General features: G+C 28.1%; 12 protein-coding genes and 1 long non-coding RNA gene across 17 annotated transcripts; 8 read left to right on the forward strand and 5 right to left on the reverse strand.

Annotated features, from left to right (window-relative positions):
- The first annotated feature begins 292 nt into the window (after positions 1-292).
- On the forward strand, positions 293-6,023 carry LOC122497985. Its single transcript, XM_043605446.1, has 7 exons — positions 293-605; positions 1,519-1,658; positions 2,221-2,427; positions 2,835-2,951; positions 3,194-3,281; positions 3,536-3,674; positions 4,014-6,023. The coding sequence occupies exons 1-7, from the start codon at positions 566-568 to the stop codon at positions 4,222-4,224; spliced, it is 942 nt and encodes a 313-aa protein (XP_043461381.1). The 5' UTR covers positions 293-565; the 3' UTR covers positions 4,225-6,023.
- LOC122497986 lies at positions 2,876-29,523 on the reverse strand. The gene is made up of 4 exons (XM_043605447.1): positions 29,289-29,523; positions 21,250-21,504; positions 10,105-10,410; positions 2,876-2,974 (listed from the first exon to the last, which is right to left on the reverse strand). The coding sequence occupies exons 3-4, from the start codon at positions 10,386-10,388 to the stop codon at positions 2,926-2,928; spliced, it is 333 nt and encodes a 110-aa protein (XP_043461382.1). The 5' UTR covers positions 10,389-10,410; positions 21,250-21,504; positions 29,289-29,523; the 3' UTR covers positions 2,876-2,925.
- Positions 29,524-34,279: 4,756 nt separating this feature from the next.
- LOC122497990 (homeobox protein SIX6-like) lies at positions 34,280-50,736 on the forward strand. The gene is made up of 4 exons (XM_043605451.1): positions 34,280-35,604; positions 36,770-37,228; positions 45,871-46,187; positions 49,716-50,736. Exons 1-4 carry the CDS (start codon positions 35,276-35,278, stop codon positions 49,895-49,897), a joined length of 1,287 nt encoding a protein of 428 aa, XP_043461386.1. The 5' UTR covers positions 34,280-35,275; the 3' UTR covers positions 49,898-50,736.
- Positions 50,737-53,436: 2,700 nt separating this feature from the next.
- Positions 53,437-61,278, forward strand: LOC122497987 (probable cytochrome P450 303a1). Of its 2 annotated transcripts, none has more exons than XM_043605448.1 (10): positions 53,437-53,521; positions 55,096-55,181; positions 55,275-55,526; positions 55,597-56,041; positions 56,294-56,474; positions 60,064-60,172; positions 60,238-60,418; positions 60,540-60,657; positions 60,744-60,882; positions 61,022-61,278. In XM_043605448.1, exons 1-10 carry the CDS (start codon positions 53,508-53,510, stop codon positions 61,204-61,206), a joined length of 1,710 nt encoding a protein of 569 aa, XP_043461383.1. In that variant the 5' UTR covers positions 53,437-53,507; the 3' UTR covers positions 61,207-61,278. The 2 variants fall into 2 exon arrangements, with proteins under 2 accessions (XP_043461383.1, XP_043461384.1); XM_043605449.1 differs by having other exon boundaries at positions 53,510-53,550.
- Positions 61,279-61,405: 127 nt separating this feature from the next.
- On the reverse strand, positions 61,406-63,300 carry LOC122497988 (probable splicing factor, arginine/serine-rich 7). The gene is made up of 2 exons (XM_043605450.1): positions 62,758-63,300; positions 61,406-62,618 (listed from the first exon to the last, which is right to left on the reverse strand). Exons 1-2 carry the CDS (start codon positions 63,077-63,079, stop codon positions 61,453-61,455), a joined length of 1,488 nt encoding a protein of 495 aa, XP_043461385.1. The 5' UTR covers positions 63,080-63,300; the 3' UTR covers positions 61,406-61,452.
- Positions 63,301-63,470: 170 nt separating this feature from the next.
- LOC122497991 (transcription initiation factor TFIID subunit 1) lies at positions 63,471-75,944 on the forward strand. 2 transcript variants are annotated; one of them, XM_043605453.1, is made up of 13 exons: positions 63,471-64,158; positions 64,728-65,134; positions 65,235-65,480; positions 67,661-67,947; positions 68,032-70,867; positions 71,014-71,256; positions 71,606-72,041; positions 72,134-72,276; positions 72,388-72,528; positions 72,619-72,748; positions 74,908-75,010; positions 75,101-75,270; positions 75,371-75,944. In XM_043605453.1, the coding sequence occupies exons 1-13, from the start codon at positions 63,795-63,797 to the stop codon at positions 75,559-75,561; spliced, it is 5,697 nt and encodes a 1,898-aa protein (XP_043461388.1). In that variant the 5' UTR covers positions 63,471-63,794; the 3' UTR covers positions 75,562-75,944. The 2 variants fall into 2 exon arrangements, with proteins under 2 accessions (XP_043461388.1, XP_043461387.1); XM_043605452.1 differs by having other exon boundaries at positions 63,472-64,158; positions 70,999-71,256.
- A 4-nt stretch (positions 75,945-75,948) lies between these two features.
- Positions 75,949-77,520, reverse strand: LOC122497862. The gene has a single exon (XM_043605224.1). The coding sequence runs from the start codon at positions 77,518-77,520 to the stop codon at positions 75,949-75,951; it is 1,572 nt and encodes a 523-aa protein (XP_043461159.1).
- A 306-nt stretch (positions 77,521-77,826) lies between these two features.
- Positions 77,827-89,741, forward strand: LOC122497992 (GDP-mannose 4,6 dehydratase). Of its 2 annotated transcripts, none has more exons than XM_043605454.1 (6): positions 77,827-78,236; positions 82,179-82,421; positions 82,600-82,792; positions 82,969-83,201; positions 83,297-83,512; positions 89,042-89,741. In XM_043605454.1, the coding sequence occupies exons 1-6, from the start codon at positions 78,183-78,185 to the stop codon at positions 89,171-89,173; spliced, it is 1,071 nt and encodes a 356-aa protein (XP_043461389.1). In that variant the 5' UTR covers positions 77,827-78,182; the 3' UTR covers positions 89,174-89,741. The 2 variants fall into 2 exon arrangements, with proteins under 2 accessions (XP_043461389.1, XP_043461391.1); XM_043605456.1 differs by lacking the exon at positions 77,827-78,236 and adding an exon at positions 81,880-82,025.
- Positions 89,742-90,323: 582 nt separating this feature from the next.
- On the reverse strand, positions 90,324-92,829 carry LOC122497993 (fork head domain-containing protein FD2-like). Of its 2 annotated transcripts, none has more exons than XM_043605457.1 (3): positions 92,522-92,829; positions 90,638-91,177; positions 90,324-90,541 (listed from the first exon to the last, which is right to left on the reverse strand). In XM_043605457.1, the coding sequence occupies exons 2-3, from the start codon at positions 91,151-91,153 to the stop codon at positions 90,374-90,376; spliced, it is 684 nt and encodes a 227-aa protein (XP_043461392.1). In that variant the 5' UTR covers positions 91,154-91,177; positions 92,522-92,829; the 3' UTR covers positions 90,324-90,373. The 2 variants fall into 2 exon arrangements, with proteins under 2 accessions (XP_043461392.1, XP_043461393.1); XM_043605458.1 differs by lacking the exon at positions 92,522-92,829 and adding an exon at positions 91,791-91,910.
- A 214-nt stretch (positions 92,830-93,043) lies between these two features.
- LOC122497994 lies at positions 93,044-126,609 on the forward strand. The gene is made up of 3 exons (XR_006301186.1): positions 93,044-93,176; positions 117,718-117,873; positions 126,577-126,609. It is a non-coding gene; the product is annotated as an uncharacterized LOC122497994 (long non-coding RNA).
- Positions 126,610-162,333: 35,724 nt separating this feature from the next.
- On the forward strand, positions 162,334-172,439 carry LOC122497928. Its single transcript, XM_043605355.1, has 3 exons — positions 162,334-162,488; positions 168,545-168,606; positions 170,935-172,439. The coding sequence occupies exons 1-3, from the start codon at positions 162,468-162,470 to the stop codon at positions 172,133-172,135; spliced, it is 1,284 nt and encodes a 427-aa protein (XP_043461290.1). The 5' UTR covers positions 162,334-162,467; the 3' UTR covers positions 172,136-172,439.
- Positions 172,440-268,010: 95,571 nt separating this feature from the next.
- LOC122497863 lies at positions 268,011-269,320 on the forward strand. Its single transcript, XM_043605225.1, has 3 exons — positions 268,011-268,449; positions 268,558-268,932; positions 269,247-269,320. Exons 1-3 carry the CDS (start codon positions 268,011-268,013, stop codon positions 269,318-269,320), a joined length of 888 nt encoding a protein of 295 aa, XP_043461160.1.
- Positions 269,321-273,575: 4,255 nt separating this feature from the next.
- LOC122497864 lies at positions 273,576-274,364 on the reverse strand. The gene has a single exon (XM_043605226.1). It carries the CDS (start codon positions 274,362-274,364, stop codon positions 273,576-273,578), a length of 789 nt encoding a protein of 262 aa, XP_043461161.1.
- Between the last annotated feature and the right edge of the window lie 11,023 nt (positions 274,365-285,387).

Below are 285,387 nucleotides of genomic sequence, written 5' to 3' on the forward strand. Positions count from 1 at the left end.
ACACGAAATAATGATCTAATCTAAAGCAACAATTAATTGCCGTGAGTCTAATTATCATTAGCCTCTGAATTTTTATTTTTCAAACTAATCTCCTTTGTTTTTCTCTTCTTATTTGGATTTCAGTTCTTGTGGATTAGATTTCAAAAATTCTGGATCAACCTTTCAATAGGATTTTAATTTTCTATCAATACGGATAGATTTGCGATTTTCGTAGATCATCTCTCTTTCTCTCTCACCACCTCCACGAGGTTTCGATCCCGTGAATGAAAATTTATAATGAAGAAAATGTCACTGCGCGTTGGCGTAGTTTGAAATAATTTCCAAGAGTATTTGTGTTACTCACCGATAAACAAGAATGTTTCACTCTCAACGTCATATACAAAGAAATGTAATACAGGATTGGCTTTATCGTGGAGTAAGCGCATGCTGAAAACATCCCTTATTGATCGTAGCACACTTCGCACCCTCAGAACCTCGGCGAACTTTGAGACGCCACCATCGTTGTCCATTTTCGTTTTTCACTCTTTTTTCTTCTCGCAAAAAACCTTGAACAACATTTTCCAAAATGGCCATCCACGTCTTCTCCAAAGAGACCTTTTACCTGTGTAAGTAAACAATGTATAAATTATCTATTCTCCATGTATATTATTCATTAAAAGGTAAAAATACCAAATAAACCAAAAAGAACAAAGGAAAAATTTATTTTCTTCATTTTTCGAATTAGATTCACTTTGACACATGGTAACATTTCTTTTTCTTTACTTTAAAGACCCAGACAAGTGTTATCAATTATTAAAGATTATCGAAGATTTTATACTATTATCTAATAAATTATCTTTTTCTAAATATTTTTTTTAAATCTTAGTTCTGAAAATTTTTCCCTTTATTTCAAATTTACGAAAACAATTTGTCAGTTTAGCAAAACATTATTGATCGAAAATATATTGACAGAGGCTAATTTTAATGACTTGAGTCAAATTGAAAGAATTTTAAATTGATTTTTTGGGAAATAATTTCAATTTTTAAAGGGAAAAATTTATTTTTGGAAAAGTTAATCTACTTTTCCAAAAATAAATTTTAAAATGTATTTCGAACTTTTGCACTAATTTTCTTCTATTCTTTAAAAGAGAAAAGAAAAAGCGAAAATTATGTTTGTATTACAATTTTCTTGAGTAGAGTATATAAAGTAGGTCAGAAATTGTAACTTTTAAAGTGAATTTAATTTTTTAGAATCTTTTAACTAAATTAGTCAAAGTAATGTTAGTTTTTAATACTAACTATTTAATTCCTTTTTTTTCTTTGTTTAATTTTACTTTTTACTTTTTCAAAGTTATTATTTATTTATAGTCTATATTTTTCGATTCTGAATAAATTTTTCATTTTATTACATTCTCATTTTTTTCTACTTTTCGTTATTATATATTGAAATATTTTCGTACATCAGTGATGTTTTTTCGGCAAATAGATTAATGGAATTTTGAAAAAGAATCGAAAGAAATTAATAAAAAAATTTTATAGGGTGTCTTTTGGGAACTGTCTTCAGCATTCCCAGTTCAACTTCTCTCCCTCAAGGCAGAGATGATCGCCCCTTTACAACAACCCGAAAAAGTAAAGTTATTATCGACATGGACAATCTTCCTAAAGTGAAATCATCTTGGGTGAGCTTAAATAATTTAAAAAACGTAATCGATTGTTATATTTCACTTTATGTGCTTTTCCTTTGTTTTCTCTCTCTCTCTCTCTCTCTCTCTCTCTCTCTCTCTCTCTGAATTTTATTTTACCGTTTTCTCTCTTTGTATTTTCTACTTTTTAATATTTTCTCTTTTTTATTTCTTACCTTTTAATGTTTTCTCTTTTGTTTTTTTTAACTTTTTAATGTCTTCTCTTTTTATCTATTACTTTTGACTAAAAAAAAAAATTTCCCCTTTTGATTTTTTTCCTCTTTTCTAATTTATCTAAATTTTATATTATTTTTTATCGTTATTCATGAATTATTAAAATATATTAATGTAATTTCCAGTGCCGGAAATTACCGAAAATTATGCAATTCCCTTGGCACGTCATTGTTTCTATTCTCGAGAGCGTGCATAGACAACAGGTTGCATCCTTTTCGCTAATCTTCTGTACACATTAATATAAATTAATTAAATATTTATACTGAAATATAATTTGTCTTTGATGATTTTATTGTAATGAAGGTTAATAATTTACTTATCACAGCCAGTGGAGAATTTGGAGTTATTAAAGTCAACGTCAGCGACAAGTGCTGCAACGACATTACTACCAAAATCAACAACAACGCCAAGAATAATAAACGAAGAACAACCACTTTATCGTGTTAATAGTAGCAATGGACGTGCATGTATTCTTCTGCAAGTGGACGCTGTAGTCGATATTCCTTATCGTACCAAAATTGGACAGGAAGAGGTGAACATTTCGTTAATTTTTTATGGAATTCTGTTATCGATTCCTCCTTCTCTTCTAAATTTTTTTATCAACTTTTCCTTTTCTTCCAGATTCTTTTATATCAACTTCTCCTTTTTTCTCGATTCTGTTATCAATTTCTCCTATTCCTCTAGATTTTTTTACCGATTCCTCCTTTTCTTCTATAGATTTAATTATCAATTCCTCCTTTTCTTGAATTATTCATTTTCGTTGATGGTAAATTTTTTGCTAAAGAACTTTTTTATTTTCAATTAGTATTTTTTTTTAAACTGACAAAATAGCTTTATTTTTAGCGGTGAATTCTTTGCTAAAGAACTTTTTTTATATTCAACTATTAGTATTTTTCTCAAACTGACAAATAATTTTAAAACTTATTACTTTTTTTCAAGGTGGCAAGTGTGTACATACCTCCAGATGCAGAAGTAACTGGCGATTGTAATGATGAAAATACGGTAAAAATGTCATTGAGATGGAAGACATTTATCCTGTCGTGGAGTTTTGCCAAGGTACTAAAAATTCCAATAATGTCCTGTAAAATAAAAAGAAAAGTTATAAATTCAATATTTTTTTCCAATTTCAATTTGATTTCAAACAGGAAAAAATATTCCAAAAATATTGTTTTTTGGGACTTTTTTCTTCTCGGTAAAATAACTTTTTATAAATAAATTCGGAAATATATTAATAATTTAATTATCTGATTTAATTTTCCGGCAAAAAAAAATTAATTAATCAATATTTTATTTTATAGACACCAGGTCGTGAACGATGGTATGTCGATAAAATTGAGCTGACCTTCAATACGAGTGACAGACATTTTGAGCATATCGATCAGCCAAGTAGGTTTTAATTAATGCATAAATTTTCTTAATACTAATTTTTTTGTAAGGATGATTTTAATTTAATTAAACTCATCTTTCTTTACTAATATTATTATATTTAAAAATATAGTTCACTTTTTTGTAATATAATCATGGATATATTTTTTAATTTCTCCCAATATGTTTAAAATGTTTAAAATATATTTAAAATTTTCTTGTAATGGTATTTTAGAATATATTTTTAATAAGCAAAATAAATAATTTTTTTATAGATAAGACTATAAGGTTGAGCACAGACAAAAAGCACACTGCCTTGCTTTTCCCAACTCCAGTAGGAAAATCTTATTCTTGTTCTCAAGAAACAGTTATTCCCTTAACTTACGGCAAAATGACTGCTAAACTTCTTTTAAGGTAACATTTAACATTTAACATAAAAATCTATAAATTAAATACCCCTTTTCGTAAATTTTCTAAATTATTATTTCAAAGACCAAAAATTAAACTAAAACTGATTTTCATTTTCAATTCAATTAATATTAATCTTTAGCCAAAAATTAAAAAAACAGAATTTTTCATATTTTCTCTATAAAATTTTGTTGATATTCTATACACCTCAATTATCGCAGCGATCTAAAGAGTTTAACAAAAAGAAAAAAATCTTCTCATATAATGAGAAGGAAAAATAAATGTTTAGCAAAATAAAAAAATGAAAGAATACAATCTAGTAACTAATATGTAATATTCTTTCAGGGCGATGAAATTACAACCTTTTAAGTTTAAGACGAATGATTTTGCAGCTGAATATAATTGCGACACATTAAATGCTCGTGTCTCGAAAGATGAAACTGCACCAATAGCAGTGGGTTCAACTCTCGCAGCCGCTGTTCTTCTCACAGTTACTGGATACGCTGGATATCGATATTTTGTAGTTAAAAAAGTTAAGTATGACACAATGGAGTAAATTTTTAGAGAACTCTGGAAAATATAATTTTTATTCATTTTTTTCAATATATAAAGGTCCATTGATAACGTATAAAATTTTATACGAGAAAGGCTATAAAAAATGAATGCTTGTTTTTAGAGAAACAAACAAAAAAAATTATAGAAACGCTAGTTAGGTGTATTTTATCAAAATCTTTGTTACATGAAATAATTCTATTATAATTTTCTGAAAATTTCTTTTTCTTTTTCTTTTTCTTTTATCTTCCAAACTTTTAGATCACCGATAAATTAAGGTAGATAGAAATATAACTAAATATAAAGAAAATAATTCAGCTTTACCAGAGAAAAAATAGAATTCATCCATATATAGTAGTTCTCCGGAGATCTACAGTTTTTCGAAAAATTTTATTTCAATAATAGGGATAAATTTAAAAAAGAAATCAAATGAAAGCTTAGGAATAAAAGTTCCATGAATCAACATATATTACTTTTTGATTTTGAAAATTAGGTAACTCCCAAATAATTTTATAATTACTGATGAAAAAGACCTAAATTTTCATTGGTGAGGTGTTTTTCGACTGCTAAAGTGTATTAAATCGAGAATCAAGTCCTGACTTTTATGTAATAAAAATAAAGAATATGTGAAACTTGAAAAGTTCACTAAAGTACGTTAAGAGACTATTTATCTCACCAGCAGTAATTTTAAAAAATATAAATCTAATACTAAACTTTTCATTTCTTTCTCAAATTAAATCTTCGCACACAAAATGAGAGCATATCAGTCTTTATAAATTTTTCTTTTCAAGTAATTTAAATTCGTTTTCTCGAATCCATTATTATCAATATTATTAGATATAAAAATTCTTATGATTCGTATGTATAACAAAAATTTAAAAAGGAGAAAACAGATTTTTTTAAACGAATACTTTATCAGTCATTGAAAATCTGAAATCTAATCATGTTATAATCATCTTAAAAATCTAGTGATAGTTTAAAACCCTTTATAAAAATAAGTTTGTCTTTACAAGATTACAAAGAGTTTCAAGTCTTCTCTAAAAGTTTATATATTTTACGAATGCTTGAGACCTTGTAAACCGCAAACTCTTATGGTTGTATGGCTAGAATTTTCAAAAAGAAAGAAAAAAAATTTTTAAAAAATACGAGCACCAATTAGTTCATGCGTATTTCGATTATAAAAGAAAAAACAGCGATATTTAGATCAAGTTTGTGTCGTTAAAAAAAAATATAGAATATCTTGAAATAACTGTTTTCTACAATGTTAGGAATATAAGAGAGTAAAAATGATTGATATAATCGCCGCGTGTATAATTGATATGAAATGACAAGCCCTCCGAGGCAGCTAATTTTCTCTAGATAATATTATATATTTCAAAACTAGTTAATATTTAATTCCCCTTAACTCAAATCTAGAATATATTCAATATTGTCATCAATTTTTAATTTATCATTTTTTCTACCAAACAAAAAAATCAATTCTTACTAATTAAATACATAGCAATATTTTTTTTAAGTAAAAAAAATACCGTTTATAGAAAAAATTCAAGAACAGTGTATTATTGACTAATTCCATTTCATACGAATTTTTGAAATTATTTACTCAAAGACCTACAATTCTTATTTAACTTGATAAAATGTAAATCAAGAAAAACTCGAATCAATATTAAAGAATTTGGTGCTTTTACAAAATTGAATTAATTAAAATTATTACAAAAATTATAGTTATTTTAAAACTTAATTCATTTTAAACAAAAATTCAATTTTTCAATCCGAAAATTATTATTCAAGAATAATAAAATATCTGCACCTAATTCTTTAATTAAATTCAATTCTCTTCTATTTTAATATTTTATACGAATTAGATTATTATTCTACGGTTCTTTTTATAGGTATATTATTGTAAATATTCCGATAAAATTTAATTTCTATCTTACTTAATTGAGTAATTAAAATATTTATTAGCGAAATAATCAACTAAATTAATTTACTACATTATCAGATTATTATTATTATTAATTACGCAATCAAATTAGTTTATTATGTAACTAAATTAATTTACTATATTATCAGATTTTTATTAATTTAATTAATTTCGTAAATAAATTAGTAAATTAGGTACGTAATTAAATTAATTAATTACGCAATCCAATTAGTCTATTACGTAACTAAGTTAATCAATTACGCAATTAAATTAATGAAATAAAAAAATTGAATAATTAAATAAATTAATAAAAAACAGTTTGATCATAATATTCAAAATTTCGATATACCAAAAACTTTAATATCAGCAGAGTTAATTTAATTTGAAGTTGTATAAACCAAATACGAAATTTTTTTCTAGTACACGACAAATTTAAAGTGTTAAAAATATAGAAATATTTATAACGTTATTGTTTTGAGTCAGAGTTTTTGTAAAGTGATCTTTCTATAGGTACAATATAAAAAAAAGAGAATTGAGATATACATTTACATCTACGCATATCAAAGATAAAACTTGCTTGATGCAAGTTATATATATATAAATATATATGGTATACAAATTATTTCCGGAAAATTGCAGGAAAGAATATAATAAAAAAAAAATCTTTATTTTTAATATTAATTGAAAAATTTGCCTAATCATCATATATATATATATATTAAATTTTTGCAAATCCTGCACTATTATCGGGAAAAATTTTGTATAAACTTCTGTCTTCCAAGTGAATTTTAAAAATATCGTGTGTATATATACCTATATATATTTAAAGTACGACATCATTATATGTATAAGTAATAATTGTATCATTTTTTCGAACGTATCAATGTTGTCAATTCGTGGTCAAAGAAAAAAAACATTATCCTTAAGAGAACACTTTTGGTGAGTGGATTGAGAGAAACAAAATATCGCCTTTAAATAAAAATTCAATTGGTTTTCCTTCAGTCTTCGGCTTCTAATTAAGAAAAATGAATCAACTTGATCAAATAGTGTTGTCTTTTGTCAATTCAAAAAAATGATTTTATAGCAAAAAATTGTGTCAATTCCAAAATCACTAAAAATATTAAATTATAAATGAAGAAATGAAAAAATGAAAAAAAGTGATTTCAATTCTGATATTCAATTAAAATATGGTAACAAAAAATATATTTTTGCGTAACATCTTTCGTAGATCGAAAACAAAAAATGTTCTATTGAAAATCCATTGCTGCGAAGCCAAGACGCGAATCTATATTAAAAAAAATATTAATATAATATATTTACGAAAATGCCCAGTTTACAGCTCTAAATTGAAATTTAACAATAAGTGGCACGATGATATAGAAATATAATTAATATATTATATAAAAAATATATGAAGATTGAAAAAAATACAAAGATAATTGATTCAATATATCGTATTGGCGTACTCATCGTCAGTATGCGCAGTTAAATAAAAATGCATATTACTGAAATACGTTATTATAAATGCATTATATTAAATATAAATTAAATAAAGGCTGTTATACAAGTTCGAAGTTGTATATTTTTCATTTCCTAATTCTGTATATTTCCATTTTTTCATATTTAAGCAAAGAGTTTTTTTATATTTTCTTTTTTCAACTTTACTGACCTGGAAAAAAATGAATAAGACAAGTTTCACCTTCAATAAGTTCAACTTTTAATTACTTAAAAACTTTCTAAAGGTTTTCTTTTTAATTATTTAAAAGTAATTAAAAGTTTTCTTTTAAATTATTTAAATTTAATTAAAAGTATTTTCAAAAAATGGACAATATTTTTTAATCCACATTTGAAAATCTGCTCAATAAGAATCATTTTTTCTGTTGGAAACAATTGACAAAATCAATACGACGAAATTGTACACGTAATTAAAATAATTAATTTGAATTTAGAAAAACGAACCTTAAAATTTAAGATTAAAATTAATAAAATTTCTAAAATAAATAATTAAGTACTGTATTAATTTTTTAAATGACTGAAAGTTTAATATTTCAGGATATGAAGTTTTCTTATTTTCTCCATACAATTGTCTGCAAAAATTAATAAAATTATTCACAGGAATTCAATTATTTTTTAAAATTAATAAAATTCTTTACAAGAATTTAATTATTTTTAAAAACTTTAAAATTCTTGACAGTAATTTTTTTTCTATAAATTAATAAAATTCTTCACAGGAATTGAATTATTTTCAAAAAATAATTGAACTCTTCGCATGACATCAATTATTTTCGAAAATTCATCAAATTTATCGTAAGAATTCAATTATTTTCAATTATTACTAAAATTTTTCTCAAGAAATTCAATTATTTTGAAAAATTTTGATTAAATTAATGATAAGAATTGAATTGTTTTCAATACAAAATTTTCTTCGTGGAAGTTTAATTATTTTAAGGAATTTTAATAAAATTCTTCGCAAAAATTCAATTATTTTCAAAATTCAATTGCATTTTTTACGCAAAATAAATTTTTTTTCAAATATTAATAAAAATCTTTGCAAGAATTCAATTATTTTCATAACTTTTAATAAAATTCTCCACAGAAATTCAATTATTTGCCAAAATTAATAAAATTATTCACATGAATTCAATTATTTTCAAAAGTAATACAATTCTTCTCTAAAATTCAATTATTTGCAAAGAATTTTAATAAAATTCTTGTCAAATTTTCAATTATCTTTTTAAATAATAAAATTTATCCTAGAAATTCAATTATTTTCAAAAGTAATAAAATTCTTCGCAGAAATTAAATTATTTTCAAAATTTTTTTTTTAATTTCTCGTTAAAATGTTTATTATCTTCATAAATAATAAAATTCGTCCTGGAAATTTAATTATTTTCAAAAGTTCTGATAAATTTTTCTGCGAAATTCAATTATCTTCAAAAGTAAAAAAATTCTTCACAGAAATTCAATTATCTTTGTAAATATCAAACATTCTTCTGCAAAATTCAATTACTTACTAATGTTTTATAAATTTCTTCCCAATAATTCAATTATTTGTATAAAAAATAATTAAAATTTTTTTTTTATAAAGTCTTTTAATATAGGTAAATTAATGATTTTATCACTCGGTCATCTTTAATTATTATAAAACATGATAAGACATCGATTGCTCCGAGTCGAAGACTCGGAGTGATCGATTTCTTTATGTTTTATAACAATTTTTTATAAGTTATTTATTTTCAAAAAGGTTTGAATTTGAATCTTTTGAAGAATTTTAATTCCTATGGAAAAATAATAATTAAATATTTATTTAAAAAAAAAGTTATTGATGTTTTCGAAAAATTTGTAAATAAATGTAACAGAACATTTTTTTGACTCAAACTTTTTCCTTTAAATTTAAAAAAAAATTTTAAATTTCATTCGCATTTTACTAAAAAAAAAGTCAAAAAAGTCGATTAGTCGCATTTTTTCACAAAAAAGTCGAAGAAAGTCGAAAAAGTCGCACAATCCGAGCCCTGCATAAAACAATTGGAAAAAATTAAATTGGAAATAATATAAAATAAAATTCACTAATATTTGAGACTTTTTTTTAAAAATACGAATTTTCTTCCCCCATATTTTTATTTCACTGACTTTTCTTAATTTAGTATTTTTAATTTAGTTATTTTTCTTCATAATCTTTCGCCACCAACGGATATTAAAATTCGTGTATTTTTTGAAAATTTTTGACATGACAAGACAGATGTTGCAGAAACATATTTACGTTATTGAGGGTTCACGTATGACAAAATATAATTTTTTTTCTTCATATAAACAGCCCTGGAGAGAGGGCGTGAAAAGTACAGTCAAGTAGGCTTATACACACGCAAGAGGAACCCTCCGCCCTTTGCGCAACGCATATATGTACCAACAATATTCCACATTGTCAATAGCTTATTGTCGTAATATCCATTGAAATCTTACCAACAATGGCCACCAACCAATCGTATTGTTCGTTCAGCAAGCATCCTGTCTGCGTCTAGAATCAAGAGATCTCTCTCTCTCCCTCTCTCGATGCGCAAAATCGCACATTTCACATATGTAGTCGAAAAATTTTCGTGTGTGTCCAGAAGAATCATGATTATTCCTCTCCTTAATCTTTGGATCTTCGACACCTTTGCGGATAATGGCCAGAAGCAGATTAAATTAACGATCAACGGATTTCCTGCTCTCGAGTTTCCCACACGTCCTTTTTCTTTTCCATTCATCTATCTTTTTTCCGATAGCAATCTAAAAAAAAGGAAGAGAATTTAGAAAACTGGGGAATTCAATTTAACCGATTTTTTATTAATTCGAATTTTTATTTAACTTGAAAAAATGTTTATGCAAACGAATTTTCACTTGGATTTTTTATTCAATCTCTTGAACCCACATTTTTATTAACATTTAATTTTAATTTTAACATTTCTATTAAAATTTCCTACAAACTTTCAAATTTCTATTTAAATTTCTACGAAGAAAACTTCATCTGAATTTGAATTTTTTTGATCTTCGAATTAATAAAAATTTCTGGATATTCTGAACCAATTAATTAAAATAAATTGTTTTCAATTAATTATATTTCTTTTATATTATTTCTCATTTATTTCTTTTATAATTTTGAATCTGTAAATAATTGAATTCTTATATAAAAAAAATTTATCCAAATTTTTCAAAATAATTAAATTTCTTGTGAAAAATGTAATTCAAATCTTTAAAAATAGGTTAATTCTTACGAGAAAGTTAATTAAAATAATATAAAAAATATATTTAACTTCAGATAAAGAGTTTTATCAAAATTTTTGAAAATAATTGAATTTCTGCGAAGAATTTGTATTGTTTACAGGGAAATAATTCAATTTTTTTCTTATGAAGCATTTTATTGAAATTTTTCTAAATAATAAAATTCTTCAGAAGAATTTCATTAACCCTTAACTATATGCGATGACGTAGATTTGACGGCCAAAATCTTCGTCATCCGCAGTTAAGGTGTTAAAATTCTTTAAAACAGAATGAAATTCTTGTAAAGAATTTTATTCATTATTTATTTATTTATCATACATTTCCCACAGGCCATAAGGCCCATCAATAATTAATGGGTATCTTTACAAAAAATCTTTAAACGTATAAATATAAAATTGGTAAAAAAGAAACAAAAAATAAAGGAAAATTATATAATTCTTTTTTAAATTAAACAAGACGTAGTCGAAAAAGAATAATATAAACTCTTATACTATTCACTATCTAATTTAAACAATCATTTATTACCTATTAATATATGATTCTACTGCTGAAATAAAATTATTTTTTTAACAAAAAAAACCGATCTAAATTTGGATTCACAGTACTGAACATTAGATTTATATGATAGCATGCATAAAAAATTGGATTATGAATTATGAAAATAATTATTAATAAATAATTTATAATAATAATAATAATAATAATAATAAATAATCTATTATGAAAATAAAATTATGAAAATAATTGATTTTTTCCGAGGAATAAAATTAAATTTTTTTCTTATGAAGAATTTTATAGAAATTTCTCAAAATCGCTATAACAAAATTTTTGAGAAGAATTTAATTTAAATTCTTTAAAATAATGGAATTCCTGCGAAGAATATTATTAATTATGAAAATAATTGAAATCTTGCCAAGAATTTTATTAGAATAAATTTTTGAAAATAATTAAATTTTTTCGAGGAGTTTAATTGAAATTGTATTGGAAATATTTCAATTCTCAAAAAGAATTAATATCGCAATGTTTTAAAATAATTTTAATTTTTACAAAAAATTTTATCAAATTACTCAGAAGAATTCTTTTCAGAAATTTGATTGAAAATAATAAATTGTTTTCCTGCGTAGAATATATTTTATTAAAGTATCTGAAAACAATAAATAATAATCATTAATAATTATTAAATTAGTTAATAATTGATTGTTTTTAATTGTTGAATCTGAAATTATTTAAAAACTGAAATTAATATTTGAAAATAAAAAATTTTTTTAATTTGCATAATAATAATAAATTAAATACCACGTATAATTAAAAATAAATCCAAGTTTATGAATATTTTTATTATAGGTACTATTATAATTCATAAGGGTTGATTTAATATTTTGAAATTGGAAATTGAAATTAGTAGAATTGATTGATCTATAATATAACAAATTGATATTGGGGGATGTGTGTGCGAGATTGTAAAAAATGCGGTATGAGGGATAAATTATAATTGAGAGACATCATCTAAGTGTATAGATATCAGGGACCAGGGTCTACGCAGTGGAGTGTCATGGTGTCCAGTGACTCCCATGTCGGCTTGTTATCCGGTCCGCCCCATCGTTATCTGCAATTACCCCAAAACAGCCCCTGTTTATAAATTATAGGCCACTCCCCACGTTATGCTCTAGCCAGGCTACATCTGTCATCACGCACCTAATTACATTCAATTATTGCAAAACCTTGCATCGTAATAATCATCCTTATGTCATTATTATAGTTTATATCAACAAAATCCTACTGCGTTATAATCATTATTCACCAATTAACAATTAATTGCCCATTTTCAATGAGATAATCACCAAAAAATAAAAAAGCAACAACTATATAATAACCACCACAGCACGTGGAACATTTTTTCCAAAAACTTCCTGGAGGATCTAAAATTAAATCTTGCAGCGACATATGATTATAATCTCATTCCCACAGACAAGAACATCTCATTTAACACGATAAGACTCAATGTCCTTCTAACTTTTGCATCGTAAGCAACAATTTCTCGTTCTATATTAGAAAAAAGAAAGAGATAAAAAGAACATTTTCTTCTTCTTCTTCTTCTTCTTCTTCTTCTTCTTCGGATTAAAATTTCCAATCAATTAATCCGTTTCTAAGGTGAGAAAATGATTTGAAATTGAAACACGGAGAAAAGTGGGTTACTCGCTTAAATCGAAGCGATGAGGCGGTGTAATTAAATAAATCTAGATCGTGGACCATTTGATCGTTTGAAAACGACCCCTGGGGTTACGCACGCGCACGTTTGTAGGCGTGGGTTTATTCGAGGGGCAGGAACATGCATTTTACCACCACCAACAGTTTGGAGTTTGCCCATTGGGGATATGGGATGTTACAGGGCTCACCTAGGCACAATGACGTAACATGAAACCAGAAAAAATCCTCCTCTCTTTTATTTCCTTTTCATTCTCACATCGTAATCCTCATCCCCTCCATCATCATCATCATCATCATCATCATCATCATCAACATCATCATCAGGTAAAATCTTCTCAAAATCGAGTGAATTATTCACAAAGATTTAACACTGATTTGAAAATACACTTGATCCTATATATGTATATAATCTTTGACTGCATTCGAGAAAATGTTTCTTTTTACTTATTGATAAAATTCTACAGAAATTACAAATTTTCTGTTTTCTGGTTCTGAAGAAACAGTTTTTTTTTCGCGAACTGAATAGACATTGTGAAAAGAAACCATTTCTTGATTGGTACAAAAATTTTCCAGAGTGTAAAATCCTGCAAATATTACAAATACGATTAATAAAGCAAATATTTAACTGTAAATACTATAATAGCACGAAAAACGGAGATTCTTTTATAAATATTATTATTATTATGCAAATTTCAAATTTTTTCATTTTAAAATATTAAATTCAATTTTTAAATTATACTTATCAGATTCAAAATTTAAAAATTTAAAAACTTCTTAACTAATAAATTATTATTTGTATATTATAATTTGTAATTTCTTTGTCAACCCGTTTAAATGAAATAAATAAATTATTTTTCAAAACTCAATTTTCTCAATTTTTTTTGGAAAATATCAAAAAAATTATCCTCTCCTCCAAGTCAAATATTAAAATAATAAATACACTGTCCTTATCAGAAACGTAAAATAGGAATTAGAAATTTTCAAAATTTGCGCGATCAACACGACCGGCTTAAGTTGACTCGTGTATTAAGGTATTATTTTGTCTACTGACAAGGACATCAAGGAAAATAATAGAGTTGTTCGCGCAAATTTAAAAATTTCTAATTATTTCACGTTTCTGATGTGAGGACAGCAGGGCTGTCGAAACGTTAAAATTGTGTTTTTATTATTTTAATATTTGACTTGGATAAAAAAAATAATAAAATTCCGAGCAAAACTCCAATTGAGGGGCTGGGCTGGATGCTATAATGTGTTACGCGCTATGTTAAGTGAATGGCGCGTAACACGTTATAGCATTCAGCCCCTCAATTATTATTATAAATAATACAATTCTTTGAAGAAATTTCATTATTATCTATACAATTTAAATTAAATTTTTTCAAAGAAATAAATTATTTAAAATTTTTTTTATAAAATTCTTCGAAAGAATTCAATTATTTTCAATAGGGTTAAGTGCGGATAGATGCCCCCTTTTTCTCAGATCTCCAATATGAAAGAAACTATATTTATGGATTATTAGTTTTTTTATATACCTATTGGCCATAACAATTTTACTATAAAGTCCCAGCTCGCTGGCACCCCGGGGTTATTAGTTATAATAATGTAAAAATTTCAGATTGCTGAAAATGCCCAAAAATTTTCAAACTGCTGGACAAAATTCCTTATTACAAGAATCAAGGATATTTAACACGTATAAGAAAATATTTGCAATTATTTTCTTGTTTCAAATTAATCAGAGAAACGTATTAGATCGGCGTTTTCCATTTTTTATAATAATTATTGTAATAAATAATAATAACTTACCGCAGGGGGCGTCTTACCCACCCAGGTGGGATATATGGCCAAATGCAGACCTTTTGTATTTTCGTTCTGATTAATTAATTATTTATTGTAGGTATTTGGTCCTTACATATATGTTAATGATAAATAGTAATAGTGTGTAAAAATCGAATAGTCAACTAAAAATATTAATATTTGTTGAATTTAGATGTAATTTTCGAATTGGGAGGCATCTATCCGCACTCTACCCTACAATTTCAATTAAATTTCCCAAAAGAATTCAATTATTTTTAAAAATTTGACAAAATCCTTCGCAAAAATTCAAATTATTTTGAAAAATTTTATTAAATGCTTTGTGAGAATTGAAAAATTTTCAATACAATAAATTTCAATTAAATTCCTCCAAAAAATTCAATTCTTTTCGAAAATTTTAATAAAATTCTTAGCAATATTTCACAATTATTTTCATAATTTATTAAATTTTCCACAGGAATTTAATTATTTTAAAGAATTTTTTTTAAAATTCTTCGCAAAAATTCAATTATTTTGAAAAATTTTGATCAAATTCTTTAGGAGAATTGAAATATTATATTTTCAGTATCTAAAATTTAATTATAATCCTTGAGAGAACTGAATTATTTTCAAAAATTTTAATCAACTTTTTCGAAACAATGCAATTATTTCCAAAGATTTAATAAAATTCTTCGCAAGAATCCAACTATTTTTAGAAATAATAAAATTCTTTGGAGAAATTCAATTATTTTCAATACAATTGTAATAAAATTTTTTAGAAGTTTTCAATTACTTTTAGTTTTAATTATATTCTTTGAAAGATTTAATTTTTTCAAAAGTTTCAAATAAAACTTTTTGAAGCAATTGAATTCATTTCAAAAATTTTAGTGAATTTCTAGGCAAGAATTAAATTATTTCAGATTCGATAGGTATTATAAAAGTTGAAAAAGATTTTATTTTTTAAACAAAAATGTCTTCAAAAAAATCGACTAATTAACGCAAAATTTTGGAAAATAATATAATTTCTTAAGTTCTCTATCGAAAATATTTCTACAATTCTTATTCTCTGGGTGAGTAAATAATAAATCTGAAGCAATAATTTATCGAAACAAAATTATGAAACAAGAAAGTAAACAAAAACAACTAAAATCAGACTGCGAACAGACATCAGAATTACAAGGAATTATTAATATAGATTTATCATTATTATTAATATCTATTTTTCAGTATTAATCGCGATTTTATTATTTAATTTCCCCTCTAGAAAAAAATTAATTTATTATTTAATTATCAGGGTTGACGCACGCTTTTGCTTATTTAAAATTCCCTGACTTTTCCAGGTTTTCCAGGTTAAAAAACTGAAAATTATTCGAAAACAACAATAACTTCATTTTTAAATCAATATTTAATAATTATTTTTTTATAGAAATTAAGATTTAAAAATTTGAAATTCAAAAACATATATAAGAATATTATTATAAAACATGAAGATATCGATCATGTTTTATAATAATTTCAGAAAATTTAAAAAAAGAAATTAAATTCTTTACAAAAATTTTAATAAAATCCTTCGCAAGAATTCAATTATTTTTACAAGTAATTCAATTTTTCACACCTATTCAATTATATTTCAAAAAATGTAATAAAATTCGTTGTAAGAATTCAATCATTTTTCATAGGATTTCAATTATTTTTGATACAATTTAAAATAAATTCTTCGAAAATTGTAATTATTTTCAAAAATTTTTTTCAAGAATTTAATTACATTTCATAAATAATGAAATTCTTCGCTGTAATTCAAATATTGTCAAAATCTATACTATTTTAATAAAATTTCTCAAAAGAATTCAATTATTTAAGAAAATGAAATAAATTAGTTTGCAAGAATTAATAATTATTTTCTTAAATAATAAAATTCTTTACAGGATTTCGTAATTATTTAAAATAAATGTAATACAAATTCTTTGCAAGAATTCAATTATTTTCACAAAAAATAAAATTCTTTACAGGATTTCAATTATTTTTAATACAATTCTACAGAAATTTCTCGAAAAATATTAATTAAAAAATTTTATTAAAATTCTTTGAAAGAAATAAATAAACAATTATCAATTATTATTAACAATTTTTGCAACAGTTCGTAGAATATTTTCAAATCTATTTGTTTACAACTCAATTTTACGAAATTTTGATTATTCAGAAATTATTCAATTAAATAGTTAGAAAAAAAAAACTTGAAATAATTTCAAAAAAAAATTCAATAATTAAACTTTTTCAAAATTTTATTATTATCTAAAATTTTAACTGAAATTCATTTTTAAATTAAATCATTTTCAAGAATAATTACCTATATTTAATTTTACGAACTTTCGATTATTCTGAAATTCTTCAATTAAATATATGTTAGAAATTAAAAAACTTCAAATTTTAATTAAAAAAAATTCCATTAAACTTATTAAAAAAAAAATAGTTCTATAGAATTCTTAATTAAAAGTATGAAAAGTTCAAATTTTCAAAGATTTTCATTTGAAATTCACTTTTAAATCAATATTTATTAGAAAATTTTCTATACGATAATTCAATTATTTAACTATATAAAAATAAATATTTTATTAAACAATTGAATGTTTCTTAAAATTGAATTTTTATAAAGAATTTTATCAACATATTTTTAAATAATTGAGTTCTCATGACAAATTTTAATAAAATTTTTAAGAATAATTGCAATTTTCGAGAAATTTGATGAAAATTTTATTAAAAATAATTGAAATTCAGCCAAGAATTTGATTAAAAGTTTTAAAAATAATTGGATTTCGGAGAAAAATTTCATTATTTATAAAGATATAGTTGAAATTTTGATGAAAATTTTTGTTAATTTTTAAACATAATGGAATTTCTGTGACAAATTTTATTAAAATGATTTTTAAATTTAATTAAAATTTTTGAAAATAATTTTATTCTTTAAAGAAATATAATTAAAAATGTATTGAAAATAATACTTAAATGCTAATAAATAAATTGTAGCAAAGGTTATTAAAATAATTAAATTTCGTTGATAAATTTTAATACAATTTTTAAGAATAATAACTTTTTTCGAGGAATTTCATTAAAATTTTATTTAAAATAATTGAAATTCAGCATAGAGTTTTATTATTTATGAAAATAATTTGTAAATAATTGGATTCCTGTGAAATTTTCATTATTTATGAAAATAATTAAATGTTTGTGTAGAATTGTATTACAATTTTTCTTAACTAATTGAATTTTCTTAGGAATTTTTATTAAAGTAGTATAGATATTAAAAATCATTGAATTGAGGAAAGTTTTTGAAAATAATAAAAATTTTGCCAAGAATTTTATTAAAATTTTTGAAAATAATTGAATTTCTGAGAACAATTTTTACTACTTTTGAAAATAATTGAATTTCTGCCATCATTTGTAATTGCTTCAAAATTCAATTTGTTTGAGAGTTTTTTTTTAACTAAAATTCTTCTATAAATCCATTATTTTTAATAAAACTAGTTAAATATATATATATATATATATATATATATAAAAATTTAACTAATTTTAGTAGAATTTTAATTTAAAAAAACTTTTTTTATAACCAAGTTTTTTTTATATTTCTAATTAAACTCCTATAAAATTGAAATTTTACAAAATTTTAAATAAAAATCTTTTGAAGTTCATCTACTTATGAAAATTGTAAACTCATCAATTCTCTTAAAATTGAATTAATTTTCAAATATTTAAGTGAAATTAGATTTGAAGAATAAACACAATAACTTTAAAAAACAACAATTTTCCAGAATTTCGATCAAAACCCCTGACATTTCCAGGTTTTCCAGGTTGCGTAGCGACCCTGAAATTATTCTTTAATATAAAACAATTTGAAAAAGAATTGTTCCCCCTCTAAATGCATAAGAAGAAAAAAAATTAACAATTATATATATCACAAGGGAAGAGACAAAACGTATTTTAGAAATTGCATTATTCTAGTGACAAAAATGACCCCCTCGAAATCTTGGCTACATTACGAGCTAAACACTCGACTATATATACGTAAGTATACATGTAAACATACAATACTTCTCAGATTTTCAGAAGGGTGCGAAGAGAGGGGGTTTTATGTGAAAGAAGGCTTTATAGAGTTAGGTGGTAGAATTGTCAATTGTGGTTGTACCGAGTAAAGGTGCGAGAGAGAGACGAGAAGAAAGCGACAGGGGTGAGAGTTCATAATAACGTTGAGCTCTCTCGTGTTCAGATGCTCTTTTGAAGAGTCCGACCCTTCGACATGCATTCAAGTGTCGCGCGTTTTGTAATACCCTTAATGCTGCTTACTGTCGTTATTATTAAGGATCCGGAACATATTGTCCAAATGACGATGGAAATCACTCTAAAACGTCAAGCCTTGCAACACCATTCGAATGTGGGAGTTTTTTTTTCTTTTTCCCTAAAAAAAATTTACACATGTACTTGTCATCTTTTCAATTATATACCTACGTTTTCCCAACATTCTAAAATATTTTTTACTTTCCTATAATAATTATGAGATTTCGAAAAATAATGATTATTAAATTTAAATTAATAAAATTATTAAATCAAACTACTTTCTGAAAAATAATAATTTTTCTCCTATAGAAAAAATAACGTAGGAATTGAAAAAAGCAAAAATTCTAACAGATTGATGATCTTGCTTTAGGTCACATAAGTCTACATACAGATACCTGCAGATAAATTATGAGGATCTTTTTTTCTTTTTTTTTGGTGTCAGCGAAACTTGATCACAGCGCAGAAACTGTCACTTCATTTATTTTCCCACAAAACTCACCTGACACAGAAACTATTCACGATAAGAGAAATAAGTAGAATTTGCGCCTTTTATGAGCTTCATTTATTTCGAATTCTAAAGTCATCGAAACTTATTATAAAAAAAAAAGATTTTGTAATATTTGTTGTATCTTTTTTCAAAAAACTAATACGAAGATGTAAAGATACGAAAATAACGAAATTCATCCTTGATTGTTTGGCAGATTCAAACTAATAGTCTTGCGTGAATTAATAAGCGAAAACCTAAATCACAAAAATTTACCCTCAAAATCGCTATATATTATATCTATCAGAGATCGTTGCAACGTCATAATTGGCGACACATTCATATCGCCTGTCATCTATCTACTTGTAACGTCGGGGTTTCCCTTCGCACCTTCAAGTTTACATATGTTCATATTTTCAACCCCCTTCGCTAATTAACTGTCACCATAAATCTTAACACTTATACTCAAAAAAGTCCTGTTATTATTTCAAAAAAGAAAAAAAAACATTTTCATCCAATTACGCGAAATTTTGTCTTGAATTAATTGCATGCAAAAAGAAATTTTAATTTACAAATTCCAAACAATATTCATAATTATTCATTTATTTAAATAAGGAAAGCGTTCTAAATTTTAGACAAGAAAAATTTTTCTTGTATAGAAAATTATACGATTTGTTGCAATTCTTTCGCGAAAGTTAAATTCATTTTTCCCACAATATTTATCTAATTGAAAATTAAATTAATTCCAATTACATATAGGTATATTTTGATTAAAGGTGATAATTTTGTTAAATATTGTTTGCAATTGTTGCAATTCATTCACGAAAGTTAAATTCATATTTCCCACAATTAATCAAGTTGAAAATTGAATTGATTCCAATTACATACATTTTGATTCAAGTTGATAATTTTGTCAAATTTTATACGCATCTAAATTATCTGAAAATTGATAACAAAAAAGAAGAAAACTGCGGTGTTTTGGTCATTTTTCTTCTTTTTTGTTATTAATTTTCAGACAATTTTTTCGACAATGAATTCTATTCATACGTGTAACATTTATTTTAAATTTAAATGAAAATTGAAATTACATATGAGATAATAATACGAGAAAGAAGATGGACAAATAATGATCGATTTCGCGGCAAAGGATTCTATCTCTCCTTATTGTATTAAGTAGCCTATGCATTAAAATTTCTTGTCTCATAACTATAATCAACAAATCCCAGTTCAGATCCGAACGAGATGCAAGCAATGTGAAACGAAAAGAAACATAAAACCATCAGGAGCACTTCATTATAATACGTGAGGTTGACTGACTTGCTGACTTGGTCACTCGGGAACTCTCTAATCGTATATATTTTGAGTTCATATTCAAAATTCAATAAGACATAATTAAATTACATCCGCTGAAGTATTTAAATCTAAAAAAACGTTTTTCTAACGCAAAAACACAAAAATGGAGAGAGAGAGAGAGAGAGAGAGAGAGAAAATTGAATCAAGTTTGAGAAAAATAAATAAAGTGATCATAATACCTTTGGCAGAATATTGATCTCGACGAACAGAAATGGCAATGGTCAAGTGGATCCAGAAATTAATTTTACGGAGGACAGTTCGACAAGTGCTGAATATTCTCAGTCGAAAAATTTGCTATCAAGTAGTCCAGTTTTTGCCCTCGGTGAAAAAGAAAATAGTAACTTTTCTTGTATTTCCAAGGACAAAATTATTTTCTTATGTAAACTTATGATCCAGAAGAAGGACATGGCGAATCTTGAAAGGTAAGTCAACATCTGAAATGAAATTTTTCTAATTAATAAAGAGTTAAAAAGAAAAGAAATTTTTTGCATAATATTATTATTAAACTGTATACCTACATTTCAACTCTACACAAATAATTTTTAATAATTTTATTTTTTCAATATGTTTGTTTAAATACAGTTAGATTCTACACTATTTAATTTGATAAAATAATAACAAAAAATTCTACACAGTTAGATTCTGTAGTAGAATAATATACTTTATAGAAAAAAATTCTAACTGTGTAGAATTTTCTGTTATTATTTTATCAAATTAAATATAGTATAGAATCTAACTAGGTATATATTCAAACAAACATATTATTAAAAAAATAAAATTATTAAAAATTATTTGTGTAGAGTTGAAATGTATACAGTTTAATAACAATATTATTATGCAAAAAATTTCTGTGTACAATACAATGTTAATTTTTGGAAATTGTACTTTTAAATTTTATTTTAGCTGTGGTCTTGGGGGTAAGAAAGCCAGGGACAAAAAATTCATTGAACATTATGTGAAATTCATTTGTTTTCTACTTAAACTAACCTTCTTATTTTACAAAATTTCTCGTGTTTACTTAATAAAATTAATTAAACACGACGAAAAAATAGTTCAAAGTGCATCGAAGAAATAAAAAACAAATAAACGGTTGCAATGGAATATATTATCTGTCGTGAAATTTAACGAGGACTTTTAGAAAAGGTACGAAAAATTGGCAGTGTAAATCGAAAACAAACTTCACAAAATATGTATTCAATTTTCCTTGTGCTAAAAACTCTTTAAAATTTATTAAAATATTTTTAAAATAAGATTTTTTGTCATATAAATAAAAGAAAACTATAAAATAATATTATAAATTATTGTTTTTCTTTGCGAACAAAAAAACCAGGAATATTTTTTTTCAGTATGTAGTAAAATAAAATAAAATTCTGAAGAGGGAACTGGATCCAGTTCCGAAACGTCAAATTGAGAAATTTTTAATTGACATGTTCTTTTGGAGATCGTTTCCGCAACATTCTAAATATCTAATAAATAAGGACGTATAATCAAAATCAACTCAAAGATCTATATATGCTTTAAAATTAATAACATATTTTGCTAAAATCGAGAGGTGGCTTTTTCACCCCACCAAGTGGTACAAAAAAGCCACTTACAGTGCTTTCGTAAAACTTTTATAACTTAGTCCTTTCATGGGATAAAAAATATTTCCGTCAAGAAATTTGAGAAAAAAAATTTTAATAAAGATTTTACAGCATCAAATGTAAAAATGTGTCTTTTTTACCCCACTCTACTCCTACAATTAATCGTATTTTATCTTGTATACAATTTACCTGTATGCAGTTCAACAAATAAAATAATGTTTTGCGGTATATAATTCTACTGTATAGAGTCTAACTGTGTACAATTTTTTGTTATTATTTTACCAAATTTAAAAGTGTTGAATGTAACTGTATATTTAAACAAACATTAAAAAAATAAAATTATTAAAAATTATTCGTGTAGAGATGAAATGTATGCAGTTCAATGATTTATTTATTAACAAGGGAAAGTATTTAAATATTTATTTTACAAAAATTATTGCAATTTGAAAGATTTAATTTGGAAATTCTGACAAAAATTACCTAGGTTTTTGAAAAATAGCATTTAAAATTTTTTGAATAATTTTATTCAAAAATTCTAAACAAATGATTCAATTATGGAAGAACTACAGTTACAATTTTTAGAAATAATAACTTTATTTACTCTCCTTTTAGAAATAATTAAATTTCAAATTGAAATTTTAATTTCTGTGGAAAAATAATTAAGAATAAGTTTTTAAATTCTTGTTTAACAAAAAGTATTGAAGTTTTGAATAATTTAATTGTATTTCTAAAAATAATTTTAAAAAATTGAAACAATTGAAAATTTTGTGAAATTTCATTGAAATAAATTTTACATTTTAATGAATTTTATTTGCTTACTTTTAAAAATTATTTTGAAATATAATCGTATTTTTGAAGAATTCTAATGGAAAATTTGGAAAATAATTGAATTTAAAAAAAAATTTAGAATTAAACTTTTTATACCAGGATTGTTCCAGTTGTTCTCGAAAGTTAGAAATATTTATCTTGGCGATTTCTACGAGTTGTTCAAATATAATTAAATTTAAAGAAAAACTGTTAGAAAAATTATATTTTTTTAAAAATGAAGAATTTTCATTAAATTTATTTTAATTAAAACAAAACAAAATTAATAAAATAAAAATATAAAAAAAAGATGATTTACAGTTACTAATATTAATTAAATAAGATTCATTAATTAAAAATTGAAAAATCTTTCATTCCAGTTTTTTGAATACACTACTACTACAACCGAATCAGTTTACAAATATTCTGGAGAAAAATCAATTTTCTCCAGAATTTCAATCAGAACTTCAGCAAATGAGGCTCCGGATCTTAAAAGGGCACTTTCACCATGTAAAGTCTATGCGGAAAGTGCCCTTTTAAGATCCGGAGCCTCAAATATGGTTCACAGCCCATTATATGGAACAGGAAGAAATTTTGAAAATAAAATTATCAAATATTGACAAATACATCAGACTCAGAAAAATGAATCCGTTGCCACACACAATTTGGAACGGTGTCGGATCTGTACACTGCTATTGTGAAGATGAAAAAGAATCGTTTATTCTGCCAACAAAAAAAAATTAGACAAATGAATATCCTACGATCGTCGAAATGAAGAGATTATTCACAATAACTGCAACTACATCAACACAAAAGTCGAATTGGTCTTAAAATATAGTCGAATTGAAGTTAAAACTTATAAGTTCAAATCAAAATTTTAAAAAAAAATTATTTTTTCTAATTTCGAAAAAAAAAAATTTTGTATATCCGAATAAAAGTTTTTTAATCCTAAAGTATATTTTCTTTCTTCAATATCTTAATTTTTATTTATAAAACTAACAATAGTCTAATAAACAAAATTCACAGTGGCAAATGAAAAGAATTTTCCAACAAAATGTGAATTCGACACTCGAAGGCGCATTATTATATTAATATAAAAATGAAAAAAAATCTGACTAATAAAATCGCCCTAAATCTGTTTTCTATTATTATTTCAATTGTGTAACTTTTTTGAAAATAATAAAAGACTCTGAAATGTCATGAGGTTATTTATATAAATCCATTTATATACATATATACCTGAAGAGCGTATATACATGCATTTTGTGCAATATGATTCTTCGCGTCTGGTATTCATCAAATTACATACAGATATTTATTTTTGTCTTCCTCACATTTGACAATTTGTAATCTAGAAATATCAAATATATGCATTTCCATTTCCGAAATTGTCGTGTTTAAATTTGACAAATTCTTCAAAGACGGGAAAAAAATATTTTGCCTTTTTTTTGAATAATGATTCAATGCAAGCCTACAGCAGGTACCCTCAAATCACGAAGCGCATCTAACTAACCGTGTAATCAGTGATTTCACCCTATTATGATGCTCTTCCTGTTAGTAACGTAACAGATTACAAGGAACCTCTCCTAAGTCCTTTATTCATAAACCCTTCTACTCTGCAATTAATTTTCCTAATTCAATAAACGACACTATTTGCAATTTTGTCGTTATCGTTATATAATATAAACTCTATATTTGTCTGTCAATTTTTCGATAACTTCTTTTTTATTACTTTTCCCGTTTTTCTATATTTAAAAAATTCAAATTCAAGAATATAAAATGAAGAAATGAAAAAGAAATCTAGAGAGAACCCATATTTTTATCTTGACAGAACGAAAAATTAGAATTTTCGATTTTTTGTTGTTACGAACAATAAGATCAAATCCAATCGCATTGCTTTGGGGGAAATAATCTCTTTAATCCTGTGGTTACTTGCCCATTAGTGGCACGATCCTCGCGATCGGGGATGGAGATTTTTTCTTGAGAAAAACCGAACAGGCGTGAAAAACAGGTAGCCAACATGGTATCCGTAAGCGGCTCTCTCCCACTAATGCTCGAAAATATGCTCTTTATGTGTCAGTGGCCACTTTATGCCCAAGTTCAACATCACTGCAAGCCCTTTTTTTAGAAGAAGAAGAAAAAAGAGGAGATCGAGAAGACTGATCGGCTCCTATTTACAACTTGTGTGTTCTCTCGCACTTGAAATGCTTTTATTTTTCCAGAAAAAAAAACTGCTAACATCTTCGTTAAAAATCACTCCACAAACTAAATTCAAACGCGGGGGGAGGAAAATAAAAAATTTCTTTTTTCTCCAAACAAGAACGAAATGTTTTGGAAAATTGAAACAGAAAATCGGAGTCAAAGACATTTTTTATTCCACACACCTTTCTCCGATCATATAGTTTTTAATCATAAAAAATATCGAAGGTCTAATTAAATTATTATTATTATTTTTCAAAAATTTTAATATAATTTTTCGCAGAAATTTAATTATTTTAAAGAATTTTAATAAAATTCTTCGCAGAAATTTAATTTGAAAAATTTTGATAAAATTATTTACTTTACTTAAATATCTATTTAACTTTAAGGGGACATTCCAGTTCAAAATTTCAAAAAAATCGATTTTTTTTTTGTTTTTATTTTCGGATTTCTTATAGTGTCAAGAATACTCTCCTAAAACATTATTGCAAAATTCGAAGTAAAACAAAAGTTATATATCCTTATTCTTCGCCATGTCAAAGATGTTTTTGTATGCGGATAAGCAATCGAATGATTTAAATGTTTTCTCATTTGCATTTTTTAAAAAAGACAAACAAAAATGTATTTGGTGTTGCTGATCACAAATTAGATATCAAATTTTCAAAATTCAAAATGGCGGATCCAATATGGCGGAAAAGAAAATTTTTTTATTTTAATTTCTTTTTCGTTTAATTTTTTTTTTCGTTTACCATATTGCATCCGCCATTTTTAATTTTGAAAAAATGATGTCATATTCGTAATCAGCGACCCCAAAAACCCCCCGTAACGATTTTCAAGCAAATCCAATGATTTTGAAAAAAATGTCCGCCATATTGGATCCGCCATTTTGAATTTTAAAAATCTGATTCTATATTCGTAGTTAGCGACCTCAAAAACCCCCGAGTAACGATTTTCAAGCAAATTCGATGATTTTTTTAAAAAAATTTCGAAACTTGTAAACAAAAACTTTAAATGCGTTTTTCTCAAAATGTCTTTTTTGATCTGGCAAGAGTGATATCTCGAGTTCTTCTAAAGCGATTTTAAAAAATCAAACGGCTTTTGATTCAGCGTCATCATGCCTATAAGTGGAACCTCAAAAACTGGAAAATTTCCAACTCACCTTTTTTTATAAGAGAAATTCTGAATAAGAACACCTTTTTTTTGCTTATTTTTGGGAAAAAGTACTCTAAAAAAAGGGGGGGGGGGAAAGAAAATTTCACTTTTTTGAGGTTCCACACATAAAGAATTATCTAACGAAGAGAATTTCACTTCGTTTTTGGTTTTATCTATTTTAGAAAGTCTGGAATCGATCTTACCACCGAAAATGGGCATTTTCGAAAATGGCGTATATCGCCGCCATTTTGAAATAAAAATGAAAAAATTTTTTTTTTACAAATTCTTAAATAAATTATTTATTACATGTAAAAGAAATTTTTTAAATAAATGTCATAGTTATTTTAATAATGTATACTAAAAAAGCCTTCTTTTTGCCTGTTTTGAACTGGAATGTCCCCTTAATAAAATTCTTCGCTGGAATTCAATTATTTTTAGTACAATTTCAAGGAAATTTTAAAAAAGAATTCAAATATATTTTAAAGTTAATAAAATTCTTCGCAAAAATTCAAATTATTAACAAATTTCATAATTAATTATTACTATTTATTGTTTTCAGAAAATTTAATAACATTCTTTGCAGGATTTTAATTATATTCAATACACTTTCAATAAAATTCCTCAACAAAATACAATTATTTTTTCAAGATTTGATAAAATTCTTTGCAAATTTTCATAATTTAAAAAATTTTTCCCAGAGTATTTAATTAATTTAAAGAATTTTAATATTATTCTTCGCAGAAATTCAATTACAGTGGAACCTCGATTATCCGAACTATAACTAGACAATAAGACAGGTGGTCGGATAATCGAAAGTTCGGATAATAGAAATTTTAATTTTTTCATAATTAAAGTAAAAAAAATATTGGAAAGTTGAACTACATATTTAATTTAATAAATTTTTTTAAAAGTATATGGGGCATTCCATTTCAAACCGTTTCACCGCCAAAAAACAATCGCAAGGAGACCGATTTTTTAATAAATTTTATTATATAAAAATTTAATTATTTATAATATATTATACACTGATTCGAAGGAGAATTTCATGAACTTTCTATTTCGTAGAGAAATTCCTGTTTGAAATGTTAAACTCTTAATATCTCAAAACACCCCCACCCCCCCGTCGATTTTTATGAAAATTATATGAAAATAAAGCTGAACTGAATAATAGTACATTGTACAACTAGTGGCGAAAGTGTGATTTTTCGAGAGTGAAGTTTGCGGTTCGAGTGTAGCGAGAGCAGCAAATCACTCGAGAAAAATCATTCTTTCACCACGAGTTGTGCACTACGTTTTCTCCAACGCCTTGCGAGGAAAGGTTTCTTCGTGAGTTTCGTATAATTTTAATTTAACGTGTGCTTATGTTTAACGGTGTTGCGCAATTTCAAACAGTGGTCGCCTTTTAAAAATGGCTGCTTGAACGTAAACATAATTTGAAAAGGATTTTTCTCCCAATTTGGATAATTATTGCGAAATAGGGAAAAATACCAGTTATCCTGAAATTTTGTTCTTTCATTTGTGCACAAGAAATTGAAAATCCAATATAATACACGACGTCAGGAAGTAAAATGAGAAAATTATATGTGCCCATTAGGTGCTGCCCTCTGGTGGCAATTTTATGTATCGCGCATTTGTTTAACTTTTTCTTATTTTACTTCCTGTCGTTGTAAATCTAAATAAATCTTTTACTTCTTGCGCACAAATGAAAGATAAAATATTCAGGATATCTTGTATTTTCTCCGATTTTCCAATAACTGTCCAAATTGGGAGAAAAATCATTTTCAAATCAAGTTTACATTTGAGCAGCCATTTTTAAAAGGCGACCACTGCGTAACACCATTAATATAATAAAAGACGAATGTTTTGAGTGGGGAAGAAGTTAGATACAAAATAAATTTCGGTCAAAGAACAAGAAAAAAGAATTGGGTCATGATTTACTTTCGCCACGCTAAAAATTACTTTCGCCACGCTCTTCAGAGCAGTTGAGAAAAGTTCTACTTTCGCCACACTTTTCTACCAAAAAAAGTACTCCTTTCAGAGCAAGTGTTGGAGAAATTAAATTATTTTGAAAAATTTAGATAAATTTCTTTATATAGGCATTCGCAATTATATCAGGGTCAAAATTATTAAAGAAATAAGTAAGAAATATTTTTAATTGAATACAATTTGGTTTAATTTAATTTTGGTATTTTTTAATCTTCAAAGCATTAAACTAAAATTTCATTAATTTTAAAATTCAAAACCTTATAAAGGAAAATTATATCAAAAAAATGTTGAAATAAAATGCAAACAAAAACAACTAAATTGAAATTGCAAACAGATTATTAAATGAATAATATTATAGTTTTTATTGAACCTGTAATATTCTTATTAAAATTTAACGAATAATAATTATTATATTAAAATAAATACCAATAAATATTAATTTATCCATATTTGAGTTAATTTAATAAATTGTTAATTAAATAAGTTGGAAATACCTGATTGGCTGATGTATTCGCACAATTTTTCGCACGCGTGCATTGATGATAACAACCACTATCTCTAACGACAATGGTGTCTTGTAACGGCCACCAACACGTTGTCCGTCCTTTGAAATCGCATGTCATCGGCTTATTCTTATTGTCAAGGTACATATTAATTTTATTTTCCAGTGCAATGACACTTAGAGACAGAAATCCGAGAATCACTATCACATCCTTCCGATTGATCGACGATATTATCTGCAAAAGGAAAAGCATAACTTATTATTATAATATATTGAAAAAATGAGTGTTCAAAATTCTGCATTTTTCTCTCTTATATGTACACTTTTCATGATCAATTTAATCTATCTTAATCACTTCTACGAAAAAGTTAATTAATTAGTTCATAATAACAGTTAACAAATAAAAATAGTTAGAAGAAAAGAAATAATTTTTTTTTACAAATAAGTTTGGAATTGTAATATTTGAAAAAAATGAAATTTGCCTTTTTTCGACACTTTAAAATGTATATATTTGTGAGTGAAAAATAATATTCAAAGTAGGAGAAAGAATTGTTTGAAGATTATACACACAAGTAAGGTTGACAATCTCGATGAGGAATTATATTGGAATCTATGAAATCTGCTTTTAATTTATTTGGATTTATGTTGAAGATATCTAGAGGGTGTTTGTACAGAGCCATTTTGGAATGCAATTAAACGCAGTATAGTGAAACTCGATACAATCCCCTTTACTCCTCTCTGCCTTTTAACTCGTGGGACTAACGTTTACATCGATAAACAAGAGACAAATTCGCGAATAATCCAAAAACAAACCTCATTTCTGTTTTCATTATTTTTAACAACGTTTAGTAAAAATTTCAATAAAAAAAAATTAAAAATAAAAAAATACAGAAAAGTTTGAAAATTATAAAACTGAAAATTTTATAGGTAATTTTTGAAGTTTGCAATAATAAAATTTTCAAAAATGGTAAATTTGTATTTTTGTTCTATATGAAACCAAAAGGGAAGCAATGGGAAACAATTCCCTTATACATAAACGTATAAATTAAGCGCCTTTAAAATTCTAATTAGTTTGAGAAAAGCGAAAAATTCTTTTCCCGAGTGTAAAATATCAAGAGTAGAATGGAGCCGGGAAGATATATTGAAAGAAAAAAGGAAATAAATAATAAGAGGGTAAATTGAAGAAGGAGAAAGCGGGCAGAGTCCTGGGAATCGTTGTAACTGTTCTCAAGAAGGAAAGAATCCAAGGATCGTTTTGATAAGGAAGTAAAATCCCTAGACACCGTTGCTTAGTATGTGGGAGGATGAGGTTGAGGATGAGGGAAAATGGCGGCTCAGAGGAAACCAGACACCAAATCGAAGGAGACGCCATCGCGAAACGCGGCGACGCCCCTCTATCATTGGCTCTTCTATCGCCTTCCCCTCAATTTCACCTAGGCATCCAAAAAATAAATCATCACCGGCGAATATTAACAAAAATTTTCAATTTTAAAAAAAATTTTTTTTCCTGAAAAAAATAAATAAAAAACATGAAAATACAATGCAATTCACTACAAAACTCCTTTCTCCATAGAAAAATGTATAAAATTATTCAAGTCTCAATTTTCCAACAAATTTTTTTTAGCCGCACAAAAAAATGTTTTCACTTTTTAGTGAAGAAATGTTTTTTTCTCGATCGGGAAAAATTGGAGAAAAACATGTGAAGATAATTAGTCACGCGAGGCTAGTGGAGATTCAAAGGATTGTCAAAAGGCGGGGCCGAGACTTGGAATCATCTACACAGTTGAGGGATGCTGCAGAAAGACATCTTCACTCAAGAAGTCGAGTCGCTTTTCATTGATCTACACTATCCTTGTTATTTCAGGAAAATTACAAAACAACAAATAATTCGAAGGCAGCAAAGAAAATCCACTCCCTACATTAAAATATATTCACAAATTAATTTCCACTTTTACAAATATTTTTTGTATATCGTATATGTTAACACAATTGTTGAAAAAATATTCACAAAAGTCTATAGATTTCTCAGTTGGAAATTAGAAATAATTCCACAGATATTATTTCTGAAAATATTTAAGATTTTAATATTGCAAAGGTTTATTATTTAAAAAAAGAAGAAAAATGTGTTGGGGAATTAGTAAAACTCTTGAAGGTGTGATAACAACATATTGAAGAGAATCATAATATGGTGTACGATAACGTTGACGCGTTCCGTTTCCGGTGTTTATTGGTCGCTGCGTGGAACCAATGCACAAACTACTGTGTGGTAGCGATGAACGATGCACTTCGAGGCCACACATGAAGACAAAATTCAGACCGCAAGTGTCATGCTTCGATTACAAGATATCATTAGTCGACAAGAAAAATATGTTCGGGAATTAGTTAAAGAAATGTCAAACAAACTATATAGCGATAGAGATGAAAATCAAAAACATCTGGTGTTGAGAGTCCCTCATGAATATATTCCATTCGTCGCGATTCTTTTCGGAAAAATAAATTCTTTTTTCAAAAATTTCCAAAAATTTAATGATTTCACTAATTGCGAATTTACCTATAAAATATCTACAAACTATTTGAACACTTCAATAACTACTTCTTTTTTAAATAAATATTTAATCATTATTATTTTTCCATAGGAATTAGGATTTTAAAAATTACAAATTATTCAAAACCTTTTTAAATTCAACAACCTATAAGAATATTATTACAAAACATGAAAAAATTCCTTCGTGTTTTCTAAATAATTAAAGATGATCGACTGATAAAATCATTATTTTATATTATAAGAATATTATTGTTACTGTAACTTCTTCAAAATTATTTTCATCATTTAAATTCAATTATTATTTTTTAGAATTTTTAACTAAAATTCTTCTTTGAATCTATTCATTTTAATAATCGTTGAAAAAGTTAGTTAGTTAGTTAAAAGTATGAAAAATTTAAATATTGAAAGATTTTAATTTGAATCCTTTTCAAAATTAAATTATTTCTAAACATTCATGCTATGCTTTCAATATTCAATTATTATCTAAAATTTTAACTAAAATTCATTTTTAAGTCAATTTTTATAAAAAACTTCTACGAGAATTCAATTATTTAAATACAAAAATTAATAACTTATTGAACCTAATTGAATGTTTCTTAAAATTTAATTCTCATAAAGAATTTTATCAACAAATTTTTAAATATGATTGAATTCTTTTGACGAATTTTAATAAAATTTTTAAGAAAATAATTACATTTTTCGAGAAATTCGATTAAGATTCTATTGAAAATAATTAAATGTTTTCGTAGAATTTTATTAATACTTTTTTTAAATAATTAATTCTTTTAGAAAACTTTATTAAAATAGTAGATATTGAAAATCATTGAATTGACGAAAATTTTTGAAAATAATTGAAATTTTGACAAGAATTTTATTAAAATTTTTGAAAATAATAATTAAATTTCGAAGAATTTTATTATTTATAAAAAAAATTTAAATTTTGACGAGACTTTTTAAAAATTTTTGAACATAATTGAACTTTGTAAGAAGAATTTTATTACTTTTGAAAATAATTGAATTTCTTCAAATGTTTGTAACTTCTCTAAAATCCAATTTTTTTTTAGTGTTTTTAACTAATAATTAATTTTTCTATAAATCCATTATTTTTAATAATTAATTAAATATATTATATTAAAAATTGAACTAATTTCAGAAGAATTTGAATTACTAAAATTTTTCAAAAATGATGAGACAAACTAAAAATTCAGAATTTTCTTATGAATTCTAAAAATTTAATTTTTTCCAGTAATTTTAATAAAATTCCCTGATCTGCGGCAACCCTCAATTATTTTCAAAATAGCGAAATTTTTAAAAATTCTGCCAGAAAAATGAAAATTTAAATTTATTTAATTAAAGTTCTCAAATGTGGACGTCCACGTGAAAAGGGATCACTTTGGCACTATTGGAGTTATCTATATGGGCGAATTCCTTTGAAAATTTGGAAAATTTTGAGTGGTCTTAGAACCTTTTTGGTGAAAAATTCGATGAGACAGAATGTAAAAAAATCTCATTTCGAGAAAATCGAAATCAAAGATTGTAATGCGAATATTTTTGGATCTTCTAGAAAGTTATTCAGATAAGAATTGTTTTTAGTCTAGTATACACCTTTAAGATGAAAAATCAAAAGGTTTTGAAATTTTCCGCCCCCTCCATTTTGAAACAGAAACAACTTTTGCAACAGATTGACAAAGTGGTACCTTTTCATTTTTTTGTCTAACAACGAAATAAAATACTTAAAGTATCAATAAATTAATGAAAAATGCATGATTCGACGCGTGAGACCCTGTAGATTGAGAAAAAAGAATAAAAAAGTTTCGATACTTTTTTCCAAAATTAGTAAATTGCGATTATCTCCGAATCTATAGAACCATCAAAGTGGTCCCTTTTCATGCGGACGTCCACAAATATTGAATAATCCTTGAAAAATGTCATTTGAAATATTTCCGAAATATATTCACAATAAAGAATATTTAACGGATAATAAAATGTTTATTACAACAAATGTTGTAAATTTTTATAGAAGAATATTTCCAAACTAGAAGATTTTTTAGAAACTATTCTTTAAAATTCCATATGGAAACTAACAATATTGCACACAAAAATTCCTACAGATTCTATAGAAAAATAATCTTAAAATATGGAAGTATTTAAAATTCTGGGAGAATTTAAAAGAATTTCTAAAGTGTCAGCCAAGAATAACAATAAAAAAATTATATTCTTTCCTCTAAACTTAAATCCCAATCGAAATTAAGATATTAGAAATTTTTCTCCTCTATATATTTAATTGCTTTATAAAGGAAAAAATTAAAGACATAAAAGAGATAAATTTCTTTTAAATAGAAAATAGAATAAAATAAAATAAAATAGAAGAGAATAGAATAAAATAGAAAAATCCTAAAACAGAAGACTGATTGATAATTATAAAGAAAAGTCTCGACTAAATGATAAGATTAATTCAACGTGATGTCATCCTAATTGTAGAAAAATAAAAAGTGCCTTTTTTTATTCCATTGATTCGGAAAATACGTGTTGTCAGGTGATGATCAGACAGCCAGGAACATCTACTGCCTCCTGGTGTAAACTCTGTTCCACGACAGGGGGTTGTACCTCCCCTCATGTTTAACCAATCCTGCGTTCACATTTACCGCCTCACAACCAATCAGCAAATCCCAGACCAGATCCGGACGTGGTGGAAGCAACGTGAACCAAAAAAAAAAACATAGAACCACAACGCTTCAACGTTTCATTACGAGAGGTTGACTGACTTGTTGACTTGGTCACTTGCAAACACTAAAATCGTACTCCAAAATCAATGTAAAAATCTGACAATTTAATTATCAATTATCTAATACAAAAAATCAATATTAACCCAGTCCCTCCTTCTTTCGAAATTTTCAACAATTAAAAATAAGTGATTTACAGTGCAGCATTCTTTCATCCCTCTGGATTCGGAATTTTGTTTTTCTCCTCTTTGGATATTTCTATTTTTCCAGGGAGGAATTTTTATTAATAAAGTGATTGTGTGGGTGTAAAGTGCAGTGATTCGATCGAAAACAAGTAAATTAATTTAAAAAGCTGAACAAAATTTGTTATTTATTTAAAATTAGAGAATTAGAGAATTATTAAATTTAGAGAATTTAAAAACGTTTCATTGGCGAAAAAAAGTAAATTATAAAAATCGATCGTAAATTGTCAATTGACATTGAACGTTTCCGGTAAAAATAGTGATGAAGAAAAAAAATTATGAATGAAATATGTGTTATTAAAAGTGTTTGAATGGAACTAAATGACAGCAACCGATTATGCGGTTGTATTTTTCGAATCAAAACATAGAGAGAGAAGGAGAGAGAAGTTTCTTTTTCTTTAAAATCAAGTAATGCAAAGTGATCATACCTGGTTGAACCAAGGCGTTGAAGAATTGGGTTGATCCAATTATGTCTGACTGTTCAGAGCAATTATCATCGCCAAATAGTGACTGTAATAGTCAAATGGGAATGGTACATCGCAGCCTGTGCTCGATTGGTCCCTACAGTAATTCTGCGATGACACATCATTCACATTCGCAAAATTTGAATCCCTCCTCGAATGGTAGTCCGCGATATCCACAGGAACTTTGTAACGCCGTCAGTCTGACAACAAATTTAGCCAATTCCGGTTCCATCGCTCTCGGTGGCAATAGCAACGGTTCCAGTTTCTCCGAGGAACAAATTATTTGCCTCTGCAAAAGTATGGTCCAAAAGAAGGACATGGCGAATCTCGAAAGGTGAGTTATTCTTCAGTCTGGAATGAAAATTTATAGTTGAAAAATTCTACAATAAATAACTATTCTCTCTTTCTCTCTTTTGCTTTTAATGACCTGTGGTTAAATAATTACTATAATTTAATAGTCTAATTAATTAATATTCTAATTTAATAATTTCGCTTTGTCGCATTTTCTCCCCAAATTTAAAAATACTTTTGCAAAATTTAATATTTATTTTCTCTCCGCGTAGAATTATGAAATATAATTTAATTAATAAGCAAAGAATCAAATTTTTTCAGTATAAAAAAACAGCTTTTAAATTTTTTCAAAAAAGGAATTTTCATTTATTGCACTTTCATTTCACTTTGGGTTTTCTTTTGTATAAAACTATTTGGATACAGTGCTTCCTAATTTAGAATTAGAAATGAAAAAATTGTGAAATTTTTAATTTTAGAATTTTTTCTTTGCGTTTTGAAATTTATTGAAAAGAAAAAAAAACACGATTCGAACTGTTAAGCAACAAAGTAATTCAATTATGTTCTGTAAGAACTAAACAATTATTTGTAATATTGATACAATTTTATTCAATTCTAAAAATATTCGAGAACGCTGATTTTATTTATCGAAATAAAAATTAAACCACTAAAAATGATTTGAAACAAAATTTTCGATGATCATTGCGAAATTATTAATCGTCAACGGCGACAATTGCACTCGTGACTAATAAAAGTGTGAGAAAATCTTTCGCTTCTCTTTTTTTTTGTTTTTTAAATATAGAAAAAAATGTGTCGACACTGAATATTTATTTAAAATTCTCAATATTTTAAATTTGCATATTCTCGATACACAATTAAAAAATGTTTAATTTCAAGGAGGTTAAAGTTTTGAACGTTCAAATGAACGAAATTTATTTATTTCTTCTTCAAATTAAATTTTTATTACTATAATTTTGCGTGACTATTAAGCAAATTAATTATAATGTTTCTAAATGTAAAATTTGAGTTTTTAATTTGAATTGTAATCAATAATCTATGAAATTTGAACGTTCAAAACTTTTTGTTCATTAATTTCAATTAAATTAAAATTTAAAAAAAAGGAATGGAACAGAAAGAGTTAAAAAGATTTTGTGAAATAAATTTGAGAAGAATAAAAAAGGGATAAAAAATGAAAAAATGTTCTTGTCCAGGTTTCTGTACACACTGCAACCATATCAATTAGCTCGTGGCGAGAGTGTATTAATGGCAAAAGCTTATGTCGCATTTCACAATCATGCGTTCACTGATGTTTACAATATTCTCGAGAGGAATAAATTTTCTCCCGAATACCACCCGGAGCTTCAGCAAATGTGGTACAAAGCCCACTACCTGGAAGCGGAAAAAGTTCGAGCGAGAAAATTAGGAGCAGTTGACAAATACAGATTGAGAAAAAAGCATCCCTTACCGCATACCATTTGGGATGGCGAGGAAACAGTCTATTGCTTCAAGGAGCGCTCTAGAAATGCTCTCAAAGAATGTTATCAGAAAAATAGATATCCAACACCCGACGAAAAGAAGACACTATCGAAGAAAACAGGACTCACATTAACTCAGGTGTCCAACTGGTTTAAAAATCGACGACAACGTGATCGTACGCCACAAACAAGATCGTGAGTACATTTTTAATTCTCTTTTTCTCTTTCGAAATTCAAAAATTGAGATAATTTAAAAAAATGTCTCTAATAGTTAACTTTTTTAGAATTTGGGAAATTTTCTTTTACCTTGAGAATTTATTTTTTTCAAGAAATAAAATTTCCTAAATAGGGTTTTTCAAGGGTTTGGAATTTGGATTACAATTTTTTTTTTTATAGTTGAGAACATTTGGGTTTGTTTTGAGAAAGGGAAAAAAGATTCAAAATCGAAAAATTTGCATTTATTTAATGCAAGTTAAGAAAAATTCCTAACTTCTTTCTCAATGTAAATTTAAATCTCGACGAAAATGGAAAAAAAATTATTTTCACTTTAGAAAATGGAATAATGCGGCGAATGGAAGGCACGTGTAGCGACGGGGGGTTTCTTCGCCATACGAGGAACAACAAGTGTTACTTTAAACATGTGAAGTATCTTGTTTCCTTTTTCCACAATTCTCGGCCATTAACTCGAGAAAAATCAGTATACTAAATCACAAGCGAAAACCTATTTGGGACCATTGAACTTATTGTCATGAAAATCATTCTCTGGCCAGGAAATAGACAGTCATTATGTCTTCATTTTTAAAACGTGAAAAACTCACACAAGCCCCCAGATGTTTACACCAATATTGTATTTTTTCCCCTTTCTAAACCGAATTATTTCCTAACAAGCAAATTTATTAGATTGAAAAAGTCTTTCTTTTTACTATTTTTCATCTTTTATTATTCTTTTGCTATTTTTTTTATTACTTTCTTATTTGTTCAAATTTGAAATAAATTGAAAATAGTTTCTATTTTTCATGAAATGGAAAAATAAAAATAATCAAATTTTGTTTCTATAAATAAATAATAGTAAATAACAGAAATACAATATAAACAATAAAATTAATATTAAAATTTATAAAATACAAAAAAAATAAATTGGGCAAATTAATTTTGACTCGAAAAATAAAAATAAATACTTCTTTAAATACGGGTTAATTTTTCTAAACAAATAAATAATAATTAAATAACAGGAATAGATTATAAACAATAAAATATCAAAATTTAAAATTAAATTAAATCAAATTAAAAGAAAAGAGTAAATTAATTTCGACTCGAAAAATAAAAAATACTATTTAATTACGAGTCAAATTTATACAAACAAATAAATGATAAATAATTAAATAACAGGAAGAGACTATAAACAATAAAATATCAAAATTTAAAATTAACTTAAATAAAATTAAAAAGGAGTAAATTAATTTCGACTCGAAAAATAAAAAATTCTATTTAAATACGGGTTAAATTTATCCAAACAAATAAATAATAATAAATAATTTAATAACAGGAATAGACTATAAAAATAAAAAATAATATTTAAATACGGGTTGAATTTTTCAACTTGAACCAATGTCATGTTTTTGATAGAGAGTAATCTTTAGATGTTGGGTATCAAATTATCTCACTTGTATAATAATAATCTAAGAAGAGCGATGCTGAGTCTCGTTATAATGAACGAGAATCCTTTTGTAAAGTTAGAACCTATTGTTTACAAATGATCATCCGGGTATTATTAACCCCGTGTATTAATATCGACAAAAAAATGTGTTAAGAGAACACATTAGATAATATAAGACGCGTGTTCAGCTGTTAATGGACATAACGCTCTGGTGAGCGAATCACGATAAGATTGCAGCTTCTTAAAATCCTAATCAGTCAAGAATTATCATTGGAGATTAACAAGATGGAAACATGCGTTGAAAACTTCCTCCTTTATTTGCTCAAACAAATAATTTTTTACAGCCCTATTAGCAATCCTTTTTTCTGTAAAATATCTCTATAATAGACTTTGATAGTGAAAAACTTTATACAGCACCTGAAAAAAAGTTGGACAATATTTATCAAATTATAATTATAATGATATTATTAATATATATTTAATATTATAAATGTTAGGTATTATTTAAATATATAATTTAATAAAATAAATTTACTTTTTCGTTTAGAAAAAAAGAAAATAAAAAAATGTCAACAATTTTCTTGCCGTAATTTTTGGCAAATTTGACGCAGAAGATTGGAATTTTTCTTCAGATAAGTACCATAACGAAATATTTTCTCAGAGTATATAGCAAATTATTTACAAGTAGGTTAAATAAGCACCTCGAGAAGGGAAAGAATAGTTGACGAGCAAAAAAGCACGATTCACTGATAGGAGAATTATGAAAATAAAACATTAATTATGAATTCTAATCAGATTTCCAGGAGATGTTGCTTTTGGCATATCTATAGTTTTAATTTTTGTTTCAGTCAATTATAAACTTTTATTGTATTGGTATAGAAATTTCTCGCTTATATATACATGTACATAATATCGTGCGTGTGTGTATGTAAATGGAAAAAAATAAAAAACGAATACAGCTTCCGAGCGATGTTATGGCTACACCGAGACTCCTGACTATATAACAGTGAAGGACCTTTGCTCAAAAATTAAATTCATCATTGTGTCATAATAATTTTTGCGAAAAGAAATAGTCAATTCAGTGTAATATTTAAAAGAGGCAAAAATTTATTTACTGTCAGCTTTTGTCTCGAAACAAATTTATTGAAGGGAGATAATTTTTAAGTTCTATTAGTAAATATATTTTTTAATTTTTCAATTAATTCTTTTTATGAATTTAATTAATACTTTAATTTAAAAACGTCTTTTCATTGTAATTATTCTTGTTTATTAATTTCAAAAATTTTAATAAAAATTCTTCGCAAGAATTCAATTGAGGCCTTGGATCCAATAACTCGCCCGACGCTCGAAGGCACGCGCTAATACCAGTCGGGTAGCAGTGAGTGGCCCAGAGGCGCTCACTGCTCACTGACTGGCAGTTGCGCGTTCCTCCGAGCGTCGGGCGAGTTATTGGATCCAAGGCCTCAATTCTTCTAAATCGTTGCTATTATAAACCAGGGTGGTCACAAGTTTCAGTTTATCAATTTCCCTGACATTTCTCTGCCAATTTACTGACATTAAAATTATTTTCCCTGACAAAATTCTTTTTATGAATTTTAATGATTTCTAAAAATTACAATTATAACCCTTCCTGAATTCAATTATTTTCTACAATTTTCAACTAAACTTCATCTCTGAATCAATTAATTTAAATAATTTTCCAAAAGTTCTTCGAGAATTCAATTATTTAAATACAAAACCTCAATTTTTTATAATAATTGTGACTCTCAATCATAGATTTTTCTTAAGTTATTTTTAAATAATTTTTGAAAGTTAATAGTTTTTTAATTTTGAAAAATTTCCAAACAATTAAAATTTGGTAAAATCTTTTAAAAATAATTGAATTTTTGAAAAATATAAATAAAAATGATCAAATTTTTGAAGAATTTTAATTATAAACAGGACCATGATTTTTTAAAAATTTTAATAAGTCCAAAAAGTAAATTTTCATCAATTTTTATTCACATTGTTAGAAGATAATTGAATCTTAAAAAATTATTATAAAACAATTATAATAATTAGTTTTTAAAAATATTTTAATGTAATTTTTCGAAAATAATTGAATTTTTTAAAAGAATTTTTGTATAAATTAAAAAAACTAATTAATTTTTTGATGAATTTTAATTAAAAATTTTGAACATTATTGTTTTCTCCAAAATGTTATTATTTTTGTATGTATTTGAATTTTTGGAAATATGTATGTAATATGTAATATGTATGTTCAATTTACCTTTAAAGATTTTTCATCAAAATTTTTGATATTTCAATTATTTTCAAAAGTTGCAATTAAAATTCTTCAAAAATTGATTTTCAAAACTTGTAAATAAAATAAATAAATTTTGAAAAATTTAATTATGTTAAAAAATGTTCATAAACATTTTTTGAAAGATTTATTTATAGTTATTTTTCACATTATAAAAATCAAAATAAGTTGCACTTTTTTACTAAACATTGTTGTATTTTGTTGCAATGTTTGGAAGAAAAGTCGAAAAAGTCGTAAATTTGTTAAAATAAGTTATTTTCTACTCTCGAAATATTGAATTAAAAAAAGGAATTTTTTTTCAAGTTCAAGACTCCTGAAAATCTGATTTGCCTTGAGAAGTCTATTATAAATTGAAGGAAAGATTGGGCCCTTTTTGCAAAATACCCTAACGCCTTACGCGTCAAGGGTCCTTTTTTCACTTTTTCTCCCTCTCCCTCCTTGATGTATAAGGCCCTAGGAAAAGGAAACGCGACGCCCCATTACCGTTTTATGACACAGATTCGGTTACATCTCTCGTTTCACTATTGAGCTTCACACTACCAATAGTTTACTACATAATATATAAAGACCGCGAGGGTGATGGCGTTCGATTTATCTGTAAGTACTTATTCTTTATATGCGAGGAGTAAAATTTTTCAATTTTTTCAATTTTCAAAACTGATATAGGTATAATAATAAAAGATGATAAAGAAGAAGAAGAAGAAGAAGAAGAAGAAGACTATCATGGGAAAACCTGTTCTGTATAAATTAAGAACAATTGAGTGATTTTCTATTTTTAAATCAGTGTTTTTAGAATAACAGTTTTTTTTCTATGAATTTCTAAATATTCTATTCTAATATTATACATATAGATAGAAAAAGAAATTTTAGTTTTAATCAAATTTGAAATAAGCTACTTCATCCAGAAAATCTTAATCTGTAACAAGAACTACTTTTCTGAATGGTTATACAAAGGACTTAAATTCTTTACCGTCTTAGGAAACATCATTGACCTTTTTTTCTCGTAAGCTGCCCTGTTACACCATTTTTTTCTTTTTTTGAGATAATCTATCAAAAATACAGAAGGGTCTACTAAGAAATTGATAAGAAAAAAATGGTAATTTTCAAAATTTGATTTCTAATAATTTCCCAATTTTCAAAATTGAAAAAGCACGTCTATGGTAATTTTCAAAATTCGATTTCTAATAATTTCCCAATTTTCAAAATTGAAAAAGTACGTCTATGGTAATTTTAAAAATTCGATTTCTAATAATTTTCCAATTTCAAAAATTGAAAAAGAATGAAACGTAATTATTGAAAATACGAAGTGAACAGAAAATTCCCGCGTAAATACAGAAAACAAAATTTACTATTTGGTGGGTTACGAGTATAAATTTGGAATCTAATAATTTCCGAATTTTCAAAATTGAAAAGGAACGAAACGTAATTATTGAAATTACGAAGTAAACAGAAAATTCCCGCGTAAATACAGAAAACAAAATTTACTATTTGGTGGGCTAAGAGAATAAATTTGGAATTAATTTGTCTCGCGAAGCTTAAAAGTTCCTTTAAAATTTGGGTCTTGAAATGAGGAGAAAAAAATAACGATAAAAGTAAAGCGTGTGGCGGTCACAACGGAGGGCGGAGTTTTAGTTTCACAAACCAGTAAGGCATTGCACGTTGCATGTATTTCGCATAACACGTACCTTCTTTTATTTTTTTTTTTTTTTGATGATGAGGGTCCTCACAAGAACATACACCACATATATATTCACGAGCGAAAAGAACAATGCATAAAGTTGACCATTCTTTGGCACAGACGACGTCCCTTCATTTCCTTTCCGCTAAGTTCTTGCTACCGCTTGCGGGCACATATTTCTTTAAAAATTCTCGGAACAAAGCTGCTGGACCATATGAGAGGCTGTAAATCGAAAAAAGCTTGTCGAAATATTCTTCAAATATAATTTGCTTGCTATTATACCTATAAGACAATAATTCCCTAATCAGTTCAATAACCTAAGACAATAAATCCCTGATCAGTTTATATTCAGGGTTGCCACAAAAATTTAATTTTGTTTTTCCCTGACTTTGCTCTGACTTCCAGACAAAATTTTGACTTTTTCCCTCATCGTACAGAATAATTATTTTGATTCACTCTACACATTATTAAATACTAAAAAAAATGTTCCATTCCATTTATTTACGAATTTCTTTAATTGTAAAACTATTCGAAAACATCAATATAATTATATTTCAAATAAATATTTAAACACTATTATTTTTCCATAGGAATTAAGATTTTCAAAAAATTTCAAATTCAAACCTTTTTGAAGACTCGGAGTAATCGACATCTTCATGCTTTATAATAATTAAAAATGACTGAGTGAAAATTATTTTTCTATATAAGAATATTGTTACTGTAACTACTTCAAAATTATTTTCATCATTTAAATTCAATTATTATTTTCTACAATTTGAGAATTATGTTAAAATTTTTGAAAATTCTAATTAAATTCTTTTTAAAGAATTGTCTTTGAATTTTGTTTTAAATAATGGAGTTTATTTAAAAATTTTGAAAATTTTTTAATTCTATAATTGAAACAATTAATAATATTTAATTATTGAATTTTATTAAAATTTTTAGAAAATAATTGTATTCCTTTGAAAAATTTTATAACTGAAATTTTATAAAAATTGAATAATTTATTAGAATTTTAGAAAATAATTGAATTTTTTTCGAAAAATATTATTAAAAATTTTTTTAAAATTGAATTCTTTCATGAAATTTTTTTAAAATTGTATTAAAAACAATTGAATTTTTACAAAGAATTATACTATTTATAAATATAATTGAATCTTTTCCAAGAATTTATTAAAATTTTAGAAAATAATTGAACTCTGTGTTGAAATTATTTATGACGTATTAAGAAAAAAATTGAATTCTTTCGTGAAATTAGTATGAATATAATTCAATTTTTGCAAAGAACTTTACTATTTATAAATAAAATTGAATTGTTTCGAAGGCTTTATTAAAATTTTAGAAAATAATTCAATTTTTTCGAATTGAATTGAATTCTTTCGTGAAATTGTTATGAATATAATTGAATTTTTGCAAAAAACTTTACTATTTATAAATAAAATTAAATTGTTTTGAAGGATTTATTAAAATTTTAGAAAATAATTGTGTTTGTTCGTTAAATTTTATTAAAATTTTGTTTAAAAATAATTGAATTTTTGAAAAAAATTTTTACTATTTATAACAATAATTCAATTCTCACGAAGAATGTTATATTATTTATGAAAATAATTGTATTCTTTCGAAAATAATTTAATTTCTGCAAAGAATTTTATTACTTTTACAAATAAATGAAATTTTGACGAAAATTTAAAAAAATTTTGAACATAATTGAATGTTTATTTTTTGGAGAAGAATTTTATTATAGATACATAAAGATACACTGGAACGCCGGTTTAGCGGACACCGTTTTAGCGGAATTTTTGTGTTTTGATTTTCGATTTTCTTATTGTCCTGACTTGTGACAGGTATTGTTCGCTTTAATGGACGACTCCCCCCCGACAGTCCGCTAAACCGGCGTTCGAGTGTAATTGAAATTTTGACAAACATTTTTTTTTAATTTGTAAACATAATTGATTTTCTGTAATCATTTGTAACTTCTCCAAAATTCAATTTTTTAAAATGTTTTTAACGAAAATTCTTCTATAAATCAATTATTTCTAATAATTCATTAAAATGGACTTTAACAATTAATATTTATTAAAAATGGTGTTATAAATTTAAAATTTTACACACTTAATATATCTGAATATAATAACAATAAATTCTATAACTTATGAAGTGATTCTGTAAATTAATATTTAATCAAAGTTTTAATTAACAATTTTAAATACATCTAATATGTGTTAAAACATTATTAACAATATAAAATTTATAATTTAAATTTGTCTGTCATTTACCACATTTTTTTGTTTTAGAATTTAATCTCTGACTGTAGAGAGAGCAAAGAAATTTTTAATAAACCTTAACTCAAATTTCATATTCATTAGTATAGTAACAAATCCTACAGAATGTCTATATTTTACATCAAAATAGAATTTTTGTATAAAAATGTTTCTTTTTTACAAAATACAACTTTTTCATGCAAAACCTATGAAGTTATACTTTATGAGATAATTTTAACTGATTGAAAACGATTTTTTTGAAAAACTTTAAATTTACTCATTTTAATCATATATTATTATTTGTAACGTTAGGGTGTAACTGGGGTGTCCAGACACCCCAGATACTCTTTCTAAGGTTAACTTTGAAATGTTGAAAAGTGAAATTATTCATTTAATAATTTCTAAGTAATAATTTAATGATAGTTCTTCAAGAATGAAATTATTTAAAAAGAAATAATCAGAAATAGAAAAAATTATAGGTTTTGTATCAGAATTTTCTTATGAATCCTAAAATTTTGTTTAATTTTAATTTAATTTTTCCCTGAATATCCTGACCTGTGGCAACCCTGATAATTTAATATATTTTTATGTCGAAAAAATTGACACATTATGACACATTTGATACCTGCTGAATCAATAAATATTGAATTGAAGAAATGTTAAGAAATTTAGTTTCCAGGGTTTATTTATTGTTAATACAAGAAATTTGGACGAAAATACAAAAGGATTTTCAAACTATTCACTCAATATTATAATGTCAACAAGAACAAGAAACGCAAGAAACATTGAATTCGTAATTATATAGACGAAATTGTAGGTTATGTTTCCGAAAATGACATATTTTTCCTTTGATAAGTATGTTACAAGTAGATATAATATGTTAATTGGGCTAGAATAAATAGAATTAAATAAAAGAACTCACCGAAGAAAATGTTTCAGAGACATGCTGTTGAATTGCCAGAATGCGAACAATGGGAATATGAATGGTTCGGTTAGCAGTAGTACCGGTCATCAATCGTTGCCGAATTTGGACTCGGTCGGCACAAATTTGGCCATTTCACCAATCTCGGCCATGGGAATGTCTCCAGTTGGCATGAATTCTTGTAGTCCGATAGTAATGAGTCCCATGGGTTCCCATCATCACGGCTACGCAACTCCTGTGACTCCGTCCCCAGTGCACTCGAGTCATCACCATAATGGAGGCCTGAGTCCCATAAATGATGTGAAAACTCATTTTTACGGTCGTTACGACGGTGGTAAGTAATAATGAACAATGTCATTCTTGTGTAAAATCACTATTAATGTGCACTTTTCTTCTAATTTTATTGTTGTAACGGTCACTCAATCAACTGAACTTAGCCGCAAGCGCACCTGAATATCGAACGCATATCGATAGATTTCATTCAGCCAATCAGAACGTGTCAAATTTCAAAATGCAAATTTACCGCCTTTAGTATTTTTCTATTTATTTATAAATACACGACACTACCGTCATAAATTATCGGTACAGCTCCACGAGCATGGCCTAAAAAAATGCCAATTTTTAAATCACGATTTTTCTGTAAAAACAAATATACCATTAGAAAACTTATAATATTCTACGTCAAATGATATACAATAGAAAATTTCAATAAATTACACAAAGCAATCATCCTTGAAGTCTCATCTTTAATTTAATACCAAAAAAGTTAAAAAAATCTTATTCAGTTCGCGAGATATCATGCATTGAATTGGTCAATTTTATACGGTTTAATTATGCCAGAATTTAAAGAATTGTCAACAAAAATTTCATTTTATAATTTTTTCTTGAAATTTGTCGATTGCTAAAATCTTTGTGTAATTTATTGAAATTTTCTATTGTATATCATTTGACGTAGAATATTATAAACTTTCTAATGGTATATTTGTTAATTTTCTGAAATTTGTTTTTACAGAAAAATCGTGATTTAAAGATTGGTATGTTTTTGGGCCATGCGCGTGCAGCCATACCGATAATTTCCGACAGTAGTGCGTATATTTTTCTATTTTACTTATTTATATTTATTTATTTACACAACAATATTAAATTTAGGTTTTTAATCTTTAGTTAAAAAGAAAAATTTTTAAAAAAGTTAAGAAACAAAATAATTATTAAACAAAATAATTAATCTTCTTCTATATATTAATAATCGTTGTAATCCGATAATCTGTTCGCAATTTGAAGTTAGTTATTTGCTTTTTTATTTCTGAACTTTTTTAAAAATTTTTCTTTTTAAATATTTTCAATTATAATAATAATGTATTGAAAATAATCAAACTGTTGCAAAGAATTTTATAAAAAAATTTGATATTAATAGAATTTCTTCAAAGAATTTTATTATTTAGGAATATAATTGAAATCTCGTGAAGAATTTTATTAAATTTTTTGAAAATTCTAATTACATTCTTTTTTAAGCATTTCTTTGAAGTTTTTTATAATAATGGAGTTTCTTGAATAATATTAAATATAAATTTTTAAAATAATTGAATTTTATGAACAATTGCTTTCAAGATTTTAAAATAATCGTGTTTGTTAATAATTGAAATTGAGCATTTAATTATTTAATTTTATTAAAATTTCAGAAATTAATTGAATTCCTTTAAAATTTTTTTTTTTTTTTATTTTTATTTTTACACCCAAATTTTATAACGAATTAAGAAAAAAATTGAATTCTTTAATGAAATTTTTTTGAAAAGAATTGAATTTTTGCAATGAATTTTACTAAGTATTTATAAATTGAATTTTCTCAAAGAATAATTTATTAAAATTTTAGAAAATAATTGAATTTTTTTCAAAGATTTTATAACGGATAAAAAAACTGAATTCTTTTGTGAAATTTTTTTGAAAAAAATTGAATTTTTGCAAAGATTTTACTATTTAAAAAAATAATTGAATTGTTTCGAAGGATTTATTAAAATTTTAAAAAATAACTGTATTCGTTTGTGAAATTTTATTAAAATTTTGTTTAAAAATAATTGAATTCTCTGAAACAAATATTACTATTTTTAAAAATAATTGAATTCTTACAAAGAATGTTACTATTTATAAAAATAATTGAATTCTTACGAAGAATGTTATTATTTATGAAAATAATTATTGAATTCTTGCGAAGAATTTTATTAAAATTTTTGAAATTAATAAACAAGAAAAATTAGTTAATAATTGCATTTTTTTAAAGTTTGAATCTGAAATTATTCAAAAATTCATATTTGAAAATAAAAAATTTTGTAATTTGCATAATAATATTGGTGAAATTGAACAAACGAATTTGAATGAATAAATAAAAAATAAATGAATGCAAAAAATATTTTTCTCTCTTTACTGAAGTAATAATTATAATAGAAAAAAAAGTATTTTTTCGAAATGAATATTGATAAAACTAAATAAAAAATTTGAGTGAATAAATAAATATATAAAGACTTAATAAAAGAATATTTTTTATTATTTACCGAAACAGTTACCGTAAGTGAGGCTAAATTCGCTCATGTAGGGTAAATTCGCTTAACCGATGTCTATTTTTTAAAATTCGATTAACATACTTTTTAGACAGAAATATTTAAGATTTACAATTGTTTTGGTTAATATAAATGCTAAACTTTAATTTAAAATTTATTTGCAGCAAATTCATTGGTAACTTTCAGTAGAAATTATATTTAGAACACAAGTGAATAATTTTTATATTGAACAAGTAGTATGAAAAAGTAGGGAATAAAGCTTTACTTCAAAATTTTTAAGTTGAATACTTCTGAAGATTACATTTTCTGTATTTCTAACATGATATTCATAAAGCACAAAAATTAAAGCAATAAACAGATTCTGCAAAAAATCAATTCAAAAAAAAATTCAAATTTGTTGTGTAAATTCGCTCAGGAAATAAGTCTACAAAAAAGATGTTTGGGCCTGGATATTTTAAGTATGTTAATTACTTTAATTTATAATTCGATTTTTTTAAATAATAGTACTCTTATAACTGAAAATTAAACGATTTAAAACGGTTTAAGCACTAAACTGTCAAACTTAACCTTGTTTTTTATGGTTATGAGTACGTTTGATTGAATGATTGAATCTAATTACTTATTGATAAAACAATATTAAATATTTATTCCAATAACTTTGTATATTGTTCTTAATTTTTTTCTTTATTGATTCTAAAGAATATTTAGTTTCATTTTTGCAGATTATAATTTAAAGGTAAAGTCGCTCACAAAAAAACGGCTTATAAATAATTTTCTGCAACATATTTTAATTTCTTTATGCAGTAATAGGAAAGATAAAGGGTTAAAGATTATATATTTTCAGTGCCAATGTTTATTTTTATCGTTTCCCGAAGTAAAAAAGAATTGAAAAATTGAGCAAATTTAGCTTACGGTACATAATGAAAAACAATAAAGAAATATATTTTATTTCAACAAGAAATATATTTTCCTATTTACCGAAGCAGTTAATAAAAAATAATAATGAAAAAAATATTTTTTGAAACTTACCGAAATAGTTAATAAAAAAAAATTATCAAACAAATATTTTTTGCTATTTACCAAAATAATTAATAAAAAAAATATAAAAAAAGTATTTTTCACTATTTTACTATTTATTTTTGCGAAAAAAACATTTTTCGCTATATTTACCGAAATAGTCAATAAAAAATAATTATTAAGAAAAAAATATTCCTCCTATTTCCAACAGTAGTTAATGAAAAATATGTAAAAAAAATTCTTTTTCGCACTTACCAAAGGAAATAATTTTGCAAAATTTTTGAATTTTTCAGGAAAAGATATTGATCAAAGTTCTGTTTACTATTCGAGCCATTCGAGTATGAGCCATCATCAATATTATCAGCAGACGCATCATCAAATGATGGCAACTTCCCATCATCATTATCAACAAGGAATACGAGATTCATCGTCAGGATATGATCTTATTTTACCTCCACCTCAGCACACCATGTGACCCGCGGAGTATGAAGAAAATCGCGGTGATCATCTCGATGATGTTTTTCATGGTCAATCTTGCGACGAAGTCCTTACAAGAGTTCATGCCTTCGCCTGATCACCATCATCATTATTTGATATCACTGCAATAATTAAAAATCATTTTATAATTTATTTAACAATCACCTCGATTTTAGAGAATTCAATTATTTCTATATTTCTTTTCTCTTTTTTCAATTCCATTTAATTGATGAATTGTAAATTATAATTTATAAATAATTGATAATTCAATTCTTGTAAAGAAGTTAGATAAGTTCTTCTAAATATTGGAAAAGAAAAAGAAGAGAAAAGAAAGGAAAAGAAAATTTCTTTTCTGAAATTAAAAATTAAACCAAAGTTCTATAAAGCTCAGCTTGTTTCCTATATAGCTCTTTTTTAAACTCGAACGTTAATGTAAATTTTTATTAATTAATAATTAATTAATATGTATATATAGTAAGGCAAACAAATAATTCTAATTCTAAATTTTAGAAAATTATTTTTGTAATATTTATCAAAAAAGTCTTTAGAAATTTAACAGAAGGTAATTATTTCTTTTAAAAGGACTTTTTTTTGCTTTCTTAGAGGGGGATTTGATTTGTGATTTATCCAATAGAAAGACAGTTCTTTTATTATAAAGAAGTTTTGGGAGGAGTTAGAAACTGGTTTTTTACGGGGAACCCTTCTTTAAGAATTGTTCCTCGTCATAAATGGCGGTTTACGAAAAAAGAACATTTTTTTCTGATCTTAATAAGTCTAAAAAGAGTTTCTTAAAAAAATATTTGCCTAAAGAAAGTAAATTTCCTTTTAGTTTATAAAAAATGTTTTTAGAGAAAGTTTTTAAAAAACGATTCTTTAAAATATTACATATAAATATAAAAATGTATTTCTACATTTTCAACTTTTGTTTTACTTTTTTATTCATAAAAAATTTCAAAACGATTAAATTTCATCGTTGAACAAATTTTTAATGTAAATTTTGCAAAAAAAAATTATAAATAAATAAACCAGTGTAAAAATGCCAAACATTTAATATAAAAAATGACCTTTTTAAAAATATGATGTCAAACTTCGATAAATCGATTCACAAAAAAAAGTCCTAGTTGTCGAAAAAGAAAATCAAAACCTACGAAACTGGCGCATTTTTATCTGAAAAAGAAATGCAAAATTTGAATTACTAGAATTTGAGTTAACAATATTCGACAGTGTGTAAAATAAATTCAAGTATAATTAACGAAATAAAAGTTTGTACAGATAAAAATATACTATTGCACATTTCATGAAAAGAAAGTACCTATAGGAATAAAAAAAAGAAAAAGATAGCTATAAGTAATAATTATTCGTATTTAATATTTGTTCCCCGTATAGTGTAAATAAAAAAGAATATTATGTAATAGAGAAAAATATATATGTATATGTATGACAATATTATGATATATTGTGACTGCCAAAATCTATGTATTACAATAAAGAAAAAAAATTAATTAATTAAAAATTAAAAATTTATTACTTATTCTTTAAGTTTTAAAAATTATTTTTGATCCTTTTTCATAAAAAAACTATGATTATTTATTTTTATTTGTCTATTGAATTAAAAAAATTATTAATTGTTATTCACTATTTTTTTATTTAAAATTTAATTTTACGAATTACTTTAAACATATTTTGTGGCCCAACCAATGGAAGCCAATTCTTATAGGATTTTGTCCGTAGAATCCGAATTTGACATTGAAAATATTGGATTGGCTCTAGTTTTTAAGCAACTTACGTTTCAATAAGCAAAATACGCATTTTTGGCATTTTTTGAATAAATCGAACTGTTGCAAAGAATTTTATCAAAAAATTTATCAAAAAAAAAAAAAAAAACAATTGTTAAATTGTTTTTGAAGAATTTCTTTATAAGTTTTTTAAAATAATGTAGTTTCTTCAATAATATTAATTACCTATAAATTTTGAAAATAATTTAATTTTATGAACAATTGCTTTCAAGATTTTAAAATAATCGGGTTTGTTAATAAGTGAAATTGAGCATTTAATTATTGAATTTTATTTAAATTTTAGAAATTAATTCAATTCTTTTGAAAAATTTTATAACGAATTAAGAAAAAAATTGAATTCTTTAGTGAAATTTTTTTGAAAATAATTGAATTTTTGCAAAGATTTTACTATTTAAAAAAATAATTGAATTCTTACGAAAAATGTTATTATTTATGAATATAATTGAATTCTTGCGAAGAATTTTATTAAAATTTTTGTAATTAAAAAACAAGAATATTTAATTAGTAAATTTGTTAATAATTCAATTTTTATTTAAGTTTGAATCAGAAATTAATCAAAAATTCATATTTGAAAATGTAAATTTTGTAATTTGCATAATAATGATAATAACAAATCTAACAAATTGAACATCACGTTATTCTGCGCGCATTATAACATTTACTAGTTCATTTAATATTTCTTTATAACGAAATTATTAAAATGAAATTTGACAATTACGATTTAAAAATTTTCAACTAAGAGTAAAAAAATAAAATTTTCCCTATAGATAATTAATTAATAAAAGAAAATATAAATAATAACAAATAAAATAATATAACAATAAATAATTATCACTCTACAAAACTGAATTTTACTGACATCTGTTAGTGAATACCCAAACTTACAATATTAAATCAAATATTTACTCGAGATTTGAAAACAGAATATTAAAAAAAAAATTTTTTTTATTAAAAATCTTAATTATTTTATCAGTAATTTCTTCTAATATTATTATTATTATTAACAAAATTTAAAAAGAAATAAGAATTTTAGACAATTAAGAATCATTTTTTTTACATACATATAATTCAAAAATGAAAAAAATGAAAATAATTAATCAAAAAGTGAATATAAAAAAATATATTATTTATTTATTTATTCAAATACCTATATACGGGCTGTGTCCATTCGTACAGTATACTAATTATAATAAGAGGTATAATAGAGTTAATCTAATTTTTTGAAATTTCAATTTATTAACTTTATAACTATATTCTAAAGCTTTTGTTAAATAAACACAGATCTTTTATTGACTAAATTACTTGTTTACTTATACTTTAACTTATCTACTACTTAACACCTATCAGAAAATAGTTTTAGTAGGCTAGAAAAGTTAAAAAAAACAAAATTTTCAAAAAAGGACAAAACATGTATTGTATGCAAAAATATCAGAAGTTGCCCTACAATATTGATATAATATAAATATTTGCATCTTAAGCGGATTATATGTATTGTCTAAAAAAATTCATTTATGCAAAATTTAACCTCTCGCCCCAGTCTCCCCTACATTCAATATTTATTAAGTAAATGGTTTAAATTAGCAATATCAGCATTACTAAAATCGTATCTATCTTGTTTATTTGCAGAATTACATTTATTAGTATTTGTAATCTTATCACTATTTATGTTTTTTTACTTTTTTTCTTTTTGTGAATAAAATATAAACATACCTTCTCCCTACTCAACGACAGCATCCGCGTGCAAGAACGGAGATAAATGCATGGTTTACCACAATTCACAGACAGTTTTGCAGACATACTCGTCGACTAATCATGTGGGAAATAAGGTAAAATAATCCCGGTCAATCTGTAACACGTGAGTTATAATTTTGTGAAAAAAAATTGTGTAAATAGTGTGACATAATTTCTATATAAAAATAAAATTTAATTATCATAATTAGTGTTTTTCCTAATTAAAAAATTCCTAAATGAACAATAATATTCTCAAATATTCCTTTCTTAATTCAGTCCAAACTAATAAATTGTAAATTTATAAATGTATAAATAACATAATTAAAATTTAAAGTAATATAAATGTATAAATAATATAATTATAATTTTAAATAATATAAATGTAGGGTATAAATAATATACATAAAAATACAATGAACTTAATCGAGTTATAATTTAGTTTACGTAAAAGTTATTATTTATTTCTTCGAAATAAATTCCATTCAATTTTCTATTTATATTGATCGAATTTTTACCAACATACGAAAAATTTATGTGAATTGTTTAAATTATTAAAATTATTTCCTCGAAAAATAAATAATATCATTAAAGAGCCACCAAAAAGTGTGAAGGAAAATAACATTAATGAAAAAATTTGAAAAATATTAATTGCAATTTGCAAATAATTACAATTCTAACAAACAATATCATTTGCATTTTATTTTTCTACTCAAAAAGAAAACAAATTTCAAAATAAATAAAAAATTATTGTTGAATTTGTAAACAAATACAAAGTTGAAATAATTTAAAAAATGGTATTTAAATAAAGAGAAATTGATGACTAATAAATACATAAGAAAAAGTTAAAAATAATTTGCAAAATAAAAAAAAATAAATAAAAAGAAAGAATAAGATGTGTAAAATTACGCAACTCGTTATGATACAAGATTGAAAGTGACGGTCTCTAAACCACGCACCTTCCGTATACAACTTTCACCAATGAGATTATACGTTTCACTTTCTTTGAAACAGAGAATGGAAAAGTTTTACAATATTTAAATATACATCTTTAAATGAATTACATATATTTGATATTATGTTAAAAAAGTCATAATCATTCTGCAATGCAATTTTTCTTTTTTTTCTTGTTTACACTAAATCCAATCAACTTATTTGAATCTATTTACATGAGGACAAGATATAAAAAATTTTTCTTATTTTATTTCCACAAAATTTTTCAAAATTATGTTAATTAATTTGAAATTAATCAAATTATTCAAATTAATTAAGTTAATATTTAAATTCTGTTGAAATTTAACAAAATAACTCTCAACTTGATAAATTTTGAAAATAAAACAGAAAATTCTACTCTTTTACTAAAGTTTAATTTACATTTTAAATTTAATTTCAATTTCAAATTTAATTTAAAATCATTAACTATGATAATTATTAATTAAAAGATATAATTTAGAAAATTTTTTCCAAACGTTATTAAAAGTACTTCTATTTCAAAGAAAGGAAAGTAACAAAATCTTTTTGGTTAACGAGGACAATTAATGTAAACAATTTGAATTGTTAATATTATAATATTAATAATTAGTAAAAACAGTAATAATAAATATTAATAATTAATGTAAAGTTTTTTGGCAAAAATGTTTGTTTTTTGACTAATTATTGAAATTTGCTTTAGTTTTTTTTTAACAGCAACTCTTTTTTTTATTGTGACGTTACTACTTTTCTATTTGGGATCACGAAAACCCCACGGATATCCACCAGGTAAATTATTTTTGAAATTGTATTTTTAAAAAATGTTATTCAATTAATTAGATTCTAAATTTCTATTTCTTATTTTCCCATAAATAAACAAAGGTCCGCGATGGTGGCCGATTCTCGGATCAGCTTTAGAAGTCAAACGACTAAGAAAAGAAACTGGATCCCTTGCTTCGACTTTCACAACTTTAAGTAAAAAATATGGCCCTGTAGTGGGATTAAAAATAGGAGTCGATCGAATCGTCGTATTAAATAGTTTCGAAAGTATGCGATCAATGTGTTTAAATGATATTTGCGATGGAAAACCCTTTGGTCCCGTTTATGAAGTTCGAACATTCGGCAAAAGACTCGGTAAGAAAATTATTATTATTATTATTATGAGTTTTGTCTTTAATATTTTAATAATATTCAATATTTGAAGGTCTCATTCTTACGGATGGGAATTTATGGAATGAACAGCGAAGATTTGTAGTGCGTCATTTGCGTGAATTTGGTTTTGGAAAGACAAGTATGGCAACTTTGATTGAAGAGGAGGCACAACATCTTGCTGATTATTTCAAGAAGCTTATTCGAAGGACGACATCCAGTACACGTGACAACTTGTCAAATGATAACAATAATTCCTCCTACAATAATAATAAAAAATCAAAAGATGGACAAATTTATCAATTAATTGACGAAATGGAAATGACAGTGGAGAAAAAAGAAAAATTCAAACCAATGAAATTGGAGAATGTTTATGCAAAAGCCGAGGACTATGAGGAAATTCGCAGACTCTCACAACCGAAGAGTGTTGTTATCTCAATGCATGATGCTTTTGGTGTTCCCGTATTGAACACACTTTGGCGAATGATGGCCGGCAGACGGTAAAATTTGCGCTGAAAAATTCATTTCATTATTAGTCAATTACAGAATACGAAATTAGAATTCAATTCTAATTTTAGAAAAAATATTTGCAATCATTTTTTAATTTTGGATTTTTATCTGAATCTTTTTTTTCTTATTTCTGTTTAATTTTTACCTGCGTTTATTTATTTTATTTCTGTTTATTTTTTTTAAATTTTCTGGATTTGTCATTTCATACAAAAGAGAAATTTAACCGTTTGAAAAAATTGTAGATACAACACGGATGACAAACCATTGAAACATCTTTTGAGGATTCTTAACAAACTTCTTGGCGAAATTGACATGATTGGTAGTCCATTTGGTCATTTTCCTTTTCTAAGATACATTGCACCTAAAGCAAGCGGTTATAAAGCATTTTTAGAAACTCATCAAGAATTATGGCATTTTATTAAGGTCTGCAATTTTTAATATATATTAAGTAATTTTTTATTATAGGATTGAATCAATATTAATCACTATTAGCTTAGATTCGATTAGTTAATCATAATTATTTAATTACAATAAAAATTATAAATTGTAGTATTAATTATAAAATTTCAATTCAAAATATTTCTTTTATTATTTTTAATCTAAAATAATTAAATTCTTTAAAAAAAATTTATTCAAACTTTTCAAAATAATTGCATTAAAAATATTTATAGGTAAATTGTTATAAAGCGATTTGTCAAAATTTTTGAAAATAATTGAATTATATTGGTATATATTAATATTCTTTAAAGTAATTAATTTTTTGCGAAAAATGTTATAAATTATGAAAATATTCAATTCTTAAATAGAATTTTATTTAAATTTTCGAAAATAATTGAATTTTTTTGAGGAATTTAATTAAAATTGTATTAACAGCAGGAGGGCCTCAGATCGACTTTATCGAACAAAAAAAGTCGCTTTAGTCGATTAAAAATAGAAAAAAAAGTGGAAAAAGTCGATTATTTAATTTAGTGTTGTCACACTAATATTTTATTTTCTATTTCCCTGATTCTTCACTGATTTCAAAATTCAATTAATCAAAAATTGTATAATTTTGTTAAATAAAATATTTAAATACTTCTTATTTCTTTTTTTTACCAGGAAATAAAATTTAAAAAATTTAAAAAATTCTAAAAATTAAAACTACAACCCTTAAAAGAATTCAATTATTTTCTACAATTTTTAACTAAACTTCATTTCTAAATCAATTACATATCTATATTACTTTTTAATATTTTTCTGAAAGTTCTTCAAGAATTCAATTATTTAAATACAAAAATTCAATTTTTTACAATAATAATTGAAACCCGTTAATTTTTCTTTTTAAAGATATTAAGGTAGAATATATTTAAAAATTTTAATAAATAAAATCGTAAAATTAACTTTTTAGAAATATTTCTAAATAATTTTTGAAAGACGCAATAGTTTTACAATAAATTACATAACAATTAAAAATTTTTTTTAAAAAATTGAAATTTGATAAAATCTTTTTAAATAATAATTTAAATTTAGTAAGTACAATCTTTAAAAATCAATTAAAATTTGCAATGAATTTTAATTAAATTCATTAAAATAATTAAATTTGGCAAAAGTTTTAATAAAATTTCTGAAAATAAATGAATTTTGCAAAGAGTTTTATTAAAATTATAGATGAATTAGAATTTTAATAAAATTCCAGAAAAAATTGAATTTTGCAAAGAGTTTTATTAAAATTTATGAAAATAATTGAATTTTTCAATAAATTTAAAAAAAAAAATCCTTAAAATTGAATTTAGAAAAAAAATTTTATTACAATTCCTGAAAATAATTGAATTTTTCAATAAATTTAAAAAAAAATCCTTAAAATTAAATTTAGAAAAAAAATTTTATTAAAATTCCTGAAAATAATTGAATTTTGCAATAAATTTTTTAAAAATTCCTGAAAATTGGATTTAGACAAAAATTTCATTAAAAAACATGAAAATAATTGAATTTTGCAACGAATTTTAATAAAATTCCTGAAAATGAAATTTAGACAAAAATTTTATTAAAAAACATGAAAATAATTGAATTTTGCAAAAAGTTTTATTAAAAATTATAGATGAATTAGAATTTTAATAAAATTCCAAAGAAAAATTGAATTTTGCAAAGACTATTATTAAAATTTATGGAAATAATTAAATTTTTCAATAAATTTTTTAAAAATTCCTGAAAATTGAATTTAGACAAAAATTTTATTAAAATTCCTGATAAAAATTAAATTTTGCAATACATTTTTTTAAAAATTCATAAAAAAATGGAATTTAGACAAAAATTTTATTAAAATTCATGAAAATATTTGAATTTTGCAACAAATTTTAATAAAATTCCCTAAAATAATTAAATTTTGCAAAAAAAAAAATTATTAAACAAATAAATAATTGAGTTTTTAAAAAATAAATAATTAAATTTATTTTTAATTAATTTTACTAAATTTCAGTTATTCAAAATTTTTTTAATAATTGTAGGGGAGAGTGGGTCAAACCGGACCCCCCTCAATATTTCCGAAGTGGCGAAATTGGAAGAAGTGTTGTTTACAAATTTAAAACAACCATGTTTAGTATACCTTATTTTTTCAATCTGACAGTTTTAGCTTGCGTTTGTGCGACGAAGGGAGCAAAAGTTTTTTTTTTAGTTTTTTTCTACACTTTTACGAATTTTTTCTTAAGGAAATTCTGAGGAAATCGTGTAATATTTCCAAATATTAGGTCTTGGGTTTTGAAGGTACACACCTCAGGAATATTTACCACCAAAAACTTTGATGAATTTGCAAAGCGTTTCTTTTTGACAAACATTTATTCTCAAAATGGGCCTGTGGGGCAAACCGGACCGTTTTCGGTGGGGCAAACCGGCCGTAGGATATTTCCATTGAATTAAAGTTTCATAAAAATTATTTTTAAATAAAATGTTTCTTTGATTAAAATATTTACTTACAATGAAAAATAATTGTCTTCCAATGAGAATTGGACCCTTTAATATTGTTTCTCTGATAATGACAGACATTTTTATTTTTTTATTTAAAAAAATATTTATTTAATTAAAATTCAATCCCGTATTATTATTTTCATTACTACAACCATTGTTTACATGATTCTTTATGTTTTTTATTATTGTAGATTATGTAAATGCAATATTATAAATAAAAAACCAAACGGTCCGGTTTACCCCAGGGGGTGGGGAAAACCGGACCGTTTGCAAAATTTTTTAAAGTTAACACAGCAACTAAACAATAAAAGATAAAGTATAGGTGTCTCTGGGAAAAAAGTTGCGCAATTAAATGATCTTTCAAACAAGCCATCGAAAAATGAAATCGGTTGATTCGTTTAGTCACAAGAGTTAAAAAACCGCTAGGAGGTCCGGTTTGCCCCACTCTCCCCTATATTTCAAAAATTTATTTAGAAAAAATTTTCAAAAATAATTTTCGAAAAATTTATCTACAGCTATTTTTTATACTGCTCGTAAAAATCGAAAAAAGTTGCAGCATTTATACTAAAAATATGGTATTTTGTCGCAAAATTTGGAAGTCGAAAAAGTCGCAATTTTTTTAATATAAGTCGATAAAAGTCGCATTATTTGAAAATAGTTGAAAAAATCATAATATCCGAGGCCTGTATTAAAAATAATTTAATTCTTAAATAGAATTTCATTTAAATTTTTGGAAAATAATTGGATTTTTTTGAGGAATTTAATTAAAATTGTTTTAAAAATATTTCAATTCTCTTGAATTATTTAATCATCATTGTTAAAAATAATTTAAAAAATTTTTTCAAAGTATTTAATAAAAAAAATATTTCATAAATTATCAAAAAAATTGAAATCTTGCTATGAATTTTATTTAAAATTTTCGAAAATAATTGAATTTTTTTGTGGAATTTAATTAAAATTGAAAACATTTTAATTCTCATAAAGAATTTTACCAAAATTTTTGAAAATAATTGATGTTTTGTGAAGAATTGTATCATTTAATAAAATTAATAAAAAATAAATATATTTTCAGGTTGAATTGCAAAATCACAAAGAGACATTTGATCCTAATTCACCGAGAGACTTAATGGACACCTATTTACAAGTTTTACAATCAGAAAAGTCAAATGAAACTTTCTCAGGTAAACGCACGAAAAGAGAAAAAGAAAAAAAGAAAAATTATAAAATAAAAATTACTTGTTTTCAGAGTCACAACTTTTGGCAATTTGTGTCGATTTATTCATGGCCGGATCGGAAACCACATCGAAAACAATTGGTTTTTGTTTTTTATATTTAGTATTAAATCCCGAGGTGCAAAAAAAAGCTCAAGATGAAATAGACTCAGTAACGTCACGCAAAAGATTACCAACATTAAATGATAAATCAAGGTAATCTGAAAGGAAATTTATCATAAATTATTCAATTTTGATTATATTTTATATTCAAAAATACTAGAATATTGCAATTATAAAAAAAACTTTACTAAAAATTTTTTATTTGAAAATTTAGAATGACTTACGTAAATGCAATAGTCTACGAATCCTTAAGAATATTTATGGGAAAAACGATGAATGTTCCTCATAGAGCAATCGAAGACACATACATTTTGGGTCATCGAATTCCAAAAGTGAGGAGAAAATTTACAAATAAATTTTTTCTCAACAAAAACTAATTAAATTGAAATTTGCCATCTTTAAATTTTTTTTCTTACAGGATACGATGATTGTCGTTAATTTCAATCGAGTTCTAATGGATTATTTTTGGGATGACTCCGAAGCTTTTCGTCCGGAAAGATTTATCGACGATGAAGGAAAATTAGCCATACCGGAACAATTTCTACCATTTAGTTTCGGTAATATTTCTTTTGCTTTGCTATTATGTAAAACTGAAATCAAAAAAAGAAAAGTAATTATTAAGTTTTGAAAAAAAGAGACAAAATTAACTTGAATATTTATTTCCAAAAAAAAAAAAAAAAATTATTTCTTCTCTAGGAAAACATCGTTGTATGGGTGAAGTTCTTGCGAAAAGTAACATTTTCGTTATGGTAGCAACACTCTTATCTCAATTCACATTCTCAGTTGTTCCTGGCGAGGAGAAGCCTATTTCTAGTGAATTTATTGACGGTGTCACTGCAGGACCATTGCCATACAGAGCGTTAGTGACATTACGTAACTAATATTGTTGTTAAATCTTAATTTCTAGTTTACACAAATTTATAAATAAAAAGATTTTTTTTGTTAAAAATTGACTATATTGGATTTAAAATCACTTTTTTTTGTTTTGTTTCGGAAAAAAGTTGTTTTTAATATTTATTACTTAACTAATTCGTTACAATTGATTTTTTTCTCTCCAAAAAAGAAACATGGAATATTTAATTAAAAATTCACACAATTCAGCGCTTCGATTAAGGAAACAAATTAATTTAATCTGAAGAGCCTTGTCTTTCCTTGCTATCGCGATATTCAGAATCAGCGCGGGATTTATCGTCGGATTTTGATTCCCTTTCGGATTTCTTATCACGACTGGATTTTTTTTCACTACGTTCGCTCTTGTCACTGTCGCTCTTCTTTCCATTGCTCTCGGATTTGTCCTTGCTGCGTCCATGATCCTTGTCCTTGTCTCTCGATTTCTCGGAATACTTTGATTTTGAGGATCTTGACTTTGACTTGGAGCGCGAACGCCTTGTCCTTGATTTCGAACGTTTACTGCGTGGTGTGCGGGAGCGTGATCGGGTGCGTTGTCGTTTTGGTGATTTCTTCTTGCGCTCCTTGGATCGTGAACGTGAGCGTCTTGATCTCGACCTTCGTTGTCGTGAACGTGAGCGGGAACGATGCCGACCTCGGGAACTGCTACGACGGCGTGATTGTGATTTTCTTCGACGCTCTTTGGAGCGTGACCGTCGTTTTGAACGTGAACGGGAACGACGACGATGCCTCGAGCGTGAACGTCTGTGACGGGAGCGTGAACGTTTACGGGAACGTGAACGTCGCGAACGACCACGTGAACGTGATCGTGACTTCCTTCCACGTGAACCACTGCGACTACGTTTATCTTTCGATAGCATGCCACCAATCATTGGATCAATAGCTGCGGAAATTAAATTATGCGCTTCCTTAACTCGTGACATTGCCTCCTCAATTTCTTTTTGTGCTGCCTCGTTACTTTTAGCTTCGGGCTTCGATATCGCTTGGGTCGAGTGTGTTATTTTAATGGACTTATCGCCCAGCACTTCGTTATTTAATTTTAATGCCGGGATTATTGAGGTCTGTTCGGTAAGTTCAATTAATGCGTAATGTTCAGTGTCTGATTCACGGGTGCACATTCTTCCATACTTTACTTCCACATTATTATTACCGAAAAATTCTATTAATTGTTCTGTCGTTACCGATACATCCAAATTGCCTATGAACAGTGTTCTCCTTATTTCCTCGATTCTCCGACTATCCAAGTGTCCGGGCAAATGAGGATATGTTTGCAGTCCACTCGCTTCCAATTTTGGATCCACAGTCGTGATGACATGGTTCGGCGGAATTCCCTCGATGGCATTCACCACATTTGCAGGGAGTTTCGGCTCCGATGGATAAAGACCTAAAAAAAGACAAAATTTAGATTTTCACTATTTCTTAGAAATTCTAATCTATATAGAATCCTTAGTATTAACTTTCTGCGTTTGTAAACGTGAATTATCAGAAGTATGTAAATAATACGATAAGGAAATGCTACATACCTGGCACAATTGTACCATTGTTGGTCAATTCAAGAGCACGCTGTTCATCAGGAATATCTCCATTCTGATATGGAATGACAATTAGAGCACGGTCAATAAAAACAGTATTTGTCATGTGCTGTGCAACAGAAACACAGCCATGATCGTGGAATTTAATGTAACAAATGCGCGACTGAACCGGCACTGCAACATCTCGAATCGTTGGATATAATCTTATGTCTTCTATTTTCCCGAGATAGCCAAAAAGTGTTTGCATCTGATCCTTGGTCGCTTGGGGTGCAATGTTTGTTACCTGAACAACTTTTGTTGAACCGACCGCCATTCTTAACGAGGTTAGCTTTACGATGCAAAACGTTTTTCAATGACTCCTCTCTATTATCGGTACTTGAAAACTTGTACTTTGATTATAAACCAAGTTTCAAACTTTCCAATAACGAAATTTGACTCACATGATTATTATTTGTAGAAATTAATTTAATTTATTTCAATAATTATAACACTACACGCTCACTAACAGCTTTATACGGCTTTGGTCCATAGACCAAATAAGTTAGACGTTCAAACTCATCAACAAAAATGTACCTGCGCCAGCAGCGCCACTAATGGCGGGAATTATTAATACATCATTTCTAACGGTAACTTACGTAAAAACCGTACGAAATTTGTAAACCATACCTTAAAGTCGATTTCAAAAGTGCAAAGTGCGGACTATTTAATTTTTTATTTCATGACTTGTGGACTTGGTGCGTTGACGTCTGTATCAAAGTATGCAATTGTTATTAGAATTTATTGTTTACAGACTTAAACAATATAAAAATTTATATGTCTGAATACTAAAATGTAAAGTAATAAAAGGTAAAGAATGTGAATCAACTTAAACATAAGGAGAGAGGAAAGGAAAGACTGGGAAGACTTCCTAACCTCTAATATAATATATACAGAAATATAATAACAATTATAAATTATCGAGTAAAAGAGTGATAATTATCTAAGTCTATTTCACCAAGTTGTCAGTAAGTTAATTAACCAATAAGAAAATGGATTCAGACGACGAGAACGATAGGGATGATGGCTCTATCAACATGACTGGTTTCATGTTTGGAAACATCGATAAAAATGGCGAATTAGAAGATGATATTCTCGATTCCGAGGCAAAACAACATCTTGCCTCTTTAAGTCATTTTGGAATAAGTTCACTTTTACAAGAAATGTTGAAGGATGATGTTGATACCAAAAAATCTCTCGACGATGAAAGTGAGACAAACGAGGAGAAGGACAATGATAGAGACAATATAGTTACAAGTGATAAAGATGATGAAGATTATCAGGAAAAATCACCAACAGCTTTTGATTTTTCGGATATTAACGAATTAGCCGAAGATAATTGTGAAGATAATACAAGTATGTTTTTCTTTGGTTCTATTGATTATATTGATATTATTTTACTAGTTGTATATATTATTTCAATACCGATCTCATTTTTTTACAACAAAATATTTTAGGAAGCTTCCACAAATGGATTTTTGTATATTGTAAACAAAAAGGAAAATCGAATAAAAATTTTAATATTCCTACAAAAATGTGAGCCGTTTAAATTTTCAAATGAAATACCCCCGCAAGAATGTAACAAATTAAAAAAGGAAAGGATTTTAAAAATTTATAAATCTTAACCTATTTTTATTTCATAAAATTATTGTATTCACTGTTTTGAGTTTAAAAAAAGTATTTTTAGACTATCGACCCTTTTCTACCAATTATTTTTCCTCTAAATTCATTTTCTTTTCTGTTTACATTTTCTGTTGCTGGGTGACAATTATTTTGTACCAACTTTGAAAAGTTTTAGCTCAGAGTCAAACTACAGAATTAATATTAATCTTTAAATTAAATATAAATTGATTAAAGTGAAAAGAGACGAAAACGATATTGATAAACAATATTGTGAGTTTTACAAGATTATTATTTTTTTCTAGACGAAATGTTTGAGGGGAAGAAGCGATCGGAAAATACAGATTACGATGCAGATGACGAAGAGCCGGTTAATAAATCCGATACACAATTAATGCCACCACCACCATTGCCAGATGAAAAAGAAGTTCTCACTCCCGAGGAAGCAGAAGCTGTTCGAAAACGAAAATTGGAAACCCCTCTCGCATCAATGCTTCCATCGAAATACGCCAATGTTGATGTAACCGAATTGTTTCCCGATTTTCGTGCAAATAAAGTCTTACGATTTTCCAAACTCTTTGGTCCTGGGAAGCCAAGCAGTTTGCCACAAATTTGGCGAGGAGTGAAAAAGCGTAGAAAAAAGAAACGCCACCAAGAGATCAAGGACTCCGATTCTGGCTCTGATCAGGAATCAAGAAGAGCTAAATTTAAAGTAAAATTGTTATTCTTATATTTCTATATTCATTGGTTGAATTTTTAATATTTAATTAAGAAATTGAATATTTTTGACGACGAAATGTTTTTTTTTCAAGGGATGGGTTATGCAATATGGTGCAGAACCATCGCCAAGCGACCTTCGTTCGGATGATGAGGAAAAATTGTTAAAGCCCGTCGAAGATAAGGAGCAATCCGGAAAGTCTGGTGAATTTGTCGAAAATGGTGATATGGGTCCAAAAGTTGCCGATTGGCGTTTTGGTCCTGCACAAATTTGGTACGATATTCTCGGAGTGCCAGAAACTGGGGACGGTTTTAATTATGGTTTTAAAATGGCCGAAAAAGTATGAAAATTTTCCCTATTATTATTATTATAATTATATAATTGTGTCGTACTCCGAAGAAAAGTTCCTAAAAGTAACAAATTTTAGGTTATGTTTATAATTTTTTAAATGAAAATAAGACAAGGTTTCTTTTTAATTGTGTAAAACCATAGAAAGTTGGTCAACTTTTAATCAACCTCAGGGCTCGGATTGTACGACTTTTTCGACTTTTTTCCACTTATGTGACTTTTTTCGACTTTTTTTAAAAAAAAATGCGACTAATCGACTTTTTCGAGATTTTTTTAGTAAAATGCAACTGAAATTAAAAATTTTTTTAAATTTAAAGGAAAAAGTTTGAGTCAATAAAATGTTCTGTTACATTTATTTACAAATTTCTTTCAAATTTTTCGAAAACATCAATAACTTCTTTTTTAAATAAATATTTAATTATTATTAGGAATTAAAATTTTTCAAAAGATTCAAATTCAAACCTTTTTTTGAAATTAAACAACTTATAATCGATGTCTTCATGTTTTATAATAATTAAAGATGACCGAGTGATAAAATCATTATATTTTATATTATAAGACTTTATAAGAAAAAAACTTTTAATTATTTTTTATGAAAATAATTGAATTATTGAGAAGAAATTCATAAAACATTTGTAAGTAATTGAATTTTGCAGAAGAATTTTGATATTTACAAAGATAATTGAAATTTTGAGGAGAATTTAAAAAAAAAAATTTGAAAATATTTTAATTTCTGCCAAGAATTTTCTTAACTTTTTGAAGATAATTTGAATTTTGCAAAGAATTTTATCAGAACTTTTGAAAATAATTAAATTTCCAGGATGAATTTTATTATTTATGAAGATGATGATAATTTTGACGAGAAATGTAAAAAAAATTTTGAAAATAATTGAATTTCTGCGAAGAATTTTATTACTTTTGCAAATAATTGAAATTTTGAGAAGAATTTTAAAAAAAATTTTGAAAATAATTTAATTTCTGCCAAGATTTTTCTTACTTTTGAAGATATTTGATTTTATTTATTATTTATGAAGATAATGAAAATTTTAACGAGAAATTTGAAGAAAATTTTGAAAATAATTGAATTTCTGCGAAGAATTTTTGACAAGAATTTTATTAAAAAATAATTGAATTTCAGAGAAGAATTTTATTATTCACAAGGATAATTGAAATTTTTAACAGATTTTTTTTTAGAAGTAATTGAATTTTTGCAGAAGAATTTTGATATTTACAAAGATAATTGAAATTTTGAGGAGAATTTTAAAAAAAATTTTGAAAATAATTGAATTTCTGTAAAGAATTTTCGTACTTTTGAAGATAATTTTAATTTTGCGAAGAATTTTATCAGAACTTTTGAAAATAATTAAATTTTTATGATGAATTTTATTATTTATAAAATTTTGACGAAAAATTAAAAAAAAATTTTGAATATAATTGAATTTCTGCGAAGAATTTTATTACTTTTGAAAATAGTTGAATTTCAGAGAAAAATTTTATTAAAATTTTTTTTAAATAGTTGAATTTCGGAGAAGAATTTTATTATTTATAAAAATAATTGACATTTTAAAGAGAATTTTAAAAAAATGTTAAAAATACCTAATTAAAATTTTGCTATGAATTTTATTAAATTTTTAAAAATTTTATTCCGGATTGTTTGATATTAATGTATCTGTTGTCGAGAAATGTGATTTTTTTTACAATTTTATTTATTTATTTATTTCAAGTATCAACGGGCTTACAAAATAAAAAACGCCCTTTCGTACAAAGTACTAATATATAAGAAAAGGAAAAAAGAAAAAAAAATTTTGACAATTTTGTGTTTTCTTTTTGTCGTTTTTTCTAAAATTTCATGCGACTTTTTTCCGACTTTTTTGCAAATTTTATGCGACTTTTCGTGACTTTTGTTGTAAATTTATGTGACTAAAGCGACTTTTTTTGAGTCTTAAAGACGATCCGAGCCCTGCAACCTTTTAAATAGAAACTGTTAGTCAAGGTAAAAATGATAAAAATAAATTTTATTTTATGTTTGTAATTTTTAAAATGAAAATACAAAAAGGGATGTCAATAGTTTTACAATTAATTAAACAGAAACTTTTAATTAAGATAAAAAGAACTCAAATAATATTATATAAATATATAATTTATTTGTTAAATTTTTGATAATAATTTTAGGAAGAACCACAAGAGCAAGAAGCTGTAGAAGAAAAATTCGCCGATGATGCGTTTTTAATGGTTTCACAACTGCGTTGGGAAGATGACGTCGTATGGAATGGGGAGGAAATAAAACATAAAGTAATGCACAAATTGAATAGTAAAAATAATGCCGCTGGTTGGGTTCCATCGAGTGGTAATAGAACGGCTCAAGCCTTCAGTCAACCGGGAAAAGGAGCTCCAGTTCCGGTTGCACCAAATGTTCGTTTAGCCACTCAAATAATGGCACCATCACAGAAAAATAAATTGTACGTTCGTCTTCTTTTTCACAATGTTAAACTATTTTAAACTATTTTTGGAAAGTTACAAATGTTCCTAAAAATATTTTTCAGGCCACTACCGAAGGGTGCTCAGCAAATAAGAGAGGAAAATTACGATGACACGTGGTACTCGATATTTCCCGTGGAAAATGAAGAACTCGTTTACGGCCTTTGGGAGGATGAAATTATCTGGGACGCGGAGAGTATGAAAAAAATACCAAAACCAAAAATCTTGACTCTCGATCCAAATGATGAGAATATTGTCCTTGGAATACCGGACGATATTGATCCGGCATTGCTTCACAAGGAACATGGACGTCAGCCGAAAGTGAAAATCCCCCATCCGCATGTAAAGAAGAGTAAACTTTTGTTGGGAAAAGCTGGTGTTATCAATGTCCTCGAGGAGGATACACCACCGCCTCCGCCGAAATCGCCAGATCGGGATCCATTCAATATCTCGAATGACACCTTTTATCTACCACGATCGTCGGAGACGACTCTGAGATTGAAAGTCGGTGGGGGAAATATTATTCAACACAGTACGCCGGTTGTTGAACTTCGAGCACCTTTTGTTCAAACCTACATGGGACCGATGCGTCTAAGAAATTTCCATCGTCCCCCATTGAGACGTTTCAGTCACGGACCACTTGCTCTTCCTGGTCATCATGCCGTTTTGCCTCTGTTGAAGCACATTAAAAAGAAGGCGAAACAACGCGAGCAAGAGCGTTTAGCTTCGGGTGGTGGTGATGTATTCTTCATGAGAACACCCGAGGATTTAACTGGTCGCGATGGAGAAATTGTTCTCGTTGAATTCTCCGAGGAACATCCACCGCTCATCAATCAAGTTGGTATGTGTTCGAAAATGAAGAACTATTACAAACGAAAGGCGGGTAAAGATCATGGACCGCAGAAATATAAATACGGGGAGACGGCTTACGCTCATACGAGTCCATTCCTCGGTATTCTCACACCTGGACAAAGCATTCAAGCAGTCGAGAATAATATGTATCGAGCTCCAATTTACGAGCACAAAATTCCCTTCTCCGATTTTCTGGTTATACGAACACGTCATCAGTACCACATTCGGGAAATTGACGCTGTCTTTGTTGCTGGACAGTTGTGTCCCCTGTACGAAGTGCCGGGTCCAAATTCAAAACGAGCGAATATCTTTGTACGTGATTTTCTTCAGGTCTTCATCTATCGCCTCTTTTGGAAATCAATGGACACGCCGAGAAGAATAAGAATGGATGATATTAAGAAAGCATTCCCCTCGCACAGTGAGAGCAGTATTCGAAAGAGATTGAAATTGTGTGCCGATTTCAAGCGTACGGGCATGGACTCAAATTGGTGGGTGATCAAACCGGAATTTCGATTACCGTCGGAGGAGGAAATTCGTGCAATGGTATCGCCTGAACAATGTTGCGCGTATTTTAGTCTCATTGCAGCTGAACAGAGATTAAAGGACGCGGGTTATGGGGAGAAGTTTCTCTTCACACCGCAAGATGATGACGATGAGGAAATGCAATTGAAAATGGATGACGAGGTAAAGGTTGCACCGTGGAACACAACTCGGGCCTATATTCAAGCAATGAAGGGCAAATGTTTATTACAACTCGCGGGTCCTGCCGATCCAACCGGTTGTGGTGAAGGTTTCTCATACGTTCGCGTTCCGAATAAGCCCACAATCAGCAAAGAGGAGCAGGAGGCGCAACCGAAACGAACCGTCACCGGTACCGATGCCGATCTCAGAAGATTGTCCCTAAACAACGCGAAGGCATTGCTGAGGAAATTCGGCGTTCCCGAGGAGGAGATTAAAAAACTCTCCCGTTGGGAAGTCATCGACGTCGTACGTACACTGTCCACCGAAAAGGCCAAAGCGGGCGAGGAAGTAATGACAAAATTCTCCCGTGGTAATCGTTTCTCAATCGCAGAACATCAGGAACGTTACAAAGAAGAATGTCAACGTATTTTCGATCTTCAAAATCGTGTCCTAGCCTCTTATGAAGTACTCAGTACCGACGAAGGCGAAAGTTCCGAGGAAGACAGTTCCGATATTGAAGAAATGGGTAAAAACATCGAAAACATGCTGTCGAATAAAAAGACAAGCACACAATTATCACTCGAAAAAGAGGAGCAACAGCGACACGAATTACGTAAAATGTTGATGGGCGAGAATCAAGAGCAGGACAAAAAGAATCGCGATAAGAAAAAAGACGACGAGGACGAATCACCAGTTAATAACATGAGTGCCCAACCAGGTCGTGTACTAAAAATCTACCGAACTTTCCGCAATCCCGAGGGTAAGGAATTCACTCGAATTGAAATTGTCCGTAAGCCGGCAGTAATTGACACCTACCTGAAAATTCGTAATTCCAAAGACGAATCGTTTATTAAGCAATTTGCAATATTGGACGAGGCCCAGAAGGAGGAGATGAAGCGTGAGAAACGAAGAATTCAGGAACAATTGCGAAGAATAAAGCGTAATCAGGAGAGGGAGAAAATGTTGGCTGGCAATTCGAATACACCATTCAATTCGGCGCCTTTACTCGATCGAAGCAATTCCAGTACACCACTCACATCCAATGCTAGTATCCTTCCATTTCCAAATTTTCCTTCTTCTACACTTACTCCTAAATCAATTAGATCAGATACCACAACTCCTAGACGTAAAAAACCTAAACTTAAACCAGATCTTAAAGTTAAATGCGGTGCTTGCGGTAACGTAGGGCATATGCGTACTAATAAAGCTTGTCCCCTTTATCAGAATGGTACAGCAACTGCAACTCCAGTGAATGTGGCAATGACCGAGGAGCAGGAAGAGGAGATCGAGAAGCAACTCAATACGGATGATCAGGACCTTGTCAATGTCGATGGAACCAAGGTTAAATTATCCTCGAAACTAATAAAGGTATCTTTCCCTCATTTTCTTCTTTCATTCAAAATCAAATTTTCTATTTTATTCTTTCTTAAATCTGCAATTACTTAGTAATAAGGATAAAAATGTACGATATAACAATACTAATAATGAAATAAATTGAGATTTTGGAATCTCAGCACGCAGAGGAAATGAAGAAACGCACATTGCTGCTGAAAGTGCCAAAGGATGCGGTGAATTCGAAGAAACGAAGAAGAATAACGGCCGACGATCACTGTGATTATTTGAAGAGACAACAGAGACCGGCGAACAGAAGAAGAACGGATCCTGTTGTTGTAATGTCGACAATGCTCGAAAATATTTTGAACGAAATGAGAGACTTACCGGATGTACAACCATTTTTGTTCCCTGTCAATGCGAAGGTATTTTTTAAATTTCACAATCATTTACAATCACTGCCGTGCAAAAACAATGCATCTATTTTTTACTTAGATTAGTTTGACAATTATCAATTATTTTTCTACTTTGCAAATGTTTTAATTCACTGGACACTTGGTTCTTGCATCAATTCGTTCAATAATGGAAAATTCGAAACCAAGACAATAGAAACTTATTAACTTTTCATGAATCAATTTTCAAATTCAATTTTATTTGTAAAACAAGAAAGATAATTGTCAACATAATCTAACTAAAAAATAAATTTATGTCTCTATTTCAGTTTTGAGCGGCAAAATGAGATAATTTCTTTACTATTATTATTATCATTTTTAGTCTGTTCCTGATTATCATAAAATAATCGAGAAACCAATGGATCTACAAACAATAAGAGATCATTTACGACAAAAGAAATATCGTAATCGTGAAGAATTCTTAGCGGCTGTCAATCAAATTGTAGAAAATTCGGCAATTTATAATGGAAGAAATAGTTCACTGACAGTTGCGGCAAAACGAATGTTGGATATTTGTGTTGAAAGACTTAGAGAGAAAGAAGATCGATTGATGAGACTTGAGAAGGCGATAAATCCATTGCTTGACGACAATGATCAAGTTGCACTTTCATTTATTCTTGGCGATGTCAATAATAAACTGAAATCAATGCAAGATTTATGGCCATTCCATAAGCCAGTCAGTAAAAAAATGGTAAAGGACTATTACAACGTGATTAAAAAGCCAATGGATCTTGAAACGATTTCGAGAAAAATTGCAGGTTTGTTTCTCTTGTAAACACATTAAAAATAATGAATGAGAATTATTTTTCATTTTACAAATTCTGAAATAATTTTACTCTTTTTTGTATAGCACACAAGTATCATAATCATGTCAGTTTCCTGAGGGATATAGAGCAAATTCTAGAAAATTGTCGACGATACAATGGTGACGATTCGCCATTTACTCAGAAAGCCGAGTCAATGCTTAAAATTTGTACAGTTACTTTGGAATCTGTAAGTAATTTCCAATTGCATTAATTAACGAATTTACTTACTGTAGTAATTAGTCAAGAAAAAGTATTTTAATTCTTTAGCTGCAATAGTAATAATAAAATAATTTTCCAGTATGGCGAGAGTCTCACTAATATTGAAAATAGTATTGCGTTAGTACAAAAACGAGCCATGGAACAAGCGGATATTGATTCATCCTCGTGGTTAGGACCCGATGAAGACAATTATACAATTGCAGAACCTGATTTTCATGGGGTAAATTTGACATCTTTTTTTATATTTTCATGACAGATTCTGATTTTTTCAAACATTCTTTCATTAATTTTCTCGAAATACTAATCTTAGAGTCAACCAAGTTCTCCAGAGAATATGTTCGACAAATCTCATTTGGACGACTTTAATTTCGTCGATGTCGAAGGAGACTTGGAAGGAGATGTCGCCGGACCATCAAAGAAGAAAGATCTTCTCGACGAAGGTAATAAAATTACGAAACATTCTAAAATAAAGTATCTTGAAGTCAGGGCTCGAACAGGGTCCATAAATTTGCTTCAAGTTCGTAAAAGTCAATTTTTTTTAAAAAAAAGGTCCGTAAAGTCCGTAATTTGATTGATAAAAGACGAAAAGTTCGTAAATTGTACGATATAATTTGGAGAATTTTAAAGAAATTGCAAATGATTTCAGAAATTCCATTATTTTCAAAAGTAATAAAATTCTTCGCAGAAATTCAATTATGATTAAAATTTTTTTAAACATTCTCGTCAAAATTTCAATTATCTTTAGAAATAATTAAACTCTTCTCTGAAATTCAATTATTTTTAAAAATTTTAATAAAATTCTTGGCAAAATTTAAATTATTTTAAACATTTTTTCTTGAATTCAATGATTTTTAATATCAATTATTTTAATAAAATTTTCCAAAAGAATTTAATTATTTAAGAAAAATTTAATAAAATCCTACGCAAACTTTTAATTATTTTCATAAAATAATAAAAATTTCACAGGAATGCAATTAGGTATTTATACATTTTTTATAAATTTCTTCGCAATCATTCAATTATTTTCGTAAATAATAAAATTCTTTTTAGGAATTCAATTATTTTCATAAATAATAAAACTCATAGCAGAAATACAATTATTTTTAAATGCAATTTTAATCAAATTCCTCGAAAAATGTAATTATTCTTAAAAATGGTATTAAAATTCGTCAAAATAATTCATTTATTTAAAAATTTATTGACGAAATTCTTTATGAGAATTCACTTTTAAGAAACATGCAATTATTCAATAAATTATTTATTTTTGTATTTAAATAATTGAATTCTAGTAGAATTTTCTAAAGAAATTGATTTAAAAATGAATTTCAGTTAAAATTTTAGATATAATAATTGAATATTAAAAGAAATATAGCGTAAACTTTTAAAGATAATTGAATTTTTGAAAAGTTTCAAATTAAAATCTTTGAAAATTTGAATTTTTAATATTTTTAACTAACAATGAATTAATTTTTTTGAGAAAGTGTAATTGCGGATTTTTTTAAAAATTATTTCAAGTTTTTATTTTCTAATAAATACCTATTTAATTAAAGAATTTGCGAATAATTGGAATTTTAAAAATTGAATTGTAAGCAAATGAATTTGAAAATTCTCAAAGAACTTTATCAAAAAGTATTATAAATAATGGATTTATAGAAGTAAGAAGTTTAGTTAAAAACACGAAAAAAAATTTAATTTGGGAAAGTTACAAATTAGAATTGCAGAAATTCTATTATTTTCAAGAGTAATAAAATTCTTCGCAGAAATTTAATTATGTTCAAAAATGATAAAATTCTTCTTAGGGATTCAATTATTTTCATAAATAATAAAACTCATTGCAGAATTTCAATTATTTTTAATACAATTTTAATCGAATTTCTCGAAAAATGTAATTATTCTTAAAAATTCTATTAAAATTCGTTGATAGAATTCAATTACATATTTGAAAATTCCTTGATAACGATTCTTTATGGGAATTGAACTTTAAGAAACATTCAATTACTCAATAAATTATTTATTTTTGTATTTAAATAATTGAATTCTAGTAGAATTTTCTAATAAAAATTAATTTAAAAATGAATTTCATTTAAAATTTTAGATAATAATTGAATATTAAAAGAAATATAGCGTAAACGTTTAGAAATTAATGAATTTTGAAATTAATATTTTTGATAAAGTTTAATTGAAATTTTTATAGTATTTGAAGTTTTTATTTTCTAATATATATTTAATTGAAAAATTTACGAATAATTGAAATTTCATAAAATTGAATATTGTAAACAAATGAATTGAATTAAAGAGGAATTTTAGTTAAAAATTCTTGAAAATAATATTCACTCGGTCATTTTTAATTATTATGAAAAGTTGAATTTATAGTTTTAAGTAAAATGTTCTCTTATTTGACTCGGACTTATTGTCTTATTGACTCAATAATTGGTCCGTAAAGTCCGTATTTTTAAATACTTTGACTGGTTCGAGCCCTGTGAAGTAATTTTCGGTCGCTTTGTGGGGACTATGGGAATTACATTAAAAAGCGCTAGAATGGAGATAAGTCAGCGTTGACAGAGGGTTAACAAATAATAATATTTTTTTTCAATTTCAGATTTGCAGTGTTCGAGTGAGGATGAATTCGACGAAGTTCCATTTATTGGCGAAGAACCAACGGATCACGTGGAAATGGAGAATTTAGAATTGGAAGAAAATCGGTAGATAAAATTTATTCTCCCTTCAGTTTGTTTTTTGAAAAAGAATTAATTTACAAAGATAGTAATTTTCTATTTTTAATTTTTTCACAGCGATATAAAGGTGAATTATCAAGGACTAGATCGATTAGGATCCCCAATGAGCGAAATGAGAGATATTGAAATGCCGGCCGATGACGACAGTCAACAGGCAGCTGAAGCAATGGTACAATTAGGAAATGTAGGATTTTATACTAGAGAACAACAACCGATTCTTCAGCAAGGTAAAGTTTATTAAGTTAATTTTGAAAAATTTTATTATTGCTCAATTTTTCTTTTGACTTTTGAATTTATATTTTAAAAAAATTTTTAAATAAATTACAGACGAAAGTATGGATGTTGATCCGAATTACGATCCATCGGATTTCCTGTTAGCTGGCTTGCCTGCCAGGGAAAAGAAAGAGGAGAGTAAAATTCAAGACGACTTAGCTGTATCGGAATCCGAAGACGAAAATATCGTCGAAAAACAAGAGCCACCGTCGAATGAAGAAGATGGAGGCGATTTATGGTTTTAGTGCATTGTTACCATCAAGGCTTATTTGTACATATTTTCATTTCTTTTGCATAAATTATTCTCGTTGGAAATTTATCCTCAGTAATTTTCGACAATTACAATTAGTAATAGTTTAAATTCACGATTATTGTTAATTATGATCAAATAATAGTCATTGTTATAATGGTTATTATAATTATAATTTTTAACCTCTTTAAGGGGTTAATTAGGAAATTATAAACAATTATAATTATAATCAGATTATGATAATTTACGTGCAATGATTTAATCGTAATTAATAATAATAATAGCAGAAAAGGTAATAATAATAATGGGTATTATTATTATGAGAGAGTAATTATAAACACTCACCATTTTGATGAAATAAATATTTTCCACCTTAAAGGTCTCATTCTGGTTTAACGATCCTAGAATTTCGATCACGAAAACGTTTCCAAAGTCCATAACGCACTTCCCAGTCGATGAAGAAGAGTTCCGGTTTCTCCCAACGTACGTGATGAGTCGCGAAACTGTAACGCGATTGAATTGGTGGATTTAGATACGGGGCCCATTGTGCTCTCTCCATGATGATTTTATTCACGTATTCATAGAATGTCTCGGCCTGATGTAACCAGCAGATAAGTGACATTACGGAGATAATTAGGACATGGACGTGATAGACGGATTCACGATGAAAATTTCCATGGGACATGATTTTGTCCTGAATTGTCATTGTGAGACACGCCAAGGATGCTGCAGTGAAGCCACAGGGAATTTCGACGGCAATTAGACAAATTGTACAGTATGTTGTCTCGAGATTTAACCGATATGAGCAGTGATTGATGACACTCATTAATAGACATTCGTGAATGTCCTGGCGATGTTTTTTCAGAAATGCCTTGTCCTCCATACGATATGGTCTGCTATTCAAATGAAATCGGGAATTTTGGAAGAAAATCTTTGGCGTGTCGAAGAGGAATCGATTTTCACCGCGGTCGATGAGATATTGCATTACACGATTGCCGAGAAGACTGACAAGACGATTTGACGATTTTATCATTTGTACCACGAGGGGAAATAATTCTTGAGTGAGTGTATTCTCGAAGAGATCAGTTTCATGCATATAGGCCGCATACTCCAAAGTGCTGCCAAAATCCAAAATCGAATAATTTCTTTTATTCTCATTAATTGACCAGAAACACATTCGATTGATAAAGATAAGAATCAATGAACTAGAAGCTTGTTTTATGAGATAACGAATGCAAAGTTCGAATCCTCGGGTAAACACCGTGTATTCGAGTTCAACATTGGAACGATTTTGTAAACTTTGGAGATAAAGTTTCAAAAGTCTCTCAATAAACGTGACAGTTTCTTCAGTTTGGGGCCATTTGTAAACAGCGAGAAGTTCATAGAGTGTTTTTATAATTACCCGAGCATTCTCGATTACGGTAATTTGCTGCTCGACTTTATCGCACAAGGCGTGAGCAACAATTGCACCATGAGCGCCATTTTCGATTAATTGCCAAATTATTTCCGAACATAAATCTTCAATTTGCCAGAGTCGTTCATTGTCGAGATGATTCATGACAATCTCAACAGTTTCTTTACATTTTATTGGAATGTATATTTTCAAAAGGTGAATATAACCATTTTTTGCTTCTTGATAACGTTTTTGACGTTTCCATCCACAGGTGTCAATGTACCAAAAACTATCATCGAATTGAGTGAAAATTTTCATTGAACAATTGACAATAATCTTGGGATCTTCCAATTGTAATTGATCATCGGATGATTGCTGTAGAATTTTGAGAAGTGTTCGTAAACTTCTATTTCTCACGGATTTAATATTCTTGCCATCGGGTCTTAAGGAAAGAATAAGTTTTTCCAAATTTTCTATACGTTTCTTGAGTTCTTCATCCAAAAGGGGGTGAACTTTTCTACGAAAGCAGGGAAACTTGCAAGTCTGACTAAAGTAATCCATATTAGTTTAGTTAATTTCAATTTTTTTTCCCCTAAATTTGCCTTTTTAGTGAAAAACGAGGACATTATATATTAACTTTTCACAAGACATTTTAAGAGTTTAAATAAACTTGTTATTCATAAATAAACACATCGATTTACCTGAAATATTTTGAGAACTAGTTTTGACTAGTTTTCTTTGAAGTTGGACCATTCAGGCAGGGGTACCACACAAACACAAACGAATTTTAGCAGGGTTGGGAAGGAATTGATGTTAATTTCATGGAAATGGGGCTTTGGACAAATGCGCCGCGCATGCGCAAATTGCCACTGACCTAACATAACCTAACAATGTTAGCAAACCAAAACATAAACACCGGCATTTAAGTTTTTATTTTTTTAATTATCGGGTTGTGCATAAGGGATAAATAGAAGTATTAATGTGCAATTGAAGGAGGAATTGTGGTATTTGAAATAATTGTTAAAAATTATTTGTTATTTTCCACACCGGTAGTATGATAAATTGAAGTTAAATACACGAATGATGCGGAAGTACGTGGCACTGGGTGTAATCTAATAGAATGCTTACGTTTCATTTAAGATAATTTTTTAACTATTTTAACAAATTGACATTCCTGACATTGGCAATTAATTTTTATAATTTAATAAACAAGAGAGCTAAAAATGGCAGCAACAATCGACAGACGTGTTGCATTAATCACAGGAATCACTGGTCAAGTAAGTAACTACTTTTATTATTGATTTTATTTATAAAATAATAAACTATTGACTATTTGTATTTCAGTTCTGAATATAAATTTTATCAGAGTGTCTATTTCGTCAGCGGGACAAATAAGTTGCTTTTATTATTTGGCCCGTCACCCCACTTCCATATAATTAATTTCAAGACAGGCCAAGTCAAAAAAGTAGTTTATTTGGCCCATCAGATAAAAAATTAGCTGTAATTAATAATAGATTATTTAGATTATTATTATTACTATTTTTACAAATAGATTACTTTAATGATTATTAAAAGTATTATTTACGTGAATTTGACAGGTAATGTATATTTTAACCTCAAAGTAAAAATACAAGAGATATACACATTACCATAAATATAAACATTTAGTACATAATATTATAAATTATTGACAAGAATTTTTTTTTTAATTTTTAGACCTAATTGAATTTCTGCGAAGTATTTTATTATTTTTGAAAGTAATTGAATTTTATTATTTATAAAGTAATTGAATTCTTGCGAAGAATTTTATTACAACTATTAAAAAAATTGAATTGTTTCAAAGAATTATATTAAAAACTTTTGAAAATCAATTAATTTTTTAAAAAAAGAGTTCAAGTCTCTTACATTTTGTTAAAATTCTATTACAAGTAATTGAATTCCTCCGATGAATTTTAGATCTCATGAGAAAATTCAATTCTTGCGACAAATTTTATTAAAATTTTCTAAAACTCTTTAAATTATATTGTAAAATTTACAGATTTTTCGTCTTTTCTCAATCAAATTAGGGACCTTTTTTAAAAAAATACTGACTTTTTCGGACTTGAGGCAAATTTACGGACCTAGTTCGAGCCCTGTAAATAATATTAAATTCATTTGTGAAATTATACAGGCCTCGGATATTATGAATTTTTCGCCTTTTTTCGACTATTTTTAAAAAATGCGACTTTTTTCGACTTATTTAAAAAAAATTGCGTCTTTTTCGACTTTTCTTCCAAATATTGGAACACAATACCAAATTTTTAGTATAAATTGCAAATTATTTCGATTTTTCTAGTGTGAAAAATAACTATAGACAAATCTTTCAAAAATTATTTTTGAATAATTTTTTCTAATTAAATTTTCGAAATATGCAATTAAAATGATTTAGAATAATTGGAATTTTGAAAAGTTTAATTGAAGATAATTATAGAGCTGTGCAAAATAATTCGAACCGAACAGTTCGAATTTTTTCGCCTAGTTCGAATGTCGAAAATTCGACATTCGAGTTAGCTTAGTTCGAATGTCGAAAAACCGACATTCGAACTAGCCCAGTTCGGATGTCGAATATTCGACATTCGAGTTACTACAAAATTCGAACTGAACCGAGTTGTGTTCGGTTTTGGTACGCTAAAATTCGACATTTCAGTCGCCCAGTTCGAATGTCGAAAAGCCGACAAATTATTATTATGTATTACAATTTTTAAAAATCAACTTTTGCAAATTTTGTGAAAATTTTTTTATAGGTTGGAATTTTTTCATTATAAATTTTTAAAATTCAATTATTTTCAATAATATAATTCCCAAAATTTAAATACTTATGTACAAAAAAATAACACAAACATTAAAATTTTTCAGAATTATTTAAAAAATTTTTGAAAAAACAATCTTTTGAAAATTTGTAATTAAAATTCTTCAAAAAATTATTTAGTTTTGTTTTAAATTATACAAAAATTCTTTTAAGAAATTCAATTATTATTATTTACATTTATAATTAAAATTCTTCAAAAATTTGATTATTTACTTTATATTTTTCAAAAACCCAATTATTTTAAAAAGATTTTGTCTAATTTCAATTATTTTTAAACAATTTTACCAAAATTCAATTGTTTTGAAAAGATTTTATCAAATTACTTCCTCATAGAGGAAGTATTGTAATGCCAAAATTTTTCGAGTTCGATTTTTTGACATATCTTTATGTTATTTGACCTCAGGAGTTCAAAAATGACATTTTTAAAAAATGTCATTCCGTACGTGTGTGTATGTGTGTGTAAACATCACATTTTCATCAATATCTCGAAATCATGAAGAGCTTTTGGGTTGAATTTTTATTTAAATTGTAGATCTCACGTGCGGACATAAAGTGAGAGTACTTTCTGATATATTAATAAAGTTCAACTAAATTTTTTTTTGATTTTTAATTTTGCAAAAAAACGTTTTTTGCCCATTACTTTAAAAAAATGTTAGGACACCTATAAATGTTTTTCCATGATTTTGTATAGTTTTTTTAGACGCATCTTTTGAGCCCTAATTGAACATTTTTCGTCCATATTAATCAAAGTTATTAAACTTTTAAAAATAAAAAATTTTGGAAAATAAGACTTTTTTGAAAATTTTGTTGAAAAAAGTAGAAGTAACTTTAAAATTATCGTTATCAACTTGTAGAGCATTAAAAAACGCTTCGATTGACCTATTTTTGAACCTAATTCGATAATAAATTTCGAAATTATTGGTATTTTAAAAACCAAAAATTGTGAAAAATGACATTTTCTCAACTTTTTTGTTTGAAAATTTTTGTTTAACTATTAAATTATTGTAACTATCTTGTAGGGTATTTAAAAATACATTGATTGACTCAAAATTCAATCACTTTTACCATATTTATAAAAAGTTATTCATATATTTCTATTATTTTTATCTCCGTGAGGAAGTAAAGTGTTCATGAAATGAGCACCAAAATTATAAAAAAATATACTACTTGGCAGCGGTTTTTTTAAAAGATTTTACTAGAATTCAATTGTTTGGAAATTTTGTAATTGTATATTGTAGGTATATATAATTGAAAAACTATATCTATTATCTTTAAAAAATTATTTAAAAATATTTTTTAAAAATTAATTTTAAGAGTTTCTTTATTATAATTTTTTTAAAATATTATACCTTAATAACGTTTAAAAAAACATGGTCAATAATTACAGTTACAAAATAAAATGTTTGTTAAACGACTTTATTCCGACTTTTTTGTATTTTTAATCGACTATTGTGTATTAAAGTCGACCCCAGGCCTGAATTATAATAAAATAGTAGATATTTATAGTAATTGAATTTAAGAGAATTTGATTATTTGTAAAAATAATTGATCTTTTGTGAAAAATTCGTTAAAAATTTTTGAAAATAATTCTATCGTTTAAAAGAATTTTATTAAAATTTTTAAGAATAATTTTCTTATTTTAACAATCAGCGAAGTTAAAGTAGTGCAAATTTAAAAAAAAGAGAATAAGTAGCTTTTAGTGTCACAAATCTAAAAAAAAGTATCCAATTAGTAGCAAATCGTATAAAAAGTAGTAAATAGTAGATTTTAGTAGATGAGTGAGAAGCCTGTGACAGTATATTAATTAATGTTTTCAGTCCATTTAAATCAAAAAGTAAAAGTTCAGATTTTAAAAATAAAATTTAAGATTTAATTAATATTAATAATATACATTACCTGTAAAATTCACGTAAATAATACTTTTAATAATAATTAAATTAATCTATTTGTAATAATAATAATAATAATAATAATAATAATAATAATAATAATAATAATAATAATAATAATAATAATAATAATAATAATAATAATAATCTATTGTTATTAATTACAGCTAATTTGTTATCTGACGGGCCAAATAAACTACTTTTTATTTGGCCCGTCTTAAAATGTATGGAAGTGGGGTGACGGGTCAAATAAAAAAAAGTAACTTATTTGGCCCGCTGACGGAATAGACACTTCGAAATTTTATAGACATTTAGAAAACGTAAACTTTGTAAGTGAAATACATAAATATGTTCTTTGTATGCTAAAAACTTTATATTTTTTATTATTATCATTAATAGTACATAATAATAAATATTAATATTAATTACGATGATTAAGATATAAAATATGAATATTCAAATTTCAAAAATGAACATTCTAGGACGGTTCTTACTTGGCTGAATTTCTGATCGAGAAAGGATATGAAGTACATGGAATGATTAGAAGATCGAGTTCTTTTAATACAACACGAATTCAACATTTGTACGCAGATCCCAAATGTCATCGACAAGAAAAAATGAAATTACATTACGGAGACATGACGGATTCCAGTTGTCTAGTTAAACTCATTTCCTTGATTCATCCGACTGAGATTTACAATCTTGCAGCTCAAAGTCACGTTAAGGTTGGACAAAATATTTTTTTTTTCTCAAATAATTTGAATTAAAATTTTCTATTAAGAGAACGAAAAAAGAGGAAAATTTTATTATTTTCTTTTCTGAAATGTGTTAATTTTGACATTTTGTTTTATTGTTTGTTTTCATTTTGGAATATTTTGAAATAAATTTTTCTTTTATTTGCAGGTAAGCTTTGATTTAAGTGAATATACTGCTGAGGTTGACGCTGTTGGAACAGTGAGAATATTGGACGCAATTAAAACATGTGGCTTGGAAAAATCAATAAAATTTTATCAAGCATCGACATCTGAACTTTATGGAAAAGTTGCAGAAGTGCCACAAAATGAAAATACACCTTTTTATCCTCGTTCTCCTTACGGTAGATATTTTTTTATATCTTTTACTTTCTCATAGGAAGAAAAAAGGTTTTTTCTTGCAATGTTTCAATTTAATACCGAATAATTTAAGAAGAAAGAAGGTTTTTTTTTGCTATATTTCAATTTAATAATAATTTAGTCGACTATCTGAAATTTAATTAATTAACTCTTTTCACAGCCTGTGCTAAATTGTACAGTTATTGGATAGTTGTAAATTATAGAGAAGCTTACAATATTTTTGCCTGCAATGGAATTCTCTTTAATCATGAAAGTCCACGGAGAGGAGAAAATTTTGTTACTCGAAAAATTACGAGATCCATTGCAAAAATTCAACTTGGATTGCAAGATGCATTGGTGCTGGGAAATTTAGACTCGAAACGAGATTGGGGTCACGCCAAAGATTACGTGAAGGTAAACAAAAATTTTTTTGTCTAAACATTAATTTATCAGTGATATAATAATATTAATTCAGAGAAATTGTTTAACATTTTTTTTTTATTTTGCAGGCTATGTGGCTCATGCTTCAACAATCAGTTCCTGAAGATTTCGTTATCGCAACAGGTGAGACACATAGTGTGAAAGAATTTGTCGAAGCTGCATTTGAATACGTCGGACGGACAATAAAATGGGAGGGCCAAGGTTTGAATGAAGTTGGAATAGACGTGAAAACTGGAGATGTTTTGGTACGAGTCGATCCGAAACATTTTCGTCCAACTGAAGTGGTATTTATCAATTTTTTCCCCTTCTATTACCAGCACAAAGAAATAATTTTAAAACAATTTTTAATTAACAGGGTTGCCACAGGTCAGGGAAGTCAGGGAAATCAGGGAAAAGTCAGGGATTTTTAGTAAAAGTACTGGAAAAAATTGAATTTTAAAAATTCATGAAAAAACTGAATTTTGATTTTTTTTTGCCTCGTAAACTATGAAACTATCACGAATTTTAATACGAAACCTTGAATTTTTTCTATTTCAGACAATAATTTCTTCTTAAATTACTTAATTTTACAAGAACTATCATAAAATTATTACTTAGAAATTATTTAATGAATAATTTTTACAATTTTCATAAATACTAGATTGATAAAAAATTTTAGTTAAAAATACTAAAAAAACATTGAATTTTGGAAAAGTTAAAAATAATTCCAGAAATTCAATTATTTTCAAAAGTTATAAAAATTCTTCGTAATATTTCAATTATGTTCAAAAATTAAAAAAAATTCTGGTCATTTCAATTATATCTTTAAAAATGATAAAATTCTTCTGCAAAATTCAATTATGTTCAAAAATTTTTTAAAAATTCTCGTCAAAATTTCAATTATCTTTATAAATAATACAATTCTTTTTCGAAATTTAATTATTTTTAAAAACTTTAATAAAATTCTTGGCAAAATTTCACAGGAATTCAATAATTTACAAAATTTTTAATAAATTTCTTCGAAATAAATCAATTATTTTCATAAATAATAAAAGGAGGAGGGTCTATAAGGCCTATTTTCGGCCCACTTCAAATTTTTATTTAAAAGCTTGAAATAAATTTTCCGCCAAAGAAAAATGATAATTATGATGATTGAAGGTTAAATGAGGGTATTTGGAGAATATTAACCCCTAAATAATAAGGGTTTTCGAATAAAAAATGGGTATAAATAAGGGTAAAAAAATTTTCAATTATGAATTAATTGGCTTGAAACTCGTTACTCAGGGGTTTTTGGGGTCGCTGATTACGAATCTGGTATTAGTTTTCCAAAATTCAAAATGGCGGATTCAATATGGCGGATGACTTTTTTAAAATATGAATTAATTCGCTTGAAAATCATTACTCGGGGGTTTTTAGGGTCGCTGATTACGAATATGATGTTAATTTTGAAATACTAACATCAGATTCGTAATCCAGGACCCAAAAACCCCCGAGTGACAATTTTCATGACAATTAATTCATTTTTTAAAAAAGTCGTACACCATTTTGAATTTTGAAAAACTAACATCATATTCGTAATCAGCGACCCTAAAAACCCCCGAGTAATGATTTTCAAGCGAATTAATTCATGTTTTAAAAAAGTCGTGCGCCATATTGGATCCGCCATTTTGAATTTTGAAAAACTAACACCAGATTCGTAATCAGCGACCCCAAAAACCCCTGAGTAACAAGTTTCGAGCCAATTAATTCATAATTGAAAATTTTTTTACCCTTATTTTTTACCCATTTTTTATTCGAAAACCCTTATTATTTAAGGGTTAATATTCTCCAAACACCCTCATTTAACCTTCAATCATTATAATTATCATTTTTCTTTGGCGGAAAATTTATTTCAAGCTTTTAAATAAAAATTTGAAGTAGGCCGAAAATAGGTCTTATAGACCCTCCTCCTTTTCACAGGAATTCAATTATTTGATATAAAAAATTTCAAAAAATTTGTCAAAAAATATCAATTATTTAAAAAGAATTTTATAAAATTCATCGCAAGAATTCAATTATTATTTAAAAAAAATTTAACAATGTTTTTTTTTCAAGAATTCAATTATTTTTAGAAATAGTAAAATTCTTCACCGAAATTTAATTATTTTTATAAACTTAAATAAAATTCGTTGGAAGAATTAAATTATTTTTAGAAGTAAAAAATTCTGGTCAAAATTTCAATTATCTTTATAAATAATAAAATTCTTCAATATTCAATTATTAAAAAAATTTTTTTTAAATTCTCGTCAAAATTTCAATTATTGTTATCGAATATAAAAAATAAAAATCTTCTTCAAAATTCTATTATTTTTAAAAACTTGAATAGAATTCTTATTAAAATTTCACAGGAATTCAATAATTTATAAAATTTTTATAAATAATAAAATTCTTCACCGAAATTCAATTATTTTAGAAAAAATTTAATAACATTTTTGGGAAGATTTTTAATTATTTTCATAAATAATGAAACTCATCGCAGGATATTAATTAATTTTTGATACAATATTTTAATCAAATTCTTCGAAAAATGTAATTATTCTTAAAAATTTCATTAAAATTTGTCAAAATTATTGAATTATTTAAAAATTGACTGAAAAATCAATTACCGAATAATCGATTTATTATTTATGAAAATAATTGAATTATTGCAACGAATTTTATTACAATTTTTTTAAAAAATTGAATTTTTTTGAGAAAATTTACTACTTTTAAAAATAATTGAATTCTTGCGAAGGATTTTATTAGGATTTTTGTAAATAATTAATTTTTTTTGAAAAATTTCATGGTTATTTAAATTATAACAAAACATAAAGAAGGCGATCACTCCGAGTCTTCGACTCGGAGTGATCGCCTTCTTTATGTTTCGTAATAATATTCTTATAAATTGTTGAATTTTAAAAAGGTTTAAATTTGAATGTATTGAAGAATTTTAATTCCTACGGAAAAATAATAATGATTAAATATTAATTATTGATGTTTTTGAATAATTTTACAATTAATGAAATTTGTAAATAAATGTAATAGAACATTTTTTCGAGTATCTAATAATTTTCAGAGTGAATCAGAATATTTTTTAGGGTCAGGGAAAAAGTGAGAATTTTGTCTGGAAATCAGGGAAAAGTCAGGGAAAAATAAATTTAAATATTTGTGGCAACCCTGAATTATTTTTCTAATTCTTTTTCTAATTTTTCATTCTTAAAAAAAGGAAAAATCAATTAAATTGTTTCTTGATTTGAAATTTATTAGTTTAGATATTTTTTCGTTGATTACAAAAATAATATAAAAGTAATTGCAAAAATGTTTTTATTACATTTTTCGATTAATATTTATTCCCTTATAATTTTAAAACCTTTAAAATTAACAGTAATCTAACATTTTTTCCACGTAAATTAACTTTCTTCGTGAAGCGACACATAAAAAATAGTGTTTACAGAGCTCGAACCAGTGAAGGTATTTAAAAATACGGTCCGAGTCAAACAAGAGATCATTTTACTTCACACTATAAATTCAATTTTTCATAACTATTATTAACTATAATAAAACATGAAGATATCGATAACTCCGAGTCTTCGACTCGGAATGATCGATTTCTTCATGTTTTATATAATAGACCGAGTGATAAAATCATCAATTCAATTATTATTTTCAAGAATTTAGAACTAAAATTCTTCCTTTAATCGATTATTTTTAATAATTTTCGAAAAAGTTCATTGACAATTTTCAAATCAATTTTCAAATATTGTTTACAATATTCAATTTTACGAAATTTCAATTATTCGTAAATTCTTCAATTAAATAAATATTAGAAAATAAAACTTAAAATAATATAAAAAAAATTAATTTCAAAATTCAATTATTTCTAAAAGTTCACGCTATATTGCTTTGCATATTCAATTATCTAAAATTTTAACTGAAATTCATTTTTATATAAATTTTTATTAGAAAATTCTACGAGAATTTAATTATTTAAATACAAAAATAAATAATGTTCGAACAATTAAATGTTTCTTAAAATTCAATTCTCTTAAAAAATGTTATCAACAAATTTTTAAACTATTGAATTCTTTTGACGAATTTTAATAAAATTTTTAAGAATAATTAGGTCCATTTTTCGAGAAATTCAATTAAAATTGTATTAAAAATAATTGAAACTCTGTGATGAGTTTCATTATTTGTGAAAATAGTTGAATCCCTGAGAAGAATTTTATTATGTTTGAACAATATTTAATTTTTGCGAAGAATATTTTTACTCTTGAAAATAATTGAATTTCTGCAATAATTTGTAACTTTTCAAAAATTAAATTTTTTTAGTGCTATTAACCAAAAATTCTTCTATAAATCCATTATTGGATAATAATAATTTTTGAAAAAGTTCTTTGAGAATTTTCAAATTCATTTGTTTAATATTCAATTTTACAAAATTTAATTATTCGGAAATTTTTCAATTAAATATATATTTTTAACAAAAAAAATCTTCAAATAATTTCAAAAAAATAATCCACAATTAAACATTGTCAAAAAAACTAATTCCACATAATTGTTAGTTAAAAATATGAAAAATTTAGATTTTCAAAGATTTTAATTTGAAACCTTTTCAAAATTCAATTATTTCTAAAAATTCTCGCTCTATTGCTTTTAGTATTTAATTGAAATCTAAAATTTTTAATGAAATCCATTTTTAAATCAATTTTTATGAGAAAATTCTACAAGAATTCAATTATTTAAATATAAAAAAACAATTTATTGAATAATTATTGCATGTTTCTTAAAATTGAATTCTCATAAAGAATTTTATCAATAAATTTTTAAATAATTGAATTCTTTTGACGAGTTTTAGTAAAATTTTTAAGAATAATTATTATTATTATATAATTGAATTCCTAAAAAGAATTTTATTATTTACGAAAATAATTGAATCCCTGTAAAAATTTTATTATTTTTATGAAAATAGTTGAATGATTGCGAAGAAATTTATAAAAAATTTGTAAATAATTTAATTCCTGTGAAATTTTTATTATTTTATGAAAATAATTAAAGGTTTTCGTAGAATTTTATTAAATTTTTTTTAAATTATTGAATTCTTTTGGAAAATTTTATTAAAATAATAGATATTTAAAATCATTGAATTCAGAAAAAAATTTTAAATTAATTGAATTTTAGAGAAAAATTCCATTATTTCTCTAAAGTAAAATTTAAATGTTTTACGAGTATTTTTAAAAATGTTTGAACATAATTGAATTTCCGCAATAATTTGTAATTTCTGTAAAATTCTCCAAATTATTTCGTACAATTTACGAACTTTTCATCTTTCTTTAGTAAAATTACGTTACAATGTATTTTTACATGTGAAATTGCATGAAATTGCGCGACAGGGGGGGGGGGGGGTCTAAAATCCCGAAAAATTGCGTGACATCATTTGTGAACGCTCCCTTTACGGACCCAGTTCGAGCCCTGTCAGCCCTGTGTTTAGATAAATAGTTTCAATAGTTATTTTTGTTAACATTTGGAAAAACATTTTTCTAAATCTATTTTAATTGCTTAATAATTTTACAATTTGTTTACACTTTTTAATTTTCTTTTCAATTATAGTTTTAAATTTAAATTAAAAAACTGCGGTTACGCTGTTAAAGTTAAGCCCGGTTCATAGGGCAGTGGCCGCCATTTTGTGTTCACTCTGCCACAGGGGCCACAGGCTTGCTGACTTTTGAAGAAAATATAGTTTTTCATTTTGATTAAGTTTTAATAAGTTTCCGCATTTAGTGTACACAAATCTCTTAGTATATTCAAACTTATAGGATTTGCTTCTGGGCGATGCTTCAAAAGCAAAAAGCCAACTCGGTTGGGAGCCAACAGTTTCTTTCAAAGATCTCGTAAAGGACATGATGGATGCCGACTTGGAGCTGATGAAGAAAAATCCAAACGCTTAGACGAATCAAGTGAAACAATGACAATAGTTTCTCTAAAAGAAACTGATTTTTTTTAATGGTCAGTCTTTTTTTTTAACGTAACTGTTTTTGTACAAATCCGTATACATTGAATTGAAGGTTAGGTTTTTTTCAATTATTTTTCAATTTATTTTCAATTCTAATGTTTACAAGTTTTACAATTTAGTGTGCAATTTATTTTATATAAATTTTAATTGTTTTTTTACTTCTTTAAAAGAAGAAAGTAATAATATTCCAAACAGCATTATCGAGATATATCCAAAGGATGAAAAATATGAAAAACTATAGATATGCTATACTGCATTCCAATTTTTTCTCTGCGAAAAAATGAATGTTTTTATCTGAAATTTTCAGTTGTTTTAACTGAAATGACTATAGGAATAATTTCTAATATTAAGTGACATTTGTTGATTTAAATATTATAATTATTTATTAGAAATAAGTTAACAGTATTTTATTATTAAATTAATTATTACTTAGAAATTATCTTTATACAAATTATCGTGTCTATTTTGTAAGTCAAAGTCCGAAAAATATGAATTTGATGACTTTGATAATAAATTACAATTTTTAATATATTTTAGGGTATTTACAGAGTCAGATTTGTTTTTCTTTCAATGAAAAAGAATCGCACAATTTTTCGTTTAATTTTTGTGTAATAAATTGTTTGTTTTATCATAATTTCAGATATATTTGTCCCTTCATTTCCATATCCGTTTTCCAATTTTCAAAGAAAAGGAGATAAAAGTGATTCGTCGCAATATCCGAAATTTTTCCTCGGAACGGCATATTTTTGTGAAAGTGAAATGTACGGATTTATTGAAATTCTGAGAAGGATGATGTGTGTGTTTGAATTCTGTTTGAAAACGAAGTCTTTCGTATTTGCGCTTTTTGAAGAAACAAACAATCGACATGTGTGACTTTAACGTCTTGGAGTCATTAAAGTCCCTAAAAAACAGTAAACAAACACGCAAGTTCCGGTATTTTTGTCTCGATCCAAAAATTGTTTTTTATGGTAAAATGACAAATTTAATTTCGCACACACACACACACACACACTTGCATGCATACATATATATTTACACGTACGTATATTTTTTATCACATTCAATTCAAAATAACTGAAAGAAAATTTATGAGAGAAAATGTATTTAAATATTATGAATCTTGTTATGAAAGTGGTTAGCTTCCGGAAACTGGAGATTTTCTCAAAATATTGTCGATCGTAAACAAGGAGGATTTAATGCGATGCTCTGGAACTTGAACGGAGGTTGATTCTTTTTCCTTTAAACATCTTTCGTATTCATTTATTTTCTCTGAAAATCCAGGTATTTGCATGTGACTCGTAATCTGTAATAAATATTTTTTAATAGAATTACATTTTTTCTTCTTTTTTTCAGTTGTCAGAGAATAATAATTGACATAAAATAAAGAAATACTACAAACCGGAAGTATACATGAAGTTTGATTTTGAAGTTTCTCAAAGTTCCTCTGCTTTCTCGTTCGTCGCCGACGATAATTTCCATGTTCAAACATTTCACTTGCCGATGGATCGAGTGTCCAGTAACTTCCCTTGCCGGCAAATTGTTCATCTTCACTGGGACATGTTTTGTCGCGGGGTATTTTCACAAAACAATCATTAAGACTGAGATTATGTCGAATTGAATTTTGCCAACCTTGACGATTCTCACGATAATAGGGAAATTTGTCCATGATAAATCGATAAATGCCGGAAAGTGTTAATCTCTGTTTTGGCGATGAATTTATTGCCATTGCTATTAGTGCGATATAAGAGTACGGCGGCTTTTCACAACGTGGATGACTTTTAAATCTGTGGAGTGGCAAGGACCAGTAATGAGATAAATCCATTGGACTTGACAGTGACTGGAGACTGAGTGTTGGAGTCAATGATAAACTGTAGTAATTTGGCAATGGACACAGCGTGGGAATTATTTTCTCCATGATCCTTATTTTATTTTCTCACACCTGCAAAGATAATTGGTACGTTAATTATTAATTCATTCAATTATCTATTTAGAAATTAATATTTTCAACACTTGAGTAAAAATAATTTCTTTCCTTTCTTCAACATTGAAACTTACGTTAATTTTCATAAAGCTAAAACTGAGAATTAATATTTATATCTCGGGTAATATTCAATTTTATTCCACATAAGTGACTGATGTTTATTTAATATTTTATGTAATTTTTCTTTTGTAATATCAAAGTTTGCTTAATTATGAATTATTTGTATAAAACTAATGAATTCTTTTGTTCGTTTTTTGATATCTAGATATCTTCTCTCTCTCTCTCTCTCTTTTCTTTAAAGCGAAACAAAATGTTTATTCAGTATTTTTATCTTTCTCAGTTTCAGGTGGAAGATTCTACGTCAATATTGTTGTCCTCGTTAATATTTGAAACTATAAATGAATAATAATTAAATAATACTGTCTTATCAAGCGAGAGAGACAATCTGTGTGACGTGAGAGTGGCTCAAATATATTCAAATTGCAGTTAAGAGACACACCTCCTTTTTAATGTCTTTGAGTAAAGAAAAAAATTGTTTATTCGAATTTGGAAATCCTTAATTGGTACTTACTTTTTATTTACTTTACTTTTACTTTATACTTTTTCTTTCTTGAATTAAATCTTCTTGATTTAATTCGAAATTCGTAAATTTTGTTAATCTCATTTTGTGAGGTGTTTTTGTCTTTCTTTTCGATATATATATATATATATATATATATATATATATATATAACGTTTATAAAGTAAATAATGATTATTGACTCTTTAAATGTGAAATTTTCTGTTTCTTTGCATCATTATTTTTCAATATTGACAATGAAAAAATTTGAATATCTTAAATTAAATTGTATACTATTCGTAATAGAAAATATATAACAATGGAAAGCAGGAAATTAAATGAAAATTAAAAATTTTGTTTTCTCACTTTTTAATATTTTATTATAAAACTTAAATTTTACGTTCAACTCCATATTCTATATTTTAAATAAATTATTATCTTTCGATTCTTTTCCATAAAAGACAAATTTAAATGAAGAAGTATAAATTACGTTTTTTAATCAATACAAATTATTATTTTAAGTAGAAAATTTCTGAGTAAAATTAAAAAGTATTTTAAGTAAAAAAAAAAAGTAAATTTTAAATACAAATTAAATGTAATTTAATTAAATTGAATTTTAAAATCTAAATAAAAAATAAAAAATAGCGTATAACTTGAAAAATCAAAATTGCTCAAAGACAATGTCGCCGTGAAATAATTCTATTCTAATAATTTAATTTAAATTTTAAATAATCTTTTCTTACTTTGAAACAATGTTTATATCCTTGGAAAATGAAAATCACTCGGGTACTTTTCCCAAAAAAAGCATTATCACTCTATAAACTGAAGACACACTTTTCTAATGAACATTTTTTGAATGAAAAATATTAAAATGATTTTTATTTGAAAAATTCTTTTTTTTTTTTAAATTTTCGATAATTTGATTTCTTTTTTACTAATTTTGACTAATTGTTTAACTAATTGATTGGCTAATTGATTGATCTTTTTTGTAGGGAGCAGTTATCGTGTAAATGGTGTGAGAAAAAAGTTGGTCGATAGTTTAAGTTGTGATGAACGAAAATCGACTAATGAAGGGTGTTTTAATTTGACATCTCAGGGGTATCTGCTGCCATCGACTCCGCCCATGAATTTTCAGAAACTCCCGTTTGGCTTTTGGATTCAAGGAGGAGGTTACCTATCCGACGACCGCACTACATGTTTTATTGCTGTTTACACATATGCCTTAACACCCACGCCGGTAGTAACTGAGCCAATATGTAAACAGAGTTGCGGTAATTATACCGAAACTCGCGCTTCTTGGAAATAGTCGCCACCGTTTTTCCATCTTCCTCTATAGCCCCCGATTCACTGCCAATTTGGGAAATTTAAAGAAACAAAAAATGATAAATGAAAATATGGGTAAGAATTATTATTATTCTAATTTACTCAATATTTACTAGAAAACATTAATTTAGATCTGAAAGAATATCACTTCAATTTTTAAACATTGCATTCATATTCTTTTGAATATTCGACACCAAAAAGGAAATTTTTTCCCTTTACGAAAAAAGAGGAAAAATTTTTTTGAAAAAAGAAACAAAAATGGAGAAATTAATTAAAGAAAATAAGAGTAGGGAAATTGAAAAAAAGAGGATAAAGTAGGATTAAGAAATTCTATATGAGAGAGTCTCATAAAATAACAGTTTTTGGAAAAAAAGGCCAATACAAAAAAAAAATGAAATGAATCCCCTCCTAAAAACAATTCTAATGTTTTTCCAAGTATTTTTAAAGAATCGTATACGTATCTTCTTTGAATTACAATATAATATTATAAAAATAATATTTTGATAGAATATGTCTATAATCAGATTAGTGGAAAAAACATTTTTTTTTTTAATAACGGAAATTTACAAGAAAAAACTTCAGTGTCGTCATATATTAATATTGAATTATTTGCTTTGAAAAAATAAAGCGATCAATTTTATTTGTATTTGAGACTGAAAATTTTTAAAATTTATTTTAAAGTACATAATTTTTTCTTATTTATTTTTAAATATTTTTCTTTTATTACATACATAGCTTCACTTTTTATACAATTTTCCCAACGTATTTTTGTCTTGATGTAGAATAATTTTCATTTTTAGGGTTCCGTACACCTACGGTGTATCGGCGGAACCCTATTGGTGAGACTCTTGTGTCCGTAGCCAAATCGTGTCCCCCCCCTATCGGCTAAACTATTTGACCTAAAGAGCTCAAATTTGGTCCAGATATGTATTTTCACTCGTAGATTACAGGAAAAATATAGCGAATGTGATTGGACGTGATGGGAAATAACAAGATTTTTGGCCAAAAATGCACAAAAAGTGCCCATTCCCCCCCCCCCCCCCCCCGGTTAACTTCTAAACTATTCGACATGGAGAGCTGAAATTTTGCATGCTGGTGTATTTTTACTCGAATATTACAGGAAACATATAGAGAACTCAATATATAATGATGGCCATAGCGTTGTCAAGGAAAAACTAAAAAATTTAAAAAAAAAATTTTTTTTCCTAACTTTTACATTATTTGACCTAATGAGCTGAAAATTGGTATCCTAGTGTATTATTACAGTCTGACGACAAAAAATTTACTTAAAAAACTTTTTGAAAAAAAATCAAAAAAAATTTTTTTTTAATTTAAAAAAAAAAAAAACTTTTTTTAATTTTTTTTAGTTTAAACACGTGGCATTTAATATTTTAGGGAAGAGTGAAATTTTAAGAGAATAAATGAGAGATTGTTTTCTGACTTTAATTTCTTAACTAAAATTAAGAAAAAAATTGGACAAGTGCGAGTTGTACTCGCACTGAAATGGCGGGTTCCGTACACAAATATTAAAACAATACTTGCAACATTTATCGGTAATTGGTAGAATTAAAATAAACAATTAAAAAAATATATTAAAATCATTTAATAAAAAAGAATAACTAAACAAAATTAAAGTATTGTTTACAATATTAGATATACAATACTTTAATTTTTTTTAGTTATTCTTTTTTATTAAATGATTTTAATATATTTTTTTAATTGTTTATTTTAATTCTACCAATTACCGATAAATGTTGCAAGTATTGTTTTAATATTTGTGTACGGATCCCGCCATTGCAGTGCGAGTACAACTCGCACTTGTCCAATTTTTTTCTTAATTGATTTGCCCCATTTTTAAATTGATTCATTACATTAAAAAAAATAAATGCTAATAATTTTGAGAATTACTTAAAAATTAAGTAGGTAACTTTTAAAAAAAAAGAAAAGTGCTTTAAAAAAAATTGGCGTCTTTTTAAAGCAAAATTTCTATTTCTCAAGTTATGAAGAATACTTGGAGAGTTATTCAAATAGAAAAGAGTCACTCGTTTTAATATCCGGAAATTGATTACGTGAACTTAAGGCAAACCACTTGAGAAAATGGGGCAAATCTAGATGACAATATACATACATTATCTGAAGAGTTCGAAAGTTGTAATTTTAATTGACACTGGTTGTAATTTTTTTACATAAAGGACATAAACAGAAAAATTAACATTAAAAAAATTATTTTTGAAAATATTTCTTCAATATTTGCGAAATATTTTTATTTTATTATTTCAGAATAATTTATTTTACTTTATTATTATTTTCTTAATTTATTTATTTGTTCTATGATTTGAATATTTCTGACTTTAATATTTATTTTGGAAATTAATTTCTTTTTGGAATGAAAAAATTTTTAAATTCTCAATTTATTAAAAAAATATAAATATTAGATAGAAATAATTAGAATAATAAATTTAAAGTTCAAAATTGCAAAAAAGTTAAATTATTTATGCAAAAAAAATTTTTTTTTGTGAAATCGCAAAAGTTTATTCGTGCATATTTACTTAAAAGATGAGTAAATTTCTAATGCTCTAAAGGAAATTGTAAAGCAAACACAATTCCTCATAATTCATCTTCTTTCACATAAACTTGTAAGGCTCTAATTATAAAAGTAGCTCTATTTGCTAGAAAATTTTTGACGAAAATAGATACATATGTGCATCGAAATGTAAAATTAAATATTTCCGATTCGAGTGATTCATTTTTATTTGGCAAAAAAAGAAATTTTTTCTTCCTCGCATCTAATATTTTTTTGAGATTCTTTGTTTCGTTTTTAGTATTTTTCTTTCATAAAAATACGAATATTTAAAAAAAATGTTCTGTAGAAGAAAAATTTGCAAAAATGAATACAAAATTTTATTTTTCTGATTTTCTGTTTTCTTTCAAGTATTTCTTTGACGAAATTATAAATATTTGGTGGAAAAAAATGTTTTATGGAAAACAATTTGCGAAAATGAGTAGAAAATTTTATTTTTCTTATTTTCTGTTTTTTTTGACAAAAATATAATTTTTTATTTTAGATTCGATTTCATTTTTCAGAAAGTGAAGACATGTGATAACCAGTGCTGGATTTAGAACTAGGCAGACTAGGCCCGGGCCTAGGGCGGCAGATGGTGGGGGGCGGCAAATTTTTGTTGAGAGGCTTTTTTTGAAGTAATTTAAATTTTGATATACATACATTACAGTTACTGCCGTCCTTTTTAAAAAAGACACTATCTACATTTTAGCTCAATCGGAGATATTGAAGGAAACGCTTTTGCATCTGGATCTCTTAATAAAATTAAAAATTTTGTTAACAAACTTATGTTCTTGACTAATTTGGACACGCTCTTTTCATATTAGTGCAAAAAATAATTATTAATTTTAATTATTTATTAATAAAACTTTAGATAGAGTGTACATTTTTTATCCGAAAATTATGGAGAATACATGAAAAGTGCACTATGTGGTAGATAGTACGTTTAAAATTGCTTTGTCGGTCCACTTTCCTGTTTAAAGCGTCACTATCTACATTATTTTCTAACACAATCCTTTCTTTCTGTTATATTTTTATTATTATTTTATATTTTATTTTATTTATTATATTATATTTTTTAATTTTAAAAATACCAAATGAAAAATCACGAACAAAAGAGCGGCTGATAGTAAAAATGCTTTATAATAATAATAATGGGAGCAAAAGTAGAATAAGTGACTTGAGAGTAAAAACGGGTTAAAATGATTATGTAATTTCTTGATAAATTAATTATATTAATGCTTAAAAAATATTGTCAATAATTAAAAAAACTTTTAATTTTGTAAATCATTATATTATTTTTGTAATCATTATAATTAATTTATCAAGAAATTACATAATCATTTAAATATGTTTTTTCTTCTGCATTAAATTTTTATTAAATTAAATTTTAACTTTACAAAAAAAATAATTAAAATTGTTTTTTAATTTGCATTAAATATATGTGTTAATACAAAATAAAAGCTTTATTTGCAAATTATTTTATTATTTTTATTCTATTTGCATAATTAAACTTGTAGATAGTGCTCTCTCTCTCTTGAGGAAAGTTAACCAAAGTTCGAGAAAAATATGTACGAAAAACTTCACTATGTACATAGTTCTCTACTTTTGTGACTTTTGAGACCAGTTTACTGACTAACCTATGTACATAGTGCTCGTGAATCAGGATTTCAGGGGTCAAGTGGGTTGAAAATCCTGAAAATTTTGTAGATAGGTCGTCTCCTACTGCAGATAGTAACACTTTAAAAAATACTTCTCGAAAATCTCTGTAGATAGTTTAATTAACCGCTAATGATCTTCTAATCTAATTAAAATTTTCAATTACGAATACGACTATTAGATTCGTCTTTTCATTACGAATTCAACGGTATAAAGAACTCATTCTTCATAAAATATGTAGATAGTGCCTTTTTTAAACTGGACGGCAGCAGTTAATAGGTTAATAAACTTCTTTTGTGTTTTTGTTATATTCTATATTAAGGTAGAGAGTCATTTTACGCCATGTTGGCATAAAAACGTCATAGTGTCGGTGTCAAAACGTAAATGCATGAGAGTGAAAGAAACAACCTCATATCAGATATCACTATCTCGTTCACTAGGCCTGTGCGGTATTAAAAATCCATAACCGGTTTTCGGTATTAAAAAAAATACCGGTATTTCTTGAAAAACCGGTCTAGAAAATAAAACCGGTATTTCTTGAAAAACCGGTTTAAAACATAAAACCGGTTAAAAAAACAAAACCTTAAACCGGGAATACATAACCGGAAACCGGTTTCCAGTAATACCGAAAAAAAACCGGTATACCGGTTTACCGCACAGGCCTATCGTTCACTCACATACTTTAGTCATTAGTATGAATAAAAATCTTCGCCTTAGGGGGGGGGGGGGGGGCATCATTGTAGTGGCTTAGGGCGACAAGTTTTCTAAGTCCGGCACTGGTGATAACAAGAAATTTATTTAAATCAGTGAATAAAATAATAATTATTAATCATTATTTTCATGTTTAATGACTTATATTAGAATATTGGAGGTGAAAATTTATAAGAAAGTTAATTTCATAAATATAGAATTCAGGTCGATTAATCGCCCTTCGAATGTATATAAAATAATTACGCTTTGTAATTTACATTTACATAGCGAGTCTAATTATCATAGAGAATATATTATCATAATCATGTGATTATCACTGATCAAATTTTGATAAATCTCGCTATATAGTTTATAATAATTTGATGCTCTGATTTAATTTTAATTTCTTTTCTTTTAATATCTGGCACTTTATATTCCAGACAATTTATACTTAAAATATTTAAAATATTTTTTTATGTGTTTTACTTTTATTTCACTTTTATCTTCAATTTACTTTAGTTTGTTTTCTTAAATGTAAAATTCTTTTCCTATTGGATAATTTATTTATTTTTCGGCACCATGTAGACAATGTTAATAATTTAGATATACTTTTGATTGTAGAATTCATTTTTTATCTTAATTGAAAATTAATATTTATATATTAGGTAATTAAATTTAATTATTTATTATTATTTTATTTAGTTATTTTTATTACTGTCCATTTGGTTAATTACTATTTATTTTATTTATCTTCTTTATTACTAAAACTAATTAATAATTATAGTTATAATTAATTTAATTCAGTTCAATTATTAGTTATTTATTAAAAAAATAACTATAAATTCGTTCTAATTAGACTTGATAATATCGTTTTTATTCGTCGATTTAACATAAATTTATAATTTAGAAAAGTGATAAAAAAAATTTGTCAATTTATGTTGAAATGAATAATCGCAAAATATTTTAAAGGTAAAAATAGTCTTTTTTGGAGCAATCTATGATTTATATATCAGATAATTGTATTTTTTTCTTTAAATTATAATAAAGATGGCAAATAAGAACATGTAATAAATATACACTTTTCGTCAGCTGAATCGTTTCAAAAAGAATATTTAATAAATAAAAAACAGATTTTGAAACTCTTTTGTTAAATCGATGAATATAAATGATTAAAAAAAGAAAAAAAACCATTGTATATATTTATTACATTAGAAGTGATAAATTTTACGAAATTGTATATGTGCCACTGTTTTTTTATGTTTTAAATTAACATAATTAAACATCTTAATCCCTAAATTATAATTTCTTGCGATTAAAAATTAATATTGAGAAATCGTCAAATATAATAGAATCAACATTTTTTATTGTGTCTATTGATAAAGAAGAAAAAAAATTGTTTCCAGAATATTAAAAAATTCTTCCTTAAAATGATAAAAGAAAAGGATATGATAATTATTTTATATCCTTTTTTTAATAAATTTGATAAAAAAATCATATTATTATGATTGTATTATAATTAATTAATTAACCGACAGATTGGCTCGGTCGGATAAATGCCTGGCTCGGTGGGCGGACCAAGGGTACTTGGTTCGCGCCCATTAGCCTGGGATTTTTCCGGCACGTGAGATAATCTGAGCGGGAGGTTTGAGGTTGAGTCCACAATAGGCACTTTTCTTAAAGCGATGCATACCCTCTACATCGATTTCCATTGTTCGAACAATAGAAATCGATGTAGAGGGTATGCATCGCTTTAAGAAAAGTGCCTATTGTGGACTCAACCTGACGTCGAAGTATAAGATTGTGCACCGTCGATTATTGTCCGGTACACACCATTAGTCCAGGCAAATGCGAGTACTCCTAATTTTCAAGTCGCTCTGTAGGCGCAAAAATTTAGTATTAAGAAATGTTTGTAAGGAATGTTCTACGGTTGTAAAAACACTTGTATAGCCAAGATTGTAGGCTTAAGACGGGTGTATAAACAAATAAATAAATAAAAATAATTAATTAATTACATAATTATAATTATAAAAATATAATTTCTATTTCTCTAGTAAATCCTCGTTACAATTTCTTTACTCTTAGATTTCTAATTATTTAATTTCTCCATTAAATTTGGAATTAATAAATTTAGCAAATTAGCAAATATGAAAAGTAAGATATTAAAAGAGTAGATTCAATTTATTTTTCAATTGTAGAAAAATATTAAAATTAAAATGTTCTGTACACAAGTTTTTTCAAGTTTTTTTTTCAATTTTGTGGGTACATTTTTATAACCGATGGAAATTTTTGTACTTTGTTACAAACAATTTGAGGAAAGTTATTTTTCTTTTTTGAGTGAAAGAGAAATGAGTTAATTAATTACGACAATTAAAAACACTTGTCCAGTGATATATTTCCTGATGACAGTAGGAAGTGTAAAAACTATAATTTTATCTCAAATTAATTTAAGTCTCTTTTTTTTATCGCCTATAAAAATGAATAATTTTTCTAGTGAAAATCGACATAATTATATGTTATATCAAAAATCCCCGCTTCTTTCTTCCGCATTATAATGCGTAAACCGAGTGCAAAAAAGTAAGGAAACCAAATGTTACGGGGTTTTAATATTCTCTTATTAAAACATAATTTTCATTCGTTTTTTTCTTTTTTTTTTAATAATGTTTTTTCACGCTTATTATGTACCTACTATTTTGACGGAGAAACAATTTATACATATATTCAATGTAGGAAATTATTTGCTGATTGAGAATTTTTAATTAAGGAAGATTTCGACTATATCAGCAATTAGTGACATCTATTAGACGTCAATTGAACTCTTTGGTTTAGAGTCAGGTGTTATTCTTAAGATAATTATTCCGATATGGTTGTCGGTAAATAATTATATTTTTGAATTTAATTTTTGATCTGAAAAAATAAGCTGCGTGAACGACTGCACTGTGCATCTGTGAGGACTCGAACCCCAGTTAATAGCTGCCTTTCGCGGGACTAACGCCTACCAATGCACCATGCCAACACAGCCTGGACGTTCACGTTTCTTATAATCTCAGATCAAGCCCATACACTAGTCGAAGAGCTGTATAGTTAATGTAGGAAATTATTTGCTGATTGAGAATTTTTAATTAAGGAAGATTTCGACTATATCAGCAATTAGTGACATCTATTAGACGTCAATTGAACTCTTTGGTTTAGAGTCAGGTGTTATTCTTAAGATAATTATTCCGATATGGTTGTCGGTAAATAATTATATTTTTGAATTTAATTTTTGATCTGAAAAAATAAGCTGCGTGAACGACTGCACTGTGCATCTGTGAGGACTCGAACCCCAGTTAATAGCTGCCTTTCGCGGGACTAACGCCTACCAATGCACCATGCCAACACAGCTATTAACTGGGGTTCGAGTCCTCACAGATGCACAGTGCAGTCGTTCACGCAGCTTATTTTTTCAGATCAAAAATTAAATTCAAAAATATAATTATTTACCGACAACCATATCGGAATAATTATCTTAAGAATAACACCTGACTCTAAACCAAAGAGTTCAATTGACGTCTAATAGATGTCACTAATTGCTGATATAGTCGAAATCTTCCTTAATTAAAAATTCTCAATCAGCAAATAATTTCCTACATTAACTATACAGCTCTTCGACTAGTGTATGGGCTTGATCTGAGATTATAAGAAACGTGAACGTCCAGGCTGTGTTGGCATGGTGCATTGGTAGGCGTTAGTCCCGCGAAAGGCAGCTATTAACTGGGGTTCGAGTCCTCACAGATGCACAGTGCAGTCGTTCACGCAGCTTATTTTTTCAGATCAAAAATTAAATTCAAAAATATAATTATTTACCGACAACCATATCGGAATAATTATCTTAAGAATAACACCTGACTCTAAACCAAAGAGTTCAATTGACGTCTAATAGATGTCACTAATTGCTGATATAGTCGAAATCTTCCTTAATTAAAAATTCTCAATCAGCAAATAATTTCCTACATTAACTATACAGCTCTTCGACTAGTGTATGGGCTTGATCTGAGATTATAAGAAACGTGAACGTCCAGGCTGTGTTGGCATGGTGCATTGGTAGGCGTTAGTCCCGCGAAAGGCAGCTATTAACTGGGGTTCGAGTCCTCACAGATGCACAGTGCAGTCGTTCACGCAGCTTATTTTTTCAGATCAAAAATTAAATTCAAAAATATAATTATTTACCGACAACCATATCGGAATAATTATCTTAAGAATAACACCTGACTCTAAACCAAAGAGTTCAATTGACGTCTAATAGATGTCACTAATTGCTGATATAGTCGAAATCTTCCTTAATTAAAAATTCTCAATCAGCAAATAATTTCCTACATTAACTATACAGCTCTTCGACTAGTGTATGGGCTTGATCTGAGATTATAAGAAACGTGAACGTCCAGGCTGTGTTGGCATGGTGCATTGGTAGGCGTTAGTCCCGCGAAAGGCAGCTATTAACTGGGGTTCGAGTCCTCACAGATGCACAGTGCAGTCGTTCACGCAGCTTATTTTTTCAGATCAAAAATTAAATTCAAAAATATAATTATTTACCGACAACCATATCGGAATAATTATCTTAAGAATAACACCTGACTCTAAACCAAAGAGTTCAATTGACGTCTAATAGATGTCACTAATTGCTGATATAGTCGAAATCTTCCTTAATTAAAAATTCTCAATCAGCAAATAATTTCCTACATTAACTATACAGCTCTTCGACTAGTGTATGGGCTTGATCTGAGATTATAAGAAACGTGAACGTCCAGGCTGTGTTGGCATGGTGCATTGGTAGGCGTTAGTCCCGCGAAAGGCAGCTATTAACTGGGGTTCGAGTCCTCACAGATGCACAGTGCAGTCGTTCACGCAGCTTATTTTTTCAGATCAAAAATTAAATTCAAAAATATAATTATTTACCGACAACCATATCGGAATAATTATCTTAAGAATAACACCTGACTCTAAACCAAAGAGTTCAATTGACGTCTAATAGATGTCACTAATTGCTGATATAGTCGAAATCTTCCTTAATTAAAAATTCTCAATCAGCAAATAATTTCCTACATTAACTATACAGCTCTTCGACTAGTGTATGGGCTTGATCTGAGATTATAAGAAACGTGAACGTCCAGGCTGTGTTGGCATGGTGCATTGGTAGGCGTTAGTCCCGCGAAAGGCAGCTATTAACTGGGGTTCGAGTCCTCACAGATGCACAGTGCAGTCGTTCACGCAGCTTATTTTTTCAGATCAAAAATTAAATTCAAAAATATAATTATTTACCGACAACCATATCGGAATAATTATCTTAAGAATAACACCTGACTCTAAACCAAAGAGTTCAATTGACGTCTAATAGATGTCACTAATTGCTGATATAGTCGAAATCTTCCTTAATTATACATATATTCTTTTGCTCGGGTTATTACGTAATATATTTAGATCAAAAAAAATTTTTTTTTATATAAAATAAGAACTAAAATTCCATTATTTGGCTAAGCTATTATTTACGTTTTATTAAGCATGAATAGAAGAATAAATTGATAGGTCTTTTCACACCTGTTTATTATACTTTTTTTTAGTATTGAAATATTCCAGATGTATTTCTTTTTTCTAAATTATTATAATTTTGGTGATAATGAATTAATTGAAAGAAATACTGAATGCTGGGGGAGTTTATACAAGTTAATTTTTTTACGTTAAATTTATTAAGACAAAAAAAGTATAAACAAACTTTTATTGTAAAATCTGATATTTATCGCAAAAATGAAAAAATATTTATATTTGTTAATATTTTTCAATAGTATTCAAAATCTTTTGTTTAAGATAAAAATTCCTTAAGAGGAAATTGTCTCTTGAATTAAATTTATGTTTATTTATTAATGAATTAAATTTATCAATTTTATGTATACATTATAGAGAGTGGGAGTTGAATTTTGTTAATATTTGAGTAGAGAAAATTGTGGTGTTTCGAATGGGGGAAAATATTTGATTTTTTGTTTCGAAAGAAAAACATATATAGATATTATGTTTTTTATATTGAAAAGAAGTATTTACGATTTTCTCTCGTATAAATTAAAATATACTTTGTGTGATAAATTATCAAGAAATGCAATTTTCCCATAAAATATAAAATAATGATAATCGCTCTGAGTCGCGTGCAACTGAATATTAAAACACTGACTAATATGAAAATCGTATCTTTTTTATAATCTGCACATATAATAGACAAAGAAAACATTTTTTTCAGTTCAAATATTTGACATTTATTTAATTTATTAACATTAATAATTAATTTTTAACTAGGCTGACTTCTCACTCACTCTTTTAAATAAAATTAGCAATTTTAAAAATAATAGAACGTACAAATTATTAATTCAATTTTTTTTTTATAAAAATAAAAAATCAATTGGAATATATAGTTTTAATATTATTATAATTATAATAATCATATATTCTGACGTAGGGAATTCAGGGAAAAGTCAGGAATTTTTATTAAAAGTATACTAAAAATATTAAATTTTTAGAATTCATAAGAAAATTCTGAATTTTTGTGTCTTTTTTGTTTGATTCATAGACTATACAATTACCGCGAATTCTAATACAAAAACTTAAATTTTTTCAATTTCTGACAAAAATTTATTTTTATAAATTTAACTTAAATCTTGAACAACTATCAACAACTATCAAATGAACTTCAAACGGTATCAATTTGAATTTTATAAAATTTTAATGTTGAATGAATTTAATTAGAAATTTTAATGAACATAGATTTTTGAAAAATTTTAATAATTCAAAATCTTCTAAAATTAGTTAAATTTGTCAATATATATTTAATTAATTATTAAAAATAATGGATTTATAGAAGAATTTTAGTTAAAACCACTAAAAAATTGAATTTTGAAAAAGTTTCAAATGATTGTAGAAATTCAATTATTTTCAAAAGTATAATAAAATTCTTATCACAATATTGTTATTGAGAAATAAAAATTATGCATAAAATGGGTATTTATTTACTATATTTCTTAATCATAATTTTTTTATCAGTCAAACGAAATTTGTAGAGTTGTGCAAAAAGCTCGATCGAGTATTTCAAGCTTTTCGTTTTTCTAGCAGAGCTAAGCAGAATCAATCCGAACTTGAACCAAATTCCATCCGACACGTACAGTATTAAACCTAAAATAATTTTGAGCACTTGAATTTTTCGAGCACTCAAATATTTTTGAGTAACTAAAACTCGTGCCTGGCTCGAGTATCGAGCCCGGCTCGAGCTCGACAATGCTATTCGAGCTTTTTGCACACCTCTAGAAATTTGTTATAGAAAAAAGCATATAATAAACAGAATGGGTATATTTTTCATTTGTTACTCATCATTTTTTTTAAATTTTCTATTTTCTAATATTAATTTCTTATGAATCATGAAAAAATATCTGCACATTTTCGATTTTTCAAACAATATTTTTTAAAGAAAAAAAAATTGGACAAGTGCGAGTTGTACTCGCACTGCAATGGCGGGTTCCGCACACAAATATTAAAACAATACTTGTAACATTGATCGATAATTGGTAGAATTAAAATAAACAATTATAAAAATATATTAAAATCATTTGATAAAAAAAAATAACTAAAAAAAGTTAAAGTATTGTATATCTAATATTGTAAACAATAATAAGCAGAGGAACTATAATAAATTATAATAAATTTTAATTCTACCAATTACCGATCAATGTTGCAAGTATTGTTTTAATATTTGTGTGCGGAACCCGCCATTGCAGTGCGAGTACAACTCGCACTTGTCCAATTTTTTTTAATTTTTAGTTAAGAAATTAAAGTCAGAAAACAATCTCTCATTTATTCTCTTAAAATTTCACTCTCTTCCTTAAAATATTCAATGCCACGTGTTTAAACTAAAAAAAATTAAAAAAAATTTTTTTTTTTAAAGTTTCTTAAATAAATTTTTTGTCGTCAGACTGTAATAATACACCAGGATACCAATTTCCAGCTCATTAGGTCAAATAATGTAAAAGTTAGGGAAAACAAATTTTTTTTTAAAATTTTTTAGTTTTTCCTTGACAACGCTATGGCCATCATTACATATCAAGTTCTCTATATTTTTCCTGTAATATTCGAGTAAAAATACACCGGCATGCAAAATTTCAGCTGTCCATGTCGAATAGTTTAGAAGTTAAGGGGGGGGGGAATGGTCACTTTTTATGTATTTTTGGCCAAAAATCTTGTTATTTCCTTGACAACGCTATGCCCATCACGTCCAATCACATTCGCTATATTTTTCCTGTAATCTACGTGTGAAAATACATAACTGTACCAAATTTGAGCTCTTTAGGTCAAATAGTTTAGCCGCTAGGGGGGGGGGGGGACACGATTTGGCTACGGACAACAGAGTCTCACCAATAGGGTTCCGCCGATACACCGTAGGTGTACGGAACCCTAAAAACAAAAGCATAGGGGAGAGTGGGGCAAACCGGACCCCCTAACGGTTTTTTGACTCTTTTGTGACTAAACGAATTAATAATTATTTGTTTAAAAAAACGCTTTGCAAATTCATCAAAGTTTTTGGTGGTAAATATTCCTGAGATGTGTACCTTCAAAACCTAAGACCTAATATTTGGAAATATTACACGATTTCCTCAGAATTTCCTTAATAATAAATTCGTAAAAGTGTAGAAAAAAACTAAAAAAAAAACTTTTGCTCCCAGCGTTGCACAAACGAAAGTAAAAAATGTCAAATTGGAAAAATAAGGTATACTGCACATGGTTGTTTCAAATTTCTAAATAGCACTTTTGACAATTTCGCCATTTCGGAGATATTGACACCTGGCCCCTTAAGGAAAATTATTAAAAAAACCAACTTATCTTTATAATAATACATTGTTTTCGTTATTTCTTACTCATTTCGTTATTTATCTTTAATTGTGTTTAATTAGAAACTTAAAAAGAGAAAGTAAATTGGAAAAAAAAATTTTCAAAAAAAAAGTACATTTTTTGCCATCACCCAATTTGTGGGGTATTGGGAGCTTTCACTTGAAATTTAAAAAACTTCTATTTTTTAGGAATATTTTTTGTTTTCTAATATAGAAAAAAGTGTTAATACTTACAATGAAGCCAAAACTTTAGACTTAGAATAATTTTTTTCCTAAATTATAAATAAATAAAAAATTGTAACATAGTAATGAAAATTCTTTGGGCTGACACTAATTCTCCCATTACCCCACAGAATTCTACAGGACAAAATTTGAATAAAAAAATAAAAACATTAACAAATTTTATTATTATCTCGATTTTTATACAAGTATATACATATCCACCACATATTCACCTATAATATAATGAAAAAACAGAACTAAATAATACGATTTTAACTACTTATGGTGATGTTTAGAAATATTTTGCATTTTACAACGAAAACTCAAAAAATACATTTTCCCTTGTCTTTACTAAAAATTTGTCAAGAATGTGATCATTTGTTTTGGAATGATATAAACAAAGGTTGTAGAAGATTTTCTAGACATTGCAGCGAATTTGAAAGCTTTTAAGTACGTGTAATTTAAAAGCTCCCATTACCCCACGCTCCCCTACATTATTTTTGACTTATTAATTATCAAAAATAAATTACATTTAATTACAATTAATTACTTATTTGTTATTTTGTTTCTAATAGTTTTCTAGTCAAAATTAATTAATACACTGCAAGCCCGATCAGCGGTCAGCTCCGGGGGTGCTCGACCCCTGATCGGGCGTAAACATATAGGACCGTACGAACTGTTTTATGATGGGTTACCATTACACGGAGAAACTTTAGTTTGGAAAATTTGATGTTATATTAGTCATATTTACAAAAAACCAATAGTAAGAGAGGATATAGTGATAAAAATGACAATATTTTCTACTTCCATAGTATAGAATACATTTATCGACAGGATTTAAAATTATAGTATAGTATTAATAATTACAAAAGTGAGTTGGAATGATTAATAAAATCTATATGATTTGTAAATTAGGAAAAAGAGATATTCACAAAAATAATTTTGACCATAATAATTATGAAAAGTAAAAGTTGGAATTTTACATCTTACACTCTGTTCTAGAAAAATTACTATTTTTATTGGAAAGAAGCAGAGGTGCTAAAAATATTACTCGTTTTAAATTTAATTATTGTGCAATCTAAAACTGTCATTTGGGAACATTCCCACAGAAAATAGGAATTTTATTTCTTAATGACATTCGATTGGTCGAACGATGGTGTACGAACGATGGTGTACGAAGAATATCCGACTATTGCCGAATATGACCGATTAGATTTAATCACGTGATTGTTTTAAGTTCCCGGCGTGGATTCTGAACTTCTGTGTGAAAATTGCATGTGTTTTTTTTAAACATGTATTTGTTAATATATATTAATATTAAATTGATTAATTAATTAATAATAAATAATAAAATATCTAGATATCATAAAATAGTTTAATTTAATTTAATTAAGTAACTTCAATAAATTAATTCAAAAATAAAATTTTTATATACATATAATTTTATTTAAAAAATTACTTTAAAATGTGTTTGGTGACTAATTTTAAGTCAATTTTACTTTAATTTTAAAATTATCTTTATTATAAAGTTTGATTGAATTTGGAATTTATTTAATACTTTAAACAGTACTAAATATTTATTAGATGGTTTAAGTTACTTTTATTATACTTTAAATTCTGAAAATTAATTTTTATTATTCAAACATGATTTTAAAATGTAATTTTAAAAAAGAGAAAAAATATTTTAAATGATAATGAATATTTAATTTTGAGAGTTTAATTTAATTTAGATTTCACTTTATTCATATTAATTTATATTTTAAATATAATTTAAACTTGAATATAAATTAAATTTACAAATAATTTGTAAATCTGAAATTCAACTTTATTGAATATTCAAATGTTTTATTTCAAATATTTCGAAATTCTCTCGCAAGCGGTAGTAATTTTTGTCGTTTAGTATATAAAGAAGTTCCTTTTCTTCTTAAGCATGTATTGCGACGAACATGTGAATGTGTGTATTATTAGAGTATAAGTTCGATATATTAGTATTATAAAAGCGTGCGTTCTTCGAGAATATGTATATAATGTATCTAAATTGTGTGAGTGTACATATAATATGTTTCCTGTGATATTTAAAAGTGCTAGTGGAACATCCACTACCGACTGTGGCAAAGTTTCCTAGTGTCAAGTGTACCTTCATCTTTTTTCGCTATTGCTGCGCATGGCATTCCCACTCTTATAGCAGTTTTCCCAAAAAACTATGGTAATTTTGTTTTCTCACGAGATAGATTTTTACCATAGTTTTTGTAAGGTTCAAAATTCTTTTTCAATTATTAATATATTCAGAAAACTCTCTTTCAACGATTTACCAACTTCAGTTTCCTATTTTTATATTGAAATTTGCTCTGTTTTGAAATATAAATCCATAATTATTATATTATGTTTTCCAATATTGAGGGAACTCACTCAGTATAATATTTAAATAGTAATCTTTACAAAAATACCGTTATATCCTCGTTTGCTATTCGCTTTTTGTAAATATGACTAATATAACATCAAATTTTCCAAACTAAAGTTTCTCCGTGTACTTGACTACTGAATTTTTTTTTAATGTATACGCTACTGCCACAACTTTTCGACTCCCTCTTTGCCCCTCGCCCGCCCCATCTACAAACGACGTAAACAAGTGACCACTGATCGGGTGACCGCTGATCGGGCTTGCAGTGTATGTATTTGATTTAAATATCTTCAATTATTTGAATCATACTTATTTGAACCAAATAAATCGTACTTGATTCAAATAAATAGTTAATTGAATTGAATAAATAAATTTATTTAATACAAATATTGAATTATTTGAAACTATTCTTTCATTTATTTCACTCAAATACTTCGTTTATTTGATGCAAATAAAAATTATTTGACACAATAAATTTATTTTATTTATAATTATTACAAATAAATTTATATTATTACTATATAAATTTATTATTATTGACATAATAATTAATATTATTAAAAAATATATAAATAAAAATATTACAATAAGTTGATTTTTTAAAGAAATATTGAAATATATTCGTAAATATACATTGAATTAAGTATTGAAAATATAGCGGCAAAATTGTTCACTGCCTTGTAGTAATTCTACAAGTTTTATTTGAGCTAGTGACACTTGAGAGTATTTAAGATTTGAGAGTCCCATGCGAGCGTAGTATAGTGGTTAGCGTGCGTGACTTCGGTGCGTGAATATTCGGTTAGGCGTAGGTTCGTACCCCCAAGCGTTAGGATTTTTCAAATGTGTATGTAATAAAAATTGCGTTTAAGTGTATAAAAAAATGTGAAAGTGAACTATCAATGAATTGTCGTCATCATTAAAATAATTTGAATTTGTTAATACAATTAAATAAAATATTCGGGTCAAATAAATATATATTTGAGTTGAATATATTTTGAATTTGATTCAAATAATCATTTATTAGATTCAAATATTTTATTTATTTGATTTGAATTAGTTGTATTTGATTCAAATAAATAGTTATTTGATACAATTAAATAAAATATTTGGGTCAAATAAATATATATTTGAGTTGAATATATTTTGAATTTGATTCAAATAATCATTTATTAGATTCAAATATTCTATTTATTTGATTTGAATTAGTTGTATTTGATTCAAATAAACAATTATTTGGTGCGATAATATAAAATATTTAGTTCAAATATTTATGTATTTGGTTCAAATACACATTTATTGGATTACAACCAAATAAATAATTTATTTGAATCAAATAATTTTTATTTGATTCAAATAATTTTTTTTTTCAGTGTATAAACAAAAAAAACAAAGAACAGAAAGTGTAATGTAAAACCTTTGCAGCCTCCACGCGGCACATTCTGGGGTCATGATTCGTTTTATCAGCTAATGCAAAGGATATAGAATAGAGTACAAAATTTGATAAAAATCGGGATGAATTAAAAAAATTACGTCCCTCATTTTGAATTCATAATTTTTTTATTTTGAAAGACAAATTTCAATTCAGCGACCCAAAATATCCCTTGATACTAAAATTGATAAAAATCCAAATGAATTTTAAAAATTATGTCCACTATATTTTGAATTTTTGAAAATGAAGGTCAAATTTGAATTTAGCGACCCGAAAAACCCCTAGATACTGAAATTAATAAGAATCTAAATGAATTTTAAAAAGTATGTCCGCTAATTTGGATCCTGCATTTTGAAGTTTTAAAAATTATGGTCAAACTCGAATTCAGCGACCTGAAAAACCCTTAGGTACTGAAATTGATAAAAATCCAAATGAATAATAATTTATTTATTACTTAATTTAGGATCATTGCAATCAATAGTGTGTTAATAATGATATAAAACAATTTATTTTATAATTTACATAAAAAATTGCATTTATTTTGCGCTAAGAAGTTTACTGCCCAACGGTCGTTAACAGGCAACGGGTTAACAGAAAAATAATTTTTTAAATTCAAACATTTTTTTACTAAATTTTCTTGAAAAATCTACATCATATCATGTTTTATATTTTTTAAAGGATAGTTTTTTGTACAAAAAAATTATTTCAAATTAAAATTTTTGTGTATAACTTTGCCGACCTGCAATCCCAGTAAACAAAAACTAATTGAAATAAATTAAAAAGAATTCACAAAGAGCTTTGTGACAAATACGAATTGGAGCTATGTTGCAATTTTCCTGAATTCGTCAAATTGTATTGAAATTCCAAACGTTCTATTTTTACTAATTCAATGGACAAGTTTTGGGGCCTTTAATTTTTTTTTAATTCGCCAGCACGAATTCAATGCATGCCTTGGTCATTTCTTTCGAATGCGAATTCGTTTGCACAAATTCAGGCAAATTGAATCAAATTCAATCGAATATACAAAAAGCTTGAATGAATCCCGCTATCTACCAAAAATCTTAATTCATTTCAATCTGTTTGAATTAATTTTTTTTTAATGGAATTTCTAAGAAAAAATTACACGTTAATGTCTACAAGTAATTCCCATTCTGTAGAAAATAACCTTTAAAGTAAGCTTAAGATCATTAAAAGTGTTCATGTTTTTAGAAGTTATTTAAATTTTTGTAAAACTTTGACAATAATGATTTTTTAAAATATCTTACACAGAAATAGAATTGTTAAATCTCAATACTCAATAATCTAATTCTTTTAACTTACATTACAATTCAACATTTCTTATTTTGGAAATTTTGTATTGTAGAAAAATAATTTTTAGATTGTGTATGGATTAAAAAATTGAATTTTGAAGTTCTGAATGTTCTTCGCATGCTTTATAGTGATACAACACTACTGCGCATGCGTTATAGTAATAGAACACTACTGCTCATGCGTACTATTGATAGAACACTACTGCGCATGCGTATCATTGATAGAACACTACTGCGCATGCCTGACATTCACAAAACACTACTGCGCATGCGTACCATTGATATAACACTACTGTGCATGCCTGACATTCACAAAACACTACTGCGCATGCGTACCATTGATATAACACTACTGCGCATGTCTGACATTCACAAAACACTACTGCGCATGCGTATATGTATGTACAATGAGTATGTATATATATACGATACGATGAATAAATGATAAAAGTCGAACGACCGAACGATGAAGTACGGAGTTACACGACCGACGGACGACAAAACGACGACGAATATGTTAATACAGTCAGGTCTCGCCAAGTGTCGTTTTCAGTAAGTGTCATGACTCACAAAGTGTCATCGTTCAAGACCCAACAAGTGTCACTTTTCCCACTTTTTTTTACCCTCTCCAATGCTAAAAATGGACTTCCCCAAACCGGTTTGCAACATAAACCAATGAAATGGCCACTTTTATTAAAGGGGCGTGGCTTAGGCCACTGACACTTACTGAGACAGACGGTCTCAAAAAATTCCCAGTGACGACACTTAGCGAGACCTGACTGTATTATAGGAGAGGAGATTATTATTCAAAAGAAATTCGATTATCTTTATAAAATTTCAATAAAAAGTTCTTCGAAAAATTACAAAAATGTTATCTTCTGACATTATTATAGGTAACAGCTAAAAAAACGCGCGTATCTCCTGGTATCTTCTAGTATCAATAAATAATTAAGGGGGAGTGACACCTTTGACCCGAAAAAAATCGATTTTTTTTTTTGCTTAAACGATACTTTATAATGTGTAGAATAGAAATTATAATAGATGATTTCGAAGTTATTTTATGTGAGAAAAATCAAAAACTGCAAAAGGTGTCCAAGAGCGCTTCAACCCAATGGGAAGTTAACCATTGGCGCAATAATGGTCCTATATTGGGAGCCAGCAGTACCAATGATGGTGCAATAATAGCAACCAATATTGGGCCACTATTGCCAGAGTCTTGGGATGATCACGACTTTGCCAAGCATTGGCAGCCAATATTGGATCACTATTGGCTGCCAAGGCAAATGTTGGATACTACAGAGAAAGGAGGCCAACTTCGGCGCCCTCTATAATAGGCAACAAATTTAAACTTTTTTTACGTATAAATATATTTTTGTAAACTTAAAAAGTTAACAAATAAATCCCTCAAAACCAAATTTTGTTTAATTTATTCCTGTGTCTTAAAAAAATTCATGAAAAACAGGTTCAAAAGAGGCCTCAAAGGTGTCACTCCCCCTTAATAATAATGCCTATTAACAATAAAAACGGGTACCTACACATATGTAATCACAAAAAATAATTCAAATATTTAAAAAAAAACAAAATTTTGTGCAAAAATTATGATTATAAAAAAAAAGTTATGCCTATTTTTTCGTTTAGTAAGAAAAATGAATTTCGTTTTAAATTGCAATTTACAAAATTTATCACTGCTTTGCTAACTTTGCATACAATTTTATAAGTACTTGTGCCTTCAAAAAATAAATTAATTAAAGTTTTTTGAAATGTTACTTCAGTTTTACTTTACGAATGATTCAATCACTTTGTTACGTCAAATTCCTGTTGCAAATAACAAAAAAAACTAAAAAAAATTTGTGACCAAAAATTTTGAATCCTTGCTAACTTTGCACAAAATTTCATTTTTATGCCTCCCAATAATAAATTGAATTTTGGAAAAACTATAACTGATTGCATAAATTCAATGGATGTTTTCAAATAATTTTAGAATTAAAGAAATTCATAAATAAATGTAATAGAACATTTTTTGGAGTATCTAATCATTTTTAGAGTGAATCAGAATATTCTTTAGGGTCAGGAAACAAGTCAAAATTTTTTCAAGTAATTAAGTTTTTCATATTAAAAAAAAGAAAATATTATTCAATAAAAAATAGTAAAAAAAATAATGAAGTATAATATTATCTATCAGAACATATCAAAAAAACAAAAGCATGCACAATAGTCTAACTTCAAGTGTGGACAAACTGTACAGACTGGACAGAATACGACGATTATTATAGTTAATAATTAATAATATATAGTTAATGTTAATAATTAATATTTTTTCGAAGTTATCACTTGGTCACTATTTAATATATTATATATATATATGTCATTAATATTTAATATTAACAATTAATACTAATAATAATTACACTGAAAAAAATACATGAGACATTTTCAACTACATCCCCTTAGTAGAGTAAAAAGTAATAAAACGAACTACTTTTTTAGTTAGTCTGGCTACTTTTGATACTTATTTTAACTGTTTTATGTAGTTAAAAATTATTAATTAAATTAATGTAATTTTACAGTTACCCAGTGAGAAATTGCCAATAGACTTTAATCGGTCCAATATTGGTTGCCGTGCTGGGCGCCGATTGACTCCCAATATTGGACCAATATGGGCTGATGCTTGGGATGTAACGGCATCGCCAATCATCGGTTGTCAATATTGGTCCAATATTGGCCGAATATTGGCAACCAAGAGAAAAAAATTTTTTTAAATAAATTTTTTTTAATTAAATAATAATAAAAAATTATTGTTTATAATTTTTGTTTAATATATTTATTTGTTTAATTATTTATTTTTAATAATTCATGTAAATAATAAATAATTTATTATTTATAAATTATAATTATTTAAAAATGCAGCAGCTATTAGAAAATAACATTCTGCAAAAAAATTCTATCATTGAAAAATCAATGATAGGCGAGAGAAATCCGCGTCTTTAAATAGATTCGCAGATGATAGACAAGAGATATCCGAGTCATTAAACGGATTCGCAGATATACTCTGGTCTCGCGACGAATCTCTCGATACTTATATACACTGGAGTCGCCGTGTCAGTTGCGAGAACGGTTACAGCGTCCCTCTTGCGGCAGAGATAAGAATTGTCACGTAAACTGCTAAATCGCTTTACCGACCGCCTTATTATACCCGCAGTTTACGTGACAATTCTTATCTCTGCCGCAAGAGGGACGCTGTAACCGTTCTCGCAACTGACACGGCGACTCCAGTGTATATAAGTATCGAGAGATTCGTCGCGAGACCAGAGTATATCTGCGAATCCGTTTAATGACTCGGATATCTCTTGTCTATCATCTGCGAATCTATTTAAAGACGCGGATTTCTCTCGCCTATCATTGATTTTTCAATTCTTAGAATTTTTTTGCAGAATGCTATTTTCTAATAGCTGCTGCATTTTTAAATAATTATAATTTATAAATAATAAATTATTTATTATTTACATGAATTATTAAAAATAAATAATTAAACAAATAAATATATTAAACAAAAATTATAAACATTAATTTTTTATTATTATTATTTAATTAAAAAAAATTTATTTAAAAAAATTTTTTTCTCTTGGTTGCCAATATTCGGCCAATATTGGACCAATATTGACAACCGATGATTGGCGATGCCGTTACATCCCAAGCATCAGCCCATATTGGTCCAATATTGGGAGCCTTTATTGGACCGATGATCGGTCTCTTGGCTCCCAATATTGGACCGATATTGGACCGGTGAGAAATTTCTCACTGGGTAACTTTGTAACTGCAGGTATGTTATAGAAATGACTACAGAAAGTAGTAGATTCTACTACTTAAAGTAGTTTGATATACTAATTTTGTAGTAGTTTTTACTTCTTCTAGGAGTTGAATTATTTTCCATGTAATTTATGTTATAGATTTTTATAGAAGATTATCAACTGTGAAAAGTTGTAAATGCAACTACTTTAAGTAGTAAAATTAACTACAGTTATCAGTTGAACTGTGTCTGGAATGCCTTTAAGTATTAAGCAACTCATCGTAGCGGGCGAGCGTGGTTAGGTGGTTAGGTTATCGGTTTACGAATGTTAGGGTCGAGCGTTCAACTCCCGACGTTTAGAGATTTTTCTCCGTTAGGTATATAGACATTAAATAAATAAGGTATAGGTAAACAAAAGTGGGTAGGGGGAAATATAAAAAAATACAACTCGATAATATTTATAATAAATTATAAATAATTTTATTTTACCATTTTCAGTAGTTACTTTATTACTGAGTTATCTTAGTAACTTTAACTACATATCAGCAGTTAATTCTACTGCAAAACTGTCATTGGTTCCTATTTAACTAAGAAAAGTAGTTAATGCAACTGTATTATCACTTCATTCAACTACATATCTGATAATTAATGTAAGTTCAAAATTATCTTTGGGGACTTATTGAACTAAGGAAAGTAGTTAAAAAGTAGTCAAATCTACTAAGAATTTTTTTCAGTGTAACTACATTAGTTGAATAATAACATTTTTGGTAATAAAAGTGATAAAAGTCAATAAAAGATAAAATAAAGTAAAAAATAGAATAAAATAATAAATTTATTATTAAAGTCCGTCAATAAAATGAAAAATAAAATTTTTCGCTTTTAAATTTGACATTTATTTACTTTTGGTGATTAATTTTATTACAAAACTTTCTAATGGCTTATCACTTATAGGCAGCAATTTCCTAGTTAGTTTTGCAATAAAATGTAATAAAAAACCTAGTTTCAACTAAATTAAAAAAAAAAAATTTTTCTTTCAAGTTCAATAATTTGAATATTATTTGCAAAAGATTTGTAAAATTTGCAAAAAAATAAGTTTTTTAAAAATAAAATATAAAGCAACGTATTATTTATAATAAATGTGGAAATATAAAATTCGTGCATCCCTGATAGATGCATTGACAGAAAACTTTCTCCTACGCAATTTAATATCATCCTGCGGGTCATATTCTTTCCTGAGTGTTTTTAGTTTTCTTCCTCTTTCGATATGTTACCACACGAACGCTGTCACATCGCGTCGAATCAATTAGCAACTTTAAATAGAGAATTGGACGCAAATTTGCTTATTAAAATGCGAGAATGTTGAAAATTTACATATATTCATATATGACACTTTTGAATGTTATTTTTTCCTTTTTTTGTAAATTTTTTTCTTTTTTTTCGTTTTCTTTCGTTTTTGTATAAAATAAAAGAATGTCGAGTGTGTTTATTTATTTTGTATCTAAATAACTGAATACATTATGGTTATTATTATTTTACAAATATTGAATTTAACTTGGCCTTCTTGTTTTTATAATGAAAAATTTTAACTTGTGTCAAATTGATAATTACAATTATTAAGCACTGTTAATAGGACATTAATCGTGTAAAAATATTTTATGTTGTAGCTTCGTGGTAAAGAGCACTTCACTGGCCATGGAAAGTCGATGTTGGGGTTCGATTCCCACAAAGTGGAAAGAAAAAAGTTTGAGAAAATTATAGAAAAGAAAATCTGAAAAGACTGAACAACAAATTTTCATCAAATTATAAAATGTTAATTTCAGGTAAGAAAAAATATTTTCATAACAATTTAAAAATTAAAGTTAAGAAGAAAATAGTCTGCCTTATATTAAAAAATATTACCTTCTTAGAAAAAAGAAGAAATTTGAGAAAAAAATATTTAATATAGATCAGTAATTAAGGTAGATTTATTTTTCAATTAGGTGTAATTTTGAACAATAATCAAATTTTATTTCGAGGATTTCGTATTAAATTAACATACTGATATATATGAATAATAAAAAAGGGGTTAAATTCCACTGTTCAATGTCGAGAAGAGGCCGTGAATATGGTATAAGACGTTGCATAATAATGAAAGTTGGCAGACGAAAGAAATCTAATTCGTTTCACTAATTAGAGAAATCGCCCTTCTCATCATATATATCTCGATTGTAGTGTCATTCAAGATCAATCGTAATTATTCATATTAGAAACATTCGCGGAAATACCGCAGAGAGTAACAATTTTTTTTCAAATTAAAACTACCATTAATTTTATTGCAATTACCAGAGTTTTTGACCGTTAATTAAAATTATATTTTATTTTAATTTTGGACACTTATCGTAAACTATAGTTGGTAAAAATATTTTAGGTAATACATTTTTACTAATTGTTATTATTACATATATAATTATATGTATTTAATTTGGATACAATATTTTAAAGCAAGAGTTTTAATATGGAATGTGAAAAATGAACTTTACAGTTAAATTTACATATTCGGGTAATTTAGGTTTTCTTTGGTTTTTATAATTGTTGAAAATCAAATTACAATTGTTATAATCAAATAATAATGTAAAATTAAAAATAAGGATAGGTCTTTCGTTAAAAACATTAAAACAGTTTATTAAACTCGAGTCACATTTTACATAATATTTAAAATTACGATGACGACGACGACGACCCACGCACCCTACGACTGATTACTTCCCACTATTTCACAAAATCACCCCCCTTCTTTATCAATTTTTGCCCACCAAATCCCAAATTATATACCGTCAAATCATTACCAACATAATAAAAGATAACACTCTATTATTTGGATTATAAACATTAATTAATATTATTATTATATTATTATTAATATTATTTAATACCTATATTAATAATCGTTGTACTTATTCCGGTAATCTGTTCGCAGTTTTAAATTAGTTTGCTTTTTTGTTTCTTAACTTTTTTAAATAATTTTTCTGTTTAAATATTTTCAATTTTAAAATTAATGTATTGAAAATCATCGAATTGTTGCAAAGAATTTTATCAAAATTTGATAGGGTCATTTGGGGTAAATGTAAACAAGGGGTAAATGTAAACAGTACATGTTTCAGCTAAATTTACAAATTAAAAAATAAGTACGACGTCAATATTTTTACCTCAGCTCACCTACAAGATGTTCTGAGTATTGCCAATATTTTATTTTGACAATTGGCAATGCCATAGTGTAAGTTATTTTTTAATGCAAAAAAGATTGAAAATCAAAATTTTACTGTTTCAGTATTTTGTCTCGCATTTGCATAAAAATAAATTTAAAAATCAAACAAAAATATGTAATTCTTCCTTATTAATGCCCTAACAAAAATTGACTTTGATTTTTGATTTTCGTCAATTTAGTTAATAAATAATTAAGTGTTTACATTTACCCTGAGAATTCGAAAACTCGGGGTAAATGTAAACAGAACTTCAACTACATTTTAAAAGAAAATAATTGAATAAATTTGCTTCTATTTCACAATTTCATTAATTTGGCAATGTAAAATTACATAGAAAAGGAAATTAGGTCCTCTTTAAAAAAAAAATTTGATAAAAAAAAAATTTTTTTTTGAAAATTTGATCAATTTTTAAAAATATTTTTAGGTTCATCCGCCATTTTAAAAATTTAAAATTTGACTTCAAATTCGTATTTAGCGATCTCAAAAACCCCCTAGTAGCCAGATTCAAGCAAATTTGATCAATTTTGCTTCCTCATAAAGGAAGCCTTATAGTGATGTCGATTTCCGAATTTTTTAGAACCAATTATTTTTACAAATTTTCAAGTGTAGTATATATAATTCGTCGAGAGGAACACATGTCCGGATGTATGTGTGTATGTGTGTGTGTGTGTGTGTATGTATGTGTGTGTGTGTGTGTATGTCACCGATTCTTGTGGACAAATTTTCTCTTACACGTCTTGACGGATTTTGATAAAATTTTGTAGGTGTATTACGGTCACGAATACCAAAAATCAGACAAAAGGATTTTCAAAAATATTTAAAAAAAAAATTTTTTTCAACAATTTTTTAATTTTTGAAAAAATAATTTTTGGATTTTTTGAAGTAACTTTTTTCTATATTAAAATTTTTATTAATTCATTTCAAAATTGCATTCCTGACATAAAAACGAATCGATTCAAGTATATAAAGTATATATTTTATTAAAATTTATAGAATTAATAAATATTTTAAATTTTCACAAAAAATTAAAATTTTGTATTTTTTGACATTTTATCTTAACACTTTAAAATAATTATTCTAAAGTAAAAAATTAAACAATTGGTATATATTATATTGAGGAAGCTTAATGATCATGAAATGAACAACTTGTTTAAAAATATTATTTTTAGGTTCATCCGCCATATTGGATCCACCATTTTGAAATTTAAAAATTTGATTTTAAATTCTTATTCAGCGACCTTAAAAACTTCTTTTTACCAAGTTGAATGAAAATCTATTAAAATTTGTTCAAGTTATTCAAGTTTTTACATTACTAGTTTTGTAATGGTTAATTGTTTATTTTATATGATACATTATCAGTCAACTGGTTGATTTACTATACATCTACGAAGAATTTTTTTTCAGTTTTTCCATCCCTTAAAATAGTAGTATACTTGAAATAACTTGTTTCTTAAACCTCGCTTAACTACAGTGGTGTTTACATTTACCCCGAATTTTAGGAAAATTTCAACATCTCGGGGTAAATGTAAACAGTCAGTTTTAGGCGATTCAGGTGCATCAATATTTTTTTGTACCTCATAAAATTTTTCTAGGGAACTCTAGTAACAAGTTCATGCAAAAAAATTCGTCCGTTTTACCTTTTAACAAAAAAAACTAATGTTTTTCGTGAAGAATAGATATTCCGTTAACATTTATACCCCAATTGACCCTAATAGAATTCTTTCGAAGAATTTTATTATTTAGAAAAATAATTGAATTCTCACGAAGAATTTTGTTAAAATTTTTGAAAATTCTAATTAAATTCTTTTTGGAGAATTTCTTTGAATTTTTTTTTTAAATAATAAAGTTTATTCTTTAATAATTTTAATTAAAAATTTTTAAAATAATTACATTTTATGAATAATTTCTTTCAAGTTTTTAAAATAATCGTATACATAATAATAATTTGCTATTCCGTGAACAGAAAGTGTCGTCTTTTGTTTTTCTATAGTAATTAATGTTTTTTGATAGAAATTTTGGTTATGAGTATTCCCATATGTGTGATAACCGTGATAACCACTTGATGCAAAGAAATTTTTTTACAAATAAAAGAAAAATGATCAAGACATGCCTCTATTCAACTGATGTTAAAAATGGTAAATACATGTAATTTTTTCAAGAATTTTATTCTCTATTATTTTGTTAATTCTTATAAATTTAATGAAATTCTCAAACTTGGTATTGATCAAAAGTTTAAATTCTAACATCGAACAATTTTTTTTACAATATTATTCAATTAGTGAACTGAATTTTATTTGCCACTTTTGTTTGACAAAAATAAATTGATTAAAGACACTTAAATTTTGAAGTTTAAATATTTAGTATGTTTTTTAGATTAAAATAGTGTTTTTCAATTAAATCTTTAGAATTTTTATTTCTTTTGGTAAATTCAGTCTCCTATAAAATGATAATTCAATAAACTTCAAAAAAAATTCCGCATTTTTTACATTTTTTAATACTCTTGCCATTCTGGTTACGCAGAATCGGGTACTTTATTTATTTCAGAAAAAATAATACTTATAAATTCTATTAAACATTTCTTTCCTTCAATTATCAACATTTCAATGTATTCAATATATTTTTCGGATGAATACTAACAATTATTAGGGTAGGCGAACACTATTTTTAAAAAAAGTATTTTCTACACCTTTTTGTCTAAAAAGGCGATTTCTAATTAAATCTGTTTTCTGAAAAAAGTTTTTATAAAAAGTTATAATTTCTAATGTTTATTTTCCTAAAATTTCTAAAATTCCATAATTTTTATAAAAATTAGAAAATTGTTTAAAAATAAAGATTAAATTTTCTGTTTCTCAATTACAATTCTGTTTACAAAATTATAAGTTTCTTTTTGAAAATGAAGAAAAATTTTTATAAAATTACTATTTCTTATCACAATTCTGCCGTTTGAAATAAAAACTTAGTTAACTGACATTTATATCGAAACGAGCAAATAAGGAAAAACTGTTTGCTTTCAGAACCCTAATAAAAATTAAAAAATTGTTCAATTCAACTTCACATACTGGGTATAATGATGGTGCTCTATTTAATTATGAAATAAAAAATTAATTATTTAAACAAATTATATGAAAAAATGCACTTGCGTGTTTTTCCGAATGCAAATATGAAGTAAAAAGTTAGGTAAAGTCCTTTGCGTAGTTGCTCAACAAAAATGTACGCGAGCTCGGTCCTCCGATTTGATGGAAAAACTTACCTAACTGACAATGACGTCATGTGGTAAGGGGACGGCTGCTTGCTGCTTGCGTCCCGAGGATAAACCGAGTTTAGCCGAATGCAGTTAAGTAGTCGTTCGGCTCTGTCTCGACTGACTTTTTGACGGAATAACTTATAGGTAATTGCAAGCGTTGCATAGATGCAAAGTTTTTATTTCAAATCCAACGCTCAGACTCGACTACTTATTTGATACAAAAAACACACAAATGCCTTTAACTAAGTTATTCCTTCAAATCTTACATTCGAGCTCGTAGCCTCGTTTGTTTTTTGGACTACGCAAAGTCCTTTCCTTAACTTCACCAAAATGTCAGTTAACTAAGTTTTTATATCACACGGCAGAATTTGTTAACAAAATTCTATTCTTCTTTGAAAAAAATAATTTGCATCATTTTTACATTTAAATTTCCAAAGTTAATATATTTATAAAAAACTTTTTTAGAAAATTTTAAATATCTTTAGGGAAAAAGTCCCTATAATTTGTTAATTACGATTTTTAAGTACACTGAGAGAAGTCCAGGGCGTAATAGTTACCGCTAGACGTCGCTATAAGCTAGTGTTCTTGTTGCGTTTGAGATGTTTCGAATCTAGGGCTCAGACGCCCCGAGTCTGTCAAACATTGTTCCCGCATGTGAGAGAACAACTCGTGACCGAAACTAAAAGTTGTAAGTAATCCCGCTTTCGGGACGTTCCACGTTTTTTATCGGGGGTTGAGACGTCCCGATCGAGGGTTCACATAAGAACATTCAAAATTATCACTCAAGCCTCGCACGGGACGTATTAGTTCCCGGACTTCTCTCAGTGTAGATTATTTAAAAATTTTGTTAAGTAATTTGCATAATTTCTATTTTTTATTATAATTTTTTAACGAATAATATCAAGTATTTTTTTAAAGAATTAACAAATTTTCGTAAATTTTATTTTTTAATCATATGTACTTATTATCGTGATTACAAAAATAAAATATTGCTAGAAAAAAGAAAAATTTTGAAAATTACCTTTATTAGAAAAATAAATTTTTAGAAAATTAGCTTTATTAGAAGACAGAAAATTTCAAAATCACCTTTATTAGAAAAAAGTTTTTTAGAAATTCACCTTTATTAGAAAAAAAAATTTTAAAAAATACGATTTAGAAAAACTGTACCCCAACCATTATTAGAAACATAAGAATGAAAATTAAAATATTTGCAGAAATTATAATTTAAATCTTTTGAGTTTGAATTTCATTACATTTATATGAGCTTAAAAAATATTTGAGGGATTTCATGAGAAAGTTACATGTATAAAAATTACATTTGAAACTTGAGTTGAGTAGAGGCATGTTTTTTCACTTGGTAATTATATTTATTTTAATAACAGAAGCCATTAAAAAATCGCAAAAGGATCCAAGGCAAGAAAAGTAGTATCCCAGGAGGAAAAGTCGGACGAATGTCGGAGTTTACAACCGCCTGGGATCCGCGCCCGTGCGGACCGCCAGTACCGATGTTTTGTACCGATTCGGATCCCAAAATGCAACCGGCGCGGAACAGATTAGGCTCCGACTTTTGGATCCGCCTTTCTACTTTCGTCAGTACTGGCGCGGTACTGGATTTGTTCCGCCTGCAGATTTCATTCTTCTACGCGCGTCGGAAGAATGACGGATATGTTGAGTCTGTACTGGCTCGGTGCTGGGGCGGATCCGACTGCGGATCTCGTCATTTATTGTTATAGTTTACATTATCAGTATAATCATAAATTTATTTTATTATTATAATTAATTATTACAATAACTAATTGCATTTATTATAATATTATTATTAGTTAACCAATAAATAAATTAATAGTATTCATGCAAAGGAAGAATATAAGAAACTCAATTTTTTCATTATATATATAAAAATCCAACTTTATTAATGTGCAATTAAATAAATAATTTTTAATAAATAATATATTAATTTGAAAGAAAATGTGTTCAATATATAATAATACCTACAATAAATAACACATTAAATAAATATATAAAAAACAGATTATTAATTAATTTATTATTAATTAATTAATAATCTCTTTTTAATTTAAACAATATATTAAGTAATTATTTATTGACACTTTTCTGCAAATTAAATAATTAAAAAAATGTGTTGTGCATTAAAATTTTATTCAATTTAATACTATTACTTATATGTTATAAATTGTTTTGCAGTGAAGTTATGTTCATATTATTCGATATATTATGTAATAAAATATTAAAAAACATAATAATAAAAATATAACATTTTTTTTAAACGAAATATTGAAATATTCATAAATACACATTCAGTAAAGTATTGAAAATATAACGGTATTACATCAGTTCGTATAAACGTAATTTTACAATTTTTATTTCAGCTAGTGAGACTTGAAAGCATTTAAGGTTTGAGAGTTCCATGCGAGCGTAGCATAGTGGTTAGCGTGCGAGATTTCGGTGCGTAAATATTCGGTTAGGCGTAGGTTCGTACCCCCAAGCGTTAGGATTTTTCAAATGTGTATGTAATAAAAAATTGCGTTTAAGTGTATAAAGAAATAAAAAAATGTGTAAAGTGAACTGTCAATGAATTGTCATCCGTATTTATCTTTTGCAATTAATTATTATTTTTTTATTGATATTTGTTGAAATTATTATTTTGATCCGAGCCGGTTGTCAGTCGGTAGAATGCCAGCATTGCCAGCGTACATCTGGCTAGGAAATGAAAGATCCGCAGTCGGTACAGTGCCGGGTCCCAGCCGGTTGAATTATACACGGAACGGCTCTTCGCGGCCGGTTACCGGGCGGTAGAATGCCAGTTCCGAGACGGATGGCCAGCCAGCTCCTGGCCAAGTCATCTTTTGGTAGAATACCAGTTCTCGGGCGGTAGGCAGGCGGTTCCCAGCCAGTACCACTACTCCGGCGTCGGTACAGGCGAGGATCCGCGCCGGTTGCAAATTTCCCACTGGGTTATAGAGAATTAATGATAAATGAGAATAAAAATTGAATTAAATCTAATTATTAAACTTTTGCATATATTATTTATAAGTTCAATAAAATTGTTTCTATTTAATTATTATTTCTTTCCATCTTTCACCGCACGACATTAATAGGAAAATTAACGTTAGAATGTTGTCAAACAGTCATTTCTTCACATATTATTTACGGGAGTTTGTATATAGAAGAATAATAATCCCAATTCCGGAATAGTGTAACTGGGTAAAATACATATGAAAGTGAAACTCATAACCGTAAATTAAATGAGTGAAATCAGAATAATTGCTTTAGTTAAATGAGACAAGTTTGATGATACTCGCGCAGAGATTTAAGTGTGTATTTAAAACATGTTAATAGAATATCGCAGAAGCTGAAATTGGAATCCTCTTAAAAAATTTATGGATCGATATTGAATAGAATATCTCGTGAATCTTAAGAGTCTACATTTTTTTACGATGTATTTTATTATCAAAAAAAGAGAAAAGAGAATCTGATATATTTATTTTTTTCAAAATTATTTTATGTAAATGAATTTATCGAATGGGCTATTTATAGGATCTAATAAATTTATTATTTGAGTTTCACAATTCAGAATATAAAAAATAGAACATGAAGAAATGTTGGATAGGTCATCAATGACCATCGAGTTGCTTATACAATGTTTTCTTTTTTCAAAAAAAAGCTTGAATTTCGTAATGTAGAGAACTATTTAATGATTGCTTTATTAGACACTCGTAACTGTGAGAAGAAAAGAATTTTATAAATTTATGGTTGTAATAATTTTTACGACTACTGTAATGAGTGATAGTTTTAATCAATGGTTGCAATAGTTGGTAGTTTCGATCATTATTTGTAATTTCAGTCTTTAGTGAATTTAATTTTCGCAAAAAGATTGTTTTAATTATTTTATTATTGTAAAATATTATTACACAAGTATAGAATTTAAGGTTTTCAATTCCTGTTATTTACGATCTATTATAATTTTTGTATTTTATGTTTCGAATGTTTATATAATTTTTTTTTTCAAATTACAGAGACGAGCGTTTCTTATGAAGAATGGGTGTTTGTTGAGGAGCAGCTCCTGGAGTTTGGCTACAGCTTAGCGCAGTTTAATATAAGTTGATTAATTTTTTTATTAAATTTCTATACTTTATGAATATTAAATATATTTCTCTTATTTTTTTACTATTTGAATATTAAAGAAAAGTTTATTTATTACACATTTAGAAGTAATAATTGAATAAGAATTTAGAACTAATAAAAATATATATATATAATAAATATAATAAATTTGGAAATTTTTTAGGCAAATGGTTCAGAAGAGAGAAAAGATTTCTACAGAATAATGGGATCGTCCATAAATTACGTAAGACATTTAGGGGGGAGGGGGGGTCTGCTAGATCTTACGGCAATAGAAAAAATGACGCTAATGTACGTAAAAAATCTTACAAGGAGGGGGGGTTAAATTTTCCAAAAAAATGTCTTACGTAATTTATGGACGGCCCCTTAGAAGAGTCATGGATTTAATCCACAGATTAATTATAAGCTATAATATTATAGTTAATTATATAAAAATATAAATAATTTATTAATTGTCTATATTTTTATATTTATAACTATTAACTGTTTTATTTCTTTATAATATAATAATTTTATTTGCATTATCTCTTTAAATTTCAGATAATCGTTCTATATGAAAAAAAAGATTCGATAGAGAAGAAAATTATGCTGTCATCGTGAAGGGTATCACGATTCAAATACAAACCCTCGACTGGTAGCAAAATTAGCGAAAAGTATTTTTTCGCTAATTTTTTTTACTTGAAAAAATTAAACTCGAAAGTAAGTAAAATTTAGACTTGAATTTTAATTATTTGATTTTGTTGATTCTTTTCTCTAAGTGTCTAAATTTTTCAGTATGGGACAATTCGACAATCTGAAGGATGTGGAGAAGAAAAGTGGTCCCTGCACACTGCCGTTGTATTTTTGTAATAGTAATTTTTTTAACGGTTCCGTGTGGCCCCTGATCTGACGCAGAAGTGCGATTAAGAGTCAGGGATCTTTAGGGGTGACCCAGAAGAAAAGATGATGTGGTTGGACATCATAGCCACACAACGTGGGAATTAAGTATTGTAGTAACGAATTATGAGTCAATTGATCATTTCTATTTTTCCTTCCCTGTTAAAGGGCAGTTTTTGAATTAACTCCTATCATATTAACTTTTTTTTAGCAATTGTAATTAAATTTATAAATTCGATTTTTAAAGTAAATTATAAATTTTAATTTAAAATATGAACTTTTCCAATATTTTCGGAAATTTGGACTTCAATTTTAATTTCCGTTTATTTAAAATTTATTTCAATAATGATTAAATTTATTAAATTTAATTTTTAAAGTAAATTTCTTGCAGTAAATAGATTAAAATTTTTCCAACATTTTTGAAAATATGGATTTTAATTATAAATTAGAAATGTGTTATGTATATTAATATTAAAACTATTGATTATTAGTCTAATTTCGTTTTTTTTTAAATTTTAATTGATTCTTCATATTTAGAGATCCATATTTTTGAAGAATGTGAAAATTTTTTTTACAACAGGAAAGGAATTCTAACAGCATAGTGACAGCATTGACACAAATATTGTTTTCTAGTACATATTTATTTATTTAATTATTTCAATATAAGCGGGAAAGAACAAGTTGTGCTAATCTCTAAATTTGAATTAGTAAAAATGTTTACTAATTGAAATTAGCGACTGATTATACTGATAAATAGTAAATTCTTCTCATTTATTTGTAAAATTTACTTATTCAAAAGCAAAAAATTAGCCCCTTATTCAAATTAATAATTTTACTAATTCAAATTTAGAAAGTATGCTATATTTTTTATTCCAACGAAAACTAATATTTTTGTCAATGTTTACATATATATATATTTATTATTTGTTCTATATTTTTTCTTTCAATTTGTCTCTTGATTTAAAGTAATGTTGTTTCATTTTAAAAATAATAATATTAGGGGAGTATAGTCGAGGTTGGACCGCTGTCTAGGTAGGCCATTCGCGTTTTTTTGTCAAGTTAACTAGCGCCACCTACGCGCATGCTTGTCGAAGCTTGTCTTAGTAAAACCTAACTTTTTGTTCAATTACATTTTCGGAGAATCGAAAATTTGTGTTTTCTGTGACGTCGGTACAAAAAAAGCTCAAAAAAAGTTTTGTGCATCATATGAAAAACCATTAATAAAAGATAAAAAAAATTGAATCGTCAAGGCAAGCATGCATAAATTTTGTGCATGGTTGAAAGAAAAACTAAGTTAAAAATCGAATCCCGAAACGTATTTCTTTATGATTAGAACAATTCGGTAATGTTACTTTCTGTCAAGGTTGGCCACTTTGTAATTAAAATGCGCAAAGATGAGGACGAGCTACTTCATTTGCAAAAACTGCGATTCTGAATAACTCATGATATAATTGTTAATCTTATTAATATTTTTATTTAATTTTATTAATATTTCAGTGCAAAATTTTTATTTTATTTATTTTTATTTTTTATATTGTTTATTTTTATTATTTTATTATTTCATTAAGTTACAAGCTGTAAACAATAAAGGATCAATTTTCCGTAACTCTAAACATGTTATTTTATTTTTTAACGGCAATGCCCTTTGAATTTCAAACCTGGACCAACCTTGACTGTAAGGGCCAACCTGGACTGCAAATTTTTTTTTTTGAAATCTTTATAACTTTTTCATTTTAAGCCAATCAATTTACTTTGTACAGAAAAAATGTTCCTATTAAACAGGACTTTCCAACAATATACTTCAATTCACCAAATACATTTTTAAAAAAAAGTTATAAACAAGAGTCAAAAGGTGGGCCGACCTCGACTATACTCCCCTATAACTATAGTTTTTTCATTTTTTTTGTGGATTTACAATTTCTTAACAATATAATTTATTTCTATTTTTTTGTTTAATTTCGTTAAATATAATTTATTTTGTTTAATATAATTTAATTAAAGTTTTACATAATTTTATTATTTTTATTTTATTCAATAATTATTAAATATAATGTAAATAATTTTATTTAAGTTTTACATTTAAATGGATTAAAATTAAATTTTTTGATGATTATATTTGGAGATAAATTGAATTATTTATTATTGTATATAATGTTTTGTGAGTGTGGAAGTGTGGAATTGAAGGGCATTGCCCTCAATCTTGAGCTCGGGTGTCGGATGCGTCCCGGGACGTAGGGGCCTAAATGCTCACGTAGGAGGTTCCAAATGCCCAAAAATTGCATTCGGTTTCTTCTTATCCCTAGGAGTAGGCTTTTTTGCACCTGGGCGGCATGTCTGAAACATAACGGAGTGGTCGCGAAATTGCTATGTATGTAATTAAAAGTATAGGTTTGCACTTAAATAGCTCGTTGCATAAAAATAAAAAAATCGGGAAGGTAGACTTAGCTTTTTTTGCATGAGTGAGGTAATTTTTTTTCCTCTTAAATATATAGGTATAGGTAGGAAAATCGGGTTTTTTGGAGCACACAAACTGTGTGTGTCACAATCACTAAAGTGATTACCAAAGTGATAATGATATCAGTGTCACTGGAGTGACACTGGAGTAACTATACGGAAAGTATGTTTCTTCTTGCAATTTTTATCTTTATGTCACTATGTTGTTTTAAATTAATTTATTTTGTGATTTATGAATTGTTTGAACTATTTGGTTTTGTTTCATTCATCATGGGTGGGCTTTTTTTTATTATTTTCATTTTATTTAAGTATTTATTATTTTTTTGTTGTATGTAATTTATTGTATTTTTTTATTTTATTCATTCGTTTCATCAAAGTCATTGAAATCTTTTTATTTTCTCAATTTTATTGATTTCTTTTTTCTGGAATATGTATGTTTAATTGTTTACTTTTCTTGTATTTCATTGTATTTTTTTGCTTATTTATTATTTTTTGCCTTAATTTATTGTATTTTTTTATTTCATTCAGTCATTTCATCAAACCCATTGAAATGTTTTTTTTTCAATTTTATTGATTTATTTTTTTGGAATTTTTTTAATTATTTATTTTTTATTATATTTTTTGTGTTTCAAGATATTTTTTTACTTATTTATTATTTTTTTGTTTTTTTAATTAGGTATTGTGTTTTTTTATTTCATTAATTTGTTTAGCGGTTTCGAAAAATGTCCAAGGATTTTTTTCTTAATTCCTGATGGACACCCTGTTATTTCGTTGATATTAATGTTGGTCAACATTATTTGATAAAAATTTAGGTCCTTGAAAGAATTGAAATGAATATATTAATACTATTAATATTATTAATTTATTAATAAATAATATTATAACCTTTAAAGTGCTATGCCGGTCTGACAGACCGCTATTAAAATTTTCTTTGCTTGTAACTTTTTTTCAAAGTATAATAAGAACTTGAACTTTTTAGTAGCTTCATATTTTATGAAAATCTGTTAGGAGACAACTTTTTCAAAAATTTTTATTCGTTAAATTTTGTAATATAAATAAATATTTGAAGTATAGCGGTCTGTGAGACCGGGGTTAGCTTTAAGTGAAAGTATATTCCAGAATATTCCCATGAGTGACGTCTGCGCAACTTGACGCGCAGCTAGTTCTACTGACAGTTCTCATAGACTGCATTTATAAAATAAATAAAATAAATAAAATAAATAAAATAAATAAAATAAATAAAATAAATAAAATAAATAAAATAAATAAAATAAATAAATAAATAAAATAAATAAAATAAATAAAATAAATAAAATAAATAAATAAATAAAATAAATAAAATAAATAAAATAATAAAATAAATAAAATAAATAAAATAAATAAAATAAATAAAATAAATAAAATAAATAAAATAAATAAAATAAATAAAATAAATAAAATAAATAAAATAAATAAAATAAATAAAATAAATAAAATAAATAAAATAAATAAAATAAATAAAATAAATAAAATAAATAAAATAAATAAAATAAATAAAATAAATAAAATAAATAAAATAAATAAAATAAATAAAATAAATAAAATAAATAAAATAAATAAAATAAATAAAATAAATAAAATAAATAAAATAAATAAAATAAATAAAATAAATAAAATAAATAAAATAAATAAAATAAATAAAATAAATAAAATAAATAAAATAAATAAAATAAATAAAATAAATAAAATAAATAAATGCATAATACAGAAATGACTTTTTTTGTTAAAAAGTAAAAAATATTTATAATAGTTGTCTTTTAAAAATTATAAATGACTAAAAAACTGTCAAAAGGGAATAGCGGTCTGACAGACCGGGGTTAGCACTGAGCGTGATTTTTCAACACTTAGCACTTTAAAGGTTAAATACTTTCACTGGTTCGAGCCCTGTAGCCTTCATTTTTGCACTAACTTTAAGTGTGTTAAATTTAAAAACGATCCGATAAGTTTTTCAAGAGTTATCGTGGGAACAACATATTACCGTCTACAGACGGACAGACAGACAGACAGACGCACTCGCCGGACCATGTTTTTCGGGTTTAGAGAACCCTAAAACGTAAAAATTTCATAAAATTAGCAAAAGTCAAAATTTGCACAAAATAACTAATACCTTCTCATGTGATGAGAATGTAAAAAATATTCTAAATTCTTTTTTTTGTCCTACTAGTTTCAATTATTCAAAAATTGAAAAATAAACAATAAAAAAAATATTCAAAATATTCCTAAAAATTTATACAATTTAAAAACAAAATCTATTTTTCTTATACACGATTTAGCAAAAATATTTTTTTATCCCACATGCACAAAAATCGCGCTTTTAGATAGCTGACTACAGGGAGTAAAGTCACTCATTTGTTCGACCATATGAAAATGGCGTCCATTTTCTCCCAAGAGGCAAACATAACTGCTGATCCCATGCGTTATTTTTACCCATGGGAGAAAACGGCCGCCATTTTCATATAAGTCGAACAAGTGAATGACTTTTACTCCCTGTCGTCTGCTATCTGAAATCGCCACTTTTGTGCATTAGGAATAAAAAATATCGTAAGTAACACGGGAATAAAGGCAGCCCCGAGACCGGAACGAGTGTCACAAAGATCATCGTAAACCAATTGGCTGCCTTTATACCCTTGTTGCTTAATATACTATTTCTTTATACCTCGGTCGAAAGTACGTACTTCCCTCTTAAACTTCGCAGCAGAAAGTCAAACATTTACGCTTTGGTTGATATACACACACGCCCTCTATTACAGCGGGAGTAAAACAATTCTTTGTCGGTAAAAATATCACTGTCGGTAAATAAGAAAATTGTGAGTTCCAGAAAATTTAACGAATTTTTGTTTATTTTAATATATAAAATGAGAAAAAAAATTAACAAGAAAATTTTATATTTTATAATTTATTTTTTTATACGTGCCACAATATTATAATAAAATTTTAATAATTTAAAGAAATAACGACATTTTGTTTATTAGAACGTTTAGAATTTCCGAAATATAAAATTAATTTTTTCTAACACACGCACCGAAAGTACATCATTTCTTACCTGTGTAGAGGGTGGAAAGTATGTCTTTTCCGACGAGAGGGAGGGAATGTTACTTTACCTCTTTCTGACCTTATAATTCTGACTTTCTGACCTTATAATGTAATATACTATTAATTTAATGCAATTTTGCAAAAAAAAAATTTATTTGATAGAATATTTTGCAAAAAAGATTTTCGTTAAAATTTTATATAGATTTTGCTTTCGCTCTAAAATGTAATTGGAGAAAGGTGGAGGCCTTCTTTATAAAATGAAATTCGACAGGACATGAAAAAAAAAAGTTGCCCAACGCATTTTCAGTTGGCACAAAAGAAATTTCAGTACTACTTTTATACATTAGTGTAATACTCAAGGAGAAATAAACGATAAAAATTTTCGTTGTGTAACAATAATTCATATGAGTTCTGATACATTTTTTCCTCTTCATTTGGTATAGCTTTCGTATAAATTACATAATGAAAATACAGTTTAAAAAAAGGGGGAAAAATTGAAGACTGTCTTATGGACCGCAAATAGGTTAAAAATTAAAACATTTTAAAGTTACTCAAGTAACTTAATTTTAATAATTTTTACTCATTAGAATATTAATTCAAAATTATTTAAAAAAAGAAGAGGAGTAAGAAATCTTTATTATTAATAGTAAATATATTTAAACATCAATTTTTAAAATTCAAAGTACTTACAAAAAACATATGCGTAAAATGATTAATCGTGAAATGATATTAAGAAGATGATAAGAGAAAGAAAATTGGAACGAGAACAAGATGTGTCAATTTAAAAAGAATTTGAAATCAGGGTGTGTCAATCCGTATTCACGTAATAAATATAAGATTTAGAAGTTTCTAATTCAATATTCTATAACGATGACAAATGTAATAGAACTCGTGTCGAATTATTTAATTTTTGCACCAGCCACATAGAAGGAATTTTACTTTATTAACTACCACAATACATATTTCAAATCCTATTTTCAAATATTTTAAATCAAATAAAAAGCAGAACCACAAGTGATTAAAAGCAGCAAGGGCGGAAAAATAGTAAATAAAAGAAAGAAACAAAGAACAATTACACTAAACTAAATAATAAAGAAGAAATAAATAAGAAAAATAAAAAGAGGAAGAAAATAACAAGAAATAAAATAAAATATGTTTTCATTTAAATAAAGAGAAATTTAAAAACAACATTATATATAATTATCTGACTTTATAGTATGTTTAAAAATAAACGAGATTGGCATGCCTTTCATCCAAAAATAGAGGAATCCTCACCTATCCTCAGATGTCAATATTGCTAATATTATAGTGGCTATAAATGTATTTGGGACATTCCAAATTTTTTTGCAAAACTTTATAAAAAAATACATAATCAATTTTCAAAAATTATCATCATTATCCTATACATAATCTACTCTTAATTTTATTACGTCTAAACCCAACCATTTTTTTTTCTCTCAAAGAAAAAAATATTATACAATACGGAGAATATATTCTATTTCTTATACTTTATATTTAATATGCAAAAAAAAAAATTTGGTGCACACGTGATATAAGACACAAATTAAAACGCATTTGTATTCAGGACATGCTTTATTGGGATTTCGCATTTCACGGAAAGGAATCCGATGTTTAAAAAAAGAAAGTTCCTTAATGTGCAGCTGATTTTTTAAGCCTTTTAATTGAAAACTTGTATCATCTGCAACTTTTTTATTTTTACTTTTATCATTCGAGAGGAAGCAGAAAACGAAATCGATTGTAAAAAAAGACGAATTTGAGAAAATTCTTCGAATCATTCGAAACAATAGGAGTCTAAAAATTTTATTTCCATTATTTTTGCTATAATATAAACAAATAGCAAAACAAAAAAAATTTATAAAAGTTACTCTGAATTACTATTAATTTTCTGAATAATTTCAACTATTATTCTAAATTCTACCATTCATGTATTTACCATCGACTATTATATTTTTATTTTATTAAAAAATATTGTAATGTCGATATTCAAAATAGTATCAAATAAATTTTTTCTTTCTTTCTTTTTTTCAGTAAGAATTTTTTTTTTTAGTATAAGAATAATCTTATCTAACAAAACAAAAATAATATAAAAATAATATTAATTATAGTAAAGGAGAATGAAACGAAAACATTCGGACAAATAGTTTTTAAAAATTAGTTTACTCCAACGTTTCAAAATCTAAATGATTTAAAAAAAAATCTATATGATTATTTTTATATTTTATATTGTTTGTTTTTGTATATTGTTTTATATTTTTTGTATATTATTTTATATTTTTATAGACTTCCTGAAGAGGAAATCATTTAGATTTTGAAACGTTGGAGTAAACTAATTTTTAAAAACTATTTGTCCGAATGTTTTCGTTTCATTCTCTTTTACTATAGGGGAGACTGGGGTAAACCCGCGCACAGGGTAAACCCGCTCACTAGCGATTTGACGCTATGAACTCAACTTAAGATGGAAATATTGGTACTGTGAATAGTACTTAACATTCAACTTATATTAACGAACTTTCGTTTAGTTTCATGAATTCAACACAGAATCAGAGACGATCAAATGTTTTTAGAGGTGTCAGAAAAAGAACGTATTTTGGATTTTTAAGTTTTTCGATCATTATTTTTGAGTATTAATTTATCTGGCAAATTCTTTTTGTTGCCATTGGATGTCCTTCTTCGAAATGCATATATAGTTTTGTCTTATTTTAAAAAGATTTAATTAAATTTATTCTGAAATGTGAGGAATACACTCGGGGTATAGTCGCTCACGTGAAGTCGGGGTAAAGCCGCTCACTTAGTTTTAAATTTAAAATTTAGAATAAAATAATTTCACGTATTATATTTCAACAATAACACAATTTATGACTTATTAAAACCAAAATTGTAACTACATTTCACTTTCTCTTAATAAAATATAACACTATTTAAATCCATAGTTGTAATTCATGAAATCTATGTTCATTATTTATTAAACCAATTTGTTGTTTATAGAATTGTTTATATAACTCATAAATTATCAATAATAAATCATACTTAAGACGAAAACAAGACGAACTTTAATATTTAAAAAATAAAACTGTTCCGTCTTGAAAAGATAAAGTGAGCGGGTTTACCCTGGAAAATTGTGATTTCGAAATTTGGTATATGTTTATTAAAAAGTTTCTCTAAGTAAAACTAAAAAAGATAAATCAAAAACTCTTTTTTATTTTTTTAGTAGAAATCATAAGCTTTCAAATGATATAAATTAACTTGGATTTAGAGAATAATTTCCTAGATTTTAGCCGATCTGAAAAAAAGTGAGCGGGTTTCCCCAGTCTCCCCTAATTACTATTTCTCGGACGTAAAAGATTGATTAATAATATTAATTAATATGTTAATAAATACAAATAATTAAATTATAATTATGAATTATTAATATATTTATAATTAATAATTAATTATTTAACCTTTAAAGTGCTAAGAGTTGAAAAATCACGCTCAGTGCTAACCCCGGTCTGTCAGACCGCTATTCCCTTTTGACAGTTTTTTAGTCATTTATAATTTTTAAAAGACAACTATTATAAATATTTTTTACTTTTTAACAAAAAAAGTCATTTCTGTATTATGCATTTATTTATTTATTTTATAAATGCAGTCTATGAGAACTGTCAGTAGAACTAGCTGCGCGTCAAGTTGCGCAGACGTCACTCATGGGAATATTCTGGAATATACTTTCACTTAAAGCTAACCCCGGTCTCACAGACCGCTATACTTCAAATATTTATTTATATTACAAAATTTAACGAATAAAAATTTTTGAAAAAGTTGTCTCCTAACAGATTTTCATAAAATATGAAGCTACTAAAAAGTTCAAGTTCTTATTATACTTTGAAAAAAAGTTTCAAGCAAAGAAAATTTTAATAGCGGTCTGTCAGACCGGCATAGCACTTTAAAGGTCAAAAATACGGACTTTACGAACCAAAAATGAAAAATTACTGACAAAAATATAACCAGTTCGAGTCAAATAAGAGAACATTTTCAAGAATTTTTAACTAAAATTCTTCTTAAAATCGATTATTTTTAATAATTTTCGAAAAAGTTCTTTGATGATTTTCAAATTGATTTCTTTACAATATTCAATTTCAATTATTCGTAAATTCTTCAATTAAATATATATTAGAAAATAAATACTTCAAATAATATAAAAAAAATCACCAATTAAACTTTTTAAAAAAAAATTAATTCCACAGAATTGTCAGTTAAAAATATGAAAAATTCATATTTATTTTAAAAAATTTTAATTTCTAACCTTTTCAAAATTCTATTATTTCTAAAAATTTACGCTCTAATGCTTTTAATATTCAATTATAATCTAAAATTTTAACTCTAATCTTTTTTTAAATCAATTTTTATAAGAAAATTTTATTAGAATTCAATTATTTAAATCCAAAAATAACAATTTACTGAATAATTGAATGTTTTTGAAAATTCAATACCCATGAAGAATCTTTATCAACAAATTTTTAAATAATTGAATTCTTTTGACGAGTTTTAGTAAAATTTTTAAGAATAATTACATTATTTCGAGAAATTCGATTAAAATTGTATTAAAAATAATTGAAATTCTGCAATGAGTTTTATTATTTATTAAAATAATTTAATTTCTAATACCCGTGTGGAAAATGAAAATTGGTCCTAGCCAGGTCCTACCTATTTTGCCCTGTTAATAGCTTGGTCCTAGGTTGGCAGTGTAGGTTGGACCAACAATGGGTGGTGATGCGATTCTAGCCTGGTCCTAACTTGGGAGCCTAGTTAGGACCAGTTTATGGGTCCATTTTAGGACCTAGAAAGGACCATCTCAGACAGTATTTTCTATTTCATTATAATTTTAATTAGTTAATAATATTTGTTAAAGAAATAACCTAAATTATTAATAATAAGTATTAGTTTTAATTAATTATTATTTTTTTCAATTAAGTGATGACCAAAAGCGAATTCATAAATAATGTTAGTATATGTAGAGATTAATATATATTCCTCTAATATATACATTAAAAATTATAAAAAAATTAGAAATTTGTTAATTAAATTATTTTACAGTATATATAATCATTAAATTGCATACTTATACGAATACAATGCAGAAAAATCGGAATAAACGCAAACCTAAGAAGTAAATAAAATCTAACGCACGCGGGAATCGAACCTACGACCTACGGACTACGAGACTAACGCCCTAACCACTATGCTAATGAAACTAGTTGAGATCAAAATTTTTATTGTCAGTGAGTTGTGGACTTGCTTTTGATGATTCAATATAGTAATTATTGACACTAATACACAATAATAAATAAAAAAAATAGTTTAACAACAACAATAATAATAAAATAATATCCAAATATAAAAATTCAAAAATTAATATTTTTATATTATATCAAGAAAAAAAATATCTATACATTTTCGTTAAAAACAGGTTTTTCATTGTTCTCAATCATTTTTAACATTAATTTCTTGGTCTAAAAAAAATATTCGTCTTTTGGACTTGGAAATTTTTCCTAATTAATTAAGCGGGTGATCCACTTTTTAAAAAAATGTCAAAAAGATTTATGTTAAAAACACGTTTTTCATTATTCTAAATCATTTTAAGCATTAATTTTTTGTTGCAAAAATTTTTTTAGACTTGGACTTAGAAATTTTTGCTAATGAAACTAGGAAGCCCAGGTTGGTCCTGGGTTGGACCTGGGTGGGTCAGCCCACATTTGAATTGCAATATCTCTTAGTGTTTAGCACCAACTTAAACGAAACTTAAAATCAGCGAACGAAATTAGAAATATATTTTACTAATGATAATTATATTGCAGTCTGTATCTGTTTAAATAAATAAATAAATTTTGCTGTTATATTAACTTTTGTAACAAATTACTTAAAAATTTCCAGTTTTTATCTAACTTCGCGATTATTACACTTGAGTAGTGAAATATGAAGATAATTTATAATTTTAACAATTCAGCATTTGTTTAAACAAAAAATTGTTGTTATTTATTAATTCTTAAGACAATAAAGCGTCTAGACACTTGTAGTCTTTTAAAATTTTGCAATTAACTAATCTGAGTATTTACTTATTGCAAAAGTAGAAAAAACTGCTAGTTTCTAGGTTGATTGTGTAAAAAGTTAGTAAATAACAATTATTTGTTTAAACAATTGCTGAATTAATAAATTAATAAATTAACTTTATTTTATAGTATTTGTATAATTTTCTGATTTATGTCAAACAATAAATTGTTTAAACAAATATGATTATCAATTAATTTTATAAATATTAATTGAGAATATTTATCAATTTTTACATGTTTTTCATGTATCAATTTTGACACTTTATTTTCCTAAAAATTTTTCTAAGTCATAACTGGATCTCCTAGCTAGTACCAAGTTAGGACCAGCCTAGGATATATAAAAAGGGGTTGCCAAGTTAGGTCCAAGCTAGGGCCAATAATCATTTTAGGCATAGCATGGTGATTTCTACACGGGTAAGAAGTTTATTCTAATAAGTATTTTATTTTATTATTTAATTCCTGTAAAAATTTTATTATTTATGAAAATAATTGAATGATTGCGAAGAAATTTATAAAAAAAATTTTGTAAAGAATGAAATTCCTGTGAAAATTTTATTATTTTTTGAAAATAATTAAATGTTTGTGTAGAATTTTATTAAATTGTTTTTTAAATAATTGAATTCTTTTGGAAAATTTTATTACAATAGTAAATGCCTATTAAAAAACATTGAATTATGGAAAGTTTTTGAAAATAATTCAAATTTTGCCAAGACAGTATGAAAAATACAGATTTTCAAAATTCAAGTTTTTATAAAAATCCATGCTCCAATGCTTTTAATATTTAATTATTATCTAAAATTTCATAAAAATTAATTTTCAAATCAGTTTTAATTAGAAAATTCTACAAGAATAAAAATATTTAAATACAAAAATAAATAATTTATTGAATAATTGATTACTTCTTAAAAATAAATTCTCATAAAGAATTTTATCAACAAATTTTTTAATAATTGAATTCTGTTGATGAATGTTAATAAAATTTTTATGAATAAAATTGTATTAAAAATAATTTAAATTCTGCCATAAATTTTATTATTTATGAAAATAATTGAATTATGGCTAAGAAATTTATATAAAATTTGTAAATAATTAAATTTCTGTGAAATTTTTATTATTTTCTGGAAATAATTAAAGGTTTGTGTAGAATAGTATTAAATTTTTTTAAAATAATAATTGAATTCTTTTGAAAAATTTTATTAGAATAGTAGATACCTATTAAAAATCATTGAATTGAGGAAAATTTTTGAAAATAATTGAATTTCTGCAATCATTTGTAATTTCTCTAAAATTCTCAAAATTATATCGTACAATTTACGGACTTTACGGACATTTTTCAATCAAATTACGGACTTTACGGACCTTTTTTCCAAAAAACGGACTTTTACGGACTTCAAGCAAAGTTACGGACTTTTACGGGATTTACGGACCTAGTTCGAGCCCTGATGCAGGTTCCACACTAGATGCCCGGCACGTGAAACGTGCCCCCTCTCCAATGCTAACTTCTCCTACGTAAGGAGGGGAAAGCATTTGGTAGATGAGGCAGAGGGGGCACGCGCGTTGTGTCGGGTGTCCGTTTGGTTTAAGTGTGGAACCTGCATTAGGCTAAGTTCGTTAACCAGACATTTCCGTCAAAAACTACAATACTTTCAAAATTTTGAAAATTAAATTTTTTTAAATTTCAAAATTTTCATTTGCATATTATTATAGGTACACGGAGAAAAATGGATAGTTAAAAGTAGATAGTTAAAAAATATATAATCAAATTTATTATCTGTATAGTTAGAAATATTATCTTCCTGAAATATTATAATTATATTCCCGTTTAGTATGCTTGGTGGCCAAAAGGCTAAATTGCCATTTTGCTAAACCATGCACAGCAAAACTGTTTTACCGACTGAGTGTTTCGAACCTAACCTCTTACTGTGTAAAATTTTAATTTAGCGAAATGGCAATTTATGGAGCACTCACAGCTCTGCCTGCCTGCGCAGGCAGTAATTGGAGTAAGAGAGAAAGTCAATTAGAGTGAAAGAGACAGTAAATTCAAATTTGTATTGCTGCCTACTAGCTGTGAGTGCGCCTTGAGTCTTTTGGCCACCAAGCGATAAGATAATCAAAATTATCCTGGATAGTCAACTTGCCGAGCGCTTGCGCAGAAGTTTGATTACCGATTACTGATTACAACCGTTTTCGAACGAGTTTTTCTCTGCACACAGGCACTTTTTACAAAATCTGACAACGTACATTTGTCACAAATGTTTTTAATTGTCTGAATTCAAAAGATTTTGTGAATCCATGCAGAAACGCGGTTGCAGGATTGGAAATACAAAAGTAATATAATGACAGGCGGCAAGAAGTGTGTTACAGCCATTTTGCCATTAGAGGGCAGAAGCCTGCAGCGAGCGTAAAGGCTCAGCTGTCAAAATGATTCGCATTACATTGCGATGGTAACTCCAATGCTGCAACCGCGTTTCTACATGGATTGACAAAATTTTTTATTTTATTTTTACAAAGTTTTCAAATTCTATTATTTTTAAAATTGCTAATTTTATTTATAAAATGTAGTAAAAAGTTAGCCGCGCGAATTGTTGCTAGTTCTTTATTATTTATAGAATTTTTATGTTTGTTATAATGTTAAACATAGCGTTATAATTATATCCCAATAATTTATTTAATGCTTTTTTTAAAGTACTGAGTAATAACCGAGGTAATAAGAACAAATTCAACAACTGACGTCCTATAAAGTTGGTGTTTAGTGATATTTGCACGCCGCGACTCGATGTCGCGCTCTCCGCGCTGTCTTTAAACCTTAATATTTTCCACATTTTTTACTAAATCAATCTAATATTTTCCAAAAAACTTCCTTATATACTAATAAACAAATGTCTCACTGGAAGTTTTTTCAATTCGAAAGTTCACCGCAGACTTTTTGTAGACGAAGGTAAGTTAACCTAAAATTGACAAGCCTTTATTTACATTAACAAATTAGTGAACAATTAGGAAGTTTTTACATTCTGATCATTTTATCGTCTTCCCAGAACCCAAATAGACTTGCATTCCAAATTTGAAGTCAATTCGACAATAATTGTCGAAGATTAGATACGATGATTTATGTTTTAAAAAGCAATGAAATTTGAAAAACAAAATTTTACCATTTTTCGTCATTATTTCCGACAATATTCATCCTACGAAAAAAATTCAAAGGAAAAAAAGATGCGCTATTCAATTTCCTACAAGGTAGTGCTTCTAAAAAATCAAAATTTCAAATTTTAATTTTTGTGACTTTTCTTAACTATTGACTGGCGTTAGAGTGTTCATCCGAGCGTCGGGCGAGTATTTGAATTGGGAGGCTCAATTTGTCTATTAAGGCGGTGTTTACATGCTTGCGTTCGAACGCTGCGTTTTGCGTTGAATAATGAGATAGAGAAAGAAGCACATATATTTCTATCCTTTTTACACTCACTGCTCAACGCAAAACGCAGCGTTCGAACGCAAGCATGTAAACACCGCCTAATTTGATGGTTAAATTTTTAGGATTGTTTTTATTTTCTTAGTTCAAATTTATTTTTTGAGCTGCAGACTTAATTTTTGGCTACACTGTAGGATTAATTTAAGATGTGAAAAGTATCTTCATAACAGTGATTAGGAGGTTGTTATTATATTTTCATATCATTTTTTTGAGGTAAAGTATTTCAATGTTAGCTATATGCATATTTATGTATAACATAGTTATGTTTCTTATGTTTTAGTCGGTTTCGTTTTTGGAGCATTATTCTATTGACAAGTATCTTATTGGTAATCACCTTAATGGATTCAATATGATGGACGACTTTTCTAAAATTTTATTTAATTTGCTTGAAATTTGCTATACTGGTTTTTTAGGTTCGTTTATTACGAGATCAGTGTGTTTTAAAAAATCTTAAATGGCGAATCAAATATGAATGATATTTTTTCCAATTAAAATAACGAAGGTGTCTTCCGTATAAACTACGTAGCTCTATTTTTGTCAGTTTTTGACCCCCTTCTTTCTAAACTGGTTACGTGGATTATGGTCGACCCCAGAGAAACATGGAACATAAAATTGTGGATTTAACAATTTTTGAAAGAAATAATTTTTCTGATTTATTATCACCTTATTCAAAACGCCTAAAAACGTAATTTTTTTTTAATTTTGCAAATAACAAATCTGGGCAATAAAGCATAAGATATTTTAAGAATTTATCAATTCAGTAACTGTTTAAACAGATAATCGTTATGTACTAACTCCACTGTATAAACATTGCGTTTGAGTAGATCTTTCCAACAATATGCGCAAAATCGCGAAATTCGTTCTACAGGGGAAATCATGAAGAAAAGTTTAAACTATGTCCAACCCTGGCAACTCTCCCCTAGGAATGGAAAAAAAACTTTTTATCAAAGAAACATTTATAAGCTATCAAAATGAGATAAAAAATGTAATGCACGAAGGTAGGCGCCAAACCGCGAGCGAAGCGCGGATAAGAATGTATCCGCCCGAAGGGCGGGCAGATTTTTTTTTAATTTGAAGCTTCATTATATTATATATTACATATTGTAATTAAATAATAATTAATGCAAGTTATAGTTAGTATTTTAACTACAGATATTTTGTTTTCTAAAGAATTATAATTTATATCAATATAAATGCTATTTAAAATGAGACCATTTAGTAAAATTATTAGAATTTCAAACAAAATTTAGAAGTTTGTTTAATGGAGCTCTCACAGCTCTGCCTGCCTGCGCAGGCAGTAATTGGAGTGAGAGAGAAAATCAATTAGAGTGAAAGAGACAGTAAATTCAAATTTATATGCTGCCTACTAGCTGTGAGAGCGCCTTAACTTTATCATTTTTCAATTAATTTAATTTGTTGCAGTTATTTTAGTTTTAAAAGATACGGAATTTTTTGTTTAAAAAGCTAAATGTATAATTATTTTTTTATTTTTTAGAATAATTAAAATTTGTGTGATCAAGATAATTTTTAAATTATTTTGAAAATAAAAGTATGAAATATGTAAGTTCAATTTTTGCGAAATTCACTTTTCCTTGAAAAACTACAAATTTCACTGTAGGGTAAGTCCGGGGGAGATGGTCAGTTGAAATAGTTTACAGAATTTGTAAATAAATATCACTTATTATGGGTTATTCTTCAACCTTTTGTGAGTACTAATAAATGTAAACAACAAATTGTAAAAAAGTAATGAAAATGTAAGTGTAATCCTTCTACATTTTTTTGCATTGGTCCAAAATAATTTGAGAATTTTAGATTTCTTATTCTATTGCTATATTGTTATTTTTTAACATAATTTTTAATATCAAGTTTTATTGAGTAGTGCATAACCCACGCTTCGATATATAAACAAACAACGAAAGGAAAATTTATTTTATTTATTTAATATTTTGATGTTTACTTTTGTCATGTATTATTGGATGAGATGGCCATTAATGACTTTTATTTAAAATTTGTTATCTTTATGTTGCATACTTTTTTAATATTAAATAAAAACAAATTAAAAATGTCATTGACACCATAGATGGAGATCTGCTTGAAGGTTGAGTCGAAAGTTACAATCAAACGACATCGATTGAAGATTGGATTTGAAATTTTTGGCTACATAAAAACTGCATTAAATACCATGATAAATGTTCAAAATGTGCCCAGAATAAGAGAAAAGTCATTTGAATAATTAAAGATTAAGTTTAAGCTAAAAGCCAGAAATTATAAGTATTGGCCGGGAGAGATGCCAAATACACTTTTTAAAAAATGTAAATTTTTAGATTGATTCTATGAAAATATTTTATTTTTATTGTTCGTTATACTTTAAAGTTAAGTGTTCAATGTTCGAATGTCGAATGTCGGAAACTAAGCTAACTCGAATGTCGGTTTTTTGAAATTCGAACTGGACTGACTCGAATGTTGAAAATTCGACATTCGAACTAGACAATTAAAATGTCAAATTTTAGCGTTCCAAAACCGAACAAAACTTGGTTCGGTTCGAATTTTGTAGTAACACGAATGTCAAATATTCGACATTCGAATTAGGCAATTCGAATGTCGAATTTGCGACATTCGAACTAGGCGAAAAAATTCGAACAGTTCGGTTCGAATTATTTTGCACAGCTCTATTCATTGTCAATAAAAGTTTAGACAAAAATCGCTTTTTTGTAATTTTTACAGTGCTTTAAAAAACTATGGCCATCTCCCCCAGACTTACCCTATTAGCGAAATTTTTCAGTGCTTCAATTAATACTTTCGATATTCAAGAGAAACTTATCGCTGTTTCAAGTGAAACTTTTTTCCGTGTAATAATTATTATTTCTTTAAAAATTATTTAAATGAAAATGACTTCAAATTGTTTAGAATAAGCAATGCAATACAACATTCCCGCGCGGATAGTTTGGCTATAGTTACTTAATTAATTTTAGGTAGTAAATATTGAATTTACAGTTATAATTGAAAGTATTCAAAGTATTAGAAATAAGTGAAGGTACCATTGACTCTCACCATTGTCCAAATAAGGAAGACTATTTTTGTTATTGCTTTTATCAGAAATTTGTATTTATTAAAATAAGTTGAAATAAAAATTATTTAGTAAGAAAAAGAATTCTTTTAACTTTATTAAATGAATAGAATTCTTCAACTAAATTAAATATTTAATTTATATTATTTTACATTTAAAATATTTTTTGAAATTATTTCAACAAGAAAAGTTTTCTTCATTTGAACGTTCAGAACTTTATAAGGGAATAAAATATTTTGGTAGTTTAACAAAATGTTAAAAGGATAAAATCCGTTGTTTAATTTGACAACTGTTGAAACATTTATCAACTGCTGTATTTTAAGTAAAATAGAAGTTTAAAATAAAAAAAGATCGTGAGTTTTGTCTGAAACAATTTGTTTTATTTATTTTTTATTTTTGATGAAACAAGAGAGCCACTTGAAATATATTTTATTATGTAATCTGCCAGCAGAATGGGCATTGTATATAGAAAACTCGTCTATGTCTATATACGTTGAGAGGCAACCTGGTGCATCAAATTTCGTAATTTTGAGTGGGTGCTTGCTCAAGGTATTTTAACATAAAAGACATCTTAATATTCTTAATGCGAAATCTTGATACCGGACGCTTTTCATATTATAGTGTCTTAAAGGGGTCGCGGGTCATCGTTAATAGATTTCAACAAATATTCTACATAGCTTTATTTATACTATTTGTATTGCGTATATTGGTATTTATTTCACAAATGAAAAAAAACAGAAAGTTTTTTTTTACATTGTTGCATTAATAATATATGTGAAAATAATTTTTACATATTAAAAATGTTTTGTAATGTATACTTTAATTTAAAATCTTTGCATAACCAATTTTTTTTATTAGATTGATGAATCTATTAAGGAATTAGTGACTTCAGTTCTTGATAATTATAAATAATTAATGGCAGTTGTATAATTGATGATGGTTTCAATTTTTTATGATTTTTTAATAATTTGGTCCTTCACGGGTTTAATTAAATTGGTCCTTCAGGAAAAAAGTGTTCGATGCTGAGGAAATTTTTTTGAGTCTTTAAATTTCTTTCTTTCTTTCTTTCTGAATCTGAATTAGTTGAACTTGAAAGTAACTACATCTTGTTGTAAAATGTAGGCTGACTTTATACGCTTTAGTAATTAGTAAAAAAAATAACTATTATAGAAAATAATTAATTTTTAGTTCTTAACTAATTAATAATTAATTATTAGTAAAGAAATAACTACAGAAATAATTATTTCACTTATTGAATTAGTTAGCAAAAATTTTAGTTATTTTGACATAACTTACAAAAGTAAATTTAACTAATAATTAGTCTTTATCAAATATCAAAGTTCAGATTTAGAGAGAAACTTAGAGAGTTCAATTAGTGACAGTTGAAACAATAGTAAGAATTTTTATTAATTTAATTTAATTTTTATTAATTTTCACTAAAATTTTACACTGAGAGACCTTTGGGACTGTAGCGGAACAACGTATGTGACAGCAGCTCCACTATGGTTTTGGTGCGCTGCGGTAAAATTTTGGGCGCGTGACAGTCCCAAATGTTGGTGAACAGCTCACCGAAGTAGTGGGAATGCCGCCTTTGGTTTGCAGCTGAACAACTTTGGGACTGTCACGCGCCCAAAATTTTACCGCAGCAACCCAAAAGTATAGTCCTGTAGCGTTCCTCCAAAATGGTCAGTAGCAGCCTATCGAAAGTCTGCTGCTGACCCAAAGGTCTTTCAGTGTAGTAAAAACATGAAAAATCTTCAGTAAAAATATTGATTCTCTGCTCAGATTTAGAGAAGAAATGTTTAGTTAAAATCGAGGTTAAAATAAATATTGTAATCGTAAAAATTGAATAAGAGAGAAAAAAAATATTGAAATGATCACATAAATAATATAATTGTCTTAATTATTTATTTGGCTTTACAATATTCGTTATTGTTAATAATATCATCGATATATTTTGTCAGCATAATTAATCAAAATAAAATTTCATAACTTTCTAACAAGATTTGGATTTTAGAAAAAAATAACTTTCACTTATATCGATTTCTAACAAATGGAACAACCATTTTTTATTTTTGCTATAAATTAATATGATCCGTTTGTGGTAGATTTTTTTCTGCAAATCTTCCTTTATGCAGATATAATTATTTAAATGGAATAGATTAAAATGCTGAATTTAAGAAATAAAATATGTGGACGCAGCATACCTCATCGGGAGTTTTGCGAGCGTAAAGACGCGTGTGTATATTATTTTCTTCTCATTAATCATTTTCATAATCCATTATTTATTGCGGACGACACTCGTAATTTTTTTTTAATTTTTTTGCGGAAGGAAAGTTATACACTTGAATGTATAGGAAGAAGATTTCTTTATTCGCATTTCTCGGAGGGGGAGGAGAATAAAAAGATGGAAGATTAAAAGAATGTATATTATCAGACTGCAGGAGGTGATGACGATCTTGTGTCCTGATTATATTAAAAGATTTCATTATAAAGACGCAAACAATTTTTAATACGCGTTGATCACCCTATTATAATTTTATAAGGTCGACTGCTGACATTTTCTTCTTTAAAATCTCACTGTTTTAAAATAGAAGCCGAAAGGGAAAAAAAATTTATAGCCAAAAAAGTTATTTAAAAATTCAAATCCTTTTTGAAGGTGAAACGAGTTTTGTAAAATTTATACTTTTGTTAATTTGTATTAAATTAATAGGCAAATTAATTAGCGTTAATTATATATACCCCGAAAAAAGATATATTTAACTCAGAGTCGACTAGACTTTTTATTTGAATTATATAATAATTAAATGGTATTTGTTATAAAAATAATGAAATTTTTTTTTAGTTCAAAATGCAATTTATGTCAAGTACATAACTTGATTTAAATAAAATTTATATTGATTCAAGTAAATTTTTATCTAATATTTAAATTAGAGCTGTGCAAAATTCGAACCGAACCGAGTTTAGTTCGGTTTTGGGGCGCCGAAATGTCGAATGTCGAATATTCGACATCCGAACTAGCCCAGTTCGGATGTCGAATATTCGACATTCGAACTGGGATAGTTCGAATGTCGGTTTTTCGACATTCGAACTGGGCTAGTTCGAATGTCGAATTTTCGACATTCGAACTAGGCGAAAAAATTCGAACAGTTCGCCCAGTGGGAAATTTGCAACCGGCGCGGATCCTCGCCTGTACCGACGCCGGAGTAGTGGTACTGGCTGGGAACCGCCTGCCTACCGCCCGAGAACTGGTATTCTACCAAAAGATGACTTGGCCAGGAGCTGGCTGGCCATCCGTCTCGGAACTGGCATTCTACCGCCCGGTAACCGGCCGCGAAGAGCCGTTCCGTGTATAATTCAACCGGCTGGGACCCGGCACTGTACCGACTGCGGATCTTTCATTTCCTAGCCAGATGTACGCTGGCAATGCTGGCATTCTACCGACTGACAACCGGCTCGGATCAAAATAATAATTTCAACAAATATCAATAAAAAAATAATAATTAATTGCAAAAGATAAATACGGATGACAATTCATTGACAGTTCACTTTACACATTTTTTTATTTCTTTATACACTTAAACGCAATTTTTTATTACATACACATTTGAAAAATCCTAACGCTTGGGGGTACGAACCTACGCCTAACCGAATATTTACGCACCGAAATCTCGCACGCTAACCACTATGCTACGCTCGCATGGAACTCTCAAACCTTAAATGCTTTCAAGTCTCACTAGCTGAAATAAAAATTGTAAAATTACTACGCGGCAATAGGCAATTTGGAAATACGAACTGATCCCAATGGGAAATGCCAGTGTAGTGCCGATGTTCACCACTGGCTTAGTACTCAGACGATTGTTCGGCGTAGTCTAGCCGAGCCTCGACAATTAGTGCTGGCGCAGTACAGAATTTTTGTTTCGCCAAAGCTTGGACAAGGCTCGGCGGCAAGTGCTGGCTGAGTATAGAAAATTTGTTCACAACGCTCTTTGCCAACATTGCTTTTTTGACATAAACTTGAAAAAAATTATAAAAAAAGTTTATGAATGTTTATAAATATAAATTTATTGAAAAAAATTAATATTTTACTTTTCAGTTGTTCATTTTTTATTCTTATTAAATTTAATAATAACAATTTAACACAATTCTCTAATTTTGTAAATAATAAATTATTTAAACAAATTAAAATTATAAACAAAATTTAAACTTTAATCTCAATAATAATTTGGTTCCTATTAAAATACTATTATACTTCTTACTATGAATAAAAAATTATTAAAAAATTACCACGTAATTTAAGAATTACGTAAAATGTTAAATGCAATAAGTAAAGTAATTTAATTTAATTTTTAAAAATTTAGTTTAATTTATTTTACTTCAATTTATTATTTCTAACGTATCCCTATTTTTTTCTCATCTTTGACTCAATAATTGTATGTCTGAATGATACTGAGATGTTAATACTTTACTGTACACATGTGTCGTTAGCATAGTGGTTAGAGCGTTAGTCTGTTAGTCCGTAGGTCGTAGGTTCGATTCCCCTCGTCAGCAATTTTGTTTATTTTCATAGGTTTGCGATATTTCTAGATTCCAATCGTTAGGTACTAAAATATGAAAATCTAATGCACACTTACTGTAATTGTTTATTATTTAATTTTTAAATGTTATAAACAATTTTTTTACTTCATTTACTATATCCATTGTTAGTCTCCATCTTTAATACAATTTCTTTAAGAAGAGAAATATTTTATGAATAATAACTATTTATTAATATTATTTACCATTTTGTTGTTAAATTATTTATAATTATTAATTTACGATTAATTAATAACAATACGGCATTTATTGCGGCAATGTTCTCAGCCAGCACTGGTCCAGTGCTGCGCCAGCGCTGTCTGGCAGCACTGACAGACAGTACTTCGCCAGCGCCGGACGGCGTTATCATCCCAGAGTTATGCCAGTGCTGGCTCTCAGCCTTGCCGCCAGTGCTGCCAGTGCTGGCGCAGTACTACGCCAGTTGTAAATTTCCCATTGGGATGTAATACCGGTATATTTTCAATACTTTACTGAATGTGTATTTATGAATATTTCAATATTTCGTTTAAAAAAAAATGTTATATTTTTATTATTATGTTTTTTAATATTTTATTACATAATATATTTCGAATAATATGAACATAACTTCACTGCAAAACAATTTATAACATATAAGTAATAGTATTAAATTGAATAAAATTTTAATGCACAACACATTTTTTTAATTATTTAATTTGCAGAAAAGTGTCAATAAATAATTACTTAATATATTGTTTAAATTAAAAAGAGATTATTAATTAATTAATAATAAATTAATTAATAATCTGTTTTTTATATATTTATTTAATGTGTTATTTATTGTAGGTATTATTATATATTGAACACATTTTCTTTCAAATTAATATATTATTTATTAAAAATTATTTATTTAATTGCACATTAATAAAGTTGGATTTTTATATATATAATGAAAAAATTAAGTTTCTTATATTCTTCCTTTGCATGAATACTATTAATTTATTTATTGGTTAACTAATAATAATATTATAATAAATGCAATTAGTTATTGTAATAATTAATTATAATAATAAAATAAATTTATGATTATACTGATAATGTAAACTATAACAATAAATGACGAGATCCGCAGTCGGATCCGCCCCAGCACCGAGCCAGTACAGACTCAACATATCCGTCATTCTTCCGACGCGCGTAGAAGAATGAAATCTGCAGGCGGAACAAATCCAGTACCGCGCCAGTACTGACGAAAGTAGAAAGGCGGATCCAAAAGTCGGAGCCGAATCTGTTCCGCGCCGGTTGCATTTTAGGATCCGAATCGGTACAGACCATCGGTGCTGGCGGTCCGTACGGGCGCGGATCCCAGGCGGTTGTATAATCCGACATTCGTCCGACTTTTCCTCCTGGGCGGTTCGAATTATTTTGCACAGCTCTAATTTAAATACTTATTTTGATAATAGACAAGTATATTTGATATTAGATAAATACAAAGACAAATGAAAAAGCAAAAGTTTTTGTTTCGATCGATTAAATGAAATTCTTTTTTGGCGATTAATTAGAGATTTTTTTCTTATCATTGTTTTGGTGCTATTTGATCAGAATTTGAAAAAGGTTAAAATGCGCACCTAATTGACTTTCTCTCTTGCTCTTTCTGTGTCGAAATATTGAAAACTGGACCCTTTTGTTTGGCGCGATAATTGACCCTGATATCTTTTGTAGGTAGCCATGAAATTTTCTTCTCTCCTCAGAATAACCGCTGCGCATGCCATTATTATTCGACTGAGATTAACTAAAAAAACTTTCTCTGGGTTGGCGCGGTATTCGATCTGGATAAGAGTAAAAAAAATTGTAATTTCATGTTACACTACTATAGATATACTCGGCGAATGTGATGGATCATTCACGTTGATCACTTCCTCGAAATTTAACACACATGATACGGGTAGGGGTGCCTTCATTCTCAATATCTGCGAGAGGCGACAGGTGCAAGTGGGCAACATTATTTCTTTTTATTATATATGAATCATGATAAATTGGATTTTTTATAAGTTTCATTAGGCTACAATTTAGATGTTTATTTTCTTGAATTATGTCAATTAATCGAAAAATTCGTTTCTTTCTCTTCTTTCAAAAAAAAAATTGCATAAAATTTTTATCTATAATTTATTTCAATTAATTTTATATAATTTTTATTTCAATTTTTTATAGTTCGTTTTAAATTATTTTTTTTTATATTTACACTTTTTAATTTATTATAATATTTCTATTTAGCGAACCTTGCAGCTGTATTACGGACTACACTGAATTTTTTTTTTTTTATTTCAAAAATAAGTAGCCGCAGTTAAAAAAATATGTTTAAATTAAACTGGCCGGCGTTATACCGGCCAGGTTGTAAAGTCGGACTTATATGCCGGTAGAGTGTTTTTGAAGAGCCCAAAAATAATTAAGCTAAATCCCTTAAAAAGAAAAATTAAATGTTAAATTTAAAGAATTTTCGTTTTTTAGTGCATGTGATAAGGGCAGTTATCTCATGTAAAAGCAGATTGTTGACTCATTAGAACAATTTTTTTAAAATAAATAATTAATAAACGTTGCTTCTTAACACTTTTGATTCGTTTTTTGTCTGAATTTGCTATCTTTAGAAAAACTGTGAAAATATTGTTTTCTCAAATTGTTACTCCATGTGAATAAAAAAAAATATATTGGAACCTTTCATAAAATGCTGACAATATTGCTGTAAGTTTCGGTTGTTTGAGTGTATTATTTATAATATATTATAGATAATCATAATAGTAATAAAATAAAAACAATTATTTAAATAAAATTAATATATTTTATATTTTTTTGATATTAAACGTTTATAAATCTTAAAGTGATTTGAAGTTGAATCATTGCCTTTAAAATTTATTAGTTCTCAAAATAATATCCTTAAATAAATGTTGGTTGTTTTTAAGATTTATGGTGGTTTTAATTTACAAGTAGTCGTGATCAATGATTATTTTAATTTATAGTAATACAGGCAATCAGTTACACATTATATAGCTGTAAATTGGTAGTATTATAGACGACAATTGAGGAGCTGGATTCTAGAACCGGCTCTTCGCTCTGACCGTAAGCGCTAATACCAGTCGGGTGGCAGTGAGCGCCTCTGGGCCTGTCACTGCTACCCGACTGATATTAGCGCGTGCATTCCGAGCGAAGAGCCGGTTCTAGAATCTAGCTTCTCAATTATAATTTCACTTCATAATTTAATATAGAGTCAATTGTTGGTTATAATTTATGGTTGTTTGAACCGAACTTAATCGTATTAGCAATGATTTATTAATTAGAATATTGATGGTAGTTAATTTTTAAAATATATTATTCAAACAAAAAATAATTACTTTAGAAGTCTTTTTCAATAACAATTAACAAATATAAAATATTTCTTTATCATGTAGAAAAAGAGTAACTTTCAACTCAAGGGAGAATATATATATTGAACTTTCGATTACTAAAAACGAAATCATTAATTTTTACATATTATAGGAGAAGAATATAAAATTACTAAATTAAAATAATAATTGAAAAATTAAAAAAATGTTTAAACTACAAAATTAGTAAGTCATTAAATTAATTATTATTAATTATTATATTAAACAACATTAAACGAATTAATTGTATATGAACAGATAAATGTAGCAAACAGTATGTAAAATTATATATTCTACATATTTGAGGTGAATTACAAGTAAAATTATGTCATTAATTTTAAGACAATACTTAAATGTTTGCCAAAATTTGTTTCATGCTTTAATTTATGATCTTACGTAAAGATATTTCAGTTTCATCATCATATGCTATATATTTTTTTTTCTTCGCGGTTGTAATTTGAAAACCAAATTTCCTGTGAAATTTGAGGGGTAAAACAAAGAATAAAAAAAAGAAAAAATAAATCGAATGTGAGGAAAGGTAAATAAAAAAGGAGAAAAAAAATGAGCCGATTTATGTAACCCGTTATACCTTCGCTCCCGAGAAATGTTTTATATATATAGGTATCTTTCGGAGAGAAATTATTCCACCCCGGACGCAGTAAAAGTGAAGGTTGAATACAATTGCTGAAGTCACGAAAAAAAAGGATCAAAAATTTGTTACATAACGCGTTTGTTTTTTTTCCTCTGACATGAATGAATTATTTGCAATTAATCAAAATTCGACGGTGAATAAACTTTTAAAGTCCATTTGTAAATTTGTGATTCGCTTCTCTTTTTTTGAGTGATCGTTTCCTTCTTTAAAAAAGTAGTTCGGTGAACATAGATGCAAAATTTGATTATGAAATTAGAATATAATATTTGATCTATTTATTTGTGGGTATATGTAAAAAAATTTAGACTTTCTATTACTTCATCTGTAAATTTTTATTTTTTTATTTTACAACCGTTTTTTGTCCATTAAAATCTTAGATTTTAATTTATAAGACAAATGAAAGAATAGTGTAAAGTTTCTTTTCCTCTATTTCTATTTGTTCCAAAAACAATAGTTGAAAGAAATCGAAAAATTTCTTTTTTTTCATTAACAGGTAGTTTCAATTTTTTCCGACACAAATTCAAATTTTTCGAATTATTTCGATGGTAGTGAATAATAATGAGGGGAAATTGGTTGAGTTTACAAGGAAACGCGACCAATTTCTGTGATTCATAAAGAATATATATTATATTATGGGAAAATAAAAATAAAATTGCCACTTTTAGTGCGTATACTCATTGTTTTAATAATTTGAATATTATCCTTTTGTTATTTATGTAAACAATATATTAAAATCATACTCCTGGAAGGAAAGTTAAATCAAATGTTTATATACATTAAACTTTCCCATTATTTCAAGGCTACTCATTATCAAAGAGTTATGCTCTTTTTTTATAGTGAGAAAAAAATATATGATTGCAATCATATAAAAAATAATATGTTGAAATTTATATGTATTATTGACTTTTATTTTATTTCTTCGAAAAAATTACGTGAAATATTAAGAAGATGAATAATTTTTGTATATTATGACAAAATTCAATTTTAGTTAATTAGAATAGATTCTCTTAATTGGGACTTTAAAAGTAACTATATAATTAAAAAGTATAAATTTCAAGAAAATGTTTGAGTTTTCAACACTTTCGCTCTCTTGATTTTGAATGATTAATGAACTTAAATGTAGTGTAATAAAAATTTGAACAGAAAAAAATATGATTGTAAAATACAAGGTAAAATATGTATTATAACATTTAGAAATATTATATAATACAATAAAAGCAATAACAAAATAATAAATATATGATATAAAAATGAATTTTTTTGGGTAATTAAATTTTAATTGAATTTTTCGTTTCATCATTAAATTGTTTTCTTTTTTTGTTAAATAAATTATGCTTACATAAATGTTGAGATGACTATTAATCACGGAATATAATCGCCTTAATTAGTATATAATTTTTTGAAGTTATAATGTACAAAAAATTGCAAAATATTTCCGGACTAGAGGGCATATCAGTTTCATGTGGATGATTTTTTTTCCAATAAATCAAAAACAAATTGTCGAAGTTATAATCTCACATATTAAAGGAAAATTGCTTTGCTAACTAACTATGAACATATAGGTAGATCATTAAAATGAATTATTTACACAAGACAATATGAGTGGGACTCTCATTTTATATACATTTAAACTTTCCTTTTTATTCAGGGTTAAAAATATTGTGAATAAATTTTTTTTTATTCTCTAGGGTATAATAATCATTTTATACAATAATAAATATATGTGTATGTACTTTCACTATGAAGTCGTTGAGCCTTTATTGATATAATAATTATATTAATTTAACATTTATACGTTAGTTAAGAGAGATAAAATTTTTATTTTCAATGTCAAAGTCTCTTCTTTTTTTCTTCTTTTTATTATATCGCATCAGGTAGTAAAAATGCTTGGGAAAAATTGTGAGGAAATAAAATTTAGTTCTTAGAGAAAGTTTTTTTTTTTTTGGATATTATAGGAAAAAGGTTAAGTTGTTAAAGAAATTATTTTTTTAGGAATATTAGGGAAAAAATTTAGTTCATAGAGAAAGTATTTTTTAAGGAATATTAGGAAAAAATAAATTTAGTTTTTAGGGCTGATATATAGAAAGTTGATTTGCAATTATCACTGGGTTGTGGTTTAGTGGTTAGGGGTTCTGCTACGTATTAGGAAATTCAGGGTTTGATTCTTCGTGAAAGTGAAATTTTCCCAAATAATAAATTTTCGATTTTGGCAGATTACAAATAAATATTGATGAAAAATAATAATTAATACAATTATATCTAACGTTGAATTTAATTATTATTAACAAAATTTGAAGTTCACCCATCAGAGAAATGTTTTATTTGGTCAAAAAACGCATGCGCAAATTTTTATGCGTGATCGGTAGATGGTCTAGCGTCATTTGTTTCTAATAGCCAACACAAGGCTAACATGCTACATAATATGTGATTAGACACAAAAAAATATTGCTCTCATTGGTCTTGTTAACATTAATGTTAATATTTTTAAAGCGCTTTTTTGCAATATTAATCGTTTTAGATAGGCTTTCTGTGTACATATTTTAGTTTTTTTTTCGTATTATTTTCCTTGTGTTTCGTTTTTTTAAGGCTAATATTGTTTTCACTTTTTTTAATAATTCTTTTATTATATTTCGTGTTTTTGTTTTTTCTTTTCAGGTTCTTGAATCTTTTTTTTGTGACTTCTGTATAATTACAGATTTATAAAAGTTACAATGAATCCCAAGAACATTGTGTTCTTGTTACATCAATGTTTCAATCGTCCAGAGTATAATGTAGACTCTGTTTTTACAGATGAGGAAAAATCATTTGCAACTCATCTTGAGAATTTAATTAAAGAATCGATTGATACACAAATATTTATTGAAACTTATGATTCTTTAAGGTTCATTGACGAAAATAAACAACCGGATTGTGAGTCAATTGTTTCTGATGAGCAATATGACGAGGTTGAAAATGGCTCCACTAATTGTAAAACTGAAACTGATGTTGACATACATTATGAAAGAAAAGCTGTAGAGTTGTGGCGTTCTGGAATAAAGAAAAGACGGTCTTTAGAATTAATCCAGCACTCTTTTAAGAATGTTCCTAATGTTAGAACATTATATAAGTGGGAGAAACAAATTGAAGACGGTGGTACAAGAGAAGAAAAATTATTGCAAATTTCAAAATTAGTCTTGGAGCAGTTTAAAATTGCATGTGAAAAATCTCTTCCTGTACACGATATCGACTTAAGACGATGGACTTTACAGGATAGAGAAAAAGTTAACTTAACACGTGATCTATTCACAGCTTCCATATTTTGGCTACATAATTTTAAAGTAAATAATGGAATTGTTTCGCGAAAGATAAATAAATTCGTTACACAAAAACAAGTATCGACAAAGGAAGAATTACTTCAAGCATCAAACCGATTTGTTTCTAAACTAAAATCGGAAATCTTATTAGTAGGTAAAAGTAATGTTTACAATTCAGATCAATTTGGTTTTAATTTAGAAACTCATGCAGGTCGCACGCTTCCTTTGAAAGGATCATTGAAAATAGAATGTCTGGCCCAATCGCTGAACTCTTTGACCCATAGCTATACAATACAACCAATTGTTTCTGCAGACGGAGAATTGAAATCTCCTTTATTAATTGTTCTGCAAGAAACAAATGGTAGATTTGGACCAATAGTTGAAAGAACTATGTATAAAGCCAATAACATTGTAGCTTTTGCGTCAAGATCCGGTAAATTATCACCAGAACTGATAATTAAATGGTTTAAAGACGTTTTTCTACCATCAACCAGGGAAAAATCTCTTCTTCTGTTGGACTCTTGGTCAGGTCAAACAAAAAAAACATTTGATAATTTAGATAGAGGGAATAAAAACGTCGAAATTCTAACGATTCCTGCAGGAACTACTGGATTTATACAACCGCTAGACTTTTATGCCTTTAGACCGTGGAAGAATTTTTTAAGAAAATTTTCCGATCTTGCAATTCTCTACAATTATGACGTGAACTTACATTTAAGAGACAATATCCTTAAAATCCAATCGTTAATACATAATCAGTTTGCCTCGCCAAGATTTAGGAATTTGTTTAGATATGCTTGGTGGAAAAGTGGATACATTAGTGAAAAGCCAGAGAAATGCGAAACACCTGTCGATTTCTCCATGACGAACTGCGAAAGTTCATGTGAAATGTGCAATAATATTGCAATAATTAGATGTGGTTGGTGCAAAACCTCAATCTGCATTCAGCACTTCTTTGCAATAAAAGGTGACAACCTTCCACATTACTGCTCCAACTTCAATTTATAATTAAAAAAAAAGTTTGGAAAAGAATTTCATTTGTTTCTAATAGCCAACACAAGGCTAACATGCTACATAATATGTGATTAGACACAAAAAAATATTGCTCTCATTGGTCTCGTTAACATTAATATTAATAATTTTAAAGCGCTTTTTGCAATATTAATCGTTTTAGATAGGCTTTCTGTGTACATATTTTGGTTTTTTTCGTATTATTTGTAATTTTTTTTTACTTTGTTCAGTAAGGTTCCAAGAATACGAATAAGAAGTTTAACATCATTTTGAGTTGTACAAATGGAGATATGAGTCAATGAATCAGAGAAAATGGGATTTTTATTTTGCTTTGGGTATAAATATTCATAAAAAAGTTTCTATTGAAGATAACGTCGTATTACTTCTTATTCATATAATTGATTATATTTGTAATCGAATGAAAAAAGGGCGAACGCAATTGGAATAATAGTTTTCGAGAAAAGTGTACCGAAAGTTGACTCTTTTTGCATTGTTTTTAGGTGACTTGGGTGTCCCCTTAATAATTCTTTTATTATATTTCGTGTGTTTTCGTTTTTTCTTTTCATGTTCTTGAATCTGAACATTGTGCAATAATAGCTTCTGCTTCGTAATTAGCGTCCTTAAAAACCCCCTAGTAACAAATTCCATAATTTTTTAACATTCTTTAGGGGCCGTCCATAAATTACGTAAGTCACTTTTTTGGAAAATTTGGCCACCCACCCCCCTTTGTAAGATTTTTTACATACGTTAGCGCCATTTTTTCTACGGTTCGTAAGATTTAGCAGACCCACCCCTCCCCCCAAAATGTCTTACGTAATTTATGGACGACCCCTTATGGAAATAAACAAATTTTTCAAAATTATTTCCGCCATATTGGATCCGCCATTTTGAATTCTTGAAAACTAACTCTATATTCGTAATCAGCGACCCCAAAAACCCCCGAGTAACAAATTTCATCAAAATCAAATGATTTTTTTCCAAGTTATTGCTTTCATCCCTTAAATTTTAAGAGGGTGTTTTCTACCCTTCAAACCAAAATTCGGCCGATATAAAAAAACACGTGTCAAATATTTTTTAGGGAACTACTTGTATGCAAATTTTCAGGAAAATCGGGGAGTGTCGGTTCTCTAGTGTTACTTGTAAGTATAATTTATTTGTAACAAATAACATTTATTTGAACTAAATATAATATATTTTTAACAAATAACACTTATTTAAACCGAATTTAATTTATTCGTAACAAATAAATTTTTATTTCGCCCTAAGACAAACATACGTTTCTTCTGGATGTAAAATATATCTATAATTAAATAATACGAATTACTATAAAAAAATATAAAAATATTATTATAATTATTATGATGCTAATGCACCCAGAGAAAAATGTAATTTAAACCAAAATTTGAGTTAAATAAACGTATATTTATCTCAGAACCAACTAGACTTTTTATTTGTTTTAAACAAAAATTTTATTCGACATAGATAAAACATATATTTGAGACAAATAAAATTTTATTTAAACCATATAAAATTCATTTGAAACAAATAAAAAGTCTAGTTGGTTCTGAATCAAATATATCTTTTCTCTGGGTGTATACTGTGAAAAAAATTATTTGATTCAAATAAATGATTGTCTATTATTCAATAAATATTTATTTTTATCATATAATTTTTATTTAATAATTAGCATATATTGAATAATAGTATTTTTAAATACTGAAATTATTGGTTCAAATACAGTTTATTTGATTTAAGTAAAAATTATTTGATTCAAGGTGGGTTCAGTCAGGGTAAATGCGGACAAGAGGTTTTGGAGCTTATAAATTAAAAATTTAGTTCGACGTCAATATTTCAACCTCAAATCACCTACAAGAGATTTTGAGTATTGCCAAGTTTTTATCTTGACAATTTTCAACAGGATAATGTGCAGGACAATTTTAATTTAATAATTAAAAGTGTCGATTAATGCAACAAATGTTGACAATCAATGTGAGACTGGTTCAGTATTTCATCTCCCATTTAAAAAATAACAAACTTAAAATTCATATAAAAATTTTTTATAATTCACTTGGATTTTTGATTTTTCTCAATTCAGTTAATAATGACAAGCTGTCTAAATTTACCCTAAGACAATAGAGAGTGTGAGAGAGAATGAGTTTTTTTTTGTTACATGGCTTGTTGCATAGCAGATAGCCAAAACACGAGAGAGTGAGTGTTACTTATTAAATTGGTAATTAGCGACCCCAGAAACCCCAGAGTAACAAGTTTCAAGCAAATCCGATCAACTTTTAAAAATGTCCGCCATATTGGATCCGACATTTTGAATTTTCAAAATCTGACTTTGGATTCGTATTCAGCGACCCAAAAAACCTCTGAGTAGCGAGATCCAAGCAAATTTGCTTAACCCTCCTAAGGTTTTATCATTTTTCAATTTTGAAGGAAATAAACTTTTATAATTTTGTTAAAATTAATTTTGACTATTTAATTTTTACTTTGATGTTAAATACAACTATTTAGCTTCAAGATGCACTGGAAGTTTTATTTATACAACTCTCGAATTGAATTTTTTAAAATAAATAAATGAAAGATACACCCCGAGTATACTCGGGTTAAACCGTAAGAAGGTTAAATTAAATCAATTAAAGTAATCAATTTATTATAAAATTGTTACGTTTATCCTTCATTTTGAATTTTCAAAATCTGACTTCGGATTCTTATATTCAGCAAGTCCAAAAACTTTTCTTTATCAAGTTTAATTAAAATGCATTAAAATTTGTTAAATAGATAGGTATTTTTTCCGGATTTACCACAACTGACCCTAAATATTTATTTGATAATAAACAAGAGGTTGATTATTTGAATCAAATAAATATTATCAATATTTGTATTAATTACTATTTTTCATATTGAATATAACAATTAGTACGATAATATATTTTACACTGGGAAAAAATTTATTTCATTCAAATAACCTATTAGTTGACTATTATCAATTAAATATTTACTTGATTCAAAAAATTTTTATGGGTCAATTAAATTGCATTTGCTTCAAATACTGAAATTATTGGTTCAAATATCATTTAATTGATTTAAGTAAAACTTGTTTGGTCAAGTAAATAATTATTTGATAATAGACAAGTAATTGCGGTTATTTGAATGAAATAATTTTTTTCAGTGTATTATATTATCAATTGAATAAATAAATAATTATTAATATTTACTACTTAATTTATCCACACATTTTATTCAAAAAAGAAAAAAAGAAGAGAAAAATTGAATTCACTTTGGAATATAATCGTTCGATTACTCGTGCACACTCTCACGTCTTATTCACTGTCTGGTAAAAGATATTGCGCAAGAGAAGTTGAATCGTGGTCATCCAATGGTCTAGGTCTTCTGGGTGACCGATGAACATGTTCCTTAAGGCCCCCTTCTCTTTAATGCGTATACAATACACAAAGTGTCTCTGTATTTCTCCACCTCTTTTTTGACGCGCGCGGTAAAAGAAGAAAGAGACCCATTTGAAACCCCTTTTTTCCCCTCTTCACCTTATCCCACCAACTTTTTGAATGTAATCTCACCTGAAACTTGAGGAATCCCAATTGGTACTGCTTCTCGACCCCCATCATGTCGAGGAGGTGAGAGCCCCACCTCGATCCTCGTGCCTCTAATGCCCAGGGCGTCCTGGGTCTAGGCGGTGTGGGCATGTACGCACTTCTGCCACATATAAAAGCATCGACTATCATCAGAAATTCGCCAGAACAGTGACGATCAGTGACAAAAAAAAGAAGAATTAAAAAACCCCAAGGGAAATTCGTGCATGAAGATGCGGTCTACCCTGGTCAGTGATGTTCAATGGTTTCTTTTTTTAATTGTAGAAACTATTTTTTTTCAAAGTTTTTCACTCGTTCTTTCCAAGTGTGGTGATATCCAAAATTATTGTGATTAGTGTTTGTCTTTGACAAAAAAGTGTGAGAAAAATCAGTGGAGATATTATAATTATTGTTCTTGGGAGAAAAAGTTGGGTTTTCTTTACAACCGGCAGGATTTTCATTCATGAAATGCTCTGAAAAAAGTTTCAATTTAAAAGAAAATTATTATTTATTTGCTTATTAATTATTATTAACAAATTACTGGTTAATTTTACTAATAAATTATTAACTAGTAATTAGTCATTAACAATTATTAATAATGTAATAATTAATAATATAATATTAAAATTATAATACTTGATAATAATAATTAGTATAATTATATTATTTTTAACTAATTATTATTTATCGAATTTTTATTATTAATAATTTTTAACTACTTATTAGTTACTAATTATTATTAAACAAATCTTTTTTGCTAATAATTGTTATCTACTTATTAGTTACTGATTATTATAAACCAAATTTTAGTTGCTATTAAATTTTAACCAATTATTAGTTACTCTTTATTTGTAACCAAATTTTAGTTGCTAATAATTTTTAACTAATTATTATAGTTATTAATTATTGTTAACTAAATTTTTGTCGTTAATAATTGGCTAATTTTTGGTTACTAATTATTAAATAAATTTTGGTTATTAATAATTTTTAGCTAATTATTAGTCCCTGATTATTATTAACTAATTATTAATGGTTAATAATTATTAAGTAGTGATTATTTTCATTCAAGAAATCTTTTTCTTCTTTTAAAAAAATATTTTTTATTCAAAAGAAAAAGATTTCTTGATGATGATTAATTTTATCAGGTCTTGTAACGGGAAAAGTGTTGAAAATATTTTGATAAAACTAAATCAGAAAGAGTATTTTAGAAAAAAAAAATTCTCAACACTTTTATCGAGACAATATTTTTCTATAGTTTTAAACTAAAACTTTTTTCTGAGTGCATCATAAGATTAGGACTTCTTTTATTTAAATATACTATTTCTTGAAAAAGTTTTTTTACTTGAATTTTAATGTTCTTTCTTGAAGTTAGAAAAGAAAAAACATTTTATTTAAATTGAACTTGAAGTAATCGAATGTTTTGAAAAATAGAAACAATCATTCAATTCACGAATATTAATAGACCAATTAATTATTTAATTGAATTTTTTCATTAAAATAACAAAAAAGTAATAATACAATTATGTAATAATATAAATACACAAATAATACAAAAAAAGAGAAAAGAAGGAAAATAAAAAATAAATTTATTTAATAATAAAATGTTAACTAAATTACAAATGAAACAACATTATTTTTTTGAAATAATTATTTTAAAAAATTATAATATAATTATATTTAAACGAATATAAATTAATAATTGAAATTAAAAATTTAAGTTGAAAATTTAGATAGTTCTATAATAATTGAGGAAAGATCATTAATCAGAAATCTCTTTGGTACAATATAGTAGCGTTTATAGATCAAGAGTTTGGTACCGCGGTCAGAGAAACAGTTATTTATCTTCTTGATACCATTGAAGCTATCATTTGAGAACATGATTACATCAAACGTTAAACGTACACTCAGAAAACTATATAACATTGCAATTAATGAAATATTTTTTTAAAATGGAAATTCTGTTTTATGTAATCAGTATGTAATCATAATTTTAAATACAACCAATTACCCATACTCTACTTAGTTTAAATCGTATAAAAAGACTAATTTATTTTGCATAATCATTTTTTCAAATGCTCATTCATTAATTTCATTTATTACACACCAACTTATTTACATGAGTATATTATTTTTATAATTTTTTTCCTTGAATATAATTTTCTTTATCAATTTTTTTTTATAATTAAAAAAAAATTCTACTAGATCTTTTATTACACTTGAATATAATTTTTACGAATAATTAACTTTTGATGTGTAAAGTCAATATTTCATGCAGATTTTTTTTATATAATTATTTTTCTTGTCTGGTAATTAAACTGTACGTTTGACGATGATTAATTACATTAGGTGTGAGAAGAAATTTCTTTCCACTTTTCATGTGTGAGAGTAATGTGAATTTATTAAAGTCAATTTTTTTTATAAAAGGTGTAAAGAGTGTGAAAAATATTACTTTAATTCACAAAATTTTTAATTATATTAATTTCTTTCTATATATTTTTTTCTGATTAGTTTTTTTCTATGAATTTCAAATTTTTTAGTTATAAATTTTTGTTAAATATTTAATTTAATTACGTTTTATTTTTATATTTTTATAATTTTTTATAAACGTAATTTTTTTGATTTTAAAGGAAAGATTTAAAGTTTAAAAAGTAAACTTCAAATTATAAATTTGAAGTAGTAAATAAGGTAGAAGAAGAAAAGGTTAATAATTTCTTTCTTATTTGGGAAATATTTTATATTTCTTTTAAGAGTTATAAATTTGTTTTAATATTATTATATAGAGCACTTGGAGAATTTTTCCTAATATGATATTTTTAATGGTTTCTGATATATATATATTTGCATGTTTATGTTTTCCATTCTTACGACCAATTTACAAAACGTAAAAGGAATTTTTATTCTTCAGTGATTTTTATAAGAACGTACATTAGTTCCAGAGATGAGCAAAATGATTTTATGAAAAAAGTGATGTTTCACTTCGTTGCATTGATAGTTTTATTACTTTTCTTAACGTTGAAACTACACAAAACAAAAAAAAAATTTCCCATTGTTTGTTAATTTTTTTCTACTCGCATTAAAACTGTTTATTAGATAAATTTAAATGCAGTTGAAATTAATTCATTGCTTCAGCAATTTAAATAACTGAAGGGACTGAAATTAAATTTTGTAAAAGAATATTTTTATCTACTTAGAAATTCAATAGTTAATTAATTCATGATCGAATAGTTAATTAATTAGTAATTAGCTATTTAATTGCTTATCAATTAAATATATATAATTACTTATTAATTGACTATTTAATTACTGATTAGGATAATTAGTTAATAAGTAATTAGCTATTAATTACTAATTAAGATAGTTAATTAATAAGTAATTAGCTATTTAATTATTTATTAATTGAATATTTAATGACTAATGAAGATAGTTAATAACTAAGTAATTAGATAGTTAATTGATAAGTAATTAATTACTTAATTAATATGTTGGTAATTATATAGTTAATTAATAAGTAATTCGATAGTTTATTAATAAGTAATGAAATAGTTAATTAATAATTTATTAAGTAGGTAAATATTTAGATTACTTGTAATTAGGTGTTTAAAACATTGGTTTTCAAAAATTGTGATTTTAAATTTAAAAAAATATTTAAACATTCCATTAAACAAATGGAATTTCGAATATAAAAAAGTTTCTTTTATCTTGGTTGAAAAATCTGAGACAGTTAGGAAGTTACCTGAGTCTGTAATGACCACCTGAATATTCTAGTCAACGAAAATTTATAACATTGTCCCGCATCCAAAGTGTGTCATATCAATAATTCTTCTCATAATGTCAAAAAACTAGCACAAAATTTTACCTGCTTTTCTTTTTTTTCTTATTATTATTGAGATCAACAGGGTTAATCTGTTGATGTAAAATATTAATTTTTTTAAAATTAGGCAAAGATAAGAATAAAGCATTAAATTAATAAATTGAATAAAAAAAATTGCTATTTTTAGTTATTTTAGCATTTAGGAGAGAAATAAAAAATATTCTATATTGAATAAAATAATTAATTAGATAGCTAATTAACTAAATAAATGTACCAAAAAATATTTTGAAAAAATGAAAATAAAAAGTATATAATTTAAATTCTGTATTCAAAAATAATAAAAATAAAAAATATAATAGTAAAATTTAAAAAATACAGAGAATAAAAAAATAAACGTATAAAATTGAAAATAAAAAATTACAAAGTTATATAAATGATAGTTTATAATAATTTAATAATAGACATGCGAAAAAAACTGATCTTCATTTTATAAAATCCACGACAATAATGAAATATATAATCAATCAAATTTCTTTTTAACAACTGATGATTTATTTGTTAAATGATACTCCCAGGAAACTTTCGAAATTTCTCCAATCTTTTTTATTTATTTTTTGCCATTGCGAATATGAAAGATTTTGAATAAAAATATTTACAAATAATTTCTATAGTTATTCGTGATCGATGATTTGCACGATCACGACACAAATGTCTCGGAGGCGTGAACTTTATATATACAGTCAAAGGAACATTAAATCTCATTAAAAATTAAAAAAAAAATTCAGAAAAAATAAAAAAGAAATGAAAACAATTTTTTTTTCTCGACACACAGCTGGCAGTCGAAGTAAGTTTGTTAAATGACTTTCAAAGGCAAGGTGGGCGCGAAACTCTCAAAAATGACAATAATCACGCGCTATACGTAAGAAGAATCGTGCGGAAATAATAAAATGTAAAGCCGTAATAATTGCGTGGCCGATTGAAAAATAAGACAAGTTCAGTCTCTCCCTGGCACTTTCACTGAGAGCGAAGCTCATAATATTACATCCTGGAAAAAAGAACCTTGCGTCCTTGTTGGAAAAAAACAAAAAGAAGAAAAAAATAGTGGGGGAATTTGACCTAATTCGTGTATACAACCATCAAAGAGGGATCTTTCCATTCCTTGCGACTTTCATTTTTGAGTGCCGTCAGAAATTTACCTGATGGGAATTCCGCGAATACAAAAAAGACGCGTGTCTTAACTTTGAGAAATGAAGATTCATTTTTTTCTATATAATTTTACACAATGATTTTTGTTTCTTTATTAAAACAATCTGGGGCTTTTGATTACCACGATAGTTAATTAAAAATATTTATTCAAAAAAAAACTTGTTTCCAATTTGATAATTATAAAATAAAAATAAATCAACTCTCTAAATTTAAATTTGTAAAAATATTTACTAATTTGAATTAATGACTGACTTTTTGCTTCTGAATTGGCAAATTTTACTAATAAATTGTAATTTCTACTAATTAGTAAAATTTATTAATATTTTAATGTACACAAAAGAAAAAAGTCAGTCACTAATTGAAAATAGTAAAAATTTCAAAATTTACTACTGAATTTAGTAATTTCTACTAATTATAAGTAAAATTTATTAATTAAAAAGCAAAAAGATAGTCACTAATTCAAAGTAGTAAGTATTTTTACTAATTCAAATTTTGAGAGAAAGAAATAATTTCTATAAGATTAAAGAATTGTTTTTAAATTAAATTAAATTAATTAAAAATTAGGACCGCAGGCTGCCTAATGTATTAATTAAAAACATAAATAAAAAATTTAAATTATACAATGTTATAAATTATAATTATAAACAATATAAAATAAAAACTATAGTCAGTGATTTAATACCCAACATCTGAGTGAAAATATTTATCGAATTGAATGAATGTTTCTTAGATTGAAATAAGTTCTCGTAATTAAAAAAGAAAATATAAAAATTAAGAAAATAGGCATGTTTCACTAAATTTAAGAAATCTTTTTCTTCAAAAAAAAAAAAAAAAAAATGAAAGAAATTTTCTATTTATTTGATTTAGTCAAATAATTTTTTTTCATTCATTTTTTTATATTTAAAGATTTTGAAAGAAAGTAGGTAGTAGTTGATGAATTTTGACGATTCGTTGACGTAATCTCATGTACAATATATATTCATGCGGAAGAATAGAACAGAGAAGCCGATTAAGAATAATGAAATGAGAAGAAAAAACTTGTTTTGAAATCGAAACTTCTTTTGAGCCGCAGAAGCTTAAACCTGTCAGGATGATAACAAGATCTAATTAAAGACATATTAGTTATCGCAAAAGACACATCAAGGCTTTTAAAAAATTTCTCTTTTCTATTTTATATATTCCGCACTTCCTATACTGGCAAATAAATTGAAACTTATACATATAGCATAAATGAATTGACAAATTTATAAAGACAAATAAATTAATGACTATTCATTCTTCTTTTAGGTACTACTGGGGTGCCTACTGATCGTCTCCACTCTCGGGGAGCCAATCAGGGAAAAGAAGGAGTAGGTTTCACTTATTTTACCTATTTTTTATTATATGTACCTGTTTATACTTATTTAATTTATTTTTGTTTACATTTATTTATATTTGTTTATTTTTTTAATTATTTACATTTGTTTATATTCTTTACATTTGTATATATTTGTTTATATTTACTTACATTTGTTTATTTGCATTTTGTTTACATTTATTGCTATAGCGCTAATGTTGAGTGGGAATAATTAATAATTTATTTATAAATTGATGTAATTTATTCATTTTTAATTAATTAAGAAGTACAAATAATGAATATTAATTTATGCATTAAATTATATGAAATATAAGGCTATTAATAAATTACTTAATAAATAATTATAATAATTACATCGATAGCTTTTATTTAGTTATTTAAGGGCATTTGAACCATGATAACGTCACGGTTTTCGAACATTTTCTTTGCACAAAGTGTGACGTCATAATGGTTCAAATGCCCTTAATTGATAAATTAATACATAGATTATTGTTGGTATACCAAAATAAATTAATTATTTAAAACAAATAATTTACTTAAATTATTATTTAGATTAATTTAGATTATTATTTATCTATTTATTTATTTATTTATTTATTTATTTATTTATTTATTTATTATAAACGTGACTTTCCCTTTCATTATCATAATCAAAAAATTATTTATTAAAACAAATAATTTATTTAGATTTGAGGGATTTACAATAATTTTTATATCTTAATCATATATAAAAAAGTTATATCAGTAGCGAATAAATTAAAATTATTTTTTACATTTGCTTTTTTGAAAAATGATTTATTTATTTAAATTTTGCAAAAAAAATAAAGAAAGAAAAGATTCGCAATTTCACTTTTTTGTATAATTCAATACATAAGTATATCTAATGGAACTATTGGACATTGAGGTGAAAGTGCTTTCAAGAAATGTTTATAATTATTTTTTATTTGTGAGATTTGCATAGTAATAATATTTTAGAAAAGAATTTCTAAAGTTTATAGATGTTGTTTGACTTTACTTCGAATGAAGAATCAGGACCTCTTCTATATTAAGAATCCTTATATTTGACATTTAAAGTCCCAGTGATATTAAAAACTATCTATTCAAATATGTTTGGCGAAAGTTTAGGACCAATTTTTTTAGTCTCAAATCACTCTATGATTTTTTTGAAAATTTTTTTTTTTATTTTTTTAAATTTTTAATTTGTTTACTGATATTTGCCCGAATATGCCTAAATAAATAAATATTGAGTAAAGAATTCATTTATTATTTTATCTTTGATATTATTTGATTTAAAAAATTTTTTAATTTATCAATTTAAAAAAAAACTGACGTTAAATAATTTTCAACAATATTTATTTATGATTTTTTGTTTCACTGCTGCTTTTATTTTTTATTCATATTGTAATAATATTGTAAGCTACTAATTTTATTTTCTTTTATATTTTTATAACTTTGTGAGAAACGTATTACTATATCGGAATTGTCTAAACATGGTGTTTTTTGTTACTGGCAATATAAATAGTTAAGTAACAATTATAAATGTATGTAATAATACTTAGAAATTATTTTTGGAAAGTTTTTATTATTTTTCTTTTATAAAGTTACAGTAGTCTAAAAATGATTGTGCAATAAATATTTATAAAGAAAATAAAAATGATCACTTTCAATTTTTAAGTATCAATAAGCATAATATTTTTGGTTAGTGAAAGTAAATTCAAATTAATTTAATATAGAGCAGAACACCTGTTCTTTATATAGAAAATACATTTCATCATAAATCGTTAAAGAGCCATTAACTATATGCTTTTTTTTTCTTCAGTTCTTCTTTAAAGGGAAACACTTTCACTTGAAATTCTTTCAAGTTCAATTTTTCTGTTTTATTGTAAGGTTGGATATCATCATCATTCTCCTCACGAGAATAAGAAAATATTGATTGAATAATGAGAAAAATGATGGAAATTAAATCAATTTGTAATTAGTAGTGAAAAATAGCGATGGATTTATTTAATGAATAATTAATTGAAATTAAATTTCTCCTAAGAATTAACATATTTTTAAAGATTTTAATTAATTTTTTCGCGAGAAATGTAATTATTTTGAAAACATTAAAGAAGAAAATTATCAACAACAAAAAAATTAGGAAACAAAAAAGCAAACAAGAATAACTAACTTCAAACTGCAAATACACGATACAACTGGAATACAATAAACAGTAAAAAATAAATAAATAAAATGACCAAAATACAACGATAATAATTAATATCTAGATTTTATTTTTTGATAATTTCTTGCTTTATTAACGATTTTTGATATTTTTTAGAGCACCTTTGATACAATATGGAGCACCTAATGTGGGAATAAGTGACTCTTATGGTGCACCACCATCGGCACCGGGACTAACGTATGGTGCACCGTCAGGAGGCGGCGACATTGGATCTTTTGGAGGTGATCATGGAGGTTCCTTTGACAGTGGTCATGGGTCCGATCTTTCCACTAATATTGCTGGTCCAAATTCTTATGGTGCACCATCACCATCTTCTTCGTTCGATCTGCCAGCACCAGCTCCATCTTATGGAGCACCAGCACCATCCTATGGAGCACCAGCACCATCCTATGGAGTACCAGCACCATCCTATGGAGTACCAGCTCCATCGTATGGAGTACCAGCACCATCCTATGGAACACCGGCACCATCCTACGGTACACCAGCACCATCCTATGGTCCACCAGCGCCTCAAGGCAAATGGGAAAAGAAACTCACCTGGAAATCGGAATTAAAGCAAGTATGGAAATCCCAATCGAAACTCACTTGGAAGCAGGAGTGGCAGAAAGTTGAGGTACCCGTCTGGAAAAACGAGCAAGTGTCAGTGTGGAAAGAAACGCAAGTACCACAGTGGAAGAAGGTTCAAAAACCAGTGTGGAAAGAAATTCAGGTTCCAATTTGGAAGGACGTGCAAGTGCCGGCTTGGAAGAAGGTTTGGAAGCCAGTTTGGAAACAAGTTCAAGTGCCAATTTGGAAGGATGTTCAAGTGCCAGACTGGAAGAAAATTTGGGTGCCAGAGTGGATAAAAATTGGTATTCCCGGCGAACGGATCGTTGGCAAGGACAATGAGGGTTGGCAGTACACGAGTCACGATCTCTGGAAGAAGAAACTCATTTGGAAGCCTGTGTGGAAGAAGACCTGGAGGAATGAGAAGAAACAAGCCTGGGTGACTGACAAGAAACTCGAATGGAAACCAGAGTGGAAGCAAATTTGGAAGACGGAGAAGAAGCAAGCTTGGGTCACCGATAAGAAATTAATCTGGAAGGAGGAGGATGTTCAAGTTTGGGTGCCACACAAGAAACAAGTGTGGGAGAATCAAAAGAAGAAGGTCTGGAAGACCGAGTGGAAGAGTAAATGGGTTCCAGTCTGGAAGGATGTTCAAGTGCCTGATTGGAAGAAAGTTTGGAAACCAGTTTGGGAGAAGGTCTGGGTTCCAGCGCCAACTCATCACGAAGACGAGGGTTACAAGTATAAATAAATTAGTGAACAAGAGGAAAATTAATTTTCTTCTTTTCGTTGTGTATTTAAAAATGAGTTAGAAAATTTTATTCTGAATTTGAATCGGAATATATTTTCTTTGTATTTTGATTTGTATTTGGAATATTCTTTTTTTGTTTGCTTATTTTTATTTATAGGTATAGGTTGTATAAAAATTGTTGTCCTGGAGGCTTTTTTCCAGGACAAGTCTGTTGAATTTGGTGTATAAGAAATATCGAGAATTATTCAACTAATCATTCGAGTTTGATGATAGACTGTTGAATGATGCTCGAGTAATGATCGACTTTTTTTTGTTTTATTTCTGCCATTGTAAAGGGACGAACAATATAGAACAAAATGTAACTCTAACGATTTAATAAGGTACAAAAGTATTTAAAAAAGGCTTTTTATTCATAAAATTCTACTTATAAAATAGAGTAATAAAATTCTATTTAAAAAATAGGATTTTATCAATTACGCTTTTTGACAACAATTTTATAAATGATAGAATTCACAAATAATAGAATCATTTAAAAAAATTATTGATGACTGAAAATCAAATTCTTGGGCTTGAACTAATTTTTTTCCACATGAAGTTGACTTTATTTTATTATTGTTTTGATCGAAATAGACAATTTCGATCAGAAATAGAAGTTTTATTTTTGTACTTTATAAAAATATCGCGTGTGTGTATATATAAATATGAATATGAAATATTCATATAGATATGAAAAAGAAAAGAAAGAAATGTACACGGGAAAAAAACATCAAATTGTATAATGGTAATTAATTATAATTATCGTCTCGTACTGTAAATAATGTTAAAAAACAAATTTTTCCTATTATTGTAAGCGAAACTTTAGAATTAAGGTACTTTTTTTAATGTACGAATTGAAAAAATTAATATTTTTTAATAAGAATAAAAATATGTTTTTCTAGAAAAAAAGAGGAATTTTTAATTGGCTTTTACAATAGGATCATTAATTTACAAGGATAATGAATTAATTATTTTTATCATGATTTTTATCGCGTGTTTATTATTTAAAGACGCGTTCATAATTTGGATTGAATATGTTTGCGATTCTAGTTATAATGAGCTCGATTTCTGTCCTTCCGCTGATATAAACGGGCAATTACGACAGATTTTCACAAATTGCAAATACGCGTTTATTAATTAGCCTCTGGGGAAAAATTAATTTTATATAACAATTATAATATTGCTGCGCAAAAAATTTGCCAGTGTATATAATTGTTCACTAAGAAAAAAGATATTTGACTCAAAGCCAACTAAACTTTTTATTTGTTTCAAATAAATTTTATTTGCTTCAAATAAATGTTATTTGATTGTTACAAATAAATTTTAATTAATTAACTAGATAACTGTTCTAAAGCTATTGTTAAATAAACACATATGTTTTATTAACTAAATTACCTGTTTTAGGCATACTGGTAGCTACCAGAAAGTAGTTTTAGTAGGCTAGGAATAGAATTTAACATTTAGCCCCAGTATGGGGCTAAATTAAATGTTAAAAACATAAAATTTTCAAAAATGACTGAATAACTTCCCAGAAGAACCAGAGATATCACCATCAATTGGTATCACAATCTTAAATTCCGTTTTTCTCGAAATGAGGTTTTGAAATTCTGTAACTCGTCGAATTTTTCACCAAAAAAGTTCTATGACCACTCAAAATTTCCCAAATTTTGCAAGAAATTTGTCCATGTAGATAAGTCTAATAGTACCAAAATGGGCCCTTTTCATGTGGACGTTCACATATATTTGCATCTAAGCGGATTTATTGCCTAAAAACATTTTTGCAAAATTTAACATTTAGCCCCAGTCTCCCCTTCTTTTATTTGATTCAAATAAATTATATTTGGTTTAAATAAAACATTTCTATGGGTGTAGCTATTTTGCTTTGTTTATAGAAAAATGTCGAAATGGAAATTAATTTTGTTATGGTTTGGTTTTAAATAATATTGTTGATTAAATTTATTTTTAGTAGATATTGATCTATTAATTAAATCCTGAGAAATATTTTATAATTATAAACCAAATATAATAATTTATTTGAGTCAAATAAAAGTATATTTGTCACAGAACCTACTAAATTATTTGTTTTAAATAAAAATTTTATTTATGATTTTATTATTTTAGTACCATAACTGAAATTTATTTGAAACAAATCAATAATTTTTAGGTTCTGAGTCAAATATATCTTTTTTCTGGGTGTAAACTTTTAATAATAATATTTATTAAATTAACTATAATAATTTGAATGTTCTTTCATTCATTCACTTTTTCTGTCCCTCATACTCTAAAGTTGTCTTTTGTTTATACTTTTGTTTTTTGTTATCTTTAGATAGATTGTATATTATATTATTATGTTATAATTATTTTTATTTTATAATTAATTCAAAATTGTAATGACAAATAGAAATCATCAGAATTTTTCTCACTCCTTTTCATTAAAAGACTAAAATTTTGTTAAATATTATGTTTTGTCAAATTGAAATTATGCAGATTTTTGTTCTTTACTTCTAAACAAAATTAGAAAATTGTTAAACAACTGTGATTAAGAAATAGAAAATTTATTTCGTTTGCATATTATTTTTGTTTATGAATCACAATTTTTTTAACAAAATTATTTATTACTATTATTTTCTAGAATTTTAAATTGAATTCTTTTTGGGAAATTTTTTTAAAATAGTAGATATTGAAAATCATTGAAATTAGAAAATTTTTTGAAAATAGTTGAAATTAGGACAAGAATTTTTTTGACATTTATAAAAATAATTGAATTTTATATTGTGCTGTTATTTTGTTTGGATTTACAATTTTAGTGTGATAAAACTATAATTGAATTTTGTAGAAGAATTTTGTTATTTACAAAGATAATTGGGATTTTTACGAGAATTTTTTTTCAAATTCTGAACATAGGTGAATTTTATAAGAAGAATTTTATTTTTTTTTTAAATAATTGAAATTCTGAAATTATTTGTAATCTCTACAAAATTGAATTTTTTTAGTGTTTTCAACAAAAATTTAAATTAGAAAATTTTTAAATTCTATTATTTTTAAAATTATTTTATTTAAAAAAGGCAGTAAGAAGTTAGCCGCGCTCTTTAGGGCGCGAATTGTTGCTGGTTATTGATAATAGTAATATTTATTATTTAATTTTTTGTATATAAAATCCATTAATTAAGTTTTTGACTATTAATAAATTTTAATAATATTACAATGGAAAAAAATTTATTTGATTTAAATAAACGATGAGTTGTCTATTACCAAATTTTTATTTAAGTCAAAAAATGGTATTTTCTCTAGATACTGAAATTATTGGTTCAAATACAGTTTATTTGATTTTTTATTAAATGAAAATGATTTGATGCAAATAAATATCTGACAATGAGTTAAATACATTATTTTTCTGGGTGCCAGTCATCGGTTAGTTGAATCATATAAATTTGTTTTTAGTGCAGATATTTTTTTAACTTATTACGAGAAAATATACATATTATAATTTAAATTTATTTCCCTTTGTTAAAATTTAAATATTGAAAACAATTTTCTACTTTGTAATTATTAAAAGTACAAAAGTTATTTTTTGTATTTGCAATGAATTCGAAATTATTTAAAGTTTTCAATTGTTCTCGGTGTTATTTTATTGTTTTGGGTAGGAAAGTAAAACGAGGAGAGAAGAATTGAACATTGAAATGTAAAGTATCTCAAAATTTAGAGAGAAAGAGAAATAAAGAAAAGAATTGTAAATTCGTATGTTTTATGTAAAGTTTGGTCAATTTGAATGAAAGAAGAGATAGTTAATGACTGGTAACAACATAGACCGAAGAAATAAACATATATAGCTAAGGAAGATGCTTTCTAAGGATAAGACAAGACTCCGACTCCAAGGGACCTAAAGATTCTCCAGCAGGGTCGATAGGGTCATAAAATAAACCCATGACCTTTACTTTCTCCCTGTGCCCGATCATGCACACATAAATGTCTAAAGAAGCGCATCTATGCGAACTACCCGAGGAACTACCTGATTTTTCGTATCATAAAAGCGAACATTTTTTTCCCTTTATCAAATCATTTCTCTATAAACTTGAATTAGTAAAAATGTTTTCTAATTTTAATTAGTAAATTTTTACTAATAAATTAATAGAAATTCAAAAGCGCAAAAAGTCACTAATTCAAATAAGTAACAGTTTTCTTGTGTACAAAGCAAGTAAAGGTCGAAAAATTGAATTTCTGAACTGTTTGTAAAAAATCTTAAATATAAAAAACTGAAATTGAAGAAACTAAATTGACAGAGAGAAAAGAATGTTTCTATAATGTGGAAAAAAAATTGACAAATATAAAATTTTTTTAAAATTAAATTGATGAGGATAGAAATCATAAAGAAGGTTTATATTCCAATGGGAAAGTCACATGAAAGACTTTCCTGTGAACGGGTATGTTAAAGTGAAACCGGAAACTGCAGATAGTCGCGAAGCTAAATGACTTACTGATCCTCTCCGCAGAGTCTAATAATTGCTCTCGTCGGTTGATTTGCCGAAGGCAATACCTATCAAAACATATGAAAGTGATCGGATACTGTCCGCTTTTGATATATATGAAAAATTAGAAAGAGAGAGAAAAAAAAGGAAAGCATAATCATTATAATAATATACAGCAGGTGATAATATAACAAGTTTACCGCAGTTTAAATAACAAATAGCTGGTTATTAATAACAAAATAACGGTATATGTAAAATTATGCTGGTGGAATCCAATATCGGTTAATTAACCGCAAAATTGTTTCGGCTTACTCAACCTCTCAACATATTCGATTAATTGCTCACTTTCGAAATTATAATAAGGGTCATTTTTTTAAAAATATTTTTCCAGAGTGCATAAAAATGCAATTTGTTTTGGATTTTAAAAAAAGAAAAATGATGAGAGAGTATAATATGGGGAAGTAATTATTATATCACTGGGAAAAAATTGATTTTCTTTTTTATATTTTATGTAATATGATGGTTACTACTTTTTTCGTAATTTTTATTTATGGACGGGTGAACCACTCGATTGACCTTTAGGAATAATTTTACACGGTTAGTTAATTAAATTATTTTTTTATTATATTTTTTACATCTACACTCGGAAGCAAATTATGATTGGATCGAATAATCTATTTTATGCAACTCAAGCGTACACTGAGAGAACATTATAGGTACTTAATTCAAATAGAAAAATAATTTTAAGTGATTTTAAGAGTAGAGATGATTCTATCACTCAGTCGTATTTTCACTATTTATTTAAGTGATTTTGTTTAATTGAAATTAGTTTGATTCAAAAATATTATTTGTTTGAATAATTATGTTTAATTCAAACATATTCTGTTTTGATTCAAACAAAAATTTAAAAATTTTATGTTTGATTTAAACTTAAAAGTTGATTATAAATAATTTAAAATCAACCATAACTGATGTTTGAATTAAATATATTATTTTCTTAAATGAACCAAAATATATGTTTGAATTAAACTTAAATCTGTTTGACTGTATAGCAAAGATATTTTAAGTTCTTCTTCTTCTTTTGTTTTAATGGCCTCTTGTATAGACAAATAGCCAGTACTATTAAATAATTATATAAGTGAATTTTATCGATAATTTTCCTATTTTAGAGTTGTCCTCGTAGTTGAATTAATTTCCATACGAGATAAGTCGAGTGTTTTCTCGTGTATAATGTCAGCAATTGTTGGTGTGACGAGTATTGCTAGACAATTGGTTGCCTCGAGAGTTAATTTCCGTTGGATCCGTTAAGATTAGTGTTGATTGTTGGAGAGGCGCGAGTAAGCCTCCAACTGTTGAAGGCGCCAGTAGATAAGCAGTGCCGGTTCTATATACAGATCCCTGCACCGACATGTTACCGACACTTTTAGCCCAGACTCAAACCATTTATCCAAGACTCAAACCCTTGGGTGGGGGTAAGATCTTGATGATTAGGCGGAAATGACGTCATACACATTCCTGCACCGACACTTTTAGCCCAGACTCAAACCATTTGGGGGAGGGTGCGATTCAGAGGCGGATATGACATCACGGGGGAGGGTGTGATTCAGACCATGATGCTGAGATGGATATGACGTCACACTTCCTAGAATTTTTGCTTGTGTAATTTGATATATTCTTATCTAAGGAATTTTTACCATTTACTTGTTGTTTATAATGTCTTTGATTTATTGCTTCCGGTTTGGGATTTATCTAAGGAATTTTCCCCACGTGTAATTTGATGCCTATTTATTTCTTGGAATTATAGTCTTTATTTAAGCTATTGTTTTACATGTAATTTGATATCTTGTTTATTAGATTCTTATCTAAGGAATTCTTCCCATGTACTTGTTGTTTATAATATCTTTGATTTATTGCTTCCGGTCAACATTTTTAGTACTTTTCATAAGAATGCTTTTGATCTTACCGCAATTCTATTTTTACCATTTACTTGTTGTTTATAATGTCTTTGATTTATCTAAAGAATTTTTCCCACATGTAATTTGATACCTATTTATTTCTTGGAATTATAGTCTTTATTTAAGCTATTGTTTTACATGTAATTTGATATCTTGTTTATTAGATTCTTATCTAAGGAATTCTTCCCATGTACTTGTTGTTTATTGCTTCAGGTCTTATTATACAGTTTATTTATTTTGTTTTGACTAAGTTTTATCTAAGGAATTTTTTTACAAACATTTTCGGTACTTTTCATAAGCTTTTAATCATACCTCAATTCTATGAAATATATAATTAACTTCAAGGTCAAATAAGTCATATCTTGTGTATATAAAGAGAGCAATTTTTCTAAACGAAATCATTCCTTCAGTTTAAATCGGCTGATAAACATATTATTAGCAAAGCATAGTGAAATTCAAGTGCGATTAAACAAATTAATACAAGAAATTGATAAAGTTAAAAGTTTTATTATAGTCTGATCAGAGTTAATCATTTTAGCAAAAAACTAAAAGTTTCAATTCAAGTGATAAAAATGAATTTCGATAAATTAAACAAAGCAAGCAAAGTTATGGAAACTGATAAAAGCTCCAGTTATTGTAAAGATTTTGTGAAAATTATGAACGATGCTTTTAAAACATTAAGTAAAAAAACTACAACAGAGGAATTAAATTTTTGGATAAATAATAGTGTAAAGAACATTAGATTGCTGAACAAATTGTTAAGAAATGGATCCGTGTCATGTGGAGAGAAAAGAAAGATTTTGTCAACTATTGGACTACTGAAAGCAAACAGCAGAAAGTTTAAGAAATTAAGAAGAACAGGAACGGGCTTATTTAAAAAGGATGAGAGATGGATCAGGTGGGAAGAATTAGAGAATGCTTTTGAGAATCGAATTAGAACAGGTGTAGTTATAAATTTAAAACATAAAAATATAGATAGTTTTCTAAGTGATGCAAAGAAAATGATTATTTCTCGATTAAAAAATGCATTTAAAAAGACGGGAAACATGAAAGTTAATGTTATTCTTGCAGCAAATTTTAGTGCTCTAGAAGAGGGTAGGGAAATTGAAGATATTAAATATTTCAATACTAAAAATTCAAAAATTTTAGAATCAACAAACTTTGATGAATGGTTTGATCATAAAATTCGTGAAAAGCTTCTAGTTAAGATTGATGATTTTCAACAAAAAAAGTCAGGTTGGTCTTTAAATGAAATTATAAATTTAAGTGTTAATATAAATAAATATGTCCCTCTTGCGGCTGGATACTCAACTTTTATTAGAATGCCAAAGTTTATAATTGATAAAAGAGCTGTGATTAATGTTAAAAATTTTGATGAATACTGTTTTTTATGGTCTATCATTGCACAACGATATCCAGCTGAAACGAACCAGAATCTTACAAGTTCATATCCTCACTTTAAAGATACTGATTTAAAGTTTGATGATTTTGAATTCCCCATTTCTCTGAAGGATATACCAAAATTTGAAAAATTAAACAACCTGAGTATTAATGTTTATGGAATTGATAAAAGCAGTAATAAAAAGAATGAAATTGTTCCACTTTATTTAAGTAAAAACAAATCAAATGAACCTACTTATCATTTGTTAATGATTGAAAATACTGAAATTGATTTAGACGATGATGATGATGATAATAATTTTCAAAATAACAAAATTTATCATTTTGCATTAATCAATAATTTATCTCGATTAGTAAATTCACAGATCTCAAAAAACAGTCATAGAATGTTACTTTGTGATAGGTGTTTATGCCATTTTGTACACGAAAAATCATTTAATAATCATAAATTGGATTGTGATAAAATAAACAAGTGTCGAGTAATTTTGCCTAAAGAAGAGGATAAAATTTTAAAATTTAAAAACTATAGAAATAAAGAAAGTGTTCCCTTTGTCGTGTATGCTGACACTGAAAGCCTCTTAGAACCTATAGCAAGTACACACACAAACACATCAACATACCAAAAACATATCCCGACAAGTTTTGCTTTCTATGTACATTGCAATTTCGACGAATCACTTTCAGAATTTAAATCATATCGGGGTCCAGATTGTGTTGATTGGTTCATGGCTGAATTAAAACAATTGGCTGAAAAAGCAAATACTTATTTTACAAATATTATTCCAATGGAAAATTTAACTATTTTACAACAAATTCAATTTGATACAGCAACAGTTTGTCATATTTGTGAAAAACCTTTTGAAAATGATGACATTAAACACCGCGACCATTGTCATTTCACGGGAAAATATCGTGGTCCAGCACATCAAGGTTGCAATGTAAATTATAAAGATTCGCATGTTGTTCCCATAATTTTTCACAACTTGTCAGGATATGATGCACATTTCATTATTAAAGCTTTAGCAACGTCTTTTGAGGGTGAAATGAAACTGTTACCAATAAACAAGGAAAAGTACATTTCATTTTCAAAGTATGTCAAAGGCACAAAAGTAGTATTAAGATTTCTGGATTCATTTAGATTTATGCCCAGCAGTTTAGACAAATTATCCTCCTATCTTGAAAATGATGAGAAAAAAATTACTAAAAAGTATTGTAAAAATATGGACGAGTTTAATTTATTGACAAGAAAAGGAATATTTCCTTACGAATATGTTAGTAGCTGGGAAAAATTAGAAGAAGGACAATTGCCAGTAAAAGACTCTTTCTACTCTAAATTAAATGACGCTTATATTTCAGACGAAGACTATGAACATGCTTGTAACGTATGGAAAACGTTTAATTTAAAAACAATAGGAGAATACTCTGACTTGTATTTACAGACTGACGTTCTACTACTTGCCGACATTTTTGAAAATTTTAGAAAAACCTGTTTTACAACTTATAACTTGGACGCGTTACATTACTATACTGCCCCAGGACTGGCATTTGACGCTATGCTCAAGTACACAGACATAAAACTTGATTTGTTGACAGATGTAGAAATGTTGCTTTTTATTGAAAAGGGAATTAGAGGTGGTGTTTCACAATGCTCAAACAGATACGCGAAAGCTAATAATAGATTTATGGAAAAAGATTTTAATCCCTTAATACCAGAATCTTATATCATGTATTTCGATATAAATAATCAGTATGGTGCTTCTATGAGCGAGAGCTTGCCATATACAGATTTTGAATGGTTAGAAAATTATAGTAATGACTTTTTCCTAAATATTCCAGATGATTCTCCTGAAGGATATATTCTTGAAGTAGATTTAGATTATCCAACTCAACTTCATGATTCACATAAAGACTTGCCCTTATGCCCTGAACATTTCATACCTCCTCTCGCAAAATGTACAATTCCTAAATTGATTCCAAATTTATTACCAAAGAAGAACTATACAATTCACTATAGAAATTTAAAGCTATATTTATCTTTGGGAATGAAATTAACTAAAATACATAGAGTTTTAAAATTTAAGCAAAAGCAATGGTTAAAACCCTACATTGATTTAAATACCGAGCTTCGAAAAAAATCGAGTAATGAATTTGAGAAGAATTTTTACAAGCTAATGAACAATTCCGTATTTGGCAAGACAATGGAAAATGTTAGAAAACACAAAGATGTTAGATTAATAACAAAATGGGAGGGAAGGTATTGCGCGAAAAATTTAATTGCTCAACCAAACTTTCATAGTTGCACCATATTCGATAAAGATATGGTCATTATTGAGATGAATAAAACAAAGGTATACTTTAACAAACCAATTTACATAGGATTCACTATTCTAGACATATCAAAAATAATAACATATGATTTTCATTACAATTACATTAACGAAACTTTCAGTGATTCTGCAAAATTACTCTACACAGATACTGACAGTCTTGTTTATCACATTACAGTACCAAATTTTTATGATTATATTAAAAGAGATTTACATAAATTCGATACATCCGATTATCCTGAAAACAACATTTATAATATACCACTTGCAAATAAAAAAATCCTGGGTCTTATGAAAGACGAAAATAACGGTAAAATTGTAGACGAATTTATAGGTTTAAGATCAAAACTATATGCATGCAAGTTATGGGGTGATGAGGAAGCTAAAAAGAAAGCAAAAGGGGTAAAATATTCAACTTTAAAAAAAATAGGTTTCGATGATTTTAAGCATACTCTCAATGAAAATGAAAACCTGATCCGATCTCAGCACTTTATACGCAGCAAAAAACATGAAGTATTTACTGTCAAACAAAATAAAATTGCTCTCAGTTGGCAGGATGATAAAAGAATTTTGATACCAGGGAAAACTGACACCTTTCCTTGGGGTTACCAACAGCATGATCCAATGGAAATAGATGAAATTGATGTATAAAATGTAAATATTTATTTAAAATGTAGTTTGTATTAGTTCTCTGCTATTCGATTTATACAATTTTTACAATAAATTATACTTAAAAAATATTGTAATTTATTATAATAAATAAATGTATTTAAAATAAATGTCGTTTCTTATTCCTGAAAACAATAAGGTTAGGTTAGAAATAATAATTACAGTGCAATTGATATTTTATAATTTTATTGAGGAAAAAAATAGAATACATTTTCAACTAAAATACTCAAATATTACAGTTTTTGCAGAACCAAGTTTTTAAGTTTATAACATTCTGAAGAGCACAAGTAAAAGTTTTCTTGTTGATTAAATGTTTTGAACAAGTTCCAATACATGTTTCAATGTTTAATTTTTTTAATGAAGGACAATTTAAATCATTCATATCGATAATTTCTATACAATATTTTTCATCGATTAAGCTTTTTAACCATTTTTTCTTCTCTAAACCTTTAACATAAATTGTCTTTGCTTCTTTAAACACATTTTCTAAAATTTCTTTTAAATAAACGTACGGTACATCACCAGCATTCCAACGAATACCATGGAAATTATTTTCTAACCAACGATTGATACATTTATATTTGTTTGTGACGCAATTCCATGGACAAGGAGGTTGGAAAACCATATTTATTGGTATTGAATCATTATTTACAGAAACTATAGCTAATTCTTTTAAAACAAATTTATTAATTGGCAATTTGAATCCTTGCACATCTATCAAGTACTGCATTTTTAAATCAACTAATCTCATTACGCGTAAAGAGTTACATATATATAAGCTTAAAGTTAAACAATTTTTTTGACAATTCCACTGATTGGTTTATATTCAACGATGCGGTCATGCAAAACTAAGCAATAAGCTGAAGTATTGGCGGGAAAATTTTCTTTTGATTCAAATTCTAAGCGGATATCAACTGGTCCACTTTTTAAAGACTCATTTTGTTTTGAACAATCTACTACAACTAAAGGAGCATATTGTAAAAATTCTTTTTTTGATAAAATTGGTTGAGACTCTTTACTATAATAAGATGCTTGAAAATTTGTAAACATTTCATATAAAGTAGAGTACTGATTTCTACCAATATTCAGATTCATGTTACCATAAGGATAACATTGTGAATTTAAAAATAATTTTACATCAGATAAATCACAATGATCGAAACAACTAGAGTTTTGAACTGTATTATTTTTTCTGTTTCTCTGAAACCCTAATACAATAAATCTAGGTTTCTCTAATTGACTTGAAGTTTTTACACTCCAAATATGCTTAGGAGTAATTGGTAATAAAGGATATTCATACAATTCCCAAGTTCTAAAACTTATTGGAATAGATGGATCTTTTTCAATATATTTTAATAATTTAAACTTTCGAGCATCTGATAATTTTATGTATGGTAATAACCATTCAATTTTTTCAATGACAATTTTAAACTCTTCTAAAGGTGCTACTTGCAACACTGCGTTAGCATCAGTTCTTGATCTGATTAAAATAAGCTCATGTTTAGCGTTAATAATAACTTTTTGGTAATCTTCAGCAAAACCAAAAATCATACTCAGAGGAATACAAACATCAAAATAACCTTGTGCATTTGTTAAGGTTGGTTCATTGGTAAATTCTAACCAGCCAACATTTTCAAGAAATTTATTTTGACTAGCATCCAGAGAAATATAATTTTTCATTAAACTTGTAAGACCAACATTTTTATTTTTATCAATTTCTACACCATTAAGTTCATACTTTGCTTCTTCAAATAAATGACATATGCCATTAGAAATTAAATTTGTACGCTCTAGAGCTGTTCCATCAGGTTTCACAAGTTTTCCAGTGATGTGAATCGAGCTTTTGCTTGGAAATAAGCAATGATCCTGATTCTGTACCGTGATGCGGATTTCGTCACTATTGTTGTATGTGATGATGTGTATGGTTGTTGCGCATGAACTTCATAATGAGCAATAGATTCATCAAAAATTACTGGTGAATCAATATTTAAAATTTCCCCTTCCATAGCAAATAATAATACGTTGAAATACAAAGGCACAAATACAAGTAAAAATAACCTTAAATCTCTTTTTTACTCTTTTCCTTTTTTTACAATCTTTAGACCGAGATTTTTCAGTAGTTGCAGGTTCTGAGGTGTTAATCTCTTCAAGATTCGCCGACGACTGATTTGCTTCTGGCATGGTGTCTTAATTTTATAACCAAAACCAATCCTTTTTCTATTATTAAAAACAATACCCATTATTTTAAGGATTTAATATGAAGCCTTATTGTTAAAGTTTCCCCTCGAAAATTAACTAAATTTCCGTCTTGGTCTACAATTCGCAACTGAATATAGTCTATTGTCTTGACAGCGACTGGCAAGTAAATGACGTGATTTGGTACTTCCACTATTTTATATCCTGGTGGAACAATAGGAAAAAATTCATGAATTGTATGCACTTTTTCACCATTAATGTATGCTCCCGTTGTTATATTACATTCTACTCTTAATGAATTTATTTTAATGATTGATACTGGTTGATCAGACTCATGGTATTCTTGAGCTTTTAATTTGCGAGGAGAAAATCCTAACAAACTACCTATAGAATCATTGGGTTTAAAATTAATTTCTTCATCACAATAAACTGTACATTTCAATGTATTATTGTTTGGTTTGATTCTAAAATTAATTCCTTTATTTTTTAAAATTAAATGCAAAACTTGATCAATATCACTAACTTCATAACTTCCTGTGGGTATAATAATTTCTTCATTTCCTACGTAAAATTTATTCTTTCCAACATCTATATTAGGAATAGAATTAAAAGTTAAAAATTCAACAAGACCAAGAGCATAATTTTTAAAATTAGACAACTCTATTGGTGGAAAAAATTGAGATTCTAAGATGGAAGAATTTCCAGACAACGTTAAAATAAGTGAATCGTCCATGATGAGGTCAAAGTAATAACTAACGTTTAAACTAAGAATATCATTTATTTATATGCAGAGTATACAAATCAGGAATATTCAATTGTTTACATAAAAATTTAAGACATAAATGTCCGCATACATATGTATTATAGTTTTGATATCGTTTATGATTATATTTTATGCTACCAACACCAAAATATTTAACAAGATCCGAAGGTGGTCGAAGATTACCAAAGCTATCAAAATATATGATTTTATCTTTATTCTTTTTATATGCACACCAATGTGTACCGGGACCATCTTTATCATCTAGATTTATTATTGCAAATTCATTTTCTTTAGGACCACGCATAGGTAGTTCATTTCGCATAAAAACTCCTCGAAAATATGGAATTTTTAAACTTTTTGCAAATTTTAGTAAATCTAAATCTGTTAGCGCACGGTGAGGTAGCTTTACTTCAAGTTTTTTGACTGGCATCCTTGTCCTAATTTGTAGGGTTTTAGATGAAGGCCTAGTCCTGCTTTATATGGTTTTAGAAAGAGACCTTTTCCTAAGGCAATAGATTCCATTGTTTGATTATGTCGCTTGCTTTCCTCTAGTTGACGTTTTGCAGAATTTGCATCATTTACAGCTTTTGCTATGCCAGCTGCTCCCCCTGCTAGAGCCCCTGTTGCACTTAAACCCGCAAACAAAGGAATAAGAAAAGGTAAAATTCCTCCCACTTTAGAAGGTATCGGTAAAATGCGAGGTTTATTAATTTTTCGCCTGCCACCAGCAATTTTAACTGCCAAACGTGCACCTTCAAGTGCTGATTTAATAGTAGACTGGGCATTTGTATCCAATTTCATAGATTTTTTAGCTGCGGTTACAATCTTCCTCAACGTTGATTTTTTATTTTCTCTCTTTTTCTTCATATTTTCTTTTGACTTGATTCCCATACCCAATTTTGATTTGACCTTCATTGCATTTGTTATTGCGTAAGCTGCGGCTCTTTCACTATAATTTGCGTCAGGAGCAAACACACGATGCCAAGCTTTATCAGCAAGTACTCTATCAGCTGCGTTTCTCGCTTCTACACTTTCCCTATTTTTTGAATAAGAAATATCGTGCTCTTTACAAGCAGCGTCAAGAGGGTTGACTCCTGGATCACCTCGTGCTAATCTCTTTGCTAATTTTGTTCCTGGACCACAGTATTGATAGCCAGGTATATGAAGTTCGAAAGGTAATTTATTGATAATTTTATTCAAGACACCTCTACCTCGTCTTACTCTTTTCGAAGTTTTCTTTAAACTAATTTGTTTTTTATTTACACCCATATTTATATTCTTTTCGGTAGGAAAACTTTTTCAAGACTAAAGTGGAAATCTATATAACCAATGTATTTATAGTTTTTTGTCATTTGACTACAAACAGTCAACCTTTAATGATCTAACAAAAAAATTATGACAGTAATAGTCAATTATCACAGTAATAGTCAATTATCCCAATTGCCTCCGACAGTAGGAAACGTGGACCTTGCCCAAAGCATGAAAGAGTTGACGATCGACACCAAATCGCAAACCTCTCCTAAAAAACTAGACCTAGCAATCAGATGCTGTAAAGTAGCATGGACCTTATTTTTGGACTTGCATGCAAACGTTACAAGCGTCTACAGTGAACTGACATTGAAACTATTAAAAACCTTGTATTTATAGTTTTAACCTCAGTTATCGTAAGAATGGAGTTCGAAGCACAATCGATTAAATTACCAGTTTACAATTTTGACACTCTTGTTCAAGATTGTAATAAAAAAACAGATAATCGTCATGGTAATTTATTGCCAAATAGTGTGCGAGCAATATTTTGTGGACCGTCAAATTGTGGAAAGACAAATGCTTTACTTGCTCTTCTAATACATCCCAATGGATTACGATTTGAAAATGTTTACGTGTACTCAAAATCGTTATATCAACCAAAATACAAATTTTTAGAAAGCATTTTGCAACCAGTAGAGGGTGTTGTTTACTTTCCATTTAATGAACATGCGGATGTTGTAGAACCAAACAATGCGTTACCAAACTCAATATTTATATTTGATGACGTAGCATGTGAAAAACAAGATAATATTAAGGCCTTTTTTGCTATGGGAAGACACAAAGCTGTGGATTGCTTTTATTTATGTCAAACATATGCGCGCATTCCAAAACATTTAATACGTGACAATGTTAATTTACTAGTTTTATTCAAACAAGATGAAATGAATCTTAGACATATTTATGATGATCATGTAAATACTGATATGACATTTATGGAATTTAAAAAACTTTGCAACTCTTGTTGGAAAAATAAGCATGATTTTATAGTGATTGATAAAGATCGTGATATCAATGAAGGCAGATATAGAAAGTGTTTTGATTGTTTTATAAAATTAGAGAAATGATATTCTTTATAAACAGTTTCATTCAAGGCATTGGTCAATCAACATGTCTTCTACACACTTGAAACATTTGCGAAAACAAAAAGATATTCTTGGTCAAATTGCAAAAGCCAGTGATGCTATTCGACGAAAGCATAGACTGATGAAATTGGGCAAGGAAGAAATTGAACAGACTTTAAATAATACCTTTAAACCTATAGTGACACCAATTCAGAAATTAGTTGACGACATTGAAATTGTTAAACAAATTCGACCAGTAAAAATTGAAAGAGAGGGAGACCTTCCTTTAGAGTTTGAAGAAGATCAAGAAGTTAAGAGAGAAAATGATTCATTTTTAAGAGATGACTTATCATTTGCAACAGCTGCTGATGATGATGATAACGGTGATTATGACGATGATGATGATGGAGATGATAATGGAGATGGAGATAAATCAGAGAAAGATGGTGCTATTTTATATCTTCAAATGTTGGATGAAAAGGGAAAAGATTTAGATGCTTCATATGGAGTTCGTAAATTATCTAAAGGCCAATTAATGATTGGTAATTCAGGAATAAATTTTGAACAAAATAATATTAGTGTAGCTAATAAAACATATCCTGCAACGAAAGGTTTACTTAAGCTTTTATTCAAAAAAGTTCCAGAAGAAGCTGTTTTAAGTGTAGTTGATCGAGAAAATTATAAAAATATTGTAATATCAACTAATGCTCATAAAAAATATTACAAAGCAGATGGCGCTGTTAGAGATAAAAAGAGTTTAAAATATCTAAACTATATAGCAGTACATTCTGGTGAAGGTTTAATTCCAGAATATATGACTCAACAAGAAGATACAAAAATTGATTATGTCTATTGGGATGATCCTAATGAATTGGTTGATCGTTTAAGATTGCTCTTGGCATCTCAAGCAGCTGGAAATCCCAGTCATAATAATGAGATTATATCAATTATTGAAGAGTTGAGAGAAGCTGGAATTGTTTATTAATTAACAGTTGTAGAAATTTTTATCATTTTCATGATGAGTATTGACATATTCGGACGTCAGTTTAAAAGCACAGAAACTTCAAATCGAGGTCCACCAGGACTTGGTTTTAAGTTGACTGGTGAAGGAGATTTTAATATTGAAAATAAGAAACTTTGTAACGTAGCTGATGCTGAGAGCAACAGTGATGCAGTAAACTTGAATACTGTAAACAAAGTTATTGAATCTAAAACGAACGCCATCTATGATGTAATCGGTTCTGTGAGAAATGATATAAATGACAATGTTGTAAAGATTGCAGAGATAGAAGATTTGATAAAAAAATATTTTGAAAATCTAAGAATCAGTATTGAAAGAAATATAGAGATGATGTCTACCAGCAAAGAGATTATTTTACAATTAGACAGCAGACTGCGCACACTTGAAGGTAATTAACAATGGAGGATCAAAAACTACAGTTGGTGAAAGAGTTACATAAACCAGCGAGAAGAAATTATAAGCGAAGAAATGTTGACATTCGAGGTATTGACGAGACTTGGCAAGCTGATCTTGTTGAAATGCAACCTTATGCTAGAGAAAACAAAGGTTACAAGTACCTGTTAACCGTCATTGATACATTTTCAAAGTTTGCTTGGGCTGTTCCAGTAAAGTCCAAAAAAGGTGAAGATGTGACTGCGGCAATGAAATCTATTTTATTTAAAAAACGTATACCAAAAAATTTGCAAGTAGATAAAGGAAAAGAGTTTTATAATTCACAGTTTGAAAATCTCATTAAAAGTTATAACATTAACTTGTATTCTACGCATAGTAATTTGAAAGCGTCAATTTGTGAGCGATTTAATCGTACTTTGAAGAATAAAATGTGGATGCAATTCAGTTTACGCGGTAATTACAAATGGATAGACATACTAAGTGATTTAGTAAATGCGTATAATAATAGTAAACATCGAACAATAAAAATGAAACCAATAGATGTAAATGCTGAAAATGAAAATAATTTGTTGTTTGATGTATTTAAAAAAGTTGCAGTAAACAGGAAATATAATAAGAAATTTAAAGTTGGAGATAGAGTACGTATAAGTAAAGTTAAGCATGTTTTTGAAAAGGTTATACGCCAAACTGGACTACGGAAATATTTACTATAAGCGATGTAAAAAATACTAATCCAATAACATATATCTTGAAGGATTATCAGGAAAATCTAATAAGTGGATGTTTTTACGAGCAAGAACTTTCTAAAGTTAAATATCCAGATGTATATTTAGTTGAAAAAGTATTAAAAAAACGAGGATCTAATGTATTTGTAAAATGGTTAGGTTTTGATAACTCTCATAACAGTTGGATAAACGAATCTGAATTATAATATATTTAAGGAAGGTTAAAATAAAAATAAATTGAATTGTATGCATTCTTGTATTTATTTATCCTCTCTTTACAATAATTTACCATTTATACATTGAATATTTGACATTTGTTGAATAGCTTCATTTGATATTTGTTTACAGTGAAATGTGACAAGTTCCAGCAATAATGTCTCTAAATTTAAAACATTAGTTCTTCCCATCATTTTTTGAAGTATTCTACTGTAATGTTTTTTAATAAACTCTGTGGCATGTTTTGTAGACTTTACATTATTTTTAAAGATTAATTCTGCAATAAACTTTACAATTATATCTTTACTATACTGCAAATTGAATTTTGATAGTTCTACATATTTTTGTTCAACACAAGGAATAAGTTCATTAAATATTGCAAATGAAGTTTCACTAAATGTAAATGATTGATCTAAACGCTCAATTGATATTAAACGATATGTAACACTAAAACGTATTGTAAACGTTTCACAATCCAGCACTGTTGCATCACAATATCCGTTGAAAAATCGTATGATATGTTTTACTGCATCACACAATAGACGCCATTCTTGAAGCTTCAAAGACAAACCTTCACCAGAATGTACTGCTATATAGTTTAGATATTTTAAACTCTTTTTATCTCTAACAGCGCCATCTGCTTTGTAATATTTTTTATGAGCATTAGTTGATATTACAATATTTTTATAATTTTCTCGATCAACTACACTTAAAACAGCTTCTTCTGGAACTTTTTTGAATAAAAGCTCAAGTAAAAAACCGGAAGCAATAAATCAAAGACATTATAAACAACAAGTAAATGGTAAAAATTCCTTAGATAAGAATATATCAAATTACACAAGCAAAAATTCTAGGAAGTGTGACGTCATATCCATCTCAGCATCATGGTCTGAATCACACCCTCCCCCGTGATGTCATATCCGCCTCTGAATCGCACCCTCCCCCAAATGGTTTGAGTCTGGGCTAAAAGTGTCGGTGCAGGAATGTGTATGACGTCATTTCCGCCTAATCATCAAGATCTTACCCCCACCCAAGGGTTTGAGTCTTGGATAAATGGTTTGAGTCTGGGCTAAAAGTGTCGGTAACATGTCGGTGCAGGGATCTGTATATAGAACCGGCACTGCTTATCTACTGGCGCCAAAGATGGTTGTGGCGCGAGATTTATTTTTTTAAAAAAAGTAAACAAAATTTCTGTAGACACAGATATAGATTAGAACTTTGAACATAGTATATTTCGTTGAATAGTTATTTCGAGAGTCCACATCCAGTCATTACTATTTTCCAGTTAACTGCCATTTTATAAGGAAGGAAGGAATATTTATTACATATGGGATACAACTCAATTTAAGATATAAGCCCGCTCAGAAAGTCCGCGTTTAGTTGCGTATTTGACTTATTAGGAAGCTCAAGTAATTTACATATCCTCACAAAATCATGTTACCGCCCGAAAAAAATTTACCAAAATTAGTTGTTATTTCAAGGTCAGGGTTAAAAATCAACTGACTAATATCAAACTCATCAAAGTCGAAATGTGGAAGTTTCCTTGTTAGAAATGTATTTAATGCCTGTCTCTGGGTAGAGAGCAGAGGACAATCCTTAAATAAGTGTTTTAGAGTTTTAAAATTGTTACCACCCCAGGCGGAAATTTCCAACCGGCGCGGATCCTAGCCCGTACTGACGCCGGTGTAACTGTACTGGCTCGGAACCGCCTGCCAACCGAATGTGAACGGGCATTCTACCGAATAGTGACTAGGCCAGGAGCGCGCTGGCAACCGGCTCGGAACTGGCATTCTACCGCCCGCTGACCGGCCGGGAGAAGCCGTTCCGTGTATAATTCAACCGGCTGGGACCTGGCACTCTACCGACCGCGGATTTTTCATTTAATAGCCAGCCGAGCGCTGGCATTCTACCGACTGACAACCGGGTCGGATCCAAATGATAATTTCAACAAATATCAATACAAAAAATAATAATTAATTGCAAAAGATAAATACTGATGACAATTCATTGACAGTTCACTTTACACATTTTTTTTATACACTTAAACGCAATTTTTTATTACATACACATTTGAAAAATCCTAACGCTTGGAGGTACGAACCTACGCCTAACCGAATATTTACGCACCGAAATCTCGCACGCTAACCACTATGCTACGCTCGCATGGGATTCTCAAATCTTAAATACTCTCAAGTGTCACAAGCTGAAATAAAACTTGTAGAATTACTACGCGTCAATGCTACAGCTATATTTTTATTATTATATAATATATTAAATAATTGTATCTCAATATAATAATATTGAACATAATAATATTAATAATTTTAATTAATATCACAATAATAATAAATTTATTACTATTGAGATATTATTAATTAACATTAATATTATTGAGAATTAATAATAAATTATTAACATGAATATTAATATTTATTAATATTTATTAATATTAATAATTTATTATTAATTCTCAATAATATTAATTAATAATATCTCAATAATAATAAATTTATATTAATAGTATAAATTTATTTATAATAATTATAAACTATAAGTGCACAACAAATTTTTTTAATTGTTTAATTTTGAAAAAACTCTTAATAAATAATTACTTAATATTTTGATTAAATTCATTTATTAATTAATCATTATTTTCTAAAATAATGCAATTAATTATTGTAATAATTATTTAGTTATGACACATTTATTGAAAATAAATTTATAATGTGATTTACAATGTGACAATAAATGACGACATCCGCAGTCGGATCCGGCCCAGGACCGAGCCAGTACAGACTAAACATATCCGTCATTCTTCCGACGCCGCAGAAGAATAAGATCCGCCGGCGGAAGAAATTCAGTACCGAGCCAGTACTGACAATAGTGGGAAGACGGTTCCGACAGTCGGAGCATAATCTGTACCGCGCCGGTTGCTTTTTCAGATCCGAATCGGTACAGACCGTCGGTACTTGCGGTCTGTACGGGCGCGGATCCCAGCCGGTTGTAAATTCCGACATTCGTCCGACTTTTCCGCCTGGGACAAGAGCATTCCAAGGGCAAAGTCCAACCCATCCGGGCGAAGTGCTCTCCCGTGCAGACGTGCGACGTACGTAGTCGTGTGATAGTATTAATATTTGTCCTTGATGACTCGACACCCCTGAACCAAGGCCTTTTTGTTTTGACCGTGATATAATTGAAGTATTTATTTGTTAGGGGAGTGGTAAAGGAATAAGGCCAAGAGAGATTCAGCTAGTGTTCGTAATCCTTATTAATCATCTGAAGGAGATCACGTGGAGGGCCACCCTGGAGATTACCGAAAGGGAGGGAGAGGGCGTTCCGAGCCCAACCATCAGCAAGCTCATTTCCCCGAATACCCGAATGAGAGGGGATCCAAACAAGCGAAACTCCACTACCTCTATCTATCAGGGTAATGATTCCGGTTATAATTCTCTTAAGTAGAGGATGGGGCAAAGAATTAGACATACGGTGTTTGATTTCGTTTAAAGCATTTTGTGAGTCGGAAATAATTAATACATTATCAAGATTCAGTCGAACAGCCTCCTTTACAGCTGAAAGAATAGCATAAAGTTCGCATGAATCAATCAACATAAGGCCACTCAGACGAACGCTAAGTTTATATTTAGTTTTGGTATCACAAAACTAGCACCCGAGGAACTCTTGACTGGATCATGCGATCCATCGGTATAAATATCTATGTCGTTTTCATATTTAGTTTGGAGGAGTTCGGAAAATGCTTGTGGTGGAGAGGAGTGCGATTTAATTTCCAGACTAGATTGGAGGTCCACCTCAATGTGTCTAGTGAGCTCATCCCAGGACATCTCGTACTGAAGGGAGGGCTTTTTGGTTCTGCCACATTTACTCATGATTTGTGATATATCCCTAAACGACACCAGCAATGACGAACGAATTCCTGAAGAGGGGTTAGGAACATGAATATTTATCCCAATTCTATCCTGCAAACAATGCAGGCTGGTAGAAAGTGGATTCAATGTCCAAGACAAATTACGAATCATATGACGTCTGTTGATCAGGGTTCTACGAATGGATAGTGGAATAGAATATTAGACTCAGACAAATAAATCGTTTTCTTAGTGTATTATGGTCACTTTATCTACCTGTACAGGCGCATACTAAGTTCCCCCTTATAACCCAGAGGTCAATAAAATTATAAGGCAATAAGGTATGCTCTATTACCCTATAGGACAATAATAATATAGTTTTTAGGTTAACTAATCGTACGAACGTATCAGCTTTTGACAAAATAATACAAAAAAATTGGACAAGTGCAAGTTGAACTCGCACTGCAATGGCGGGTTCCGTACACAAATATTAAAACAATACTTGCAACATTTATCGATAATTGGTAGAATTAACATAAACAATTAAAGAAATATATTAAAATCATTTGATAAAAAAAATAACTAAAAGAAACTAAAGTATTGTATATCTAATATTGTAAACAATAATAAATTTTATTTTTAAATTTTTGTAAAAAATTTTTAAAAAATCTAAAAAAAAATTTTTTTAAATTTTTTTTTAGATTTTTTAATATATTTTTTGTGATCAGACTGTAAAAATATGCTAATAAACCCATTTTTAGTTAATTAGATCAAATAATGTGAAAATTAGACAAAAAAAAATTTTTTTCAAAAAATTTTTTAGTTTTTCCTTGACAACGCTATGGCTATTATTACATAGCAAGTTCTCTATATTTTTCCTGTAATATTCGTGTTAAAATACACCAGCATGCAAAACTTCAGCTCTCCATGTCGAATAGTTTAGAAGTTAACGGGGGGGGAATGGGCACTTTTTGTGCATTTTTGGCCAAAAATCTTGTTATTTCCCATCACATCCAATCACATTCGCTATATTTTTCCTGTAATCTACGAGTGAAAATACATATCTGGACCAAATTTGAGCTTTTTAGGTCAAATAGTTTAGCCGCTAGGGGGGGGGGGACACGATTTGGCTACGGACACAAGAGTCTCACCAATAGGGTTCCGCCGTTACACCGTAGGTGTACGGAACCCTAATTATAGTATGGTCAGTACCAATCTTTAGTTATGAACCATATTAATAGGTGATGTTCGTTCGATCAAATAACCTAATAACATCGTTTTCCCCTGTTTGAAATGAATCATATTAAATTTTGAAACAAAAAGTCTTTCAGTGTAGCATTCACCAACACATGCATGTAACTTAGAGTGACCATTATTTATTATTCTATTTTTTTGAACCCCGAACTTTGCAGTTTGACAAGAGCCATTTTTCTTGATTACTACGTTTTTATATAATACTAGCGTCATATTCCTCGCTTACTAACGCTCGCTCGGAAGACATTTTACTTATTTATTTCCACTTACATAAATAGTTTTTGGGCTAAAAATTTTGTTTAAAAAATTTTTAACGTCAAAAACTCTCCTGATTAAGCTAATTTTGTTTAAAAAAATCTTTAACTTCAAAAACGATCCTTCCCAGTGAGAAATTTCTTACCGGTCCAATATCGGTCCAATATTGGGAGTCAATCGGCGCTCAGCACGGCAACCAATATTGGACCGATATTGGACCGATTAAAGTCTATTGGCAATTTCTCACTGGGTTATACCTCATACAGTATGAATGCAGGCTAATTGTTTATAACATTTTTACACCAATAGGTCTTTTTTAAAAAATTATGTAATATATGTTTTCGTAGTGGTTTTTAGCGTAAAATCAAATAGCGCTATAAGTTTCTTATAAAAATCGATTTTTCTTCATTTGTTTATAAAAAAAATTGTTAAAAAAATATTTTTTTAACATTCAACGACAAAAATTATTATTAGATCCCATGCCAGGATTCCAATAATTACTTTTATTATATCTGCATTCCTTTGCCTATAGGCATCAATGGGTTAATGTAAAAAATCTTTTCCTTAAAGTATTTTTTCAGTTAGTAGAAAATAAATTTGACACAATAACGTTTGACTTTTGTTCCACTGAAGACCATAAAAATAAAAAATTAGAAATATAAGCCTGGATTAAGTGTGGAGGAAAAGATTTTTTACAATAAAAAAGGAAAATAATGTTTATAAAAAAGTTAAAAATATATTGTTAAACTGTTTATAATAATAATATATACGTATATAATTGATAAATGTATTAGAGGTGAGCAGTAAAGGTCATATCATCTTTTAAAATACACTTATATAGGCGCTGCTTAGTTAGCGCAACGCACAAAAACTCGTAGCGCAAACTTCAAAAAATGTTTTCTCAAAAACATCAAAAAGCACTTCTTTAAAAATTTAACCACTTATTAAAGAAGGTTTAAATTTTGAGAAAATTATTTTTTTTAGGAAACTCCAGGATGTCCTTAGCATATTTTTTTAACAATAAAAAATTATTGTTTAAACAAATGATTGAAAATTTAATTTTTCTTCACTTTTTTTTAATATTATAAGAAATTGACATTTATTTATTTATTTTCAGTTTCCAATTTTTCAAATCTAAATATCTTGCAAAAAATTTTTTTTTTGCAAAACTGTTTGTCACAGTTACATATTTAGTACCCCAAATACTACAAAATTACAAACTTTAAGGAAAGTCGGTGATCCACCATTTACTTTTCGTATGGAACTACCCTTGATATAAAAATTTTAATTTGTAGTATCAAATAAATAGTTATTTGTAGCAAATTCGAATTATTTAAGTCAAATGAATGGAATAATTGGATCTTATAAATATTGCTTTAAATCAATTAGGAAAATTACTTGATTCAGTAATGCATGGATTTTAATTCAAATAAATATTTATTTGCATCAATAAACTAATTTTTTTAAAATAACTAAATATTTATGGAACATTCCGCACGTCAACACGGACAGAGCTCTAAACAAAAATTGCTTTGATAGATTTAAACGTTCTAGGGCTCAAAAGATTTCTACATTTATGTACTTTAAGATGGTGATGGACGTTTTTTTGCAAATTTTCATTGCCGATGCCAATAGAGCTGTCAAAAGTCAAATGGTCCAAAAATTTCAAAATACTTTTATGAATTAAAAGCAAAAAATCGGACAAGTGCGAGTTGCACTCGCATTAAGATCGAGGGTTCCGTACACCAAAATAAAACTAATTTTTTATAAAAAAAAATATATATAAGAAATATAATAAAATTGATTAAAAATAACATATATAAACTTATTGAGCTGAAATTCGGTATACATATTTCAGCTCATAAGGTTGAGATTTGTAAAAGTTAAAGGGGGGGGACAGGGTCATTTTTTGTAACTTTTTCGAAAAAATTGAATTTCTTTCCCTTCTAGTTCGCAAATATGTCCGTCAATCGGGTTCGCTATATTTTTCCTGTAATCTGCACTTGAAACTGAAGATCCCTACCAAATTTCAGCTCATAAGGTTGAGATTTGTAAAAGTTAAAGGGGGGGGACAGGGTCATTTTTTGCAACTTTTTCGAAAAAATTGAATTTCTTTTCCTCCTAGTTCGCAAATATGTTTGTCAATCGGGTTCGCTATATTTTTCCTGTAATCTGCACTTAAAACTGAAGATCCCTACCGAATTTCAACTCACCAGGTTGAGATTTGTAGAAGTTAAGGGGGGGGGGGGACAGACCATTTTGCGTGGCTGGGACGGACACACGAGTGATTTCATAAGGGTTCCGTCAGTACACCTATGGTGTACGGAACCCTAAAAACGAGGTAAATTATTCTGTAACTCATTCTTTAACAGTTTTTTAAGGTTCCCGAATATAAATCTAAAGTTGTTTTTCTAAATCTGAAATGTCGGATCCAATATGGCGGACAAAATTCAAATTTTATCAGATTCGATTAAAACTTGTTACTCCCCAATGGGAAATGCCAGTGTAGTGCCGATGTTCACCACTGGCTTAGTACTCAGACGATTGTTCGGCGTAGTCTAGCCGAGCCTCGACAATTAGTGCTGGCGCAGTACAGAATTTTTGTTTCGCCAAAGCTTGGACAAGCCACGGCGGCAAGTGCTGGCTGAGTATAGAAAAATTGTTCACAACGCTCTTTGCCAACATTGCTTTTTTGACATAAACTTGGAAAAAATTATAAAGAAAGTTTATGAATGTTTATAAATATAAATTTATTGAAAAAAATTAATATTTTACTTTTCAGTTGTTCATTTTTTATTCTTATTAAATTTAATAATAACAATTTAACACAATTGTCTAATTTTGTAAATAATAAATTATTTAAACAAATTAAAATTATAAACAAAATTTAAACTTTAATCTCAATAATAACTTGGTTCCTATTAAAATACTATTATACTTCTTACTATGAATAAAAAATTATTAAAAAATTACCACGTAATTTAAGAATTACGTAAAATGTTAAATGCAATAAGTAAAGTAATTTAATTTAATTATTAAAAATTTAGTTTAACTGATTTTACTTCAATTTATTATTTCTAGCGTATCCCTATTTTTTTCTCATCTTTGACTCAATAATTGTATGTCTGAATGATACTGAGATGTTAATACTTTACAGTACACATGTGTCGTTAGCATAGTGGTTAGAGCGTTAGTCTGTTAGTCCGTAGGTCGTAGGTTCGATTCCCCTCGTCAGCAATTTTGTTTATTTTCATAGGTTTGCGATATTTCTAGATTCCAATCGTTAGGTACTAAAATATGAAAATCTAATGCACACTTACTGTAATTGTTTATTATTTAATTTTTAAATGTTATAAACAATTTTTTTCTACTTCCTTTACAATATCCATTGTTAGTCTCCATCTTTAATGCAATTTCTTTAAGAAGAGAAATATTTTATGAATAATAACTATTTATTAATATTATTTACCATTTTGTTGTTAAATTATTTATAATTATTAATTTACGACTAATTAATAACAATACGGCATTTATTGCGGCAATATTCTCAGCCAGCACTGGTCCAGTGCTGCGCCAGCGCTGTCTGGCAGCACTGACAGACAGTACTTCGGCAGCGCCAGACGGCGTTATCATCCCAGTGCCATGCCAGTGCTGGCTCTCAGCCTTGCCGCCAGTGCTGCCAGTGCTGGCGCAGTACTACGCCAGTTGTAAATTTCCCATTGGGTCGGTGGTTTTTAGGGTCGCTGAATACGAATCTACACAACCGGTCAAAATTAGGAGACCATCCATTTTTAGGTGATTGAAAAACATTGAAAAACATAAAATGTATGGAAACTAAAATATTTTGCTTTTTATTTTTTGAAAGATGATAAAATTTTGAAATAAACAAGATCTTTTTGAAGTCATTTGGCCAATATTTTATTTAGATATTTTTAAAAAATCGTCATTTTCAATGTCTTAAGGAGCATTCAGACCTCTGCAGACTGCCTGCCTGTGCAGGCAAAAGATCGTTCACACCTCACTTTTCTCGTTGAAAAATGAGGGAAGATTTAAATATCTATTAAAATTCAAATCTTCCCTCATTTTTCAACAGGAAAAGTGAGGTGTGAACGATGTTCTGCCTGCGCAGACAGGCAGTCTGCAGAGGTCTGAATGCAAAAATTTGAATATCTTTTAAAATAATGAACGCTTTTTAATGATCTTAAGCTTTTTTTAAAGGTCATTTGCTACACTATAAGAATTACTTATAGGCATTAACGTGTAATTTTTTTCTTAGAAAATGCAGGCCGTCAAACTTGGACCAAAAAAATTCAAAAAATTTGGAACAGTTTTTCTGTAGTAAAAACTATTTTAGGCAATATATAAAACATCATATGGTGTAGATTTTTCAAGAAAATTTAATAAAAAAAATACGTTTTAAATTTAAAAATTATTTTTCTGTAAATAAGAATGTTTCAAATTTTTTATATTTTTTTGGTTCAAGTTTGACCGCCTGCACTTTTTAAGAAAGAAATTACACGTTAATGCCTATAAGTAATTCTTAAAGTGTAGCAAATGACCTTTAAAATAAACCTAAGATCATTAAAAAGCGTTCATTATTTTAGAAGTTATTCAAATTTTTGTAAAACATTGAAAATGGCGATTTTTTAAAAATATCTAAATGAATTATTGGCCAAACGACTTCTGAAATATCTTGTTCTGTTAAAAATTTTATCATCTTTAAAAAAATGAGTAGAATAGTTATTTATGATACAAGTGCGTAAAATCGTTGATTATACGAGTGTGACGTTTGCAGCTCGAGCCGAAGGCGAGTGCTGCAAGTCACACAAGTATAATCTGATTTACGCACGAGTGTCATACAAAATTTTTTGCAACACTAAAACAACTAAACTTGCAGCAATATTGCTAATATTACTGTAACTTTAGGTGTAGTGGGGAACTGTTAAATGAAGTATTCTAGAAGCTAAAATAAAAAAATGTGATTGTAAATTGTTAATTAAAAGCATTATTTCATTGTTTCTCATCAAACAGTCACAAGAATGCGTAAAGTAACCTTTTTACGCACTGAAAATCACTTTACACACTGGAATTCACTTTACACACTGCTAGCGGTGTGTAAAGTAACACTTTACACACCGCTATAAAAAGAAGTACTTTACACACAGTTTTCTGTGTGTAAAATTCAATTTTACAGGTTAGTGTTGCAAAAAAAAATTTTAGTTTCAATAAATTTTATGTTTTAAAACGATTTTCATTCGCCTGAAAATGGGTGGTCTCTCAATTTTGACCGGTAGTGTAAAGCCACTTTTTAAAAATTCAAAATAGCGGATCCAATATGGCGAAAAAAATTTTCAAATTTGATATCAAATTTGAAAATTTTTTATAGGGAATAGGATATCCTATTCCCTTCAAACGTATTACTCGGGGGCTTTTAGGGTCGCAGATTATGAATATAATCGATTTAAACTTTAACTTTAGATTTATATTTGGGGACCCTAAAAACTGTTAAAGAATGAGATACAAAATAATTTACCCCGTTTTTAGGGTTCCGTACACCTACGGTGTATCGGCGGAACCCTATTGGTGAGACTCTTGTGTCCGTAGCCAAATCGTGTCCCCCCCCCTAGCGGCTAAACTATTTGACCTAAAAAGCTCAAATTTGGTCCAGATATTTATTTTCACTCGTAGATTACAGGAAAAATATAGCGAATGTGATTGGACGTGATGGGCATAGCGTTGTCAAGGAAATAACAAGATTTTTGGCCAAAAATGCATAAAAAGTGACAATCCCCCCCCTTAACTTCTAAACTATTTGACATGGAGAGCTGAAATTTTGCATGCTAGTGTATTTTTACTCGAATATCACAGGAAAAATATAGAGAACTTGATATGTAATAATGGCCATAGCGTTGTCAAGGAAAAACTAAAAAAATTAAAAAAAAATTTTTTTTTCCTAACTTTTACATTATTTGACCTAATGAGCTTAGAATTGGTATCCTAGTGTATTATTACAGTCTGACGACAAACAATTTATTTAAAAAACTTTTTTAAAAAAATCAGAAAAAAATTTTTTTTAGTTTAAACACGTGGCATTAAATATTTTAAGGAAGAGTGAAATTTTAAGAGAATAAATGAGAGATTGTTTTCTGACTTTAATTTCTTACCTAAAAATAAAAAAAAATTGGACAAGTGCGAGTTGAACTCGCACTGCAATAGCGGGTTCCGTACACAAATATTAAAACAATACTTGCAACATTTATCGGTAATTGGTAGAATTAAAATAAACAATTAAAGAAATATATTAAAATCATTTAATAAAAAAGAATAACTAAAAAAAATTAAAGTATTGTATATCTAATATTGCAAACAATAATAAGTAGAGGAACTATAATTTAGAAAATTTTTTTTCCTGCTTATTATTGTTTACAATATTAGATATATACAATACTTTAATTTTTTTAGTTATTCTTTTTATTAAATGATTTTAATATATTTTTTTAATTGTTTATTTTAATTCTACCAATTACCGATAAATGTTCCAAGTATTGTTTTAATATTTGTGTACGGAACCCGCCATTGCAGTGCGAGTTCAACTCGCACTTGTCCAATTTTCGCTTTTAATTCATAAAAGTATTTTGAGATTTTTGAACCTTTTTACTTTTGACAGCTCTATTGTCATCGGAAATGAAAATTTGCAAAAAACGCCCATCGGCATCTTAAAGTACATGTATGTAGAAATCTTTTAGGCCCTAGAACGTTTAAATCCATCAAAGCAATTTTTGTTTAGAGCTCTGTCCGTGTTGACGTGGAATTTCCCTTATTTATATCAAATATGCAATTATTTTTCATAATTAATTATTTTAATTTAGACCAATATCTCTTTAATTGCATCAAATAATTATTTATGTAGTCCTTATACCAAATTTATAATAAATAAATTAATGTTCTTCAAATTCTTTATATTTATTTGATTCAAATAACTTGAATTATGCGAATATACGAAACTTTTTTCTTAGAAAATGCAGGTTGGCAAACTTAGACTAAAAGAATTTAAAAAATTTAAAACAATCTTATAAACCCCTTCGCTGTTTGGAAAAATGATCATATGATTGCCCAAAATGTTCAGCAAAATTTGGTAGATGAATTTTTATGAAACTTAATATACAAGGGTTTTTGTCAAAAAAAAATTCAAAATGGTGGATCCAATATATCGGACAATATTTTTAAATTTTAAACAGATATTATAAACAAAAAAAAACAAAGAACAGAAAGTGTAATGTAAAACCTTTGCAGCCTCCACGCGGCACATTCTAGGGTCATGATTCGTTTTATCAGCTAATGCAAAGGATATAGAATAGAGTACAAAATTTGATAAAAATCGGGATGAATTAAAAAAATTACGTCCCTCATTTTGAATTCATAATTTTTTATTTTGAAAGACAAATTTAAATTTATTCTAAAACACTACTGCGCATGCGTTATAGTGATAGAACACTACTGCGCATGCCTGTCATTGACAGAACACTACTGCGCATGCTTGATACTGATAGAACACTACTGCGCATGCGTTATAGTGATAGAACACTACTGCGCATGCCTGTCATTGACAGAACACTACTGCGCATGCTTGATACTGATAGAACACTACTGCGCATGCGTTATAGTGATAGAACACTACTGCGCATGCGTGACATTTGAAGCGATATATTTTCATATTGGAGATTATTGATAGATTTCTTTGATCCGTGAATTTCTATAGTAATAATTTTAATTTCTGTATTCTCAAATTAGCAGGCAGAAGTGGGGCGCACAGTGGGGCAAAATGTAGTAAGAGGCGTCAAAATTCTGTAACCACGTCAATCTGGTTATTTTTGTATTTTTTAAAAGTTATGAACATTTAAACTGCAACAATTTGCACAAATAAATTCTAGAAATGTTGCTAAAGGTATATTTTGGGACTCAGGCCTAAACTCGTTAAGAATCTGCATTGCTACTTTCAAAATTCAAAATGGCCGATCCAATATGGTGGTCGAAATATAGAAATTTAGGCAAATCATCCTGATACTCAGTATTCCAACATTTTTCGAGTCGCTGATTACCAATATGAGGTCAGATTTTTAAAATGTCCGATCCAATATGGCGGTCGATATTATAAAAAATTAAGCAAATCTCAGTATTCCAACAGTTTTCTAATCGCTGATTAAGAATCTGCAGTCAGATTTTTAAAATTCGAAATGGCAGATCCAATATGTCTGTTGAAATTATGAAAAATTAGGCAAATGATTCTGATTCTCAGTATTCCAACAGTTTTCGAGTCGCTGATCACGAATCTGAGGTCGGACTTTCAAAATTCAAAATGGTCGTTAGCACATGAAGGAAGGATTTGTTGATTATTGATATTTGTTTCTAAGAATCAGTTTCTGCACTAATGGAGGTTGTCGAGCTGATCTTTGTTAAGTTGTTTGAGAACATCATTTTTATTCGTTGTATGAATAACAAAAATGATAGATTTAAAATTCTCAGAGCTGTATACAGATGATTTTATATTCTAATTTTTCCTTCAAAATATCTTTCGATATTTTTTATTTTTAATTTAAAAATCAAAATAGATACAATAAAAAGTAAGCAGTAAACATTGAGAAGCTTCAATTTAAAAATAAAATAATTCCGAACATAATATGATGTAAAGGAACAAAGTAATAAATATTAACAAAAAATAATTGAAGATAGGTTGTTATTAAGAAATAGCATGAATGAGAAAATGGAGAATGAAATTTAAAAACGTCAACAGCATCAACGAAGTCCACTCAAATTTAAGAAAAAAGACTGTCTGAATACATGAAGTTTCGTACAAATAAAAAATATCTATCTAGACATTATTTTTTACACTAATTTTGTTACCATGGTAAAGAGTTAAATAAAATTGTCAATCGTCAGTTCGTAATTACTGAGTATCAGAATCATTTGCTTAATTTTTCATAATTTCGACAAACATATTAGATCGGCCATTTTGAAAATCTGACTGCAGATTCGTAATCAGCGACTGGAAAACTGTTAGCATACTAAGTATCAGAATGATTTGCCTAATTTTTCATAATTTTGACCGGACATTGGTTAAATATTGGATATATTGGATCAGCCATTTTGAAAATCTGACCTCAGATTCGTAATCAGCGGCAAAAATAACCTCGGAGTATAGACTTTCATGAAAATAATTCCTTTTAATATGCATTTATAAGAATTTTTGTCGTTTGATCGTCCATATTGGATCAGCCATTTTGAATTTTGAAAGTTGCAATGCAGATTCTTAACGAGTTTAGGCCTCAGTCGCAAAATATACCATTAGCAACATTTCTAGAATTTATTTGTGCAAATTTATTCAGTTTTAATGTTCATAACTTTTAAAAAATACGAAAATAACCAACTGTAGGCCCTTACAGCACAGGCGCCATTTTTAATTTTGTAAATGCGGCAAGGGTTTCAAATTCTGTGACACTTGAAGCTTCATGCCACCAAAGTGCATTCATTTTCATTAAAAATTAGAGAATTTTGACGCCTCTTACTACATTTTGCCCCACTGTGGGGAGTCGTCCTTTGAATTGTCGGATCGATGAAATCAATAATTAGTGATAAATTCTTAGATTTTGTCAGTTCGTGTGATTTCGTCGATCCAGCAACGGCTACGCTCTCACGTGCCGGCCGAGAACACGGAAGATAGTGGTTTTCTTATTTGTAGTGTAATTTTTTTTGTAAATTATTTATTTCGATTATCGGTATTTTATTTTTTCTTGTGTTATTTTTTTGTTTATAAAGTGTGGCCGTTAAAATATAAATGGATTAAAAAAGGAGAATCTCATTGAATCACACAACTCAAATGGATATAAATGAGTCGATGAATGCATCCATGATCAGTCGTCAATCAAGTGCATCTTCTGATTCTTTGATGAGTATCATTGTGACAATTATTTGATTCTTTTCTGAGACAATATTAATTTATACTAAAATATTAATGATTGAGAGCGTAAGATTTTGCATGACGGATTCACGAACGACAAATACTAAAACTGTATATATTTATATTTTATTGTTTTATTTTATTTGTATATTTATGAATTGACTGTTATGAAGTTTCTTTATGTATGTGTTATATTGATAAAAATGTGCGTATGTGATATTATTTGTAATTCTATTCTTTTTATGCCTAACGTTAGGATCAATCTTTTATTCGAACTTATATAATTAAATTGTTAAATTTTGATTGATAATTGTGTGTTTCTGTCTATATTTATTTAAATTTTGTGTTCCTAATCATTGTTAATATTTTGTTTTTATATTTTATTAGTAATTTTTATTAATTTTTAATGTCGCGATGTTTTTGTATTTGAGACATAAGAAAATCGTTACACATTGATAGAACACTACTACGCATGCTTGATACTGATAGAACACTACTGCGCATGCCTGTCATTGACAGAACACTACTGTGCATGCGTAACATTGTCCGACCACTACTGCGCATGCGTTATAGTGATAGAACACTACTGCACATGCGTATATGTATGTACAAGGAGTATATGTATATACGATACTATGAATAAATGATAAAAATCGAACGACCGAACGATGAAGTACGGAATTACACGAACGACGGACGACAAAACGACGACGAATATGTTAATAGTATAGGAGATAGGAGATTTATAAAATCATATTGATTTATTGTAAATAAATTAATAAGAAATTAAGGGGAATAAAAATGTAATAAAATTTAAATTTATAGAAATAAAAACGAAATTAATTTGAAATTTATAGAAATAAAATAAAAGTAAATTGAAATTTATTAGAATAAAAATAATATTATGAGGATATTAATGGGAATAAAAGAAAATATTAATAGAAATCAAAATAAAATTAATAAAAACAAAAATGAAACTAATAGAAATAAAAATTGATTGAATAAATATTCATTACGTGCTATAATAGGAGACTAGTTGATTTTCATTTAGAAAGAAAAGGGGAATTTCCAGAAGAGAATGATGGACCAGGAGACATTAGAGATTTATCAGTCATTTATCATCAAGATTGCACTTCTGATAGTTTTAGTTCCTGTTTCCCGTTTTCTAGATGATGAAAGGCATATCTGTCTTGACGAGAAAAATCGATTGCATCTCGTGTGACCGCACTTTGATGGTTCAACAAGTTGTTCTATTATTCTTTTCCTCCTTCTTTTTCTTCTTCCTCTTCTTCTTGGCGTAAATCACAAGTTTTTATGCGTCGAAAAAAATAAGTCAATGTTTCAATGTGAATCTCATTTTGTTGAAACAAACTTGGGAAAATTGTTATTGTTCCATTTTTTTTCGCTGGCATTACTTTATTTTATATTCAAGACTAAGGACATGCTTCAAGTGTAGTCAAGGTGACGTTCAAGAAACTACTTTCACTCTCCTTATATTTAAGGGAAATCTCATTCTTTTCCGGTACAAAATATTTGTGTAGGAAGTTTTTTTCATAAATATTTCTAATTTCTTGTAATAGAATATAATCGGTAATATTTTTTCTTTTTTTTGTAATATATTTTCGAGATGATCTTTCTAATTTCTTTTCTATAGAAATTGGAAATAATTTCCATATTTTGTTATTAATATGGAGTATAAATAAATTTTTAAAAATCTCGAATAACAGGCAAATAAATTCTACCCACGTGTCCGTCTCTGATTTCTTAAAGAGATGCTGGAATGATTCTTTCTTGGAAAACATTTTTTCTAGTTGTTTGTAAAATATAATTTTTTTTAGACCTTGAAATTAGGAACAATTTTCTTTTTCTTTTGTTTTTTTACAGATTACAGCTTTAATGTGATATTTGGTGTGAAAAATTTTTCAATGAAGTAAAAAATAAAAGAAAAGGAGAAAACAAAATACCGAATGGGAATGTTTGCATAAAATTTTCACATAATTTGATTTAAAATAATGTCATTGTTTTTCTTTTTTTCGTGGGTGTTTGAAAGTTAAGTTTACGACAGCTGAAAGAGAGAGAGAAAGATGAAGAGAAGAAGAAAAAGAAATTTCAGATCGTGTAGGAGCTGTTAAGGGGACCAATTAAGATGAGTGATACTTTCATGTCAAAAATTGAAAGCAAAAGTTTGAAAAAAAGAATGTTTTTCATTTTAAAATTTGTAATAAATTTATTCATGCTGTTGGCTTAAATCAAGTAGTAAATTAGTTACACATCCTATATGTAGGTAAACTGTCAAGAGGCTCATTCACCGATTAAATGAATGACAAGCTGAAAATAAAGTTGCTTCAAAAAAGTGTGTTATGACAACCAGTATGTTATAATATGATGCATAATAATTTAACTGTCAAAATTTCTATTCTCGAGTATTTTTTTGTACTGGAAACGTCACTAGAAATTGCGATTTCTTTGCTTTTGGAAAAGTTCTACAATTTCTTTTCTATACTTTGTATTCAAGTTGTATTGTTGTGGTTGTGCGGTTTTTTTAAAGCACCTATCGAATTTATTTGATGTACTTTTTTCGTACAGATACATTTTCTTTCGTTTCCGTTAAATCGGAATTGATTTTCTATCGAATTGATAGGAAATTTCTTGAAATTGTTGAAATCTTCTAGTAATGAATTCACTACAGATATAACATGTGCTTTTTGATGTTATAATTCTGTTTCATCAAAAGAATTTGGAATTTCCTTTTAAAGAGATCCTAAATTTAGGATTTTTTCTTTCGACTAGATGTTAGAATCAATACTTTCTTTAAATTGTTATTTATCAAAAATTTAAAATTGTAGGAACATCTATTAATTTTTTTATCTTAGGACAATTGTAAAGATTGGACATAAGATTGGAACTTCCTGGTTCAACCTCGGGTTCAACAGTTTCACACGACATGCTGCAGAGATTTTTCTTTGCAAGTTGTTCACGAACATGCTCCTTTAAATCTAAGCTTATGGAGAAAGAATCCTAAAAAGGAAAACTTCTATAAATAATTTGGAGTCATTATTTTTAGTATAAATTCCCAAATTGTAAATTCTGCTACCAGTGCCTAGTGGTTGTTACAACTAATATTAATTATAATTAGTAGTCGTTACAATCAATCGTAGTTACTATAGTGAATGGAGTAATGATTAGTAGTTGTTAGTAGTTGATGGTAATTTGTGGTAAGTTTAAACAATTTTAGTTACAATTATTGATAGTTGCAAACATCATTAGTTCCACCAATGGTACATACTTACAATAAATAGTAGTTCAGTTACATTATGAGCAGCAAAAGATTAGCAGTAATTGAATAACAATCTTGACTAAAAAAATGACACAAGATGTATGACAATACGAGAGTGAGAGTATTATTAATGCGAATGTAAATTAAGTTTCCGATTGAATGCGTGACAAGTTTATTTTCGATTTTGTGCGAAATTAAGTGTATCTATATAAACGACTACGTGTACAAGAGTTTGGTAATAATAAATAGCAGCACATTAATACATTCATTAATTTCACGGTAACATTCCGCAGTTAATATTGTCAAATTTATCTTTTAAGAATTCACAAACAAAAAATGAGGCAGAACCACTTGTTTTCATAATTAAATTTGCATATATCGTGTAGGTGGAATTTCTTTCCCCAAAAAGAATATATATTAATTTTTTTGAAATTCCTTCTATAGTTTCTTTTATTGAGAATGGAAATTTTTTTTCTCTTTTTTCGGTAAATAATTTAGATGACCATCGTAATATAATATCGAATAATCATACATGTATATCCTTGAAACAAAACGGCCATTTATCATTGTTGGCAAATCTTTGTTGGCAGTTATTATGTGATTATTCCTATGGAAGAAAAAAAAGGTTTTTAAAACTTTCTTTAAAAGTTTGATCCGGTTCGATCCCTCAATATAGATTCCGGAATTTGGATTCGCTTTTTTCGCCAACGTCCTTGTACTACTTGTATCTAAATGGAACAACTCTATAATAGTTTTAAACGGGAGAAAGTGATTTTAGAATCCTATGAAATGAGTCAGATCTTTTTGAATTTACGATTCCCATTAAAAAGAGATAAGATATTTCTCTTTGAAATTCTTCCGAAATTTGCCATTAATTTTGTGAAAACTGAAACTATGGGTTGGGGATATTCTTCCTATCTTTGATTTTTAATAATGGTGGTTACAATTCTAATTGCCTCTGATTGTAAATATATACTATTAATTGACTTTGATTATAAATACTATTAAATTTAATTTTACGTTCTATCAATTTTATAATCATTAATTTAACGCCACCGATTTTAATACACTAGTTGTAACTAGTATTATTGACACCATTGATTAATTACCGTTCATTATTTACCATAACTTATCATTAATTTTTGATTAAAGGTAGTTGATTTTCAATTAATTATCATCTATAAATTGTATTATTTCTAAAATACTTGTCGTAACTAATAGTAGAATTGGTTGTGGTCACAATCGATTAAGAATAATTTTATAACCAGAAATTACAACTTAATTGATAGTTAAATTTACAAAAGTTGCAATAAAATGTAAAAAAATGTATGATATTTACACGGAGAAAAATAAATAGTAATAATTATACTATTTTCGATGAAAAATTACTACTTTTAAGTAGTAATTTTGAAACTGCTCGAAAAATAGTAACTTTTGCTTCGTATTTAAACGATTTTTACTTTTTTGAAAAAGTATAATTTACTTCAAGGAATCTAAATTTTATTAAAAGCCGAGTAATATTTAAAATGTCCCGAGCAATTAATACTCTGAGCGAAGCAACTTTTATTACGAATCAGAGCAATTATTACTATTTCGGTAAAGATTTTTACTCGTAAAAGTAGTAATCCGTACCCACACAATGACGCGCCTCACACCGACGGGCGAAACGAATGCCGGCGCGCCTGCGCGTCTGTCCACGCCGTGACGAAAAAAAATGCTGGTGTAGAGAGCTATATTGTCTCGTTTTATTTTAATAAATTAAAATAAAATAATCAGTGCGTTCAAAAAATATTTTTTCAAGTAATTAACACTCTGCATGTGTATTATTATTCATTATTCATAAGTTTTACTTTTTTTTCACATTCTTACTTACAATTAACAACTTAACATATCGGAAAATCTTAACATCTATACAGTTTCGAACCCTACCTAACTTATATCTAACGCAACCTAAAATCGCACGCATTTATACTAAGCCTCTCGGCTACGCAATCGCTATGGAGAAAATTTCATGTTACCCGCATATATCTCTTTTCGATAAAGTGAATCATAAATTATATTTATTTAGATAAGTTACTGAATTAAAATATAAACATTTATAATAATAATAATAATAAACAGTATTATTAATTTAAAATTACTTATTTTAATTATTAAATTATTAGATTATAATGTTAATGATTTTATTTATTTATATATTTTTTATTACCCAGCAAACACGTTATATAAGTATTCTATAACAGTGAGGTTACAGTGTTATAGAACATTTGTTCCTAACTAGTTATAGATCTGTGATAGAACCTGATTGTAACAGAGTTCTAGAACATAGTTACAAGTTAGTTACAGAATAGTTCTGTATTATGCTTATGTCACAGTTCTATCACAATGTGATGTAAGAGTTACATAACTTTAATGTCGCAAATTTTCTGTAACTGTTGTTCCAACCTTGTTCTATAACTGTGTATGAACATTGTTGTGTAATTGGTCTAAACATCTGTTGCAATGCAGTTCTGTAATATACAGTTTAACATTGTCTGAACAATGTTAAACTCTTCTAACAAATTTGGTGTAGTTCATATTATTTTTAATATAATATAATATAATTCGTAATAATTTATAAAAAATACCTATATGGGTGATTCTTCATTAAGTGGTCACTTTTGCTTCCCCTCTGTTTCCTATTTAATAACTTGAAAAGTTGTTATCTAATCTACTTCAAACTTTTGCATAATTAATCTTCAATATGTTTTTTAGTAATATCATAATCGAAAAAATTTTTTTAATTAAAACAAAAGTTGTAATTCAATTGCAAATGTTCAAAAAATGCACATTTGTCGTTTCTCCACACATGAATCATGAAGTTTAATATGTTTTATTTTGCACAAACTTTATTTTAAACGTTTTTTTATTTATTCTATTCGAAAGTTCATCTCAAAAACTAAGTTTTAGTGTGTCGTTTTCTAATTTCCATTAAAAAATCTGTGTAAAAATATTTTTTTAATATTTTCCCCAATCTTTTTTTATTTAGAACTGGAGTTTACAATTTCATTGATTTTCATTAATTTTATTCCCTTTTTTAGTGCGATTTTATTTGCCATTAATATTATTAAGTTAATAAGTTGTATTTATGTTAAATTTGCAAAAAGAAATATAATTTTTAGATTTAAAACTACAAAAGTTACTATTATTTTATAGCGTATTTTAATGGTATGTAACTCCATACCCGACAAAATTGCCGAATTCTAAATGTATAAAAAAAATAAAAATAATAGTGATTTAGAGTAAGCAAATCTCTTTAATAATCTGCAAAAATTGTTTATTTTTATGAGTTTTTACGGTTTCAATGAATTTTTTTCTTTGATTTGTAAACTCCAGTTCCTGTAAACTCCAGTTCCTAATTTCGTTTCGCGTAATGGAAGTGTTTTGTTTTCTTGAATAAATATTATTAACCTCGATTAACCTGTATCAAAACAAGTAATTTCAATAACAGGTATGAGTAAAAATATTATTTATTTATTTATTAAAGCAGTTTAAAGTAATTATTTGCTTATTTACACTATTTATAATTATTCACAGTCGAAAATTAACTTTTTCAAATAAATTATTTAACCTTTAAATTACAAATTTTTAAATTGTTTGTATATAAAACTAAAGAAAGAATTAAACTCAAATATCTATAAAATAATCATTTTCAAGCTTTATTAAAAAGATCTAAATAAAAAATTTCCAAAAAATTTAATTAAAAAAGAAAATTTTAACATATTCAAAAGTTACCACTTTGTGGAGAATCACTCATATAGTAATTATTGACAACAAATTGCTTTCTTATTTCTTTTATACTACTATCAGTAGCATTTTTTACTCTATCTTTAAATTTTCTTCAGTTTTATTATTCTTCTAGTGACTATTTTAACAATATTATTATGTATAAAAGTCTCACAAATGTTTTAAAGGTGCATGTAATGTAATCGAGAATGTAATTATTCGTTAATTGTTTGACATTATTATTATTCGTAATAGCAAATTTTGTTGATAAATTAATTTCACAAAGAATTTTGTAAAATCTATTTATATTTAATTGAAAAATTATAGAATATAAATTTGTTATAAAAATGTAGAAATTTCATTAATTAAGCTTAAATTTATTGCTTTAAGGGCATCCGGGAAAAATCGAGCCCAAAAAGTGTTTTCCCGCGTGTCGTCTCACTCCTAAATAATTAGAAATATTTAGTTCCGATTTATCATGATAATTAGGGGAATTCGTGATGATAAAGAATATTCTCGAAATTTGCAAGTAATTTTTGAAATAAATATTGAAAAACGAAATTACAAAAGTTGGATTTTGGGCAAAAGTGAGAGACAATATGGCGGCGAGCACACAGACAAGTTGATCTATGTGTCAGTGGTCAAGGAGGTGGCGCCAATTCTCGGAAGTAGTCGCGAGTTGAACTGAGGGAAATGTATTAACCTCAAATTACTCCACTTTCAATCGTTAATAAAATAATTTCCTCGCAAAATTATTGCAAAAACGGAGAGGGCCGCTCCTCGGAGAGTCTTCCTCTATCACCCCTCCAAATATGAACCCGAAATATTTTATCCTCTCAAAATGAGACGTCTATACTGAACCGTTCAAAACCCCTTTTTTCCGTATATTTAAACAATTTTTTTCAATAATTATTTATCAAAATTTCTCTAAATTCCGAGAGGACCGCTGGTCCCAGAGCATTTCTCTATATTTACCAAAAAATCCCGACTCAAAATATTCTTTTCTTTTTAATTGAGACGTCTATCACGAAACCAGTATTATTTCCCGGATGCCCTTAATCTTTCATTTAAAAAGTAATTTTTAAGCCTTTCCTTATGCTTGTAACTTTGAAAATTTACATTTTTCAATTAACATTATTAAATATAATGTATATTATACATAACATAATTATACTATTGTTGCAAATACAGTATCCTTTTTCAAGTTACAAAGCACATTTTCATAGTTCCTTCGTTATATATGTAAATTCTAAACTTCCTTTCATGAGCCTCCGTGGCGCAGTTGGTAGAGCGTTTGATTTATAATCCACTCCTAGCTGCGTCTTGCGTTCGAGACCTCGTGGTTGTAAATATTTAAATAAATAGCAAAACAAATTTTCTTCGACATGTATAAATATTCCGGGTATGTATGACATGCGAGAACAGCGTGGAATATTTTTTTAATTTTAATTAAAATATTTTTTAATGACAGATATGAGTAACAGAAATTTGTAACTGTTCTAGAACTGTGACAAGTATCTTCGTCACCATGTTACAGATCTGTTACTTAACTGTGACAACCTTCTGACTACGACATTTTGCGTACCCAGTGAGTCCCCTGTGAGTCACCAGTTACATCACATGTTCTTCAATTATTTGTCACAGTTCTGTAACAGATCTGTAACAGTGTTTGCTGGGTAATTAATTAGTAATTCATTAAAAATTAATTAACTAATTATTAAGTGATTATACATGAATTGCATACTTTGGAAATTGATAAATAATTAAAATGCATATAGCAATTAATGATCGCACCACTGATATAAACAAAATTGTCCAAAGAACTGAACCGCGCTACACGTGCTTCTTGTAACCTAGAAATGTTGGATCACTTTGACGTCAGGTTACGGTCGCTGCGCATGACAGTAGTGACGTGATCACACACATAGGTGTGTAACAGTAGTGGTACGGATTACTACTTTTACGAGTAAAAAGTTTGTTCTGCAATAGTAAAAGTTGCTTCTTGCAGAAGCAATCTTTATTTTCCGCAGTATTAATTATTAGAATTTCTACCAGTAATATTTACAACATATCGAATGTAAAAAGTAAAACAAAATTTAATAAAATTTATAATGACGATGTAAAAATTAAAATTCTTAAAGCAATTTTTAAACGAGACTACTGTAATAATTACTATTTGTAATTTTTACTACCAGAAATAGTAATTTTTACTTCATGCGAAGTACATTTTACTATGAATAGTAATTTTTAATATAAAAGTAGAATTATTACTATTCCATTGGAACTTTTACTAGAAACTCAGCACCATTTTTCTCCGTGTACATGTGTATTAATTCATACACTGAAAAAAAAAATTATTTGAATCAAATAAAAATTATTTGATTCAAATAAATTATTTATTTGGTTGTAATCCAATAAATGTGTATTTGAACCAAATACATAAATATTTGAACTAAATATTTTATATTATCGCACCAAATATGTAATTGTTTATTTGAATCAAATACAACTAATTCAAATCAAATAAATAGAATATTTGAATCTAATTAATGATTATTTGAATCAAATTTAAAATATATTCAACTCAAATATATATTTATTTGACCCGAATATTTTATTTAATTGTATTAAATAACTATTTATTTAAATCAAATTCAAATTATTTTAATCAAATAAATCGAAAATTTTAATGTAATAAATAATTATTTGAATCAAGTATGAAAATTATTTCATTCAATATTGATAATTTCAACATCAACAAATATTAATAAAAAAAATAACTAATTGCAAAAGATAAATACTGATGACGACAATTCATTGATAGTTCACTTACACATTTTTTTATACACTTAAACGCAATTTTTATTACATACACATTTGAAAAATCCTAACGCTTGGGGGTACGAACCCACTCCTAACCGAATATTCACGCACCGAAGTCACGCACGCTAACCACTATACTACGCTCGCATGGGACTCTCAAATCTTAAATACCCTCAAGGGTCACTAGCTCAAATAAAACTTGTAGAATTACTACAAGGCAGTGAACAATTTTGCCGCTATATTTTCAATACTTTATTCAATGTATATTTACGAATATATTTCAATATTTCTTTAAAAAATCAACTTATTGTAATATTTTTATTTATATATTTTTTAATAATATTAATTATTATGTTAATAATAATAAATTTATATAGTAATAATATAAATTTATTTGTAATAATTATAAATAAAATAAATTTATTGTGTCAAATAATTTTTATTTGCATCAAATAAACGAAATATTTGTGTAAAATAAATGAATGAATAGTTTCAAGTAACTCATTATTTTCGTTTCAAATAATTATTTAATTGATTGAAATATTTTTTTATTTATCTTGATAAAATGTATATTAGCTTTGAATAATGAATTATTCGGATTAAATATTTCAGTCTATTAGAATCAATAAAATAAATTTACTGAATCAAATAATTCTTACTTGCATCAAATAAATGAAGTATTTGAGTAAAATAAATGAAAGAATAGTTTCAAATAATTCAATATTTGTATTAAATAAATTTATTTATTCAATTCAATTAACTATATTTATTTGAATCAAGTACGATTTATTTGGTTCAAATAAGTATGATTCAAATAATTGCAGATATTTAAATCAAATACATATTTTTTTGATCCAACTAAAAAGTATTTAAATCAATTAAATATTTTTCAAATAATTTGAATTATTTGAATCAAATAAATTTTTTTTTCAGTGTACAAGTTACGATTAGTAACAAATTCTTAGTTATCCAAAAATTGTTTCTACTTAATTTTATTAATTAATTTTAGAAATTATTGCATTTGATATTCCCCTAGTAGAAAAATTTGGTGGCGCTAGTAAGGTGCCACTCTCGCACGCCATTGCGCTGTAGTGGCGCTGACAGCATTTGAAACACTTTTGTGCTCTAGCACCTTCCTCGCATTCTGCTCGCAGTGCTAGAATGCGAACATAACAGAATGTACATAACCTCACCTGCCAAAAATTTATTTCGCGAATTAAACAATTATTCTTATATGTCATTTCATTTGATGACTTTAAATAAAAGTATATATAAAAAATATTTACTAATTATCTGTTTACAATGGAAATTATACATATTTAAAGAATTAATTACACTTTTCGTTTTAATAAATGTAATCACACTTCTTAACCTTGTGGAATTATATATACATATTAGTTTATGAAAATTATCTCCAAAAGTTTAAATTATTATTAAAAAATCACTTATAATTTAATTGCAAAAGTTATGTTCTTATTTAAACCAATAAAACTGTTCTGACAGGTCAATTAAAAATAAAGAAAACATAAATCCAGACGTTCGAGGTTATGTTTTCTAATTTGAATTTAGAGAAATTAATATGTTTAATTCATCAAAAGTATTTATTGTTATTCTTGGTGATAAATTGTTAGATTAATTACTTAAAATATTTTTTAAAATTTCCTTAACAAAAAAACAAACACCGTTGATACCTTATGCAACAGCGATATTTGTGGTTATGTTGCATTCTAGCAGAAAGTGCTCGCGCCATGCAAGGCGCTAGAAGACGTCGGCGAGATAAACTGCCATACAAATTCCAGTGGTGGCGCTAGCATATATCTAGGCTTCCATTAAATTTTTCTACCTGGGTCACACTGAGAAAAAAGGATAATTAAATTTACCCTGAGAAGTGTAAAACTTAAAAAAAGTTGACTCTCTTCTGTTTAGAACTTAACCTGAGAGTGTAAAATTTTTCAAATTTTACACTTCTCAGGATAAATTTAATTATCTTTAAGTATCCTTTTTTCTCCGTGCAATATTTATTTATAATTGAAATTGAATAAATAAATATATTGATGAATAAAAAGAGTAAATAAATAAATAATTAAATAATTGAATATAAATTTTAAAATAATTAAGTTATATTAAGTTCGATTTATGAATCTTTGAATTTTCTTTGAGAGCTATAAGAAATATAATAATTATTATTAACGCAGTAAGCAAAGAAAAATTTAATTGCTTTTGAGAAATATCTAAAAAATAATTCTCGTCTTGTTTCACTTCTCTGTGACCTCTCGTTCATTATTCGAAAATTATGAGACATCACTGCAGTAACTCATCTGTTATATAGTGATTTCTACGAGATAAAACAATATCCCAGAATTCTATGCAGTAAATTTTGAAAAATTTTTTTTCATTGTTAAAATCAATTTTCATGTGTAATCTATTTTTGAGATAAAGTTTACTTTCATGTAAAACAAATAAATAAATAAATAAATGTAATTTTTGACATTATCACTCGATTGTGTTAGTTATAAATAAATAATTATAAAAAAGAAGAGGCACATAATGTTCTAAATATAATTGTTTATATTTAGAATATTGTGCGAATTTTTAATATACTTTTGGAAACGAGTTTCGAAATAATGTATTTCAGTCTTCCAGAAAATGTTGAGTGTAGAAGAAATTATGGTAAATAATGAAACTTGATGGTTAATGGCGGTAGCAGAATATGATGGTACTTGAGGATGAATCTTGAAAAGAGATATAATGTAGAGAAGAAAATATGTGTGTTAGACAGTGAAAAATGAGCATCGCAATCGAATGACACTGCGGAGAAACTCTAACAGACAACTGTATGTCGTTCAGCGACCTCTCACCTGTCTATAGTAGAAAGTTAAATTGTTGCATTACGAGTTTTCAATATGAAAAAAGAGTTTCCAAGAATTCTCGTCAATTATTTATTTTTTTTAATTAGATTACATTCCAATGATTAAGAGTGTTCCGGAATATATATAGTCATATTGTCTTTAAATTTTCGTAAGTGAATTCAAATTTTGTCTTATTTTTAAATATGAATTATTAAATTTTATCAATATTATTATTATTTAATAAGAAATTAGTGGTACTTTGTTTTAGATATTTTTTATACATTGGGAAAATTTTTACAAGTATGTAATTATTGTTACACTGTTTTTAATTTTTATTTTGACTACTTTTTTTATTTTTATTATGACTGTTTTTTTATTTTGACTCTATTTCTTTATTTTTATCTTGAGTTTATGTTTATTTTTTTCTATTTTTTGGTAATAAATAAATTGATTTTTGTGTAGTTTTTTATTTTAAAAAACGATTATAAGTGAAAGCAGAAGTTAAATCTGCAATGTATGGATGAACACAGTAGAATTTTTGAGGAACTGCAGGGACTTAAAAGAAATTCTCCCCTCCGGCAAGTGCATTTCTATTGGTGAATTTAAGACCACCACTTGGGAATTTCCGATTCCCACCACTTCTTCAGCATCATTCTCTCTCTCGCTTTTATGGCATTATATAGCGATATTGCATTTTTGCATCACTACCATTCAAACTGTGCATGGGTCAAGTGTAATTTTAACATCAAAGGCATTTGTATTCGTTCAAGTCAAACAATTCCTTAACAAGATACGTCATAGAAAGAGGAGACAAGACGGGAAAAAAATAACTTCGAATGCGTCAAAAGCCCCCACTATTAGAGATTATTTTCCTCTTCTATTTAAATATTTATTTACAATCAACAATTACGGAATAAAAAGATAAATAGTAGTGACAATAAAAGATTTATTTTAAGGCTGAAAAATAGTTTTCATTGTAGGTACATTTTTAAATTTTGCTGAATTTAGGAAATGGATTTTAAATGATGATTAGTAGTGCTGAATTGATTTTGGGTTAAAATAAGGCTTTTTTAGTTTTTGTTACTATTACTACTACTATTCATATAGTCTGCTATACTATTAGTATTAAACTTGTTGTAAATACCGCGTAGTTTTAAGATTGTTCTTGCAAATGATATTATCAATGCTTGCAATTAGGATTGTATTGTCATTACAATTTTTAGATTGTCAATGAATTATCATTGCGGAATAGTATATTACTATACTAACCTTTTATTATTATTTATTACTACTATTAATTTTGACTAAAAATGATTGTAAGTACCATTGATTATTACTGCTATTAATGGTGACCACAAATAGTTTTAACCATCAACGATTGTAACTACCATTTGTGGTAACTATTAATAGAAGTAACTGCCAATTGTTCTAAATATTAATGGCTATCAGTTATGATAACTTGTAGTGGTTCAACTGCTAATCGTTCTAACCTTATGGTTTAGAAGATGTTTAGAACTTCCAGTAATTGGAACTACAATCCTTTTAACTACATTGGTTGTAATTTGCAATTACAAATGTTTCTAATCGTTAATGATTGGAATCATCAAGTACAACCTATTACAACTGTTGGCATAGTAATTGATTGTTGATTATTGTACCAACTAAAAATTGTAACTACAACTTAATTAAATTTCAACATTAGTTCTAGTTTCTATTAAAAGCAACAACTATATTAATGCTTCTAATTTCGAGTAAAAGTAAATCTACATTATTTAATTAATAGTAATGTTAACTTTTAGGAAAGATTTTTTTCTAAAATATAGAAATGGAGAACATTTTTATATTCTAAACATTAAAGACAAGGATCTAATTTAAATTGTTCCTATCTGAATTGATTTTTTACACTTTCACATAAACGAACAGAGGAATATGTTTTTTCATGTTGGAAAGAAAGTCGAACAAATTTGGCATGTGGGCAAATAATTTGCATAATTGTAAATATTTTATTCATTCAGAATTGTTTTGATAGTTTATAATTGAATGGGAAAAATTTGTAAACTATTTTAACAAGTGATCCATATATATATATATATATACCTACTCGCTGTATATTTTCATAGAAAATCAAAGTATTTATTTATATATTATCGAAAGTCGTTCATGCCTTATGTATGCCTCATGACACATATGCTATACTATATGTACAAACACACCATGCCACATACGATCGCATGTATTACCCAATAGAAAGTGAGACATGAATTATATTATACATCTAATCTATATGTGCATTGTATATAAAACATTAATCTAAAAAAGAAGATCGTGAAAAATCATAACGAAAAAGAAAAATTATATCTTTCTTTCTTTTTCCTTTTTTTTCGTATAAATATTCAATTTGCCTTTTTAATAAATTGTATAAGTTATAGAAGCGCATATTAGTATAAATTCCTAATTTTTTCTTTTTTGTTTAAAGAAAAGTAGGAAAAAAGAAATAAAGCTGTCTACTTATTTCTCTCATTTCCATAATTTCTACCCGTATTTTCTAATTTCTTTTATTTCAAATTCTGCGTGAACAATTTCCTCCTTTCGTCAATTTTCTCTCGGTGAATAATAAATAAATAAATAACTAGGTGGGATGTGGGGGAAGTTGCATCATATTAATTTACATAATTGGGGACGTGATTCTTATCTCCCCTCATTTTTATTTTCTTTGCATTTGGTTTAAATTGATGCAAACAAAATTATTGTTCCTGATAATTTGGTTTACAGTCAATAGTAGTTTTGCTTTTTTTGGTGCGGTTAAAGGCTAATTCCACCAACCTCAATTAAAAGTTCATCAATGATTAAAGCCACTTTAACGGATCATGATTGGTTAATTGAGGATTTAATCATTGATTAAGTTTTAATCGGTATTGGTGAAACTGGCTCTAAGACTTAAATAATTTAGAACTGCAATATTGTCACTCGATTATGTTTAGTTTCAATTCTTTGTGACTCCAATATTTTTAGTTTCTATAGTTTGTGACTCGAATCATTTGCCGTTTTAATTTTTAATTGTTTATAACCCGAATATTTTTGGTTCCAATTGTTCGTGATGCGAATATCTTTAGCTTCAATGTTTTTGTGATTCAAAAATTATTAGTTTCAATTGTTTGTGACTTAAATATTTTAATCTTCAATTATTGTTTATGTCTTGAATTGGGTAAACGTCCCAATTTGTGCACGTGTACCAATTTGTGAACATTTAGTTAGTTTTTATCGTGTAAAGTATTTTTTGGTATAAGACGGTATTTTTTTACAATAAATGTTTTTAAAAAATTAATATTTAGCTATTAGCATTTTGGTATCTGCAAGCATTCAAGTGATTTGACAGGTTAACGTTTTAGAGTTTGCTAGAGCAAAAAAAACTAAATTTTTATAAATTAAAGTGATTATTTATGAGATTCGATATTAATTTACCTTTTTCAACAACTGGTGAATATAAAGATGAGTGTATTCTGACTTATACATGGAAAATACAAATCGGTTCACAAATTGGTACGTTAACCTTTTTTCATAAAAACACAATAATTTACTATATTTTGACAATAACACTTTATTTAACCTTTAAAGTGCTAAGTGTTGAAAAATCACGCTCAGTGCTAACCCCGGTCTGTCAGACCGCTATTCCCTTTTGACAGTTTTTTAGTCATTTATAATTTTTAAAAGACAACTATTATAAATATTTTTTACTTTTTAACAAAAAAAGTCATTTCTGTATTATGCATTTATTTATTTTATTTATTTTATAAATGCAGTCTATGAGAACTGTCAGTAGAACTAGCTGCGCGTCAAGTTGCGCAGACGTCACTCATGGGAATATACTGGAATATACTTTCACTTAAAGCTAACCCCGCCCCCGGTCTCACAGACCGCTATACTTCAAATATTTATTTATATTACAAAATTTAACGAATAAAAATTTTTGAAAAAGTTGTCATCTAACAGATTTTCATAAAATATGAAGCTACTAAAAAGTTCAAGTTCTTATTATACTTTGAAAAAAAGTTTCAAGCAAAGAAAATTTTAATAGCGGTCTGTCAGACCAGCATATCACTTTAAAGGTTAAAGTCATATTTACTTTAAAAATTGATATATCTTCTTATCAAAAGAAAAAGGTTTCACTATTAAATGCAGTAGAAATGTAAGTAGTCCACAAATTGGGACATTTACCTTATTGTTAGTTATTAATTGTTTGTGTCCTAAATACTTTTAGTTTCAATATACAACCAAATATTTGACGAACCCTTTTTTTTGAAACCGAATGTTTATGAAATAACCAAATTTTAGTTGAATCAACCAAATAAATTCTTTGCTATCTAATATTAATGACGTAAATTATTTGCAATTTTTTTGCTTTTGCGATTATTTTTGCTATATGGTCAAAACATATAGTTTTACATAATTAATTTTACATTCAATGGTACTGGTTATAACAAACTCAAATAATTATTTTTTTCTGGTGGATATATAAATAGAAGACATTTTCATACTATGGTGAATTGTATTATTTTTCTTTTTCACTATTTGTCATTCGAAATAACTCTGGAGGTGTAATACGCATACGAAAGTTATAGTCGCCAGTGAAGAACTTATCATGTGAATTGATCGTTTTGCACAACGTAAGAGCGTTTGGCGAAGAATAGAATCTTACGTAAATAGTGGACAGTTTGATGATTTAACATATTGTAAAGCGCATGATAATAATGGAAGTCGACACGTTAACTGTCAATATATAATTTGAAAAACGATAGTCACTATAATCTCTAAAATGTGTAATTCTAATATAGTATCTCACTATACACTGTAAAAAAAAGGAGTTAAATTTTAACTCCCCAGGGGATTCTATAAAAGTCGCACCCATTGGGGAGTTAATGCCAGGGGAGTTAAATAAAGCGAGTTAAAACTTCACACCCAAATGCTAACTCCCCAAGGAAAAAATAACTCGCGCGGGTGTTGAATGAAGGGAGTTAGAAATTAACTCTCTTTTGGAGTTGATTTTTAACTCGAAAAATTTCACTCACAACTCCCGAGTCCGTTAACTCTCTAAATTTTTTACAGTGTATACTTTGTGAATACAAAACAGTTTTGACAGTTTCCTTTTTTTCAAAAGGAGACAAAATTAGGAAAGAATGAAGCATTTCAATGTTTTACACTGTAAAAGTAGTTTTATACTGTGTCGAAATTAATATAAAAAATTCAATAGTTGTTTCTGAAATTTGTTTTATTTTAGTACCTGAAAACGGTTTGAATTCGAAACTCCTTTGTTTGAATTTGACTTTTTTTATTATCTCTTTATATCATAGTGTAAATTTAAATATGAAATTAAAAAAAAGATTCGAAAAGTCGAAGAATATTTATATAATATTGAAGTAATTATATGCACCAACAGGTCTCGATAATTTTTCAAGTTAACAAGCCTTAAAGTTTGTTGACCGTGAAATTTTTTGCAGTCACAACCATGACTTTGTCCGCAACATTGATGTATATCGGGATTATTATATTTATACGAAATTGAAATTGTGCAAAACGTTTGTAGGTATATACTTGTATATAGCGGGGTAAAGAAGGAAAACTACTTTCACAAGGCGCTATGTATGGTGCTGGTGACTCGATCTTAGTATTTCGACCATATAACATTTACAAATGCTCATTAGTCAAGATATACACTGCTTCTTCTCTTTTTGACCACAAATTTACATCACATAAAATAACCGCAAAATTAAGTGAAGGAACATTTTTTGCAGTGATAAAAATCACTTGAGTTATTGATTGTTTAAGGATCAATAAATATTGGGAAAATGAAAACGAGAATAGTAGTAGTTTTAAATATATTAAATTTGAAATATTGCGTTTGAATTTATCTATTTTAAAATCTATTTATTTTTCTCTTTACTTTACTTCTATTCGCTCTATTATGACTTGAAATGAAAAAAAGGTTAATTTCGTTACTTGTGTCAGTAATTTGAGTTGTTTCTTTTTTTCTCTTTTTTTTGTTGAGAAAGTTGAAAAAAGTGTTTAACCTGCGCGCAAAAAGAAAAAAATGTATTCACGCAGTAAACAAAGAGTTCAGTCTTAAATGAAGGAATCTTAATAGCGTGGAGGAAAGAATGGTTGCAATTTAGAAAAGTCTAGAATTTTAAGAGTTTATGCCATAAAGAATGATTGCATTTTATTTCCTTTTAAAAATGAACAACGTAAAGAATAAAAATTTGTCTTTGGACGCGAAAACTGTTATTACATTTTTCATGGACTAAATATATGGGTGATTCTACAAAAGAGGGAATTTTGATGTCTGAAGCATGTTTTGTATATTAATTTTGGAAAGAATAATTTTAATTTTAATGGAAATTGTAAATCTTAATGGTTTCTTTTATGGCACAGAAAAAAAACCGATGAAAAAAAATATTTTTTTGCAAAAAATACACATTATAGTGCTAAATTCTCATTCGTCTGGCATGTCCCTTTGGGAGAATGACAGTTCACATTGAGAATAAATATCACTTTTCAAATGTTTTGCGGAAATTTCATACTGAATTAGTAATTTTTAATAGTTGTAGATTACTAATATGAAAATAATTATGACGTTTCTCTATATCTTATTTATAAAATATCTTCGGGAAGTTTGTCCCCTGAATTTTTTATCATTCGTCTGGCAGTGCAAAAAATGTAAATTCTGATGAAGTGACTGTTCGTTGTAGTTGTTAATCAAACTAAACTAAATGTGATACCAATCGGGTTTTATTGAATCTTCTAATCTATTAACCAAGATTTCTCAATAATTTGTGACGGAGATTGTGTTGTGACCAGACAAATTCTCATTCGTCTGGCATACATTTTTTAAAAAAATATTTTATTTTTTGGTTATTCTATAGACTTATGTTTTGTAGATTATTATTCTCTATAAGATAGTACTAAAGGATTTTTTCATTTAATGTTATTTTTCTATTTTTTTAAACAAAAAATGCCAAATTCTCATTCGTCTGGTTCTCATTCGCCTGGCACTTTTGAGATAGGATGTATACTATATCACTAAAAATAGCGTAAAACTAACAATTTTCAACTATTGTTCGATTTTCTGGTCTTAAAATAATCCTAATTAAATTTGCAAGAAATTGCTATAACTGAATTTTCAATTTTCATTTCGCATAAATAATTATATTGACATAAACAAACAAATGGAATAAGTATTTTTTTATATGAATAAAGTTTAGCCCACTAAAATCAAAGTAGTTCTTTATTATTAGACACTTGAACTTACTTTTACAATTCTATGATTTGTGAAATTTTGCTTATAGAAACAAATAGACCATCCGTAATTTGTTATAAACAATTATTAATTAAATTACAACCAAAATTAATTAAACCGATGACTTTTATTGATCCTCGTAAAAATCGTTATTTGGGGGTTTTCGAGGTTGCTAAGAACCTAATGTCAGTTTTTAAAATTTTTCAATTCAAAATAGCGGATCCAATATGGCCGACGATTTTAGAGAAACTTAACATATTCGTCTGAAAATCGTTACTCGGTGACTTTCTGTTTCGCTTATTACCAATCCGAGGTCAACTTTTTTCAAATTAACCATTGTTTTTACAATTTGTTTAAACAATTTAATTATGTTTTTTAGTTCTACTACTATATTTATAGTTCATACATGTATAAAAATAAATAAATAAATTTTAAATAATTTTTAATAATCATAATTAATTAATTAATTACAATTTATTATTATTATTATTAATTATTAATTACTTAAATAAATTAAATAAAAATAAATTAATAAATTATTAAAAAGTAAATTCAAAATTAAACTCAACGTTAAAAACTAGAGGTGTACTCAAAGTATTTAGTATTCGATTTTTTCGGGTACTCGATTTCTTTTCAGTCCTCGGAAATTTCCGTATGCATCAAGTATTCCGTATTTTAAATAATCTTGAACTATCTGATTCAAAAGTTGCGAAAATGGTGGTAACTTGTAAATTGTTAGTTCTAACTTTTCCTCTAGGTTAATAACTTATTTAACGTTTAAATATATTTTACAAAATCAAATTTAATAAAAATCGAACAATTTTTTTAAAATTCATTTAATTAGATTCTTAATCAGCGACCTCAAAAACCCCCGGGTAACGATTTTTAGACGAATACGATCAGTTTTTTCAAAAGTCGTCCGCCATATTGGATCCGCCATTTTGAATTTTGAAAAACTGACATTGGATTCTTAATCAGCAACCCCGTAAACCCCCGAGTAACCAATTTTATAAAAATCCATTCATTAATTTTTATGTTAATGTGAATTTTCTTGACACGATTTTAATTCTCTGGATAAATTGTTTATAAATAACCATAACTTTTGTAAAATTTAATATTTTGTCTGGCCACTTATGGATGTCTTTATTAGTACCATTAACTTGAAGTTAAAATACTTTTCAGACCTTAAATGAGAAAAAAATGTTGTGTCCAAATTTTCTTGATTTTCGTCCTTCGTTTGTAGAATCACCCATATAATAACGCACAGTATTGAAAGGAAGTCTTATTCTTTCCGCTTGCGAAAACCGAAATTTTCTTATTTTAAGATAAATTCTATAGAGGAGACAATTTTATGTTTTCTATTTTTGAGCCTAAAATTAATTTCGTTTATGAAATATTTTTCTTTCACATTTTTCCTTTAAGAATGACAAATCTGAAATTGGAACAAAAATTTCGGTTATTTTAGGTTCTTCTGCATTGCATAACATTTTTATTCACAGTTTTTCTAAGGATAGCAAATTAAAACAAAAAACGTATCAAAATTGTTGCGAAATTCAGATTTTCTAAGGATATCAAATTGAGACAAAAAAACGCATCATTTTGATAAAGTTAAAAAATCTGTGAATTAGCAGGAAATCGATTTTCATTTTTGTGTAAAAATTCCTTTGTCGAATAACCTTAAGTCTTTTATGAAACGAAAATTTAAATAGTTTTGCCAGTATCACGACAATAATTCTCGATTATGTAAAGAAGTTATAGTGACTTCAGCAAAAAGGGAAGTTAATCTTCAAAGTGTAATCTTCGTGTCTGGAAAATGACTTCCTAGTTATTTTGTCTTCAACTTCACTTTTTTCCCTTTATTAATATTTTGTAACCGAAATTTTTCTTTGGCATTTTTTTTCTCTTTTATTTCTTTTTTTAATATTTGAAGACATGTAATTTTTGAATTATAATGTTTTTATAAAGAATAACGCAACTTTAAATCAGAATCTTTTGCAAGAGAATTGAATATTGATTTCCTGGTTTGTCTTGACTTCACTTTAAGTCGATGTATAATATAGTAAAAGTATAAACGCGACTTGAATAAAGATTTAATAAATAAGCATCTTCATGCTAGGCTTGTGTGTATATACTTGAGCGCTTTCCATTGAGGAAGTCGCTCCATAAGAATTCTCATGTGGGAAAATGAATCGCTGTTTTGAACTCATGACCTTTATTAAGGTATTTATCCACTTCCTTTAAAAACCAGTCATATTTATCTTTAACACACTACTACTGTTATGAAACAGTGAATTTTGTAAGAATTATTATTGAGATTTTCTTCGCATTTTTTTCTACACAAATATTATAAATAAGTTAATTGTGTATATATATAGAACTGAATTTATCTTCAGCCCTTGCTAATATAAGGAAGAAAGTTTCTTTGCAAAACTACTTTCTAGAAAATCTTTATATATATGTATATTTGTAGTTTCTTGTTAGATCAGGAGAGTGGTACACGCACGGAGAGAAGAGAATAGTGAAGGCGACTATCGGTTCAGTTCCGATAACTAAACAGTCTTGTTAATTTTCGACGGACAAATTTAACAGTCGCATCTACTATACTATAGTAGGAACGACTGTCAGTTTAGTCAGGGAAACTAAACAGGAACTAAACCGCCAGGGGCGCTACAATCGCTCTCCATGTGTTTCTGCTACTAAACGCGTTTTGTTGTCACGACAATAACTCTTCTCTCAGTGCGGAGAAAAAGGAATAGTTGACACATCCAGATACATGGATATCACAGCCATATTATATTGAAAAATACGGGATATCCATAGTTAAGGTTGCTGCATCCATATTCTATGGCTGGCTGTATATTGTTGGAGCAGCAAAAGATCTATGGTTGGGTGATCCATAGTAATGGAAATGGGAAACAAAAAATTAGAATCACTCAATTAATTAAATTCTATGTCACTTGAGATATTTTATACACATTTTTGTTAATTAATACACACCACTTATTGAATAACCGCATATTTACGAAATAAATTATTAACCGATGGGGGAGACACGAACCCTAGACCTAACGCATACTAAACACTAACGCTATCCACTACACTATACACGCAACTACAATATTTGAGCATATAATATTCCTTATATACTATACACATATTTCATGAAAATGAATTTACATAAACACTAATAGACAATAACGATAATAAATAATAAACAATTATAACACTATTTATACACAATAAACTCACAACGTGATTATATAGACGTGACAGGAAACCGACGCGACGGACAAATTGAGACGACCATTTTTAAATGGATGCCATGATAATGAATTGCGCGCAACATGTATCGAAATTTTGAACTAACTATGGATCTCCCAACCAAAGTTTATATGGATGAGGCAGCCATATGTGAAAATCCATAGCATAAATTGTTAGCCCAACCATGCCCATGGATGTCACATCCATATTTGATTCAACAATATAATATGGCTCCCTCATCCATTGAATATGGAATGTGCTTCCATTCTAAAAGTTGTCTCTTCCATTGAATTGGATAACACAACAATATTCTGCTCAACAATATTTTTATGGATATCTCTTCCAGACCTTTTCTTTCCGTGTAGTGGAATTTTCTTCAAGTTGAAATTTTTTCTTTGGGCAAAATTAGAAGCTTTTTTTGTTCTTTTGGAATTTTTATTCCTGATTATAATAATTTCTTCTTAGGTCTAATGGCTCTGTTGTTCTTTTCAGAATTTTTTCTGCATGCTTACCATAATTTCTTCTTAGGCCTAGAAGCTCTTTAGTTCTTTCTAGAATTTCTTTTTCGTGCTTTCAATAATTTTAAGTTGTAACTTTACATTTTTATGAAAATCAGGCGGATTGTGGTCGCTTTACCTACCTGTACAGGCCTAAACTTCGTTTCTTCTTATGACCCAGAAGTCAATAAAGCGACCATGATTACCCAGTGGTCAATAAAGTGATCATTACAGTCCAGCAGTTAATAAAGTGACCATTATAGCCCAGTGGTGAATAAAGTGACCATTGGTGCCCTAGAGCAATAGTGGGCACTTTATTGTCCGCTCGCAGGTTAATAAAGTATACATTATTGCCCTAGGGCTATAATGGTCACATTATTGACACTACCAATGATTATTATTTATTTCTTTTAATGTTTTTTGAGAATATTTTTCTTTTTTCGGAAAGCGGAAGGGAAAATTGCAGATTCCTTTAAAGAATATTTAACTTCCTGATATATATGAGATCCTGGCGAGATAATTTCGAAAAGTGTATGTATAGAGAATCGTTAAGTAAAATTTCTCTTTTTTGAAGTAAAAAAATTCTTGTTGTTTCGAATCTTACTTTTGTGCGTATGTATACAGATATACTTGTATATAGGTATATGTATACACTATGCGCTTGTACCATGAGAGTTATCTTTTACGAGTTCTCATAAAAGGCAACTTTAATGTCAAACAAGAACGTGATCTGATCAGCGAAACTGATCCAACTACTAAGAGATTTCGCAATTTCCCTCCTCAAGGTCGACGTTTTATTTTCCCCTTTTTTAAGCCTTCAATGGGTAATTCCTAGATGGAATAGCGCGCGACAACATTTTGACGGATGTTTTTTTGGTAACGTTTATTTACCTCTCCCTTCTCTATTTGCAGCACTGCAAGAGACAGGAGATTCCACTCTCTTTAGTAAGAGAGACAAGATTATTTTACCGTTTGGATAACTGTGCAAACTAGACTCTCGTGATTTACGTTTTTCAAGGTTGATCAACGAGGAGAAACACGAAAGCTTTCAGTTTCAATGGCATCGAGAAGAGTGTGTACTCTGTACTTTTTTCGTTTCGCTACATTTTTTATGCAATTTGTTGTTGTTGTTAGGTTTTGGAATTTTGATTTAAAATGGATCGAATAAAATATTTTCAGCTTTAATTGTTTGTGACTTTCCATAGTCGCGGACAGTTTAAGCTAAAATATTTGAGTCACAAATATTATTGCTTGAATGATTTGTGAAGATTGGAATAATTTATAACTAAAATATTATTTATGGCTCGAATATTTTAAGCTTCAATTATTTTTGCCTAGAATATTGTCAGTTTCCATTGTTTGTGACTCGAATATTTTTAGCTTCAATTGTTTGTGACTTGAAAATTATAGCTTCAATTTTACATTCTCATCACATGAGAAAGTATTAGTTTTGGTCGAAAAACATGGTCCAGAGAGTCCGTTTGTCTGTGTGTCTGTCTGTCTGTCTGTCTGTCTGTCTGTCTGTCTGTCTGTCTGTCTGTCTGTCTGTCTGTCTGTCTGTCTGTCTGTCTGTCTGTCTGTCTGTCTGTCTGTCTGTCTGTCTGTCTGTCTGTCTGTCTGTCCGTCCGTCTGTCTGTATGTATGTCCGTCTGTAGACCAAAATGTTGTAGACACAATAACTTTTGAAAATCTTATCTGATCGTTTTTAAATTTAACACGATTAAAGTTGGTATAAAAATGAAGGCTAAGTTCGTTAACCAGCTATTTTTGTTGAAAACTACAGAAACTATAGTAGTTTCAAAATTTTGAAAACTCAATTTTTTCAAATTTCAAAATTTTTAACTTTATATTATTTTATATTAGGAAAATACAAACAACTTTTCTCTATAACATTTTTTCATAACATTTTTTTTTTTTAAAGTTTTTGGGCCAGACCACCTTAACTGTTTTATGAAGTTTTATTTATTTTCTTAAATGTTAAAACCTTTCTAAAAATCTGTAGTTTACAACAAAATAAAGAGAACACTTTTAACCGTTTTTTTAAATTATTTTATTTTTCATCAACAAAATATCACAACATGTTTTGTCAATATTCAGACAATATTGGTTTCTTCATTAGAAAAATGAATTTTTTTTAGGCTTGGAGTTTAAGTGTGACTGACGTGTTTAGTTGTGAAGATGACAAGGTGACGAGCCCGATGCTGAATACTTCCTAAAAATTATTTAAAGATTTACATGCAAACTTCGTAGTATTATTTACTATCAAATTATAAAATTAATTTTGTAAAGGTTTACATGTCCCACTTTATTGAATGTTTAGCCTGAAACTTTTCTAAAAATTAAAGATATTTTTTCATGTAAATCTATTATAGACGAAAATTCAGCAAACCATGTTTCTGCGAAGAAAGTAGGGGAGACTGGACTGGGGTAAACCCGCGCACAGGGTAAACCCGCTCACTAGCGATTTGACGCTATGAACTCAACTTAAGATGGAAATATTGGTACTGTGAATAGTACTTAACATTCAACTTATATTTAGTTTAGTTTCATGAATTCAACATAAAATCAGAGACGATCAAATGTCTTTAGAGGTGTCAGAAAAAAAAACGTATTTTGGAGTTTTATGTTTTTCGATCATTATTTTTGAATATTAATTTATCTGGCAAATTTTTTTTGTTGCCATTGGAAGTCCTTCTTCGAAGTACATATATAGTTTTGTCTTATTTTAAAAAGATTTAATTAAATTTATTCTGAAATGTGAGGAATACACTCGGGGTAAAGCTGCTCACTTAGTTTTAAATTTAAAATTTAGATTAAAATAATTTCACGTATTATATTTCAACAATAACACAATTTATGACTTATTAAAACCAAAATTGTAACTACATTTCACTTTCTCTTAATAAAATATAACACTATTTAAATCCATAGTTGTAATTCATGAAATCTATGTTCATTATTTATTAAACCAATTTGTTGTTTATAGAATTGTTTATATAACTCATAAATTATCAATAATAAATCATACTTAAGACGAAAACAAGACGAACTTTAATATTTAAAAAATAAAACTGTTCCGTCTTGAAAAGATAAAGTGAGCGGGTTTACCCTGGAAAATTGTGATTTCGAAATTTGGTATATGTTTATTAAAAAGTTTCTGTAAGTAAAACTAAAAAAGATAAATCAAAAACTCTTTTTTATTTTTTTAGTAGAAATCATAAGCTTTCAAATGATATAAATTAACTTGGATTTAGAGAATAATTTCCTAGATTTTAGCCGATCTGAAAAAAAGTAAGCGGGTTTACCCCAGTCTCCCCTAAGTAATTAAGAATAATTTCACACTTTTAATTAGCAGGACTAAAAATTTCCTTAAAAGTGTACTTAATCTTGCAATCATCAGCAAACAAAAATATGTGATGAGAATGTTATCCTTAAAGTCGTAGTAACTTTAAGAAAAAAAGTTTGATAAAACATATAGTAGGAAAAAGAAAAAAAATTTTTATAAAACATATAATAGGAAAAAGGATCAAGAACGCAAGTAATGCTCAATCCCCGCGCGAAGCGCGGATGAGAATGTGTCCGCCCGAAGGGCGGGCAGATTTTTTTGTATCTTGAATATTTGAAGAACCAGTAATTTTGAAACCAAATGTTTATGAAATAACTAAACTTTAGTTAAATCAATCAAATAAACTTTTTGCTATACAGTTAGGTATTATTTTGTTTGATCCAGTAAAAAAATTGGTTTTTGGCTAAATTTCACAACAAATGCAATGTTTGGAAATTTTCTTCCTTCATTCCTCCCTTCTTTTTTTTTTTTTTAAAGTAAAATTTACACACTTTCGTTTATTGGTAACGATATTTTTGTATAGCCTCATTGAGAAAGACGAATTTCATAATAATGATTATTACTTATTACTTTCTCCGGACTATTTACGCACGTGCAAATTTACACGAATCCCATATTAGTGTCTCATTGACACAGACACAATAATTTTAATGTATGCATGAGAGGGAAAAAAAGAAAGGGAGGAGGAAGAGAGAGAGAGAGAGAGAGAGAGAGAGAAATACGCGGGTTTTAGATTTTTAATTACGGTTAGAAAACTTTCTTGACACTGTTATTATTATAAGTACAAATCACGTTTTATATGTATTGTGCAACAATAATAGAGAATACATAGCATATTCTGATTTCAAAAGCTAATTAATTGTTTCGAAATTGGTTTAATATTTTATTGATGTAATTTAGATTTTATTCAATTCAATTTAGCTTTAACAGATCAGTTTCTGTAGGTTTGTATAGAAAAATAATTACGTTTTGTTTGAAAATCTTATTTGTAATTTCGATTATACTTAAACTATTCGATGTTTGCTACATAAAATATGATCTCCTTTTCGCTGTGGCAATTTGCTAGTGACACTATTAAATTGTTTATTTAGTGATTCTGAATAGAGAAAAAATAATATGGATTTTCAGAAATTGCCACATTATTTAACTTTTTCCAAAAAACTGGCTAAAACTGTAAAATTGGACATATTTCATTTGACATAAAATCTATTTGGTATAAAAAACATTTAAATTGAAATTCATTTGACATACATTTCATTAGACATACAATTTATATTGCATAAATGGCATTTAATATGATATCCATTTGACATAGAATTAATTCAAACATATATTTTATTTGACACAAAACTCATTTAGCATAATCTCCATTTAACGTAAAAATACACTTATAACTTATAACTTTTATTTGACAGAAAATTCATTTTAGGTATAAAATTTGTTTAACATATATATGAGGCATTTTACGTGAAATGTCCTAAGTTGAAATTTCAACTTCTTGAAAAAAATTGAAACTCGAGGAATTTGTTGTTCTATCAAGTAGAAATGTGACCCAAAAAATATTTTTGATTTTTTCGAAAAATTGGAGGGGGTAGAGGGTGGTCAATTTGACCAATTTTGCCAACACCGGCTACTTTGTGAATTTTTTCTGAACATACTTGTAATGGGAAAAAATTTTTAGAATATGTTTCTGAAAGGATTTTTCGTCCTCTTTTCAATGGTGTATTTTATTTTTTAATATTTTAAAAATTTACCCTAATTTTTTATAATTAATATTTAATTTTCAATTTCCCAAGAATCGGTCCGTTATTTTTGAAAATAAATTATTGCAAACGAAAGCTGAGGTTTTTTCCTATCGGCATGTAAATTTTCAGAATGCCCTTTTTTTGTTTTTGAGTTATTAAACTTCAAAGAATAAATTGCGGCGCGCTGCGTCGCGGTTGCACTGAGCCGCGTGGCAACCGGCGTGAGACGAGGCGCCCGGGACGCAATTTATTCTTTGAAATTTAATAACTCAAATACGAAAAAAGGGCATTCTGAAAATTTACATGCCGATAGGAAAAAATCTTAGCTTTCGTTTGCAATAATTTATTTAAAAAAGTACGGACCGATTTTTGGGAAATTGAAAATTAAATATTAATTAACAAAAATTAGGGTAAATTTTTAAAATATTAAAAAATAAAATACACCATTGAAAAGAGGACGAAAAAACCTTACAGAAACATATTCTATAAAATTTTTCGCATTACAAGTATGTTCAGAAAAAATTCACAAAGTAGCTGGTGTTAGCAAAATTGGTCAAATTGACCCCCCTCTACATCCTCCAAATTTTTGAAAAAACCAAAAATTATTTTTTGGGGCACATTTCTACTTGATAAAACAACAAATTCCCTGAGTTTCAATTTTTTTTCAAGAAGTTGAAATTTCAACTTCAGACATTTCACGTTAGCCATGTAAAAATCAGAGTGGGAACATGGAAATTTTTGAAGAAATTAATTATAAATCATCATTTTCTATGTAAAATAATGATAAATTATTATTTTCCTCAAAAATTTCCATGGTCCCACTCTGATTTTTACATGGCTCATAGGAAAAAAGGTAAGCTTTCGATTTGGGATAGGTTAGAAAAAAATAAAAAACATCGATTTTGAGATATATTGAAATCAAGAATTTGACCTTGAATTTCAAGGTCAAATTGAAAGAAAACAACTTTTTTTCATCACCAGCTTATAGTTCGTGAAACCCCGTTTAAAAATCACTATTCATACTTTAAATTTGATTAATTTTACTTATCAATATATTAAATTGAAAAAAAGATATTTTCAAAAAAATCAAAATTTTGAAACTCCATAACTCAAGAAATATTTTATCAAATTCAAAAAAAATTTATATTTACACTTCTACTAATAATAGTAACATTTTAGAAAAGTTTAGAGAAAATTCATTTTTTGACCTGGACAGTTAAGGAATTTTGCACCATATATATATATATATATATCATTTGACATAATTTACATTTGATATAAATTTTATTTTGTCCTAAAATTCATTTGTCATAAATTTCACTTGACATATATTTCATTTATCATAAATGTCATTTAATATCATTCTCATTTGACATAAAGTTCATTTAACATAAAAGACATTTAACATAATTCTCAATTGACATAAAAGTTATTCAACAAAATTCTCATTTGACAAAAAATTCATTTTACACAATTTACATGTGACATAAAAATATCGGCGCGAATTTTAAAAGTAACCAAACCAATTAGATAATCAACAATATTGAGATTAACCAATTTTGAAATTCGCGCTTGTATTTTCATGTCAAATGATCTTTAAGAATTATGAAAAATGAAATACATGTCAACTGAAGTTTATGTCAAAAGAGAATTATGTTTAATGACTTTTATGTCAAATGAAATTTGTATCAAGTAAATTTTATGTCAAATGAGAATCATGATAAATGACTTTTCCGTTAAATGAGAATTATATTAAATGAATTTTATGCCAAATGAAATTGATGTCAAATGAAATTTATGCCAAATGAATTTTATATCAAATAAAATTGACGTTAAATGAATTTTATGTCAAAAGAAATTTATGTTAAATGATTTTTATGTCAAATGAGAATTATGTTATATGAGTTTCATGTAACATAAAAGTGTTAAATGAATTTTATGACAAATGATATTTATGTCAAATGGATTTTGTGTGCAATGAAATTTATGACAAATAATGTTCATATTATGTGAAATTTCAGTTAAGTGGTTTTATATCAAATTACTATTTTGTCAAAAAAGTTTTTCAGAATAACTTGGAATTCTTTTAAAATTTAATTTTAATTTAAGGGCATCTGAACCATTATGACGTCACAGTTTTACAACACAAATCTTCTCTAACAATATAGATTATGTCTGTTATGTGCTGATTGATTGAAATTTTACGTGGAAAGTTTTTCTTTAAGTAAATGTTTAGGTTTGTGTATATACTGAAAAACTTGTCACTGAGAAGTTGAAATTTGTTCAAAAATCCTTTAAATCTATATTACTATAAACATTCTCCAACAATTTTCATTAAAAATTATTCAAAACTCCAATAACTAAATTTGGGAAACATTTTTGTTATAAAACTGTGACGTCATAATATGGTTCAAATACCCTTAACCGAATTTTGTTCTTTTAATTTTATTTACGTTTGTATGATGCTGCTATGTTTTTGGACATGAACTCAAAAAGTTATATCATTGATTCGATTTAACCGCTTTGATACAAGCCGTTGATGCTACTTTATGACACGCGATACAATCGTTGATTTGCTCTCATATTTCATGTAGTATAGAGAGAGAGAGAGAGAGAGAGAGAGAGAGAGAGAGAGAGAGAGAGAGAGAGAGAGAGAGAGAGAGAGAGAGAGAGAGAGAGAGAGAGAGAGGTGTGTTGAACCCTCGTTTCAACTTTAATAATGATTCCTCTTCACTATGGTTCAATCCTGATTATTTTCTATTCGTAACTAATAAAGAAAACGTGATAGAAATTTTTTTCTATAATGTGTGTGTGTGTACAATTTTTTTAAAGAAGTCATCTTAGAGAAATGCTGTTCGTTATGGTCATTAACTGAATAAAAAATGTTTAAAAGAAATTTTCTTTTATATAATCTAACGTGCGTATAATGAATCTAATTACATTGAATCGGCAGTTATTTTCAATAAATTATTACAAACACTTTTGAAAATTTGTTTCTTCTAGAATAGTTTTATTCAATTTTGTATTGAATATTATTATTATTTATGTTATTTTAATTAATTTATTTATTATATTCTATGATGGGAGTGAATTTGAAAATAAATTGCTACATTCTTTACGCCCGAGAAATGACGATAATTTATGTTATTATCATTTTTAATTTGTTTATATAATTGTTAAATTATTGTAATTGTCGATTTTTTGTAAAGATAGTTTAGAAAGGTAATTATTTGATTTTGGAGATAAATTATTATTTCTGGGAAAAGTCTATTTTAGTTAAAAGTTTTTATACGTTATAGTATGTAGAGAGTTAGGGTCAAGAAGGGCGCATTTTTTAATTTTTTAACTGGTTTTTTCTTAATTGTTGCTTTTTTATCACAGGAAAAAAAGTCTGACTCCGTTTACACCTTAAATTCAGCCTCGAAAACAGACTAAAAGTAAAACTTTTTTTTAGTGTGAACCATACGATTTGGAAGATTCATTTATGAAAAGAAATCTTCATCTTGAGCAGCAATAATATTAATACTTATTGTTAATATATTATTATTTCATTATATAATATTTATTTCATAATTTCAAGGAAATTTCTCGTGGAAATTATAATTTTCATTTCGCTGTATTATGTGTATTTAATATTAAAAATGTTAAGGAAGTAAAAAAGTTGAAATTGGTTATCTGCGCGCAAACCTAATGGAAATATATGGGAAGATGCAAATTTATAGAAAAAAATTATGAGAGTATCGCTTAAAGATACATAAAATTGTGTAGAAGAAAAATAAGGAGCCTTCTTTTTTATGGAAATAAATCATTTAGAGTGTTTTCTAATACTATAAAATATACATCATTTAGTGTTGGTAGCTACTGCTGAAAATGGTAAAAACATACCAAGAAAAGACTTTCAATAAGTTTTAAATGATTTTTTTTCGTGTTTCTTTTACAACTTCCTATACCTTATTTACAAAAGAAAGTCCGTTCAATAATTTATTATATACTTTGTTCGCTAACGGACAATTTTTTTCTATAATTAAATAATAATAATAGTAGGAAAAAATTGTTTTTCAATTTATTTTTTTTATTTATTTAATTTGAGTGTAGAAGAAAAAAGTACTTGATATGATCGTAAAAACTAATTGCTACATACACAAAAATCATTAGTTAATTTTACTGTGATGGAATTTATCAATTTCCGGAATTCTCTGAAAGTCTTAGTCTCACTTTTTCCACATGATTTAATTCGTGATTTTCTTTATAACACGGTTTTTCTTCAGATATTAAATTGAAAAAAATTGCTTCGCAACACTTTTGAATTTTTGATTCATTTTATATCTGCGGAAAAACTGTGAAAAAGTATTTTTATATGTAATTTTAATTATTTACTATTATTTTCGTGTGCCGATTAATTTATAAGAGTATGGAATTGTAAAATTAATTTTGAAAAGAATAAAATCGCGTGAGCTGCGTTTTTCACTGCGGCTTATTATTCCAACAAGTTGATGATAAAAGTCTATTCTTTCGAGCGTGACTTCTCTTTGTTGGTCTAAGAGGCGATAATTGGCGAAAACCACCTATGTCCCTTGTTCTCAGAGTTCTCACGAAAAACACCTCAGGCTAAGATATCCTCACTATATATATATATAAATGTACACGAGAGTTAAAGATTATTTATTTGCTGACAGATTATCAGGGCACTATTTGATTCAGTGAAAGTCTTTCTTTTAGCTCTAGGCACACAAAAAAGAATTTTTATATTATTCTCTATATAACAATAAAGGAATTTGAAACAAAAGCTTACGAGTATTCATACAGAAACTGATTAATATTATAAAACATAAATAAATAGTAAAACATAACTAATTTAGATTTAGAGTAGGGAATTGTAATACCGGTTATCGCTTTACCGGTAAATCAACAAAAACCCTCTTCAAAATTTACCGGTAATTCGGTAAATTACTTCTACGAAAATCTTTGTTAAAAATAGATTTTGACACCAGTCAATAAATGTCGTTTTGTAGTGAAGGATAGCAAAAGGTCAGATTTCTCATTTCTCCGCTATATGACACTCAGAAAAAAATTTATTCAATTGACTATTATCAATTAAATATTTACTTGAATCAAATAATATTTATTGGAGTCAATTAAATAGTATTTGAAACAATAATTTCAGAATTGGAAGCAAATACCATTTAATTGACTCCAATAAATATTATTTGATTCAATTAAATATTTAATTGATAATAGTCAAGTAATCAGTTAGTTGAATCAAATAAATTTTTTTTGTGTAGAAAGCAAGTTCGTGCCTTTTTAACCCATGGTTTAGTCCTAGTGCATTTTCTTTATGCTAAGCGATTAATATAAACAAATAAAACTAATTATTCATTGTCGATGGTAAAACATTCATTTTCTGCAGCTAGATTATTTTCTACTAAAATTCTGTCACGATTAGAAGATATAAGTTTGATCAGTCTATGTTTTTTACGTGCGTACTTTTTAAAAAATTCTAAAACGTAAGATGTTTATTTAATAATAAAATGTTGTTTTATGTTCACAAAATTTTCAAATATGCTTTATTTTCATTCCAGTTTTATCAGCCCTTTTCCTTATTTTTGTATTATAGTATTATTTACTAGTGAAAAGCATTACCGGTATTTTTCCGGTAAATCGGATTTATAGAAGAGTTTTACCGTATTAACGGTGATTGAAAGAGTCGGTAAATTTACAATCCCTAATTTAAAGATGAGAACAAGGAAAGAAAAGATATTGTTGTCACAACCATAAAAATATTGCTGGTCACAATATTGCTGAGGCATCCATACATATGGCTAGAGGAGCTTTCAGTATGGAAGCATTTACAAAACAGAATGGTTGTGGCAACCATATAATATTGTTACGTTTGATATTGGTGTAACCTTATGGTTGAGCTTTAGTTGAGGTTACAATATTAGTTTAGATTTTAACAGTTTGGTTCTGTTTCTTTCTTTCTTTGTTAGTGGCCTAGGGACTGTCCATAAATTACGTCAGACATTTTTTTGGAAAATTTGACCCCCACTCCCCCTTATAAGATGTTTTTCATACATAAGCGCTATTTTTTCTATTGTTCGTAAGATCTTGCTGACCCCCCTCCCCCCTAAGCGTCTTAAGTAATTTACGGACGGCCCCCTATTGCAGAGCATACAGCCATATCTGTGTGTGATCAACATAATATGTGGCCTGGTCTATGAAGAGGGACCTTACGTGCGAAAACAAGTTTTCGAGAACACAGCAGTTAAAGTTTAAACTTGGAAAAAACCTTGTAACTTTTTTAAATATTAATATTTTTTAATCAAGTTTGGCTTATTTTCTTCAGTGTGGATCACAGTATCAAAACAAAAACAAAAGTAATGAAAAAATTTTTTAAATAATTTTTCACATAAATTAATAACAAAATCCTCAAACATAGGAAGCATAATCTAAGTTTTCTAAATAGCAACAATAAGTATAAATAAGTGATACATATTTGTAAGGGTTTTCGAGGCCACTGATTACGAATATGATGTTAAATTGACAATTTGACTAGGCCTGTGCGGTTAACTGGTTATAAAATCGGTTATTGTCATAACCGGTTATAAAATTTTTGAGCTAACGGTTAACCGTTTTCCGGTAATTTCAAAATAACCGGTTATTTTAGAATAATATTTATTTTGGAATATTTGCCTATTTTAGAATAATCAGTAAAAAGTTCTTTAACATCCGAGATATAAATTGAATAAAATAAGTCAATAAAACGAAGACATTCGGACAACGAATTACAAATTTATTTACTCCAACGTTTCAAAATCAAATCGATTTCCTCTTCAGGGAGTCAAAAAATTAGTGATTGAAATAAACGAAGACTTAAAAATTTGAAACCCTGACGATGGAGTAGAGTCATAAATAAATAATCCATATTAACATGAAAACATAAATAAATTAAAGTAAAAATAATTTGTCAAACAAAATAAAATAAAAAGAAAAAAACTGGGAAAAGAATTATACCATCATAAAAGGGAAAAAAAACTAAAAAAAAACTAAAACAACATAAGAGAAAAAAAAACCAAAGAGAACCAAAAAAAGGTAAAAGACAGTATAAATAATAATAATTAAAATAGAACCCAGAGTATATGAAAATATGAGTATTTCATATAATTTCAACAACAACAAATTAAATTATTATACGCGATGTACCCCCGTCTATACATCGGCCAAAGGCCTCAACCATCTCATCTGTAGGCCTCAACATAACCACGTAAGGGTCAAATCGCTCCGGATCCTCAATTCTCTATCCCAAACGGTTAAAATGATCAAGGCAAATGACATCCCCTGTCCTAAATCGAGTAATAAAATTAATAGCTGAACGAAAAGCTCTCAAATAACCAACCAACGTCTTTCCGTCTCAAGATCTAGATGCGATCCCATGTGAGCAGAATACGTCGACCGAAAGCAGAAAATCATGAGTGCAAAAAAGCCTGATATTGTTGTTCTTTTCACTTTAATGATTTTCTGCTTTCGGTCGACGTACTCTACTCACATGGGATCGCACCCTCAATCCTAGAAAAATATCTCATTCTCCTAGGATGTTTACCAAAAAAGGCCATAGGGCGCTAGCCTCATCACGACTAAGAGAATCAAAATGTTTCACAAGATCTGGGCGAGGAAGACCAAACTTCTTCTTAAGAGCAGTTCTGGCAGCCATTTTGGCTGGATGATCTGCAATGTCATTACCAACTATCCCTTTTTGGGATGGAATCCAGATCAAGGAAATTCTTTGTCCTCTTAAACTGACAGTGTAAATAGCAGTAAGAATTCTGTAGACAATTTGGGAAGATGACTCACTCCTAAAAACACTTTTGACATCGCAAAGAACCTGCCTGGCAGCTGCACGAATAAGAATGTTTGGAATATTCATACTCTAGGCGTGAAGAATGGCCGACAGTATGGCATATGCTTCTGCTAAATTAGCAGAGGAAAAATCTTGTAAAGCTACCCCAAATCGAAAATTAGACTCAGGAATATAAAATGAGCTACCAACAAACGATGAATCCGATCTAGAAGCTGAACTATCAGTAAAAATAGAAACGTAATCCAAATAATCCTCTCGCAAAATTGAATTAAGAACCTCCGAAGGTCGATCACCCTCTTCAAATCTTTCCTGAAACAGGTCCAATTGAACATCGGTTGTCATGGTGATCATCTTCCAACTTAAATCAAAATCAGCAGGTCTGTCAGTTCTAAACGAGGATTCTAATACTTCAAACATTGTCTTTTATATGTGGAATCAAAAAGGATTCTAAGGTATTTAAGTTCAGGCGAACCCAATATACGAGAACCATCAACTTCAATAGAAATATTTTCATGATCAATCCTCCTGGACGAAAATGGACAGAATATACATTTCGTGGATAAAATCCTTAGTCCCATCTGCAATAGCCAATCCGACAGCGGAGCCACAGCCTCATCAAGATGTGCCTTTGCCTCAGGAAAATCTCCGCCTCTGAAGTACACACGGAGATCGTCTGCGTACTGTGCAGCCCTCACATGAGCAGGAAAGGTAGTACCGATCTCCGCCAAGTATAGATTGAATAATAGAGGCGACAAAACGCGGGGTGCGACCGTCTGTACCAAAAACATAAGTCCCGAATGCTCATTATGCCGAATACATAATTTAGAAATGACTACATACGCGAATCCTCAATAAATGAATGAAATTCAAAAGTCGGGACTAATCATTTGATATATTCTGCATAATGAAGAATATTAGTTTACACTAATTCTTTTTCTCAAAAATTTGAAACTATTCTAATTTTCATGTTTGGAATTTCCACTTTACCTACACTTCATTAATTTGAATTCTAATTTAGTAGAATATTTAAATGTCCGAATTATAATTTGGCAGAATGTCAATTCGATTAATTTTATATTTGCAAGAAATTTAATTTGACAGAATATCAATTTGTAAGAAACACTTTTTTGTAGAATTTTAATTTACCAGAATTGTAATTTTATAGAATATTAATATTGCCAAATCTAATTTTGGTAGAAATCTTCTTTATCACAATGATCAATGTTCGAATCCTCAAAACTCCTAATTTCATTTTTTCTAAAATGGCTGTAACGTAAATATTTGGCGCAATTTTTAAAATTGACCAATCAGAAATCAGAATTTTAAAAATTGCGCCAAATATTTACGTTACAGCCATTTTAGAAAAAATGAAATTAGGAGTTTTGAGGATTCGAACATTGATCATTGTGATAAAGAAGATTTCTACCAAAATTAGATTTAGCAATATGTATTTATATTCTTCAAAATTACAATTTTGATAAATTAAAATTCTACAAAAAAGTGTTTCTAACAAATTGATATTCGGTCAAATTGAATTTCTTGCAAATATAAAATCGATCGAATTGACATTCTGCCAAATTATAATTCGGACAATTAAATATTCTACTAAATTAGAATTCAAATTAATAAAGTGTAGGTAAAGTGGAAATTCCAAACATGAAAATTAGAATAGTTTCAAATTTTTGAGAAAAAGAATTAGTGTAAACTAATATTCTTCATTATGCAGAATATATCAAGTGATTATTCCCGACTTTTGAATTTCATTCAATATAATAATAATTAAGTTTATTGAGGATTCGCGTATCTAGTCATTTCTAAATTATCTATTCGGCATAATGAGCATTCGGAATTTATGTTTTTGGTACAGTCGGTCGCACCCCTAAAACGCCACCCTGGGGAACACCCACACCACAGGCCCTACCCTCCTTTGCATTTGAATAATAGAGCTTCCTTCTTTCTGTAAGTGCAGCGACTAAGTTAACAATGCGGTCTGGAACCTTAAGCATACGCAGCTTTTCATTCAGAATTAAAGGGCGTACATTATTGAATGCACCCTTAATGTCAATCGCTAATGCAAGAGTGACACAGTGTAAATAAAATAAATCAAACAGAGTTTCAGAGAAACTAATCGTCCCTGACCAAAACTTTAAAATAATTTCAGAGGCACATTTGATCGCCTGAGAAGAATTAACAATATCATAAACAAAGATAATTTGTACCTAGCTCACCCAAAAGGCCCAGGATAAATCTCTGATAATCAAAAAGAGCCAATATCTCCCAAATATAGAATTAGATGCGAACTTACGAACACAGCATATATCCATATCAAACAACCGGCCTCACGCTTCAAAAGAGATTATGATTCTCAGGCTTCCTTGGAGGTTAGGCACCTGCTAAAATCGAAGTTAGAATTTCAGCATATAATTAAACCAAATATTATTTAGATAGAAATTATAACGAAAAAGGAAAAGAAAACAAACATAAATCGTAATTACAAATGAAAATAAAATAATATTCATATAAAGTAAAATGCCAAAGACCAATTTAAAAAAACATGTGCTTATGTGCCAGCTGTTTTATTGGAGGACAATCAATGCATTGCAGTCAATGTAGCGAAATCAGTTTTTTGTCCATAACTTTTTAAATATTTACTTTTAAGCCAAAGTGTAATGACAAATAATTCTTTATTTATCGAAAGGTACTTTTTAAAACAATAAAAATTTATTTTTTGATTTTATTGTTATAAAAAATAGCTTTCGATAAATAAAGATGCGACTCCATGGGAGATTTTAGTTTTTTCGGAGTAAGTAAACCAATTGCAATAAAACTTAGGAATTTTAATCTTTTTTCGGAATTTCACGTTTTTGGGGGAGTCTCTACTAAACGTGACACAATGTATGTTTACATGTGAAATTGCATGAAATTGCGTGACAGGGTGGAGAGGGGGTCTAAAATTCCGAAAAATTGCGTGACATAATTTGTGAATGCTCCCTTTAATAACTTTTTTGTTTATAAAAATTTTGTATAAACATAATAGAAACAAAATTTTCGTTTTTATATGCTGAATTTTTTCCAAAAAGATTTAAGTGATTTTGTTAAGGGGGGAGTCTGGTCCAGCCGAGCGTTTTTTCCAATGTGTTTTTTTTAATGATATTATATATTTTATTAAATAAGATTTTTTTTACATGAAAAGAGACATATGTGGAAGAAAATAAAAAAATAAAAAGTTACTTTAAATATAAATATATATAGATATAGCAGTGACAAGGCTAGAGGTCGTTAAAATCTGCGAGAGCTCTGTAGTCCACAAAAATCGTCTAAAACATAAATCCCAAGAATTTTTCGTTAAAATGTGATCGTAAAATGCGGATGAACCTCAATTTGCAAAAAAAAAATTTTTTTTGCGAAAATGGCGGAAGAAAGAAAAAAAATGAATGTAAAATTTCGTCACTTATTTTGCTCTAACTTTTTTTTATAATGAAAATTCATAAATATTCGAGGTTAATCCGCATATAAATTTAATTACCTTTAATTTAAGCTATTATCGAAGTAAATCGGTTGAAAATTCGAAGAGCTAGGACTCTCGCAAATTTAAAAAACATGGTTTCGAGAAAAACGCGTTTAAAGTTTTCGTTTGGAGAACTCTTAGTTTTTACATACTTACTACTGTTTGACGCTAATCTGCGATTCCTGGAGCATAAAGTAGACCCTCAGCCTTCTCAAAAAACTGATGCTTTTCAATATTCCTCAATTTGAGTGCAATTCGTCCCTCCTTCGTAGCGTCAAGGCTTTTCCGTGCTTGCCGCTTCAGGCGTTCGTTGTCGTAGTTCTCGGCATAACTTTTGGATTGTAGGCCGATTTTCAAGTTCAGCAGTTCCATTATCTTTAAAATAGCTGAGTAGCCTTCATTAAATAATGCGGCAGCTATATATGAAGCACTCTCGACTGTTGTTAAGCCAGAATGCAGATGTTTTGGAGCTAAACGCCAAATAGTTGCGTTGAAGCTTTCGTTTGCATTTTGTGTGTGTCCACCCAAACATCTTTGCAACAGGTCGTCTTTAGAAAGATCTTCATAAATCGGCAATATATGCTTCTGCACATCAGCATGAAGAGGAGCTGGGTGATTATATTTAGTTCCTTTAGCAACGGCCTTTTGATACTTGCACCAGCTGTCATCGCCCTTAGGGCAATCCTCATGCTTCGGATTCTCATCAGTCGAAGTCAAATGCTTATAGGTGGCCATGATTGCTCTTTTCATATTCTCAACTGAATCAATATTACGTCGTATAGCTAACCCGTAATATTTGGTAAGTTTTTTAATCATAACATTCGTTAACTTTCCTTTACCTCCGAGTTTTTCTTTAGTCCTGACATTTCGAAGTCGATTGCCCATTCTCTTTTCAACGTGGCCTATGCATTCACTTTTCGACACTACATGATCTTCACCGTATGGATTTATTTCAAGAATTGATTTAAAAGTCTTGGAATCACCATCACCAATGTAATTTCCATATTTTACTCCGTGCAATTCTTCAGACCGTAAAAACATTTCTTGCATCCCATCGACCTCCATTTTTCCAGCTGACCCCTCGTGATTCATATAACATTCTTCTTCATGTTCTTCTATCCATTTTTTATATTCTTCAGAATTCTTGTCCTTATTATTCCAGTAAGTACAGGCACTACAGTAACTTGATTTTACAACGACATCTATCACTTTGCCTGTGTAGTAACCGATAAGCGTAACCACTCCGTACAGCGAAGAAAATCCACGCTTCTTCCAAGAACCGTCGCCAGAAACTTTCAAGTTATTTAACGGTCTCTCACGTTTTTCATTTTCTTTTTGTTCTTCCTTTGCTGCTTTTTTAATTAGAGTCAAAAACATAACTTTTGCGGCATCACGCACATGTTCCAGAATTAAGTAATATGCGGATTTACTCAAACCTTTTCCAATATCCATCAAGTTGCTAAATAAATTTATTCCTTCCAGGCTAATTCCTAAAAGTCTCATAACAAATACCATTCTTCTGTTCACTTCATATGCACCTTGTATGAAAGGACTAGAATTAATTGGTGTTATTCCACAATTACACTTCACTTTAATTTTAAAGCCAAATCCTCGATGATCTGATTCTGTAAATAATATTTGACTTTTGCATATTCTACAAATAATTATTTCTGAAAGAAAAGTGAACACTGACAAAAATTCAATAATTCGGTAACCATGCCCTTCGTCAACAACAATATCCTCTGATTCTGCAAGAGCTATTTTTTTTAACGATGCACTCTCTCCATACTGTTTCTTTTGCTTATCTTCATTAGAATGCTGGTTACCGTGGAATTTTCGCTTCTTAGGGTTTGCTGTACGGTCAGCACTTTCTCTGTTTCCTTTATGACATTGCATGTTTTCAATAATATCAATTCTAGAGGGAAATTTCTTACTGCCAGGCTTATGCCAGTACTGAGACACTATTGGTAACGTGGAACATATATAGTTATATAGTATGTTAATTAGGATGATTTTAAGTCCGTCTGTCAGTTTTGTGCCAGACTATTCAGTCATGGCGCAGTGCTGCGACAGTAGTTAATTTTCCTCTGGAGCGCTTTGGTATACGTACTTGACGCGCTCCACTTATAACAATATTTAACTACATTTCCAGTTCGAATTTGTTAAAACAATTACAGAATCGCATTCTCTACATGTTTAGGAATATTTTGGAGCAAAAAAAAAAACATCGATTTTTTCGACCTTCTGGACCAGACTCCCCCCTTAAGATGGAAAAAAGATATAACGATTTCAAAATTTTGACATCTTAAAAACTACAGAATATTTTGACGAAATATTTTATGGAAATATTTCTTTTTATGTGTAGATTAAAATTCCTAAGTTCCATTGCAATTGGTTTAATTACTACGAAAAAACTAAAATCTCCCATGGAATCGCACAAAGAATAATTTGTCATTACACTTTGTTTTAAAAATAAATATTTAAAAAGTTATGGGCGAAAAACTGATTTTGTTCTATTGACTGCAATGTATTGCTTGTCCTCCAGAAAATCAGCTGATAACAGTCATATTGGATTTCCCTCACCCAACTTGGACTACCTAATAGATTATTCGCATCAATTAAAAATGAAGGCTGAGGATTCGGTGCGAATGTGATTATTTGGAAAGGCGTAGTTGGAAATTTTCTCCGCCTACTTATTTAGAAGCGATGCATACTAATTTTGATCTACGAAATTGAACAATTTGGCAAATGTGTAAAAGTGAAAATTGTGTTAGTTATATATAAACAGTAAATTGCAACTTTAAAACACAAACTCTATTTGCTCTTAAAAAGTTGGTTAGGATCATTATCACGCTGATACACCGACCTACAACAATTTCCCACGTGCAAGTTCGAGCTCAAATCTAAAGGTTCATCACATAGGTATTTAAACATGCTTTTTAACTAAGGGTACATTTATACGACGGTCGGTAAAAAAAAATTTACCGAAAAAGTCAAAATCGCGTTCACACTTCGCTTTTCCGATATAATGGAAAAACTGTTTCTAGCGGGAATTTAAAAATTTATATTTTATTAAAATGAATTAACACTGTTTTAAGTAAGAAAAATCAAGTTTTTATTAGATGAATATTGTTTTTTACTGATTTACAATAAGAAGATGAATTTTCTTCATAAATAACCATGTAAATAAATATTAATTAATTTTTGTTTTGAAAAGTTGTAAGCAACGTCACAGCTGTTGTTGATGCGGAATTTTGTGTGAAATTGTAAGTATAATGATAAATTATTAATTAATATTTATATAATTTAAATAAAAATGTTTAATGGGGATATTTAATATGCATTTTATTATTTGTATATATAAGTATAAGTTATTTTTCGAAAAGTAGTAGATGTAATTGTGTACATAACCTATAAATGTATGACAACCCTTCAACATAAAGCAAGTAAATTTTTTGTAAACATAATATGCAGTTGTAATTTATTGTTTGATAATTTAAATCCCTAATAAATCTTTATTTGGTTTTGTTTAATTTAGATTAGTAACGTTCATAATGAAATTTTTTTCACACAAAATTCCGCATCAACAACAGGTGTGACGTTGCTTACAACTTGTCAAAACAAAAATTAATTAATATTTATTTACATGGTTATTTATCAAGAAAATTCATCTTCCTATTGTAAATCATTAAAGAACAATATTCATCTAATAAAAATAACTATTTTCTTATTGAAACAGTGTTAATTCATTTTAATAAAATATAAATTTTTAAATTCCCGCTAGAAACAGTTTTTCCATTTTATCGGAAAAGCGAAGTGTGAACGCGATTTTGACTTTTTCGGTAAATTTTTTTTCTACCGACCGTCGTATAAATGTACCCTAAGAATTGTTGGTTACCCTTTTTGGCTCTGCTGTGCATCGTGCGGCTTTGGCATGCATTTTTTGATGAGGCTGAATTTCGTTAACTTGATATAAAGATTAGCGATCGGGGTACTTTTGCTGGGGCATTTTGTTTTTGAGTTTAATGCTTATCATACTTATATAATAATTTTATTTAGTCTATGGTAAGTTTTATCTTATCGAAATTATCTGTTTGGGATTAAGTTAAGTTCTCCGAGACAGACTGATTACTACGGGACTTATGTTTGCGTGCTTTTTTTATCTCTTACTTTCTTAAAATTAGTACAAACCACATAATATTATTGCCAAAAATAATTTAATTTCTTAGATTATTTTCCTCGTTGGGGCTCTTGGCTTTTGAGTTTATTGCATTTAGTCTATGGTAATATTATTTCGTAAATACTTTGTTTAATGAAACTTAACATTTCATTCTATTTTACTCAATCTATGGTAAATGCACACATAGAAAATTTCGCCAATTTAGAAAAAAAATCCTTTTATCTCCTTTTGGATATATACTTGTATATAATGCTTACTTAATTCCCCCACAAGACACTATTTGATTGGGAATAACTATAATTATACGATACCTATAATACTTACTATTACTCCAAGGGAGCGTTCACAAATTACGTAACATTATAAAGGGATGGGGGGGGGGGGGTCTAGCTATTTGTTATGTACAGCAGAAAAAATGGCGCTAATGTATGTAACAGTGTGTTACAGGGGGGAGGGGGGGGTCAAAATTTTCAAAAATTAGCGTTACGTAATTTGTGAACGCTCCCCAAGAGAGATAAGACGCGAATTCCCCACCCTGTGCTTTCTGAAAAGAACAATCCGGATTATAAATTAAATATACTTTTATTTTTGAGAAAAGTGAAATTTTTTAGTTGATTCACTTTCCCTCATGCGTTTTCTTTTCTAACCATGCGGTCTCTCAATGAACGAACGTACATTAGTACACCAAATAACAACAGCCTATACTATAAAATGGAATCAGCACAATTTAAGGACCGAGAACCAACCTCAAACTCTCAAACGTTAGGAAAAATTAAAACAACACATACATATGGACCTAGAGGAAGAGGCTATAGTAGACCACCCTCACAAACTTCACAGTATTCGGAAATATCATCACCCAGACCTGGTTCTTAGATGCTATGTTCTTCGATTTTAACATCTGCGGAAAAACTACAAATCATGTCAAAAAGACATGATGATAACTTTGAACACATACCGGATACGATAAAAGCAGATCATCAGCTGGATCCTCAAACAGTGCCATCGACCCCTAATAACAAATGGTTAAACAAACACCCAAGGTCGAAACTCCGAATCACAAGGGTAACAACATATCAACAACTAAGGAGAACCAAGTTTTGAAGAAGACCCAAATCCTTTCGCCAAACAACTCGTTCCCAGAACAAGATTACTCATCACCGAGAAACACTCCTTCATCCTCTGTTGCACGTCCTACAATCTCGCAAGACCCTAAGTCTGCACCAAACCCCTAACAAGAGTGGTATGCTACCAGGGTCTACCTTTCATTCAATACAACGAGTATAATGAATCACCATTCTTGGTTCTAATGAAATCAACCATTCAGAATAGAAACCTGGGCAGATATGACCCAATTGCTGTGGGCAAATTAATTAAGGGAATTATACAAGGAAACAGAAGGATTTACACCAGTTAGAGAAATCAAATCAAAATCTGATGCGAAGAAAGAAATGACGCGAATACGCTCTTTGCTTCTGAGACTCTACGTGATAAAGGATATCGATCTTATTTGCCAGACCCGATGTTATACAAAAAAGGTTTCATTCGCATTCAAGCGGAACATACAGTGACAGAAATCGTAGAAAACATGGACCTAGAACAAAGAGAATTGATTGTTGCAGCAAGAAGGAGAGTTAATAGAAGGGATAATCAATACTCTGACATCGTAGATTTAACCTTCAATACATCATATATACCTAGCTACATTTTTACCTTAAGCTTAAGAGTCTTCGTCACACCTAGCATTCCAATACCTGAAAGGCGCACTACCTGTCAACATTTTGGTCATGTCTCTCTGCAGTGCAGAGCAACCCAGGGAGAAATTGACGACCAGGATGGTACCGGCCCAGTACAAACGGCGGATTATAAGTGCCGGGGCGGTACCGGCATAAGACCGTAATTTTTACCGTCTCGGTACCGGCAAATTGCCGGATGATAACTGCGGCAGGTATCCGGCATACGTACCGGGCCGGTACCGAATAATCCACCGGGGCGGTACTGGCCCGGTTATTGTTGGAAGGCATTTAGTGCCGGTTTATTACCGGCTGCACAACCGCCTAGGTACTGGTTCAGTACCGGCATTAGTGTGTTCATTCCACCGGCGCAGTACCGGTAAATTGCCGGATGATAACTTCGGTAGGTATCCGGCAACCGTACCAGGCCGGCACTAATGAATATCTGACACAGTACCGGGCCGGCACTAAAAAACAACCGGTGTGGTACCGGGCCGGTTAAAAAAATTACATGTCAGTCTGATTAATTATTTAATTATTATTATTATTATTATCAATGTTATTATTAATTTTAAATTGGAAACAGTAAATATATTAAATGCTGAAATAGAGAAACATAAACAATTATAGAAAAATCTGAAGACTCGAGGAGTTGAACTCAGGACCCTGAGGCTGCAAAAGTCGACACCACATCCGCTAACCTAAACCTGCATATGGAAAGTAAATGCAAAGTGAGGTTATAAAGTCCAACCGACATTAGAGCTCGCAGCAGTACCGGGCCGGCACTAATATTCAACCGGTACGGTGCCGGACCAGTATTTGTATTTTTTAATTTATTTTAATTTAATTTAAATTATTATAAATAAATAAAAATAGTAATTATAAATGATAATAACCGCCCTATTCACCGGCTAGATACCGGGCAGGCACTAATAAACAACCTACCCGGTATTAATATAATTTCCGGCATAACTTACTAATTAATTTATTATTAATAATTAAATTAATAAATTAATTTTCAAATTTTTTTCTTTTCTTTAATTTTTTTTCTGCTAGTTTAACATTAGCTGGGCCGGTACAAATATTATCACCGGCAAATCTTCTTTGTCGGTATAAAAACAGAACTAAATTATAGTATCGGGCCGGTACTGGGCCGGTAAAAATATTATCACCGACAAATCTCCTTCGGCAGTATAAAACAGAAGTAAATTATAGTACCGGGCCGGTGCTGGGCCAGATATTTTTAATCAACCGGCCCGGTAAACACTACCAGTACCGGTACAAATCCACATTTACCACCGGGCCGGTATTTATTTCATATCCGGCCTGGTACCTTTTTGCCGGTACCGGCATAAGTCCGACTTTACAACCGGTTCGGTACCATGCCGGTCGTTAGTGCTGGCACACCTCCAACTTTTCTGCCTGGGAACGTCCCCACATTGCGAACACTACGCCAAGAAACAATTTTCAGTCTCCTGCAATAACCCGCTTTCCACCAGCAAATGATACAATTGTGCTAAGGCACACAAGGCATTTTCAAGAAACTGTTTGTTTTACAAATTCGAGTTCGAAACTATGAAATACAGGTACATAGAAAAGCTATCGAAAAGAGATACTCGTATCAAACTCTATAATATGAGTTGGTCAAATTCAAGAAGACAGTCTATCACTAACTCATCCTCAAGCGAACTTGAAAGTAACTCAGAAGAAGACAAGAGTCTCCCCGGAAATGCTAACAAGAAGCTACCTCTGAGAAGAGGAGACCCCTGGATGATGCACAAGGCGAGGAATCAAATCGCTCTAGTGATGACAAGGAAACATCTTCTATTAACGACCTAGGACTGCTTTTCCAACAGGATCTGAACAACGACAATCAAAAGGAGGATCTACAACCCGATCAACAAGCTTTAAAAACAACTACAGATTTGGATTTCCCGATCAATCTACCCAAAGATAACAACAACAAATCCGACCTAACACTTTAAATTAGAAACTAGGGAGAACATATTATCCTATCACTTAGTGTCTTGTAATCATTTTGATCTTTTTTCAAATTATTAATTTTACTTAGGTGTAAGAAACTGGATTTATTGGATTTTCTCATTTATTTTACTTCCCATAAATTTATTATATAAATTAGTAATTAAAATAACTCCACTATTTTATTATCCAGCAAGATAGCTTTAGTTTAGTTTCTCAGAATTAAGTTTGTTTGTTTAACCTACAGATCAAATAAATTGTCTCTTTCGGTTGCACTGGTCATATTTTTGGTTAGTTCATAATGTGTATGAAAATTAAAAATTTTAACATGACAGTGCAAACAAATTTGCTACTCAGATGCGCCTCTTGAAACGCAAGAAGCGTTAAAAATAAAAAAGAATATGGAATACATGGCTTGTCAACATAACTTGGATATAATCTCGATAACCGAAACATGGTTACAGCTCCTTTAGATTCGACAGACCCGGAGAGGGTGGCGTAGGATCAATGTTATTGGTCAGAAGGTCAATCATCACCGAGATGCTTACACTGAAGGGGTCCTGGACTGAAATTATTGAGGCAGTATTTATAAAAATTAAAACATCGGCTGGCCCCTTATTTATATTCTCGATTTACATCGCCCCTGCAAAGAAGGTCACACCACAACATTAGTCGGACCTCCTGGAACATATACCAATCGACGCAAAATTGATCATCATGGGTGACTTCAATGCGCATATTCTACACTTCAGACCATACGATACTAATCCATCAGGAAAAGCATTGATGACTCTACTGGAAGACAGAAATTTGGTCAGTATGAACGATGGTCAACCAACCTGTGGCGAATTAACGGACCATGGTAGTGTATTAGATCTTATCTTGGTATCCTCACAAATTGGCAGTTATTTCTGAGGGATGGACGGTGGACGACTCATTCAGGAGCGATCACCTTCCGGTGTGTTTGTCAATACAACTGAGAGTCTCGGATGTTTGTGATTGTTCAAACAGATTGAGACTGCACAAAGTTGACTGGATTCTGTTTGGTGACCTCTTTAAGAACTATGTGGATAATGTACCCGGACTTAAAATACAATAAATTTGTAAAAATATTTGTAGAATACCTCAAAAAAGCTGGAGCCTATATACCAAGCAAAAATGGTAAAAACTCACCAATCAAACCCCTCTGGTGGTCGAATAAATGCGAGGAAGTCTTGGAAACTAAAATATTAGCTATTATTAAACGATACTTGTCTGGCAGTACGAGAGAAAACCTTAATCTATACATGGAAGCAGAACACGAAGCAAATAATCCTAGCAGAGTGCAAAAGAGAGTCTTTCAGGTCTCTTTGAGCGTCGATTAACCCAGGAATGGGGACAAAAAGGATCTGGGGCTTCGTCAGAGCCTTCCGGGGAAAATTTTCTCCCTCCTTAAACGCATCGAATGATCCGAACGCAAACGACTTTTTTTAATTTAAGGAGGAACTAATCAGAAGAGACATCCAACCTTTTCAAACAGAACCAATGGAACTTAATAAAAGATCTGAATTGGACCCATATAATAAACTGTTCACGAAGCAAGAATTTCACTCAGCGTTGGAATCGTGTAAAAAAGAATCTGACCCTGGCCTAGACCAAATTAGCTACGAGGCAATCAATAAATTACCAAGTTCGGCGAAGGAACACCTTATAGAGATTTTCAACGAGTGCTTTAGACTCTCTTTTCCCTGAAAACTCGAGACTCTCGCTCATTAAATTCATCCCAAAACCTGGCGGAAAGGGGTATAGACCAATCACACTTACATCGAATATGCAGAAGCTCATGGAAAGAATTATTCAAAGACTTGTGGAACACTTCGTAGAAAACAAAAGACTGATTCCATCATGCCAATTCGGATTCAGAAGGAATCGCTCTGGAATTGACTGTATTACAGCGCTAGTGACTGATATCCTGACAGGTTTCCAAAAAGGTTCGGGAACTGCAGTCTTGGCTATTGATCTTAAAGGAGCCTTCACTGCCTTGATACCGGCAAAAATAGTGGAGGAACTTAGGAGTTGTAAGGTGCTGACTAGAATATATAATTTTGTGGCCCATATGATCACGAGCAGAAAGCTTGTTTCCGGATATGCTTACGGCTCCCCACAACCTTGCTTCACATGTGTGCCGCAAGGTGGGGTTCTTTCCCCTATTCTATTTAACCTAGTTCTGCGAAAAATTAATAGTCACTTGCTAATGGGGATTAAGTTCTTACAATATGCAGATGATATATTACTCTATTTTAGATTCAAAGACATTGGTGAAGCAACTACACTCTTGGAAGAAGCGACTAGGAAACTTAAACTCTACTTACAGGAATTCGGGCTCGAAATAGCGCCAAAAAAATATCAACTTTGTTTACTAGATAGAAGACGTGTGTATTACTCTGCAATTTCGCTTCGAGTGGAAGACACAATTGTAAAATCAAGCTCCTCTTTGCTCTACCTAGGCATTATGTTGGATACGAAACTATCATGAAAAAATCATATTGATCATATCGGATGTAAAGCTTTAGCTGCGACTAATGTATTAAGAACCTTGGGTAAGGTTTCACGGGGAGCTAATCCGGCGGTTCTATTGCAAGTCTACAAGGGATTAATAAGGCCACATCTCGAATGGGGCGCATATCTTTTTGGAGGAGCAACGAACTATCATCTTAAAAAACTGGATATAATTCAATATCAAGCTCTGAGGTTTGCGTTAGGATGTATGCGCACCACTCCAATACCAATTCTTTTATGAGAGGCGAACCAGCTGCCGTTGTAAATAAGAAGAAGTCTTATTCTAGCCAAATATTCGCTGAGAATTTCCTGGTAGAGATATAACTCAATTGCTCAAAGAATACGTGGACTAAAAGAGAGAACAGTGAAAATCCCTAGTGCTCAACTATTCATCGAAAAATTCGCTCCACTAGGTTATATTGAGTCAGCTTTTTTATTGCTAAATTACACATCTACACCAAGCAGACTGATATACTTTGATCACCCCTGGGAAGAGATCGTTTCTGACTTTGATTCATTGATGGACTTGGACTCAGGATACACACTAAAAAACTCACAGCATGGGGATCTGGAAGTTCAAGAATTACTCAATTGCAACTACGGAGAAGAAATTCCCATATATACAAATGGATCTTATTTAGAAAGGGAGTCAAAATCAGGTGCAAGCTTCTTTATACCGTCTCTAAATATAAACCAAGGGACCAGATCACTCAATAGTTTTTCCGCTCTCTCTGTAGAACTACACGGAAAAGATAGTGGGCACGCAGCTATCTCACTTGTAGTTTACGCTGCTGTACCTCATTGTGGGAACTGACCGTTTCCACTTTGGTAGCCCTGATACCCCACAGCAGACGAAATATAGAATATAGTATAGAATATTTTTTCGTCTGCTGTGGGGTATCAGGGCTACCAAAGTGAAAGCGGTCAGCTCCCACAGCTGAGGTACAGCAGCGCTAACTGCAAGTGAGATAGCTGCGCGCCCACAATCTTTTCCGTGTATATGCAATTTTTCATGTACTTAAATACACTGTTAGTGTTGCATTCGATCGAGAAATCGCTCGAAAAAAACGAGACATCTCGTGAAGAAGACAATGAAAAACAATTGAATCTGATTTATCATTCAATTTTTTTCATTGCCTTCTTCACGAGATTTCTCGTTTTTTTCGAGCGATTTCTCGATCGAATGCAACACTACACTCATGGCCTAGTTACAAAACGCAACGCAAAACGCTGCCATGGGACTCCAGCCTGAGAGATTTTGCTCTGGACCCGATCATTCATAAAATTGCAAAATTAATTTTCTCCCTAGTTGAAGAGGGAAATAGTATAAAGTTCCTCTGGATACCGGTACACTCTGGGATATATGGAAATACACAGGCTGATAAATTGGACAAAATCGCCTCTACACTACTGCTATGTAAAAATGTACTTGCGGAGTTTGAAACTGAAAAATACAATGTAAAAACAATTGGACAAGTGCGAGTTGTACTCGCACTGCAATGGCGGGTTCCGTACACAAATATTAAAAAATTACTTGCAACATTTATCGGTAATTTGTAGAATTAATAAACAATTAAAAAAATATATTAAAATCATTTGATAAAAAAAACTAAAAAATTAAAGTATTGTATATATCTAATATTGTAAACAATAATAAGCAGAGGAACAAAATTTCCAAAATTATAGTTCCTCTGTTTATTATTGTTTACAATATTAGATATATACAATACTTTAATTTTTTTAGTTTTTTTTTATCAAATGATTTTAATATATTTTTTTAATTGTTTATTTTGATTCTACCCATTACTGATAAATGTTGCAAGTATTGTTTTAATATTTGTGTACGGAACGCGCCATTGCAGTGCGAGTACAACTCGCACTTGTCCAATTTTTTATTTTTAGTTCAGAAATTAAAGTCAGAAGTCTCTCATTTATTCTCTTAAAATTTCACTATTCCTCAAAATATTTAATGCCACGTGTTTAAACTAAAAAAAATTTTTTTTAATTTTTTTTTTAAAGTTTCTTAAATAAATTTTTTGTCGTCAGACTGTAATAATACACTAGGATACCAATTCTCAGCTCATTAGGTCAAATAATGTAAAAGTTAGGGGAAAAAAATTTTTTTTAAAATTTTTTTAGGTTTTCCTTGACAACGCTATGGCCATTATTACATATCAAGTTCTCTATATTTTTCCTGTAATATTCGAGTAAAAATACACTAGCATGCAAAATTTTAGCTCTCCATGTCAAATAGTTTAGAAGTTAAGGGGGGGGGAATTGTCACTTTTTATCCATTTTTGGCCAAAAATCTTGTTATTTCCTTGACAACGCTATGCCCATCGCGGCCAATCACATTCGCTATATTTTCCTGTAATCTACGAGTAAAAATACATATATGGACCAAATTTGAGCTCTTTAGGTCAAATAGTTTAGCCGCTAGGGGGGACACGATTTGGCTACGGACACAAGAGTCTCACCAATAGGGTTCCGCCGATACACCGTAGGTGTACGGAACCCTAAAAAGACACAAAGATACTTACGGGGCGTTAACATTACTTTTACTTTGTAAACTCCACTTTCACTAGGGTTCATTTACAAAGTAAGAAATACCCAAGTGATTTTGCCTTCATTTCCTTTTGTATTCAGTTGACATCACAAACGTCTTTTATAAATTCAACGACCCGCAAAAGCACTTGCGGGTTCAACTATCTTTTTACTTTGCATTTAGTCATTTTTCCGATTCTTCTTATTTTTAAACAACTTATTTTTGCAATAACTAATTCAAATTGTTCATTTTTTTACACAGTTAGATGCAGATTTTTTCAAAGGAACCAATGATACCAAAAGTCAATTTTACCAAAAATGTCACTTACGCTCTTTTTACTTTGCACGGCAGACTAAATATAGGGATTAATATTTATCCCCTACAAGAAGAGATGTCTAAATCACTGCAAAAAGATTATTCAGCGGGACTGAAACATCTGTGGCCTTTTTTAATACCTCAAGAACCAAATGTAAATATTTCGAATATGTAGACGTGAATGCTCCCCGTCCGTGGTTTGCGGGCTACGCTGCTCCCAGAAACTCGTTCTGGTACAAAAGGTCCAAACCAAAAGATCCCAGAATCCCAGAAACTACATTAATCTCATCACTCGAATGAGAACTGATTTGTTTTTTTTTGTTTAATTAATTTAAACTTGTTTGGTAGAAAATAAATTCACTGGTTCTTACATGTAAGAACCAGTGAATTTATTTTCCATCAAACAAGCAAAGGTCAACACTAAAAAAAATCTTTATTGACAATTCGAGGTTGGATCTTTATTTCTTTTATATTACTAGTCTCTCCCATCTTACATTTAAATAAATTCCTTATTTCTTAAAATTAATTTTTTCTTTCGATTATATTTGCTACTATATTTGGTTTCACCTTGCGATTTTATTTTGAATTTGCGTTATTTAAATGTATTTTGGATTACTTTGTTATATCTATGCAATTTATAGAACATATTTGCCAGTTTTCCTTCTTTTTTATGATTATTAGTTTTATTGAAATTATTGAATTGTTTTTTATTATGTTAATGATAGATCGTCCAACGTCCTTCCGGCAGGACGAAAAAGACTCAGGTGAGTCCCTCCGAAATCACTAAAGAAAACTTACATGGATTCAGATAAATAAAAAATGAAATATATCATTAGAAAGGTAACGAATCAAGCTTTCAGCGCATATAAATATCGAGCTTGTAAGTTCAAAACTAAGGGCTGGGTAGTTTGAAGAAGTTACATGTTCCAAAAATTCACATAATTTTTAGTCGCAGAATGACGAAGCCCGGTCCTGCCGGCAGGACGCTTTTCGCTTTATTTAAGAGATTGCCTAGCCCAGGTTTATAAATTTAAAGACTCGATATTTACATCATTTGAAAGCTTGTTTCATTACCTTTCCAACGATATATTTAGTTTTATATTTATCTGCTTCCATATTAATTTTATAGAGCAATTTCGAAGGAACGTCCTTCCGGCAGGATGGGCGCTTGGACGATTTATCATTAAATTTATTTAACTAATCTATTAATGCTCGATTCTGTTTTCTAATATCAATATCAACCTTAACATTTTTTCTTTTTATTTATTTATTTTTTTGATTAATTACTTTTTTAGATTTTGCTACTACGCCTCCTAAGAATCTGCTGAATACACATGAGATGCCCTCAGCTTCGAATTTAATTTCGAGAAGATCAGGAGTTGGAAGGGGGTTTCTCAGCCAGAAAATCTCTGATAGGAAATTCCTTCAACTACAACAGCAACAACAGCAGCAAATCAATATTCCATTTAAGAGTTTGGATAATGGGGATAATAGTAATAATAGAAAAATGGAAGTAGAAGAGTCTAATGGGAGGAATAAAAAAGGATCTCGATTTCTTGATAATGGATTGAAACTCAAGGATCTGTTAGAGAATCCAATTTATTACTGGTCGTGCTCTGAGCGTGTAAATAGTCTTTCTAGATATGCGCATAAATCTATTGGCCCGTTTTTTGTCTTAATGGAATCGAGAGACCCAAAAAAGCTCTAGGCAAATATAATCCTTTTGACACCTCTGATCTCTTAGAATCTGTTATCTCAGGTCCTAATCGAAGTTTTAGGAGTGGTCAAAACTAGGGTTGGAAAAGTCGACTTTGAGTTTCAATTAAAGTCGACTTTTAAGTTTTAATAGTCAATTTTTTGTGATCGACTTTTAAATATTAGAAAATCGACTATAATCGACTTTTGCTGTTCGATTAATCGACTGGTAAAAAAAATAATCCAAAAGTCAAAAGTCGACTTCACAAAAACTTTTCAACCTTAAAGTCCATTCTCCAATAGGATACCAAAAGCATATTTTGCAGACTCGCTGCGTTGATTGTTATGGCAACATTATGCTAAAATCAACACAATGCAGACATTCGCAATGTAACGCAGACTCTTCGTATCCTATTGGAGAAAGGGTTAAGAAAGTACGCTGCAGCAGCAGCATGGACTCTAAGAGCACTGAGACCCCATCTAGTGGAGCCCCAATTATTGTAGAGATAATTATCTCATATATTTTTCAAACCATTAACGCTTAAACACGAGGGTTAATTGGTTCATTGTCAGCGAAAGGCGACTAATTTTATATTTTAGCAATCGCGCAAAATTCATTCCAATGAGGAAGCTCATCTTTATCAATAATTCTGAGTTTAACTAGTGCTAAATTTAAAATGTTTCGACCCGCATTAACGTCTCTATTCCAAGCGATCTTACATTCATTACAATAAGCAGTTCGATTTTTCAAGATTTTCACAGGGCCATTGCATGTGCTGCATAGTTTGGTAGTTATATGCTCATCTATAAAAACAATTCTTAAATTTGAATATAATCAACTGTTTTTTCCTAACATCACCCACCAAATAACTTGCTAGGTAGTCAGTTTCCTTTTGTATTTCTGATAATTATTACTACACTTGTAAAGAATGCTGCGCCTTTTATTTCCTTGAGTTAACCATCTGAAAGATTTTGTTGCAATTTTAATTGGTTTATCTTTGCAGTTGATGTCAAAATTATTCTTTTCATCAGCTATTCTTTCTATTCCACCAAGTGCCAATTTCATTCCGGGGTCCAATCCTTTCAATACTTGATAATTTGTTACATCTCGCTTTATAGGTTGATCAAATCTTGACAATGTCACATTCTCTTTTGGATTAACAAGTTTATAAATTACAGAAACTGCAACTCCATCTGTCATTATTGTTCTTGAAAATTTTAATTTTTTATCATTTGTTCTCAATTTAGTAACATTGAACAATGCACTTCATCTTTTTGCATTGTCCAGATATTTACCAAAATTTCGATCTTTTTCTATATCCATATGTTTTTGTTTTACAATTTTAATTTCTTTATTGATTGATGACACATTAAAGGTAATATCTTTCAATTTTTTTCCTTTTCAGCCAATTCGGACTTTTTCGTGGGATCTTTATTCTTCTTTAAACTCTTGACATCTCTCGATAAATTTAATTTTTGTTCTGATAAAATATCTTTTTCCTTTTTTAATGGAGTTATTAATTTGCGATGATCTTCTTCTTGTTTGCGAATTTCATTTTTCGTATATTTTTTTGGTGTTTGTTCAATGGTTTGGATGGGCAATTTTTTTTCTATCAGTTTCTTTTTAAATTCTCTTTCCAATTCCACGAAACCTGTATTAGTATACGTAATATATTTCAATCCTGGTTTCATGATTGTAACGAGAATGAAACTTTTAATTTTTTCTGACACAAAATATTTGTGTAATCGTTGAAAAATTAAAAGTGACTTGTGACATGTTGCACTGTTAAAAAAATCCCCAAAATATTCTTTTTCCACGTTCATACCATTTAAAATGTCGTTGTCGCAAACATTATCAATAAAAAGGTTGTCAAGTAGTGTTCGAATAGTAGTTTGTTCTCTCTTTCTTCCTTCTCGTCTTCTTCATCATCATCCATCTCTTCTTCTTCATCATCATTCTTCTCTTTTTCTTCATCATAATCATTTATGGTGTGATCCTTCTTTCCTTTCTTTTTGCAGTTTCTTCTTGAAACATCATAAATAATTTTACGTTGTAAAATGTTAAAGGCTTTTCTTTCTTTTCGGTTTTTATTATTTAAAAAATTATCAAAAACTTTCTTGTCAGGATACTCTAGCTTTAATGCAGCATGATTTGAATCTTTTTTACGTTTCTTTCTTTTTTTTACTCTTCTTTTTTTCATCCATCGTTGTCGTATCTTTTTATTTCGAATGAAACGTTGAATTTTTTTGCTTAAGAAGCTGCTCTTTTTCAACTTTTTGTTTCTCGTTTATTATTTCAGGCCTTTTTTTGTTGATTTTTCTGTCGATTTTTTTCGCAGTTCATTTTTAAAATCAATGAATTTGCATCAATTTTTATTTTGCACTTTCATTTTATTTCTTAAGTAATATTTTTATATTTTGATGAATTAAAAATCTTATGCATCTTTTTATTTTCCAGATATTAAAAGCATCTTATTCGATTTATAATATATTAAAAAACTTATAATTATGTAATCAAACGGACCTCATAATTTTAAAAATGGAAAAATTTTCAAAACGTGGCATTTTGGACATTAGTTTTGAATTATATTAGAGTCAAATGGGGTAAATGTCAACAAAATATCTTATTTTTTGCCAATAATTCAATTTTATTTTCCTTCTTTTTTTTCTTTTCCTTCATCATTAGAGCTGTCAAAAATAATTCGAACCGAACTGTTCGAATTTTTTCGCCTAGTTCGAATGTCGGAAAGTCGACATTCGAGTTAGCTTAGTTCGAATGTCGAAAAACCGACATTCGACATTTCAGCGCCCTAAAACCGAACTAAACTCGGTTCGGTTCGAATTTTGCACAGCTCTATTCATCATTTTTTCTCGTGTAAAGTTGTTATTTTCCTTTCCTAAAACAATTTCTTGAAATTGTAACAAGTTTATTAGCTTGAATCACTTACGACTACATATATGTTTAAAATTACCCCGCGTTTTTACACTTACCCCTTAAAACCTTGTAAAGGTTGGGGCATATTGTAAAGGGGTTGGGCGTATTTCGCGCGATTGTAACAAAGAACGAGAAGAATTAACGTGTTATTTTTGTAAAAATACAGGACATATAGCTTCGCGTTGTCCAAGTAAAAAAGGTCCGAAAATCGAGGAAATAAAAACAGTATATTTTGATAAAAATTGAAATCGGAAAAACAAAATTAAAAGCACAAATTAATATTAGTGCTTCAGTGAACACAATTAAAGCTACAATAGTTTTGCGCGAAAGTTTGAAAATAAATCGAGTAAATTCTGTGTTAGAGGGATTTGGAAATAAAGTTGTAGAGTCTCCGGGAATAGTTAACGAAGTGATGAAAATGGAAAATTTGCGTCCAAAGATGTTGACGTTTAGAGTGGTTCTAGACGATGCACAAGCAGTCGACGTAATTTTGGGTCGACCTTTTACCGAGTTTCAAGATATAAATTACACAGGAATAGAAAACGATTTTCGTTAAAAGCAACAGAGTCTATTGAACTTGAACCCGGCGAAGTAAAATTTATTAAGGTTAATACGGGAATCAAATTTAAATGATGAACAATGGTTTTAAGAAAGAAAAGGTCCCGCCGATGGTTATCCACTACCAAACATCATCGATGTCTTTGATGTGCTGGGAGAAGCATATCCACTTCCAAATGTCATTGTTTTCTTTGATGTGCTGGGAGAAGTGGATCCACTGCCGAACATCATTGATTTCTTTGATGGGCTGGGAAAAGTGGGTCCACTGCCAGACATGATTGATTTCTTTGATGTGCTCAGAGAAGTGGGTTCGCTGCCAGACACGACTGGCATCTTGAATATGTTCGGTAGACCTTGCCGTAGTGGCGGGGCTTTTCACTAAAGGACAACCAAACAGAAAGAAACGAACATAATGAGCGACCGTCAAAAACAGGAATCCCTGCAGGGCAGTGATGCCAGAAACCCTACGCGATTCACCCCCACCATAGCGCCAAACTTACTCCTTCCAACTTCTACTAACACAAAGATACATCACGAGTTTAGTCTCGTAGGTGTGTCTCTTTTTCGTTTTTCATGAAAGCACGCGGCAGACGCGGCGCGAGATTTGAAAATCATACGTATCAAATAGTGATTATTAAGGGAAATGTTGTAAAAAAATTATTTATTATTATTTAATAAATGTATAATTCATTATTAAATAATTTTTATATAATTAATTAATTAGTTTTATAATTATAATCAACTAATTATGTCTGTATTTCTTAATTAATTATTAGTGATTAATTACTAAATTCAGTACAAATTAATATAAATTGCTGAAACCAAATTTAATAAGAAATTAATAATAATTTTAATTATTAACAAAAAAAATCCACAAATAATAAATAATCAATTGAATTAGTTGAAAATAACTAATTACTAGTAAAATCATGACTGATTTTTTGCTTCAGCAATTAGTGTAAAATAATTAATTATGAGTAGAAAGTTATTTAATAGTAAATAAGTACCTAAAAAAATAGTTAAATTACGAAAATTTAATTAGTTAGAAAAATTTTCAGTTAATTTTATTATAAAATTGAATTAAAATTAAATTACTTTTATTTTAATTTTATTATAAAATGAAATTAAAATAAAATTACTTTAATCTTATTATAAAATTTAATTTCTTTTATTTTACAAATTTAAAAATTTTGAATTTACAAATTAACAATTTTATTTTGCAAATATGAAATTTTTTTATTTACAATCTAAACGTGAATTTAAATAATAATTCGCCATTATTAACAATTTTAGTAGTAAAATATTATTATTTAAATCAGTGACTAACTTTTACTATTAAATTAGTTATTTTTAACAAATTAAAATTTAAAGAGTATTAATTAATTTTAACCCTCCGTCGCACACCTAGGGAAGGATTCCCTCTACGGTTTCAGTATTTTTTAAATAACTTTTGTTTTCCTCATTTCAAAATAAAATCAGTTTCTATACCTTTCGACAATTTACTCCTCAACACGTACATTTAGAAAAAACATTTAGTTTAAACATAATTAATATTTCATTATGAAGCTTCAAAGTCAGAAAAAACTCGAAAAAGTGAGGTTATGTTAAATAAAAAATCAAGTTTTTAAAACATTTTTGTTACACTGGACAAAATTATATTATAAATATAATTAAAATTAATTGTTTAATGATTTTTTTGCTTATTTGTTAATGTTACATTATTTTTACATGTCAAGTGGAATTCCTTAGAAAATGTGGATTCGTGTAATAAATTTTTATTTTTGAGGCCGAAAATTAATTTTATTAATATTATAATTTAGAATAATTAATTAATATTAAAATAGTATTATTTAGTGTCATAAATTGTAATTGATTTTTTGTTCTTTTATTACATTTTTAATAATTATTAATTCCAAAAATTAACAAAATGTTGAAAAATAAAAAGTACTGTTTAGTTTTAAAAATATTTTTTTAATTAGTATTTATATTAAGAAATTAATTAAAAATTTGTTGCACTTTTTTTATTTAAAAAAATAAAAAAATAATTTAATAATTAAAAAATATCAATATTAAAGAAAATCCTAAAAACTTTAATATAAATGAAAATTTATTCTTTAAATTTTAATTTGTTAAAAATAACTAATTTAATAGTAAAAAGTTAGTCACTGATTTAAATAATAATATTTTACTACTAAAATTGTTAATAATGGCGAATTATTATTTAAATTCACGTTTAGATTGTAAATAAAAAAATTTCATATTTGCAAAATAAAATTGTTAATTTGTAAATTCAAAATTTTTAAATTTGTAAAATAAAAGAAATTAAATTTTATAATAAGATTAAAGTAATTTTATTTTAATTTCATTTTATAATAAAATTAAAATAAAAGTAATTTAATTTTAATTCAATTTTATAATAAAATTAACTGAAAATTTTTCTAACTAATTAAATTTTCGTAATTTAACTATTTTTTTAGGTACTTATTTACTATTAAATAACTTTCTACTCATAATTAATTATTTTACACTAATTGCTGAAGCAAAAAATCAGTCATGATTTTACTAGTAATTAGTTATTTTCAACTAATTCAATTGATTATTTATTATTTGTGGATTTTTTTTGTTAATAATTAAAATTATTATTAATTTCTTATTAAATTTGGTTTCAGCAATTTATATTAATTTGTACTGAATTTAGTAATTAATCACTAATAATTAATTAAGAAATACAGACATAATTAGTTGATTATAATTATAAAACTAATTAATTAATTATATAAAAATTATTTAATAATGAATTATACATTTATTAAATAATAATAAATAATTTTTTTACAACATTTCCCTTAATAATCACTATTTGATACGTATGATTTTCAAATCTCGCGCCGCGTCTGCCGCGTGCTTTCATGAAAAACGAAAAAGAGACACACCTACGAGACTAAACTCGTGATGTATCTTTGTGTTAGTAGAAGTTGGAAGGAGTAAGTTTGGCGCTATGGTGGGGGTGAATCGCGTAGGGTTTCTGGCATCACTGCCGTACACTCGGAAGTGGTTGACGAGGCGATTAGAGAGAATCGCGAGGACAGCCTTCGATTAAGGAAGGAAGAAGCAAGGATGAGTAACTCTTGTGACGAAGCGGATATGTACCTAGGATGTACTATCGGCATGGCAGAAGGTAACCGTAAGGGTGGAGTCCCATGGCACCGTTTTGCGTTGTGTTTTGTAACTAGGCCATGAGTGCAAATATAGCCAACATATATCTCCATCTCTCTTACACTCATGGCCTAGTTACAAAACGCAACGCAAAACGGTGCCATGGGACTTCACCCTGAGGACAGAAAGAAGAGGCGAGAGCGTCGCTACAAACGACAGTTAAGGTGTGCAATCAAAGACGCGCCGAAGAGAAGACGTAGTTCTGGCAGTCCAGAGGGGACTCAAGCCGCAACTATGAAAAAAAAGGAGGAAGCACCTCCAAAGAATGTGGACAAGATTGCGGAGGATAAACTGAAGCCAGAATGTCAAAAAATGGAGCAAAAGACAGCGAGGGGATCGACAATGGTCATCCGAGTGGCTCAAGGTCGGACGTTTGCCGACGATTTGGGTAAGCTTCGTAAGGAGGTTGATCCGGACGTTAGCCACACAAAGGTCGTAGTTGCAAAGGCTACAAAAAGAGGAGACCTCCTGATTAAAATCAAAGGTGACTCCAATAAAGAGGCCTTCACCGCGGAGGTTTCTGAAGCGGTGGAAGGCATGGGTAAGGTATAGTCTGTGGATCGAAGGGTAACGCTGGAGATCCGCGACTTGGATTGCCTTACCCAAGGAGAAGAAGTTTAACAAGTGTTGGAAAAATGTCCTGAAAAAGCCAGGAAGCAGGAAGGTGACGGTCCTTGGACCAAATCAGAGAGCGATGAAGCTCGCGGTTGTAATCACCGACCCAGAGGAAGCGAAAAGGATGCAAGAAGTGGGACGCATAAAGTAATGGTCACTAGGTGTCATAGATGCCTAGACTATGTCCACATAGGAAAAAAATTTAAGGCGGCGGACAGATCGACTGCGTGCTTCAAGTGCGGAGAAGTCGATCATAAGTTCGCAAACTGTAAAAGAGGCCCAAGCTGCTTTTTGTGCACTGAAAAGTTTGGCAATAAGGTGTCAACCACCCATATTGCAGGCAGCGGAGGATGCAGAGTCTTCAGGACGGCCCTTGAGGAGGCGAAGAAGACTCTTGCAAGGACCAAAAGTAAATAAGAATTATTAAAAGAAGCGAATAATTTTTTATTTCTTGTTTTATTTATTTAAATTACTTTCTTGGGTTTTTACTGTCCTTTTACATTTTTATTCTTCTCACTTTTATATATGTGTTTCTTTATTTGATTGTGTTTTTATTTAACTTGTCCTCTTACAATTTTACCTTTTGATCTATATATAATATATATGTTTAATTGTTTAATTTCTGTTTTTATGTCTGTTTACAATTTTAACTTTTCAGTTTTTAACATTTGTTTCTGTATTCTTTGACATTGAAATTGTTTTAAATTTTAACTATTGACGCAGGAGAACCGCAGGATAGGAACAAGGCCGCAGTAGCGACAGACTTGGAGCGCCGCCGCGCCGCCCTCGAAGGCTAAAGTCTTACGACAGTTCCGAGGGTGGATAAAGGGCTTTAAAAGAAACGTTAAGGGTTTTAGTGGGTCGGGGCTGGCGTAGGTCGCCAGTTTATTTATTTATTTTATTTTTATTTATTTTTAAAATAGGATGCACAGATAAAATTACAATGGATATTAAATTGAAAGAAGGATCAAGATTAATTCAAGCGAAGCTATATAAATTAAATTTAGAGGGGGCAGCTCCATACGAAAAGCAAATGTTGGATAACCGATTTTTCTTAAAGTTTGTAATTTTGTAGTACTTGGGGTACTAAATAACTGTGCCAAACAGTTTTGCAAAAAAAAAAATTTTTTTGCAAGATATTTAGATTTGAAAATCGGAAACTGAAAAAAATGACTTTTTTTGAGAATTTTTATTTCGAAAACTATTGATTCTACAAGAAAAAGTCATTTATTCAAAATTGTAGAGAAAATGTCAATTTTTTATAATATTAAAAAAAAGTTAAGAAAAATTAATTTTTCAATAATTTGTTTAAACAATAATTTTTTATTGTTAAAAAAAGAGCAAAGGACATCATGGAATTTTCTAGAAAAACTATTTTCTCAAAATTTGAACTTTCCTTAATAAGTGGTTAAATTTTTAAAGAAGTGATTTTTGATGTTTTTGAGAAAAAAATTTTTGAAGTTTGCGCTACGAGTTTTTGTGCGTTGCGCTAACTAAGAAGCGCCTATATCAGTGTATTTTAAAAGATGATATGACCTTTACTGCTCGCCCCCAATACATTTATTAATTATATACGTATATATTATTATTATAAACAGTTTAACAATATATTTTTAAATTTTTTATAAACATTATTTTCCTTTTTTAAACCATTAATGCCCATGGGCACAGAAACGCAGATATAACAAGTAACTATTGGGATCCTAGCATAGGGTCTAATAATAATTTTTAACGTTAAAAATTTTAAAAAAAAAATTTTTTTTAACAATTTGTTATAAACAAATGAAGAAAAATTGATTTTTATAAAAAATCTTTTCTTAGGTCTTTAAAACACGTACACTCCACGAGGGTATGATATAAGCTAGCTAGTTTCGGTTGGTAACAAAGATCACAATTTTCGTTTGGATTATACTTGAATTTCTTATTTCCCATTGCAATTTTTCCCACTATATTACTTGCTAATCTACATTGAGCGATCGCCCTTATTTTGTCGAATGGAAGCTTAAAGTTAAGATAAATTTGACGGACCGGCTCCAAAGCCAATGAAGGGTACACTTCGAGACTACTTGAACACCTGACTCTCTCCTCATCCTTCAATCCACGACTTTTTGTATATTTTTTAATTACTTCTTTCTTTTGATTGACTATAACGTAGATTGAAGGAGAAATACTTGAGTCAACTGACCTGATTATCCCGGTTAATCGTGAAAACCAGTTGTATCTATCTACCAAGGAGTTTTCAACTAACATAGTCACAAGACGGTTGAAGCATATTTTAGGGAATCTATCATTATTCATACCATTCAGTTTTTCAACCCACCCAATGATTCTTTTGATCACGGCGCAAGAAAGTGGAGGTACACCAACTTCCCGTCTTACTGCGTAATTCGGACAATAAGCTGGTAAATTTAACAATCTTTTGTAAATTGACGTTTGGATTGAGTCTATTTCTGATAAATAACGAATTCCCCATATCTCTATTCCGTAAAACAGGCCGCTGGTGACCAGGGAGATAATTAACTTTTCCTTAACGTTCCAGTCAGAAACCCTTGTACCATGTAATAAACCCATAATGGAATTTAAAGCTATTTTAACTGATTTTTTAGCTTTTTCTAATTGTGCATGAAATAAACCTGATGCTGAAAAATCTACCCCGAGATAACAAAAAGTTTTCACAATTTCAATTTGTACTTTTTCACAATAAAAAGTGTTATACTTTTCCTGCAGTCTACCCTTATGAAAAATCATGATCTTCGTTTTTTTTTATTTACAGAGAGACCATTATTTTTACAATATCGCTCTAGATGTTTGATTTTCTTTTTTAGGTCACTAGGGTTGATTGCGAAAATTGCGAGGTCATCCGCATATGCCGTGCAAAATATATCACTTCTGTGGTCTACCGAAACCCCTTCCACTCCGCGTGCTCGAAAGTACGACTCAAAATCACTCAAGAACAAAGAAAAAAGCAAAGGACTCAGAGTTTCCCCCTGGAGGACACCCTCCGTGACCTCTACCGCTTCCGTCACACCCTGAGAGGATCGAACTGCTATAGTTGCGTTGTCGTAGATGCTTTTACAGATTTTTATAAATTTGAGACTCACTTCACACGCCAATAATTTACGCCATAAAAGATCATGCCTGATTGAGGGAAATGCGTTGACGAAATCAACAAACAATACATAAAGCTTTCCTTTTGTTTTATTTAAGTAGATTTGTGACAATGAATTTAGGACAAATATGTTATCAATGCAACCCCTTTTTTCGAAAACCGGATTGAAACTCAGGAAGCAAATCGCTTTCTTCAACCCACCTCGTTAAACGTTCATTCAGTATTTGCGTAAAAAATTTTGTTAAACAATTTGTCAAAGAAATGCATCTATAGTTTTCAGGTACACCAGTGTCCCCTTTTTTATGCAGCATACAAGCATGCATCTCCGACCACGAATGAGGAACCTTCTCATTTGACATAATTTTATTAAATAAATTTTCAATGTAGTAAACCCAGTTTAAAGGCAGATTTTTATAAAATTCGTAACTAATACCGTCTGGGCCCGGTGATTTATTTATTTTACAGTTTCTTAATACATTTACAAGTTCCTCATGCGTGATCGGATCATCCATTAACGGGTGGTAATTATTATTAAATCCTAACATGGATGACTCGACCCGCGGTAAAAAAAGAGTACAGAAATAATCATGCCATTGGTTAAGACTGATAGTGCAGGTTGAGTTTGATTTTGGTCTATATTTATTAATTAATTGCCAAAAAGTTTTAGAATTTCTACTATTGCTTATAGCTTCCAATAAATTTTTAAAAAATAATTTCTCCTTCTCTTCTAGCATTTTTTTATAATCAATTTTACGCGCTTTATACTCTACTATATCTTTATTATCAAATTTTGAGGCTTTACAGCGTCTAAGACATCTTTCCACCTCTCTTTTTGCCCCCACACACATCGAGTCATACCATGGCTTATTACAGTAATAAGCTATCGTAGTCGTTGATTTCCCACTCTTTGTTAACATTACAGCTTCTTGCCCCACTCTCTTAATTGTATCGACGAGTATTGTATTAACCTTTTCAACATTCCCGCTATCCTTTTTTAAACTTTGATTATGCCCCATCATATGTACATAGTTATCAGTAAATTCATTATTCCATCTTAGTGGAGTAAAAGAATTCGATACATTATTTTCAATACTACAGGTTTTTTTCATTATTGCATTTAACTCGACACATAATGGCAAATGATCCGAACGAGTTGCGACATTTAGTATTTTAAAATCATTAATTAAATCTATATGACAAAAATCACAAAACACGTAATCGATGACACTCGATCTAAACACCCCGTGATACGTATATTGACCGGGACTATCCCCAGCAAATTTACCGTTCAAGATTGAAAAATTATTATTATTCATTACCTCGATAGTTTTTCGACCCCTAGAATTAACATTCTTATCCAGCGACTTTCTCATTGATAAAAGATTTTTATTAAATATTACATTGCTGTCAAAATCCAGTTCCCCGATTTGTGCATTGAAATCCCCACCCACCAGTATTGGAACATGCGGGAATCTATCAATTAATTCCTCTAATATACTATTAAATTTTTCCAAAAAAACATAAATATCCATTAATGGATTTAAATACAAAACAGCGACTATAATTTCAATATTTTTCGCAAAAATTTGTAACAATAACATTTCATTATTTGTTTCTATTATTTTATGTTTATAATGTTTCTTACAATAAGCAATGAGAATGCCGCCCTTAGCACGCCCTTTACACTTTTCTTTTGTCGCATACGAGAATACAAAATCATAATTTAAAAGCCATGAGGCACTTACTTTATTCGAAGTCAACCATGTTTCTGTAAGGCATAAGATATCATATTCATTTACATACTCAGAGATGTCAATAATATTCTTGAAGCCAAAGCAGTTCCAGTAGATGAGACGAATGTTGGGTTCCGTTCGGCTGCGATTAGTTAATGATGAATTTCCCTTTATATTCTCAGCACCAGTAAGCATTTTGTTGTCTGCACGTCATTCCATCCGCTTTCCATACCTGGTTGACCTTGGAGTTGTGATTATGAAATCATCCATTGAACCTTTGGAGCTAGTGGATTGAGAGCTATTTTTTGATCCAATAGGACGACCTCCTCCTTTTTTGGTCTTGTTTTTGTCCGGTACATTTGTAGTGTTCTCTTCCACTTTGCCTCCTGCGATTTCTGAGTCCAAGACGTTCTTTATCTCTTCCTCCGATAACATTTTGTTGTTCACGTACAGATTAGAACCTTTGATGACAACCTCCTCTTTACCCTGGTTTTTTAATAAGTATCTGGCCTTTAGCAAAGGTTTCATCAAGTCCCTCTCCTCCCTCGGTATGTCATTAGCGATTGCGAGACCAAGTTTTGTAAATTCCTTTACTTTTTCGAAGAATGGTTTTTTCCATCTAGGAGCTATTAATTTGATAATAATAGGCCTATTGTTTCCATCATGAAATTTGCCTATTCTATAGCTCGAGACAAAGCAGACCTCTGGTATTGTTAAGCCGACTTTGTTGACAATTTCAAGAACCTTGGATAACGTATTGTTTTCACGTTCTTCCAAATCTCGCAATTTAAACAGAATTAAGTTACAGTTTCTGAGTGCTTTCTCGTAGATTTTTTGCTTGTTGTCTAAATCGACGGTTTTGCTCTCAATATTTGATATTTTTTGGCTTTGTAGGGAAAGTGTTGTGTTGATTTTTTCCAGGTCTCGATGGATTTTTTCATTACTCCCTTTCACCTCCTTAATGTCACTACGGATCTCCCGAAGTAATGCCTCCGCCATTTTGCAGGATGCACCCACTAGATTTCACACCACCGTTAACAATCAACTTCACAAAAGCCCGATTTTGAAAATTACACTGCTCAAACAATAGTAATTAATATTAGCCTTCGCTTATAAATTCGAGAGCGACACACAAACACGTATGATTACGACTACAGTCGGCACGAAACCCACCTAATTAAACTAATTTTGTTTAAAAAAATTTTAAACTTCAAAAACGATCCTTCTACCTCATATAGTATAAACGCAGGCTAATATAACATTTTTACAACAATATGTCTTTTTTTAAAAATTATGTAATATACGTTCTCGTAGTAGTTTTTTGCGTCGAATCGAATGGCGCTATAAGTTTTTTATGAAAATCAATTTTTCTTCATTTGTTTATAACAAATTGTTTAAAAATTTTTTTTTTTAATTTTTAACGTCAAAAATTATCATTAGACCCTACGCTAGGATCCCAATAGTTACTTTTTATATCTGCGTTCCTGTGCCCATGGGCATTAATGGGTTAATAAAAAGGAAAATAATGTTTATAAAAAAGTTAAAAATATATTGTTAAACTGTTTATAATAATAATATATATACGTATATAATTAATAAATGTATTAGGAGCGAGCAGTAAAGGTCATATCATCTTTTAAAATACACTGATATAGGCGCTGCTTAGTTAGCGCAACGCACAAAAACTCGTAGCGCATACTTCAAAAATTTTTTCTGAAAAACATCAAAAATCACTTCTTTAAAAATTTAACCACTTATTAAGGAAGGTTCAAATTTTTAGAAAATAGTTTTTCTAGAAAATTCCATGATGTCCTTTGCTCTTTTTTAACAATAAAAAATTATTGTTTAAGCAAATTATTGAAAAATTAATTTTTCTTAACTTTTTTTTTAATATTATAAAAAATTGACATTTTCTCTACAATTTTGAATAAATGACTTTTTCTTGTAGAATCAATAGTTTTCGAAATAAAAATATACATATACTACATATACTACAAAAATATACTACAAAATTACAAACTTTAAGAAAAATCGGTGATCCACTATTTGCTTTTCGTATGGAGCTGCCCGAGGACAAAACCGATTTAAATAACCCAGATAACAATCGTGCGTCGCATTTAAACGCATGTTTCTTGCACTAACTGCGACTTACCAGATGAGTCGGCTCATATACGCATCTTACTATCGTCTGTGACGCTGGTAATAATGCGAGTGTTGTGAACTGCATTTCGTAAGCGCCTGTGATACAAAATGATAAGCATGTTCCGTTCACAAGTGCGACTCGCTAGAAGAGTCAATCCATACGCATTTTACCATCCACAGTGCGAATGCTGTGAATGCGTGTGCAGTGAACTGCACTTAATACGCATGCAATTAATGATGCGCAACCACCCGTATCGGCAATCACACATTTTATAATGGCGACAGCATTGTTTGTGGTGTGTTATCAAAATAAGTTTTTATTGTGATTTCATTTTTTATTGTTTTTTATTGCGATATTATTGTGAGGAATTATTGTGGATTTAATTTTTAGTACTGCAGCAAAATAAGAAAGTTAAATTTAATTTGTTTAAAGTACATATATATTTTTGTTGTATTAGATATAACCTCAAAAAAAGAATTTGGAAGTTTTTAACAATTTCAATTCCAAAATTGTACTGAAATATTAAATTAAAATCGTTTTTATAAATAACATTTTAATTTAAAAAAAATTACTAATGTCAATAATCTTTTCTTTTTATTTAATTCAAATAAGGCTGAAGTATAAATATAATTTATTCGCATTATACCGTCACGCATGTGCCCATCACAATATGCGACAGTTATGGATCGCATATGATGACGCATCTGAGTGGTCCAGTGAACGCGCATAGTGCGGATAAATCGGCACGCGTGCAGATGATATTAGCAGCACACAACGCGCATTTTGTTATCTGGGAAGTTACTGAAAGAATATAAATCAGCGGGAATAGTGACGGAAACTGACGCGGAATTCGTTAGTCTGGCTTTTCTTGTAAGAAAATCTGACGGTACTCCTAGAGTAGTTTTAGACGTTAGATGAGTGAATAAAGCTACAATTCCGATTAATTATCCCATCCCGAATTTTGACGATTTATTAGAATATTTTTAGTAGGAGCGACTATTTTCATTAAACTCGATATGTTCAGTGGGTATTTACACATGCCGTTATCGGAAGAATCAAAAAATTTGACAGCTTTTATTACAGAATCGGGAACGGGCAAATTCGAACGCTCTATGTTTGGTCTGGCCAATGCACCAAAATATTTTGCTAAGTTGATGGATCTGTATTAGGAGTCGCAAAAAGAAAAGGTTTGGTTTTCAATTTTTTTTATGACATCTGTATTTACGCAAATAATTGGGATTCATTATTGATAAAATTAGAGGAAATTTTACAGCTTTTAGAAGATGCTAAATTGACATTGAACTTAAAAAATGTACGTTTGGGGTAAAAAGCGTAGAATATTTAGGTTATGTCATCGGAAATGGGGAAGATAAACCAGGGGAATGGAAAGTTTTAGCGATTGGAAAATTTCTAACTCCAACAACAAAACACGAAGTGCGACAGTTCCTTGGATTGGCGAGCTTTTTTAGGCGATTCACAGAAGATTTTGCGACAATTGCTACGCCAATTAGTGATCTATTGAAAGACAATACTAAATTTGATTGGAATACCGATTGTAAAAAAGCATTTTCCGAGTTAAAAATTAAATTAATTAATCGACCGATATTGAAAGCATACAATCCGAAAGCTCAGAGAAGGGTAAGACTCCGTCAAAAATATCACGATTTGCAAGGGGTCGTCGGATTAATTGGCCATTTGGCAAAATTATATTACTCGATAAGAGTAGTTAATGTACCAAAAAATTTTTTAAAATTTTCAAAATTGTAAAAGTTACGCCATAATGAATTTTTTGACACTTATTTTTTTAAATATTAATATTTCCGAAGCCATTTATCGGATTTTAATAAAATTTAAATATGTTATGTCTGAAATCATACCTTTTAAGACTGTTGTGTAATAAGAAAAGAAATTTTTATTTTTGACCAAAAAAAATCCAAAAATTTTTTTAAACCGTTTTTACTCGGAGGGGACCGATTTTCGAGTAGTTTTCGATATATAATAAAATATTTCTTATAATTTCACCTTTATTTTAAGACCAAGAAAACTATGGAGACTTTGATAAGTTTAAGTTTTCGAGATATCGCAATTTTCGTGAACGCGTGTACTGTACTGAGCACTGCTGCGCGCAAGCACTCTTGTTTACCAGGGTGTCTATAGACACCCTGCTATAACAAGGATTGAGAAAAATATTCCCTGACTTCTCCCTGACTTTTTACTAATTTTATTTTTGCTTTCTTGGGACAAAAATATGGTAGTTAGAAATAAAAATAGATTTAAGAAATTAGGCGGAGGTTTTTTGGATCAACCAAACCGTATGGTTTCCTTTTACAAGGATTAAAGGATTGCTTTTGTGGCATTAGTAATTAATGGTAAAAAATACGAAATGAAATGAAACAGCGACGAAACTAAAAATAATATTTCCAGAAAAAATTACTAAATATAAAATAAATGAAGAGCGATGTTAGAGAATAATAAATAATACGTTATATTATTTAAATGCTAATGCATCATTAATTAGCTTATTCTTTAAAATGAAAGACTAGCAACGAGTGACATACGTAAACAAGAGTGCTTGCGCGCAGCAGTACCCTATTATACAGTGAGCTATAGCGAGGCACGATGCCCAATAGCGTAGAGCCGTGCGGCGCTGCGCCAGCACTAGAACGCTGCACGCGTTCACGAAAATTGCGATATCTCGAAAACTATTAAAGTCTCCATAGTTTTCTTGGTTTTGAAATAAAGGTGAAATTATAAGGAATATTTTATTATACATCGAAAACTACTCAAAAATCGGTCCCCTTCGAGTAAAAACGGTGCAAAAAATTTTTGGATTTTTTTTGGTCAAAAATGAAAATGTCTTTTCTTTTTACACAACAGTCTTAAAAGGTATGATTTCAGGTATAACATATTTAAATTTTATTAAAATCCGATGAACGGCTTCGGAAATAATTATTAATATTAAAAAAAATAAGTGTCAAAAAATTCAATATGGCGTAACTTTTACAATTTTGAAAATTTTAAAAAAAATTTTGGTACATTAACTACTCATAATTACTATAATTTCGCCAAATGGCGAATTAATCCGAAGACCCCTTGCAAATCGTGATATTTTTGACGGAGTCTTACCCAGAACCGAATTAGATACCGACGCGTTGGTTTTTCAAGCAGATACCGTCAAAGAACCACTGAAAAACCACCCTATTGAAAATCCCCATATGGGAAACCACATGGGATCCTATGTCAAAAACCATGTAAAACCCTACTTCCATGAAGGAAACCACGTGGTTTACCATGTGGTTTCCCATGTCAAACCATATGGGAAATTGAGACAGGATTTTAGTTAGGAATAGACATGGGGAATTTGAACAGTTCATCTATGCATAAAACCATATCAAATCCCACATGTTTTTCCCAGTCAAATCCTAAACCGAATCCCATGTGAAAAACAGTATCATTTATTTATAATTATTTTCCCATGTCAACCCCCAAGTGAAAAACAGTATCATTTATTTATAATGATTTTCCCATGTCAAATCCTAAACCAAATCCCATGTGAAAAACATTATCCGCCTTATTGAATATCCCTACATGGGAATCCACTTGGAATTTTACAAGGGATTTCACATAGGATTTTATATCGGAATTGACATAGGATTTCATGCAAGATTTCACCTAGGATTTAATGAGATATCACATAGTATTTTATTAAAGATCCAATGAAGAAATTTTCAAAGGATTAAAAATTATTTAATAAAAAATTAAATAATAAATAGTATTAGTGTTACAAGTCATCAAAAAAGTAAAAAAACGATCATTTGAAACACGTCCTCTCTGCTACAGGTTCTCAGCTTTTATATACTTCCAGAATCGTCTCAACAGCGAGAGAAGTAACTTTCGCCACCTAGCGGTGAAACTATAGGAGCAACAGTAATCTTTAACATTACTAAGGAAACCATGTGGAATACCACGTAGGATTCCATGTGGTTTCCTACGTGGGGATTTACATGGGATTTTACTTAGGAATTTAAGTAGAAATAAATTCCCAAATGAATTCCTAAGTAAAATCCCATGTAAATCCCCACGTAGGAAACCACATGGAATCCTACGTGGTATTCCACATGGTTTCCTTAGTAATGATAAAGATTACTGTCGCTCCTATACTTTCACCGCTAGGTGGCGAAAGTGACTTCTCTCGCTGTTGAGACGACTCTGGAAGTATATAAAAGCTGAGAACCTGTAGCAGAGAGAACGTGTTTCAAATGATCGTTTTTTTACTTTTTTGATGACTTGTAACACTAATACTATTTATTATTTAATTTTTTATTAAATAATTTTTAATCCTTTGAAAATTTCTTCATTGGATCTTTAATAAAATACTATGTGATATCTCATTAAATCCTAGGTGAAATCTTGCATGAAATGCTATGTCAATTCCCATATAAAATCCTATGTGAAATCCCTTGTAAAATCCCAAGTGGATTCCCATGTAGGGATATTCAATAAGGCGGATAATGTTTTTCACATGGGATTTGGTTTAGGATTTGACATGGGAAAATCATTATAAATAAATGATACTGTTTTTCACTTGGGGATTGACTTGGGAAAATAATTATAAATAAATGATACTGTTTTTCTCATGAAATTCGGTTTAGGATTTGACTGGGAAAAACATGTGGGATTTGATATGGTTTTATGCATAGATGAACTGTTCAAATTCCCCATGTCTATTCCTAACTAAAATCCTGTCTCAATTTCCCATATGGTTTGACATGGGAAACCACATGGTAAACCACGTGGTTTCCTTCATGGAAGTAGGGTTTTACATGGTTTTTGACATAGGATCCCATGTGGTTTCCCATGTGGTTTCCCATATGGGGATTTTCAATAGGGCAGTAACGTGGAGGAAAAGTCCCATTCTAGTCGTCTCAAGTTAAAGGCTATAGATTGGGCATTAAAACGTTTAAGAACATTTTTGATCGCATTAGAGTTTGACATTATTACAGATTGCCAATGTTTAATTCATTTAAATGCCTGGAAAACGCATTTTAACTAAACTTCCATAGTTAGGGAACTAAAATTGAATAGTTGGTTTTATGTACTTAAAATTACTACTACACCCCGTGCAGAAAATGCCCCACTTTGCCCTATTTAAAACAGGGTTCTGGTCGGGGCCTGGACAGTTTTCCCTATTAATTTTATGTTTAATATAGTTAAAAGAACCAATTCTTACTAGCTTTTGATAATTTATTTCTATGATGGTAAGAAACATTTATTTTTAACTACAAAAGTCATAAAAGTAACAATTTTTATGTTATTTTTACTATATGAAAATAGTAAGTTTAATTTTTTCATAACTAGTAAAAAGTGGATAATTTTACTACAAAAATTCTGAAAATAACTATTTTCAACAGTACTTTTAACTACTGCACTATCGTTGAGTCATTTAAAATCATATGCTGGCTACATTTCAACTAAGTCCTTGAGCTTAAAAAATTAGTTACTGCAACTAAACGGAGTAGTTATTATGACTGAATTTAAGAAGAATGTCCTCAAGTACAATGCCAGTCATCGTAGCGTGCGAGCGTGGTTAGGTGGTTAGGTTATCGGTTTGCGAATGTTAGGGTCGTGCGTTCAATCCCCGGCGTTTGGGGATTTTTCTCTGTTAGGTGTATAAGAATTTAATATATAAATTATATATGAACAAAAATAGGTAAGAGAAAATATAAAAAAATGGACCTCAATAATAATAAAAAACAAATAAATAATTTCATTTTACTACTTTAAATAGTTAATTTAACTATTTTTTACAGTTGTTACAACTACAATTTGTTACGGGCGCCTATAGGAACTATGAAAATTTAGTTACTACAACTAAATGAAGCAGTTAGTATGACTAACAACAAATAGTTAAGATAACTGTTTTAGTAGTTAAATTTACTGTAAAAATGGTATTTATTACTACATTTTACAGTTAGACTAACTATTCTGTCATAGTTCATTTTACTAAATAATGTTACGGGCGCCTATAGGAACTACAGGAAATAGTAAAAAAGTAGTCAAATTTACCAGATTTTTTTTTGTGTGTGCACCTTTAGGTTACTTAAAATACTTTAATTTAATGTTTTTAAAGTATTTTTAGATGTTAGAACAATAAATTACGTGTTTTATTACAGCTTATTTAATTTTTTTGTTTTTATGTTCTTTGATTCTTTTTTTTAAACTACGTTTTGATTTACCGATATAACCCGTGAAGAAATTACCATATTGTGGCAAAATTTCTACAAGGGAAGTGGCATAAGGGTCAAGTCCCATGGCAGCGTTTTGCAACTAGGCAATGAGTGTGAGAGAGATGGAGATATATGTTTGCTATATTTGCACTCATGGCCTAGTTACAAAACGCAACGCAAAACGCTGCCATGGGACTTCACCCTAACAATTATTTTAATTAATTTTTTAAACAGTACCAGTTTGGTTTTATTTCATTGTAAAAACAAAGTTTAAATTTTTTTGAAAAATCTACTTAAAGCTAGATATTTAATATGACTGTACACACAAAAAAAAATATGGTAAATTTGACTACTTTTTTACTATTTCCTGTAGTTCCTATAGGCGCCCGTAACATTATTTAGTAAAATGAACTATGACAGAATAGTTAGTCTAACTGTAAAATGTGGTAATAAATACCATTTTTACAGTAAATTTAACTACTAAAACAGTTATCTTAACTATTTGTTGTTAGTCATACTAACTGCTTCATTTAGTTGTAGTAACTAAATTTTCATAGTTCCTATAGGCGCCCGTAACAAATTGTAGTTGTAACAACTGTAAAAAATAGTTAGATTAACTATTTAAAGTAGTAAAATGAAATTATTTATTTGCTTTTTATTATTATTGAGGTCAATTTTTTTTATATTTTCTCTTACCTATTTTGTTTATATATTAAATTTTTATGCACCTAACAGACAAAAATTCTCAAACGCCGGGGATTGAACGCACGACCCTAACATTCGCAAACCGATAACCTAACCACCTAACCACGCTCGCACGCTACGATGACTGGCATTGTACTTGAGGACATTCTTCTTAGATTCAGTCATAATAACTACTCCGTTTAGTTGCAGTAACTAATTTTTTAAGCTCAAGGACTTAGTTGAAACCATAGAGATAAATTATTAAAAGCTAGTAAGAATTGGTTCTTTTAACTACATTAAACACAAAAATAACAAACTCCAGCGGTTGTTTTTACTCTTTGGAACAGTAAATTTTAATTTATTTTGCAAATAGCAAGAAATGGATATTTCTACTGCAGAAATTCCGAAAATAACTATTTTTAACAGTACTTTTAACTACTGCACTATTGTTGAGTTATTTACAATCATAACGTGTAGTAGTAATTTTAACTACATAAAACCTACTATTCAATTTTAGTTCCACTAACTATGGAAGTTTAGTTGAAATGCTGCTGAATATGGTAGTTTTAACTATTTTTTTTTAACTGCACATATGTGGATGTTTTTACCACTCACGTTTTTTCTCTGTAGAAAAAAATGATCTTTTCAACTGCATAAATAGTAAAAATAACTATTTTCAACAATTGATTTTACTATATGAAAACAGTAAATTTCTTTCTTTCTCTGCAACTAGTAAGAAATAGTTGTTTTAACTACATAAATCATAAAAGTAACAACTTTCAGAGGTTGCCCCAGTAGCACGTAATATTACAGCGATATTGGGAACATTGCCTTAACATTACCAATATTGCCTCAATGTTGTGGCATATTGCTGGAATGTTCCCAATATTACGTGCTACTTGGGTGTATTTACTGTATAAAAACAGTAAGTCTCATTTTGTTTGCAACTAATACAAAATAGTTATTTTTGCTACCACAATAGTAAAATTAACTATTTTTAACAATAGTTTTTACTACTACACTATAGTTGAGCCATTTACAAGCATCTGTTAGTTATTTCAACTACGTAAAGTAGTTATTTTAACTACATAAAACCAACTACTTCATTTTGGTTCCACTAACTGAGGAAGTGTAGTTAAAATGCTGCTGAATATGGTAGTTTTAACTACTTTTTTTCTAACTACACAAATGTGGTTGTTTTTACCATTCGCATTTTTTTCTGTGTAAAAAAAAAGATATAAATAAGAGTATTTAGTTGGAAAAAAAATTCCATCTCTTTATTTTTCTATTTCTTCTAAATTTCTATTGCTTACATTTCCTTCAGTAGGAGCTAATGTTTTAATTTTTGAACATTACTTTTTATATATACGATTTAATTATTTTCCACACTTGTGCTGTATAATTTTCCAGGAAGAAATTCAGACATAATATACTGACCTCTCTTTAAAAATTTGATAAGAAGTACTTAAATAATCGTGGAATGCTTTCTCAGATTTATGATCCATGAAATGCTAAAAGATTAATTAACAACTAAAAGATGGGAAGAATTGAAAATTTAAGTTCAAATGCTCATCTTTTAAATTGCATTTGTATGTGCCTATAATTTCCGTTTGTAATATTTTTTTTTAGAAGAAAGTATTTTGTACGCTGCAAACAAAATTGCGCGAATCATTTTTTATTGTAATTAATTTTATTTTTACTATTAATCAGTAAAGTTTACGTATATTAAGATTTTAATATAGATATTGATAAATAATAATAATATAAAAGTAATATAATAATAATAATAAATACAAAATAATACAAAAAGTAGTTTTGAAAAATAATAAAAATGCTCTTTATACTTTTTTATCGTCAGACGTCTTTTATGAAAAACGTCTGACGATGACTCGACATTTCTACTGTGAGGAGTTGAGATAGACAAGATTTGAAAAAATATGGTTTGTAATCATTAAAGAAAGGAAATTTTTTTTTGAAATCGCATTGAATAAATTTGCTGGAGGTAGATGAGGAATTTCGCACACCTTTAAAAATTATTGGAGCGCGAAACGAAAATTTAAATTTATAAACGTAAACCGAAACCGCGGAGCGTTTTTAAAGAAGAAAGTAAAATTCACCGCATATAAAACTGCTTGAAAAATTTCATATAACATAGGTTATTTATATATGTATATGTATAACAGTTATTCGAGAATCAATGTTATCGACAGAAAACCACTTTGTGGTGTGTATCTTTGAATGAATAACACATTTTTACGACCTAGTAATAATTTCTTATGAGGGAGTAAAATATTCATGTTAAAATTAAAATTGCATAAAGTATATAAAATTTTAAAAAAAGTAAAAAAAAAAGTAAAAATAAATATTAAGAATAAGGGAAAAAGTTTGAAAAAAGTAAAAATATGTAAAAAAGTAAAATAAAAAAGTTAAGAAAATATAAATAGTGTGTAGTTTGTAAAGTTTATATATATATATATATAGTTATAAAATTATTTCATTAGATGTGATATAAATAAGTGATAAGTTTGCCGGATCGAATTTATATTTATTTTTATTGAAAATCTTTTTTGTATGCATGACATGGGGATGTATTATTTAGCAGCGTGAACTATTACTTTCTCAACGTGCATTTTATGATTGCAACAAAATTAACTACGACATGAATTATTCATGAGGCAATATTTGCAGGAGTTGATTTATCTGTTTGAGCAGGGAAAATAGGGAATTTAAGTTTCAATTAGAAATGTGTTAAATGGAAGACGAGCATTAGCTGTTGGCTTATTATAAATATTTAAAATATGAATATTGTATTCACTCTATTTATTTACATTTACAAATCTAATATTTGACGTTTTTTCTCTCCTATAAATATTTTTGATAATACACACAGTAGCTTTTTAGGTTTTTTAAAAATAACTTAATTATTAAATTTAATTAATTAAATTAATTATAATTATTAAACTTAATT

The sequence above is a fragment of the Leptopilina heterotoma genome, unplaced genomic scaffold (assembly GCF_015476425.1).
Source record: "Leptopilina heterotoma isolate Lh14 unplaced genomic scaffold, ASM1547642v1 Lhet_14, whole genome shotgun sequence".
NCBI classification, from domain to species: domain Eukaryota; kingdom Metazoa; phylum Arthropoda; class Insecta; order Hymenoptera; family Figitidae; genus Leptopilina; species Leptopilina heterotoma.

Coding starts and splice junctions, on each gene's coding strand:
- LOC122497985 (XM_043605446.1), top strand. CDS start 566: ATGGCCATCCACGTCTTCTCCAAAGAGACCTTTTACCTGT. Junction 2,428..2,834: donor CCAAAATTGGACAGGAAGAG/GTGAACATTTCG, acceptor CTTTTTTTCAAG/GTGGCAAGTGTGTACATACC. Junction 3,675..4,013: donor ACTGCTAAACTTCTTTTAAG/GTAACATTTAAC, acceptor ATATTCTTTCAG/GGCGATGAAATTACAACCTT.
- LOC122497986 (XM_043605447.1), bottom strand. CDS start 10,388: ATGAATGGAAAAGAAAAAGGACGTGTGGGAAACTCGAGAGCAGGAAAT. Junction 2,975..10,104: donor TTGGTTGGTGGCCATTGTTG/GTAAGATTTCAA, acceptor TTTATTTTACAG/GACATTATTGGAATTTTTAG.
- LOC122497990 (XM_043605451.1), top strand. CDS start 35,276: ATGTCTGACTGTTCAGAGCAATTATCATCGCCAAATAGTGACTGTAAT. Junction 35,605..36,769: donor GACATGGCGAATCTCGAAAG/GTGAGTTATTCT, acceptor GTTCTTGTCCAG/GTTTCTGTACACACTGCAAC. Junction 46,188..49,715: donor TTACGGTCGTTACGACGGTG/GTAAGTAATAAT, acceptor TGAATTTTTCAG/GAAAAGATATTGATCAAAGT.
- LOC122497987 (XM_043605448.1), top strand. Junction 56,042..56,293: donor CGAATGATGGCCGGCAGACG/GTAAAATTTGCG, acceptor AAAAAATTGTAG/ATACAACACGGATGACAAAC. Junction 60,419..60,539: donor ACATTAAATGATAAATCAAG/GTAATCTGAAAG, acceptor TTGAAAATTTAG/AATGACTTACGTAAATGCAA.
- LOC122497988 (XM_043605450.1), bottom strand. CDS start 63,079: ATGGCGGTCGGTTCAACAAAAGTTGTTCAGGTAACAAACATTGCACCC. Junction 62,619..62,757: donor CAATGGTACAATTGTGCCAG/GTATGTAGCATT, acceptor GTCTTTTTTTAG/GTCTTTATCCATCGGAGCCG.
- LOC122497991 (XM_043605452.1), top strand. CDS start 63,795: ATGGATTCAGACGACGAGAACGATAGGGATGATGGCTCTATCAACATG. Junction 72,042..72,133: donor GATTTCGAGAAAAATTGCAG/GTTTGTTTCTCT, acceptor TTTTTTGTATAG/CACACAAGTATCATAATCAT. Junction 72,749..74,907: donor GAAAGATCTTCTCGACGAAG/GTAATAAAATTA, acceptor TTTCAATTTCAG/ATTTGCAGTGTTCGAGTGAG.
- LOC122497862 (XM_043605224.1), bottom strand. CDS start 77,520: ATGGATTACTTTAGTCAGACTTGCAAGTTTCCCTGCTTTCGTAGAAAA.
- LOC122497992 (XM_043605454.1), top strand. CDS start 78,183: ATGGCAGCAACAATCGACAGACGTGTTGCATTAATCACAGGAATCACT. Junction 78,237..82,178: donor TCACAGGAATCACTGGTCAA/GTAAGTAACTAC, acceptor TGAACATTCTAG/GACGGTTCTTACTTGGCTGA. Junction 82,793..82,968: donor TTATCCTCGTTCTCCTTACG/GTAGATATTTTT, acceptor CTCTTTTCACAG/CCTGTGCTAAATTGTACAGT.
- LOC122497993 (XM_043605457.1), bottom strand. CDS start 91,153: ATGGAGAAAATAATTCCCACGCTGTGTCCATTGCCAAATTACTACAGT. Junction 90,542..90,637: donor AAACTTCATGTATACTTCCG/GTTTGTAGTATT, acceptor TATTTATTACAG/ATTACGAGTCACATGCAAAT.
- LOC122497928 (XM_043605355.1), top strand. CDS start 162,468: ATGAAGATGCGGTCTACCCTG. Junction 162,489..168,544: donor TGAAGATGCGGTCTACCCTG/GTCAGTGATGTT, acceptor TTCTTCTTTTAG/GTACTACTGGGGTGCCTACT. Junction 168,607..170,934: donor CCAATCAGGGAAAAGAAGGA/GTAGGTTTCACT, acceptor GATATTTTTTAG/AGCACCTTTGATACAATATG.
- LOC122497863 (XM_043605225.1), top strand. CDS start 268,011: ATGGGACTTCACCCTGAGGACAGAAAGAAGAGGCGAGAGCGTCGCTAC. Junction 268,450..268,557: donor TGAAGCGGTGGAAGGCATGG/GTAAGGTATAGT, acceptor GTCCTGAAAAAG/CCAGGAAGCAGGAAGGTGAC. Junction 268,933..269,246: donor GACTCTTGCAAGGACCAAAA/GTAAATAAGAAT, acceptor CTATTGACGCAG/GAGAACCGCAGGATAGGAAC.
- LOC122497864 (XM_043605226.1), bottom strand. CDS start 274,364: ATGGCGGAGGCATTACTTCGGGAGATCCGTAGTGACATTAAGGAGGTG.